The 261,069-nt window shown below is 34.5% G+C and overlaps 11 protein-coding genes and 1 long non-coding RNA gene across 17 annotated transcripts; 5 read left to right on the forward strand and 7 right to left on the reverse strand.

Moving 5' to 3' along the window:
• Positions 1-15,217: 15,217 nt before the first annotated feature.
• Positions 15,218-17,959, forward strand: LOC120338639 (cytochrome b-245 light chain-like). Its single transcript, XM_039406568.2, has one exon. It carries the CDS (start codon positions 15,364-15,366, stop codon positions 15,889-15,891), a length of 528 nt encoding a protein of 175 aa, XP_039262502.1. The 5' UTR covers positions 15,218-15,363; the 3' UTR covers positions 15,892-17,959.
• LOC120338622 (DCN1-like protein 5) lies at positions 17,917-26,112 on the forward strand. The gene is made up of 7 exons (XM_039406567.2): positions 17,917-18,056; positions 20,526-20,680; positions 20,758-20,920; positions 22,921-23,029; positions 23,114-23,218; positions 23,954-24,056; positions 24,608-26,112. Exons 1-7 carry the CDS (start codon positions 17,983-17,985, stop codon positions 24,655-24,657), a joined length of 759 nt encoding a protein of 252 aa, XP_039262501.2. The 5' UTR covers positions 17,917-17,982; the 3' UTR covers positions 24,658-26,112.
• A 1,370-nt stretch (positions 26,113-27,482) lies between these two features.
• LOC120325383 (EF-hand calcium-binding domain-containing protein 6-like) lies at positions 27,483-33,114 on the reverse strand. The gene is made up of 2 exons (XM_039391489.2): positions 30,449-33,114; positions 27,483-30,125 (listed from the first exon to the last, which is right to left on the reverse strand). Exons 1-2 carry the CDS (start codon positions 32,909-32,911, stop codon positions 29,805-29,807), a joined length of 2,784 nt encoding a protein of 927 aa, XP_039247423.2. The 5' UTR covers positions 32,912-33,114; the 3' UTR covers positions 27,483-29,804.
• A 1,096-nt stretch (positions 33,115-34,210) lies between these two features.
• Positions 34,211-50,135, reverse strand: LOC120348506 (uncharacterized). Its single transcript, XM_039418647.2, has 10 exons — positions 50,012-50,135; positions 48,818-49,123; positions 48,376-48,573; positions 45,707-45,833; positions 44,513-44,637; positions 40,893-41,009; positions 40,638-40,781; positions 40,113-40,227; positions 37,079-37,257; positions 34,211-36,808 (listed from the first exon to the last, which is right to left on the reverse strand). The coding sequence occupies exons 2-10, from the start codon at positions 49,100-49,102 to the stop codon at positions 35,999-36,001; spliced, it is 2,100 nt and encodes a 699-aa protein (XP_039274581.2). The 5' UTR covers positions 49,103-49,123; positions 50,012-50,135; the 3' UTR covers positions 34,211-35,998.
• Positions 50,136-54,588: 4,453 nt separating this feature from the next.
• Positions 54,589-82,166, reverse strand: LOC120338164 (voltage-dependent L-type calcium channel subunit beta-2-like). 4 transcript variants are annotated; one of them, XM_039406103.2, is made up of 13 exons: positions 81,920-82,166; positions 80,922-81,044; positions 65,280-65,399; positions 64,595-64,717; positions 63,549-63,650; positions 61,560-61,665; positions 61,083-61,152; positions 60,606-60,762; positions 60,073-60,241; positions 59,548-59,699; positions 59,047-59,142; positions 58,312-58,479; positions 54,589-57,797 (listed from the first exon to the last, which is right to left on the reverse strand). In XM_039406103.2, exons 1-13 carry the CDS (start codon positions 82,028-82,030, stop codon positions 57,699-57,701), a joined length of 1,596 nt encoding a protein of 531 aa, XP_039262037.1. In that variant the 5' UTR covers positions 82,031-82,166; the 3' UTR covers positions 54,589-57,698. The 4 variants fall into 4 exon arrangements, with proteins under 4 accessions (XP_039262037.1, XP_039262054.1, XP_039262045.2 ...); XM_039406120.2 differs by lacking the exons at positions 80,922-81,044; positions 81,920-82,166 and adding an exon at positions 76,692-76,888; XM_039406111.2 differs by lacking the exons at positions 80,922-81,044; positions 81,920-82,166 and adding an exon at positions 68,089-68,243.
• LOC144421994 (uncharacterized) lies at positions 79,565-81,721 on the forward strand. The gene is made up of 2 exons (XR_013475079.1): positions 79,565-79,695; positions 81,250-81,721. It is a non-coding gene; the product is annotated as an uncharacterized LOC144421994 (long non-coding RNA).
• Positions 82,167-86,066: 3,900 nt separating the features above from the next.
• Positions 86,067-99,529, reverse strand: LOC120343993 (uncharacterized). Its single transcript, XM_039413067.2, has 12 exons — positions 99,138-99,529; positions 98,018-98,117; positions 94,918-95,080; positions 94,151-94,271; positions 93,730-93,809; positions 93,327-93,471; positions 92,948-93,114; positions 92,303-92,414; positions 91,617-91,727; positions 91,344-91,538; positions 90,660-90,814; positions 86,067-89,065 (listed from the first exon to the last, which is right to left on the reverse strand). The coding sequence occupies exons 1-12, from the start codon at positions 99,312-99,314 to the stop codon at positions 88,963-88,965; spliced, it is 1,629 nt and encodes a 542-aa protein (XP_039269001.2). The 5' UTR covers positions 99,315-99,529; the 3' UTR covers positions 86,067-88,962.
• A 320-nt stretch (positions 99,530-99,849) lies between these two features.
• Positions 99,850-105,618, forward strand: LOC120339641 (kinesin-like protein KIF3A). 2 transcript variants are annotated; one of them, XM_078111655.1, is made up of 2 exons: positions 99,850-99,867; positions 101,889-105,618. In XM_078111655.1, the coding sequence occupies exon 2, from the start codon at positions 101,926-101,928 to the stop codon at positions 103,984-103,986; it is 2,061 nt and encodes a 686-aa protein (XP_077967781.1). In that variant the 5' UTR covers positions 99,850-99,867; positions 101,889-101,925; the 3' UTR covers positions 103,987-105,618. The 2 variants fall into 2 exon arrangements, with proteins under 2 accessions (XP_077967781.1, XP_039263743.2); XM_039407809.2 differs by lacking the exon at positions 99,850-99,867 and adding an exon at positions 100,827-101,037.
• Positions 105,555-125,147, forward strand: LOC120339629 (outer dynein arm-docking complex subunit 2-like). The gene is made up of 22 exons (XM_039407798.2): positions 105,555-105,761; positions 106,019-106,134; positions 106,828-106,985; positions 107,998-108,086; positions 108,494-108,600; positions 109,165-109,271; positions 109,851-109,987; positions 110,466-110,582; positions 110,859-111,003; positions 111,853-112,021; positions 115,296-115,443; positions 116,408-116,554; positions 117,248-117,457; positions 117,832-118,077; positions 119,014-119,124; positions 119,575-119,729; positions 120,140-120,242; positions 120,978-121,117; positions 122,015-122,207; positions 122,774-122,884; positions 123,554-123,775; positions 124,896-125,147. The coding sequence occupies exons 1-22, from the start codon at positions 105,651-105,653 to the stop codon at positions 125,007-125,009; spliced, it is 3,156 nt and encodes a 1,051-aa protein (XP_039263732.2). The 5' UTR covers positions 105,555-105,650; the 3' UTR covers positions 125,010-125,147.
• A 1,379-nt stretch (positions 125,148-126,526) lies between these two features.
• On the reverse strand, positions 126,527-134,253 carry LOC120348322 (uncharacterized). 2 transcript variants are annotated; one of them, XM_078115770.1, is made up of 5 exons: positions 133,991-134,253; positions 132,941-133,296; positions 130,262-130,462; positions 129,773-129,805; positions 126,527-127,423 (listed from the first exon to the last, which is right to left on the reverse strand). In XM_078115770.1, exons 2-5 carry the CDS (start codon positions 133,289-133,291, stop codon positions 127,328-127,330), a joined length of 681 nt encoding a protein of 226 aa, XP_077971896.1. In that variant the 5' UTR covers positions 133,292-133,296; positions 133,991-134,253; the 3' UTR covers positions 126,527-127,327. The 2 variants fall into 2 exon arrangements, with proteins under 2 accessions (XP_077971896.1, XP_039274374.1); XM_039418440.2 differs by lacking the exon at positions 133,991-134,253 and adding an exon at positions 133,835-133,944.
• Positions 134,254-175,071: 40,818 nt separating this feature from the next.
• LOC120325544 (uncharacterized) lies at positions 175,072-179,834 on the reverse strand. The gene is made up of 8 exons (XM_039391664.2): positions 179,697-179,834; positions 179,536-179,605; positions 178,510-179,221; positions 177,757-177,900; positions 177,328-177,477; positions 176,879-176,978; positions 176,655-176,765; positions 175,072-176,314 (listed from the first exon to the last, which is right to left on the reverse strand). Exons 1-8 carry the CDS (start codon positions 179,707-179,709, stop codon positions 176,091-176,093), a joined length of 1,524 nt encoding a protein of 507 aa, XP_039247598.2. The 5' UTR covers positions 179,710-179,834; the 3' UTR covers positions 175,072-176,090.
• Positions 179,835-210,181: 30,347 nt separating this feature from the next.
• On the reverse strand, positions 210,182-215,671 carry LOC120348249 (nuclear receptor subfamily 1 group D member 2-like). The gene is made up of 10 exons (XM_078114087.1): positions 215,632-215,671; positions 215,430-215,575; positions 214,404-214,548; positions 214,245-214,314; positions 213,193-213,913; positions 212,440-212,583; positions 212,040-212,189; positions 211,579-211,678; positions 211,344-211,454; positions 210,182-211,002 (listed from the first exon to the last, which is right to left on the reverse strand). Exons 1-10 carry the CDS (start codon positions 215,669-215,671, stop codon positions 210,791-210,793), a joined length of 1,839 nt encoding a protein of 612 aa, XP_077970213.1. The 3' UTR covers positions 210,182-210,790.
• Between the last annotated feature and the right edge of the window lie 45,398 nt (positions 215,672-261,069).

Raw genomic sequence — 261,069 nt, forward strand, 5'->3', positions numbered from 1 at the left:
TTTCTTTACGGAATTTGCAAATTTGGCACTTCACTATGATTTTGATTACGTTATGCCTCAAGGCTTAATTTTTACTGCCCAAATGCTTCAAATTTAACAATTGTAATCATTTTCGATGATAATAGATGCAACAATTCGTGAACGAGTCAGTGTGCATTGTTACAACGAAATTCACGATTGATTTTACGTTCTACTCTTGGCTAAACGACCATTCATGGTCGAGTAAAATGTTTACATATTCGAAACATTACTTGGCCAAGGATGGAAGGGATCACTGAAGAGCTAATAGAAAGTGCTTTAAAGGGAGTAAGATATGACATTTCTTATCTTCTTATCTTTTGGCCATTTTTAAATCCATTCTATTTATATAACTGTTTTCTAACGACCTAAAATCGCCCTTTTCCACAATGAAACGCCGAAAAGTCATTTTAACATTTAATTTTAATCAACTTTATGTTCGGTTATGCAAGAAATGGCTAATGACATGTAACCAAGCATGCGGAGTTTAAAGTCTGGGTAATTTATTTTAAATACCTAATCTGGTTTGACGTTTCTAAATTTACGGAACGGTCGGGTACGTTTTTTTGCAAAATATGGAATTGAGACGATACGTTATTAGGTGCAAAGATAAGCATATAACAACATAACGCAAATTTGTCTTTTTTTCTGATAGCGAGCGCCGTTGGAAAATCTCGCTGTTTTGAGTTGGAGAAGCGTGAGTTCGGTGTCCAAGCAGAGCGGCGCAGGTCACGTGGTACCGGATATTCAAATAGTAAAATGCCATTCGAATAATTTATTATCCGAATATTTTGCCCAGTCCTAATTGTTACGTGTGTTGTTGATACGATGCCTTGGTAATTTAAATACGCGCTCAAGGTTTGTTGATATTTTACCTTGCGTTGTTTGTGTGCGGCTCTCCATAACATTGAGGTTTGAAATGCGGCTCTGGGACTAAAAAAGTTTGAGAACCACTGAGCCAGGCTGTGGAACGGTACGAGATGTTCAGAATCGGTATCGAGGGACCGACGTCTACAACGGTTACACGTCATTCCTAATAGACGGTTTTGAAAAAGACCGTCTGCCGGAATACGTGGTAGTCCATGGCTTCAGCTGTAAGACCTTCCTCCCACGAGAGTTATACACTCCGTCTCCACAACTGCTATCGAGACCATCAAGGCAAATCCACAAATTGAAGGAGTCGTCAACTATTGGAAACACTCCATTCTTTCCCCTTCCAAAGGGCAATCCTTACATCAAAGTGAGGATTAATAACTATGAGTCCTGTGTCACCACGTCTTCGTCGGTTTTCGAAACAACACGGGAAGCAACGGGAAGCAACGACATCAGCACCAGCGAACCTTGAGTCGAATATACCGCCGCACTTTTCTCTGATGTCTCTCATTTCGGTTCTTTGGACACCTCATAAATCAATTCGGCTTCTCAAATCCCTTGTATATAAAACGCCCAGTTGACGGCGCAAAACCGCAACTCAGTAAATACCATCCCACATATAGCGGATGTAATGACAGGAAGCGATTATTCGCTGTATAATTAAGATCTACAGGTTTTAAATCTAACCTAAAATAGCTGAGTAAGTCTAACATTCCAATATCTACTGTCAACTTCAACCATCTGTTCTACCAGCAAAAAGTCGATCAACAACTATATTTGCTGTCTACCTCAACATCAAATTTTACCAGCAAAAAATTTAACAACAACAACATGGCTTCATTAAGCAACATCACAAAGCCAAAGCCTAAACAACGTTTAAGTAGGAGTCTGCCAGATCCTGGTTTATCACCAATTGGTCCCTTCACTCAAGATCCTGAGGGACGTGCAAACTTCCAGCTAGTGCTGCAGGAGGCGATTCAAAATAACATCCTAAATCAGCTTCCAAATCTGATAGCGACATGTCTTGCGGATAATTTTAGCTCGGCCAACTTCTCCTCCGAATATTTTCCTCTAAGCCCAGGATTGAAAGAGTGTATGCAAGAGCAAATGACATCTCTAAAAGAAATTAAACAAGATATCGCTTCGATCCGAGAATCCCAAAATTTTCAATCCGAGAAATACGATGAGATTTTGGTCAAACAAAAAAAAACAGAAGATATACTCACACAGTATGGTAAAAGAATACGAGATCTTGAAGACCTCGTTTATGATCTCGAAGAAGAGCTATTCAATGCCACAGAAAAAATAGAGGAACATGAACGGCGTTTAAGACTAGACAACCTGGAATTTCACGGCATTGCTCCTAAAGTAAATGAGGACACAGACAATCTAGTTATAGAAATTGGCAAGATGATTAATGTCGACATAAAACCTTCTGACATTTCTATTACCCATCGCTGTCCGACTCGCAACTCCAAAATTTACAAGCCCATAGTAGCAAAATTTACTAACCGAAAAATTCGTGCCAAAATCCTAAAGAATCGCCACCTCATTAAAACTTCTGTCAACTCAACATCTATAAGAAACATATCAAAAGTATTTATTGTTGAAAACTTGACTGACAGAAATAAAAACCTGTTCTACCAAGCAAAAGTTCGTAAAAATCAGTGTGGCTATGCTTTCCTATGGACTTCTAATGGAAAAGTGTTGATTAAAAAGAATAAAGACACCAACACCTTGCCCATTGATGATGATGAAGATTTAAATAAAATAAGATAAGTCATATCTTCTTTATAACTCTTTTCTTATTTTTTACATGACCTCCATTATTCTTCCATGAACCACCCAAATCACTCTGTAACATGTTTTATTAATACCTGTAGTATGATTTGTGACCCATTTAGCACTTGTAGTGTGACTTATGCCATCCTTTGCTCCATATGCTATGTATTTTACCTCCCTATAACAGTCTCCATGATGGTGTTTAAGATCCCCAGCGCAAAAATTCTAATCGAACAACCTCATCGGTCCAAGAACTAACTTCTAATCACAACTCGCAGTGGGATTCAGAAAGATTTCATCCGCATTTTGCTTCAATCCCATGTCGGTACATTGAAATACCGGATATCAATAAAGTAACATCTAGTTTTCTACCCTCAGATCTCACTATTTTACATTTCAATATTAGATCCTTGGGTAAATATGTTGATGACCTAGCTGAACTAATTACTAATTTTTATTCCCCGCCACAAATTCTTGCGTTGAGCGAAATCAGGATAAAGAGGGACGCCGCTGTTAACAACGTTGACATCCCTGGTTACACCTTTATCCATGCTCCATCCCCAACTCAAGCAGGTGGTGTGGGGTTCTATATTAAAAATGACATGAATTTTCAAATAACGCAAGAATTTGACTTTGTTTTCGAAAACTGTGAGAACATGTGGATCGAGTTGAAATGCTCTGAACAAAATCCAAAATCCCAATGCCTTGTTATCGGTGTTATCTACAAGCATCCCCAGCGTAATATTCCATCCTTCACTGGAGCGATGTATTCTGTATTCGAAAAGCTGACATTAGCCAAAAAGCAATTCATAATTTTGGGTGACTTTAATATAAACCTCCTCAACACCCTCGATACTCCAACCTCCAAATACTTGGATATGCTCATGTCCAATTTTGTATTCCCAATCATCACTAGACCAACAAGAGTTACTTCATCCTCCCACACCTTAATAGATCACATTTATACCAACACCTTAAAATCATGCTCATCATCATTTATTATAATTAGTGATCTCACCGATCATTTTCCTATTATGTGTACTTTATCAACAACTAGTGCTCAAGTCCAAACAAAAACACGCATGAAGCGTGACATGGCAAATTTTTCTGCCGACACATTCAGATTGGAAGTTGAGATGATGTGTAGAAATTATGCCAGTGGTATATTATCCAAAGAAAATTTTAATAGTTCATTTGACCTCTTTCTTAGCCATTTTAAGTGGTTGATAAATAAGCACGCACCATTACGCCCTCTGTCACGCAGAGAAAATAAATTGTATTCCAAGCCCTGGATAACCAGGGGAATTCGCAAGTCCATCAAACACAAAAACGCCATGTTCAGAATAATGTTTCTGAACGGAAACGCATCGCAGCGTCATTACTTCAAAAAATATAAGAATATTTTAACACACTTGCTAAGAAAATCGAAACAGCAGTACTACCACAATATTCTAGTCAACAACAGAGGAGGCGTCAAACGCACATGGCAAACCATCAATGAGATTATAAAAATTAAGACAAGAGAGGTCCCCACCGTCTCAGAATTAAAATTGGAAAATGGTACTACTGTGACAGACCCCGTCTATGTGGCCACTGAATTCAACAAATTCTTCTCTTCTATAGGGAAAAAACTCGCAGATGAAATCCCACATAGTACCAAATCAAATGCTGAATTCCTGGGTGTCCCTTTACAGAACTCTTTTTTTCTTGAGTCAACATCACCTTTTGAAGTTCTCTGTGTAATCAGGGACCTGAAAAAGGGTAAAGCGGTTGGACCGGATGGTATTTCCTCTTATTTTTTGAAATTAGTTGCTGATATCATATCACCAGCTTTGAGTAATTTCTTCAATTCGTCATTCAATTTAGGTATATTTCCTTCTTCATTAAAACTTGCTAGAGTTATACCAATTTTTAAATGCGGGAAAAAAAACAACCCTTCAAATTATAGACCAATCTCTATTTTATCTTCAATTAGCATCATAATGGAAAAGTTGTTGTATACCAGAATGATGAGCTATTGTACTAAATTCAGTTTGATAAACAAATGTCAATTTGGATTCCAGACCAAACACTCCACCAGTCATGCTATCCTTGATCTGACATCATTTATATATGATAAAATAGACAAAGGCGAGTATGTTTGTTGTGCCTTCCTAGATCTAAAAAAGGCTTTTGATACCGTAGACCACTCCATTCTCATTCACAAGTTAAGACATTACGGTTTTAGGGGTAATGCAGGAAAACTGTTATCCGATTACCTGACAGGCCGGTATCAATTTGTTGAAATAGGTCCCCATAGATCCCCAATGTTACCCATCCACTGCGGAATTGTTCAGGGCTCAGTAGTTGGCCCATTAGCGTTCTTATGTTTCATAAACGACCTTTCCAACAGCTCGAATCTTTTGAGTAAACTATTTGCAGATGATGCATGCTTGCTCACCAGCGCGAAGGATCCGACTACACTTCAGCTAGATATGAACACTGAAATAAATAAAATTTATGAATGGATGTTATGCAACAAGCTAACAGTGAATATAGATAAGTCAAAAGTCATGGTGTTCAGTTCAAAATCTCACACCAGATACCACAACCTCGCAATTGGAATCAATGGCAGAAATTTAGAAGTAGTCCAGTCTTATAAATATCTAGGACTCAATATCGACCACCAATTAAAGTGGAACACCCACACTGCTGATTTGCATAGAAAACTATCAAGAACGGTAGGGATCCTGGGTAAGCTTAGATATTACTTACAGGATACCACACTAAGAACCATTTACTTCGCACTTTTTCAGGCCCACATTCAGTATGCCATAGCGGCATGGGGTTCTACAGCTAAAGTAAACATGCGTAAATTGGAAGTCTTACAAAATAGGGCCATTAGAATCCTTTCTTGGGCACCTTTACGTTCCAATTTAAACAATCTATATTATAAGCATAGAGTACTAAAATTACATGACATCTACAAACTAGAAATTTCTAAGATTATGCACCATTTCCAAAACAATCAATTGCCAGCGGCTTTCGACCAGTATTTTCTCACCCTAACTTCAGTGCATAAATATAACACCCGCTCCTCAACAAAGAGTAATTTTTTTGTGCCTCGCTTCTCACTAAGCAAATCCCAAAATTCTTTGAAATATCAAGGTGTTTCAATTTGGAACAGTCTACCCCAAGACCTACGTGAGTCATCTTACATGACTTTCAAATTTAATTATAAAAAATTCCTGATTTCCTCTTACCAACCCACCTGAATTTTCCAAGTCGCTGTTTCATATTTTATCCTTGCTTTGTGTCCATCAAGGTCATATTCAACTCGATCCACAGCCTGCCTGTAATGAAGAAACCTGTTTATTTGCTGTTAAATGCTTGTTGTATTTTATATACTGCAATGTTACTGTGGAATCATCATAATTCATCCCTATTCTTGTTATACTCTATATATGTTGATGTGCGCAATCTTATAGAATTTTTGAACTGCTTTATTTATCGCCAGTTTTCTTACCTCCAATCTAACTCAGATTTCCGTGGTCATACAGTCACACACAAGTGCCTATCTTTGAGTTAACGCCTAATAAACAACTATCTCTTAATACTACAAGCGTTAACTCGTATTATTGTTATTTATTAAGATATTATTATCAATTATTGGTATTTATTAAGTGCAGCTTTATTTAACAATATAGCATGATACCTTACCGGTACTATAGTGGTTCTCATCATCCTATTTGTATATTTCTAGTGCATTTTGTTGCCTCATGCGCTTTTGTACTGGATCTATCCTATGATTAATAGCTTAGCATTTACCAGAAAAATGCTTACCTTTTACTGCTTTTTTGCCCATTTTTGTCACATTTTCATGTTTACATCTGCCTCCACCTTCGGTAGAGACCTATACGATTTTATATTTAAAAATCACTCAAATTCTGAGTGTTACTGAATTCACTTATACTTTCCGGCGGTCTCTACCCTCCTATGCCGTACTTCGGTACGGCGTCAAAATATAACACTATTTCCGCATGGATTGGAATAACTAACTCGACTTTATCTTACGCATTTTTGAACGGCGCAGAAAGATTAGATTGACAACAATGAACCAGCACTTAAGGAATATCAACAAGTAAAGGCCGAAATATGAAATTACATGGCAGCATAAAGGCAACATACGGACATCATAACAGAATCGAAAGATGAATACAACAGGGATTGATTCAGATATTTTATTTTGTGACAAAGAGTATGATATACTGCTATTTCTAGAAATTCCGCTTGAATACTGAGTATTCAACTATATATGTGTAAATAGTTTGCAGTGTAACTTACAGTGTAACATTTTTAAACATTCATTTAGTGGCATATTTTTGATTTGTTCTCTCTGTGTGTATACCGGTACTGTTTTAACAATGTTGGCCACGTCAATGTATCAATTAGGCTACAGACCTGCTCACGTGTGATTAGTGTTTTTCCTAATAATTGCTTTTATGAGTGTCCGCACACCGAATTTGCCGCCATGGTTTTGCGTTTGTTTGTATATTAAACCACTTATCACCTTTTCCGCAATGCCCAATTTAGCAATCAGTGTAGTTTTTCATGGCTTGGTTTTTCTTAAAGCTTTCATGGCTTCATGAGTATGACTATCGTCGCAAATTTATTACATTCCACTCCCCACATTATCTTTGCATGAGGTTGTAGGTATTGGTCATTATCAACGTAATTGTTGAAAGAGAGTACAACAGCCCGAAAGTTTATTACTATCGTGTATTTTGTTTTTTAAGTTTGGCCCAAGCCTCATTTAATTGGGCTTGTGTTTTTGTGTGCGTGTTGGTGGGCAGGCACATGAGATACTTCATGTTTTAAACTTTTTTGTAGGTTTTGCCTGCCCTCCAGAATTCTCCATTTTAAATTTAGGTTTGTTATGGAGTTTTCGAAATAAACTATCTATCTATCTATCTTTCTGTTTGTTATTCAATAACCAACTGCTGTTACCATGGCTACCTCGACCAGTGGTGTCGGGAGTCACATTCTCATATTAACTAGAGTGACACCGTGATATCGGTCACTAAAATGTGTAAAAAGGCCGTCTTCGACTTTATTATTTTATTTATTATTCACGACTTTTGCTAGTATCCTGTTTGACTTTTTTCTCACTATGATTTAATTTTTAGACTCACTCCCCCAGGGTGACGCTGCTCGATAACCTCTTCTGGTTTATCGCGCCTCCCTTCACACTGAAAGTATTGTTTTATATGTGATTCGTAGTTATTTTTGTCTATTTGTGTACTTTTGGTATGTGATAAAATAAACTACTGACTGACTGACTGACTGCTTACCACTTTACGTAGTATATATACTACGGTGATCTCTATTGAAGAGCGAATGATCCATAAAACTTCCGTCGGCATAGTCTGCATGGGTATAAGGGCATTGGGCTGGATTTCAGACTTGTCGTCCTGATCCGTGATTGAAAAAAAATCATGACATGTACAAATAGTTTCTGTAGTGTAATTTGTGTTGTAGTTCTGCCAGTTTGTTAAAATAGGTTTTGCGCAAGTAGCGATACATACATCAAGAATTTTTATAATAAAATGTGTATCTCTTTGTATAATATTTTTGGCCTTTTTGGGTGTTGATTTATCGAGTGAAGTCGTATATGCTGACCGCCGAGCCAAGTTATCTGAGAAACATGTGCGAAAATTTAATTTTCAGAAGAATGTTCATTCGCTTTGCCGCTGCTGAAGTTTGGTCCGAATTATTGAGCATCGTTTTTGTTTTTTATTCAACTGTAACCAACGTTCTTGAACGTGGCAAGTACCGTAAATCAGAGCGTATTGTTTGCTGTGATGAGTTCTGGAGGAAAAGAAAAACCACAGTGGCACCGTCCTATCACGATGTCGCTAAGATGGCACTAAAAATGCTCATTCAATTTGCAACAACTTACGAATGTGCAGTAGCTTTTTCTACGTTACTCGCTATTATAACAAAATGTTGAAACAGAATGAAGGTGGGACACGATATGAGAGTTGCATTATCCAAAACAGAACCCAAGGTAGAAGAACTAAAGAGAGCCAAGAAGGCGCACCCATCTCATTAAAGTATTTTAATGTCATTCAATAGATGAATGCTTGATATACCGCGTTGCCATTTGCTTTCATTTTTTTCAGTGGACTGCGAGTCACCAGAATAATTGCAAGGGGACCGTTATGCATAATTTTTTAAAAGTTTGAGAACCACTGACTTAGTTAGGATCATACAGCGATATAACTCTGGACACAAAATGCCAATGTGATTTTTCAATACAATTATTACCAACTTATAGCTGCTCGGAGGCTTGACGTTAGTGAAAAATTACACAATAATTAAGGATGTAATTTTTTCTCTCTGCAATCTCCCAATATCAAATACACTGATATTGAATAATGCAAAAATTCATATCGTTTGCCACTTATTTCTTTAGACATTCTTATAGACTGTTAAATTAGTGAACAACAGTACTAGTGCGGCAGAATCGGGTCTTAACATTGTTTTGGGACATAAAGTTTTTTTTATTGTTTAGATATAATGTCGATGACCCAGGTTGGTGTGGACTATATAATGTTGAACAATTTTTTCTAAGTGGATTTTAGGTATTCGTACCAAGATGAAGCAATCCCGAACCCTTACCTGGTATACATACAATGTTCAGGTTGTGCGCCATCTTGGTACAAATACTTCGGGAACACTTTTTTTGGTAAAAACAATTATTTCATAACTACATGGGTTAGTTTTGAATACATAGTAACATTGAATCTTCTTACAATGTCAGAAATTCAATTTTAGTAGAATAAATGGTAGTTTATTTCACTAATATAAGCCAAGATCCACCGACAGCATCTAGCCACTTTCTTCTGCTCTCTTCAAACTACATTTATGTTGCCGCGGGCATTTCGTTTTCCTGCTTTAAGCTCAGAACTTGGGAAATATTTTATTAGTTAAAATGGATTGGAATATTCGACCCCGTCTTTCACTCCTAACAAAGCCATGTAAAACCATTCACTGGTATCTAACGATGTGTAACGTGTTTTCTTTTGGAAGAACCGAAACCTTTCAGGTGCAGCATTGTCTTTGGCCAAATTAATATATACTTGTGGGGGAGGAAGGTATGCACCTGTCATGCCAACATAGATGAGTCAAACATTTTGATCACTAGTACATCACACACATTTTCCTGCGTGCTTCGGTTGTACGTAGTAACGCGCACATTTTTGCGCACATGCATCAAATTCCACTTGTTTACTGAGCTATAGGTTTTTGACGAGCTTCTGTGTATTATTTCATTCCATAGAATTTGTATGCTGTTCTGAAGAATACTACTTTCAGATTTTTCATTCATTCAAACCGTGTGTTGGAAGTAAGTTTTGTAACATTGCGTGTTAGTTTTCAACTGGTTTATTTATATCCATCACTTGACATTCTTAAATTGGTGATGCCAGTAAATCTTTAATACAAAAGGATCAGTATCATCTGCAATAAAAACAGCAGTACCCACTCAAATGACAGCTGAGGGATGGATACTCATAGTATCTGCTCCATCGCGTCCCTCTTACCAGTTTACATGATTGCCAATTGGTATCTAAGCTCAGCCAGAGACAAAAAGTTTCGGACTGCGGTTGGCGTGACGAAATGTTTTTAAATATATATTCTACGATCGCATATTACTAATGATTGCATATTACTAAAAGTTACGCCTTATATGTCTTTTCCAATTGCACTATTTCTTTACTGATATTCGATAATATGACGCTCATCTGACATAGTTTTTTAAGTGTGTAGATAGGTATAATCTTTTTCCACGCTGTTCAGATGGGAATGCGCGAATAAATATATATATCTGAGAATCACATAAAATGCATATCACCAAGTCCTAAGTAGATATTGCTGAATTGATACTGAATTGTAACTTTTTTGGCCTCACATTTTTGATATTTGTAGTTAGATCACTTGCGGCTCTGCCAGACAAAGTTACATACAAAATACTGGTTGTGAGTTGCAAAACATGATCATGTTGTTGGAATGCCTTGGCATTTTACCACCCGTATATCATTCATTGTCGAGAATATTAATGAAATCATAAAATTTAAAACCCGTTTTCGTGAATTTTTTGTTTTAGCTGAATTCGAGGGACAGCATGACAACAGGCAAGAGAAGCACGGTCGCCTCTTTTAGTTTATGACAGAGTTTCTTAAAAAGGGGACCCCGGCTTTTTTGGAGGCCACTGATCGGTTATCTGGGAGCACGAACAAACAGATGGAAATGCGAATATATATATAATAACAATGTATTTTTATAGAAAAGAAGAAGCAAAAGTGTTGAGAGTCTTTGGTACTTTGAAGAGCATTGGCATGGAACATTAGAATGAACTACATTCTTTCCCAGGGATATATATACTATAAAATGTAGCAATTTTCTCATTCTTGTTCTCGTGATAGCATTATCTTTCACTGCATCGCCGTGATCATCCCGCTGCATAACAATCCTTGCTAACAAATAATTGACTGTTCTCCACCGGGTGTATAACCACTTGAACCACTGCCGACTGCATTAGCAGGCTTGTATTGTTAATTGCAACAAAGTCGGGTATTTGAAATAGTACTCTTTATTTTACGCGTTTCAACAGTATTTCCATATATATATATATATACATATGTGTCGCGACCGAAGCTAGGTTCAACAAATACCCTAAAAGTTATTGATTTTATTTCCTAGTAAATTTGGTGCTTCAGTAGTTCATGCACCAAGATGGCGCACAACCTGAACATAGTATTGTAACAGGTTAGGGTTCAGGTTGTGCGCCATTATGGTGCACAGATTTGACGAAAAACACTAATACAAATATCAAGTCGTAAAAAAAATTTCTCAAGGCTGCAAACTCCACACCCATGTAGAAATGGTAGGCAATGACCCCAAGATGAATAATCACAAATAAAAAAAACTTTATGTCTGAAAACAAGGTTGGGCTCAAAAGGCCGCCTTATCTGCCGGACTACTCCAATATCAAACTTAAAACAGCCTAACAGATTACATCACTAAAGAACTGAAAACACGACCGGCTGCCAGCGCAGCGACCGGAAAGAGAGAGAATGACAGTTATTTTTACCTCACATGTAGTACTAGTGAGTGGTCGGACTCCAGATCCGAAAAAAAAGCATTAAAATGCACTTCACATCTTTGCCGCGAGAACAATGCAAAATAACATTTGTCAAAATAATCTAAATATATCTGAAACTAAATGAATGCTAAAATAATCTAGAAAATAGTCTAACATCTAAATGGCTATTTATTACATCTAAATTATACGATAATAATCTAAATCTAGATTAAAATAATGCAAGTTGGCAACACTGGGTCACGATATTCATGCTCGGGAGGCAGACAACTCGACTACGGAGCAATGAGAGGCAGAAAACTCACCAGTCGAGTATTTGCTCTTCGAAGTTACGACATCGATACTCAAAGGCAGAATGGGCACTGTCGATGCGCCTGGCAAAGAAACTGTTTCGAAATATGAATACACTATGAGATTCCGTTTTTTGCTACGAATAAGGAATTTCATTTGATTTTTCATTTTGCTATGAAGATTTGTTATATACTTACTTTTTGCAATACTGTGGCACATCTTTGGGCGCCTCCAACAAGTATCTTTTATACATTGTTTTTATACATTAACTGTGAACCTTAATAGTGAATTTGGGGGAGCTGACTCTGATGACATTATGGTCGTATCGATTCTCCCTGTCTAAACCGAATTAACTTGTATATTTCGTATATATTTTTTGTACCATTGCTTGTTTTCTGGTCGACAAAACAATAAATATATATCTCTCTCTTCGAAGACGGGATTCAGCAGATAACCCTCCGTCTGTGAAAACCCCCCATACATGTACCTTTTCCGTGTACACGATAAGGTTCAAAATCGGCGATAGCGAAAGCGCAAGCCGAGATTACAGCTCTGCTATCGCCGAGTTCAGATTTCATATAATATAGGGTTAACATATATATGTTTTGACTTCAAAGCGGGACGCTTCCAAAGACACGGCCCCTTAGCTGTGATCCTGAAATCTTACCGTTTCCGATTTTACTACATAGGCCTACATTTAAAGTCACCCCGACTGTCTTCATTGACTTTGCGTAAAAATGCTTATTTAGTCATTACTTCCGGACAAAAAAAATATTTAGAACCACATAAACCCACGTCAGTAGCATGTTTTGTAGCTTTAGCAATATTCAGATATAGTAATTCGGCAAAAGGATTACTCTCACTCCAGTCTGCATCTGGTAAAAGTTCACCCGATGCTTCATGATCGAAAACACATTCGGGTGGGGGTGGAATATTTTGTTTTTCGATACGCTTTTTCAAGTACGACCAGCTATTATCAACAAGATTCGAATTCAGGGATATCAATAATATTGTCAACTGATAAATAATTTTGCGAAGTTTTTTAATTTCCTTGCAGCAAACAAGCAACCCAAATATATGCATGAATTCCTGCTTTACTTTTGGAACCTTATTACACGCCAATTGCTTTTTTCATTGTATGGCTGGTGCATAGGTGAAGAAAGGGTCGGAAAAGCATATCCGAATTTGCACAACCTTGAATGACAGAATAACAGCGTGGTATGTGGGCCTCTAAACTCTCGCGCATGTTTACTTGAATTATCGACTTAATGAGGGCCATACTACCATCACATATAAAAACTTTTGCGGGAAATCGTTTGGTCAATTTGGAAACATCAGAACGGAATTGTGACAAAAAGTTCGAAATATTTGCAATGTTGTGCCGATTCGTAACAAACGTTGCAACAGCAAATGGGGATTTGCTTTTTTTGGGGATGGCAGGTAACTATTTAGTAAATGTAACACTCATTTTTTGAGGCAAAATACGTCTTTTTGCCATTTTTATCATAAACTGACTATCGGGCCATGTTCAAACGATAATTAAAGTATCTTCCCCCCATACAACTTTTCCAAACTCGCTGTATAAACATTTTATTGTATGTACTACTGCTGGTCTTGTATAAATGGGGGGACCGTAATTGCAAGACACTCATTTTTTGGGGTGAAATAGTTTTTTTTTGCCGTTTCTATCATAAATTGACTATCGGGCCATTTTAAGCAATACTAAAAATATCTTCCCACCATACATTCAAACTCCATTCAAACTTGCTGTATTACTTTATTATATGTAATACAACTGGTATTTTGTAAATGTGGGGACCGTAATTGTAAAACACACATTTTTGGTGGCAAAATAGGTCATTCCGCCATTTTTTTCATAAGTTGACACTTATATTTGGGGTAGAACTATGATTTTTTGACAAATATTCACAGTTTTTATGATTAATCTGGCAACGCATAAAGCATCAGCTGATTTTGCATCGATTCTTTCTTCGTAAACTCTCGCATCGCTCAATTGAAATCTGAGTTCTAGCAACGGTGATCGGCGCGTTCAAAAACGAGAGAGATGTCTTCTAGGCCTAGGGTAACTTCGCCATATGGTTAAGCCGTCTTATCGGCTTTCCTGGATAAATATGTGAATCTTATCCTAATCCTAGTCGAGTTGTATTCCTCCCGAGCATCGACAGCGTAACTTTGCTGAGCGATTGCTCGACTGGTGAGTTGTCTGCCTGTCATTGCTCTGTACGGTAGTCAAGTTGTCTGCCTCTCGAGCATCGGTACCGGTACCGGTACAGCGGTATGGCTGAACAAACTGACTAGCCTACTGATGAATTTAGCTCATAAGAGAAATCCTTGCCCTTCGGACATAAAGGATTAGAGCATTACAAGAACACGAAGAACAGCGCGGCGGTGTGGCTCAATGGGCTAAGCGTTAGGAATACGCTCGCCACCGCACCTCTAATTACTCTGCGTGGGTTCGCAGGTTCGAATCCCATGCAGGGATGGTTATGTGCGAGAGGATTGCTGGACCCCTCGCCGTCGTTAGGTGGTTCACGTAACCTCTGGTCGGTTACGGCTTCCTCCACCACCAAGTCCATGCTTTCGAAAACGAACAATATAACTAATCCCATACCCGACTTTGAATGGTAACCGGACGAGAGGCCGTGGTTCGCCATATGGCTAAGCCGTCTTATCGGCTTTCCTCTCCCCCGGGATAAATATGTAAATCCTATCCTATTTGTTAATATTATAGTTCACTAATCGTCGTCAAGTATCGGTACTTCTAATTCAGTAATTGGGGTGGCATAACCATTTTCGCATAACTAGCCTACATACCGGTATCGATATGTCATTTCTAACTTCCACTTGACTACTTCATTACAACGTCACAGTGACGAAATAAGCCCTGTCATCAAAGTATACGGATTGTCCTCCAAAACGTGCTGACGATCACCCGAAATCAAACAAACTATTTTCGTCTCAACGATCCAGATATGGGCAGATGGGAGAGATCGCTGGCATTAGCCTAGAGAGTTCGTTATCGTCGGCAGGGATGCCATTTTGCGCAATCGTAGCTTTTCTTTGGTAAGCGTTACTGCTTTATGATGTGATTTTGACAGGTGGGGGTGAGGAATAACACATGCAAAAATGTTTAGGCCAGGCCAACTAGAAGAACTTACAGACTTACCACATTTAGTGATCATGCACCCATTATTCTCCTTGCAGATCATATAATTCTGTTATTTCTTGTAATACCTATGGCTCCAAGACCACAAGAAAAACAAAGAAGTATTCAATGGTCAATGTGGGCAAATGAGACTGCACTCATGGGTGCCTGGATAGTCGTATTAGGTGGAATTGTTGGGATTATAGGTGGAGCCGTAGAGGAATTTCAATACTGGCTTCCGTTTGGAATATATAGTTTAGTTTTTGGATTACTGGTTGTGATGTTAGAATATCCACGAGGGAAGAAAAACAAAGGGAACACTGTTACCCGAAGTCATCAAGAAATTTTCACCAAAATTAATCATAAAATGTACAAGTTCACCAGAAGCTACTATATCCGTGCACTTGTTCTATTTCTGGTTTGTCTGCCAGCTGGAGTCATTGTTCCAACCTTCTTTGGTGCCTTCTGCCTGTTATCCGCCAGTATAATCTACCTTGTTGCTGCTATAAGAAATGAAGAATGGACACCGGTTGGAATACAACTTGATAGAGCTCAACGAATTGATACAATATCATCTCCTCCGTCGAAGCCACCACCTCGTTTGCCGCAACAAATTTAACATTGTTCAGTTGTTACTCAAAACTTGATAAAAATCATTCCATATTCCTGTTTATTCAGAAATATGTCCATTTTCAGATTATTATAAATTTTCATGTGTTACAGGCCACAGCTCACAGTCTGACTTACGGTTTTCAAGATAATAAATGTGATTGTGTTTTTACTACAAAAATGCCATTCCAGACCCCTATTTGACTTGCTTGTTATCTTAAATGCGCTTATTTTAAATTTCTAGCTTTCTAAATTTGTGATAATTTTTAAAATAACAGACATGAAGCATTATAATTTTACATATCATATTTTTATTTGTGAAAATGTTCTGAAACAGAGAATATTTGAAAATATTTATTGGTGTCAATGAGTGATGCACTGGCATTTTCTAATTGTAACAATCTTCAATTCTTGTTAAGCGCATCAGGTTTCTTTTACATTTCATGATTTTTCGCATCTTACAGGTTGTCCTGAAAAATGGACAAAGAAGATTTTACAGTTCAAACACAATATTATAATACTTCCTATACAGGAAAATAATTTTAATAAAAATCTGAGAATTTTGTGACTCCGTTTTGTGACTCTCCACGGAGTGACGAGATTTATCGGAGCACTGCGAAAATAACAACAAGCAACTATCAACTGTCAAATTGGTAAATTATTGGGCCTAACCCCTAAAGCGACATCTCAGTTTTTGTTGCAAATACCTACCGTAGGTATTGAAATATATCAGATAATTGAAAAAAAATGTTAAAAAATCGTCAAGTTGACAATACAAGGCAAATTTCCATCAGCTCTGTTTAGCCCAGTGTGTCCAATTGAGCATTTTACAATATTTATATTAAGCACAGGATATCAGAAGTAAAATTTAACACATACTTTGGTTGACCAAATACATTTTAAGTTAACATAAATAGCATAAGAGTTTATGATATGAAACTAATGAAAATTAGACAGAAAACCATCAATTATTCCATTGATTAAAAAACAATGATTTTGAGTCTAATCGGTACCTTCCCATGCGATTTTGAATACTTGTCCTGTATGTCTGTATGTCCTATACCTCCTTCAGTTTAATATTTCAATTAGCCAAGATTTAACTTTTGCTAAATTTTCAACTAATTTATGGAATTGCTGTTATGCCATTGCGCAAATTAATTTCATTGATGTCATTGTAGTTACCTTACCATGTGGTATACATTTCTCATGTGAAGTTTAAATTTTGACATATTATAGTGATCTGAGTTTTTGAGACAGTAAGTGCGAAACTTGAAAAATTCATTTTGAGAAAATGATGATAATGATAACGTATATTTTTTATTTTTAAACTGTTATAACTTTTTATTGAATTACTTCCATGAATTTTGCTTCAAATTATTATTAGATTTTCCCTTTTGTCTTGAAATCCTCGAACAGTGGAAACATGTTTTTTTTTTAAAGTATTATGGAGAGTATATATTCGTACAAGTATTACATGAAGTAAAGTGAAATGTGTAGCAATAGGAGAAAGATTTTAAAATTGCTTTTTAGTAGATATCATTGTTCTTCTCTGTTTGGGATGTATGTTTCACCCAAAAAGTTCCCAAAAACCCTGTTTGGCACATAAGATCAACAATGCCCATTTTCTAAATCAGAAATCTATGGACAATTTTATTTTTTGTAACATCTTGTCTGACCAATGTCAGCCATCCACAGACACTTTGTTACAACAATAATATACCATTATATCTGCTAACTTTTCTTGTCCAGGAGATTTGCCGTAATTAAATTATAATTCATCCTCTAAATCAATAATTGCAGGAGCTAATTTCTTCCATTTCATGGATTTGTATTCGAGAAATATTATTTTTAAATATGCACCTTATACTGTCTTCATATTATGGTAACTTTTCGTCATACCAACTATTTTAATTTTATTTACTGTAATTTTGTCACAATTTTAATATGATGAAGTTAATGATTTCATAAAGCTTTGTGTAATGTTTCAATATAAAGCCGCTTTTGTCTTCTACTTGTCTATTCAAAGCTTACTATTCTAACATATTTTCTTGTATTCTTTATAACATAATTAACAATAGTATTTAGAAATGTTGGTAATATAATGCCTTCAGTAAACAAAAAACGAAAAAATTCGACTAACTGTGGAGAATCAACAGCTAAAAAGTCAAGATCAAGGTATCGGTGCTTTTTTGTTAAAATTTGTTATAATATGGTGCTTTCATGCTTAAATATGTCTTTCACTTTGAACAAGGCCTATACAAGCAAACGAAACAAATTTGTAATTATCAAATTGTTGTGATTTTTAATCGACCTATTTTAAGCCAGAAGTGTCTTTTTATCTGTATTTTACATTCTGAGAAGTGGGCATAATAAGAGTTCTAACATTTAACGACATAAAAGTTGTTTCCTATTTGGAATAAGTGTTATAAATTTGAAGACCAATTTATTTAATTATGTGAAATAAAAGAGCCAATGCAGTTATTGATCTGTATCAATATAGCCAAAGACTAATGAAACACATTAGTATGACTGGACATTTCTGGGTAGTCATTTCACATATAATTCATCAATTTCGCTGTCTGAATCATTCAATGAGAAAGATAGTGTTTCTTGGTAGTCCAATAACTAAGACTGCTGGGATTTATATTAGATTTGCTTGCTAGTTTACCAGCAATGATAATAAGTTGAACAGACATAGTTTAAGATGGCGATTTTGATTTAAGTATTTTTGGTAAATTAAAATAATTCTATTCTAAGGAAGCTTATATTATCATTAGTCTGGCAGTTTCATTAACAAACATATGCCCAACTGATTACAGGTAATATTCCAGCTTAAATGTCACAATATAATAACATAGTTACTTAACAACAGTGGAACTTTGTAATATTGTCTAGACTTGAACTGGTGTCATTTTATGTTCAGGCAGTCTTCATATCAGTTTTAGAAATAATCTTTTATGAGGTAGAATGTTTTTATGGAAAATGTAATATATTTTATTATTTTTTGATCAGTTGGGATTTGTAATTGTATGGCAAATATAATACAGAGGCTGACTATGTTTTCCCGTCATATAGGCCTAATTAGGAGGCTTAATGAGTTCATGGAAATATATTATGTAGAAAATGATTTGGAATACTGCCACTGTAAAGTTATTGAGATGCAGAGTCAAATTCTCAGTTCTGTTTGCTAATTAAACTGTGAGATACCTTTCTGATCAAACAAATAGTCTTTAAAACTTGATCAAATATTTGCCTATTTATAACTGATCAAGTTTGGCACATCCCATCCCATTCTAACCTCCATGGACCATGCAAGTGTTATTTCTCGCTGTATACCATTCATGGTGGTTCTTTGTTACAAAATTGATGAAAGGAGTTCTTCCTGGGGAATGTTTTCTTGAAGCTTTTCTGTAATATTTTCAGCTGGTGTGGAAATACCACGACATAAATTGATATGTCTGGTGTAAGTGAATAGTCCTAAATAAATAGGTCTGAGTATATTGTTAATTAGGGATCTCCATATATCCGCATTCCGCAGAGTTCAATATTCTAGAACAGTGGTGCTCGAACGGTGAGGCGCGCCCCGTAAAGGGGCGTAGACAATTTTCTGAGGGGGCGAGGATCTTATTAATTAAAAATAAAAACATTTGTTAAAATTAATCTTGTCCGCCTTATTTTAGATAATAACATATTCTTATTTTGTCAGCCAAAAACAAATGCACCAATAAAAATAGCAAAAATTTTTTATTGTTTTTGAAATTTCACTTATATTATTGTTTACTCCATCCCCGTGATGTGAACGATAATATCATGTCCGATATCCATGAGTCATTTGTTCAACTTTTTCTTCGGGGCCTGACATTCATTAAAATATTTTGCTATTCCATTATACTTACCTTAAATGGGATTGCTTTTTTTTCTTTATTGCCCAAACGTTATGTTTATGTTATTCAAAAAGTATCCATAACTTTTCTCAGTATTTTTGAATGCATCTTTCTCCCCATCAATGATGCAATGATGACTAAATCATCAAGGCATTTCTGTTATGTATCACTTTCTTATGGTATTTTAAAGACCATTTTAGGATTACTGTTTGTAGTTGGTATAATAATAAAAGCTCTGTCCGTTTAATATTGCCATTTCTATTAAAATTTGCTATCAGTCCAGTCCGGCTGAAATGGAATTGAATCAAACCTTTTTTATGAATCTAATAAAATATTTCGATGGACCTAAAAAGGGTTATCTTGAAACCTTGAACAAGGCTGTGTAGGGTTTATATGCAAATCTGGTATCATATAAGCATATGCATAAGCATATTTGACAACATGGCACATCGTTCTAAGTGTTAGGAATACCCATACCATTACACCTAATTATCCTGCACTAGTTCGCATTTTGAATCCTTTGGGGAATAATTACTGCACATGTGAGAAGATTGCTGCCGGTTGATAACGGCTTCCCCCGCCCACCACCAAGTCCATGGCTGTGCTGTGCCATATTATGATTAAGCCATTTTATGTCTTTTCCCTCTTTTGAAATAAACATGGAAATCCTATCCCAATATCAAATTCTAAAAAAATAAAATTTTTAATACTTGAACATTTTGTTTGGTTAACCTTTTTTTTTTTCTATCTATTAATGCAGTAATATGAATCGACAGCGAAACATCAGTGATTTGTTAATGGGTAGTGGAAAGAGGAGACAGCCTGCTAGTGCAAGATCTCACGGAAAAACATCCTCGCACTCTCAATCTTCGTTTTCCACAAAAAAATGTTTAAAGTGGTTCCAGGAATATTCCGGTAAATAATTGTAACAGATTTGTTAGGTGAGCATTTCATTCTTTCCAGTATTCAGTATTTCTTCTGTTCTTTTCAAGGAATGAATGATGTCATTGATCCTGAAGGGATGGAAAAATTTTGTGAGGACATTTCTGTAGAGCCAGAAAACGTTGTTATGTTAGTGCTTGCTCACCAACTTGCCGCTAAACAGATGGGCTATTTTACTCAGGGCGAGTGGGAAAAAGGAATGGGGAATCTGCAGTAAGCAATTTTTTATATTATGTATTATAATTTTGGTTTTGCACTCACATTTTGAAAAAAAAAAAACTAAATATTTGGCGCAAACTTTACTCAATTTTCTGTTGAGAATCATTAATGAACTTGAGCTAAGGTCATTTTTGTCTCTGATAATCGCGTGCCCTGGGTACTATAATGATAGCCGAAATCCATAACAATTAGCAAAAATAAATTTTAGTATGCCTGACTATAATGTGTACATGGACATACTTTTGCATGCAGTGCGGTTGTTGCAGCTTCCAGAATACTCAGTTCGATAAATGACCATATCACATTATTATTGAAAATTCATGAAATACTTTATGCCAGGGGTGTGCAACCTTTTTTCGCAGGCGGGCCAAATATCAATAACTGGATAAAACCACGGGCCGCACCTTTATTTAACATAGGCTTTCTATTAGTTGCAGGCACAAAATAGTGTCTTTTTGTTGTTGATCTCATGTCGTCATCATTAGGGGTCCCTGCAGATAACGCATAAATTTCTTAAAACTGTAATTCGAATATATTGTTACACCCAATTTAAACGAATTCAGTGAGTAATTTGCTGCTGGATTCTTTTTCCGACTACTTTTATCCAAATTTGCTTTAATGGAAGTGCTAGCAATTAGAAATGACGCCCATGTTAGAAAAAAATATGTAACCGAAAAGTGCCATATTCGAAGCGATGACTTTTTTCAAATGTGGAAATTTATCTTAGTTGAGATGCATTTAATATAATACGACAAGATCCATTTCCAAATACTCTGCTGTCAAGTGTCAAATCTTATTCTAGATTAGATTTAAACAAAATCAACTGATAGGCTGGAACCAAAACTCGTCTAGATTTTGTATCTCTCAATATTAAATTTTTTCAAACTGCTTTCCAGTTGCCTAATCTTCAATTGTCTGTTCTTACAAATTCATTAGCGTCAGCTCCGCATTTTCCTTACAATTGTTCGCTGCTCGGCAAGTGACATTTTTGTGAATCGCGTTGTTCGCTTCGCTGTTAGGACGTTGTAACAAAGGCATAGATAATAAATTGGACTTGAATATAAGCTTTGCAACGCAAAGAGAACCAGATCAAACTAAATTAAAACTAGTTTAGCTGGCCACATCATTTAAAATTGGCATTTCTCCACGGGCCACACAATTTTCCATTGGGGGCCGCATTTGGCCCGCGGGCTGCACTTTGCACACCCCTGCTTTATGCTCTAAAAAACTGCGCTGTTTTGTTCAATGTTGCAGCATGCAGCAAGAGTTTATGGTTTCCTGCGATTGTGATAATTACTTTTCAGGCTGTACCAAAAGAATATTGTTTTTTACTGTTGAGTACTGGTCTGACCTTTCTAACTCGTTAATCAAAAGTATCGTGTTCCAGTGACCGCATGGTATCCAGGCAGCCATTTTTCCCATTATATTTTTCGTTACTCCCTAAGTGTGTGAACCAAGATGGCAGACACCAGAACGTAGTGTGTGTACCAGGATAGGGTTAGGCCATAATTTTAGGTACAAATACTACGGGAGTCACTTAAAATTATGACCTAACCCTAACCTGGTACACATATTACGCTCCGGTGTCCCATTTTTCTTACATCTGTGTTGACTGGTAAAATAGTAGTATACAGCCGCTCCATGCTTTTGTAGATTTTTAGACACAAAGTGGACCTATAGTCTATAGATCATTTTAAAATTGAACCTAACCTCCAGCTTTGAACTCCAAGAAAAGCAAATTTTAATAGCAAAAGCTTTTGCGAATTCTTGATTTCTGTATTTGGCTGTTGAGAATGCATATTTAACTTAATGCTCTTTGAGTTCCTGTCGGAAATCTTAATTTTGATTTTCACCATTAGAAGTCTGAACTCCAATATGAATAAAAATCTCCAATTGGAGATTTCGACTCTAAGCCTGGTTTGAATAGTAAATATTTTACACGCATGAACATACCTTTTTTTTTATCCAACTTCAATTTTTTTTTTCGATTTCAGATGTGACACTGCAGAGAAATTGAAATCGAAACTTGATTATTTACGTTCTCTTCTCAATGATCCTTCCGAATTTAAAAATATTTATAGATATGCGTTTGATTTTGCAAGGGTAAGTTCGTTAACTTTGTGACTTTTTTTCATTAAATTCCCCCTACGGGTTAACCATGAATGTAAAATAATTTGATAATTTTAGGAGCCTGATCAAAGATGCATTGATATCGAAGTTGCAAAGGGAATGTTGCAATTACTTCTTGGATCAAAGTGGTCAATGTTTTCAAAATTTTATGATTTTTTAGAGGTTTGTATATTGGTGCTTCAAGTATGGTCCGAAAATGGAATCTGCTAAATTGACCTCATCTCACACATGGCATGTACCTAAATAAATAATTATTCAAGTGGGACTCCAACTCAAGTCAAACAACAAAATATGGCATTGTTTTAAAAAGAAATTTATTAATGTGTAAACGAGAATATCAGTCGGAGACCGAAGACTTATCGATCGAAAGTTAGGGGATCCCCCAAAACAGAAACTGCTGTTTGATCCATTCTTACTCTATAATGACACCGTGTGTCCCATCCCTAATTAATTATTAACTCGCTAATCATACGACGTAATTAATCCAAAATCAGTAGGCTTCTGATCTGAGATATGATGAATGCACATGCAAAATTTGGAGCAGATTCAACCTCGCTTTCGTGAGATATCGCGTGTATCTAACAGACAGACAAACAAACAGACCTATCAACATACTCACCGATCAAGATCGATAAGTGATAACAGCACTGGCCAGTTATCTTATCTGATTCATGATTGTTCATAGAATTTGTTTGAAATTTGAAAAGCATCATCAGTTTCCATATCTGGTACAAGTTCTCTCACAAGCGGTGTCGACTCATTCAACCACTAAATTGAAATAAACATGAAAAATACTGATTGATTTGTAGTAGATTATAGACATTTGAATTAAGTACTAGTGTGCGAACATTTTCTTCATGTTAACCTACTTTTGAGCTGTCTACAAATTTTGTTTAGAAATCAAGATATAAATCATTGAACAGAGATCAATGGAATAACGTTTTAGAATTCAGTCGTGCGATCAAACCTGACTTTTCTAATTATGATGTGGATGGAGCATGTGAGTCTCTGTTTGTTTTGTTATTCTCGAGAAAACTGGTATAACTGAACTTACGATAATTCACCATTTATTGCATATAACATACGGTACTTGATTGCCTAGGTATATTCTACACTTCATGTTAATAGAATGATTATCACTTTGTAAAATGTAGGTTTTTTTTTTTTAAAAGGCCATTGAAATATTGAATATTATTAAAGCATAGCTATTCTTTGCAAGTCTAAGGAAGTCTGACCAAACGAAGTCAGACGAAACGTTACAGAAATAAATTTGTGTCAGTGTGCAGCAAGACTCTTGAATCACTTAGGATTCCTTGCAGTGTTTTGATTCCATTTTCATTGCTTTTGCCCATATTATGTATAAGTTATATATTATATAATATAACATGAAGTTCATGGACACAGTGATCATAGGCCGGTTAGCATCTCCCTCATCCAGATATAATAAATCTAATAGGCTGTGCCAAATTTTGAAGGTTTCCAGCATTTCCAATTCATATGAGTCCTATCTTCAACTTTATTTGTTATTTTAAATTTGATATTTTTTTACAGGGCCAGTTCTTATTGATGAATTTGTTGAATGGTACAAAGAAAATTCTTAATCATTGATGTTTCAGTCATTCTGATTATTCTGTTAGCAAGGCACTGCTGTCATATTATTGTAGGTCATCGACAATTATAATCTATGACTATAATTGTATTACAGTCAAGTACACAGGATTCTAATATAGGAAATTTTTTTAATCAATGCTACATTTGCAAGGTATAAATGTAGTTAAAAGTAGTCTGCCGGACTTTACTGCTTTGTTACAATGTGAGTTCCAAGGACTGAATTGATTTGGTCAAGTTGCGCTGCTATCATTTTACTATGAAACAGGATGTCAGTGAATTTACACTTTTGCATCTTCTATTTTTTAACTGGCAACAAAATCATTTCAAAGTGTTTGAATGCGCACCACACTTTAGAAAATTATTTGGGGCATTTTTACACTTGTGAACTGGAAACAATAGGTATTTTATCTAGTTGTGCCATGATCTTACATTATTTGTCTCAGATATAGATCGAAATCAAACAAGCGTATTTCTAATAGTTACAATTTGTCACATCAATTTAATCTGACCCACAATGCGATAAATTGTAGCTTTGTTGTGAAATACACCACCATGTACTATGTTTTTGTTACAGTATTTTTCATTTTTCAAAACATTTTGTACATATTTTTTTTTTCAAAATTGCTTTGAAATCTCCAACTTTAAAAATCGTCACCACGATGAAGTACTCAAGAAAGCAACTCCTCATTGATAGGTGGTATCTGACTCCGTTTATACTGTGCTGTTGCTTACCATATTATAATGTTAACTACCATAACATGAATTTTATTCATCTATCGCTGACAAAAATCCTTTTCATGTATTTGAGAAGCGAAACTTCTTTTCTTGTTTTTCGATTTTTTTCTCTTTTGTTGATGTTTTAGTTTAATATTTCCATGTGTACTCCATTTATTTAACAAATTCTTCGCATTTGTTTGATTCTGTGTAGGAATATTTTTATGCAAGTTCATGAAGATAATTAATATTGGGATATGCTTTGTTTTTATTATCCCCCCCCTTGCTCAGGAGTGGGTATGCACCTGTATAATATTTTAGGTTTTTCTCTAAGTTACCTTTCTTGATTGCATGGAGAAATAATATACTTAGTTTGAATTGAATACTTCCTAATTGCTATGTATTACAAATTCGGAGAAAGGATTGATGATTTGATAAATGATTAGGTAAATATTTCTGAAGACATTTTCACGACACCGTTGTTACATTGTTAAACCTTTTAATATCCCAGCTAGATCTTACGAATGGGTTCCCGAGTATCGATTTTCGTGTTTACTTCTGTTATCTTGGTTAGTCCGTCAACCGTGACGTAATAATCAGAATTTTAGCAGCGACATGTGCACTTTTTTCTCACATAAGTTTCTAAAAGTCTGTGTGATACTGGGGTTGAAATAAGGTATCGGTACTTCTAAATGGCAGGTGACTATTTCGAATAAAACTATGATTATGAACCTGTTGACCAGCTTGTGAGCGATAGCTTGAGGAATTACTCTCCGAATGAACGTCTAAAATTTCCAATGGAACTGTATTGATACATACGTTGGATCCGATAACTTGTCTGTTTTCTCTCAAATAATGGGTTGTAAGCGGCTTTCCTCTCCCCGGGGTGGATACGAAAATCCTATCTTGTGAGTTATCTGGCCAGGTGGGGCGTGCTTTAATATGTACATAAATTGTATTTCCCAAATTGTCGGAGTCTGGTATTACGTTTTTCCAATACTGGTAATCGAAGCAACAATTTCTGACACCACCTGAATTAACTTGAGTGTTTTCAACAGATAATTGAAGAAGGCCCGTATACGCCAACGTTTTTGCTATCTTGCGAAGCCAAAAAGTTTGTTAACTCGTGGCCGAAGTATTTTGAGTAGCTGAAGATCTGTCTAGTATTTCCACACATACATGATAGTTTTAAAATTTTCATGAAACTCCATGGCAGGGGTCGGCAAACTATATGTGCTTGCGGGCCAAATATCAACTTTTTCGGTAGCGCGCGGGCCGCAATATTTACGCCTTTGAACAATCGCCATATTAAACTTCAAATTATAGCGCATTGCACATTCTATTGCTGCGTTGAAAGCCTGCCACAATGAGATGTGTATGTGGCGTTTTTTTGGATAGTGAATAACACTTTTTGTACTGCCGCACAGATGAGATGTGGCGCAGTCTCACGGTCGAATTTCCGATGACAAGTTTCGTAACGAGTTCAACATTAAATTCCTATCTGCGGTGCTGACTGCACAAGAAAGAAAAATCTTTTTCCGTCCAAGCACTTTGGAATGTTCGACCCTCGTCGCTGTTCCTCAGATATTTTTGAATTTTAAATATCAATTATCCAAACGGCACATAACTGACGCTACTTATTACAAAACAAGCGCCGTACAGCAGCACTTGTTACCACATAAATCCGTGTAGTGACAATAATCATTTTAGGATCAATTTTTATGTTTTATGTATCAAATGACGGGTCGTTTGGGGGGCGCAACAAATTAGCTCACGGGTCGCATTTGGCTCACGGACCGCAGTTTGTCGACCCCTGCTCCATGGGATTGACGCATTATTTTTCAACCAAAATTATGAAGGCTGGTTTTAATTTTTGTTGGAAATCAGAATTTTTCACATTTTCTATTAACCTTTTGTGTTTGTCTTCGATTTGCGTAAACACAAATTCAGATCCCGTAGATTCATATATTCAATTCAAGCTGATGGTTTTTAACTAATTTCGAATATATACTATAACATTAAACAGATTTGTATTGTCGAGTAAACATAATTTGATCATTTAAATGAACTATTACTTAGAAGTCAACAAAAGCTTCTTCCACTAAAAGAGCGCCAGATTCGGATGTGGCTAGATGCTTGCATGATCCATTTTCCATTTTAGGTGTTCCATTACTTCTACGACAACGTACTATGTCAAACTGGTCGGATTTAGGCGACGAGATTTATGGTCGCCTTGCTTTGTATAAGGACTCAATCAAGACCCAATAGTACAATACTCAACATGTGCCATAGAATATTTTTACTTACAAAACTTTAAAATCGTCAATAAAATTGGTGTTAACTTTTCTATAGTGAAAGAAAAATTTATTCTCAATAATACTCGTTGCCTTGCCACCCCGACTGAAGTAACGGAAGAGAAAGTTGTAACATATACAGTTAGGAAAACATTTGGAAAGACATTTCCACAACTTCGATGAATAAAAAATAGAAACATTACAATGTGCTTTACAAACAATCTCTTGTGTTTCAAATAATATATATATACTTAGGTCTTAGAAAAAAAAAGATTCGGATTTCGTAACATTAAAATCTCTATGAATCTAGCTTTTATAACTGAACTGGCTTAACTTTCTCCATAATAGAAAATAATTATTGAACTTTCGATAAGTAAAAGCTTTATAAATTTGAAAAAAATATTACCAAATAGAATTCTAATCACATGCTGGTATAGATAATGTGTGAATGTCTTTTGAAATCATGAAAAATAAATAGGTTTTCGCTGTAACTCGAAACGTTTTAACATTTCAATATTTGCATACCTCGCAATTTTTTTTTGTTCTGCTATTAGTTTTCAGCCGCATTTATTCTACAATAAAAAAAATGTATTTGTACTATAAAAGAACATTAGTGGGTGCAACGTACAGTTTCGAACGATGAATTTTTGATGTAAACATATTTAGAATATATCGTACGTGTTTAAAAATCCCCGGTAGTCGAAAGTGATTATACTACGCGAGAGTAAACGAAAAATTGCATTTGGTGTTGTTTCGTCATAAAAATATCCATATTGTTACATCACCAATGTCACTGAATTGACAAGTGTTATGGCTAGCGGAGGCTACTAGCGAAGTTGAATAATGTGCTTCGCTAGTCTAAGTTGTAACTGGCTTTCTAGTTTTTGGCCGGGAATATATTATGCTAGCAAAATAGGCTTTATGGAAACATAAAAATCAAATGAGGAATCTATTATGCCTGATAACTAAATATTAACGTAATGGCCGAACAATATAATTCCTGTCGGGTGTTTTTTTGCAACCAGCCTAAAAAGTATTACAAAAAATGTATTAAGTTGTAAGCTATTTTGTAACCAATGAGTTCGAAAAGAAAGCTGACCAATTCACACATATTTTTTACTGGATATGGGAGGGCAAATACCACAATGCTTAACTTATTTGTAAGTTGTGTCGGTGAGAATCTAATACGGCATTTTCTCATTATGGTACATTCTTCGTAATGAAGAGTTTGAAATGTAGAACTAAATGTGGATATAGTAAGATTTTTGCACGTTTTAGCTTAATAAATGACAAATGAAGATCAATGTGTTTGGACAATAAAAGTGTTTGTTTTGTATTGTACTATTTACCTTTTCTCGGCACTATTGTGGCCCGCGAACAATACAAAAATGATAGTGTGGCCCGCGAGGCCGACAACCTTGGATCACCCTGTACTACGTAATAAATAACATTTTCATTTTTATGAAGACACACATTCAAATTGATTGGTGCTAACAAAAAACAGCAGAGGAATTGTTTCGTTGACCAACATCAACAGTGAATCACATTAAATCGATATATATTAATGAATAATTGTGCTCTCTTCCACAAAAATCTCTACATAAGTGCAACATGATAAAAATATACATAATAAAAAATTAATAAACTACGTGAACTGCTTGATTTTTTGCAAATTAATTTGGGTAAAGCCACAGAAACTCACCATCATTCTCATATCGTCATCCTCTGATTTTATAGATCAGAGATGACCTTAATCGCTTCGGGGGTTGTTACATAATTAAATCTATTTATCCAATATCAAAACAAGTATATGATAGATTTTCTCTAAAAGTAATAATTTTTAATGTGCGTTTAATAAGTAAGATTACAAACCTGAAAAACGTTCAAGAGTTGAAAGACGATAAGATTGGGCCTAATTACCTGTAAGTCTGAGTCAAAAACTACGAAATATATGATTCGAATACTCCGCAATACGTGTTGCTTTCGAATATTCAAATTATTTGGCCAGTCGCTATATTCTCATAAAATCATCAAACAATAATTGAAGGTTTCATTTCACTAGATATTTTCCTGTGCTTCAAAAATATAAGGTTGCCACAAAACTCTATATTCAATAATTTGTGATCATTTTAAACGTTTGATTTTCGTGTGTCTGGTCGCACACCAACTGTATCAGACATAAATCGTTTATAGTCAACTTTTCCTTCAAGATCTTTGTCATACTGAGAAAGAACATGATACACTTCGTCTTCGTCCAACACTACGTTGCACAGTTTTAGCACGCTACGAAATTCTGGAAGGGTAAGCATTCCATCTGATGACATGTCCATTTTTTTGAAAGCTCGGCGCAACGTACGCCAGTCGCCAGCTAATTGCTGCTTCAGCTTCGATGTAACGTTTTCCAGTCCACCTATCGGTTTCCCTGGAATCATTGACGTGGGCAGCTCCGCCTGTGAAAGAAAGTACATGTTAGGCAAATAGTTTTTATATGGTTGGTCATCTGTTGAAGCGAAATAAGACAATCCACACCCATCTACAATCACGTTATTTGACTGTTGAACAAGAAAAATCATACAAGTGTACTAACTTCGGTGAATTGTCAAAAAATTAGAGAACTACTGTTTTGAAGCATTTGAGATGACTTTTTAATTTCACACGCAAGTTTCAACATCAAAGTTTGAAAATACTTCAAATAGAAATTACCATTTTATTCTCTTTAAGTTATACGTAATTTAATTGGGTAACTTAGTTAGTCTAGTCGTCATATACTAACCTGAGGATGGGTCAGTACCGATAGCATGTTGTTTCCTTCTCGCCACACTTGTCTACGCAGAGCGAATGGTTTCAGAAATTCAATATACGAAACTCGACCATCCTTATTTGTGTCAAAACGGTCGCAGAGCATTTGAGCTTCGTGATTCGTAAGGTGCACACATAATTCTATGAGTAAATCACGAAATTCTTCTCTTGATACGAAACCAGTGTGAAACGGATCCATGTCGACAAATTCCCTTCGCAAGTCTTCCCACATATAGTCGACCTTTGCCCTCAAATTATCTTCCAGCATGTCAGCATCGCAATTCAGCTTTCGTGATCGCATCATGAAATCGTTGTCCCCTCGTCTTGGTGGTGAAATTTTAGCATTTGGAAAGGCAGCCGATTTTTGCGAGTGACCGTAAAACCTGATCAATTCCAGGAAAGTGAACGTGCGGTTTTTGTTGATTATGTATGTGTCCCACAAGCGTCTAATTTCTCCTCGGGTCATAGGTCGCTGTATATTCATGTTGTGGAGCAGATTGTACATCATTTCCTGCGTGAGTCTACCCGAGTTGTATTCGTCTAATTTTCTGAATTCAGTTTCTAATTTATTCATATCGTTTTTCACCAAGTCTCGCAAAATATCATGAAGTTCTTCTACGGAGCGTTGCTTATCGACTGCAGGTAGCGAACGTTTTTGTTTCTCTTTGTTAGTTGCAATAGTAGCAACTGATTTACCTCCCCATAGACTAGGGGCTCCCTTTTTGGCATCGAACTGGGCCATGAAGTCTGGATAACGAACATTTCCGTCCTTGTCTAAAGGAACGTTTTCCATGAACATCTCGAATTCAGAATCTGATACTTCAATTTGGAATCGGCTTTCTATGGCTGCTCTGAATTCTTGTTGTGAAATTATGTCTTGATGGTGTTTATCAATTTTGTGAAACATTCCAAGAAGAGCCAAGAAGTTTGACTGAAATAAAGTCATCAATTTTGATTCCACTGCTGTAACGGTAGACTTTGGTGTAACTGCTCGAGGATCTTTATTAAATCTGTGCTCTGGGTTGGACAGAATTGCATGGGCAACTCCATCTTCACTCCGATCTTGAAATTTTGTCAGGAACTGGACGTAATTTATGTCCCCTCTTTCCGACAATCCACATCGCGCCAAAAACATGTTGAGGGCGGAATCCTCGCGCAGATACAGATCCATCTGTGCTAAAACTCTTCTAAAATTATCTCTTGATACGGTTCCCACCTTATCCGGATCAGCTTTACGGAATTCGGACCGCATTCTATTGAAGCCTTCTCTAAACTTGTCTTTGAGCCAACGCTCTATGTTGATTGACGTTTTTCGTTCTACTTCGCTTCTTGGTAACGAACGAGCACTGGATGGCGGTGATTTTTCTTTTTGAGTAGCTGACTTTGAGCGACTCTTTTCTCTGAGATCCAAAGCTCCCTTCTCTGGCGGCGTATTCCTTTCCTCTCTGAACTCAATTCCTAACTTTTTAAGCAGAGTTTGGGCATTTATCACACCAATATTTCCCATGTCGTATTTTTTCCATAACTTATCAAACTCTTGTTCGTCCATATAGAATCCTAATTTGTTGAGAACATTGCGAAACTCCGGTTGAATAATACTTGATGATCCACCTGGGTTCATTTGTGGAACCAAATCTGCCAGATCTAAAAATCTCTGTTTGGCATGTTCTTTTAATTGAGCATGAACTTGTGAAGCGGTCATCTGGGATCGCTCAACTTGTTTTCGAGCAATTGGATCAAGCCAGCGTGGATATTCTGATGATACACTTTCTCGAAATTGGCTGTAAAATTCATCAAATTTTATTACTGTACGTTCGTCCAAATGGAGTCGCTTCAAGAGCATATGGTATTGCTTAGGTGAAATCAATCGGCCAAGTACAGATGTCATTATATGTAAGAGAGCTTCTGTAGTTACATTCCCTCTACCTTCTGGGTCGTTGTTTTTGAACATTTGCCTGATAGCAAAAAATCCTCCTGCTTTGAGTTTTTCTTTCAGTATGGCTTCGAGCTCGTCGATCTCAATTCTGGTTCTGGTGCTCGGTCGTGACATTGTGCTCATGCGGCTGACATTGCTAGCTCGTGATTCTGCTCTGCTAAAATTTCTATTTGATCCAAAAACTGGAAGCCGAGGCTTGGTTTGATCTGTAGCAGCCTGAACTTTCACGCCCTCTGGTATGGCGTCTAATGGAACAGGTGAAAACACCTTTTTATGAGCTGCTGATCCATTTCTAGACTGGGCAGATCTTCTAACCACCATTCCTCTTTGGGATGAGGTATCTTGAACGACTTCATTTTCATTTCTGCTGCCACTTCGACTAATGCCTCTTACCGACATTGTTTCCGGGTTTCCTAGCCTAGACAAGGGGTGCTCTATTCTAGGTAACATACCCACCCCTTTGTCTGGCTGTCCAAGCCTGCTGACGGAGACCTGAGACATATGGCAGTGTTTTGCGTACAAATTGGAATCTCAAACGCGACAAAATCAGCGTTATACAATGTTTATACCAAAAATCGATCTTATTTGCGCATGCTGATACCAGCAATACCGACTGATACTTTTGATACAAACAGATATCTCCCATCCCTCCTGACAATGGAAATATCACTCATAGCAACGGCCGGCTTAGCGCGTCTCTCTCGTCCCGGGGCCTTTGGAACGATACTGATTCGCTGTATACCTATTGTTCTTCACGAAGCCTCTTCACACGACTGCTGCCTTTGTTTCTTTTTGTTATGTGAAAACACTCAGAATCGCTTTTTACATTTGTTGTATATTTCCATTGTGTCTCGCAGCTCGAGTACCATTTACTTTACTCTCAAATCTGAAACAGATACGACCAAAGCAAACATACTGAATAGATAGTCATCCCATTCATAGTGTTTATACACACCACTTCCACACGTTACCCCACAATTGAAACAGTTGCTTAATCACATTAGCCTTTCATAACCCAAAATAGTCATTTTGTGATAAAAAGCTCGAGTTTCATTTCTAAATTCCAATTTAAATTGAAAACGTCAAACTCTTTAGGTCGCACAACATGGAACACATTAAAATATAAATATTGTCGTAAGGTTAGGGTCAATTGTCACTAGGAAATTTGTTTCATCTCTCCGTTTCGACTTTATTAAAACCCATCATCTTATAATTCACTGCCAAATGTAGAGAAATTTTCTACCTTCAATACCTTATCGCAAATTAAACCAAGCAAAATTAAAACACAACATGTAAAAAAATTTGCATTTTCGCACGAAAACTTGGCTAAAATATGTGTTTTAAATAAATGTCATGGCGAGTTATAGGCACAAATTTCAACCATTCAGTCACTGGAGCTTTTTCGCATGTCTAAATTACGTTGTGGATTGCGCTGAGCAAATACGATTCCTAGTTTCAAATCAAAAAACTCATTTGGCAGTGTTGTCAATCACATTATCGCAGTACGCCGTCACTTTGTAGAAGACAAAGTTCGAGTTTGTATGCTCAAGTAAAATAATTTCGATATCACTAAACATTAAAGGGTCATTGGACCGACTCAATGACCAAATGTCCTTTTGTTGAATTGTTTGAAGTTACGAAAACAGACCAAGACTTAGCGTTAAAGATATACGACCGCATTGTTTACACAGTCTTCTCGAGATTTTCTATGCAGTTCGTGGTAACTGACAGATTTATTGTATTATCACTTTTCCACACTTTGAGAAATCACAAGTAAAAGTTAACACAAAAAAACAAGACTCACAGTAACATCATTTATTTAGATTATTCAGAAAAAGCAAACATAAAAATACAAAAACTGTATGATTTTTGGGAATCTTGAAAGCGTCTTGATCCCTGAGCAAACTCAATGGGCGATAGAAACGATGCTTACTTTTATGCCTACACTAATATGTAGACATACTTTTCAATGAGAAAACGTCTAAGCGTACGATATGAAATATATGACAGCAGTATTTTATATAACATCTGGGATTATTGCCGTGAAAAAGCTTGCCTGTGCATGAATACACAAAAATATACATCATATCACCGATTACGATAAAATAGCTTATCTATTGATTTTATTGGTACTTTTGTAGCAATTAACAACGATATCCATCTCGCTTTAAATAAGATTGACTTAACCGATGTTGACTTTGTCTGGATTATGATAAGTCAGAGTATTTGTAAATGACTGAAAATAAATCTCTGTGTAACTCGAAGCCAATTCCCAAGAACAGTGTATATCATTAACCAATATTCCCAATAGATTCCGTAATAGCTTTAGTTTAGAGTAATTTTGGTGCATGTACTGTGAAGGATAAGACGTTGTCCTGGCGACGCTGATACTGTTAGTTAGAGATCTCATTTTCGTCGAAGTAATCCAGTGCCTGGATATCCTCACATTGTGTTCTTCTTTGTGGGTACACAAATCAGCTCAGAGCAAAAGCATACCGTTGTACAAAACACCACAGGACGCTGGTGAATGGTTTATCAAAAGCGTTTACAAAAATGCTGTGGTCTTTTTTATACAATTGAAAATCAGAATTATGATATTTCACAAAAGTAAGTAAAATTAAAAACACTGACAATACTATGTGAATTGCTTTGTTAGAAATGCGTAGTAAAATAACAAAAATTTCAACAAAAATCGATTACAATGTCATCGAAGAACAATGACATATATTATGACAAGATGATGTTTTTAAACTATGCTGACTAATGAATTTCAAGCATGACGCATCTGATTGATTCAACTTTTCCTTTTCGCATTAAAATCTAATGAAAACGAATGAATCAAATAGTTCGTTTATACAACGTAAATAAATAAACGTATATGATTGTAACAGTGCACCCATATGATCAATAATCGTCGGTCTGTTTTGACTCTCATGGCCTTGGTAATTACTGGTGTTAACAAGATGCTGAACACTTTTTAACGAATAACGCCGAAAAGATACTAGATGCTACAATTGTAGCATAAAGACTGAAAATGGGGATTTTAATTTTGTATTTAACAATTGACTGGCTTTACTGAAGCTTGGTAACCAGGCGAAATTCAGTTGTCCGCCATATCATTTATACGTCTTATTGCCTTTCCCCCCTTCCGATCTAGAGATGGAAATCCAATTTTATAGATTTTCGATGCGATTTGCGGCCTGCTGTTTATATTTAGCTTTTGAACCATGACAATTTGTCAGTTGGCAATAAATTCGCCCCTATACAAATTTTGAATTTTAGATGGTAGGCAGTTAGAATTACCAGGTAATCTAGATAGCCATTTTATGGTGACCGTACATTTGAACCCATGTACATTTGAACCCATGCGTATATCCACGGGTTCAATCTATATGCGGGTGCTAAAACCCATGGGTTAGGATTAGTATGGGTTTAACTATCCGTGACACAAAAAAATTCCATAGGTGCAATAGCATACAGGTGCAATTGTCATGGGTTCAAATGTACGTGGGTTCAAATGTAATGGAACCCCATTTTATTTATATTTTATTGTGTATCAGTCGGTGTTGTCATAAGTTATTTTGAGACTCAAGAATCTCCTACACCACTATCGCGTTTCGACGGTTTTCTTGAAAGAAGATATAACGATTTCATAGCCAAAGCTTTTTTATAACTTGATCTAGCGGTCACACGCATCATATCGGAGTCATCTTCCGCTTTGGGCGACAAAAAGTCAATTGCATTAGAGCATGACTTCGCGATATGGTCGTTGTCGATAAATACATCTGGAGCGTCGTAGCTTTCGGTCAGATCACATCCTGAATTGCTTTGCTTATTATTCGAAGACGCAACGCACGTATTGTGGATGTGATTGTCACTACCAAAATAGGAATCTGTTGGCAGTCTCCCAGTATCGGGGAAGTTTTTTGGACTTCGATCGAACACACATAAGTCAATAGGATCCAAACGCTCAATTTCGTCAGAATTTTCATTTCCGTGTTGACAATCCAAGAAAGTATGTGCTTCCAGTAATCCTGGAGTACTCGAAGAGCAGTTTCTATGCATATTTCTTATGTAAGCGATTTCTTTCGCTCCAGATATCCCTGAGGAAGGCATATAGCCCTCTGAAACAGTATTGCTACGTTCTCGGTTCGTTTCCACGTCAAAAACGTCATTATTTTTCATGGAACGTCCATATTTTCCGGACTTTTGCTGTCCTGATGTCCACACGAAGGATTTTCCAAATGGCATGCAAGATGAAGTCATTGCAGGAGGAGTGATTAACATTTTTTCAACGCTGTCGTATGATTTTACTCCACTGCTTGACGACGGTTCACGAATTCTCTGCTTATACTTAATTTCATCTCCTAAGTTCTTTTGTCTCGGAAACGAAGATCTCTAACAAATAAGAAAGCAATGCTATAATATAGGAACACCAAGGTCCAGTGACAGACCGTAGTACCGTAAAATTTTGGGTAAAAATCGAGCCCCCAGGGACTCAGTGAATTATTCAAAAAAGAGTGGTGCAACCATCTCCAAGTTCTGAAAATTTGTAAACTATTCTTCATTAGCTCCGAAGAAATGCGATTTTTTTCTCATTAACAAATATTCTCCGAGTACCGGGTCGAGTCTATCTGTCCGAACTATCGTGTATTTCATTACCAATACCTTTTGTTTTGTATCTTTATCCGGTACAATGAAGGTATCCGGCAAAAACGCCGAATTTCTTGATTTTCTTGTCCCGCTCGCATGTTTTGACGTTCCTGTTGGCGAGGTGGCGCTATTGTTCAATGAATTATGATCCGCCAAAGTTTTTCGCCTGCTGCTACGTTTGCTGTTTCTGCTACCTGAAATTTATTTTATAATATCTATATTATTTTACATAAGATACATTAGGTGGCCCAACTAGAGTTTTGCTCCGAGTGAAATGATAAACGTACACAAAATGCGGCAATGTTGCAATACTTTACGCAGAATTCATGTGTTTACTTTCAAAATATTATTTTTACTTCTATACTGAATATACCTCTTCGGAATTTCTATTTATCTTTCCACGTAACGAGCAATATCCTTTCTAAAGCGAAGCCAATAAAATTGAATTGTCTAAAACTAAAAAATCTTGGTGTGGGAGAAAAAGTAAGTGAGAAATCTAAAAGTAAATAGATAATGAGAAATTTTTGAAAATAATGAGTTCGAACAAATTACCAACGTAATTTTTCTTTGTAAAATCGGGATATTTAAATTGTTTATTTATTTATTTAATATTTTCCCCGTAGCAAAAAATCCCGATTTATACGAAAAAAAATTTTAAAACAAAATTTGTTGAAAATTAAGAATTTAATACAGAAATGTATTCATATGAATTTGTCAATTTAAATTGTGTAGACAGGTGTCAATATGAAGATGTAATCTTCTCCACTCTAGTGCGGTCTAATCGGTGCTCCATTTAATATAACTTTAGCATCGAAAAAGGTTTATTTTGAAGTCAATGGCTCTACACTTAAAGATGAGATTTGCTTATTAATTCTTGTAGCCCGTTTGTCTAGCTTTTTCGCTTATCAAAGTCTTGTATTTCATGCAAGTTTATGTTCTACATTTTACCCGCGGGACGGGAGGTCGGTCGAGATATTGGTTGTAAAAAAAGGTTAAGAGCGAAGAAGGTCCTTGGTTCTGCAGGAATTAAGTTTAAATCAGGGCTATGAAGTCGGAATTTCAGATTTTTAATGATAATGAAATAAGTGAATTTTTTTACAACAACTCAAAACGTGCCGGAAGTTTGCTAAGTTTTTTGACCAGTATGTTAATGTTATGTTATGAAAATTTGATTTCCTAGTGGTTTGGAGCTGGAGTCGGAGTCAAAATTTTTTCAATCCGGAGTAGGGACGAAGAGTTGATTGTGAATTTTCTCCAACTCTTCAACCAATTGTCTAAATCCAACTCAGTAAAGCAGGGGTCGGCAACCTTTTGTCTCTCGCGGGTCGAAATTAAGGTTGCAAGTCATTGGCGGGCCGCACATATTTTTAGAAATAATAAAAATCAAGCAGTGATACATCTCAAGAATAGAATATATATTTATTTTCTCATTGCATCTCATAAAATTCCATTTGAACATTTTCAGCGCAATTGAACCTTTTGCACTTAGCATCAACTTTTCTGAGTTTTGTTGCCATTTGCATAATTACAATTAAATTATATGCTCATTAAACGAGTAATTGTGACATTTATAATTGTTAGGTTATAATATAATTTAGTTTAAAGAATATATCCGTCAAAACGGATGTTTTGTTACTATAATTTAGTGGAGCGTCGCGGGCCGGATTATAGTGCTCCGCCGTAGTGCCGTAGTTTGCCGACCCCTGCAGTAAAGCATCCATACAGCCCTCTAGAACCATTTTACTGGTGTTATATTTAATTCATAATCTCAAATATTGACTTTTGTCAATAACAAAAAATATATATTCAACCGTAAGATGAATACGAAACTATGTATGTTTTTATAGTTACGAAATAAAAACACTGCACCCACTTATATGGGGGATAGTATTCTATAAGAGGTATATTATTCTACGGTCTATCTTACAGCCAGTTAATATATTAGATTAAGAAAACTCGTTTTAATGCGGCGCACGGAAATGAGTCACTTGCAAATATTTTGATTGCCTAGTTTCGTCCCACAGCAGTTGGTGGCGACAAATACAATTTCGAAAATATAATTTCAAACAACAATTTGCTTTCGTTTCAGACTCGCAAAATCGTTATTGGCATTGAGAACCGTCGGCCTATTGCAACTTCAACGAATATTAAGATACTATATTTTTGTATTGTGGAGTCATGTTGTTGAATTATGACGTCACGTAATTTTTACATCTCATAATGACTCTATAACAGGGTTTTTCGAACCGGACCATCGGCCCGATCAGGCGACCACGTCCCGGTTCTCTGGATGCCACGAACAAAGAGAGACCTTCAAGAGGTATCATTCGCTACGACTACATTAATTTAAAGTGAATTGACTTTGATTTGCTCAACTCTTTGACTGTAATACATTCATTCATTTGCAAAAGAGGTGATGAAAGCCAGGTATATTTTATAGAAGAGCAAAGATCATAAGGGTTGAGAGTCCTTTTAAGGGGACAACGGATCATAAAAGTTTAAACACGACTGCTTTATAGGTTTATACGAAATTGAGTAGTAATAATTGACTACTCTTTAACATATCGATACCTGGTATTACAAAAGATATTATTAAAAGGTATTTATACTAACTCTTTATACTGAACATTGTTTTATATAGGCTATGCCTGTGTATTGCAAATGATTTTCGCCATTCGAGGAGTAGTAATAGACAGACACTCGCGTCTGTCATGCTCCACAGTATGCCATGGTCGAGATTATTAAACTACTATGCAGTCGGAGTATCGGCATTTTTTTCCGATGGAGTCGAATTTGGAGTCGAATTCTTTGATTTTGATTGTAAATATTCCCCGACTCTGAAATTTAGAAATATGCCGAAATCTCGATTGCAATCCGAAGTACCACCAGATTCAGAACCTCTGGTTTAGAGACTATGACTAGAATTTTTTGACGCTGAAGGTGCATCTAAATTTTGGATTGGAAATAGCCTAGCAAACAGAAAACATTTGGCATTGACGATTAATCATAGGTTTAAAAATGGTAAATTAATATTTTTCTTAATTCTTACCTCCGCTTGAAATTCGTCTTCGAAACCCGGAGAAGGCGCCTCTGGAGCCATTGTGAGTGACACCGCTTTCCGAAGAAGTCTCCCAATCTGATACTTTAATATTTTTTATCAAAGCCTAAAATGAAAACCTTGAAACTACTGCGTGCACTTTTAAAGAATAAACGAAATCTAATAGAATTTTACAGTAATCAACGTGGGGTACTTGATTGACTAAATTGCCATGATTGCAATTATTCATCGACATGGCGTTGATATAATATGAGAACAATGAGAAATCCGTATATCCGGGTTTGGAATCACATTATGAAAACCGGTGGCCGGTTACTGTGAAATCCGGAGATGATATCTTTAATCAAATGTTCACGAGCTAACTTGACTTTGGTATTTTGTTTATACTATACAGCAGTTTGCGCTCTGAAAGCATATCTTAAGCATTTCGATTTGCAATCGAAGTTTCTTGTGATTAGAGATAAATTTACCGAAATATAATGGGTTTCTTAAACATAATTATATACTATCAGTTACCTGAAGTTCCTTCCGGTATCTTGCGTTGGTACCCAGGTATACTACAGGATTAAGAAGCGGTTGTAAAAATGCAAGACCAAAGGTCATCCAGGTGATTATAGTAGGAGACTTCTGAAGAGTTGAAGCCTCGACGAGGACCCGAATCTGTGATAAAACAATAGAATTATAGGATAGGATAATTTTTATAAAACCAACAACCACTATCTTCAAATATAAAATAAATAAAAATGTGTTGAAAGATTCAATTTTACGTACCACATAAGGCATGTAGCAAATGATGAATATACAGCAAACTGCCATTGTTGTCAATGTAGCATTTCTTGTGCGTCGTGAAGATACTTTTTTGCGAGCCTTTGACTTTGATTCTTTGTGCTGTGGATGTGAGAGAAAGTGATCATTTATTCGTATAATGGAATATAATCTAACTTCATGACGTATTCCATAATTATAGATCTTAAATTTGAAGCCATAGACAAAGCATATGCTCCAGATACGACGCGGGATAGGATGGGATTAGTATCTCATAGGAAATAATAATTGTCAAGAGTCAAAATATTTTACAGAAAATCGAAAAATGAGTTGGCTTAATGTCTCTAACAGTCTATTGAAGATAGATTGCAAACACCAAAGATTTTATTATAAAAATTTAATTTTTCCGAATTCGAACTGGAGTCGGAGTCAAATTTTTTACAATCTGGTGTTAGGAGTCGGAGATTTTCTTAATCCGAATTTGTATTCAAATTTGTCCAGCCCTGCCCGGTGTTGATTGTACATTTTCCCCGACTTCCGCAATCATGGTGAAAGGTCAATTAGGCGGTTGAACGATATAGAAAACCAAGACACATCGTCTGTTCACCGTGAAACATATCGAATGCTTCTATTTCGCTATTTTCACTTCTAGTCGTAATTATGTAAGAAGGGTATATTATTAGCACAAAACAATATCAGAGCGACTAATTCAATCGTTTGGAAATCGGAAAAAAATAGATGGCGACGAAAAAGCCAAACCAATAGCATAATATACACAATGAAGCCTATTTGCAAAACAAGATTCCAAATTTCAAGTTGCGAAAAAACCCAAGATAACTGCCCCCGTCGTAACCTCAAGCAAGCCACAGGCAGATAAAAGGACTGACTCATATCTACTTTATCAGACAAACCATTTGGAAGTGACAAATGGTTTGAACTGATATTGACTGTTATTCGTTTGTTTTTGAAACTTGAAAACAAAACAGATTTGCTTTTTCCTTTCTTATCTTACTTAAAAACCATTTGACGTCATAACGACGTCATAGAGGAGTATTTTAAGTATTACAATTCCAAATGGAACAGATGGCCCTAACAAATTTTTTAAACAAAATATAGATAGCGGTATTGCAATTGATTTTAATTTTCTTAAAGCATTTGAGCTTCCAAAATTTGTTTAATGCAAGGGCTTCTGCAAAAAAAGACATAAGGACGCCGTGCAGTTAGTCAGTCTACATACTATACAACAAAATGGACATAAATTTAGGAATTTATACATTGCCAAAAGAATATTGTTTTAAAAATGTTAACAAACCGCTTTCCTTCCCAAATCCTCCAATTTTATTCGTCGGCATGACAATATCACGGCGTCACTAGGCGAATGAGTTTCATGACAAAAATAAATGGACGTGAAAATTGCCCCCTCGACCTAAACGATGACCGCAATGACCTTTTTGCGGACGCAAAACACGGGAGAGACGTCTCGTGGAGCGCGAATAGTAATGATTCAAAATACCCAAATTTTGTAATTTTTATCGGAGACATTTAGGGTAGTTGGAGAATTTTCCACTTATATATAATCTCTGGCGCACTGATTCCACTGAAAACGCCTCGTGCTGTGGTCTCTTCTAAATATATATTCAAACGTATTGATTACGAATTTTTATATTTTGTCGTTGTCTGTATGATTTTGCGACTACACAGAACAAGCATAGCGCTAGACGAGACGAGCATACACAACCAGCATATTTATTGCTTCATATAATTTCCGATTTCTATTCATTCGATGTCTTTGTTCTAAAATACATATTGTATTGCGGATTTTTCTGCGGGAAAGATGTGGCAAGATAATGTTGAACAGTCGTTAAAAGTCGAACATCCGGGAAAAAACTTGCAGTCGACACTGGTGTTTCGAAATCGAAAAGAAATTTTGCCTTCGAAACGAAACGAAACACACGTTTGTCACAAACAGTAAAACATGTCACCATTATTACCCATCGAATTTAATGTACAATGATGGCACACAATTCCCAGAAATGAATCCACAAAAAGGAAGCATTGGAAAGTAATTCAAGAGCATAAAACGATAATGATACGAAGGTTTTTGCTTAATGACAGAGCAGTGACCAAATGGCACCAGAATAATACGAATTACGTCATTGTTAGAAATGGGGCTCACAAGCAGCATAGCATGGGTTCCCGAAACGTCCCTGCCATTATCTTATGTAATAATTGGGCTCATTTTCTACTTTATCCGATGCCACAAATCCTTGTGATCCAGTGGGGTAATTATACCATGGAGTTCCACAACAGACTATTTCAAAGACATTCTAAAAATGTATTTTTGAATCTGGATTTCGAATATATTCGAAAATCGAGGAACATAGGAATTGGGCTTTTCTGATATTATCATGATTGAATTCATGATTGAAATTAGTTATTTTGTTGCTTTAATTAAGCCTAAGTAAATAGACTTATTTATCAAATATTACAATATTTATGAATTGTGGTGCATCTTGGCAAGCACAAAAAAAGAAAAACTATACGCCCAGTGAAATGTTTTAATTTATACAGTAAAGTCAACATTAACTCGGATTTTTGACACGGCTAATTTTCGTCATGAATTCTGACTGTTTATCGTCATCGACATCGTTGAGCTAAATTCCGCCACAATTATCCCTCCTAACAGATATTGACTGTTGTGCTACTGGGGGGAATTAATTTTTATTTTGCTCAAAGGACTATGCGACAGTTCAGAAAAACACTATGCGATCATTGTCATAATCAAATGTGGGGACCCGATTCACAAATTTCCATCCGCCAGTGACGGAGAATTAAGACTGAAATATTTTTTATTATTTTTAATCAAGCCAGCTCTGATTTAAATATTTCATGTCGGCTGTTATGCTTTTATTATTGCTTATAAATTAATACCGCAAACTCGAAATGAACGATAATATTATCAACGACGCCATTCTAACAGTAAAATCTGCGATAGATACTAAATAATATTTAAAAGCTATTTCATACGGGATAAATTGCAAGAATGCATAAAATGCTCGGTCACTATCGAAACTAAGGATGAACACGATTAATTATGACAAAATTTGATTTTAGATTCATTGCCGCGGTAACCTAGCTAGACTATCTCGACTACGTTGAAATATACGATAATAATTGTAAAATATTATCAATCAAAAACTTCCTCGACGAGTACTTCAAGTCGTCGCTGACCTAAATCCTTTCATGTTGGCATTAATTTATTGCGCGTCGCGAAAAGTGTCTTAGATTACAATAAAACATAAAATGAAATAATTATAAAATGTTTTCAATCAAAACATGGGCAATTTGAGAGTCGCGATATTTGAATAAATTCTGATATTAAATTCGAATTGTACGTCCCGAATGATACCTTGACTAATATCAGGTTGCATTTGCTATGACGTCATACTATCTGTTTCGAAGGTCGAAACAGCGCCGTTTCGACATATCAGTGTTTCGAAACGCCCAGCCCCACATATATATACTACGTATATATATTTGAATCGTGTTGACGACTTTACTCTCTCCGGAATATTTATATTATATACAAATTTTCGGACAGGTACAAATATGAATTATCAACAAACCTTTTTTGTGAATGACATGCTCAGCAGTTTACTTTGAAAGGCTATAGTGCAGGATAACATGAACAAAAGAGCCAAGAAAAACACACTGTGAACTCCAATAACGTAGGAACGATGAAGAGAATTTTCTGAAACAATAACAATAGTTTTAGCCACGATATTAGTGCTAACGCAAAATTACATCGGACTCACGTCAAAATGAGATTCCGTGGTTGTAAAACTTAACTGTTAGTAAGTGGCAACGTTAAGCGAGCATGAAAATGTGACTATTCCATACATTATGTAGTATTTGTATTTGCTTAATTGGTCTTTCAAGTGTTTAAAAATGTTATTTTCTAAATTGCGTTTCTAAAACTAATTTATATCTATCACTCAAGTGCCGTCTAACCATGAACGGCGTGGGTTTTCTTGATGACGTCATTTTTTGTTGCCAAAACAGCTTCCCCGCGTGACGTCACGGATGTGTATCATTCGCGCGACCCATAGCAGTTCAATCTATGGAGTATGTATTAGTGTAAAGAGTAAACAAGGTAATCGATATTGGCCGTACAACATTATTGCGTATGCCGTATGTTATAAATATAAAATACTTTTATCCGATCACACCCGATCAAATATAAATCGGAGATAAGAGTCCTAATTAGTATCTAAAAATACTGAGCAACGAAGAATTGGGTGTATTTCGATACCGTATTGGCTCCTTGCAAAATCATTGGCCGCTTGTCTAATGCCTTTTTCCAAGAGAAGATGCGAAAAACAGTAAGTTTATGACAATCAGCGTGAAAAAAAATAATAAAACGTGTCCTTATATCTTCCTAATGCTTGTATAACTGCAGATCCATTTATTGCTGGGTATGTTATTAACAGTGTATCCTTTGGCAAAGTACACTTATATACTGTAAAACTTTATATGAATGCTGCAAAGTAGCTACCGGTAAGTAGACTAAGTAGCCAAAACACTCACGGGAAATTACACCAGAGCGTAACAACTATGATCATATTCGGATCTTTTCACGTTTATCTACGTAAGTATGATATCGATAATATAGGTTTGTAAACAAATTGTGAACTTTCACTCATCAATTTTTTTAAATTTTTGCCAGTGGATACACAGTAGTACACATCCGTGTCCACTTGGCTAAAGTCTTGTTAGTAGAGAAGCACCCTCTTATAAATGACGATAACAAAAAACCTCACCTGTAATTGTGTCTAAAAGACAAAACCTCCTTCCCTTGACCACATGATATTCTCCAACACCAAATATGGGCAAAATTGTTGTTATAATTACAAGAATACATGCTGACGGTAGAAGAAATTTCAAAAGCTGAAAATAAAAGTTTGATCACATGATTAATTTGGCCAAGTGCCACAAAGCAGCAAAAAGCTGAAGATTTTTCATCATGTGAAATGGTCCCGTCGAAGACAATTGTGACACGCCCTTTCGTGATACAAATAAAACTTTTTTTCAAAACTATTTTCAAACGTTTAAAATCAAAACCAATTGTGCAAAGAGTACAAGCTTATTCACTTTGCAATTCGTAACTATCATCGTCAACGCAGGCCTGTCGAAAGTCATTGTCATGAGCCTTTCTGATCTTCCCAAAATCACTTGGGTACATAAACAAGTCATCAGTACCACCAAATCAGTCGATTAAACTGGTGTAATTTGACTTATTTTTTGATTTGTTCTCTCTATATTAAGTTTGGTAGGGCTCATGTCCCATCTTTTAACGTATCCTAATCGAACATAAGACAAGAAGCTTCGAAGAAAAAATATTTGGGGTGAACAATTATAAGATATTACCAGGATTTAATCCAAGCGTTTATTGAGATCAACAATAAGCATTATCTATGAAAAGACATTTTCTGTGAATAGGCTTTAGGATTCCTCATTCTCAAATAAAGATATGTGAAACATACGTAGAGGTCAGAGGACAACAAATGATGCTATTTGCCTATAGAGAAAATCGAAAGAGGCTTTTTAGTAAGGTAACCAATATATATCGCATTCTACCTTTCCAATTTGCCACCGACGGAAGCGACATTTAAATAAGGCCGGATAATAATAATTAAGCTCCGCCATACTGTTATTTCCTATATATACTGTACTACCATTTCAATAGATTATGCTTGGTATTTGTTCGAATGAGCTAAACAATTTGAAATGTGCATACGTCACACGTATTATACGTCAGGAAATTGCCGTTATCCTGCATGCAGTTAAAATTTCGTGATGAAATATTTTCCATAGATGAATTGCACTTAGTTGATCATGTTTATCAACACCCTGTGCTTGGCGCATTATAACTACGAAAAGAATAGTTCTATTGGGATATCAAATTGCGATTACGAAGCTCGTTATTTGTTTTTAAAGCAGCATATTGTCAACATTTGGGTCTGCCTTTGCACTGGATTCTAGTTTCGAATACATTGTTTTCTTTGAATTTTTAAACAAAAATCACTTGTAACCATAATAAGCTCTGTAATCAATTCTACACAAGAAAAAATGCTTCCCTAAGCTTTTTTTTTGATATTCATATGTAAATATAAAATTTTAATAGGTTACAATTTTGGTTACACCATTGAATATAATGCTAACTTCGTATGAAATCATAATATCGTGTTAAGTTCTTGGAGTTTGGGTTAATTAGGATACTGTTATGATTGAAATGAAAAGAACTCTTCTCTAATTCTACTAACGTAAAGAATAAGATCCTTATTTGGGTTTGAAAATATTCTCCAATCAAGTCTCTGTCTAGAGCAGCCTTAAGTATATATTGTACAACCGAGAGTATCAACCCAAGTTGTTAAAATTGACATTAGCTGTGTGAATGTGTATGAACTAGTATGTTCGTTTTTGGTCAGTTTGAAGCTATCCTTAAATTCGTGATTTCACTTGATTGAATGCATAAAATGTCTTCTGAGAACAAGGCTGTTTATTAAACATATCGAGTTGCTATCTTCTAACATAAAATGTTTTCAAACAATGATACGTCACTAATGAGTCCAGCTTCGACTTTTCGATATACCAATGAGTTATGCACGGCCATACTTTAATCAACAAACTATTTAATTCCCAACCTTTCGTATTTTGTTTTTCCGAAGCAAGTCTACGCATGTCTGATTATAATCGGATGCACAAATCTACCAATTGCATGTCATAGTGATATGAATTTCCTAAACAGGAATGCAATATCCCAACATATTGTATTTATCCTATGATGTCATTTTCTCACAAACTGTTTTCAGGAAAATCTAGTTGTCGTCTGGCTTTGACACTTTTGTGAGGATTGTCCTTTTAATGAGACAAGGTAAAAATCTTTCGAGTCACAACTTTCACACATGTTTGTGACATAGAAAGTCTGGTCTGGAAAACGGCCAGCTCCAATCCCGACCGTGAGGAAATGTTATTCAATTATTATGGACTGTACTTTCATTTTCTATTAAAATTGAGGTGGTCATTTGTCACCGACGATAAACTTATATATCGCAATTGTACACGCAATACTGTCAATTATGGGAAGATAATGGCGCCAGAAAGTTCAAGGCCCTTTTAAATGACATGCATACCGATGTGAAGGTACAATGTAGGTAATGATGTGGCAAACCTTCGGGCTTAACGACCTTTTCAAGCTGAAAGTTGATGAAGACTTTTGATAGGTCGTTGTTTTAACCAACAACAAAAAAACGTTTATGATAATGCTCATTGTAAGTTCAATGCAGTAATGTACTGGGTATTGATATTTTCATAGTTCATAGACACCGTGCTCATTTTAGACTTAAACCCCATTGAAAAATATATATTTCTGAATGCTGACTTATTTAAATTTTTAAAAACTAAACATTCACAGCATGTTTTCCCTTACCTTCAATCCTAGATGACTTCGATATTTGAAAGGCCAGTAAAGAGCAATAACGCGATCAAATGCCATTAAAATTGTAATAAGCGGAGAAACGAGAAGAAAAAATAAGACAATGAATCCCATTATACTGCAAGATATTTTTCCACCGAGCCAATCGCATTCTGGAGTTGCGAATGCTGGCATCAAAATCAGGAAAAACGCCTAAAATGAAAATTGATTTTGTCAACGATCGATTGTTACCTGTTCAACCATACAAAATATAATTTTGGGGTAAAAAATTAAGAAAAAATACGAACATCCCGTAGTAAAATGGTTGGCTGAGTCAAATATAAAAGGTTTTGACAACGATATAAATACGCAAAAAGGGACCTCCCTCCCCTACCTTCTAGACAACAAAAATCTTTGTCAAAAGATATTATCAAAAATATTCACACTATATCCTCACCTGTAGGACATCACAAATGTTCAAAAATCGTATACAAAGATATACTGGATTACTCCTTCCTCTGACAGTTACCAGTGGTACACGAAATAGAACAATGGATGATAACACGTTCAGTGTAAATGTTAAGAAAAGAAGACAAGCCATTCCCGTGTTCAAGGAGTTCCATTTGCATTTGGGAGGAAGCAAAGTCAAGTTCACATGTTCATCAATACCGTATTGTCCTGACAAATTCGAAGCAACAACCGTGGGAAAATTGACGTCGTAAACTTCCGTCACAGACTCCATTGATAATTCAAGTGTGTGTCACTGTAGAAGATCAGCACATATTCAAACTCCCTTTTCTATTTATCACTAGTTATCAGTTGAATATAATGTATCTATAACTTTAGTATACAGTGAACAATTCGATTAAGTTAAATACAATTAACAAACCGTTTGTTATCCTTGCAGCCACAAATAAAATTAATTCCGTTCGGCTATATTCGTCATGCTTTATTGATAAAAATGTAGGAAATTCTTATGGATTCTGCTTATGACTTGTAAAATATCATATAATATATTGTTACACGAACACAGCTGGATAGATTAGGCACGCTTGCGTTCTTACAAAACGTAATAAAAACACATACATACAATGTTATTAGTAAATGGCCCGATTGCCAGTAAAGTTAGACTGTTTCAACTTGGCTAAATTCAGTATTCGAAATATTCATAACATATTTAATTCACGACAGTCGAACATGGCTAAAATACCATTTTAAACGCTAAACCAAAAAAGTTCAAACATTGTCGAGGCAGACGCTTGTTGCCTGAATACGATTTCACTTTTGTTCAAGCTTATATGGCAAGTGAATATCGAAGAACGCCCGGCACATTTCCGAATACCCGCAGTCGATGTACACCGAGACTCTCGCAATTTCAAACCGAACTTATAAAAGCAAGTAAGAGTTGCGTAATGGCGGATATTTCTCGGCCTGCACAGGATCAATTCGAAGATTTTTTGACACGTTTTGAAAGATAACAAACATGCGTGATAAGCGGTACATTTACGCTAGGCAAGTAAGTCAAGATTGTAAATAAATGTCACTTTGACAATATGTATCTGACTGAAGCAAATGTCTAAAGAGAAAAAAAATGAAATGGAGAAATAAACAGGAGAAATTCACATTTCAGCGGGTAAATCACGTCACCTACCTCGGATTTCAAGGTATATCACACTTCATTGTATATTAAATTGTTGAAGTTTCAAATTCGAGTTCCAATTTTTCTCATACATTTATATTTTTCAATAATCAAACTGCAATTATTTATTTTTTTTTATACAAGTTCGCCCAAACACTCAAAAAGCAGTGAAAAGTTGCTGACAGAAGCAGTCACCAATGCTTATCCACAAGATAGTGGTATTATTCTGTTTAATCACAATCCATTTATTGGCAGTTCTATAAAAATTAAAACTTGATACATTTCAAAATTGCAAAAAAAATGAACTAAATCTATAGACCATTTGCTTGCTGTAATATTTCTTTCACATTTTCTCGCCTTTTCACCTCTTTATTTGTCATAACTGAGAGATAAAGTTGCGTAATCTTCACTCAAAATGATAGTCAGAAAAAATTCCAAATTTTTAATACAAAACTTTGAACCTTGTTCCAGAATGAAAAACTAGTTTGTAATATTTCCACTCGGGTATGAGAAAATACAGAATCCCCACGAGTAAGCTAAAATTCTCTGACTATAATAGAGTTTTTACCGAAGTTAGTGTGATAAATGTCTAGCTTCTTTTGATCTGGCTGTTGTTTATCTCACGAGTGATTGCTGACTAACGCACGCCACAAGGCTATAATGTCATCAATTTTAACCGGAATTAGATTTCCCCTAGTATTGTGATGACTGAATCAAAATTATGATGTAACACTTTTAATGGTGCAACAATAAGTACCGAATACCTTTCATATTTCGTAAAAGTAAATGAGTCTGTAATGTGATTATAGAATGGCAGAGGGACGAGGTGTAATATAAGGTATCAATTTATGCTTATAAGCTTCTATTTCCACAAAATTCTTCTAAAATGAAACAAGCCTCTTCTCAAGCTACTCACAAGATACATTCGGCGCTCTTATTCACTGCAGTTAATGAGAGGTGACTATTCGCGCAAATGATTTTAGGACAAAATTGCTTCTACGTTTTCAAAAAGCCACTGCCCTATTTTCGCACGGAGCAATCCGCAGAATCAGCGGAATAATGCTCTGAGGGCGCTGGCGCAGTGATGAGGTCATGTCCCGGTCACAATAGTTTTTATTAATAACAAACGTTAGGAAATAAATTTCTGCTATCGTAGATCGTCCGCACATGTTTGAGATATGCTTAACTGTTACAAAAGTTTAACCGTTATACAGACTAGAACAACATACGCTATTTGTCCATTGACGGGTGGCATCATCAACCGACGATAACCATGGGCCCACACACATATCAATGTCTAGTTTGTTTTAAACTTTAGAGTATTGTTATTCATTTTCTGGATACTCGCGAGCCATGCGTCGTCATATTCAAATCTACATCTCAATCACCATTAGCCAATTACTACTAATAATTGCCTATTTAATGACACAATTTGATTGACAAACGCGATGCTTTTAATATACTTCACAATATTGTTACAAATGAATGATATAATAATCATGCACATTTGTGCTAATGACTAAATCAAAAGTGTCCCGTGTGGTCACAGATTTTACGCATCGACAGGATAAGGAAAGGCGTTGTATTTCAATTCACTCATGTCAACGCTTGTCCATTTCAATGCAAAAGAACGGACATTAATATTATTATACTCAGCTACGATGATCTACAACGGAAAACGTCCAGTTAAAATCCCACGAGAGCCTGTTTTGTCTCGAATGACCAGATCAACTTTATGCCGATCACAAAGAAATGAAAATGATCAACTGATTGGTAAATACTTGTTTTGAAAGCTATTCGGGCTAAAATAATTACAATCCATAACACCAGGTCAATTGCAGGACATGCGTCGTGTGTCTGCTATCAAGTTTCACTCAGTATGATCAAATGAACCATATGACATCATCAACAGGATAATCCTTCATATTATTGATGTTTTACTAATTACAAATTTACATTCGGTTTAGCCTGTCGCAAACTGAAACATATGCCAACAAACGATTTTGCAGAGCACCCATCTACGCGATTGCAGCGCGTTCACAAGGCGTGTACACCAATCAAACCGTATATTTTGATTTCGAGTGGGAAAATGTAAAAATTCATCTTTTTTCTCTGGATTGTATCCCAACTGCGCTACAAATCTTCAAACTATATTAAAATAAAAAATTACGCCTAAGCTTTGTTTACACTACACACTAAAACTGATGTGCATACGCACTAACGACGTAAAATATGACTAAATTATCGCGATGAGTATGTGCACATTCGTAAATAATTATTCATTGTGTAAATGGTGGACCAACCTTAAATCAGCACTGTAGAGTTTGAAGTAACATAGATTGATATTATAATTTTTTCATCTTACTAGATACAACATTGAAGACTTCGTCAAAACTATGGACATGCGGGAATATGTGGGTAAAAAAAGTTTGTCAGGCAAATCTTCATGCTATGATTTGTTCAGTCCACTAACAACTGCAATTGTTCCATTTTACGAGTTATAAAATTGATCCACGCAGGATTGGATTTTTGCCAGAATGCTGTAACTTCGATACATTTGTTCTGCTGCATTTATTGCACGTTTCCAATATCTATCTCACGCCATCTCAATCACCATCAACCACCAGAAATGCTTCGAAGGATAAACTATGAGATCACTTTTCACTCCAAATGTTTTATATATCTTCTTTAAAGAAAATAGTCACCGTGTCCAACCTAAGTCCCAATTTTCTACAAGTTTGACGTACAAAACTGGTAACAGAAACACATGCTCTAGCAATTTCGAGCAGATGACAATGTCCAGTTTCCCGCCAACTGCTCATTCAAAGCACAGTCACGATCGGGACAGCACTCGGTATTTACCGGAAAGCGCCGTGTTATTCAGATTACTCAGTGCCGAGAGGGCGTTTCAGTTCATAGCAATATGTTTCAGAACAATGGGTAAATACAAATTTATTTGATATACATCATAGAAGCTTTCTCCAAACAGAACAACGCTAGTTATACATTTCGTGTGAATAGTTAAATTGCTCGGAAAAAGTGCAAGGGTGAGCGTAACTGACATCCTCCCCTACCCAGATTTTATCCCAGGAGTTTAAGTGGACATTACTAAAGTTACTTGCTGTCACTATTAGGAAACGTCACTCGTAACTATAAATCTATATTCTGCATCGGTGATGTGGGCATTTTGACCCGAAACTCATAACGTGACACGCAATAAGAAATCTACATTACAAAAAGCAGTGCTTTTATTATTTGAATAAAATCAGTTAAGATCATCACTCACTAGCAATGTTTTCTTTCAAACTAAATTATAATCTCGATCCTATACCTTCCATCTAATACTATCTTAAAGCGTTGAACCTCTGCTGGTGAGTGGCCAGCTTTCTTATGGGCATCGTGCAGGCGTAAAACATTATAAGTACAAAACCGGCTCGCTGCATGTGAGTGCGCAATCGTAGCCGACTTCCTCTCGTCTCCGATTTCATTCCAGTTAACAAAAAGAGTTGTGCAAAATGTATCATAAAGTATTTCGAATTACATCATCTGCCAGGAACCACTAAAAAGTTTCAATCATGACATGGCTGTGTTGCATGCCAGAAGGCTAGGGGTGCGTCTGCTTTATAAACTACTGGTGTGGAATATTTCTATTTGTGGGAGAATTAGGGACGACTGAGAGGCAATAAGATTTCGACTGCAAAAATTCTAGACTCCGATTCCGTGGTTCTGACCGTAATCTTCATATTTGTGAAGTAGAACGTGTGTAAACTGGACGAGGTCTAGACGATATGAGCCCGAACAAACATTTAAAATATCACTACTTGAGTATTTTCCCATAGCACCAAATAATAAGGATAAACAAGTTCAGGAAGCAAACCATGGTTTACGTTTGCTTTTTATTGGAAAACTATGCGACCCGTACTGTTTGAGGGTATTCCCGTAGTGTGTATACCAGGTTAGGCCATAATTTTATTCCGATTTTCCTTATTTTAGTTCTATTACGAGTTCGGGGACTGTCTGTTTTAGCCAAGTGAATATCCCCTTGCCAATAGATTTCAGTCCCTTTACACAACTTGATGTAAAATACGTGAACAAAATTAGTCACCTCCATATTGGTACAAACACTTCTGGAGCGCTCTTCTTTTGTGCATATATATGGTTATGTTGGGAACTAGTTGCTGTTAGGATTAGGAATGTAAAAACTGTACGAAGCTCCTGTTCGTTATCGCGATGACACTGCAGATAGCTGTTAGCATACTGCCATTTATCGCTAATCAACTTGAAATCGCGTGTTGTTATTTTCATTTTGTTCTGTGTGCATATCGTTTCAAGAATATCCATCTTAGCGCTATCTGAGAATTTACACTACCTTGTCGTCATAAGGAATACGTCTCGTTTAGCACACTTCAACTGCAGTCGGAGTTGTATTTTCAAACTCTCCGCATTCGGAATCGAATTTGGTTTTTCGAAGCCAAATTTTCTTCAACTTGAAGGCGGGATTTTCTTTTTAAATTGCTCTGTGTAAGTTTCCTCGAATCCCAGCTCCACCACAACTAACTTCACTGCCTTGAACAGGAGATAAACATAAATAGACTCATGCAATAACTTTTATTTGTCTCAGATAAAAAGAAACGAGTAGCGGCAATGGTTTTCAGATAAAAAGAAACGAGTAGCGGCAATGGTTTGTAAACTGCAATATGAAGCGTGCCTATCAATTACACAAGAATTATATTTGCCACTAACTCCCACACAGAAGAATAATATGTTCCCATAAATAATCAACATGATTTGAGAACTTTTCTTTGTAAAACTTAGAATAACAAACGAAAATCTGTCAGAAAATTAAACCTACGAACTGGTTAGAATATATTATTGGTACAATAGGATCGAGGTGTGATCCAGCTTGGGCCATGCCAAGCCCAAACATATGCTTAGGTTGAGACAAAATCAAATACATGATAAGTCTTGAATAAGAATGAAAAGGGGAATCATAATCACAGAAAGAGAATTTCATAACAGTAAAGTTATACAAAAAAATGTAACATGATTTACAATATATAGTGGTACCAGAAAAATAAGTGCCAACATTAGCTTTAAGCGCTCCCAAAATCGGAGTAGTGGACTATACAACCATCCCCATAACAGGTATATTAAAATTCCGACATTTTGTAAGAAGCCCATTTTTTCGTACTGTATGCTATCTGGTCAAACCAAATAGATTAGTGGTGAAATTCTTAGAGCAATTTATTATAAATAAAATTTGAACTTTGAAACTGTTTTTTTTCAACCAGTAATCTGATTCGATTATAAATTTTCAACTACTCTACTACCCAGAATGAGGTACGAACTAATGGGAGAACAATAACAATTGAATCAAATAGTTTTAGTTCCAGAAAATTTTTAACACAACAGGTCTTTTTTCGGGCATGGACCAAAATGAATACCTTACTCTCTTCCTTATATATACATAAATGTGTTTTGTTTATATATTCTACAAAAAAATAGAATGAAATACATACAATGTACCACAACTGCAATAGAGTTCATGAAAAAATAGTACAAGTGGCAAGAAGAGAAGAAAAAGCAATGTGTATCAGTGTACCGCACAAAAAAATAGGAGTGAATACTTCAGTAACGACAAGTAATTTGTGTATTCAGTTCATTGACTGTGAAATAAATAATCTGATAGAAATTGCTAATCGTTTCAATTATTTATTGTAATGTAGGATAATCGTAACCTTGTGTGAAGAGCACACTGCAAAAAATACTATATAGTCTTTGCATAGCCTAATGAATTGTGAATTCTTCGGGTTCCAGATAGATGTAAAAAAAATGAAATTAGTATAAATGACTAAGGATTTTTAGTCATATCAAAAGTGTATTTTAAACAAAATCGACCCCCCCCCCTCATCTGTATGTTTCAAAGAAACCCCCATATTAGGATTAATACAACTCGATACCGGGAAAAAATCCTATCAATTTTTGAATGGCCTTTTTACAAATAACCCAATTTTGTTAAAACTATGTCATTTGTACACTCCTTTTTTAAAAAAAAAAAAGAAAACATTTCTAAAATATGAAGTACTAACACCGCTACCATGTACCAAAAAATGCTAATTATGAAGTAAGAGATATCCTCTGCAATTGTACCATACTGCTTGCAGTTGTAAATAAAGAAGACAAAGGAAAGAACGACAAATAAGGTAAGCGCTTCTTCCAGCAAAAAGTTTGTGTCATAATCTACAAACTATTAGAATAATAAATAAAATGTCTAAATCTTACATAATTCTACCGAGAAATTTAATAGAAACAAATAAGGAGCGGAGACATAGGAGCACCACATAATCATTGCGAGATGAGCCTGCGAAACTATTTTCACATTCATGGTGCTTTTTTGAGAATTCACATATATTTTGGTATATGCTGCATACACTCAATAGTTAAAACTGATGTCAACTTTTTTGATGTAAAAAACATATTGGTCGCGCATCATCTTTCGACACACAAGTGAAGATGCAAACCATTCAGTATTTCTCGAATGAGTATATTCTGAATGTATTTGGTCCGGGAATAGACAACGGACCTGATGTTACTTTTTCGATTTAAAAAAACATATTGGTGGCCATGGGCTATAGACACAAAAGAGAGGGTTAAAGCAAGGATGCACTCAAACCATTATTTCCAAATGAGTATATTTTTGAGTGGATTTGATAAATATTGAATAATGGGACCTTATGTTGCTTTTTTATGTAAAAACATATCAGTGGCATCATCTATTAACACGAAATTGAGGTTTAAAGCAAGGATGCACGCAAACCATTGAATATTATCCGAATGAGTATATTTTTGAGTGATTTGGTTTGAGAACGGACAATGGGAACATTAAGGTGCAGTGTATAAAAAAAAAGAAGAATAAACGTAACATCAACTATGTGCCATACTTGTATGACTATCATATGATATACAATTTCGATATAAGACATCTTCACCTTTTTTTCCAAACTAGTCGTATATCTTAGGTATTTTTAAGATGATCAATAGAATTTTAATTTTAACAAACCTATCAATACAATTGACACCAAAAGCAAAATATTTACACATAATTTTGGTAGGAGCCAAAAGTTCTAGATAAAACTCTTCATAATATAGACTCCTATACAACACAAGTGCTCTCTATCACCAATTGTGCAGGCAAAAGCGCCCTTGCCCTCAAATATATATATGACAGTGTACTTAACAGTATGAAGGCTTTCATATAGTATTTTGGGTGTAGTTCACCCTCACAATTAATCCGCTAGCTACGTGCTCTAATGTGCACAAATTTTGTGCTATTCAATTCATTCAAAAACTGAAAAATAGGTATTTCTGTTTCTCGCAATCACCACTATCATTTATTCCATCCACTGTTTCTAAGCAACTATTACTAAATTTATCTAAAGTTGGTTAAGATAAATGATACATTTCATCGAAGAAAATTGAATATCTGAAAATTTAGTTATACAAATTACTAAGGAAATTAGCCTATAGCAACATTAAAGCATCTTGACACAGCTATCCCAAAACTGTGTGATATTGTGCACTGCTATTCGCCTACAAAAGCATTACCAACAATGGGCCTGTAAGCAAGGGTGTATTTTGTGGGTTGCCACATATAGTTTGTCAGAATAAACGCGTAATATATAACGTCCTTTTCATTCTGCTATTTTTCATCTTCTTTATCACTAGATGGAGGATTTGTTGACCCGCGGCGTCCAGAACGAAAGCTCAAATTCCGCTTCAGCGATGTCAAAACGTGAACCTATAATAAAATGTTGTAAGATTTTTTACATTTTTGAACGATAGCAATATTTAGGAAGCTCAAGTGATTGACTCGATCCGAGTCACCATTCATCTAGGAATCAAAGCAGTTTGAGTCATTTGGAGGAAATGACTTATACTCGTATTCAGTTAAACGTCAATCAGACTTAGCTCAGTTACTGACTCGATTTCAGACGACCCGTAACTGGACGTTTTACTTAAGGTTCTGGGGAATTCTACCAAACACTGACCCTGTGACAGGTAGAGGTGACATTACTGTGCCAATTTCTAGTTGTTGGGGCAACTATTTGCTTTCTCATCCAATAATGGACCAACCAATTCCAAGTACTTAAAGATTGGAGTCACGATCAGTATATTTCAACTTTTCAGAAACTTCTGTTCTCAGGCATTACGGTAACGATATGTGACCTTTGTGGCCATATTTGAGCATTGCTCTCCTGTTTCAAAAATGCCGACATAATTCGTTAGAAAAATAAAAGCAATCAACATATTACCTGTAAATGTGTTGACGGTTGAGATGACGAGTTAGTACTTCTGGCTAATGCAGGATTATCAAACATGCTCTCAGGATGAGTAGCTCGCCAGTATGCTTGTAAATATTCCGCAAGATGTTCGCAAGCGTCTTCCAATTGATTTTCATCAAGAAGAACATCGAAAAGATCCTAAAAGTATACGACAAGGTATAACTGTATGTCTCATTTGAAGGGAATTTTCTCTAAGCAAGGTCACTCATACTCAACTCGGAAGTAACATACCTTTGAGCTGAGTCCTATGCAACCATTGAAATATCAAGAACTACTGAAACTGTATGGTTATTGTGTAACATTACACAGCTTTGAATACTAGTTGGCATGACACTTGAATAAGTCAAAGTCGATATGATCAGGAAACGAATAGTTTTGGTAGTTTTATATTCTAGTATTCATCTCTCTAAGATTGTAGAATGGAAAAGTACTTTTATGAGATAAAGGCGACTGACGATTTTTTGAAAAATAAAAATATTTTTGGCTTATCTGGTATACCCAATATTATTACGCCCTGAATAAGGTGATGGGAATGAAGACATACAACTTGGTGAAACTTTATCGACTCTTGAACTATATAATCTGGCACATCTTAATTTAATTAAAATTATAGAACCAGCCACAGGAGTAGTGTGTTTTTGTGGTCGCTTGTCCAAAGCCTCATTCAGAGCAAAATAGGTGCATGAAATAAGAAGATATACATACCGGGTTGCATTGTGATAATTTTTCCGCTGCAACTATTTGTACATTCAAATGCTTCGACTGAGATTTTCCTCGCGATTTTATGAGCCTTTGAAGAACCTGGCAGGATGTGAAACATTATTTAAAATTGGGATTAGAAAAAAAAAGCATGATTATTCCACCAAAAAATTGTCAGAAAAAAAAATAAATAAAAAAACTTAATGAAAACGAAATGAAAATATGAATTATTTCGCTAAATTCTTGTTATTCGGGTAAAAAAATCGCTTGTGTCGGAACTAATAGTTCATAACTTTCTTCTTCAAATTTTCTTTTCAAGTCTCATTGGACCTTGACATTTCGTCCAGGATTTAATTGCTTTATTTTAATTAACTTTTAACCTCGGGGACCTCTCTTGTATTTTGGAAATAGTTCACCTTTAATAGCAATAAATTCTAATTTATTACTTTTAAATCGAATTTGGAGTACATCTTAAAAATATACAATTGTACTTTAACATAAACTTACTTTTGGGGATGATATCTTCAAATACACCATAATCGGAGCAAGCGATGTTTTCAACAGTTGTGACGGATGATTGACAGTATCAGCGTCCAAAACGACAAGTTGAAGAGTTCGTGCAAGTTCAAAGATACGTTCAACTTCACTTTGCACTTCAGCTAAGTTAATAACACAAAGGAGATTGTCACATGTGTGGAATAGTAACTTACCAAACAAAAGGTATATATAACTTCAATTAACACAACTTCAACATAATTTCATGCCCACATTTATCCCAGCAAATAGCAATTCCTTACCTAATAAATGACACTGTTGTGAATTTGTTGACAATTCGCTGTCAACTTAATGTTTTTTGAGTTCCAGTTAATATTTTGACTTTTTTCTCAACACTGGAAGTTTCAGGGTAATTCATACTGCGACAAGTTTGAAAAATACGACTCCGGCTGGGACTCCAGGGTAAACATGTCAAACTCTGACCCCCAAACCCCCCATTTTAATCATAATTTTTTAAAGTTTATACACGACACATACCTATGCTTGATCTTGTGTTTGATTTCTCAATTGCTGCTCTTTTGATGGGGTTGTTCAGGACTGATCTTTTAGCGAGAGATATATCAGCAGTAACTCTTGTGATTGATATTTGCCCTTCGAAGCGTCTTTTCAGAAAATCAAAAATAGCTTTTTGCATCATGTCAGTCACCTGAATACAGTAAATTTATATTGAGTTACTTCACTTTCTCTTGGTTCTAATAAGATAAAATTCTCATGTTCATCAAGAGAGGAACGCTGGGAAGATGTCTTAATCCTGTAGCGAACCATGGCCTCTTGTCTGGTTACTAGGCTATGTCGATTATGGTGTTTGTGCCAGATGCATGGACTTGATGGTGATTAAAGCTGTAATTGACCAGAAGTGTCATGAATCACCTTACGACAGCAAGGAGTCCAGCAATCCTCATACACATACTTAATTAATTATTTGCAACCCACAGAGGGTAATTAGCGGCAAGAATCTCCGTAGCAAATGTGCCAACTGCCAAACTGAATATGTAAAAAAATTATTTAACCTCATATCCTTTTAATGATGGACCACACAGAACAACTGGCCTCATAGACGGAACGACATCATATGGAGGTATTGTCTCCTGCTTTTTGAAAAAGGTTTTCTTTTTTCCGTCTCGTCCTATTGTACCAGACTGAGATGAAACTGATGTCTTTGGACTTCTGTAAATGGAACAAGTAATAAAATCAAAACTTCAAATCAAAATTTGTTATTTGTATTACACAAATTAAGTGCAATATGAGTGTAATATGAAAAGCAGAATTGACTTAGTTGAAAAGCGGTTGACATTTAAAAAGTGCAGTGTGAACACTTAACTGGAAGGAAGCTGGAGCCAACATTCTAGATAATATGATAGTCTTAAATAGGGTTATGAAGTTGGAAAATTTATAATTGAATTTGACTCCAGAACGGCAAAAATTTTGGCACAACCCGGGTAAAAATTTTTTTTGAAATTGAATAAGAAAATAAGATAGAAAATTACCGTTGACTCGAAGTCATTGTAGGTGAATCTGAATCATCATCTTCGGCACCGTTCGTGTCAAGATCAGCAACTATTTATAAAATAAATTGTATTTGAAATATGATGATGACAAGAGCATGAATAGAATCAAAATTGGGAATATTAGACAAATCGTTAGCAATAGTGTCATTTGAAGTAATTGACATACAACAGCCAAACAAAAATACGCTTCATTATTCATTATCAATGTTTTCCCTGACCCTAATCATCGACTTCCTCGTTCACTTCTGTAACAATGGCCAATCAACAAGACACCAACAGTTATGTAACACCCTGGATAATTTTTAAAAAATTCTAAAAATTTTCTCTTTATTTGATACATCCAAGGCAAAATAATATACCAAAACAAAATCTGGTATGCATGATAATTTTGCCACAATCTCATATTTGCAAGAACACGGTATAAACAATACTAATGAAAACAAGAAAAAATATTACCTGATGATGGAGGTGTGGAACGTCTAGACTGACTCACTGTATCACCAAGACTTGATGTTGAAGTCCCTCCAGATTTTGACATATAAAATTTATTCGATTTCGAAGTCTAAAAGAAAGAAAGATTTCTTTATATAATATTTTCCAGGTAAAATGGTTTCGGAGTTATCGTGGCCTCGTAGAATCCCAGCTATTCACTCCGAGTTCTATGATGACAATATGACTGACAACTTTCTTTTCTTTGCAACTAATAGACGAATTGATTTCAAATTTTCAATACTTGGAAGATATAGGAAGCCGCTAGGAAATTATTACTTCTAAATGAAGTATGGGAAAATTCACAAAACAATCTCTCCGGTGATAGCATATTAAACATTGATTGCGCAAACAGAGGATGTTGCAATCAGCTATTCGGTCAATGGCAACATTGGGTCATGTATCTTCTTGATTGAAATATTTACGAACAAGGGGTGAAAGGGGCAAATCCCCCCTCCCCCTAGTTCAGTTACATAGTACAATATCCGAAACGGGTGAAACGATATTGTACATGATACTGTTTCGCCAGTGTTTTGAAGTATATTCTAACAAACTTCCTAAGGGCAATTATTAGAAAATAGAGGTTACTTTATATATACAACTGAATAAAACATAATTTCATCTATGAGATCTGTCTAATATGGGACCAAATAACAAGCATACACGGGTAAATATGGCATATCTGAAAAATATGCTGATTTTATTTAAAATATTCTTCTATTTTAATATAGTGTTTTCAATTTTGTATACTGCTATTACGATGCAGTTGAAAAACATTAAAAACATTCAAAAAGTATTTTCATTCAAATTAATTATACTAGGAAAATAGGAGAAATGTTTTGATATTCTCCAAATTGTGAATGAACGCTGACTGAAACCACAATGCAACAGGGTATAGCGATTATTCAAATTTGAATGGCAAAGTAATCCCATGGGGAAATTCGATTCAAAATAGTCAGACAGTAAGCGATCTGGCTGCATCGCTCAATGCAGAGTTTATAGTAGGCCTATACTTTAATAATCTCAAGAGTTGGTCTTGACTTGATTATAGGCATACTAAAAATGAATATTCAAAATAAAACGAGGTGTATGTTATGTCAAAGCATTAAGTGTTTCAAACACCTCACAAATTTATTTTGTAACATTCCATCTGACTAAAGACACATTTCCTCAAACAAGTGATTCACAACAATGATAATAGATGAATGGAATTACAGAATAAGAATGTGTTATTTTGTATTTGCTTGTAGTATTATCAATTTAATTAAAGTATTTAGTATTATCGTAATATATACAATATTTATACAAATATGATAAACTATTCGAACTTAACAAAAGACGGAATGTGAGTTGCGAGTGTCACACTCACAAGCTAACGATGCATAATAGATTGAACAGCAAATAAAAACAAGAATTTCCATGCATAGGGAAGGAAATTAAGATTGAATAGTTTAAAAATAAGCAGAGGAGGAAAATATATCAAAGCAGATTGGGAACCACTGTTTTAAGGTGATTGTTATAAATTAGGTGAGCTTTTCAAAACGACAGATATGGTGGTAGTAACTAAACAACAGTAAATATCAGCAGCTTATCAAAAAACTTGTCTAGGACTAAGGTGTGATACTCCTAATGTAGTATTCAAATTTAACTTTCGTGAGCTGTGGCTGTGGCCCATTTCCAATACTCTGAACACCTGTGGCCCTTGCTCTTCAATGGAAATACCTAGTTTTAATTTTAACATGCTTTGATCAGATACTTATTTATTAATAAAAAAGCCAACAAACAAAAGAAAAAGTACATTACAGTCAAGGATAAACAAATCAGTAAATTAACTTTAAAATTAATGTAGTCATCGTGAATGGTACCCAAAGAGGACCAAGCCCCCAGGTAGTCGCCGTGACCCCCTTAGTTCAAAAATTTCTGTACTAATGCGAGAAAGCAAGAAAAATCATTAACCTGTTGATTGCGTATTTGTTCCAATTTAACAGGTGACGGTATAAATCCCACTCCACATCCCTCCTTTACCAATCTCCCAATCCACCAATCATTGTTGTATCTCTATAATAAGAAAATATAAGTGTTAATATGAATTATGTGTAAGATTTAAAATAAGAAGAACTAAGGACACAAAGTGTGCATATGGATTTGTTCTTTAAATTGTTATTATGGTAACATGAATTGATGAAAAAAAAACTTTTCCTCCGAATCTAATGGACCAATCGTTTTGAAATTTGTAGTCTTTGATGACGGTTGAACCTGCTAGGTTTTTCCAAGCTTTTCACTGAAGTCTTATGGCTCCATATTCCTCCCTATACTATTTACGAAAAATGAGCACCACTGTGTGGTATTATATCAGATAAGTTGACATCTTTATGCCAAAGCTGGCATGGTATGTAAGCTGCAATACATACAAGAATTGCTACAATAATGGGAATTGATTTGCAATATTGATTTGAAACATTAGAATGATCAGATAGTGGATTTTAATAAGAGTTGAATAGGCTACTTGAACTACAGTTAGTGATTGGACGTCCAAGTCCAATATATTTTAGCATTGCTCTCTTGTTTAGAAGATATTTCACAAAATCGTGAATGACTATAATTTAAAAAAATGGTTTCCAGAGTTCATTTATAATGTATAATTTTATATATTCGAATTCGAATTAAAAACTTTTTAGTGACTTCTTCCATTTTTGATTACTAACAAATTGAAATCAATTAGTTTACGTCGCAGGGAAAAGCAATTTTTTTCCAACACCGAAGACAAGAAGAATTTATCAAACTTCGAGTCTGATAATAGTAGTAGAAATTGATTCTATTTGCATGATCTCAACATTAAAAAAACAATAGAAAAGCTTTGTTAGGTAAATACAAAGTGTAGCATTGTGTTCAGTGCTAAGGCCATGGATCCACTTAGACTAACCCTCGACCTCCACACTTAATCATGGAAGGTGTCGGTTTATATATGAACGGAGTATAGTTTATAATAATATTATTATCACCTCTTTAATGTGTAGAAAATCCTTAGCGTCGAAAGATACGGCTTTTCCTTGCACTGGGGAATCATCATCAGCTGAGCAATTGTATGCAATATTTGTGCGCACAGCGAATGCTACTTGTTTTGTCTAAAGAAATAGTACAGGTTAAAAAAGTAAATAAGTTGTATAAGTGAATAAATAATTTAAAATAGTACGTTTTATTCTTGAACAAAAGTACGTGACAGTGCTCCCAAGCTTATAAGTTACAATCATGTGCTATCACAAAGATACAAAGCCCAATTAGTGAACATCTCGCTGTGTTTTTAATTTATATTCTATATCACAAGGTAAGATAGTCCATATAGTATATATATATATGCTATGTCTCCTGTTTTCAACCTTTAGGCTTTAGTTTAGGAAACTTTCCTGAATTTACGTCCTGTGTAAATGTTTTTTGTACATTGTATAACAAATCTAACAATCGGGGATATATAAAAATAGTTGACAAATCGGGAATTCGATACTGCTTCAGTGAATAGGTTTATATTAGGAAATTTATAAATACCACTTCCTAAAAATAAAAACACATGAGAGTAAGCTTGCTAGTTAGTTAGAGGGATTCATTAAAAAATAATTACACAATGGCGTTTTACTAAGAAATTTTATCCAATGTATATTTATCACTGGTTCTAAGTATTTATGTCATTACCTCGGCTTTTTCAAGTTGAGCAAGAGCCTGTCGTTCGGTTTCACGCTTCAGTGCTTCTTTATCTTCCTCCAAAGATATGTCTGAATCTGAGGGCCGACTGTTGTAAGAGTCTGCTGAGCCCTGCAACAAAAAAAATTGACACGGATGTTTAACATCAATCATGGAGAAGAAAGCTGATAAGCCGATCATGCTATCGACAGGGCTGTAGAGTTGGAGTCGAATTTTAAGATCATTAAGGAGTTGGAATTTCATACTACAAATAATGAGTTGGAGCCAAAATTTTTCTTAAGCCGAAGTCGGAACCGTTTGTAAATTTTCCCCAACTTCACAGCCCTACCTATTGAGTATGGAAATAGTCGACCTATTATTTATTTCAGATACATGGACTTGATGATGGAAAAAGCCATAACCAATCTGTGGTTATGCAAATTACACTACGTTGGCGAGAAGTCCAGGGAACTTCTTGCACATAATTATTCACGCAGGATTCAAACCAGCAAGACCACGCGATGACGAGGGTGTTAATGAAATCAAAATCATAGTCGAGTCCAATGTTCTAACTACTAGACCACTGCGTTGTTAATTTTGCAATATTTGTAAAAAAATTCTAATTAAAATCAATCTACATTATTACACAAACAATATATATAATGATGATTGCAAGTTGCAACTTGCAAAAAACACAATAAACTGGCATCTTGGGTATTTTAACGGAGGAATAAACAACAACAAAAAAAACATATTTGACTGATAATAATGAGACATGTTTTTTAATTATCCCTAGTTAAGCAATACATTAATCCTCTGAGAACAAGCTATTCATTTGAACTCTGATAAAATAAACTCAGCTCACAAAATAAAATGCAGAGAACTAAACTTTTCATAATAAATATCTTTTTCCAGTCAATGGAAATTTTACCTTCTGCGTCTGTGGTTGAACGAATGATTGGCCCATATTGCCCAATGCACATACAAGCTAGCATACTGATGCTACCCCATTCCATAAAACCACAAAATCTTAACTACCGGTACAATAATATTACATAAAATGGTAGTTTTTGAAGTACAGATATTCAAATTATAATTTATTCTCAAAGAATTTCTTTCCACACAAGTCAAAATTTATTAAAAAAAAATTGAAAAATCCGGAATATACCAATGATTTGCTGAAGTATTATTTTCCCAAAAATTATTCATTAACAGAAATTACAAAGAGCATAGGAAAAACGGATCCCATGAAATTTATTACTTCTTTTAACAATTGAACTTCTGTTTGTGTATTATTATACCCAAGAGTTTTAAATTTTTTTAGGGCACTGCACAAAAGTTCTCTCAAGAGCATGAAATGATCTGGGTTCTTTATTTTGGGTCGCCCGATATAAACAAAACTTTCTCTTATAATGGTATCTGTACTGCCAACACTTGATAATATTATGAACTATTAAATTATCAAGCATTGATTTATATTATGAGTTATTATTACAAATAACAATGATGATTCAACTGTCATAATCATAAACATTAAAATTTATCGTACCTGGCTTCATCATAGACTACATTTTTAAATTAAATACGGGAATCGTTAGTCAATAATAATAATCAAATGCTTTTTTTTCACAAGTTCACAACAAGAAAGGTGTTGTAATATGAATAATTATCGATAAGCCTACACCCCAAAAGTAAAAAGAAATGGAATGCCCTGAGTTTAAAACAACTGTGTTCAAAACGAATTGTATATTCGATTCAAATCAATATCAATTTTTCCATACAGCATATTCACACCCTTTGAACAAGGCTCTACAAAAGCTGCCTCTGATATGTAAAGAGCTAACCTATTTTTGAAATACCTGAAGCATTTCACTGTTGCCTACCTAATTTATTACATCCCCGAGTGAGGTGGGGAATGAGTTAAGCGCCCCAGTTCTAGACTACGTATCAGCCAGTGTCGGGTATAGGAATAGCCAAAAAGTAAAAAGTTCCGGTGTTTGCAACATTTTTTGTTGGTGGGCTGTATAACCAACTTCAGACATCTAGCTGGGCCACACAAAAAAAATTGACATAAGTTGAGGCATAAACTGTCGGGATTAGGATTTTATGCTTGATGGGAAAAAATCTGAGTGTTGTTAAAAGCCACACTGGATGGCTTGGTGGGCAAAGCAGATCAGCAGTCTTGTGTATTAGATTAAAACAAAGATCTACATTGCAGCAAATCATTACACATAAAATTTAAACCTGTGATCCATAAGCACACAAATATGACAATGCAATTAACAGGTTAGGCCCATAGCTGGGTAACACTTTTGGCCCACTCAGTAAAATGACAATACGAGACAATTTGCAATAGACTTCTATCAGATTAGCTCTTCAGATAAAAAAAAATAACTTGCATACTGAGACATAAAGAAATCTTATATAAGCTTATTTAATCCCTTTTAACATTCCATTCAATCGAAGCAAATTAATTTTTCTAATGCATGACTCCAATCATTAGTAAGTACTTTCAGAACAAGAATATTCCTAAATGTTTTTATTGATCTTTTTCATGTAATGCATTGCAGTTTGAAGATGAAAGCTTTCAGACAAATTCAACAATAACACCTTTTTTAGAACAAGAGTGAGTTTATGAGTGACCAAGCAAATTTTCTTTTTTAATAAGAAAGGTAATTTAAAACAATTCAAATACAATTTACCATTTTAATAGTAAAAAATGACAATTCTCCGCAATAATATAATGATTTATGTCAACTTGCTAAAAAATATATTTTCCAAAACTAGTGAAATTCATAAAACATATTATTATTATACTCACAAATACTCTAGATCGACTTCTTTGTCTCTCATGTATGATGAGCAGAGGAGCAGTTTTATTTGTATAATTCATTCTCAACTTTTTATTAAAACTAATCCCCAGAAATTCACAGATGTCGATTTCCAAATATATTCCACAAGTCAAATACCAGGTTAGATAGTAAACATAATAGACGATGAATAGACTGCTGCTCGGAAGGTCAGCTGCCGCTAATAGGGAATGTTTCCCTCTTTTCTTGCTAACAACATCCCAAGGGTAATGGCTCAAATACGTAACTGCCGTGTTTGGTATGGCCACTCACACCTTAGTATACTAATTGTCCAACATCTGTTGGTCAAGTGCGGGAACAGTATGTATATATGGAAAAATGCTTTTACACACTGTAAAATATGTCTTTAGATATAGTATGATTATTCATGTGAGAAAAAATAGTGATTCATGGTCCATAGGTGGAAAATCGAGTCAATTTGCTTAACACAGCCAACAACAAAACCAACCTATTTTATAGTGAGTAGTCAAACTCAAAAAGCTAGTTTATGTAAAAAATAGCCTTTGATAAATTTGTAATTTCAGAAGCCGTTTTGTGCTTCTTACCAGGGTATTGTGACTTGCGTTTTGATAATTAGACAGTACAATATTTGTCATGTTTCATTGCTGGCCCATCCCTCGTTCAATTCTTATATGTGAGAAATTAATAGGCCATTTCTTTCAGATTCAATTTGAGAATGCAATTTTGAAGACAGCTGGCCACAGTGTGGAAATTCCCGTTTCAAAATGTCAGACTCGTAATGAGATTTTCAATGCAGTTCAGCATAACCAGCATATACTAAATATAACAAAATTTATATGTTTACCAAAGAATTAATGGAAATTGAGATTAATTGCGCAATAGAATATTTAAATACTTAAGTTACTTAGATATCAAAATCCCGATTCGAATACTCAAAGTCCATTTCATGATAGAACAATAGCGAAGAATGCCAAGGAATTGTATGAAAAGTCATATGAAATATTAAAAAAGAATTACATAGAGCGAAAAAAGCAAAATTGTGGGTAAAATATCACTCATTAAAACTGAAGTATATTTGAAGAAAAAAGTAATAGTTCACAAATGCTGTCCAAGTATAGACGGCAACTTCACATATAATCAAATAGCCGACATCGCCATATTTAATCAGAACTTTCAGAAGTGAACTCAACATAAGAATAATATGGTGGAGCGCAAGTATACCTTTCAGAACAACGATGCCAGATATAAAATAAAGTTTTTAATCCAGCTGACAAAGTCGTTTTCCTTGAACGCAGATCGATATGGTGAACTGAGGGGTGGCATGCGAACTGAAGAAAAGTTCGTGGCAACTTTCTTACACTATGAGATGTCGACAACTGACGCAGACGAGGGGGAGGCTGTTAATAAACGTATGAATACATCATACGTCACAATTTGGAATGTGTCATGACTATGCCTACCACGAAGCGCTATCATGGGTGCTTTTAACGTGTAAAATTCAACTCCACTGCGCCAACTTCAGTTTTCAAATAATACGACCGCCGACCGCAATAAAACCACAGTAAACGTAAACGACTACACGGGTGATGAACGATATCCTATATGTCGCCGCTGTCAAATTTTACACATATACTTCATTTTTGGTGGAAAACGACGACTTCCTAAACTCAAACAGACGATTTGTTTCGCAGACTAGCATGGGCGCCCAAGATTCAGAATTTCGTACTCAAAAAAACTGCTCGCGATCTCACTAAGATTGCAACAAATTGGGTAGACACGGCAAAGCTTTCAGTTCTTTTATAAATAGTAGTCTCTAACCGTCTAACGTATCTGAGATAGCTTTTTATACACGTATTTATACGAATTCCGCTCCGAGCTTAACTGCCCGCTGAGGAGCTACTGCCTTTAGTGTTCGGAATTGATAACGCAACGAGGTGATAGGCATAGGATTTGATCAAAAACTATCAAATTCTAGGATAGCGTTTTATTTGGACATGAACATACATATTTCAATCAAATACGACTCAATCAGAAACGCAATACTAATGTAGAAACACTGCATTGTGATAAATGGTTCTCACTGATTGTGGTATTATTTTGCCGTGGTGAATTAAACCTTTAAAGTATTTGCGTAAAGTTTTATTTTATTGAAAACATTGTCATTGTAAACATATCTTGTTATCAGATACTGTACTGGTATTTATATAAAATAGTGCCGAATAATAACCACGAATCACTGAAAGCGAGCATTTACATGTGACGATAACATTTATGGCGGTGTATCGTGTATCATCAAAATTTTTCCAAACATAGAACGAAGATATATGGAACAAAAACCGCTTTGTTCATATCCCTCCTTTCCTGTTTATTGAAGCATCGCGGGTCATAATAATAATTACTATTCGCGATACAAGTCACCTGCCAGCTCTCATGAATTTTGCAAAAGGATGGAGTCGCATACACTTTGTACGCGTTCGGTCGGACAAATTAGTTCCCATATGCGAAATGATCCGAGTTCAGATGGAGTTGTTTCCATATATACACAACGTCAGAAAACATCGAAAATAAATACAATTTGTGGGGTTTTCATGAGTCGCGGAAAGTTCTGTCACGTAAATCGAGTACTTGATATCTTGCACATCTGATTACTGCCCAAAAACATGTATAAAACCCATATTCATATGGTTAAAATCCTGGGCAACAGAACTTTCAAACATTTCTTTCGGCACGTTCACACGGGCGGCATCGCGCTCGACCAAACGCTTTTTTTATTCGCAAACACGCAAATAACAGAAAACGACAGGTTAAATGACGATAAAATATCATTTGTTTACCACATTTTTCTTACTTCATAGTGAATTCACTCAAAACTTGATTAACAGATAATCTGGTTTCAAATTCCCAATATGACCACGAAAGTGAATATAAATTAGAAATGTTGTAAATTTGTTGCTCAAGTCAAGCCTAATTTATAATTGTGTATTAGAAAATAAATTACCGTACTTCACGCATTAATTAAGGGGCATTAAAATCATGAACGAGGACTAAAATATAAATTCCAAATCCGTTTATCGGAAACGTGTCCGATCGTTTTGCTAAATTGTTGTTTTTATCTTTTCACTCTTCTCCGCAACTATTAGAAACTAGACCAATCATTTTCAAATTATTTTTTTTTACATTTCGTTTGTGGCATATGGGACCAGATACAGTATCGAAAACTTTGATGTTTTATTTTGATCAAAACTTATTATTCCATTGTGCTTGAGAGGTCCGCCACGCTTGTCCGTCGAACCTATTAGGAGAACTCGGTGCTATCAGCCTTACCGTAACGGTGCCGATGTGTGACGTTAGTGATTAGTATCTATATATTTGAGACTTGATCCCTTGTAACAGCTATCATGGTTGGTGCCATTTTAATTGCGATGAATCTTCTTAATAACTACAATTCTACTTTTCGTTATGAATACAAGTATTTCAATAACATTTCAACGTTGTTAAGTACATGGAGTGCATTGAATTAGTGCAGCGTTTCCCAAACTTTTTCGGCCACGGAACACTTACACTTTTTATCTCGCCTCGCGCAACACCAAAAAATGAAAAGTTAAAATTTATAAAGAAAAACGGTGTAATGTAGCGGTTCCCAATGGGTTCGCCGTGACGAGTTGCCAAATGCGCCGCGAAAACTAACAGAATTGTGTTAAACATACCTGAAATATGATTGAATATTTTACATATTGCATTTATTATGTTTTATTGTTTCTTAATTTAAATGCTGTGTATATGAATCAATAAATTCACCAATTCATATTTTTTTACCTGTCTATGTCGTTTACTTTCTATCACGTAGTGTTTGCCTCCAATGGAGATAGAAATACTTGCTGCAATTCCGCGAGATGCAGACCTGCAGTTTATTTATCTGCTGAATTGAATTTAGCGAACATGAGTAATTTTTTCAGCATTTCATAGTAAAACCAGGCAGAGATGGGGGAAGAAGAGTTGACCTTTTGCCTTTGCCCTTGTTTGCCCATAGCAGTGGTTCTCAACCGGGGGCCGCTGGCCCCCCAAGGGAGCCACGAAGCAGTTCAAGGGGAGCCACGACACAAGGCTGATAATTGATAATAAAGCGACTTTGTTTGCATGCTTTCCTTTTAAAATAAAATTACCCGTTCAGCGTTCACCTCTGTTTCATTGCCTGAATAGGTTATTTGAGATCGCAGGATGTATTCACTTTCTTGTGCATGAATTGTTTGATCATAACGGTATTTGGAATCTACCAATCAAAATAGTTCGCCGGAAGGCCGTCTAACCTGTAGTTTTACTAGACTGCGAGATAACCTTTACTATCTTATTATAGACGCAAAAACACATTTGTAAATTCCTAATGCCCAAAATACGGAAATAAAAGTGCAACGAGTGCAAAAAAAGCGCTGGAAGGGGGCTACGAGCCATACAAGATTGAGAACCACTGGCCTATAGCAAAACCAGAAGGATTTCTGTAAACTTGACAGTCAAAAAGTTACGCCGACGGTTAACGAAAATGCCACTACTCTACCTTAGTTAGTCCGTTTTAGGCGGACGATGATGCGATGATATTGAATGGTCAGTTGGGCGACAACTTCACGATCCCTAGATCGCAATGGCGATATTTCCTTCTCTATGGAACACTCGGAAGACGCTCGCGGAACACAGTTCGGGAAGCGCTGAATTAGTGTATTGAAATTGTTGGGCGCATTCATTAAATATATCTAGCGCTATTTAAAATTAAGAAAATGGAACAGGCGACGGGCCTTGATAAAGCATCCATTTTTTTTGCGACAAAAAACGTAAACATTCACCGCTTCTTAACTGAGTTGCGGGTACAACATTAGAGTCTATCCATAATTTATGATGATAAGTCACGTGACCGATGGACTAGGAACGTCTGCAGAGAAAAGAGAAAGCGATTATAAAGACCTTTTGATATAACGACACAATGGCCAACGATCGCTGAATATGGAAGGCGTTCTGGTAGGAAAATTAATTCACAAAGTGAAAGCCCATTGTCGAAAACTATTTTTCAGATATAAAGGATGCACGACAATGTAATGGATTTTGTGACTGAATAGTCTATTCAGCGAAAATGTATATTTTTTAAACAATCAATACTGGGCCTACGCAGCTATAGCGCAATTCACGAATGCATGAAGAAGTCCGATCTCGTGTTACTGTAGGTATAACATCCAGCTCCCCCTTATACAAATTGAAGTAAGCCGAAATTTAAATTATGTTGTCCATTGTATGATGAGACACACTGAACATAAACCCGAAGTATCTTAGTGCTTGGAACTGTAGTGTATTTACATTGTAACACAAAAATTAATCACCAAGTTTGCTCAATTACGTATATTTATAAGTAAAATTTTCAGTATTCTCATCATAATATTACATTGTATATTTTCGGTTGTTTTTGTTGTTCCAAATCAGATAAAATGACTATGGTCATTCCAAAAATGACTGAACTGTATATGTGGATTGACTAGTCTCCTTTCAAAGTAATAATATATTTCAAATATAAATTCTCTTCACTTATCCCCCCATTACAGCGAACTGCTTGAAAAATAGTGGGGAAACACAACATTCTACACGACACAAGGGAAGTTATTTCGCTATTTAGGTATCGGACTCGATTGTATATTTTCTCAACTTCACAGCCCAGTCGAAAACAATTGAATACGTCCAGCGACCCGTTAACAACACCTGAGACTACACAGAAAACTAAAAAATGTGCAGAACAGAATAAAAATTTCATTTAATTCGTTAATGCCTTTTTGTGGATAGGGGGGTCATAAATTGAAAAATTTGGAACACCGTAGATGGGTACTCTCATTCTCTTAATATCAAATTCTTTCTTAGGAAAATGATATACCAATTTATCGGAACTGACATAATTAACATTACGTGTTGAGGTTTCAAAGTTCAATTCCCCACTCACTTCAATTTCACACTCTGCCGCATTTGCGTAGGAAGGAACATGAGGCGACGTCTTACGTCGGACGTCGATATATTTTTGCGTGAGAGACGTCGATATCGCCTTGCGTGACCTTCATCTCTCACGACGTAACGTCGATACCGAAGAGATTTGCGGCCGACGACCACAACAATCTACGCATGACCACGTAAAAGACTGCACTACATTGTGAGCAAGAGAGTGATACATACAAAATTAAAATTGAAAATTAAAAACTCAATCGGAAGATTTAGGCTTGATCTCCAGATAATACAATAAATTCTATCGGATGTGTCGATTATATTTCTGATAAATTTCAAAATTTAAATCAAAAATTTGATTATTTTTCAATTCGAGGAATATCGATAACCTAATATTTTTGTATCAGATGAATACTTTTGGGGGAAAAATACTTCAACGCGCTAAGCGCCCTTCATATTTGCTAACGCTAGGCAACATAATTCTCACCATTAAAACAACGGAAACAAAAGAATATAATACTTTATCTAGAAATATAATTTGGAGAAGCTAATTTGTATTACGCCGTACTCCATTCTCGTATATGAGCAGTATGCAGCAGATTTTTGAGGAGTTTGTTTTAACCAAGACAGATGTTATGATTATCTTTAAGTTAAATGTACACTTTTTCTCAATAACCGAAATTGATGATGGTAAAATATATCAACCAAGTATGTATATATTCTACGATAACTAGGTATTGAGCTTTTTTCCTAAATTCACATATAAATTCATTAACGATGAAATTCTAGGTAAGAACAACTTAATTTCAAATTTCTATGAACAATTCAGAACTATAAACCAGGAAAAGATCGACTATCGAACGTAAATGCATTATGGGTTTCCACGGTTATTCGTTCAATAACATTGCGAACGATTTTTTTGTAGCGAATACGCAGGAAGCCAGCTATTTATAGATCAAAATCAAGTTAAAATCAGATTTGTACGATGGAAGCAACATAATGAATATATATAAAAAAATCGTTTTATTTCATAGCACAGAACGAAAAGATTTTAAGAATCATGGTACAAGGAATGGGCGGTCAAAAATTAGTATGTGTTCGTAACCTTTCGCAGTACAGAAACGGTACCGTGGTCTTAATGACCTCGACGGACCACCAGAACGCAATGCTCACGGGGAGTGCAGATCGATTTTTTCATAACAACAAGTACAAGAATAAAAAGTCTAACAACAACAAATAATACCAAAATAATCTATAGGTCCGCTTCGTGTCCAAATAAGTTAATAGGAAATAATCTGATAGCGTCCTTTTGGCTCCTCTACAAATCATGGCTATGTACAAAAAATCCACCAATTAGCTAATATCGATAGCATCTGCCTTTCACAGTACATACAGTATTTCATATTATAGGGTACAAATATCTTGCAGCACAGTTTCACAAATTAAATTCTGTAATGTTCTTTCAGACCTCCTCAGAACAGCAGTTTACAGCAAATTTTATTATTCTACACACCACTACACAAAAAATAAATCAAAAGAAATAAACAATAATCACAGTAGTATGCAATCACTGTACAAGTAGTATTAGAGAATTCGTCTTTTAAAAAGGTTTGGTGTGATTTAAAACGACTCCAGAGCATTATTAAAAGAACAAGTATCGGCTTATAATAAGCACATCAAAGCCGCAAGTTAAATGAACCGAATATTCCTAGATCAGTCCTAATAATAGATAAAACCGTTACATTAATGATATTTGTACGCGATAACGGTCGATTCGAACAGCTAACCGTAATTTTGTCGCCTACTATTTTGAAGGAAAAATGAACTCATTTTAGCGGTAGAGAATATTTTAAGATTAGTTCACGCAATGCATACACCCAACTATTGTCAATAACGATAAATCAGCTATTCATGATACATTTTAAAATGATGTTCTCTATATGAAATGCGTCATGTTTAACGAAGAAATTATATAGAAGCATTATATAGTCAGTGAGTTTAAGATAGTAGATATATATTATATATACCGTAGTTATAAAAAAAAAAAAAAATAATTGTCCATATTACGAGGCTTCGATCACTCGAATTGATAATTTTTCAGATAAAATTATTCTGAAATTCAAAATGTTTTTATACGGAATATATCTAATTTGGAATATTCGACTCGTTTTGTATACCCTGCATATACCATTGACACAGTTACATTCGCTATTCCTAGTCACAGCGACGAAAAAAAGGAGCTCAATTTTTGAGCAGGCATTCATAATATCGAACCCAAACGCGCTAGAGCGGCCAATGAACAACTTATTTCAATCAACTTTCCCGCTATAAAACACAGATATCCTATTAAACTGAATATGAATCCACATATGGGCCTTGCATGCAAATAACGAGCATTCAGATGGCTGAAATGAGCGCGACTTAATCAATAATTGAAAAACATCATCTCAATCCGTGTGACGTCATCACAATACAGGAGAATTAACTCAAATCCCTCGAGACTCAACTTCGATCATAATGATGTAACAATCAACAGATAAGTTTGAGAAAGTACAGCGCAGTGACGTAACAAATAACCTGCCGTATAAATTGTAAAACAAAATGTCAGAATATAACGAAGTCTTACTTGAGATTTCCAGTACAAGAGCTCTTCAGTGGATGACATGGGTATAGTATCTCGCATAGCACAGCGCTATCATGTGTCTAGGGAACAAGCCACGAACATCGTATAATTCCACTTGTTGCTAGCAAACGACACCTACTTTCACCTGTTGCCAGATATTCAATATCGCATCCTAAGACTATTTTATTACACCCGTAGGTCTACAATAAAACAACGGTTTTGAAGAATTTTATAAGGAAATTGGAAAACAAAATCAAATACGATATCGCCACAAAAAATACGCCATGATACGGTTGTGGGAAAACTCCCAAATTGTGATTCTACTTTTCAAAATCTACCAGCCGCAGTAGAAAAACATAAATAGAGTCTTTATATCTATAACGAATGTTTATACCGTTCCCAGGTATGTTATCTTATAAATATCAATTCATTTCCGTCCTGAAATCGGTGTAAGTCTGCGCTATCACAAGCTTACTAAAAATAAAGTAATGATTCCAAAACTTTTCTTCCAAGTAGCTCAAATTTCATCATCATCAACTTTGCCACATTTCAGCATAAACCAGTATTAAACGTCTCCTTCTGTAACATGTAACTCGCTCTATTGGAAATGAGTTTGATCATACCAATTATACTGGCTCGGGTAGTTTCAATGATCTGGGTAAATGGTCCCCCTTTTTTCATTCAAGGAGTATATACCGGGACAAGGCTAATTGCACAACAAAGGTTCACGATAGAGCGTGTTACTGCAAAAATGTGGTGGTCGCGGTCGTCGGCACACTGAAAACCTTAAAATGAACACTGTATCTCTTTAATATATTTATTTTAATTGGCGAGATTTTCAATTCACAAAACACCAGTTACTTAGTCTCCAAACCTGGCGATTGGATTAATATTGTAGAAAATTAACGGCGTGGATTCCATTGTTTATATAAGCTTTCAACTTAGAAATGAAGGAGGATGTTTCCTAGAGTATCGACTTCCTCGTTTCTCGCCGTAATAATAACCAATCAGAAAGTAAGTTCATGTTGGCGTAGTAAAAAATAACTTTTAAAATTTTTTCAATAGTAAAGTATAGGAAGAATTTATCTGGTGTCAAGAGTCTGGGAAAAATCCATTGATGAACAAAAAACGACCCGAGCGAACTACAATTCAGAGTGGGCAAGTAGACTTATATAATTCTATGCAGCACTATCTTTACTACATCTATCTCGATTAGAGTTATAATATGATACTGTCTCTTCTCTGCTACTGCCCTTCCCTATAGTTACAACTGTTTGTCACTTCAAAAGTTCGTAAAAAATCAACTACGGCGGTTTATTACTTAATCTACAAAGAAAAATTGACTCATTTCTTTCGAGCACAGCAAGTATAAATCCTTTTTGTATGTTGTAAGCAATAGCAAACAGCAGCGGTGGTTCGCTTTCCCCGTGCATAATCGAAATAGAAAAAGGCGACCAATCGATATTTCCAACGTTCCTTTGTCGCACAGGGAGCCGACGTCAAGTGAAATTACGGGATACAAGTAATCATGCATGGATGATACTTGATACTCTTTCGGCATTAGGTGCGTTAAAAAACTCACTCTAAGCTGCAGCAAGCGAGCAAATTAGAGGGCTACCGTTAATTTATATTATGCGCCACCATCATTACGTTACTTGGTTATGATATACTGATACCATTAGGAACATGTAAACAATTTAAATCAGGTATGCCAATTACAAAACAAATGTATCACGGACTTAGATGATTTCTTTATGATATTAGAACCTGGGTGTCTCTGCTTCATAACCAGCTTCGCTTCCGCAGTAAAACTATGTGCTAATTTTTTTCTGATAATTTGAATAAGATCGATTATTTTGCTAGCAAAAAATAAACCTGGCTCGTCTTTCTATGAAATTAGTTTTGGACCGAAATGGTGTTTTTCATCAAAATTTTGTAGAGTACTCCCGTTAAAATATTCAATAGATTAAAATTATTTCTAACTAAAAATCTTTGCCAGAACGACTGACAACTGTACCATTTTTTTGTTAATCCTTGAAGCATGAAAATTTCTGTCAATGATTCAAATACTATTATTTATTGTCTTTCTCCATGGCTGTGGAGTGGCTGAAAATTTACAAATAAAATTTTTTCTTGGATCTGACCTTTGGCTCCGACCTAAATCTTCTCCCCAATTTAGGTACTCGAAATTTGAACACTGGTTCTCAACCAGTGGGCCATGGTCAACTGCTGGGCCACAAACTTTTAAAAAATTACAAGAGTTATTGATAAATTAGTTCAACTTTGAGTGTATTAGCAATAAATGATAATAATACTGTACTAAGCTACTAAATGGTAATTTTTATATTAATTATGGTAATGGAAGTGTCTAATTATGTATGAAAATTTTTTTGTTTTTCTTGTAGTTTTTCCTTTGCATGAGAAAGTTAATGGGCCACAGAATTTATTGTGCAACCGAAGTGGGCCACAAGAGAAAAAAAGTTGAAAACCACTGCCCTAGCACAAATACATCTCTGTAATGTTTCGTTTAATAGAGCTATGTCACTCACAGGGTTGACTAAACCCAAATAATTCAGTATTTCAAATAGATTCTAAAATAATCTTCTGGAATATGAAATATCGAATATATTCTGAAATGAGTCTGTTATACAAGAGAAAATTCTTTAAGAACATTGTAAATTTTTTAGAAATCAATTTGGTTAGGCAGAATAATTGAGACGAACACTAGTTTGATCAGTATTCTTTATTGTATTCTGTCTGAAATGAACTGATTTTTTGTCTATCATAATATTTAAAAAAAATATATTCTTAATTATTCCCGAAATCAAGAATTAACTAAATCGAATATACCCAATTTCAAATATATATTCAATTTAGACATTCCTGGATACTGCAATGATGGTGGAAAAGAGTGCAGACAACTACTGCAAGTGATTCAAGAGTCTTGCTGAACAAGATTTCACCATGTTGGCCAACATACTCAAATTTTGATAATAAAAACATACCGGTAAGCGTATTCAAGCCTTATCCAATTAACAATAATAAACTGTTTGGAACGCTCAGGTACCTTAATTTTTTTGAGGTAAATGATTACGGTCTTCAATGTATATATGTTTGTTACCAAACATTCTGTGATAGCAGTATAGCATAAGCTTTTTTTATTCATAATTTCAAAATAATTCATATGAAGGCGCTAACAAAATATCAAAGCGTAAATATTTATTAAAAAAATATGTTTATTGCGAGTGTTTATGTTAGAATGCTCGATTATACCTTGATAAAACTGTGATATTAACAACACGTCAACACATGAATATGATGAGACTTATGCCCTTTGAAAATGTGCAAGAACTTGTTTTGTGGTTTGACTGGTAATATGCTGAGGTATTATCACCTATTTAGCACCAAACTGGAGTAAACCGTCTAGCGCATGATGTCAAATAAACAACATAAAACATAGATTATCTAGAATCTAGATAGACACCACAACAAGGAACATTTAACATAATTTCTGACACACCATATAAATGATAATTTTTGTCATTTTCAGCTCAAGCAGAATTTGCCGGTATATATTTGTTAAAACTTTGGAAAAAAAAAAGTTAGAGCTTTTAAACCCTTGTATCATATTTTTAAGTCCAGTTTCCACAGGCGTTGTGCTTTATTTTCCTGACTATACACCGATTGCATGTATTACATTGTATTATCATGCTTCCACAAAACTGCATTTGGACAGATATTTCATGATAGTAATCACATTTGAAAACCTCAGTAAATATGGAGCTGGAGCTGCTGTTATTCCGAACCAGCTCCTCAGCCCTGATTCTTAGAGCAGAGCATATTTATATATTCTATATACCGGTAAATATATCCAGCAATAACCAAAGTTCATTTAGTAACCCATGGAAATTACTGTGCTTTCATGGCAAAATTATTAGATCATATTCATAATTATTAAAAGTAATGCAAGGGCAATATTTGCATCAAAAAATATAGGAGTACAACGAATCTGCTTAAACTGACATTATTAATAAATGAATAGGTTGTATAAAGACTCAGCTAACAAATTTACAGAACTATCAACTTATAACTAATTGGCACCTCGGTAGTTTAATATAGCTTTGTTTATGACTGCACCATCTCAAATTTTGATATAGTGTCTGTGACACTAACAGGCATTTCTTTGATCAAATATCTATTACAAGTATTATGACAATGATCTGGAAATCTAACCTGTCTTACAAGAGATGATTGTCGAGGCAAACCACCACTTGCAAGGGGAGATACTTGAGTTGGAACAGTTGAGCTGTGTATCAAGTCCTTTCTCCGAGCACCAGTACCTTTGCTGACAGGGCTCTAAAAAGTAAAATAATATAAGAATTGAAAATGCATCATCCCACAGCATATATGGAAGCTAACAACATTCTTGGAATGCTAAAGTGATTCAGAATGTATATATAGATCACATGCTTATTAAGTCTGCATATTCTAGATTAGATGGATCACTGCTTTACAAAATTGTACTTATTTTTAACTGAATCTGTTTGTAAATTGTTTACAGAACTCCAAATGATAATTCCAGTACAACCACAATCCCTATCTCTATCAGTTTTGGTAAAGAAAGGAGAAGACAAGTAGCTCATCAATTTGAGTTGAAAAAAGAGCAAAGAAGAAAAAGCTAAAGTCAAATAAAAGTATTTCAGAATCGCACAATACTGAAATACCATGATTATTATCTAAGACAAGCTGTAAGAAATAGCAATAACTTTTCCACTTATTAAAGCTTGCCAATATGATATGAGCACAATTTGGAAGAGACATATGGTTTTAAATTTATCAGGTTTTTAGTTTTTCTTTTCAAAGATATAATGTGTAGTACACATAACATTGGCAAACTGACTACTGCTGGCAAATCTTAATAATGGCCAACTTAATCCTTTGTTTTTTTTGGGCATGAAATATGCCAAGCAGTGAAGCAGAGAAAAAAAAACAATTCTCATGGAAGATCGTTTCTAGAACAAAAACAAAAATTGTGTATCAAATGACTCAAAATAGCAGAGACCAGAACCACTTTAGCACCATTTGAATCAAGAAATAATGAAAGCATGGTTGGATCTCATTCAAACAGAAAATGTAAAGAGTTCTGAGAAGTGAATTTCTACCGAAGCAGACCAGATCTAAATCATTCAATTCAGAACATCAAATAAATAAACAAAATAAAAAATGCAAACCGGGCGTTCCATAACCCCAAGTTCAATATCTCTATGATTCTGTTGAATAGTGCTCATCATATTGTGAGCTTGGTGTGTCATGTCAGTATCGTCCCAATCTCTTAGAACCATGACACCAACGCTGCTGGTTCAATATTCAGAAGTTCATTTAGAAGAATAATATCATCCAGTCCAACCATAAGAACAAAGATCATTGGAAATAATCTATTTAATTCAATATTTTCTGGAACAAAAAATTCATGCAACAAAATATAGGTAACATACATTCAAATGCACTTTACTACCAGACAAGTAATACCAGCAGACAAGTAATATACTTCAGTCATTTATCCAAAATATATAGATTGGATCCTTTCCTATGAAATTTCTTGTACATTTACAAACAAAATGAAATAGACAATACAGACTGAGCAAAACTAAAATGTGTTGCCCACTGGTGGTATATACCTTCCAAATGATATATACATACAAACTACCTTTGGTCAACTATTATTAATCCAGAGCAATCTAACCTTAGTCCGATAAAAATTGGTACACTATATATCACGGCTTCTCAAACTGAGGGAGTCGCAGTACAGTTTCTCTTGGGGCTACGAGCTAAGCCCTTTACTGGAGGCGCAGTTCTTACCACTTCGTGGCAGCTCCTGTCACGAACAAACCGCGGCGTCTTATGCCATGGTTTTATGGTGCTATTCAGTAATCAGTATTACCGGTATATTCACAGAGTCATGTACAAGATTTTAAGTTTATCATGCGAAATTATATCTATTTAAACCTGAAACCTAACCTCAAATCCATCAAAACTGTATCCATAAGAAAAATGTTCCAACCTACCCAATATTTATCACCATTAGGGGCAGCCCTACCATACCAGCCGACATGCCCTGGTTATGGCAGCAAAATTTTACCCGCCTTTGGTTTTCTATCTGCTGCCGCGGTAACAGCAGCTCGTGGTTGGTTTGTGGCAGCTAAAAAGTCGGTCGCCATAGGTTTGGCTATAGTGGCCATGGTTTTGCGGCAGCTTTAGACACCACAAAATACCTGAAACTGTACTTGCTTTACTGGGTTATTCACAATTACCACATAAATTAAAAAATTGACTGTGTTTTGCCTAACCATTTGACTGTAACAGATTCATTCTTTTGCTTTTATTGTTATTAAACATAGTGATTGAAATAACTGATGAGATTATGTTTTATAGAAGAGCAGGGGACCAGTCTATGAAGTCTATGGAGGAGTCACAGGTCATGAAAGATCAATAACCACTGCTATATATAAATATGCTTCGTTTTTTATGTTGGAAAAACAAATAAGACAAATAGTGATTTAATTTGAAACAGGCTATCACTACAATGCCATTTTTCTGTGCTTCAATTTATATACAAAGTTATTCACACACTTACGACTGTACCATAGATTAAATCGATGGTAACTTGAATAAAACCCACGTAGATCTCTAGCTCTCACAAATAAATAGTTAATACTTGGTTCTACTATAAACATAGGCAAATAATTCGAAGCCGACAAGGCTTCAATGTTCACCATTACTTTGAACAAACATTGGTACAAACACTTACTGAGAGCACACGATCACATGGCTGATGGCGATCATTTCTACAAAAATATCAAAAAAAAATTGAGTAAAGGCTAGTTGTTTTGTTTCCTGTTTTCCGATGTTTACTCACGGCATAAAACGATCTTGAAAAACAAGTCTTATGATGATCAACAGATAAAAAAAAAATTATTTGAAAAACAGGTCTATGATGATTTGAATATTTGGGTACTTCCTTGAAAGTGTCTCCTATCCCTAACAATATAGAACATATTTTGATCTAAAAAGGGGTTGTTAAAATAAACACAATTTGATTTGAATAACATGCCTGCGCAGATAGACAATAATAAAACATTTAAACAAATCCTAACAATAAGTGATAAAATAGGCAATTGCTTGGGTAATGATAATGATATGACAGTATGATGGCATATTGTGATAATTACACATCTAAGAATCGGGTACTCACTTCCCAAAAAAAAATAGTTTGTCGACCAGACTACGCCTAGGCTATGTCTCATTTCCTATCTGTCTGTTCACTAACTAGACTACAACCAATGTAGCAATAAAATTAAACTTAGCGATAACAGGATGTGAGCTGCTGGTTCTGACATTCCATGGTCCTTCAGATTGTAAATCTGAATCGAATTCAGAAATTATCATACACCGATACAGTCATAATCTCATAGGTACCCGTACCGTACGGGCGTACGGTAAATAACCCTGTAACCAGAAGTTAAGCAGGCGAATTATTTGACATCGAATGTCTACAAAACTTTGACAACAGCAGTCGAAGATCCTGCGGTCTGAGGTACGATACGTTATAATATCAGCCGTTCAGTAACCCAATCAAAAACAGCACAAACTGATGCCGTGATACTTCTCGCCATTTCGCGCAATGACATATTATCGATGCAGGAATCGGAAATCATAATGATGGTCGACATTCGCTTGCCGAATGCCGATGCACAAACTTCAGTTCGCCCTCTTGTGATTTAGCTCATGAAATGGATAGGATAACACAATTTTATTGGACACGTTTAGTGGACATAACGATCGCTTTTGGACACGTAGTGGACATAGCGATCGTTTCAACATTATGTTGTTGTTGTTGTTCTTGTTTTTTGGACAGGATAGGATTTACAGATTTATCCCGGGGGAGAGAAGAGCTGATAAGACGGCTTATCCATATGGCGAACCACGGCCTCTCTTGTTCTTGTTCTTTGACACGTTTTTAAAAAGTCGCTTTTCTCTTTGATTACTGGACCAATTGCTTTGAAATTTTCAGTGGTTAAAGAAAAAAATTTTCTTCAGAAGGCTATTACTTTTTTGTTGTTGCTATGACGTCATCAAAATTATTGCCGCTAGGTGTCCATATATTTGAGCATAGCTCTCTTGTTTTAAGTTAACTACACACAAACAATAAATTGAACTAAATAGAGGATGTAGTTATAGTTTTAAATTTTATTTATCATTTGTATTGTGATGTATTTCCGCATCAAAAATGTTTCATGTAACTTTCATGACAAGATTCATTTTATCTGAGTTTTTAATTTACATGCTACATCTTCAGCTCAGTAATTCTTCTTATGGTCTCACTATTTTTGTACAAATTCTATCTACGATGTCTTAGCACAGTTTGTAACGATAACACTTCTACAAAACAACATTGTACTTTGTTGAGATATAGATTTTAGAGCACTGTTTCTCGTTTGTTTTGGGGCTAACGAATCTTAATGGCTTCACTCTTTCTTGTCCAACCCTTGACGAACGTTTACATGTTCTTTCTTAACTAAAATAAACCTATTTCAAGAAAAGATATGTTTATCTTATAGACATTACTTTTATTTTAAACAGCAATAAATGCATACAGGGATAAAATATAAATATGTATGTCAAAAACTCGAGAGTTAATGTCACAGCTAATGTCGTTTTGCGATTAATAATTTTGAAATAGTTAGTTTTGTAATAGTTATTAGATGGGCTAGCTAGAGGTATAGCAGCATTTTGTTAAAATATCAGTATCTAGCAAATGTTAATATCAATTAAATAGTTAACACTAGAAAATATATTTATCATTTCCATATGGGTCACAACCGTTAGTCGTTGGTCACAACCAACTTAAATAAGTTTGACTTCAATGTCAGGAGGAACCCAACCTAAGCGGCAAGTGGTTGAATAGTTTCAATAAAAATGATGTTTTTGAACATGTAAATCAAATTGTAAACGCCAACTATCAAAATAAACATGATTTTTTTGCAGTAGTGAAGTATAGACAAAATCTTTCTGGGGTCAAGGGTTGGTGGAACCATCCATTCACTACTAACTGAGGGCCAATTATGCACAATTTGCATGGTTTTTTAAATAGTTCTAATGCGTACAAACATTTATATAAATCAGGGGTGGCAAACCTATTTTTGTCCGCGATCGACTAAAATCTTCAAAATAGCTTTCGATCGACTGGTCATACAAAAAAACGAATGAGTACTGAATATGCAGATAACTGCACAGACGCATACAAAAAATGCAATGCCACTGCTACCATTGCAAATAATATTTATCACACTATACACGTTTGTCAGTCAAGACACAAAATGTTCGGCACGTTCATATTAGACCTTGGTTGCGGCGAAACTTGCGTTTTTTGCGTAATAAAATTCTCGATCGGGCTTGCCCATAATCAAATACTGTATACCGGTATGTATTTTTGTACATGTAGAGTACTGTATTCGTCCTGTTTCAAAACACACAACAGGCGCTGCATAAAATGATTCCATGAAATTTTGGGAGTATGACGTTATATTTACGAACATCAGAGGCGATCGACCACTCGAAACGTGGAGATCGACATGTTGGCCAACCCTGATATAAATCATCTATATAGATCAGGGGTTTCCAACTCAAAACATATCGTGGGCCACTTTTTGAAATTTATTGGCCACGCGAGTCGCAAACCAATAAATTAGGTACAAAAATTGGTATCTGAGTGTATTGTGTTGAAATTACACTTGATTCTTACAGCAAACGAGACATGAAACATATTCATTTACTTGTGCTGAATATTTGATTTCGATGTTTGGCCTTATTTTGCGTTTGTTTGCTAGTCTTAAGACAGCATGCAAATGCTCGTCCGTTGGTCATGTGCGGAGGACTTACTTTCATAGTTGCATAAAACCGCTCGCAAATATAAGAACTGCCAAGCATCGCAGGTAAGCAACGTGAATGTACAATTAGCTTTGCAAACCTTCTTGGGCACAATCATATGTTAGTCGTTGGGCACAATGGACTGACCGAAACTCGTTTATTTCGTCCTAATGAACATGCGAAATGAAATTATTGTTTTTATAATTGAATTATAACATTAATGAAACATGAAAGTGGTGAAGTGGAATAACAGGGGGGAAATTTTTGCTTCACTTCTCACAATTTGTCGAACCGGACTCTTGATGATAAATGACACGATAAAACCCACTAATAGTTGACACCGTACTATTTAAGCTTTTTGTGGAAAAATCCCAACCATGTCGCGGGCCGCAAAAAAAAAAATGCCTGGCGTGTTGGAGACCCCTGATATAGATGATACTTGTGAACGAAAAGTATGCATAAATTTATTTCAACTAGGCCAATATTGCGGTCTGTGACGCCTGACCTACTCGAATTACCCTATCGCCCATCTAATACTGCGACATCACTGTTCACTCTTGTTACTTATCGATTTTAAGATCGGTAAGTATGTTGATAGATATTTGTCTGTCTGTGTGTCTGTTAGATGAACGAGATATCTCAAGAAGGCGAGATTGAATCTGCTCCAAATTTTGCGTCTGCATTCATCATATCTCGGACCAGAAGCCTATTGATTTATGAATTATGTCGTATATTTAGCGAGTTATCAATTAATTAATTAGTGATGGGACACGCGGTGTCACTATAGAGTCATGAATCGAAACCGTAGTTTCGATCGATAAGTCTTGGGTCTCCGACCGATATTCTCGTTTACAATATCGATATTCAAATTGGCACCCCTTGAAAACCACAGTATTGCAAAGAGTAAGTATGTAACGCAACAAATTTCCCCAGAACGTTCAATATTCAAATAAAATTCATTATTCGTAACAAATAAGTAAACAAAATCTTATATCCATTCTTCGGCCCAGTTTCTTTGCCAGGCGCAGCGACAGTGCCTATCAGTTCCTGGTTTTCTTCTGCAAAAAGAAATTCCAACTCTAAGACTGAAACCTTGTCAGGTGAGTTGGCTTACAACTAATATAGGTCGGCACTGAGTAAACGCTATACAAGTAGGTGAGTTGTCCAACTCTCGAGCATGTGTTTTGCAGAACAATTGCTCTGTAGTCGAGTTGTCTTCTCCTCGAGCATCGATATCGCAGAGCAATTGCCCGACTGGTGACTGCCTCTCGTTGCTCTGTAGTCGAGTTGCCTTCTCCTCAAGCATCGATGACGTCAGGTCGCAGAGCGATTGCTCGACTGGTGAGTTGACTGTCTGTCGAGCGTCTGTTCGGTAGGCGAGTTTACTTTAGACTACTGCGACCATAGACTACTAAGCTCACATTCATGAATATATAAGTGTTACTGTGAAGTATGAAGATTTTAATATATTTAAAGGTGTAATATATTTAGTATATTTAAAGGTGCATTCAAAACATTTAATACCAATAAATTTTAAATGCACACAGTCCTATAAGTCAACAGTCTCTAACTTAAGATAGGAGTTATAGGGTATTTATCCCGGGGAGAGGAAAGGCGATACGACGGCCTAATCATATGGCGAACTACGGCCTCTCGTCCGGTTACCAGTCCAGGTCGGGTATGGGATTAGTTAGCCAGATGTTTTCGGAAGCATGGACTTGATGGTGGAGGAAGCCGTACCGGTAACCGACCAGCCAGCGGTTACGTGAACCACCCTACGGCGGCGAGCAGTCCAGCAATCCTCTCGCACATGATCATCCCCGCATGAAATTCGAACTCACAAAGGGTAATCAGAGATGCGGTGGCGAGCGTATTCTTAACGCTTAGCACGATGCGCCACACCGCCGAGCCGTGCCTTCGCTAAAGTTACTTCAATTTCGTCTGTAAAGTGTATTTGTATTCATATAACATGAGCAAAATAAGCCACTTACACAAATTAAAATTCTTTCTAGAGGGTATTTATGTATTTTTCTCAACATTTGATCCCTGAAAATATCAAAATCACATTTCTATAGATCTGAAACGCCGCCGTAGAAAATGCGAAAAGATGGACAACTCACAAGGCCTCTCTGTGGTAGAGTTGTTTCTGGTGAGTTGTCCGTGTAGTCGAGTTGTCCGCCTCCCGTTAACATCATCTAAGAGCATTACCAGCAACTGTCCAAAAGTTTGTAAAGCTACATTAAAGTGTTGCCTTAACTCTAAACGTGCAATATAGTGTGATGAAAATGTTAACTCGGCTTTGGCGTGAAGAATCCTCAGAGAAAAACCATCAGAAACTCCCAATTTGCTATCTTGCTTCAACTTGGTGTTTTTTCTGCATGTGCTTACGTAACACGATCAGTGTTCTTGATGAATAATTACATTTTTCACACTGGTACTGTTTCACGTCACTGAAATAAGACAATATTTTTGTATTTCGTTTCTGAACTGTTAAATTACAATTAACAGAACATGTACACTACTTATTCATGTATGTTTGCCTTAAAATGGAGTAAATAGGGTTGGGTCGAAAATATTTGTGTAGTGCAGCAAAGCCCTCCCTTCGGAAATCTATTAACATCCCAACAATTTTGGACCAATCTGTAGGTGCGGGAAGATTCCCTTCCTTTTGAACTGCAGTAGATTCTTACCCAGTTGCATCCCAACAATTTTGGACCAATCTGTAGGTGCGGGAAGATTCCCTTCCTTTTGAACTGCAGTAGATTCTTACCCAGTTGCGAGCCATGTATGGAGCGAAATGTGTATCAATAAGTCATATCAAAAAATAAAAAAAATTCAAATTTGAACTGATTGCTTAAAAATAAAAGCTTCAAGCAACATAATACAAATATTTATACACTCCTCATTTCTTTCACTTTAATGGCAAAAGTAACTGTTTTTAATATTACTGATCAATATATTGCGGCCCGCGGGTCGCATGCGGCCCCAGAGAACTTCCAATGCGGCCCTCTAACGCTTTTATTGCTATCTAAATGTAATACATTTTTCAAACTTGAAGAAGGTGGCATTTTTGAAAGAAAATGGGAGTTGCAATATTTCTGCATTTCTCAATATTCTATAGCTCATTGTTCGATATTTCACATTTCCATCAGTACAATCAAAGGATACAATATAAGTAGACATTATCAGAAAAAGCTCAGCAGTCAATATGACAAATTTAAAGATCAACTTCGAGCAGAAAATTTTTATGTGTTCGTATATTATTATAATTATACAACTACCTAGTTACTAAAAATTAATATGAATCATAACTCAAGCGGTTCTATGTGATGTAATTGTAGGAAATGTGGAGGGAGATGCCTTGTCCGAAAATTCAGTCATTTGTTTGTTTACTAATCTATACATGAAATGATAAACATAATATTTTTGCATTACGGAAGTTATTCAAACATTCTTAACAAAATTCACAGATTAACCGATGATCATGTGACCTCGTTAATTAGAGTTGGAACTGTAAATCAGCCTGATATTAGTGAGCTGGTGGCACAAAAGAGATGCCAAACGTCAGGACATATGTGATGAAAAAAACATTGAGTATATTCTGTAGTATTTTTGTAAATTTTAGGTCTATATATTTATATTTAATCTTTTTTACTGTATGTATTATTCTTTCCTTATCAAAACTTTGTTCAAAAATGTTTTGGAAAGTTGTACATAAAAATTTATGATTTTTTGTAATAAATACAGTAAATTGCGAATTGAAATAATAGTGAAATGCAAAAATTAATATGTAAATGGCATCTGAAGTTTAAGAAAATTATAAATCTTCATTCGGCTGTTTAATTGCATCACAATATATGTCACAAACTACACCTATCTAAAAATATGCTTTAAGTACACATTATCAAAATATATCGAAAAAATTGTTTGCGGCCCTTTGCGCAATTCCCAAAATGCAATGTGGCCCTCGAAAACCCAGTTTGACACCCCTGATATAGACAGACTACTAAACTAATGTCAGGTATTTTTACAATTTTGACTCACCTGTGTGTCAATTTATGCTGCTTTAAATTACTAGATTTTGTGCAGGAATAAGGACAAATATTGCAAAATTGTACTTGAGAAGTGACATCAGAAGTATGGCTTTTCAAAAGATGATTTTTGACATCCAAACGAGTGTTAAGATCTCTTTTACAAATCTGAATATGTAATGAATATGAATCTGAATATGTAGAAAACAAAATTTGAACCAACAATGACATATGTCCTTGGGCAAAACTCGGAAGGGGGTGTCGCAAAAATTTTAGACATTTGAATCATATATTTAAAATAGACTTGTAAATGTCAATGTTTTTGCAAAAAATTTGTTATCATGACGTAAGTAGCAGCAGTCAAAGTCACTTTGTGAACTAAAATTGTAATGGTGCATTGTATAAGTGGCCTCTGCCCCTGCCTTGCAGCCCTATCTCATTTATAAACACTAAAATTACACTACCCGGTAAAACAGAACCCATGAATCTCTTGATTACTTCAAGCAAATAAAGAAACTTCATTTATTACTTCTGTTTGTGTATAATTGTACTCAAATTTTATTCTCAAAATTTTCAGTAATTTAGGATGGAAATTTATGTTCTGTCTAGATCTATAATATGTTCCAAATTCTTTTTTTTTTAGGTTACCCAACTCATCAGTGTTGTAAGTACCACTCAGAATAAAAAAAAAACATACTGGACATTTATGTCTTGCATTCTTCAAATCATGAGTTAACAAATGTTTATTAAAACTGTCACGAAAATTTGTTCTGTATGAGCAGTGAGGACAAGGAAAACGCATTTGGTCCTGATCAACATGTTTCGCCAATCGATGTCGTCTTAGAGTAGCAGAGTTCTTTGTTTGATAATCACAGTGCTTGCATTGGAAGACCTTATTTGAAAAATAGAAAGGAGTTGGATTTGAAGTTGGAAGTAAGTAAAACATGATGCCATTGCCACAACCACTTACTTTCATATGATGCATTGAAATATGAAGGTCCCACTCATTCTGATCTGAGGTAACAAATTGACATTCTTTACATACCAGATCACCAGGCTTACTGTGTTTTGTTACCATGTGCTGAAAATCGGATATTGTAATTTGTAAATTTCTGAATATGATGACAATAGAGGCAAAGAGCTGCTATTCTAGGGCAAATGAGTTGCTCAATCTAATATTAGACACTTAAATAAGAGGCATCATGCCTAAGTTGATAAAATTTCGACTCCAGCAGCGAATTTTTTAATAACAAAAACTTCATCATATATGGAATCCACCTTTATTGGAAATTTTAAATTCATCAGAGCCAAAATTTCATACTTTCAATGATGATAAAATAAGTCAAAATTTCCTACAAAAACTAAAAAAGCATTAATTTTACCTAGGGTTTTTATCAACAGTCTAGTAAAGAAGACTTGCATTCGCCAAAGTTTTCATTATCAAAATTAGATTTTTTCGGAGTTCAGTGCTGACCTTGAGACACAAAGTTGAGAGTCAGAGTGAATTGTAAAGTTTCTCAGACTCAACAGCACTGTCTATTGTAAAATATTGGAGAATAAAAAATATAATCACATTCCTTCTTCAACAATTAGATGCTTTGACAAAATTATACATTTTAAATCATCAAAATTCTACTTCAAGTAAAATGTAGCTACCTGTTTAAAATGCCTGGGTTCTCTAGCTGTGAAGTCACATCCACTTATTTTACATTTCAATGGTCTTTCCCCAGTATGCATCAAATAGTGCTTTTCAAGATGATGACGTAATCTTAAAATTGTATTATGATTTGTTCTGATAGTTATATGAATAAAGCAAATAATATTTTTTGTGCATTCATAAGCGCCTTTATACGTCTTTTTGATGTTATTAAAAATAAATGAACTGGTACAACAAGGTATAAGTTCTGGAATATTGCGAAACTTACATATTCGTAGTCATTTTCAAATTTTTTCTTTCCAAATTTCTTGAAAAATTAAGTTCAAATAAGACATGGAAGATATCCAAAAATATAATTTTGCGATACCAATTATCAAAATAATGTATTTTAACGACACTTTTCTCGAGAATTTCTGGCTCAAGAATTTAATTTGGAATGCTAAAAATTAGTATGATTTCAAATCCCAATACCAGACTGCATATGGACTGGATCTTATCTCAACGTTTATTCTATTGTTTACCTTCTGGCAAATTTTAGGGTAAGGTAAAGAGAGGAATTACTTGAGTACCTAGTTCCATAACTTCATTAAAATGTAACAAATCGAATGCATCAGCAGCTAGAATATAATACAATTATTACATACTTAGCAACATAGTTACATCGGTCACATATAAAACATTTCTTTCCCAAATGATTCTGTGTCATATGTGCATGTAGATGGTGCTGAGTTGAAAATATTTGTGTAGGCTTGCAGTACTTGCAAATGTACCCACTCTCGTGCCTTGAATGCATATGCTTTTGAAGATCAACCTAAAGAAAAATGAACTAGAGTTTGCCAGTAAATAATACCACCTGCTTTTGGGAAAGTATCAACCCAGTGTTTCCCAACCAGACTTTATAATCATCCATGAAAAATAAAAATACCCAGTAAATCTAAGTGTCTTCTTAACTGGACTTTTGTTATGAGAGACATGACTGATAAAATATCAAGTATCAATAAATAACAGATCCTAGCTACTAACCTCATTGTTACAAGTAAAATTGCATCGATAGCATGTATATATCGTAGGGTGACTTTGCGATTTGTGTTGATAAAGGTTATATTTAGAAGAAGCTTCATAACCACATGTGTCACATAAATGTTTTCCTCCTAGATGTTGAAATCTCCTGATAACATAATAAATAGGATACTTTGAAATATGTGAAACATCAAATGTAACAAAACTGTACAAAGGAAATTCAAGCTTATAGACATAGCTGCAGCAAAGTAATATAAACTTGGTAGATGAATCAGATATTGAACAGCAGCAACCCTGCTTTGCCATAAGATATTATTATTAGTTATAAATAATTGTACAAGACAAGGTCACAACAACCTATTCAGAATTGAATAATTGACTTCTATAAATATCAACTATACATTACCAGTGACTATTCAAAGCAACTTGGCTTGCAAATGACATTGTACATTCTGCACAACTGTTGGTTTTTTGAACATCGTGTATCTGAATATCAAAGTCACAATTTAATTTAATAATCTGTAAAAATTGATGTATTAAATTTGCACTAATGTATGCCTATGGTTTGAAATAACAAATCAAAATGAGAAAAAACAATGGGCCAACAACAGAGCCTTGAAACAAACACTTTGAAAACAGCCTTGACTAATAATAGGGCAAGCCATTATGTATTATACACAAGCTTAACCCAAGTTAAAATAAAGTACCAGTATATATAATGCAAAGCTCATGTACCACCCAAAATTTTTCTGTTGACCCGTAAGGGCCCCCGATTAGACCCACGGGTTTAGAGTTAACACACTGTCATTTAAATTAACATACCATACCTTCATATGATTTTTGATTTCTATCCATTGGGAATTCGTGTAATCACACTTTATACATTTGAATGCATTGTTTTCATAATGTGATTCTTGATGTATTTTCATTTCTTCTTCATCTTTGAGTCTTCAAAAAAAAGGAAAAATAACTGTTTGTGTCGGATAAATTTTGTCTAAAAATTGAATTACCCTTCACACCGATTAAACTACAAACCACCTCAGAAGAACAAACCTTTGTGAACTAACCAATGATTACCATGCAGTAATTTATTGTACAAGAATCACAATCAAATTGTTGTTGTATATTTTATTTTATATATACGGGTATATGTATATTTTAGTAGAGAAAAGCCAATGAAATGCTTTGAGCACATGGAGAACCACGGCCTATCGTCCGCCTAACAGTTAATGTGGGCACAGTTTCAGATGCATTGACTTGCTGGCTGAGGAGCCTGTAACTGACCAGCAATTATGTGAACCATGATGGCGGGGAGCCAGTTATTCTTTTGCACATAATTATTTCCTACAAGAATCAAAGCCCAGACAGTAATCAGAGATGTGAGTTCCTAATGTTTGGCATGATGCGCCAGCTGATAAGAGTGCAAGTCTGACCACAATTACATTAAAAATTGATTTTAATACAATTCGATTTTGTCCCACTTTTATACAGGAGTCAACCTAATCAAATTTAGTACATTAACTGGATAAATTGAACATTGCCATGAAAAATGGCGCGCGAATCCAATTGAGATTACCGGCAACTGAGAACTAACCGATTATTACACAAAGTGCATAGTAATGCTTTATATCTTCCTCCATGTTTCTTCGTGTCTTCTTTATTGCTACTTTTATTTTCCCTCCTAATAATCTCATCAGTAAATATTTCATTTACCGATTCCAAACATGATGCTGCATTCATTTCAATAACACCTGTCGCTAAAGAGAAAAAAAACTTGATTGAATCATTATACAAAAAGCCTACCTAGCCTTAGATATATAGTATAGATCAAAAACAGTTTATAGACATAGTTGTGAGAAAGAATATCTGAATAACCCATTGTAGGTCATGTGTCACCTTGGCAATGGTTGAGTCTTCTTACAATGTTTTTTATTTGAAAATTAGTCAAGTCGAGTTTGCATGTTTTTTGAGTTTTAAAATATGTGGATGTACTTTGCCATTTCGCGATACAATGCAAAAAAAAAAACATTTTCTATTTGGTTGGCACATAACAGATTTCAGTGGTGTTTATAAGCTGGAGCTGTGTCACAGGCTGTAACAAGCAGCCCACAAAATATATTGGAATATGCCCACAAAACAAGAGCCAAAGGTTTAAATTTTATGGGAGATATTTATCACCATTCTTTGTTATTGTAGGGTGAGAGACATAAATGCTTCTTTAACCAATTAGGTCCATACCAGGGGCCGGCAACCAGCTTGCCTAATGTTAAACAAGTTCATGGATGCCATCTTGTGCCATATTTGGGAAACGCGAAACAATGGAGTCCTATGGAAAATTTTCGTCGTGTGGTTGTATCGAATCGAATAAATCAGCAGCCATAAGGGCTAGAATGAAGCCGAAGGGTGGGTTTTGAACTTTAAGCTATATGCTACCTAAATATAATGATATTGAGAATAAAAAACTATCTACCGGTAATGCGTTAAATTTGACCACAAACACAACGTAAAACCATCTTTGGTCATTTTTTTGAAGATTTTATATGGAAACGCCAATTTGACGCTGTAAAATGTCTCCGCAACAATCCTACAATGTCATTTGTTCTTCTAGTACAGCTTGGAGCTGAGCAGTAGGGCATTATGGAGCTTGACAAACGAAAAATATTAACCAGAAAATAGAAACGACCATTGAAGCAAAGTTGAGTCGGCCGGTAATTTCGATGAATAAATACAGCTTTTCATCTGTGACGTCATAGGGAATGGTTTGGTTGGTTAATTATGACGATTAACAATTGGTTTATTATGACGATTAGAATGGTTAACTTACTTCAGAAGCAACTCGGAACCGGTATACTTGTCTTCAAGGACAATTTAATGTACTATAAATGTAATTTGGCAAACATGGAAGAATATCAACGTGTTAGGCTAAGATTCTCCTTAATAACGCGACCTTCAAAATTTTTCTGCCTAAAATATTAGTGAAAATAATAGGTATGTTTCAATGATTGTGTGCGAACTTCTCATAAGGCAAGGCAGAACAATAGGCACAAGATGGCGTCCATTGTCGGAGCGTTGCCTCGCTTGTATTATATATACGCTTTAGTCAATACATTAGAAAAATTGACCTGCTCAGCAACATGCGGTGTTGAAGAGACATGAGTCATTAAGTGTGTTTCCATGGACAATATTACTAGGACGGACTAGGACGCAGTAGGACGCGCATTCCTTATATGGTCAACGATGTGACGTCATGGCGCGTCCTAGTACGTCCTACTTCTTCACCGGGTTTTCGTCCTACTGAGTCCTAGTATTCAAGACGCTTATACGTTATTTTCCGTTCTAGCGACTTTCGATGTTTCTCGCAGATGACATTTTTGCGGCTTTTCTTCGTGGGGGATCCACATGGGTTTAAACTTGTCAGTTGTAAGTAATGGCATTGCAAGATGCGGTACCGTACCTCAACCTTCAAACTCACGATGGCAGATGAAGAATTACCGGTAGTGTAAACGGTACGGTAGCAGACTAAACATTCAACGGTACCGGTACCGTATCTCTCGATAACTTTTTATGTAGACTAATGCTTACTTCTCAAGCCTGTATTCTTTTTATTTTGTATCACATATGCCGTATGGACAACCTATTGGACCATTAACTTATTTAATTAGGATTGTTATTTCACAGGATCATTCCTTCCTTTACTTAATGTAACGCAATTGATATCAATTCAAATTTATCATAGATGAGAAATCAGGCTGCCAATTTTGATGACGTAGATCTGATATTGATTGAAAGAGTCATGAAATCACTTAGATTAAGACTATCATTGAATTTGAGGTCACTGACATCACTAGAGCAAATATATACTGCAGTACGGTACTGATACGAGTTGTTGTACGTACACACTAAATTTATGCTCAATATATGGCTAATATATTACCCACGGTGCCATTATAATTTAAAAACTTACTGTAGTTTGTTTTGTACATGCCTATATATAGAATAAAAGAATTACCGGTACTCCATCCATATTTTTCTCGGAATTCTTTCAGCTCCCCACTGAGTTAACGCCAGCAACGTCCTAGACCGCCTTATTCTTCTGGTGTGCAACCATAAGACCAGCGCCTGCACCGCGAAAAAAAACGCTAATAAAGTCTTCGCCCTGTCCATATTCAAATTAATACTATGATAATGATACCGAAGAGAGAAACCTAAAGACAAACTCGGGTAACAGTAACAGCTTTATACGAATTGGGGAAATCCCAACAACAAAATATTTACAGCGGAGATCACTCAGGCTGAAAGAAGATGACACAAATCAACCCATCCAAGCGTGTAGTTTTACCCACAATGCAACTCATTTCCGAGATCACGATTACATGGAAACAGGTCGCGATTTCGTGTCCTAGTCCGTCCTAGTAATCCCGCCCGACTGCGTCCTAGTCCGTCCTAGTAAACTTGCCCATGGAAACACACTTATTAACTCAACTTCTCAAAGTGACTCGAGTCATCTAAATGAGGTGATTCAAACACATACTCAAATACTCCATTGAGGAATAGCTCAGAGATTGACTAGACTTCGATGACCCACGGTTCGTGACTTGGAATTTAGGGATTTCCTCCCAACACTACATAATCAGACAATCTCAAATAACGGGTTTGCCACAAGACTACATCAACTCGTATCTAGCGGTACTTACAATTTTCCGTTGCAAAGTTGGCCTCTTCAATAATTATGTTAATTTGATTTTTTCCTGTTGTTTCCACGTTCTCTGTATTAGACGCTTCATGACCATGATCCTGGACAAGGATAGGATTTGTATCAGTAATTAAAATTATAATCTATCTTCATGTGCAAACTATACAATAGTATGGTATACAAACATATTGTGATTTTATTTTGCAATAGAAAATACCAGAAAACAAAAGTAAATAAACAGATTGTAAGCTAATTTGTTTGTTCAAATTCATTGTCAGCAATCAGCATGTTATCAAAATAGAATGAGATTTTCATACAGGAATATTGTGATACAATGGCTTAATCATATGGCGAATCACAGTCTCTTGTCTGATTACGGGTCCAGGTCGAGAATAGAAATAGTCAACCAGTTACTTGTTCAGATTCATGGACTTGGTGGTGGAGAAAGCAAAATACAATTCACAATTCAAACTTCCGACATCTAAATTAGAACCTTAGGTGTCGGCGGTGCTTGATAACCAAGAGAGATGGGATTCGAACTACCCACATTCCAGCATCGGGTCTGGTATAGTTTCTGAGTTTAGTACCACATGTACTACCTGGCTCAACAATTTTTGCATATGTCAATCCTAACCCCCACCTGACTACGTCATCGAAAAATTACGTCATTTCGACGTCACAGTGGCGTAATAAGGCCCACCGAAGTATGCGGATGGTCGTCCAAAACGCATAGACGATCACCCGAAATCAATCAAGCAATTTCTCTCGTTTTCTCGTCACATTGATCACTATAGGAGAGAGATCGCCGGCTTTAGCAAGTTCGTTATCAGCGGCACAGATGTCATTTCGGGCGATCGTAATTATACTCTGGCAATCCCTATAACGTGTGGTGACGTCGTAGTGACGTAATTTTTGGATGGCATAATCAGGTGGGGGTTAGGAATAGCATATGCAAAAATTGTTGAGCCAGGTCAACTAGAAGTCCTTGTGGTACCAAACTATACTGGACCCCCAGCATCAAATAATATTAGTTTTGGTTAGTCATATCAGGGATCTACTAGGTCAAATACTGAATGTTCAGAAACATACCGGTACACAAAAATACATGAAATAAGATTTACCAAAACTTCATTTCTATGTGTCTCTGCAACATGCGTGCGTAGTTTTTCGATTGATTCATTTTCAAAAAGGCACAAATTACATTTGTAAATTACACTTATCATGGAATCCAAATTAGCCATCACTGCTTTGCGTGAAACGAAGACAGGTCTGGCTACTGTCCAGTACAGTAGTTTCATTATGAGGGGAATACCCAACACAAAAACAAAACAAAAAATTATGTACGCAGAAAAGGACGTTTACCAATTTTATTACCTTGTCTTTCCGAGAAAAAATTTTGACGAGTAAAGTGAGCTAAGTTTTTAAATATATTTTACAGAATTTCTGAATGTTCAAAGATTTTAGTATATTTATCTGATGATCGTAAACACCGATATTAAGAAGCGAATAGCTCATAAATTATTTACATGTACCAGTTAAGGTCAAGGATGATGCGTTATATTTTTTCCTCTATCAGAATCGAAGATGAAAAAATTAATATTTCTTAATTATTGCATATTGCATAGATAGTCCACGTTAAAACTGAAAAAAAGTTAGATTGATTACCATATCAACAGCGCCCCCTAAGTCAACATTGCTAATAAATAATTCGTATCCCGTAGCGACCATTAGAAATTGAAGGATTGTTGGCTTCTCGTCGAACCCTTTAGTACAGTGGCAGGTTGATGTGAATTCTATTCTGGACTGTCTTTTATATCTATAATCGAACCGTTGGATTTGGACTTATGCAAGGTCGGGTTAAAATCTTGTTGATTAGTTCATTAATTTTTATTTCTGTAACAGAGTACCGGTAATGAATGTAGAAATCTTGAAATAGTCTAAATCTTTTATTTGCTAAACTAAGTTCTGAAGAATGAAAGTTATCGTACCGGTAGTCTGGTAGTTGAATATTAGAAAATTTTTATTATACTGGAATGAATGACGTAATTTATTAGAAATAGTTATAAGCATTCCAACTCCGAAATTCATAAATTGTGTGAAAACAACTAATGATATTTCTGTCTTGATCTCATTAGTTGTAACTTCATAAATTATACAGTAATACTTTTATACAGTTAATTCTTTCGAATACAAATACAAAAAATTTCTTCAAATGATGCGAACATTTGTATTCTGAATATTTATATTTTGTTCTTATTTGTAAAGTGAGTGACTGCGATCATCGAATTTTGATTATACATTTTTAATTAATATAACTTAAGTCATTTTTAAAGTAATTTTATAAGCTAAACAGAGGTTTAATAATTGAGCAGTCTCTAATTATTATAGTAAAGTAGACTGCAAAGCCCAGTATTTGGTGCAAAATTGGCCGATTGTTTTTTGCTAACAACTCTTGACCAATACGCTAGGATTTTTTTTCCCTCTGTGAATCAATTCTTATTTACTGAGTAATTTAATGATGACATTTTCAGTTTGCTCTTCTTTTTAGTTTATCGCACAGCTCCAGTTTGCGACAGTTCCAGAAAGTACAAAAGTAGGGGATTATATTAATCGCTATACATGATGTCTTATAAATAATCAAGAATATTTGTTAATACTGTATATTCTGGAATATACGCCCATCGCGCGAATAAGTCGACTCCCTAAAAACGGCCTCAAAACGACGAGATTTTATGAAAATTTGCATATAAGCCGTTTCTACAAATCTCGTAACACGCTGCACGCATCTATGTTCAAATTTATCATTCAAATATCGCTTATGCTACCTTCTTGTATTGTTTTTAGTGTTTATATTAATATGAAATATGGCACACAGATTCTAGCACCGCTGACCACGTTTTGATTAAAACAATTTTCGATTATTATATTTTCTGTTTTATCATAATGGAAGACAGCACTTTGCAGAACAACTATGGTAAATTACTGCAGACATGAAAGGAATTGAATCAGTGCCGACTTGAAGTACGTATAACATGAGGAAGTTTTTGATTGAAAATATTTTACAATCATTAATTTATATTAACGTTGTCGAGATATCCTGTGCGATTAGGGCAATAAATTTGGTTTATTTTCACAAGTCTTCTCAAACATGATTTTTGTAAGCTTCATATATGGGCTGATATATTATGCCAAAGTGTCTGCCAATTATTCAATTGACCAATTATCAATTGATCAGCTGTTATTTGTCTTAATTCTTTTAAAAACAAAAACGTAGCCGGTGGGTGCAATGAAGCACTTCCTGCCTGATATCGGCACTTGGCACTTCAGAAAGAAAACGGCTACCACGAGATAAAGTGATTGATATATGACCCTTCCGTTTTGCTAATTCAAAAAAAAAAACGGAAAACACAGCTGTTGCCTAACCCATGGATGTACAGCGCAGTATTTATCACACCATATTTATATGTTATTTCAACCTTTCAGTTAAATGGTTGTTCAAAATGATTAAAATTATAGCTTTATTGTTGACAATTAATGCTGTAGTATTATTCTATCTGAAGCAAACATTCTAACCATATAAAATTATGAACGCAAATTAGTTCGAAAATATACCGGTAGTAATAGGTTCCTAAATAATATTTAGTATATATCGCGGATGTTATTTGTTAGCCAGACGGCCATTAATGATAATATCCTTCAGTTTGAGTTTGCCGTATTAATTTATGAAATCTCAATTAGTTCAAGCTCGATCAGAGTTTTGCGCTTATAAGCCAGTCCCTTAGTTAAGTTTTAAACTCGGCTTATATTCGAGTGGTTTTACTGATCACCGAAAACTTTGCAAATAAATATCATATTCATTGCTTTTATTTTAGATTCATACTTAAGAAAGTATATCAAAATATATTTAAAATGCCATCAGCGAAATCAGGTGATAGTGCTGACAATGTCAAAGTTGTTGTTCGATGTCGACCTCTAAATGAAAAAGAGAAATCATCTCAATTCGATACTGCTGTTACAGTAGATGAAGTTCGAGGTCAAATTGCAGTGAAAAAACAAGTATCTGATGTTGAACCACCAAAGACGTTCACTTTTGATACAGTATTTGGTCCAGATAGCAAACAAGTTGATGTGTATAATCTTACTGCAAGACCGATAGTGGATTCTGTTCTCCAAGGTTATAATGGAACTATCTTTGCATATGGGCAGACGGGAACTGGAAAGACTTTCACAATGGAAGGTGTTCGGTCTGTGCCAGAATTGAGAGGTATTATTCCGAACTCATTTGCACAGATATTTGGTCATATTGCAAAAGCAGAGGGCGAGAGTAGATTTTTGGTGCGTGTCTCTTATCTTGAGATTTACAATGAGGAAGTGAGGGATTTGTTGGGGAAAGACCAACATGCACGTCACGAAGTGAAAGAACGTCCTGATATTGGAGTTTATGTTAAAGATTTATCAATGTTTGTGGTTAATAATGCTGATGATATGGATCGAGTAATGACACTTGGGAACAAAAATCGCTCCGTTGGTGCTACTAATATGAATGAACACTCTTCACGATCTCATGCTATTTTCAGTATTATTGCAGAATGTAGTGAAAAAGGTCCAGATGGTCAACAGCATGTTCGAGTCGGTAAGTTACATCTTGTCGATCTTGCAGGATCTGAACGACAAGCGAAAACTGGCTCAACAGGCCAACGACTCAAAGAAGCGACAAAGATTAATTTGTCTTTATCAACTCTTGGGAATGTAATATCTGCTCTTGTTGATGGCAAAAGTACTCATATACCGTACAGAAACTCTAAATTAACTCGTCTATTGCAAGATTCTCTCGGTGGGAATTCAAAAACTATGATGTGTGCCAATATTGGTCCTGCGAGTTATAATTATGATGAAACAATATCTACTTTGCGATACGCAAACCGAGCAAAAAATATCAAGAACCGAGCCATTATCAATGAAGATCCTAAGGATGCATTGTTGCGGCAATTTCAAAAAGAAATCGAGGATTTACGAAAAAAATTACAAGATGGAGGAGGCGAGGAAGGAAGTGAGAGTGAATCAGAGGAGGAGATTGGTCCTGACGGGAGCGTGAGGAGAAAGAAAGGACGAAAAAGGAGAAATTCATCAGGGAAAATGGCGGCAATGCAACAGAAGATCGAAGAAGAAAGAAAACGTTTGGAGGAACAAAAGGAATTAGCTGAAGAAGAAAGGAATGAAGTAAAAGCGGATCTTGAAAAACGAGAGGAAGAATACAAAAAAGCAAAGTTGGAGCATGACCAAATGATGGAACGATTACATGCTATTGAGAGGAAAGTTATTGTTGGTGGCGTTGATTTGTTACAAAAGGCAGAAGAGCAGGAAAAACTCCTAGAAGAATCAAACCTTGAATTACAAGAAAGAAGGGATCAACAAGAGGAACTGCGGAAACAAATTGAAGAAAAAGAAGCTGAGCGTATAAACATTGAAGAAAAATATAATTCTCTTCAAGAAGAAATACAGGGCAAAACACGAAAGCTTAAGAAAATATGGACAATGTTAATGTCAACAAAATCCGAACTTGAAGATATTCAGCAAGAACATCAAAGAGAAATGGAAGCTTTGTTGGATGGAGTGCGAGAACTTTCACAAGATGTTCAATTACAAACTTTAATATGTGATGCTTTTATTCCACCGGAATATTTTGAATTAATTACTGAACAAGCACATTGGAACGAAGATATAGGAGAATGGCAAATGAAATGTATAGCATACACAGGTAATAATATGAGAAAACAGTCTCCAATTCCAGAAAAAAATGTAGCTGATGATTCTGATCTTGATCTATCTCACGTATATCTTGCGTACAGTGAGCAAAGCTTAAGAGAAGCATATCGACAAAAATCAGCAAAAACAAAATCAGGTCGTCCAAAAACTGGACGCAAGAAAAAACACACAACGCAAGCTGACATAGATGCTGTATTACAGTAAATATCATATTTATTTGCTCTGTCACTGCCTAATTTTAGATAATTATGTATTTATACTGATATGTTATCAGTATTATGAAATGCATGTGAAATTGTATGCTGCATGATGTGATTGCTTTGTCCGAATTTCAAGTCTTTAATAAACCCTGAGTCACAATTCATTCAAGTCCAATGTTGAGGTAATCAATGAGTTTACCCTCACTGGCAGTTAATTGAGTACAAGTCATTTCCATTCAATGACACGACTCACTTCGAGTCGTAACTCAAGTTCAACTCAAGTTGAGTCAATGACTCCAATCACCTCAACACTGGTTCTTGTTTCTAAATCAATCTATGAAAAATAAAAAACCCAGTTATTACATTTCCCTTTTTATATTATTCATAATACTTTCTTTAAATTGTTTGTCTGTGCCATGGAGGATCCTATAACAAATTTCACTCGCAAAAGTCACTCCTGCTGAGTGTTATATTGTGATTTTGAATGATATATCGATGTACTCTATTTTATTGAATTTTTTGTTATACTCGGCATATTGAAAATCCAGGTACCATACATACCCCTAATACAGGGTGTACTAGAATAACAGTGATTAGTAATTAATTAATTGATTTAAGAAATATTACCGTATTTTATGAACCATGATGAACACTTTGGTTCCTTTTTTTCTCAAAAATTGATCGTGCGTCTTATTAGCAGGTGCACCTCATGTATGGATCAGGTAGTGCTTTGTGCTTTTTTACTCAAAACCAGTACCAATATTGCTTTAAAATTCCTTATGTATGAATATACTGTAACCCCAATCTTAGCAATTTAATGTCAGAAAGTCTTATAATACAGTGCACCGTATCTTGCATGAAATACGATAACCTATTTTTGGGCCTCTGTGTATATCCCATAGGTTGAAATACATTTTTCACGAATAAAATAACTTTTCATAGATCAAAATTTGATAGTGAGTGAAATTTTTGCACAAACTATTTTTATTGAACTGAGTTTTATTGCACAAGTTTTCTTTCTTTAAATCAAATTATCTGTTCACACTTAATATTTTTATATTGTCCATTTGTAAAAATGTTGCGGCTCATCTTTTCTACTGAATATAAAATATAGTAAAATTATACAAGGAATAGAAGATTCCCTTTTTCGATAAAGTTCTCCATTTGCCTATTTTGGATCTCTTTATTCCTCCTCGTAATGCACTAAAACTCTGTTATTTTTCGTTAATTTCTCATTTTTAAAAGATCCTTAGCTAGTGCCATTTCACACTCTGGATTTTGCAGTTAGTAGGCCTATAGTTTATAATATATTTATAAACACATTTTTCAAACACACTAAATAACTAAACAATATTTGTGAAACTACCAAATATGAAGTGATATTCACTCCCTGATAACTTCGAAATTTCTCCCCGGTGGGAAACATTGGCTCATGTTATCGGCCATTATATTAATTCTCAGAAATGCACATTGGTTTACACATACAATCTTTCACATTATTAAGATGTTGTACGACTCAATTAGCAACTCATTATGGCCCAGCCAATACTTTATGTTATAAATATTATATTCAATTCTTACCACTACATCTAATAATTGTAACAGTTTATTGTTGTATTGTATCTGTATTTTGTAGTATTAGAATAGTACAACTATACCAAGTTAAAGATGGGAGCAGCAATTGCGAGAGCTGCGCAGTGGACATCTGTGTTTGAGAATGGAACCGGAAAACTAGAATTTTCGCCATTGAATGAAAAACTTCTCAATGATATTATCCAGGTATGTTTCGTTCAAGCCCATTGTTGTTATTTTTTTTATATGACGCTTTCGCTCTGAACAAGGCCCTGTAGAAGCAGCCACTGATTTTCAATCTGTGTTTATTTAGATCTTTTTATGTCACTCAATAATCCTTTATATGCCGTAAATTAGTTGCACGAAGCACATCAAAGTTTTTTATGGGGTTTAATACAGGACTTTATAAACACCCTGTATATTTAGAATCTTATTAAAAAATTTTTTTGTTTGTATTACCACAGTATGTGGAGAACTTTGGATCAAAGCATTCTCAAGAAGCTGCTCTAGCTTTTAAAGACCCATTAACATGGAATTCTGTTCTTCCTCCAACTGCATTTACAGATGGATTTGAAGCCAGGTATATTATGATATGATGTCCTAAATGTATAAAAAATGCATTCGCGGTTGACACATGAGCTAAGCGTTAGGAACAAAATTGCCTTGTCAATTCTGATTACTCTGCCAGGGTTTGCAGGGGCGAATCCTGTGGGTGATAATTATGTGTGAGAGGATTGTTGGGTACCTAACCGTCATAGGGTAGTTCACATAACTATTAGTCAGTCACGTCGAGATTGATTATTACCAGACGAGAGGCTGTGGTTCGCCATATGATTAAAGTCATCTAATTGACTTTTCTCTCTAGTCTTTGGATTGAAAAAAAATTGATTCTAACTTCTTGTTAAGAAAAAACATTTGTCTCCACTTCCTAGTTGCCAACTGATAAAAATTTAGATTTCACCGCCGAAATCCTGAGAAAATCGAATTTTGGTAATAAATACTCTCAAGCCTACTTCAATATACTCCAAAACGCTTGAATGTAAAAAAAGTTTCTCTGTGAAAATTCTGAAATTCTGACTCATATTTTCGTCTTTCACTCTCGAAACCTGAGTTTAAAAATTCAACTCCAATGATAGCATACCCTGCTAAAATCAATTTTATTCCAATTATCAGTTTGTTACATTTCCCTGAAATAGAAAATTAAAAAAAAAAAGATACAATTGAATTCCTAATTTTAAAAAACAAAAATAAATTTTTGAATAAAATTTTTCAGTGGTTCGAAGGTTGTTTCACGAGAGAGTGATACTCAAGGAAATCCATTAATGTTATATGAAAATGGAAAAATTCAAATCAGAAATATGAATATGTTAGCAAACGTCATGAAAACTGCTAAAAATCAAAAACTGGCAGAAGCAAGAGCATGCTTAGAAGGTAATGATAAACATTTTTAACTGGACTTAACTTTTTTATATGTTATGGAATAACTCAACTGAACTCATTTTATTCTCTGTCATTGGAGATTCAAATTCTCTTGGAGCAAGCTTTAAATCATACTGACTTGACAGAATGATATGATTTGACTCGACACAAGTTGACTTGGAGAAGTTGATATTTAGTCCCAACTCATGCTGCATAGCAATTGTGCGTGTCCGGAAAAATTCGCCGTAGGAAATTTCGCCGCATAGGAAAAGTCGCAAGAGCATTTTGCTGTGGAACAAGTATTTGTGATTAAAACGGTGACCGTACATTTGAACCCATGTACATTTGAACCCATGCGTATATCCACGGGTTCAATCTATATGCGGGTGCTAAAACCCATGGGTTAGGGTTAGTATGGGTTAAACTATTCGTGGAACAAAAAAAAATTCATAGGTGCAATAGCATACAGGTGCAATTGCCATGGGTTCAAATGTACGTGGGTTCAAATGTAATGGAACCGATTAAAACAGTTAGGTTTATGGGGTTAGGATATGCTCTTAAATAACAAATATTTTTTAAATATGGCTTTTTTTCATACGGCGATTTTCCCTACGCTGCGAAATTTTATACTGCAAAATTTCCAGTGGCGAATTTGCCTAGAACCGTAATTGAGACAATCTGTCTGTTTTTTAACAAAAAAGCAGTTCTCAATTATATGAATATGAAATTTGAGCATTGGTAATGATACAGTGAAGCCTGAGAGCACTAGAGTTTACTGAACAGGCAATAGTAGACAGTCGAACAATACGGAATAAAAAGTGTTGTCATTTAACTAAAGTAAAAGAGCCAAAATGTTGGTAAAATAATGGATATTTAGAAAAAGTATAATAGCCTTCAAGCAACTTATACCATCTTTAATTAAGTATACTGTAAATTTGAAATCGATTAGTCCTTTAGCTGTAGAAAATTGATAGCTTTTTTTTCTTTCGAACACTCATAAAATCTTTCAATTTTTATTTTTTAGCAAACAGAGATCCACTTGTTAAAATTCTGGGAGCTGGTTATGCCACTGTCGAAGGAGAAGATACAACTGTTATTAGAATGATAGAAAAGGTAGACTTCATCACTCAAAATCAATATCTTCATTTTATACAAATCAACTGTCTTACTTTATTCCAGCGGTCCTAAACATTTACTCTATTGTTTTCATTACAAAAGTAAAATTTACCGACCTAATTTTGTATGCAAACACTGTCTTTTTGGTGTGTGTTGACTTGTGAGTAAAATATGATAAAATGGCCTCCAGTTAGAAAGTTTTTCTAGATAGAGAGAGACTGGAAACATATTATGTTACCAAATAGAGTGCATTGCAGTCCCCACAACGTTGCAAACTGCTATTGTTAAAAAATTTCTATTTGTAGTAGCACTTTCAAAATTATATACAATTTTTGAATAGCTTTTTAAGCTGCAATTATTATATTTCATAATAATATCATTTTATTTTTCTTGATTTTTGAAAGATGAAAACTGATGGCCAAGAGGAAGTTTCTCTTCAGTTGAGATTTCTTTTACTGATCCAGCAGTTTGACATGCAACTTCTTAACTCTTCATTGCAACAAATCTCTAAGTAAGTTCGGAATATACCGGTAATAAGGATTGTTGGCCGGTCCCTGTGTATATCCTTAGCATTGACCAATCAGCAATAAGTTATTGACGATGTAACAATTCAACTTTTATAGCACCTTTGACACATTTTTCCAAGCAGGGTTGTAAGGATTGCCTTGTTTTTGTGGTATGGCCTACTGTTAGTCAGTTTTTAGTTGTGTTTCCAAAATTTAGGTGTAATCGAATAACTCAATATCCATTATGTTTTCCGAGGAGTTTTAGTTAAGTTGCAGTAATCAAACTTGACACATTAAATATAAACTGAATATTGTGAATCAAAATAAGAAAATCAACACCCAGTCTATTTCAGGTTTTAATAAGGATTAATTTTTCATTTTGTATTTCATTTCGTAAATAAATCTTTTCAAAATATAAATTGACCATTAGGTTATTTTATTAGTACTTGGATTTCAGAAACATGACTAAAAACTGACAAATCCTGGCAAAACAACTAAAATGAGCTGATGTTTACTACCATTCCTGAATGAGAATCGGTCCAAGTGGAAAAGTATTTTTAATTTTTCAGAGAAGTTCGTCTTGCACCAACCACTGTGAATGAAGATGTCGCATTGTTACAAACATTTTGTGGAGAAGATACATCCACACCACTACTTGATATCCAATTCACTTCCAGTAATTTCTTTTGTTATTGTTTTTTTTTCCTACATAACTAAATACCAGTACATGACTGTTAGTAAGAATCTTCACGTTTTGCTTGAAACAACGCTATTAATAAATAAAATCTGAGCATTCAATCACGCTTGGTCAGAATAAGCTATCAAATTTTGGTAATTCCATATTAAATAACTCTGGGGGGATATGCAACGTTAGGTAAAAGTTCCCTAAGTCTCAGTTCATCCGAGAGTCGAGTCTGCCCTGAGCTCTAAGTTGTTTCACTTAGGTGACACGATTCATTTTGAGGCTTTGATGAATGTTGACACTCGTACAGTCAATGACTAGAGGCTTTCGCTCACTGGGTCATGGTCGAAGCTTATACCAAAAATCTGTCTGGAAATGTGTAAACGAGCATGTGTCATTCTTTTCATAGAAATTTCATATCAAACATATTTTATTACTATTGCATGACTCCCTCTGGCTGTACCAAGGCAAAACTTTCCCTAAAAACAGTCAAGGCCATTTGTTTCCATTTTTGCCTTACTTCAAACAATGCAAACCACGGTGGGAAAAAACTCATCAATTTTCCTATTTAAGATTATGTCTTTAACAATGGATGTCGTGCTGTACCGTGGCGTCAAGTACATGGTGACATCTGCTACATCATAGTGAAACCTCATGATGGTGACAGCTTTTGTGTGACAGCAAGTACCTATGGCTGCTTCATCAATGGGGTAAATATTTCAATATACAGATTGAGGCATAATTTACTGCTTTCTCCGTGCACAACTGTAGGCTCGATAGATAGATTTTAGTAATTGAATGCTAATAACATTTCAAAATTAAGAATAAAATTTGATACTCGAGTGCAGTTGCCCTATCATACCTTTGCTCATTGGGCCGTGGCCAAGTTTTCTGATACTATGGTGTTTTATTACAGCTAGATGGTGGTTTACGTAAGATTAGGTTGGATTAGGATTGGTCTTTCTACACAGTGAATTTCATGTATCTGAGAATAATAAGTGGTTAACAATACCCATGCCCGACATTGAATGGAAATCAGATTAGGAAGTTTGCCATATGATTATCATCTTACCTCTTCTCTGGGAAAATATGAAAGATAGTGAATGTGTTTTGCATGGTAAGCATTGAAAGCTTACCATAACTATTGAATTATCTATCAATTAATCACTTTTAATTTTCAAAATACAGGGTGTGGAACAAGATACCAAAGAAGTTAATTTCGAGAAGAAATCTGACATTTACAAAGATCTTGTAGCATTAATAACAGCTAAATCACCAAAGTTTGCTCAGAACATTGAAAAGAAGGTAGGTTCTATGTTTATTGGTCTCAAAGTTTCCATATGGAACTTGGTTCATTCACTGCTTCACATCGAAACTAATCGTTTTCTGCCAGTAGAAGGATGTTACTTTTTTTTTCAAATGAAGTTCTATAAAGCCTGATATTTTACCCAAAATTCTGCTATCTCTAAGAATATTGCACCACATATTACGTCATACCATTTTGAATTGGGTAGTCCATTAAAAGTCTCACTAGCCTAAGTGTATAATCTTTTATATTAAATGTTGAAACTTCTTGTGCAGAATTTCTCGAAGCGGGAAGATTCTATCATTGAGCTTGAGAGAGAAGCCGCTGATTTGAGAGAGAACGTCAAAGAAAAGGAAAAAACTGACGTATCTGCGGATGATAATAAAGTACAGAGTATGCAGAAAGCTACTGGGAAAAAAGGTTGTCAAACTTTGATGATATTTAATATCAGTAATCTGTAGTATATTTTTTGGTACTTTTGAAGCGTGTGTACCAAAATGGAGGTAACTAATTTTGTTCACTTACTTTACATCAAGTTGTGGAATGCGACTGAAACTTATTCACTTGGCTAACACAGACAGTCCCCGAACTCGTAATAGAACTAGAAGAAGGAAAATGGGAATAAAATTATGGCTTAACCCTAACCTGGTACGCACACTACGAGACTACCTATTTTTTTCACTATACTTAAAATACACTTTATATAAGCAAACTACCGAAAATAATGTAATATTGGCTCTTCAGGTGAGAGGACCCATGAAAAACTTATACTGGATATCGAGCAGTGGCTCTTGTGGTTAAGTCCAACAGTAATTAATATACAGATAGAAAAAAGTCAAACATTGGATATTGAAAAGGTTGTTTCAAAATGTTGGATTTTAAAATCATTTGAAATATTGTTATTTAGAATTTGAATTATAATGCGTTTAACTAGAATACGAAACAAAATTGTTGTTCTTTATATTATTACAGTGGTTGTTGTGGAAAAATCACCTTTCCCTAGAAAAAATAAACTACGGTAAACGATTTTAAAGATATAAGCGGCCACTGGAAGACCATAGAACGCTTTTAATTTTATTTTCTGTCAAAATTTATTTCCACTGGGTTCGAGAGTTCACTCCAAATTTCGCTGGTTTTCATAATTCATGGGCAGACCTTTATGTGATATTCAGTAAAGTTTTTCTAACATTTGGCTATTGTGTCCATGTTAGTCATTTGAGCTTTGTATCCATATATTTGAGCATGGCACCCTTATTATTCGAACTATAGGCAAAGCAGGGAAGGACAAAAAGAAACAACTTCAACCCTCTTTGAAATGGAGAAATCTTGGCGAAACAAGAAAAACTGAGGAAAAAATTGGAAAAGAAAAAGGAAAAGATGGAAAAGTAAAGAAGAAATCTTCTCCTAGTGCATCCAGGAGAGCTTCTCTTTATAACAGGTAGTAATTCTGAATGGTACAATTCGTTAACCGAGGAGTGTTAAAAATATGATGTCCATCGCACCACTGATTATGCTATATACATTCGCAGGCTCAATTTCTGTGGCAGTTTTTTGTGTATGAGAGGATTATGCTTGCTGTTCTAAGTTCAGTTTACAGTTTTATTCTGTCATTGAATCAACTGATTATTGGATTAGTGAACCAATAGATCATTTTGCTAAGTTATTTTTGTTATTATGGTGATTGTTGTTGTTGAAGGAAATCGCTTTTCACTGCATAGAACCAATTTATTTCAAATTTTCTCTGACTATGGAACCTGATGTTTTACCAAAAATTTCTCTGTTTTATTTTAATTAAAGGGGAACATATTTTATTCTGTAATTCTTGAATGCAGATATTTTCCGCAAACTTGGTGCTCTCAGGCCTAAAGCTGTACCAGTACCGATGTACAAACTTTGTCTAAATATGTGAGCATTGCTTTGTATTGTTTCATTCATTTCCATACCAATATATTATTCAGGTGATCGCCAGTGATTTGTTATACTTGTTAGCGTTCTTTGAAGATTTTTCTTTTATTGGAGGAATGCAATGAGATTTCAAAATTTTTGATATATCAGCCAAGTGCATATCTTTAAATTGATAAGAAACTAAATTCAGAATTTCTTTGTGGCGTTAGATAGAAGCAGGTTACGTGTCTTTAAAGTTGGTGAATTTGAGGGATCAAACTAGACAATTGTTTTTGGTATTAATAAAATATGTTAGATTTTTATGAAGTAACATATGTGCAGCATAATAATATACCAGAAAATGCAATGGGATGTTTCATCAACTTTAGATTTCACAGAAATTCTCTTCTATTCTATTCCTATAATTTATTTCACCATTGCAGAATTTTTAATGCTTAGAGCGAGTTGGAGTTCACAATCACCATTTTGATTCAATATTCAAAAGTACTGATGCCTAATTTTATTCCAGTTTTTGCAGGTTTTTCGGGACTAATTTTTGATAACTACTAATCTGCAATTAAACTAAAACCTCTGGAAAGACTAAATGTCCATTAGGTTATTTGATTGATACCTAAATTTTGGAAACACAACTAAAACTGACAAATATCATGTAAAACAATGAAAATGGGACAATGTTCATGACATTGCTTGAAAATCTGTCCGGGCAAAAAAATGTCTGATCGACTGCACAAATTTCAATCATTTCATCACCATTAACTTATTGCTAAATGATAATTATTACGGAAATTCAGGGAAATCAAGGTTTGAGATAAAGTGACATATATTGGAAATTGCTAATTGGAAACTGTTTTAACTAAATGGAAGTAATTTACCTACCATAGTTTATTATCCATACAAATATCTGTGAGATTTAACCAATTTTCATGGCTTTGCTTCTTAAAAACTCGAACAGATTCAGTCATTGCTCTCTGTTGTTTGTGAGATTTCATCATATTTAAAACTGGCAACAGTGATATTTCTTGAAAATTATATTTATGACATCATAATACACCAAGTCCATTGTTGCAACATAGTAGATGAGTTTAACAATTAAAACTGTTCAGTAAGCAAGGGAAAAGTTGAGGTTCATGAAAAGATAGCCCAGAAAAATGGTGAAACCATCAGACAGAGAGAATAATATAACAGATAAAGATGTTAGAAGAAGTATTGCTTACTTGATGCAATACCAAGCAGGAAAAGAGTAAGTTGAATTGTTTTGATAGCCTAGTTTGATCTAAGCTGTAGGATTAAGGTGAGTTGGGTGCTTGGAGAGATGGTTATACAACTCTAGCTCCTAAGATTATAGCATTACGTCATTATGGTCAGGTATGCAACCACATGTACAGATGTAGAGAGTTGGATTAAACTTTGAAAATTGTTAAGATACCGTGCATAACTCCTAGTTATACTTTCCGTTAAATCAGCCAGTTAGAAAACTATAAAAGGCTTTATAGGCGTATGTATAATCATTGAAAATGAATTAATATTCAGAGAAGATGAGGATGAAATGTTTTTGCAATATAGTACCATAAGGGCTCATGATTTTGAACTTTTTTTAACAGTTTAGCTTGAGGGTAAACATGCCTTGCCCAAGGATACCATTTAGCAGTTTCATAGCAAAATGCAGATTTGATTACTGTGGTCATGATTCTTGATTTTCTATTCAATGTTATATCTCATACGAGGTGTGGCTAAAAAGAAACGAGACTGACGTCACAGATTGCGCAACACGATTAACCATTGGTAATCAACACTTTTACAGTGTGGTGTAATATGTGTTCTTTGTTCAACAGCTTTTTTGACACAATATCGCAATTATTTTTGCTCTTTAGGAGCCATAGGTGAATGTGATTAATTGCTTGTTGAAAAAAAAATTGCCGTGCGAGATCTGATTGAGTTTTTTGGCGATAGGGGGTTCAATTGCAGAATGACGATTGAGCAATGAATTAACATTAAATTTTGTGTCAAACTTGGAAAAACGGCGACTGCGACTTTGAAGAAATTGTGTGATGTTTATGGAGATTCTTCCATGTCCAGAACAAGAGTTTTTGAATGGCACAAGCGATTTGTGGGATGCAGGGAGGATGTGGAGGATGATTCGAAGTCAGGAAGGCCTTGCACTTCCACAACTGATACCAACATCGAAAAGGTATCAGTTGTGAGTTCAGTTGTGAAAGGCAGTTGATTCGCAGCGACCGTCGCTCAACAATTCGCGTCATTGCGAAGTTGGAAAAGACAAAAAAAAACGGTTCGCACCAGTTTGGTTGACACTTTTGGCATGTGAAAGGTGAGTGCCAAAATGGTGCCAAGGCTGTTGACTGAGGAGCAGAAAGCTCAACGATTAAATGTTGCCCAGTTGACATGCATTTTTCCAAGTTTGACACAAAATTTAATGTTAATTCATTGCTCAATCGTCATTCTGCAATTGAACCCCCTATCGCCAAAAAACTCAATCAGATCTCGCACGGCAATTTTTTTTTCAACAAGCAATTAATCACATTCACCTATGGCTCCTAAAGAGCAAAAATAATTGCGATATTGTGTCAAAAAAGCTGTTGAACAAAGAACACATATTACACCACACTGTAAAAGTGTTGATTACCAATGGTTAATCGTGTTGCGCAATCTGTGACGTCAGTCTCGTTTCTTTTTAGCCACACCTCGTATGTATGAATTTTTCTTACGAATATGCAAATTTTTACAGAAAAGTCATTCTATTTTGTGAAATATTTGCTGTATATAGCATTTTTATATATCTCTTGTTTTAGGAGAACGCCGGGAGTCGATGAAGAAGACATGAGTGATAGTTCTGAAGAATCTGAGGAAGAGGACGAGGCACAAGATAGAAGACAAGAAGCTGGAACTGATCTTCCGTCAGAATACTGGCAAATTCAAAAGCTTGTTAAATACTTGAAGGTGCAAATTTCTGTTATAAAATAGGGGTACAAAAGTTTAAATCAGAACTTGCTATTGAAGCCAGATTCTACTATGATATGGAGTTGAAGTTATCAAAAAGTTTAGTTCTCCCAACTCCTAACCATCTAATTAGTTTTCATCTTCATGATTTCCTAATCCTAATACCTCATACAAATAAAAAACTGAATAATGATGAATGAAATAATTCCTTTTCGGCTGATTATTCTTTTTTCCTTCTGATATTAATTCTAATTCATGATATATTTGTGGAATTACTAGGGCTGGGAATAATCAACCGGTTGATTAGTTAACCGATTTTAGATGGTTAACGGTTACGATTCATTTTAATCATTAACTGACATCTTGGGTACAAATCATTTTTATAATGTACAATTCATCCAAAAATGATTTGGTCATCGCAAATTCATCTCCTGTTACGTTTAATTCAAAAGAATATCACTAACTGTATTGGTAAGGGCCCAATAAATTTGAAGAATAATTGGAGTACCAAGATTGCTGATTATGAAAATTTGACAATGATGTATTCAGAATCAGTTTTCGGTCGAAATATATTGTTCACAACTTTATTCCAAAAGCGTATATTCAATGTCATCCAACAAATGCGCAGTTGATGTTGTTTTTCTTCATGGTATCTCAAAGTAGAATTTGTACATCAAATTTGTCACACAAATGACATTTAATAACGAAATTGGGTTTCACTAAAGTACTTCCATATGTCCGAAGCACGCTGCATATCTCTTGCAGCATAACGATCATGGATTGATCTCCATTCGTGAATAATTTCGAGCAATATGCAGGACTGCAGCCTGTCATACGATTACCAGTCTATATTAATACTTATAAAAAGATGATGGTAGAGGTCTGTGTCAGGTATAGGGATAGTCCTGTAATGAAATATTAATAGTTTTCTTGTTGATTCTTTATGCTTGTTTATTCTGTTTAGGGAGGAAATCAAACAGCTACAATAATAGCTTTATGTGCCATGAGAGATTTCAATCTGTCTCAAGAGACTTGTCAACTGGCTATACGAGATGTTGGTGGACTGGAAGTTCTCATCAATTTATTGGACACTGAAGAAAGCAAATGCAAGGTCAGCTTATGATTTTAGAATAAATGAGAAAATTTTTGTTTTTTATCAAAATTTATATTTAGTATGAGTTTTTTTTATTAGTATTAGCTCATTACAATGTGTCTGTGTTAGAACTGTAGGGCTAACATATTGCACGGAAGGTCATGGCATTTTGTCAGGCAAGCTTCTGTTTTCTTTGGCAAACTCGGTGCTTTGCTACAGCCTTACCTGATGGTACTGATGAGAATTACTACTACAGTTGTTGAATCAGTACAGTACAGTACAGTACAGTAATCACTAATTCTAAGCCTCATATTGGTTATTTGGCCTTTGTGTTCATTTATGAGCATTGCTGTCTTGTTTGATACAGATTGTTGTTGTTGAGCTTTATCTTGTTGTTGTTGTTGTTGGGAAAAAATCACAGTCAATTTTAACCGACATTCCACCAAAATTTTTGTTCTTAATATAAATTGAGGGGGAATGCTTTCTATTTGGTATTGATTGTCCACTGAGCTTTTCAGCAAGCTTTGATGTGCTTCCAGTCTTTAATATAGCAGTAGCAATGTGACTACTGTATCCATATATTTAAGCATTGCCCTCTTTCTTTTTCTATTGTAAGCCAGCTTGGTAGAGGTTCATTCAATAAATGTCCACATCCATCGTAGTAAAAGGAATATTAAACTCTAATCTAATGCGAAAATGTTCTCACAACAGATTGGTTCTTTGAAAATCTTGAAGGAAATCAGTCGTAACGTTCAAATTCGTCGAGCAATTGCTGATTTGGGTGGATTACAGACCATGGTTAAGATATTGAAAGAGTCAAATAAAGATCTTAAATGCTTGGCCGCAGAAACAATCGCTAATGTAGCCAAGTTCAAACGCGCAAGAAGAACTGTTCGTCAACATGGCGGAATCAATAAACTGGTTTGTAATTACGTTATTATTGTAAGCTGAAATAATTCTGACAGTTTAAACTCTTTTATTTACTCTTTTTTTCAAATCGTGGACATAAATGGGCATGAAGATTCACAATTTTTTTTCATTTCTGAATTTTCGTTTGATGAAATTTCCTCGTCGCGTTAATTCAAATTGTTTCGAATCATATGTTAACTGTTTTTGCTAAAATCTTTGTTGCAAGGATTAATTTATGTATTGTTCCATGTCTGTGGTTCCTCACACCTCAATGTGATAATTATGAGACAACAATTTTTCTTTTCAAAATAATTTACGCTGATAATTTTAAAAATTGCCCAAAAATGTAGTTTGTAAATTAAGATTTTATCAATGTTCATATTTAGGTAGGGCTCCTTGACTACAAACCGACTGCACCCATTCAAGGACACCAAACACAAAACGTCTCCGCAAAAGATATTGAAGTGGCAAGGTGTGGAGCATTGGCATTATGGAGTTGCAGCAAATCAACAAAAAACAAACACGCTATTCGAAAAGCTGGTGGAATCCCTCTCCTGGCACATTTACTGAAAACTCTACATGAAGATATGTTGATACCCGTTGTCGGTACATTACAGGAATGTGCATCAGAGGTACAAAATGATATACTGATAAAAATTTCATCCTGGTAAATTATTCTTGCTCGAAGTAAGGTTGTATTTATGAACTCAGAACTGAAAGAAAGTAACCCATGTGTGAAGTTCCAAAAGTTTCATTAGATATCAGTTGGTTATAATAATTTCAACGAAAATGGTACTTACTGCTTGGCTCGACATTACTGGTAACAATGTGAACTGCTACGGCAGTGTATCCTAATTTTCAGCTTTGATTCAAATGCCCAGCTAACAGATTTCAGTGTAAGCCGCATACCGGTAGGCTACCAATAATATGGTTGGTCATTGGACCTTCATGCCCATATAATTGAGCATTGCTCTATTCCAGGGGTCGGGAACCTTTTTGGACAAGAGAGCCATGAAAGGTACGTTGAGGGCCTTGAACGACTGCTCACGTGCAGCACAAGTTGAAATCACCCATCTTTCATTTGGGTGTCTCCGTAGTGCCTTGAAAATTAGTTTTGCTAGTTCAGTCTAAATATTACTAATAAACAATACAAACGGACGGAATACTTTTATTGCTCCGCGACTCTATCTCTTTGTGATATCACAAAATATGTTTCAGAATCCCCTAGTTTTGTCACAATGCCTGTCTGGCAATTCTCTCACATAACATAAACATTCGCCGAGCGCTCGCTCTTTAACGTGTTGGCAAATTTTCTGCCAAATTTGACTATAAAAGAGAAATCTGATAATAATAGCAAGTTTAACCTTAGAATATTGAATTTTTCTGGAAGCCATATGCCGTCACCAAAAGAGCCATATGTGGCTCGCGAGCCATGGGTTCCCGACCTCTGCTCTATCGTATCTTAGATGTGATAAAATATCCTTTCCATATGATTTGATTTGAAGTTAAATTGACCATTTAAATTTGTTCAACAAAATCTCATCTGACGAATTTTATATTTGTTTCAGCCGAGCTATCGACTTGCAATTCGCACCGAAGGAATGATTGAAAATCTTGTCGCTAATTTGGAGAGCAACAATCCTGAATTACAAATGCATTGTGCCGCTGCAATTTTCAAGGTTTGTTGAGTGATTGAGATTTTTTCATGCAGCGTATTTGTATGTTGTTTGTTCTGAACAAGGCTCTACACAAGCAATCACTGCTAGGTACAGAGCTACTATACTTTGGAATCTTTCCGGTTCATCTTTGCCTGCCAAGTTTATTACACTCTGGATGAGGAGATAGGATTTAAACCCGAGATTCTTAACAAGGCATTAAGCTCACTAAGCAATCTGAACAAACAACTGAAAAAGGCTTTTATTCGCCAAAGTTTTTGTTATAACAATTAGGTAATTTGAGTCCAGAATCTCAAGTTTTTTCAAATCCGCAGTCTGAGTCAAAATTTTTATCAAGTCAGAACTGGGTGTAATTTTTTCCCGGCTTCACGACCCTGGTTGCAAATATATTTATTTACTTAGTGACCTTTGTAGTATTAAATTAAATTCGATTATCTTATCTGTTTTGTGCAGTGTGCAGAAGACAAAGAAACGAGAGATCTTGTGAGACAATATGGAGGATTAGACCCACTAGTTAAACTTCTTGAACAATCTGATAACAAGGAGTTGCTTGCAGCTGCAACCGGAGCAATTTGGAAATGTGCCATAAGCCGGGAGAATGTTGAAAGGTATTTTAGTGGACTAGGGCAGGGGTTCTCAAACTTTTGGTGTAATAGAGCCTGTGAAAAGATTTTCTATTATTCACGGAGCCTCACAATAAATTTATAAAAATAAAGGTTAATTAAATAAATTACTTTTTTTAATGACTCAGACGTATGTGCTGCTAAAAAATACACTTGACATTTGACAAACATATTGATACAGTGGTGACGAAATGTGGCAACAAGGTGAAATATGGTGTTATCTGTTGGAACTTATTGATAATGTCATATTTGAATTACCGCCTTGTTGCCACATTTCGACACTACCGTTGACAAATTTTATCAATGCTGTTCATACTTCTTTGGAAAGTTACAAAATTAGCCAAGTGAGTATTTTATTAAGTAAACGAATAGAAAGAAATTTTTTTGTTTTTTAGATTTCAGGAACTGAAGGCTATTGAACGTCTTGTTCAACTTTTAACTGATCAACCAGAAGAAGTTCTTGTGAATGTTGTTGGTGCTCTGGGAGAATGTGCACAGGTATGATCAATTACGGTCCTAACTTATCTAATTTGCACCAAAACTATAATTATAATTTGCTAGTATTGGGAGTGCGGTGTCACATGACCATTCAATCATATAGCTAACAATGACCACTTGTCTAATTGTGATTGAAATCTCTTACTCATTTCAATTTGTTGCAATAATATGTGGGCGCCCTAAGCGGGGTTGGTAAAGTAAGTCATAGTCAACCAATAGCTACGTCAACCAAATTGCGGCGGCGAGGAGACTAGTAATCATTCCACCACAAAATCGTCAGTGCTGTAATGGTGACTTTGATTTTAATGCTTTGATCAACTCACCTACCGTTGATCATCCAGCAGAGTACTGTAACATTTTTTTGGAGCTGTAGCTACGCTTATTATATTATATGGATCTGGAGGCGAAGCTTCCAGTAATTTTGTGGCTCCAGCTCTTAACTATTTTTTCACATTTATAATTTTCTAATACCCCAAAGAAATGATGGAAATCTATCATTTCCAGCTTATATATTTTTTTAAAATTCAATGTCTAATATTAATTTTTATCTTTCATTGTGACGACCATACCAAAAAACATCAACGGTTGTAGAGCTGAAGCTTAGTTCCAGGGCAAAAAGCTCTGGGGCATTGTGATTCATAAGCAGTTCATCTTAACTAACAATATCCCCTTTTTGTGATGATTCATCACATGTTGCTGTTGGTCAATTCTACTTAAAAACACTTGATTTTTCAGGAACCTGCTAATCGTCTGGTTATTCGCAAATGTGGAGGTATTCCTCATCTGGTACAACTTTTAACCGGAACTAACCAAGCTTTGTTGGTTAACGTAACAAAAGCTGTCGGTGCTTGTGCAACGGAGCAAGATAATATGACGTGAGTTTTTTAAAAAAAGGCTTAAGTGTAATATCAAAAGGTATCAGGAATAAATCACTTTGTTGATATATCTCTCGAGCTTCCCTATCCTGGTATAAGACAGAATTTTGTGATCGTGATGTCCTAGCGCAGGAGTGGCCAACCCTCGGCTCGCAAGCCGCATGTGGCTCTTAAACCGGTTCCATGCAGCTCTTTCCGCCTTGGTTGTTCTAAGGAAAAAGTAAGTTGCAAAACACGATTCATCAATTTTGATTAAACATATTATCATTCATTGTGCATTCTTCTTCTACGCCGAAGATACTCCTTCATTCACTTTACCATGCGATCGTCCATGGTTACGTCACAATCAAATTCTTTGTTGTGAGACACGTTTATTGCACTACAACTGCTGTCATAATTCAGTTCGGCGAGCAACGCACAATTTACCATTTGGGTGAAGACGCGAAGTAAATGATAAAACGTCACACATTATGTCGTTGACTTGACGACTCATTTAATTCTACGACGGATAGTTTGTCCCTCTAGTCTCAGATGAGGCTGCAACTGAGTTAAAGATGATCGAACTTTGTTATATAAGGAAGACCAGCTGAAATGCGCTTTTCTGTCAGAATCATGTTGGTTATTGTTATTTACAATAAACTAGCATTCTGGTACAGCTGAATAAAGGTATCTGATGTTCATGTGTGGCTTTGTTTATAATGTGGCCATTCGCGTTATCAAGGTACAAAATGTGGCTCTTGGTCTCTTAAGTAGCTCATTGCATATCAGTGGCTGTTTGTGCAGAGCCTGTTTAGGGGAGAAAGGCATATAAATACGTCCTATAAAAATGTCATCCGATTTTTGATAAATTCACAGAAAAAGTTTATTGTATGCTTCTTCAATCTTCTTCTTTTTCAGAATTATCGACAAACTTGATGGAGTTCGCCTACTCTGGTCTCTTCTGAAAAATCAAAATCCACAAGTACAAGCATCAGCTGCATGGGCTGTTTGTCCTTGCATCGAGAATGCAAAAGACGCTGGTGAAATGGTTCGGTCTTTTGTGGGTGGATTGGAACTTATCGTATCTCTCTTAAAATCTAATGACTTGGAAGTAAGATGATCAAGATATATTGAGTAGTTGTGTGATTAGCAATATAGACGTCAGATTGGTAGCTTTTTATCAAAATAGTAATGAAACATTGGCCTTGAAATGGATTTATGGATTCATTGAAAAACAGGTTGTTGTTTTTAATACTACTGGTCGTTTGCTTCTATATCAGGGTTGTGAGGTCTGGAAAATCGACTTCGTGGTTAAAATATTTTCTCGTACTTGAACATATCCAACTCTGGCCTCAAACTCATTTGGCGCATGCAAACCTTTTTCAATAGACTTGAACGGAAGCTCCCAGTTTCTGCAGATAATCTTGACTTCGATTATCACCATAAAAAATCTGTACCCTGAGATACAACTCTGGCTTCAAATTTAATAAAAACATGCTAATCTTATTAAACTCTGCAGCTGCAGAGCTCTGCTCTGCATGTTTCATTATTTCAGTAATTTGGATGAAGTGTGTTCTAAAATACCTTACTACCAGGCCACTATGCCCTCAAATAATAAAACACAGCACATTATCTGATCTTTATAACAATCTAGATTAACTGTTCATGTTCTGACAGGTATTGGCAAGTGTTTGTGCAGCAATTGCTAATATTGCAAAGGATGAGGAAAACTTGGCAGTTATTACAGATCATGGTGTTGTTCCTATGCTTGCTAAACTTGCAACAACTGTAAGTTTGTTATTCAGACTTATTTTCAATGTTTTTTGCACAGTAGTTTTACGAACTGAGGGTCTGTAAGTTTGAATCATATCAAGGAATGTTCACTCATTCATTGCTCACATATTATTGGAGGTATTTCACTCTCATTACATTCGGGACTTCAATGAAGACCTCTTAAACCAAACTCAAAAAAAAAATATCCAATATGATCGGCTTTCCTATCGACAAAATGTTGCTGTGCTCATTTCACAGATATTATAATGAACTGTGTTCGTTTGAACTTTCGGAACATGTTTCTCCAAACAAAGTTTTCAGTCGTCAAACTTGTTTGGCTGTGAACTCTCACCTGTTCACTACCAGTGTACCTACTAGGCGAAAAAAAAATTCATGCCCGAAGTTTTTTTCCAAGAATTTCATTTATGTGGGATTCACTACCTCATAGCTGTTTTCTTGAACTTATTGACACGATCTGTATCAAGTCTCGTGTCAATTGGTATTCTACACTATAATAATTTATAGTCTCAGCAGCTCTTGGCACTTTAGTGGTTGCCTGCTACTTCACTCAGAAATTTATGCCATATATTGTTGAGCGAGTGCACTGCAGTTCATATAAAAAAGTGTTGTTGCATTTGAATTGTATTTTTTCATTAAAAAATTTATATTTCAATATTTTCACAGACAAATGACAAGTTACGTCGTCATCTCGCTGAAGCCATTGCAAGATGTTGTACATGGGGGCATAATCGGGTTTCATTTGGCAGAGAGGGGGCTGTTGCACCACTGGTGCATTATCTGCATTCCAAAGATGAATCAGTTCACCGTGCTACTGCTCAAGCTCTCTATCAACTCTCAAGAGATCCTGATAATTGTATCACAATGCATGAAAATGGTGTCGTAAAAGTATGTTATAATATTATTGAACCATTTATCCAATGAGTACTTAAAAATTTAAATTTTTTTTTTTTTTAATATGATGACTGTAAGCATGTTTGTACTTGACCCAGCGGGTAAAGTATATGAGACTTCTAACTCATTTTTTAAACTATGGCCCGCTGTCACATTACAACATAAAATGTAGGAATAAATAACCAGATAAACGAAGGGCCGACCTTCGACCACTGCACCTATGTGACTGCAGCCCTGTGCTAATTCTAGGTGATGAGCTGATTTTTTACCAAAATTTAAAGACTAAATCTTTTTCTATTATATAATCTTAATTTCAGTTATTGTCGTTACCCAAACTAGGCTCCACGCAATAACTTTCACATGAGGCCCAGCAATAGCTCTGTATGGACCTGGACAAATGTCTAGGTCAAGGATGGCGAACCACTGACTCGCAAGTCACAAAGTGACCCGCCCTGTTTTATTCGTGACCCACCAAGGCACGAATAAAATAAAAAACTGCTAGCATATTTATCATTTATTTTTATCAGTGATAGTCAGGGCTGCAATCGCTCATATTCAAATTTTCGGGATGGTAATTTTTGAAACCCCTAATCTTGAACGCCTGTCTGCACTGCTGTTTGTGTACCGTTATTCAGCTATCGGCTCTGACATCGTTTATGACATAACAATGCAATGGATCTGTTCATTACTTGCAACGTCTTGTCTCTTTTGTAAGTGCATCTGCAGACTGTTTTAGGGGTTATACGAGAACTGCTTTGCATTTGACTAGTTTCTCGCTTACAGCGCCGTTGAGAAAACAAAATCTTTCAGACTTGAAATAAAAACCTAGAAATCTGAAATAACAATGGGGCAGTGTAAAGGTGCCTTAATGTGGTTGAAAGGTGATCGAAAAATATAACACTATCAGAGTGGAATTCCCTCCAAACTCTTTGGAACCGTAAAATATTTTGCCATATCTTCCTAAACGTTTTTGGTAATTCATGTGTTTTCGTACTCTTAATTTCATAAAAATCGATATATGTACCTAGTGCTTAAGTACATTTAACCCACATAGTTTTGTACAGTCATCGAGTTTCACATACTGATAAAAATATATCATTCTGTACGTTTTCAGCTTTTACTCGACATGGTCGGTTCGTCAGATGAAGTGCTTCAAGAAGCTGCAGCGGGATGTATTGGAAATATCAGAAGGCTTGCACTCGCTAATGAGAAAGCAAAGTTTGCTTGAGATAATTGTTTTTGTTTTATTAATTGCTTTTTGTATAGAAAATTATTGAGTGTTTTGAAAAATATTTTTATATGATTGATAAGTTTCACTGAGTAGATTTCTTGAGAACATTCACAAATATATATATTGACAAATATATGACTGTTTATTCTGTAATGAGTGAAGACAGGACTTAGATTTGTATTATATTAACTACACCAATGAGTCCGATATATAATAACTGTAATAACTAATATACTGCCCTTCACAACCATGTTCATGGTTTAGGTTCGATTCCCTTGGGGAAAATTATGTGCGACATGATTGCTGGACTCCTCGCCGTCGTAAGATGGTTCTCGTAATCGCTGACAAATTAGGGTACTTCATCATCAAGTTCATCTGGAACAAATAACTGTTCTGAATATTCCCATACGCGACATGGTTTCCTATAATTACCAATCTGTTTTCCCAGGTAGCCCTTTACGACCAAATTCGTGTTAAGGAAAGTCAAAGTTTGTGATAAATTGTCACAGCTGGTCGGTTACCGTACCGTTTTCTCCACCATCAAGTTCTTGCATCTGAAACGAATAACTGTCCCATACCCGACATGGACTGATAACAGGACGATATGGCATGGTTGGCCGTATGATTAAGCCTTATCGGCTTTCCTTTCTCTCGGGATAAATATGTAAATCCTGTCCTATTTCAGTCTGGTTCCATGAATCTCCAACATTTTAGTCAACGAAATCGTACCGTAACGGTACATACGAGATGAGAAAGTTTTCTAACTTTTCGCAAGTGCTGTTTGGCCGTTCTTATTTTAAAGTGAAGCTATGAGGGTCAAATTGAACCAAAAATAAGGCTTTTGAACAAAACAAATAGATACAAAATATCTCAGACGCCACGACCGTGGTTTGAAACAGAATTTCAAGAACGTTTATTTTTTTTTTCTCGAATCCGAATTGCGCAATTCCGGATGTTTGCTAGGACTGGGCATTTCGAATCGAATAGTTATTATTCGAATCGGTTCAGTCTGAAATTTCGAATATTCGCCATCTTCTTTTCTTATTTGGACGTACAAAGGTCAAGCAGAATTCCTCAGTTTTTTTTTATTCAAGCCATATTTTTGCCATGTAATTTTTCTTTCTTGTGAGGTATTGATGAAACATGTTTTTTATTGTGTGTGAACGCTCAGCAAACTGTCTGGGTGATGGATTCTATATTTTCAGTAATTTATGTGCTTGGAGGAACCATCACAATAAAGTCACACACCTTATAATATCTTCAAAATATTCGAGATTCGATTCTAAAAAAATACTCGATTCCATTCTGAAATCATCGGGTATTCGAAAGTGCCCAGCCCTAATGTTTGGTAAGACGTTGATAGCCTTTTATTTGACGTTTTCCACGTTTCGATCAATTCAAATGAATTTAACAGTATCAGTCAGAAATATTTTGCATCTTACGGCATCTTCTTTATTGATAAAACGGAACAAAATACAAATGACAAAATAAATTAATTAATAACGTTGACAAATATTAGATTGAATATAGGATGTTCAGCAGTTCAGATCACTGTATTGTGATTTTGTTTCATTTTAATAATGTTATCGCAAGAAATGGTGGTCCAAAAAAATTGCGTTCTGCCAAACCACATGTAAAGATAAAAGGGCTGACAGAGCTGTTAGCCCCTCGGTATATTGCAAATGTCTCGGCGCGATGTGGCATCCGCTTTACAAAAAAAAGGCGCTGTGGCCATTTGTGGCAAAACATCAAAGGGTGTAAACGCTGAACACTCCATGAGTGATGTTTGCGGTCAGCTCGCATGAATTTTTTGTGCATGATGATTGGGGATTTGAATATATATTCAAAATTGAATACTGAGCATCGGCCTTAATCTGCGACTTGGTTCTTCATCGGAGCAAGTGCATTGATAACAGTGAGCATTGGATGAAAAAATGAAACACGTAAATAATGTGCAAGTACTGTAACTTGAGGTGACATGCAAAAAGACTATGGAATGAATAGAAACTTGAATACTTTTATACAAAAAATAGTGCAGGGTGTGACCACAAGATATATGACATTATCTGGGTTTATAAAACAAGCAAACATTTTACCAAACTAATGGTCGAATTTACACCATTTAGTTATATCCAGATATAAGCACCGCTACAAATATGTAGACTCTGCCGGCTTACTATCCCAGTCGGAGATCTATTGAATGATAGTACATGCATTGAGCGATGACGTGTGTAACCCGAGTTTGGGTATCCTCTTCCTTTTCATCGAAATTTAGACCTTGCCATATCGAACGATAATAACGCACATATCACGCGTCACAGTGTGGTTGTTGTGCATAATCTTGTCAAAGAACGATCTAATATTTCCAAAACTTTTGACGCCACGTCGAAGGAGGGCTTTGTTGACTTGGGCTAAAAAGCAAACGACGAATCTCAGCTGGCTAATAAAAAAGCGACACTGAAAATACAACTTATACCGCAAATAAATGTTCATTCCCGAACCGGCTATGGTTAAACATCATCAAACATTGATAGTAGATTGAAGAGTAGGTTGAGTTTAAAAACACTTCAAGAAACTCACGGCTGTAATTAAAACGCCATGACATGCGACGCTACAATGCCCGTTTCTAGTCGAAAGGAGGAGGGGGGGGGGTGCTTATAAATAAAGCAATAGAATTATCATACCAGTTTTTGAAATGAACGGATGTAGGATAAAAGAGTCCGACAAAATAGGCTATAATAATTCTTAGTTACGCTGTTGCTTAAATGAAGTAGTACATCTATATATCGATATTTTATTATCCTAAAAAATAAGGGCTACACAATATCCAGTTCAAACTTCCCAGTGCAGACAAATATATTTATTCCACCGTAATTAATTTTTTAACCCTGTTAACGGAAAATATTTGCAACAAGAGTTATTATTATTGAAAAAATAAAATATCAGTTTCGAAAAATTTATTGCATCCATTGAGTTCTGGAACAACTCGTGAAATTTGAAAACGACTACTAAGGAAAAATATTTCAATATTAAATATCGAGGCCCTTATGACTTGATGTCAGTGGTAAATGTGGCCCTGCGTATAAGCCTAACACAGTGTTAAAATCCAAGAAAATCAAATTTCAATTATACAACGTATCATATTTGCATAATCTGTTTAATTAAAAGAGGCGCATTTTCAATACCATTACGAATTATCAAAAATTATATTAGGATGAAATTTTGACAAATTCAAATGGTACCCATTTATAAAACTAAAAGATATTGAAACCTTAAAGACTGAAACGTATGATCTTACAAATAGCATCAATATATATTTCTATAATATACCTCTAGAACCAAAATAAAATGTTGTTACTTCAACACTATTTTACAGTCAAATTTTTATACTATATTTTAGGTGCGTAATACGGTGCTTTTCACTCTCACAATAATAAGAATTTTTTCATCAAAAAGTCCTTTATTTTCTGCTTTTTTAAATGAGAATTTTATTCTTGAAATTGGCCCATACCGCTTTTTTATATTGGGAATCGATAATATCCAACAAAGTATCAGTAACCATCTTGTAACAATTGTGTGATTATGGTATCACTATAGGATGCTATAGCATTACCGAGTCGACACATGTGTATTCGATTCGATCACATTTACCCTAGATAAACCTAATTAGAATTTAAAAGAATTGTTTGTATGCTATTTTTGAGGCAATGTGGGATTTTCCGAATGCAAAGCATCCATCTCAAATTTATCCGACCACAATAACAGATATTATTTTTAAACAAAGATTTTCTGTCTTTAAGCTATACTTTGTGTACCTGAAGTACTGTTAGAGATAGGATAATTTGAAGATATTAAAGCTAATTTGCGCTATTTTGGGTAATGATAAGGTTAGAATACGTGGGTCTCAAATGATAATTTGGTCGATACTCGATAATGACAATTTATTGCAAACCAATAAAAAAGTACTGCTGGCGTTATATGAATATATATCGCATATAAGAGTAGAAGGAATAATGTATATATATTGCGTGGCAACTGAAACCAAATATTTTTTTATTAGTTTCATTAGCGCTTTTTCACAATTCAAAGCTTTAAAATAAAGTGCGATTTGAGGCATCCGTTTTTAAACTTGAAGCTTTCTTATTGAAAAAATTCCCAATTTGCGAGCATTGTATAATAGTGAGAATATATATGTGTGCCAATATACTACTTTGCATTATCTCTATTTCGTTTTTTAAGTGACAAATTTCTATAAACATATTGCCCTTGGCGCAAAATAATGTCATTGCATAGACTTCCACTAGCGATAATGGTGGTGATAACATTTCTAATAGTCGAGTTTGAATCGAAAGTATATTTTTATCATTATTTCCAAAATTGCTCTAGAAAGGCATTATATATATGAATTTGTTGTAACTGAATATGTCGAGCCCTGTCTAGAGCTTATGCTGACGCGTATGACGCAACTTTTTGCAGAAGGTATGAAAATTTGTTTTGTGCTTTTTTGTACCTAAACCACATCGCCATCTCGCCATTTTGGTCACTATTTATTGCAATAGTTGACGGGGTGATTTATAACATGAATTTACCTCTCTAGAGATTAGCGAACCCAACATCTCTTACAACTGCGCCAAAAGTTGACACAACCTAGAATGGATATTACATTTTTTGAAGGGTTTGTGTTCGGCATATCCATAATCAAAGACAATCTGACAATTGAAGTAGTGATAATAAACCTACATAATTAATCAAATACTCACCAAAATTGGAACGTTTTGAAGATCACAAAAACACTGCAAAGCAAAAAAATTATGAAATATTTTCTAAATTTGAAATGTATATTATTTATACAATGTATACACAGTAGAACAGTGTAATGGAATGACGAAAATGTTTTTACCTTCCAAGTATAACTTCTACCGAAACCTATATTTAAACTGCTTTATGTGTCTTATTTTAATTGACTGTTTCACATTATCTGACAAGCTCGGTCTTGAACGGAATCACTTATATTCTACATATATATACGTATAAAAGGAGTAGGTTATATAAAAGGAGCTGATTATGTATAGCCTATGTGCAATTGCATACATCTTGAGCGGAGTACAAATTTTAGGATGACCGTTGTTGCTCTGTTAATTTGTTAACTTGATATCAAGTTTACTAACGAGGGTTTAAACCCTCAAGACAATTGGACGCCACCTACATCTGCTTCATCAGAATCAAATTCAACTCATTGACTTTCTCACCATATGATTTAAAAACACCCTGCCGTCCATTATTATATTCTTTATGCTAAACGCTTTTGAAGAAATTCGCAGTTGTCTAACTTCATGTCTTCTATGTTGAAGTTTTCCAGCATGTTGCCGTAAATTTTGATAAAATTTATCAAGGAAATTCAAGCAAGATGTTGCAGTACTTGCTGCCGCTTGTAGAGATTTTTCTCTTATCTTAAAAACAAACAAATTTTTTTTTTACATTCGAGTAGATTGAAATAGCATGAATCTGGATTACTATCGAATCAAGATTATATAGCAATGCCAAGCATAGTCGGTGTATTGGAATCGTGTTCGCCCACATGAGAAACAATAATGCAATAATAGCTTATGCTTATGTTAAAGGTTTAAAAAAGTAATCTAACTAAAACTACTTCATGGGTATTACGGGACACATTATCACAATTTATCCAAAGAATCAGCAATCACGTTGGTATCTTATTATTCGCGAAGTAGGTCTGTCGGACGTTTGTAAAAATTTTCCTGAGACGATACACTATCAGTAGGCCACTCGTTCTTCATTATTTATAGTCTCCGAGCTTGCGCTTCCTTATGTACCTACTTCCGTAACATTGGCTATTAAATAAGATGCTTATGATAATATAACAATTGAAATTTTAGAATTTACTCAAGACGCTTTTTTCAGTCGAAATTTTAGAAGCTACTCAGACGCTTTTTTCATCAGACAGATTTTCAAGTATGGTGATGAGCATTACGGTAGCTCATTTTCGTGGTTTTGCTAGCTATTTCTCAGTTTTTAGTTGTTTTCCAATTTATGTATAATTCAAATATTTCAATGATCATTTCCTTTTCTGAAGAGCTTTAGTTCACTTGCAGTTATCAAAATTTAGTCTCTATGCTGCCATCGACTAGGCTAAAATTTTCTACCGGTACGTAGTTTTAAAGAGCAAATGGTTGAATATTTTGAAACAAAATGACGGTTTGAAACACGCAAATCAGGTTATAAGCGCTAACTAGCGAGAACAGTCTCACAATAAGCATCAGATATTATACAATGGCAAAGTGTGGGAAGAATTCCCTGGGACCAAAGGTCAGGAAACATCCCGACTTCCAAGATTGTTCCCATAACACGGCTGAGTGGTTATGCCAAAGGTTTCCCGCCAACTCTAGGCGAACGAGATTTCGAAAAGCGGCGCTTGTGCTGTAGCCTATGTTAAGATGAAGTGGACTATTCAGAATTCCATTTGTATTAACTAATACTAATTTATTGGTAGCAATTACTTAACTAAATTGTAGCATGCTGCGGACGATCATCTTAAGGATCCGTCGACAGCGAGGTATGTTTGCTTCATCAATTTACATCACTTGTTACAAACTGGCATCCACTAAGAGGTGGAAAGCAACTAGACCTCGAAGAATCTAAATGTATTCGATTTGAAGTAGTCTACCGACCTTTTAACACCTCACCCGAGGTGACGGACACGTGTTGATAAAATAGCCGGGAAGAGCAAGAAGTATAAATCCAAAAAAACATACACAATCCAATATCTAATGCGGAGTTTTTCAGGTAATATTTGTCATATTTTTATTTATAAAAATAACATGGTATCTCATTGCATTGATATTCGCATAAATTACCCCAATATTTGAGTATGTTAACGTTACTGCAAAACAAGTTTTACGATGTCTAGGATTAAGTTGAGACTCATGAGTAAAGTTAGCTAGTTATCTGATTTAATCTAGTAAGCGCCGTGGTTTACAACAGCAAAATGCATTGAAGCATATTTTTCCAAACATAACATATTACAAATAGTACTTCCAAATTAGTTTTAGGCAATGGATAATTATTTATAAATACGTGATGCCAAGTTCATTTTATGTATAACGAGCGTTTCCAGTACAATAATATCAAATCTATTCAACTGAATGATTGGAACACGAGTTCTGCAATAACTAGTACAAATGGCATGCAATCATCACAACTGTGGTCAGTATACAATCCAAATCAAATTTTTCTGTTTTGCGAATTGTAAAATACATGTGGAAGCGATGCTCAATGTGGTCAAGGTCAAATAACTACGTCAACGGGTATGATTTAGGACGGAATTATGCTGTTTTTTCCAAGCCATTCTCCCAGACGCCATCATTTCGCCGACAAATATTGTGTTTGCTTCGTATATCAAAATATCGGAACAATTTCGGAAACGGAAAGGGTGACATCATTTTACGTATTTAAACATTTATTCGGTACTTACCATTTTGCGTTTTAAAGAAATCGGAATAATTAAAATATGCCATATATTAGTCAAGAAATACCGACTTAAGAATTCCCATCCGAGTTTAGGAAGCCATCTGAAGTTTTGGGCGAATGATCGGGTCCCACGGGACTCGAAAAAAGCAATAGCTTTTTGGCGACATATTGATTGGTCCAATCGATTAGTTGCAAAAAAGGCAATATTTCCCAACGAAAGTAACGCCAAAAAATAACTAACAACAACTATTTACCAAAATAATCCATTTGTTGACTTCGTGTCAAATACCGCGCTTAACCTGCGGGATGCGTGGGCTAGGTCGCTAGGGTGCATTTATAGCTATAATTCCTATCCTAGTCTTTGAAATTTAATACTGAAAGCGAAAAACAATACTATAAATACAGTGATTATAATACACATGTATTATTCATTCATTTACCTTTAATACAGAAAATCCTTCCATAGCCAATCGTCTTTCTGTAAAACCAAATAATGCTCTCAATCCCGTGATATCTCGTTGAATTGATTGTCTAATTCTCGATATGTCCAAACTTATCTCGTCTGGATTCAAGCGATAGTCAGGAGAAATGGAGCATCTACTGCAATGTCCTACTCGTTTGCAATTCTGTGGAAGATAGGGCGATGCTTGAGTAGAACAAAAATTGAACACTTGTACAACAAACAGGAAAACTATGATATTTTGTGTTTTAAATGATAGGAACAATTTATCAGGTAATTTTTGACAGTCCGTTACTTTTTCCGACTTTTTAGCACCGACACGGTGGAGCATTTTCCCTGTAAACATAAGAAATTTCTTAATTAACAATCAACGCTGGTGGAGTAAATTCATCATGTGTGAAATCAACATTGTAGCGCACAATTAAAAAAAAAAAAACGGAAAATTGGTGAGAATAGAAGGTGTTATAGATAGATAATTAAAAAGTCTATGAATTGTCAATTTACTCTTACGGGGTTGTACGATTCAAATCACACATGCACTAGCCGGTACGACAAAATACGCAATTATGTAACATTATAAAAGAAATATTCACATAACTCCATATAAAATAAAGTTCACAGTTACGAAAACTCGATGAGCTGAATAACCAGCTAATCATTGCCAGTTTAGTACCACGGGCATGCTGATAGTTGTGTCAATTAGCAATGCTCAAACTCCTGTTTTTCTAAATTCTGATTGAAGAATATGTTCAGTCAAGGTATAAACGGACTTAGTTTCAACGGTACGCATTATCCTTACAACTGAAAATCTAAATATATATAATTATTATTATAAGAGACTACGCAGGGTTTATATAAATGCCAAAATACTTACGCAGAAGTGTCTTTAGAAAGTGGTATCATTTTCATTGCTTTTGTTACTAATCCAAATTAGTGACTTTGGTATAATATAATTCTAAAGTTAGTCAAATCTATGATCAGTTTTGGTGACTGAAAAGTAAAATTATTTTTAGTTATAGTCGCTTCTTACCTATGGAGTAATGAAGCTGAATCAATATACCAATGAAATGTGCCTTTATTGTGTTATATCAGTCAACTCGATTTCTTTTTGCGATGTATGACAAAACGTTGTATAATTCTCGTAATCAATATCTCGGCGTTCAATATTCTTGTTATTTGTCGTCAATGAAACGATGGTGGATGAGTAGCATCTTACTCCCACTGCCTGTATTACTGATCGTTGTGATTTGATATCTACCATGTTTTATATCATTCAATGATACCAAAACTGCTTAATCCAATTAATATCTTTCTATATAACCTTATGTTTATTTATATGTTGCTAAGAATAGCCCATATGTATTTTAGTTTCTACAATCAACATTATTTTTGATGTTTATACGATATAACTTTTGCCTCGAAATGCTACACAGTTCTACCCTAGTCCATATTTCATAAGCCCGCGCAAACGTCCACACGCTACTTTTCTTCGGTCTCCGTTTTTGGCCTGGGGCATTTGATCGGATAGAATCGCTTACGATAATGCTTTTATCTATATATTTGCTAACTTTAAGGGTTAAACTTAGGGTTAGGAATTCGTAAAGATATAATTTCATTTCCCCGGCAGATCAATACTAGTTGGTACCAAACCGCTCAGGTTACAAGTACATTTATTGTCTTCTATTTCCTCGCTTATTTTGATCGCGGTTGCCCTTACACATACTTTCCTACGATAAATGAAAGCTTGATCACATAAAAGAGCGAAGTCATTCAGAAATGTTTTGACTACTTTGCGCGAAGAAAATAGTAAACATATGCATCGTCCCATCATCCCTCCATTTACTGTAAAGGTTTTGCCAATTATGACAGACCTTATAAAGTATAAATCCATTAATAAAGTAAAATAAGTTTGAGCCGAGTTTGTGGCCCGATGTAGTTTCAGTAATTACAGTTTATTATAACGATAATAGTAAAATTAAATTCATAAAATGAGGTTTACAAAATGTTCCAATTTTTGAAAAATCTTGGAAAGCATTTATCGTTAAGTTCATTGAATTTGATCATTCAACCATCACCAACCATCATTCAACCACCAACCATTTTGCTTATACCACAAGTTGCGTTGCGTCACAATTTCATAAAATATCATAATCATTGCTCACGCTTTTGAGAGTATCCCAATTTGCATACCACACCCTATAATTGTATCAGAAATAAAACCACTAAAAAGCAGAGTGTCATATACGTCATATGCCAACGGAAGATTTCAATTAGTGAAATTGTCCCGAAGTGAAACTGCAGCGTAAGTTGCCTCCGACTTTTCATAACAATAAAAAAATCAATTTTGATTATATATATAAACAGGTCTACCAATCTGGAAATGTGGACTTTGTGTCATTATTTATAGTTTTTAAATTAAATCACATCAACGAGTCATGTCGTGTTGAGAAAAGTTCACGGATTTGAAAATTTTCGTCGACAAATGGAAACTAGCGTTTACAATCATGCACATTATCGTACCATTCACAATATTGACTTCGGACAAATTAGTTGATGGTGCAAATTAATTTTCAAAACCCCCCTTGTGTTTTTTTTATTATTTTTAGAACATAAGTCACGAGCGAATACTTAAAATTCAAACGAATGAAAATTGAAACGTTTTCGAAGCAATGCAACACACTACCGATGAGAAAAGTTTCGCTTTGAAAGTTTATAACGAAACTGATTATAAAATTGTACTTGAGTCAACTCTTTCAAAATTCTATTACTAATCGTAAATAGTTTTACGCAATTCTATTAATTTCTAAATTACCGCCATAATTTAAATAGGACGTGTACCATTTCTCTACAAACATCTGCCAGTATGCACTCATTTCAAACTTTTTATGCAAAATTTTCTACAACTTGGGTCATTCTTGTTTAAAAGCGACCGATAGCCGAGTAGGACAGAATACCACAATTTCATTCGGGTGAATGGCATTAGACAGATACGTCTGAAAACGGGTTATAGTGGTGGGCCATGTGACAAGGAGATCCTCATAATCAATATAATTGAATTTGATTTGGGATTATCAAGAAGATGAGCGGTTCTTCAGCAACGAAAACATAAATTTGTATAAAACAACAATGTATGACAAAGTTGTCAATGCATAGGTGTACGTTTCGTCCATATTTTTCACTTCTATGTCTATATTATTTAACCAAGCGAGTGCCGGGTTTCATTTTAAGGTTTTCTAAAATATATATATTAAGTGGGTATTAAAATAATGAAACTCGAAGAAGTCCGTTTTCTATTGTGATTTTGGTCGAAATCATGTGTAGGTAGCACATAGTTTCTCCCATATTTTGGAAACCACACAATATGCGCTTGAGAATCGTACCTTTTGGCACTCTTCACCAACACCACTCTACAAATATCGGTGAGGGTGTTCCGTTTCCACCGAATTCACAATGAATAAAAAGTATATAAGGATCTGAAACAGACTGACTTATTTGTCCAGAAATTCGGAGTTGCATTGATCGTACTCAAATGTTCGGGGTACCTTAGTTATGTCGCATCAAGAACGAAGGTGTACACAAATGCACGGTATATATTTTCAAATCCTCTCCTTTAAACTGCTATTCTCGCTTTATACTATTTTGTTTCGTACCATTAAAGTGTTTGGTTGTATTAGAAATTATTATTGTAATCTAAATTTGTGAATTATTCCACAACCAAGTTTCGATTGCTTTGTGAACTGGAAAGTACACTGTCGATTATGTATGTACCATTTAGTTACGTCTGTCAGCTTTATTTGTCTCTAGAATTTAAGCAGGCCAATGCAATTAATCTCATATTGGGAAACACGAATATCATCACGTAAGCAATTTCCATTTATTGTGCCGTCAAATCCAGTAAACTTTCAACTTCGGGTGGAAATTTTAAGTCGACATTTCTCGACTAAAATGCGGCATATTTTTACCCATTTCAAGTTCTACAGTAAGCACAAAATGGTAACTATCAAATAGTTGCCTCAAAGAGTAATTTTGTCGTCGCATGGACCAGATAAATGTATCACAGTGAAAAACTTGTCTTTACTTGGACTATAACTGGCGGAGTACTTTGCAATATATTCGATTCACCTTCTCTTCCTAATAAAATGCGGAGTATTTTATTTTAATACCCACACCAAGCACAAAACGTTAAATACAAATGCCTCGCTAGGTAAAGTTGGTGTCACTTATCGTTATAAATAGGGTACCGGTATATATTTTTTCAAATGAGGCTCTTCGACGTAGTCATTTAACTCGCATGTCCATTTTTGAGCCTTGCTCTCTCGTCTTTGTTAGTAATTTTATGCTGTTCTTCGTCGGTTCAATAAGCGTTGTAAATACTTTATAGAAAAGCGTAATTATTGTATCAAAGGTCAAGTATTGAAATACTGCACCCCGTTCAAAGGAAAATTCAGTACAGCTGTACTAGAGTATCGCTACGACTAGCAGGCTTTTGTTTATTGACTGCTCAACTACTGTTTTATGTATTCCGTTTTTTATGAGTCATTCCTGTACCGCGGTCGATTGATGCTACAGCGTTTTTTTGAGATTCTTATATAGAAAACGAGGTCAAATTTATGAGAATAGTAGGCGCCAGAAACCGAACGAAATGCAGTACAGCAATATTTTTTCTAATAAATCAACTTGTTTTTCCGATTTGCGACAATTTTTACAAGTACGAAAATACGAATCAAAAATTGGGCAGTTTACTAGACATTTTAGTCCACAGATCGCCATGGTGTTTTGGAGGAATATTTCTTTTAATATTTCGTAAGTACGAAAATAGGAATCAAAAATGATTTATAATCGGGCAGTTTACCACGCATTTGAAGTCTACGGATAGCCTGGTATTTTAGAATAGTAATCTTTTTTATTATTTCGTAAGAACCAAAATACGAATCAAACATTAGTTATAATCGGGCAGTTGGCCACACATTGTATGTCCACAGATTGCCGTGGTATTTTAGATTTGGAGTAGTAATGAGTTTATTTTTTCGTAAGTCGACGCAACCACATTGAACAAAATTAAACGGTATAAGGCATTTTATATGCCGTTATCGCTCTTGGATTTGACTATTTTGCGCAACAGAAAACGATCCTATTAAAAGTCGAAACTTTTAACTATCATTATCGAAATTATTTGCCAAGAAGGAGGAAAATTATGACTATACTTCCTAATAAATCATCTTGTTTTTTCTCAACTTGCGACAATTTATTGGATATCGTAGCAATTGCGAATTTGAATAATTTTCATTTTTTCGACGTAATGCAAATGAATGCGTAGATTAGAAACCTTGCAAGGGAATAGCGAGAATGCCAATAACGCACGCAACAATATGATGCGCACGCTCACACAGAAGATAACAAACAAGCACAGTGCTGATACTATTTCATCTTCATTAAAATATGTGGCAAAGCACGGAAAATCGTTTGAAGATTCCTCTATTAAAAACCAAACACCTCGATTACGGCAACACTTGGCTGTTATTCGAAAATCCGCCGATACTTTGATATTCGAATATTCGATTCGTTTTGGACAACCCTGCAAAGCAAAGAAAGCGACCGTACAGTTATAGATGTAGCACAATAATATAATCATTTCTTCCCACACTTACCTATTTATTCTGCTGTGCCAATTTGCCCAACCCACGTTCATGACTCATAGCTTCAGTTTAAAATTGAGTGACCAGCACGTAATACATGTATTGCGTCAATTGTCAGGTAAATTTCAACAATCCATTTTGTGTTGTTGTAGATATGCTTCGCTTGAATTCACACTTTCCGGGCAAATTATTCCAATCTGTGTACTTCTGCCACACTTGGATGGGTGATGCTGCAGTTGTTATAAAAAATTGGCTCAAGCTAGAGAAACCTTTTCCGACGATAATATGTAGCGTACATGATAAAACGTAACTACTTCAGAGTTTCAACAAACTTTCTTTGCTAGAAATGTTTATCCCAAACCCTCGTCTCTTTTTAATCTTTCTCAACCCAGCTCTTACATGGCAGTCTTGGCTTAAAATGTTTTATTTCTCATTCTTATACAGAACCATTTTATACAGCTTTTAGCGCGGAGGAGTTATCGCACCGCCGACTGCTTCATCAGTACTACATTTTTCCTCTATGCTTAAATGTTGTTAAACCTGCGCTGAGCGGTTTCCTGCTTTTGCTTTGCTGTTTTGCCAGTTTGGGAAATATATTTAATGTTTGATAGTTTCTCCACAACCCAGGTACTTTCATTAATGTGACAATTACTGAGAAAATATTGTTATTGACGTTTTTTTCTAGATAAAAACACTTGAAACCCCAAATTTCAGCCCAAAAAACCTATTTTTATTTTATTTCATAACCTAATTAGTAGTAGCATGTTGAGTGATGATGGCATGTGGTTTCGCTTCCGATCAATGGTAATGGAATTTTCTGTAGTGCAATGATAACGTTGTAGCCTTGCCAAAGGACTAGTCATTCCAAGTTTCCGATCTTCTCTCTACCCGAGATGATATTCCCGTTATTACAACCGTACTAACTGGGAGGAACGGTATATTAATAATAATTTAATTTTTGGCACTTTTCCGTCCAGCTGCTTTAAATCCAACAATATATATATATTTTGCTATAATTACTATGAAATCCAGAATTGTTCGTGTTTTTAGATTAACATTCCATTAAATGTTGGACTCAGTCCAGATTGCTACGAACGTTTGTCGATCGTCATTGACTGTCTTCATCTTATATATTGATCATTCTGCAGACCTCATGCGCTGTTTATTTTCCCATAACTAGTCCACACGATTCATGCTTTGACGTAAGCTATTTATGGTTTTCTAGTCAATATTCATTTTTCGTGTCAAACTGCAAGATTTTGTAGTGCAGGGATAAGATGACCTTTTCCGACGATAATATGTAGCGTACATGATAAAACGTAACTACTTCAGAGTTTCAACAAACTTTCTTTGCTAGAAATGTTTATCCCAAACCCTCGTCTCTTTTTAATCTTTCTCAACCCAGCTCTTACATGGCAGTCTTGGCTTAAAATGTTTTATTTCTCATTCTTATACAGAACCATTTTATACAGCTTTTAGCGCGGAGGAGTTATCGCACCGCCGACTGCTTCATCAGTACTACATTTTTCCTCTATGCTTAAATGTTGTTAAACCTGCGCTGAGCGGTTTCCTGCTTTTGCTTTGCTGTTTTGCCAGTTTGGGAAATATATTTAATGTTTGATAGTTTCTCCACAACCCAGGTACTTTCATTAATGTGACAATTACTGAGAAAATATTGTTATTGACGTTTTTTTCTAGATAAAAACACTTGAAACCCCAAATTTCAGCCCAAAAAACCTATTTTTATTTTATTTCATAACCTAATTAGTAGTAGCATGTTGAGTGATGATGGCATGTGGTTTCGCTTCCGATCAATGGTAATGGAATTTTCTGTAGTGCAATGATAACGTTGTAGCCTTGCCAAAGGACTAGTCATTCCAAGTTTCCGATCTTCTCTCTACCCGAGATGATATTCCCGTTATTACAACCGTACTAACTGGGAGGAACGGTATATTAATAATAATTTAATTTTTGGCACTTTTCCGTCCAGCTGCTTTAAATCCAACAATATATATATATTTTGCTATAATTACTATGAAATCCAGAATTGTTCGTGTTTTTAGATTAACATTCCATTAAATGTTGGACTCAGTCCAGATTGCTACGAACGTTTGTCGATCGTCATTGACTGTCTTCATCTTATATATTGATCATTCTGCAGACCTCATGCGCTGTTTATTTTCCCATAACTAGTCCACACGATTCATGCTTTGACGTAAGCTATTTATGGTTTTCTAGTCAATATTCATTTTTCGTGTCAAACTGCAAGATTTTGTAGTGCAGGGATAAGATGACCCCACTTTGCGTGTCCCTAGCCCAGTACTATTTATCGTACTCCTTCAAGAGTTAATAAGCCAACAATAAGATTGTAATGCCAAATATTCGTATATTGCAGAGTTGTGCGATCAAATTGAAAATCTAAATACAGATACGGTATATTGAAATATACACCTAAGTGACCTAACCTTAATACAAGTTTTACAGTTAAAATCCAAGTCAGTAATACTACGAAGAAAATATACAAAACACTATTATTTCAACTCTCGGAGGCCGGAAACACGTTATTATTTGCTCGATACACAGAAGCCCTACATTTAGGCATATGTGGTTGATAAATCGCCATTAAAAAAAAATTGCCAAAATACCATCTTTTCATTGAATTTAACACGGGTCAAACAACACCAAAATCCACTACTACATTTCACATTCGCTACAGTAGTTATATACACTTTGTATATGGCGGTCAATCTTAACTATTTTTCTTTTTCGTATCTGATTCAAAAGTTACTTTCTATACACGTTGTTTTGAATCACTGCGTTCTTTGTCGAAGCCAATTTTTGAATGTGTTCAAGGGAACGATTTCGACCAATTTGCTGGTTAGTGAAGGCGACATTACCAACCGCAAGGTGGTGTGCTAACACCACATTTTTTCGGGGTTTCGCGCTTCATTTGGAGACCTAATACCACTATTACTCTGATAATGTTTTTCACGTGGTTTTTATCTACTGTTGAGTCAATAAATTGTTGTTGCAACAAATTGCTATTCAATATATCACAACTTTGCTCGATGCCTGGTTACGGGGGTTCGCGTTGATTGCTTCGTGACTCGGGGGGTACTTGACAGAAAAATGGTTGAGAACCTCTGCCATAGGCAATAACGCAGTATGAAAACTACCCACAGATATACGTGGCACTGTAGATGTGACGAAGTCAAGCCTCAACTCTTGGTACATAATGATCACACTCTGAATCCACCAATAGGACTATTGAATCACTGTAAATAACTGTCTTCACTCTTGTTAGATCATTCTTACATTACGGATCCACAAGCAAGACTCTTGAATCACTCATAATAGTTGACTTCACTCTTGATACATGATCCCTAAATTGCGGATCAATCAGTATGACTGTTGTATCACTCAAATACCGTAATTGTCTTCACCCTTTTTGCTGTATTCACCAAACAGGAACAATCAAATGACTTTTGGTTTTATTAAAGTAACTGCCTCTCTATTGCTACGGTATTCTTGCATTAAATATCGAAAAGCATATAAGTGATATGAATAACTTATCCCGCGGACACCCGTTTGATAGCATTATTGAGTTAGATAGCAATTGAAGATTCGTGTGTTTATTTGGAAACAGCAACGGTGTCAGTTATTCCGGCGTTACAGTAGTCTTTGAGTTGGTGGTGAGATAAGAAACTTAGTGTTCGTAATCCCGCTAATTTTATCAATAATCTAGCATAAGTATTATCCCACATTCCTCTCGAAGCGGTCATGCTTCGATGAAGCACATGCAGTAGTATATCTTGGAGTTTACGAACAGATTTACTGTCGACAATACCAGATCGATCTAAATGCAAATGTAATAAGTTGACACACCCAGTTATTCGTATGAACTAAAACTTTTTATGATATTGTACTATTGTAAATAAGACTTGCATTTCCATTTTAATTCAAATTATCACGCTACAAAAATAAAATGCGAAAATAATTTTGAGACGATTATGTCATTATAACAATTATGCCATAGGTCTACGTCAAGACTGAATCTCAACCACCTGTAATGATTGATATAATTCTTGTAATATGGCTAATAATGCATCCGCTGTGGCCGATCTCGTGTGCAAAGTTTGTACTCGAATTTAAGAGCAAGAGTTTTTGAGAGAGTCACTACCCTTATTAGAAAACCTTGGTTACCATTCCTGAAACCCGGCAATTAGCGAGAACTTTGTATTTATATCTTGCGTAACCGCCCATACATTTCGACCAATAAATCAGGGGTATAGGGAAAATGGAATGTCCAATATTTTCTTAGTTTTTCTTTCTAACAATTTTGCACATTCCACAAATTATTAGTCTTGACATGCTATTTCATCCCAATTATTTAATTGGGTAATACGAGTTCAACTGAGATCACCAGGGGTCAAAGGTCACGGAAATCTGAGGGAAAAAAAGGAATTACCGCTTTGATATAAAAGATATAAAAAAGATATAAAAAATTACAGCATAGATCAGATCAAGGTGTATATCATCTGTACAATCTTCAACAAGTGCTATGTATGAATGAAATGTCTCTTACCTCCTCCCGTTACTCTTAAGTTATCTAGTTAAAAAAGAACACGGGAATATCGGTCAGAGATCGAAAACTTATCGATCGAAAGTTAGGGGATCCCAAAACAGCGCTCTTACTTCATAGTGACACTAATTATACGACATAATTCATCCAAAATTAATAGGCTTCTGTTCCGACATTGGATAAATGCACATGCAAAATCTGGAGCAGATTCAATCTCGCTTTCGTGAGATATCGCGCGCATCTAACAGACAGACAGACAAATACCTATCAACATACTTACCGATTAAAATCGATAAGTAAAAAGTTCACAACCAACATGTCACACATCTATTGTTGTGCTCTTGGTAGATGACTTTTGTAGGCTATGGCTACGGCCAGTTGAGATTCCCTGCGTTTATGCGGATGTTGAATATGTCTGGTACATTTACCATGCTAGAGTAAGTAGCGAAAAACTGACTTTGATTGATCTTTATCGTTTTTCTTACCCATTTCCAAAGCAATAACGTTTAAATGTGTGATATGCAAATTTTTCTGGCAATTGTTTTCCGACCACAGCTAAAGAACACATGGCCCCGTTGAGACCCGTGCATCTGTTGACGGGCGTTGTTGACCAGACCGTTCTAGTAGATCAGGAGCCGGCAACCTACGACGGATTCGGCCCGCCGGGTAAAATAATTCGGCCCGCGACGCTTCACTGAATTATAGCGACAAAACGGCGGTTTTGATGATGTATTAATTTTATAATTCACGCTTGAGAAGTTGATTATATGGGCTATTCCAAGTGACACTACAGGACAATTCCATAAATTTTGCATGTTGTTAATTAAATTCAATATATTTTCAGATTTTCAGCCACATGTTTTGTTTTATTGTCCAATCAGTTGCTTTATTGAATATGTAAAGAATTGCACAAAAGTTACACCCAACCTTACTTAGTAGATAAAAAAAATATAGTAAAATATAGCGTGACACTACAGGACGGCAAATCCACCATGCACTAACAGTACGTTGTGTTGTGCTGTAAATTTTTGCGATGGTACAGTAGGAGCCCATAATATTTTCTGGTGCAGTAGCTGAACTACCCCTTTATGTGTTGCTCAAGTTACTTAATGTAACACTGTAAATCCATGCCAATAATGTGCATATTGTATGTGACACTACAGGACATTTTTCCACTTCGGAATAGCGGCATCTATCATCTCTTAAAATTCGTGTAATAAATCGTTAAATGGGTGAAGAAATGTTCTACAGCACTGCAAACATTCAAACTTTATTAACTTAAATCCAGTGCGTCAATTCCATATGAAATACCTGTATCACACAATCAAACACTTTGTGTCAGGAATCATCACAAAATATGTCAATTATACCAAAATTTCTACATTTCAGGCCATTTTTTATAAACCATCAAAAACCTGGGTGAAATTTTAAATTGTTCGATGAAATGAATGCAGTCCAATACAATTCCAATGTCTTTTGATTTAAAAAAAAAAAATTACTTTCACTACACTTTTCAAGAAATTGATGGAATTCAAATTTTGCTTGGAATGGCCCATATTCTTTACGTAACAGAATTTATTGTGCGACATGTGTAGATTACATTATATTATAACCTAACAATTTAGTGAATAGCAGCTACTCGTTCAACGAACCCACAATTCAATAATAATTAGGCAAATGGCAACACGCCGAAAAGTTGAAGGTTCCATGGCGTAGAAAATATTCGAATAAAGCTTGTTGTGGTGCAATGCGATGAGGAAATAAAATCCATATTCTATTCGAAACATGTATCACTGCTAATTTTTATGAAAAGTATCTTCTTGAATGAAATTTCTTACCAAATTTGATAGGACTTATACGTGCGAATGATTTTCGAAAATGAACATTACAAAGAACAATCTGAGAATCTGATCCCATTTAGTGTGTCGCCTGAATTCGAAAGCTATCAAGCGTGATGATCAAGTGTCACATTAAATGTCATTTGTAATTTTGTTTTAGTAGGGCGACTGAGTTGAGTTCACGAGTTGTCGCAGTATTCCCCCGCTGTTCAAGATTATTTATCTATTGAAAAAATAGCGTTTCATCGACCATCTGTTCGGTTTTAACTTTCTAAAAATATGGGCGGCCCACCAAGACTTGCATCCCTTAATTTTGACCCGTGAGCAACAAAAGGCTGCCGACTCCTGTAGTAGAGGATTCAAAATGAATAATCTGCCAGGATACTTCTACTTAGAAAACGGTAAGAACCGAAAATGGACATAATTGGGGATGAAGTTGAAAGCATGCGACTGAAAGTTGTAACCCAGAGTAAATTTGCCCATCATATGGGTAACTCATGCTACAAAGCATACACGATAAAAGCTCATCTTTAAAGGATTTTAGTTTAATTTATGTCTGATCGTTGAATGCAGGGATGCAGATGAGGGATGCAGATGTTGAAAGAAGTGTTTCAGGGCTGGGGTGGGAAGCATTCTTCAGGCAGGACGGAAGGAGAGCTAAATATGAGAATGTTCTTAACAGTCTTCGACTTTTAGAGTAAAAGTCCTCATCCCCACACATCGCATCGAATTTTAAAAGATTTGAGCATTTCTCAAATGCATTTTTGTGTTTTATCGCCTACTCAACGAAGGATGCTGAACGAATTGACTTAGTATTTGACTCGTACAAGAAAAGATCGTTGAAAGATTCCGAACGTCAAAGAAGAGCGACTTACCGTAACCCATACAACTGCTCGAATCCACAAAGATGCACTTTAAAAGAATTCGTTTCCACGATGCCATTGTCGTAACTTATGAAAGCCCTGCTGTTCATTCTGTGATTGTCATAGTAGCATCTCGAGCGGTGGTTACGAATGCCAGAACGCTTTTTTGCTTTGCCGATGCGGACAGGAGTTGAAATGGATTTTTTGTATTAGTCGGTGGAACTGTTCGTTTCAAAGTTTCACAATAGAAATTCAATCATGTGAGTGTTTCTATTTATTCATTTGTTTGCAATATATGGCAGTAAAATGCATTATTACATCGACATTCTTGCTTCGATTACAAATTACTACTCGAATCCAGCACAGGTGCCACTTTTGTATCCGTATGGAAGGGACTGCTGTTGGTCGCTCATATGCTCATCTAAACTCCTATTTCCGTGACCTCTTTTGAACTCGTTTTAGTCTAATTAAAAATTGCGATGAAATAGCATGCCAGGACTACTAATTTATGCGGTTCTTAAGATTGTAAGGATGAGAAACACCGAAGATATTGGACATTCAATTTTTCCTATACCCCTTATTTATTTGTCGAAATGTATGTGCGGTTACGCAAAATATAAATTCCAATTTCTCGCTAATTGCCGGGTTTCAGAAATGGTAACCAAGATTTTCATGCTATAAATTTTGGGTATAAACTTTGCACACGAGATCGGCCACAGCTGATACACTATACCGGCCTGGGATTGAAATATTATTTTGTGTTGAATTTGGTCATATATGTCATCGCAGGGGTATCAGTACCAACGCTGTGAATATAGCGACTTCTTCTGTGATAAGACCAAGGGAACTAAATTGTTCAGCAAAATCGAATGTACATTTGACGAATTCTCCTATATCTGAGTCAAACTATATGTCACGTTAAATTGTTCAATTGGATTGCGTGATTGTGCATTTGTATAGTATAAACAACTCGTATATCATATTTGTCGATATACTAATAGAAAATGAACATACCATTGAAAACTAATTCAGGTAAACCATTCCGTTTTCCATCTGGAAATAGAAATGTTTGGTTGATCGGGTTATAACATGACGATGACCTGTAAATGAAGGTAACATTTTTCTATTTGAATAAAACAATTTTAGTTACATCTGTGAAGTCTCGGCCCACAGCCGGCCAGAGAAAGAAACATGTTGATTTGAGCGGTGCATGAGAATAAAAAAAGGGAACATATAAAAAGAATTAGACATATCAGTTCTGCGTCCATATCATATCACAAACGTTGAAACTTATTTTTGCCAAAATACGTCCTAGTCATCTTAGGAAACTTGATGATTGAATTGATGATGTTGCACAAATTACCAAACTTTCTTGTAACAATCAGCGAATTTCATACTTGATTGAAAGAATTTGGTCTATTTCATCTGTGACTTTACTTTGAGCGAACATCAACAAAAAAATTGTTTTGAAGGAATAAGATTCGATGCAAAATAGTTTACTGCCATACTGTTTATTTTGCTAATTACCTCGAGTACTCCTCTTTTTAACAGATGGATTTGATTCACTACCTTCAACATATTGGTTAATCCAGGTATCTGTTTTGCGAATTCAACAATTCCACAAATCGCCATGTTGAATGGTGATGTGTTTTGAATTGTAACGTGACATGTTGCTTTCTTCCAATTTCGTATGAAATTGAGTACAATATTATAACTTTTTGTACATTGTACTAGTTCAATATTAAAAAATGATATCATTACTTATCGGTCTTTATATCGGTAAGTATGTTGATAGGTATTTGTCTGTTTGTCTGTCTGTCTGTTAGATGCACGCGATATCTCACGAAGGCGTGGTTGAATCTGTTCCAAATTTTGCATGTGCATTAATCATATCTCGGACCAGACGCCTATTGATTTTGGATGAATTATGTCGTATAATTAGCGAGTTATTGATTAATTAGTGATAGGACACGCGGTGTCACTATAGAGTCATGAATCGAAACCGCAGTTTCGATCGATAAGTCTTCGGTCTCCGACCGATATTCTCGTTTCATTCTTAGTAAAATAATATTTAGTGGTATTGGGCGCGTCGTTATAGTCTACTAACAGTTTCTGAAAAATCGAAGTCAAAACAATAGATCACATCAAACAACACGCATCCATGTGTATTGTCATTTTAGCATAAAGCTGTGTATTAGTTAGTTATGTTATTATTCTTTACCTCAAGTGGACTGTGTCTCTTTCCCCCGATGTCCGCGCTTAGAAAAAATCCTCGCTTGGCCAGAAAAAAAGTGGCTTGAAAACCGAGACGAAGTGTATTTGCAATATCATCATATACACAGGGGCTTTGCTTGCTCTCCGAATGCTACAATATAATATAATGGTAGAAATGAAAGTTCGCGGTATTTGAATTCCTGAAGCTTGTTGCTTTCTAGTGATTCGGCGATTCTATTGTACAGCTTGTATTAAACTTATGTTAAGAATAAACGTCAAGACTAGGAAATGTAGAATATAACAAATACCTGTTTTAATGCAATCTGAATGCAAAGCGAGTGGAAGCAATCTATGGAATTACGATAGGCTTTGTTACTTATCGATCTTAAAATCGGTAAGTATGTTGATAGGTATTTTTACTTATCGATCTTAAGATCGGTAAGTATCGATCTTAAGATCGGTAAGTATGTTGATAGGTATTTGTCTGTTTGTTACTTATCGATTTTAATCGGTAAGTATGTTGATAGGTATTTGTCTGTCTGTATGTTTTTCTGTCTGTCTGTTAGATGCATGCGATATCTCACGAAAGCGAGATTGGATCTGCTGCAGATTTTGCATGTGCATTCATCATATCTCGTACCAGAAGCCTATTGATTTTGGGCGAATTATGTCGTATAATTAGCGAGTTATTAATTAATTAGTGATGGGACACAAGGTGTCACTATGGAGTAAGAGCGCTGTTTCGGGGGATCCCCTAACTTTCGATCGATAAGTCTTTGGTCTCTGACCGATATTCTCGTTTGTTTGTCTGTTAGATACACGCGATATCTCACGAAAGCACGGATGAATCCGCTCCAAATTTTTGCATATGCATTCATCATATCTCGGATCAGAAGCCTATTGATTTTGGATGAATTATGTCGTTTGATTAGCGAGTTATTAATTAATTAGTGATGGGACACAAGGTGGCACTATGGAGTAAGAGCGCTGTTTTGGGGGATCCCCTAACTTTCGATCGACAAGTCTTCGGTCTCTGACCGATATTCCCGTTTAAATGTTACCAGATTTGTTAATGCAGTATTACGAGTTTAGTAAGCTCTTATGGATATTTTACAACGTGAAATGCATTTTTTTAGAATATGGAATAGGGAGCAAACACAAGTGGATACTTCTTATTACCGTTTTCTATGCTAAAAATGAAATAATGCGCTCATGCAGCCGCAGGTATGTTAGGCTTACCTCATTATGTAGGTCATACTGGAAATGACAGTGAAACGATAGTTGTTTTGATTATCAGGCCAGCAGATATTTTATAATAACGTGTTTTGAAAACAGATTAGTATAATTTTAATCTTACATAAGCCTGATATTGTTAGATTGGTTTTGTTCTTGGATATATGTGATACAAATAAAAAGCTGTAAAGAGATGATGTCATGTTGCGCATTCAGTGCATTGTTATAAAGGGGAAATTAATCTATTTAAATTACCTGATTGCTCAAATTTGTGTTTACTACGTTGTCCATGCTCGCCAATGTGCAAAAATATTCATTGTCTTCGCTTGAATTTGAAAAGTCGCATTCAGTCTGTGGGGAGCAACAACTGTCGTGGGATGATGCTGACCACAAACGCCTTTTCTGGTTGTATGGTATGTAAGGCGAATTTGATGCAGGCAAGGAATTGCCTTTTTTATTTTCGTTCAGTCTTTCGGGGAATTTATCGAACAAAAGGTATTTATCTTCCTTGTTAAAATTCGACAACTGGACATGCCAATGATCCATTTCCCTTGAATCATATTGCAAAGCTTCGATGAAGTTCAGGTGCCTATTTTCTCAGATGTGGATTTTTGATTTTTACGACGGATATTGAGCTCCAATGAGATTCATTTGGTTTACGGGCAGAATGTACAAATTTCTGACGTGTTACTGCACTGGAAACGTTAATTAAGAACGTCATCACCAACACTTAGCATGTGCAAATGCTTCCTCAGTGTTACAGACTGGCCGCTTCCCTCATTTTCGATACGACTTTGTATTAAATATTTTGCAGTTGTTAAATGTACTTTTTGGTTTCTTGGCTGGGTTTAGTAATATAGAAGATAAAATGTGAAATTATCATGAATACGTTTGATATTATAAAATTAGATTATCTAAACCGCGAGCAATATTCTCCTCCAGCAAAGATATATACATTGATACCTCCACGCTGTATATTTTCGTGTCAAAATTTTTGACATTTTTTCTTTTTGGTATTCTTCCATACTTGACGGCTAAACAAGAGATAAGAATATAATTATAATTTTTGTGTCTCGAATTTATTACAAAACAGCAAACGAATAAGGACCCGTCGAACCTTTTCGAGACATTCCGACATTTATGCATATCTCACATCTATCTGACTGGTACTCTCGAAGTATGTGAACCAAGATGGCGGACATCGGAACGTAGTATATGTACCAGGTTGGGGTTAGGCCATAATTTCGGTACAAATACTACGGGAGTCACTTGGCTAGTCCACGAACTCATAATAGAACTAAAATATGGAAAATTGGAATTAAATTATGGCCTAACCCTAACCAGGTACACATATTACGTTCCGGTGTCCGTCATCTTGGTTCACGATAATAAATAATACGTGTAAGTAATTATGTGCGATGTTTAGTGATCCAATATTTTTTGACATGACCTGCTTTTATTTATACAGAAGTCATGTTTTTTAGCAAAAGTCATTAAATTTGCGTTCGCGAATTGCAACTAAAATTCATATAATAATATACTATACTTCGGGAGTACCGTTTACTTCGTAATTTTCTCTCAATTTGCATACTGGATATTTCAAATTGATCTGAACTGTTCAAATAAAATATCGAAAACAAATTGGAACTCAAAAATTTTTCCCACAGGGGACAGAATAATGTGTGGTGAACTGTCCGATTATATTTAGTTTTGATATGTATTTTTGCAATCTTGCGAATTCGTTATCGTCGTTAAAAAAATCCAAGATCTGCAATAAAATCCCAGAGATTACAATTACATTTAGTTCAATAAAAATACATATAAAGTATATTAGTATTTTAAAAATACATCTTCATTGCCTCGAAGGCTTCTAGAACGGTCGTCGCGATTACGCCACTCAATAAAATAGTCGATGTTTTCAACGGATATATAACAAATTTTCTTTTGCACACAATATCTACTCCTTGACCGATACGGGCATATTTTAATTGTCTTGCTATATTAAATTTTATTGTGTTCAGTTTAATAACCTGCAGTTGCACCCACACAATAAAAGCATCACTACTCTAAAATACCATGACAATTTGCGGATATAAAAATGTGTGGTAAAGTGCCTGATTTTATCTTATTGCGATTTGTATTCTTGCGAATTCTCTGCAAGAGCAACAGCTCTAAATGCTGCCACTCTGATCAAGATATCATCATTAGAAAAATACCCAAGTCTGCGATAAACGAGTAAAGAGTAGAATTTATTTCCAAAATTTAGTTGAATATACTTTACCTTAATTATCTTATATCATCGTAATCCGGGAGAAAGTCGCGTCAGAACCGTCAGTAGTTTTAGAATGGATAAAAAGATACTTCGCGCGCAATTTTGCGACTCATGACATCTAAAAAAACGTTTCAATCTGTCACGGACCTTTCAAAACGAAACTTATGGTGTTTTTCGTTTTATTTCTAGTATTTTATATTGCCGCTTTTCAATCTAGAAAATTTGGGTTGCGGATTCTTCATTTTATCTATCTTTAGCATCTTGTGTCTAAAATTTGTGATTTCGTGAGAACAAACACTGAAATAAAGATGTTTACGGCTTAAATAACACGTCAGGTCCACGAAAACACGTACGCGTTATTAGCGACTCATTCTTGAAAAATTTTCGAAGAATGGTCGTATAAATGTGAAACAGTTCTACAACCTAAAAGAAATCCTATTTTATGCTATCGCTGCTGTCACAGTTATTCAAATTATCTTACTTTGCACCCTTCGCACGCATCTACTCCATAATGCAGACCCGAAGTATTGTCACCGCAAACTCGACAGAGTACAGCAAAATTGTATTCACCATCTAGAACAGAAAAATAGACCATGACCTCGGTTATAGAAACAGCCATTTTGTGACGCTTATTTACGTTATTCGTTCCGAACAAGGCCATGTAGAAACATTATCTGATATATGTTATGAGCTACTATTTTTGTAAGGATAATCTTTCCGGTCCGTCATTGCTCGCCCAATTTGTTACACCCTGTGTGAGTTGGCGAGCATGGTAACCTGTGATGCCAACATACACAATCAAGTTTAACGCTTCAGCCCCCAGGACGCCATTGTGGCTTTGTTGTTTGTGATCAGGTTTGTCCCATGAATTTGCGACGCTATCATCCTTACATTTGGTTATTTAGGATCACCTTCGTATGACCAAAGAAATATTTTGACTAAAAATAGTTTTCAGATTTTTAATATGCTAATGCTTGGCAGTTCAAGTTACCGACATATGTCATGCCTTTTTACTATCATTAGTTCAAAATGTTTGAGTTAGACGAAATTATCAGAGACAAATGCGATTCACCATATTTCTCAATAAATTTACGATTATAATTCTATTTAAAAAAATTATATTTATGATGAAAAAATAGATTTGTTGATAGCTGGTTATTAGTTTATCGTGAAAGAATTCAGATAACGCGATAATATCATAAAGGTAATCATTCAAGTTCATCGATGTTTACTTCATACTTACGTAGATCTCGCCCAGTCATCGGAATTTAACCTCAATTTATTTATCCTAGCCTAGAGCTAAATCACACGTCGAGTAACCCAGTTTGCATGCAAATATTTAGTGAGAATTCGACTGATTTAGTGTTAACGATTTATTTTTTTAGCTTCACTGATGTAAACATTCCATTTTGTTCATGGCCATGGTCACGTAGGCAGAATTCGTTAACTATATTTCTTTTATTTTACACCTTCAAACGATAAAAAAATAATATGGAATTCGTATAAGTAATAATGTGCAATGTTTAGTGATCTAATATGTTTTGACATGACCTGCTTTTATTTATACAAAAGTCATATTTTTTTAGCAAAAGTCATTAAATTTGCGTTCGCGAATTGCAACTAAAATTCTTATAACATTATACTTGATAACCTTTAAACGAAATAAACATCACGTTTCAATCCTAATTAAGTGTTTTTGAGGTTTCGAAATATTTATCTTTAGATAATCCAAAAAATAAGCGGAATTATATAATTGAATTCTGTCAAGTTATTTTTAATAAATTTATTATTAATTATGAGTGTGAGAGACTCCATTAAAAAGCAATGGTGGTCTTAAAAACATCTCTCAGTGAGTCGTAAATATAATTTTTACACATGAAAAAATTTAGAAAAATAGTTTACCCAAGAATTGATCCAGTGTAGGAGTCCGTGTTTTTGTTTCATTCTTTATAACTGTCTTTATACCATCGATTCATAGCAACGAAAACTGAAAGAGCAAAAATAAAATAGTTTTTGTGGTAGATAGGCTGAACATTCATTTTACCTGAATAGTGTAATTCTCACAATTGCAATCAAAAACCCACTACTCGCTTCTCCAACGTCGCCACTTAGAGAATCACAGTGATCTATTGGCAAATAACAAATTATATTTACATTTATTTTGATGTTTACCTTGACTGGCCCACATATCGTGCTAGATAGGAGATAGCTGTTCTATGCTAATGCAGCATTGAAGCTCTTGAAGCCACTTCGTTCAATCAAGGTCAAATGCGGACGAATCAATAATGACGTGGTATGTATATATATATATGTGCCCATTGTGTTACTCGAGCATGTATAGATTTGCAATGACCTGGCTAAATTCACAACAAAGAATATGTGACTAGTTCTGGCTCTTTATGAACACGGTTCAGAGACGGATGCAGACGAGAAATGTCCTCTAGGCCAGTGGTTCTCAACCGCCGGTCCGCGGACCGGTGCCGGTCCGCGGCAACCTTGCTGCCGGTCCGCCAAATATATTCAAATATAAATATATTATAAGCAAATTGCAAAATACAGTATTGAAGTATTGACGGCATGTCCATTAATTTTATGATTTTTCTAACTCTTATCGATTCGTAGTCTGGATGTTTGTTAAGTCTATGACCTCATAACGGCGGCTAACGTCGTAACGGAGGAGCAACCCTAGTAGGGTTTGGATTTCGGAGCAAGTTTTCGAAATCCAGGTATTGAGCCGTGAAATCTCGGGATGAGGTAAAAGATGGAAACAACTTGCATGCCAATAAAATCACCTATTTATTTCATGTAATATTGACACATAATAATTATAGCATCTAGGGCAGTGGTTCCTAATCTTTTATATCGTGGAACACTATTTACCTATTTGAATATTTGCTGCACACCTATCACAAAACACGAACAGTTTCTACTCATAAAGAGTGCGATAGTCGAATGCGAACAAATGGTTAATAGTAACCGATATTACAACTGTTTTCTTACATTAATGTAAACGAGAGCGTCTTCGGAGCACCTCACATTTTTGTAAACGTTGCGCGGCCGCACGGGTAATACGTGGCCTTCAAATGCGCCGCCGATCACGCGCTTAGGTTTTGCTCGCCTTTCCACGTTACGCCCTTATTATTATCACATGTACATGAGTATTGTCACTTATTCACTTAATTCATTTTTGTTACCTTTCAATATGTTTCTCCCATTTCCAAAATCATTCAATAGTGTTATTGTCGGCACTTGCGAGAGAATTGAAAAAGGCAAACAAACTGTATTTCATTACAACAATTAATTATTATCGCTAAAATTCTAAATAGGTTTAACGTTGTTATAAACAATTTTGACCGCTGTACGTATCTTTTCACGTTATGAATTTCGTGCAAGGCCCGAGCATAATTTGATGGCAAAGATCATAGCATTTACTATTTCGAAACGCTTATTCGACTTTTCAGACTGCAGAAACTATCCGAAAAAGATTTTGACCGTTTTTGAGTTCGAGATATGAAATAATCGTCAATTCCACCACGCTTTCGTGAAGTAGTGCAATTTACTAAATTTATGAAGGTTAATTTCAGTTTCATTGCATCAGTGTTCGGACTGCCACGTGTTTCGCCAGATTGCTGGCGTGATTACAGATCGCGTGGGCAAAATAGTATATCTTCATCGAATCGAATAATTTCAACGAATTGTCGAATATCGGGTTGAATTTGGGATTTTTTTCCGATTTTTATTTTTTGGGTCGGCTTTGATCTTTTTGTTACAGGTTTTAAAATTAACTGTCTTAATTTTAAGCTAAAAATATTATCATTTCTGACGCCGGAATGCGGATACTTTTGAAGACGATAGTTGACATTCTTGATTTTAATTTTCTATTGTGGCTGTTTTATTTTCGTATTCAAATAGTGAATAAAAACCTTGCAAAGTCATTGCGTGAATTCTAAATGCTATTTTGAGTTCAAATTATGATTAATTTGTCAGCAATAATGGCAATTCTACTAGTCAAATAATAATTCCTTGGTAAAATTTCGCACAATAATTCCACTTAGTCTGACTGACTCAAACTGTAAGCGTGGATTGCTTTTTTTTAAATAAGTAATAAATCAAATGGTATAACCTACAATTTGTGAGAATATCTATATGTGGATAACAAGTCATTAAAATCCCTAGCTTTTCAGGAAATAATTGCGGAATCGGGATTGGAAAAAACAGTTCAAACCCGGGATTTCGGGATCGAGATTTCCCGGGGTCCCAACTCTACATAGCACGGTACCTGATTGAAAAATACTAAGTTCGCACGTTCCGTAATTTGACAGTAGGCCTATAATTTAGCGAGATTTGATAGTAAAATAGAGGCAAACAAACAGCAAAATATTATCCAGTTCAAACAGCTCTCCTTCGCCTTGCAGAAACTTCATTAGAACAGCGTTTAACACGTTTAATATCTAATAAAAGACAGCAGCAAATTTCTCATTGGATTGTCCTTTTTGGCACCGCCTAATTTTGTTCTAATTGCATTCCTTTGATTACATTTTGTGTTTATGACATTTTTGGTTTAATTTTGAAGATCCGCCGGTCCGCAAAAATTATTTTGAAATTTCACCGGTTCGCGTCCTGAAAAAGGTTGCGAACCACTGCTCTAGGCCCAGGTGGTCCATGGTTGTCGGCTTCCTGGGCCACAAAATTATTTTAGCATTGCTCGCGGGTCACAATAGTGCCAGGGATAGGTAAACAGTGCAGTACACAACTAACACTCTTATTGTGCAAAAACATTGATCAAGCTGAGACATATCACCAAAAAACTCACTAAAACGTGCAAAAGTCTTTCTATATCTACATTTAGTGTAAGATTTCAAACTGTTCATAACGGAGAAAGTTCTTCCGCAAATGCAAGTGCTGTTGAACATCGATAAGATTCTGAATGCAGAATCCCTTTACTTTGGAAAATGCTCATTGATCACGAGATTTCAAAATATCGTTTTAGATTATATTTTTTGTTACCTACACAACTTGCAGACATATCAAGTATAGGAAAACATTGTGGCATTCCCCCCCCCCCCCCTCCAGTTAAAAATCTGTTATATTGGTAAGCTTTCCTTCTTAAATTCATGTTAACAAATTAACTGCAGATTGATTGATTACCAAATGTGTGAGCACGGAAAAGTAAATACTAAAATTTTCTGACATAAAGGCAGCATTTATTGTAAAACTATTTAGGATGGGTCCAAAAAAACACCCGACAGGAATTATATTGTTAGACCATTACATTATTATTTAGTTATCAGGCATAGCCAATCTGGGCTAATAGATTTCTCATTCGATTTTTAGTTTTCTATGATGTCTATATTGTTGGCATATATTCCTGACCAAAAAGTTAGAAAGCTAGGTAACAATTTAGACTAGCCAAGTACAATATTCAACTTTGCTAGTTGCCTCGGCAAGCCATACTACTAGTCAAATTAGTGACATCAGTGATGTAACAATATGTCAAAAGATTTTTCTGGCTATTTTCATGACGAAACAACAACAAATGTGATTTTTTGAATACCCTCCCAGCCAGCAAATGCGACGCGGGCCACAGATAATCAGGCCTGGGTTTGGGCCACCCTGCCCTAGGCCATGCCTACCCAATTTACATAATACATAAAACGCGATTTTATTTAGATAAAATCAACGAAGTTCCTAATTACTCGCTAATGAGTATGACTGCGAAGAATATTTAAATAATAAGACATAATAGAATATATGAATAGAAAAAAGACAACACATTCTTTGAGCCAGTGGTGAAGATACTGTTCACTTTCATTATACAACGCCTATAAAAGCGATCAAAACTGACGTGAAATGTAAAAATCAGTATGAAATTAATTTGAAAATGCCTTATCACCGATGCTCGCGCAATAGCTTTCGCTATAGTCAGGAATTGCAGTTCTGCGGGGCTAAAGACTTGATACAGGAGCGATATTGAGAACTGACTGAAATGTAGCTTACCGAATTAGGATATATGTAATTAAGTGGTTCCCAACTTTTTTTTCAAGCGACCCAAATTTTGTAAAAATAAATTCCGTAAAATTTCATTATTCTTATTTCGTTAATATTTGTTTATACCATCAACTATTTTTTGAAATCATGGCGTGGCTTTACTTAAGCAAAATACATGCTTCCAAGTTTTCTATGCTGTGATACGTTCCATTACTAACATTTTTTCAAGCGACCCAAATTTTGTAAGAATAAATTTCGTAAAGTCTCGCCCAAGGATCTGCTCAAATACTATACTGAATGGCACGTAGTACTTCTGTAACCTCAAAATTAAATTACCACTGAAAACAACTATTTTTACATATGATTTATTTCGTTAATATTTATTTCATTATTTCAACATCATTATTTGGTTATCATCAACGATTTTTTGAAATCACGGCGTGGCTTTACTTAAGCAAAATAGATGCTCCCAAGTCTTCTATGCTATGATACGTTCCACATATACAATTATTATTAAGCAATACTTCAATACCAAATACAAAGTGAAAAATAAAATTTACTAGAGATGAAAATCAATAACTTTTTGTTGAAAAAAAAGTGCCTCAAACGAATTTCCAGGCGACTAACCTTTTGGTCGCGACCCATAGGTTGAAGTAGTTAGTAGATGACCCAAATACTCACGTCAAAATTACAAAACATACTTGAGTCTATAAAAGGTATCAAAAATGTAAAGACTGAATACAACCTTATTACATCGCAGGCCACTTGAAACAACAGCCTCGCTCTAGCCTACAGGTCGGCAACCTTTACCATTGGAAGAGCCATTTGGCATCTTTATCGTCAAACTCAAGCCTACTCGGAGCCACAACATCTACTCTAATGTCAGTGGCTATACTAAAACTCTCTCAATTATGATACGGCGAAATGAGAAGAAGTTGGAAAATGAAAAGTTTGTTTTGGCAGATTTGAATCACTAAATGCGACCTTCTTTTCTCGCTCTGGACTTATATCTGCTGGGTTGTGTAATTAGTGAGTACTGAGTAGTAATCGAATTTACGCCCCCCAACTTTCATTGAATTCCCACTGTTCTAACAAAAAACTGCTGTAGCCAATTTGATTCACGGGAGCCAGAACTCCGAGAACGTACAGGCCGCATTTGCAGGTTGCCGATCGCGGCCCTAGCCTATGCCATTTTTGAGTTTACGTATCCATTATGACGTTATACGATGTATTTCACTGTTATGTAAAATGTACAGGGTGTCCATAAAGTCCCTTTGCAATTTCAATTTTGTTGGGAAGTCAGTTCTCAATATATCTTAACCAGGTTTGTTGTTTTTTGATCAGTAATTGTTCAAGTATTTTTGAAAACAAGTATGTTACCGGGGGTAGTCTTTTAGATTTAGTTAAATTCATTTATCTGACCGTATTTATATTTTACCTTTTAAACGGTAAATATTTGGGACAAGAATTATTAACCTCATTGAAAAATTAAAAAAAATAAATTAACGAATAAAACAAAAAGCTATCTTTACCGTGCGTGTCAATGCGCCGCCTTGGCGGCGTCAATCATGTGGAATTTACGTCTCTTTAGCAGTCATTCATTATTCCATGAATATGATTTATCAGTAGAGGCTCAACAACTCGTAATTTTAGCCTTTGTGGCTGTAATATTTTGTAGCAATGTAGATAAAAACATTTTTTAATAATTGTTGTCTTAGTTTTCCAAACTGTCTGCCCCCTAAGCCATCGAATTTTGACATAGAAAACAACAAATAAACAGGACCTAATGACCAAATTTTGCTTTTCCTCATCTTAGATTCGGCGTTAAATATTTACATAAGAAACGCCCTTGATAGACAAAAACTTCAGAAATTATTTGTAGATGCTTTCCCATTTGGAATTAAAAATCATGAAACATTTCTACAAGTTCATTTAAAGAATTCATCCTAAGCTTGCTTGGCTAAAGCACAATAACTATATCCATCGACAATTTTTAATGCGATATTTATAATGAAACTATGTCGACTCTCTATTTTGTATTTCGTCTCTCCAAAATGGCGACGCGTCGGAATCATTTTTTACGAATGCGCACGGCATGATTTGAAGAATGGCATATATAAACCGACACTGTGACGTTACAGGTATTGCAATATTTCCTAAATAATGTCGCAATAATCAAGTTTCAATATATCTATATGCAAGTAACATAATGCGGTCTGCCACCAAATCAAAATCTCAATATTTACTACCGGTACCTCTATTCAGCTGTGATATATATTTATAGTATGGGATTAGGATTAATTATTAGGATTATTAGTATAGGACAGTTTTGCAATAAAATTGGACGTTTAGGGTTACATTTTATTCGAATTACTTTCAATATTTAGAGCTATCCCAATACGAACCTACTTTTTATAGCTTTCTTGGTAAAATTCACATGTTATAGATATATATGGCTATATAGCAAGGGAATAAACGAACAAATCAACACGATGATTTAATAATACACGATCCGCGCTTGCAAGTATAATTGCACGCTATGCTATCTGATACAAGAATTAAACTTATTCTAATTTTCATGCTTAGGTGGGAATTTTTTTTTAGCATTATATAGTCTGGATCACAGTCTCAATTTCAAATATGCATTGCGTAATATCTGAACAAGCAGTTTTTTCGCCGTTTTTTCGATGAAGAAAAACTGCAGTGAGAGTGCGACGGTATATAAATTTTAGGCGCACTCTCACGATCGCGCTGTTATCGCTGACTTAAATGTTATGTATCAGACCTCCTAGGTATAGTCAATAACTTCATAGCAACTCATTTTAACCACTGAAGCAAATTGAGCAACTGATAGACATAATATCCTCATCGAATACACACAAGAAAAAAATGCTGGGAGATTTTGTAGGCAGGAATTCAGAGAATGTAACTCATCTGAATTGTAGCTCTCAATCAGCAATTAGTATTATCGAGCAATTAGATTAGAATGCAAGGAATCAAGATTGCATTGTATTTTTATTACGAAAATGAATAATGCTCCCCGATATTTAGCGATAAATCAATTTTCAATTATCTTTGTACTTATCTTATAGGTTAAGCATTGTATACAAAAATGCAAAGATTTTGGTGTATTTCCATATATTTTGATAAAAACAATGTCAAGAGGTCTTACATAAAGGTAAGGAGATTACTGATAGAGATATACATTGTGTTCAGTAATTCCTGAAATTTTTTTTAAACGCGAAGGAATTTATCGATACCATATATACAGTTAGTAAGTAGTCTTCTACAGATGTCTTAATTGGTGTAAAAACTTAAATAAGCAGTGATTGAAATAAAATAAACTGGTTAAGATAGATTGAGAACTGACTTCATAACGAAGTCGAAATTATAAGAGACTTTATGAACACCCTGTGTATCTCTATCAATAGCCTACTTACCTTTAACCTTAACGTATATATAGATTGGGTAGATTCTGGTCCTACCAACAATAATAGCTCCTAACATATCGGCGGTTGTCTGTACAGTCGTACAGAACCTTGTCGGGGGTGATAGGCTTGAAGAATACCATTGCATAGGAAATTTTTAAAATTTCGTTAAACAAAAAGGTTTAAGGTAGAAATAATGTTTTTTCTTCCTATCAGGCATTTTCTCATTCCTTTTTTTGCATTCGTCGTGATCAAATGTTTATCTCAATTGAGTTATGAGAGTTTCGAAATACTAGAAAAACAACTTCATATTTCATAAACGTAATGGCATAACTTGTAGCTTTGCGTGACCAATTTCTTCGGTGATCGTCACAAACATACTTTTGTGGCGAGGTATATGTCTGTTTTTAATAAAAGTAATCTGCGGCATCATCAAATCTTTAAAGCGGGTTTACATTTTATTAATAAATCAGCCGACATTTTGTATTGTCGAATGCACGATTTTACGTTAGGATAAAATATTGGAAAAAAAAAGAATCAGTACATATACGAACTCTGAAAAAAATAAAAATAAAATCTGGTATTCGTCAATACGGTGACAGTGGCTCGTTTTTTTCATTTATCGGGAAAGCAGTCAGTGCTCTAATCATTATCATCAATACCTGAATCTCTTATAATTTTTGTGGGCGCTTCATTCATCGCTGTTAGCGAACAGGAATATGAACATATATACCGTGTTTCCCTGGAAATAAAACCGAGCTTGAATTTTAAAAATCATTTTAATATAGGCCCTCCAATTAAAATAAGACCTAGTCAATAACGCAAATTTTGTTTTTTGACCTAGTGTTCTAGTCGATAGCAAGAAATCTCTCCTACACGTTTTAAATGATTAATAATCTACGTTTTGCAGTTATTTTGAATAAAAACGTGTTATTTATAAGTAAATGAATATCGGTTTCATATTTTTCATGTTTGAATATCTCGTAATTCTCTACTTTGTAATTTTGCTTTTGATAAATGAAAATATAAGACATCCCCCGAAAATAAGCCCTATTGTTTTTTTTTCGGAAGAACATTAAATAAGATCCAGTCTTATTTTTGAGGAAACACGGTAGTTAGCGATGCAAGCGCTTTGTGTTAGGATAGGAAAATAGGCATAATACATATTTCAAATAGTAGCGCGTACAAAAATCTCAAAAATATTTCTGAACGTTTTATGAAGAACCCTATCAAGAAAGCGGTTATCAAATCAGCGCCGTTTATTGGGAGGAACGGGTAACCTGAATTGTGCGCTCAAGTTTGATTTTTTTTTTTTGTAAACAAACCTAAGTCTATTGAGTTACAACGTGGTATAATATGAGTGCAAATTTGGACGAAAGGATTAACTCTGGATAGATACCAATGATTACCACTGAAACAGCAAGATAGAAATGTTCAAATATATGGAACATATAGAGGTCGAGTGACTGATGTCGGCCTACCACCTCAATGTCGGCAAAGTTCCAGCCGTATGCGTAAATAATTGTACCGAATGCCATGTGAAGATGTGCCCGTAAATTATAAAATCAGCAAATTTTGGTGGGAAATATCGGCTCTCGTAGGTCCAGTGCGCATAAAAATATGGAAGCGATTGGTCTAAAACTTTTATAGAAAAAAGATTTTTTCATTAATCACGACGGAAACAATTTAGTAAAATGATCCACTCCACGTTTAACAATAACATTGGCGCTCCAGAAGTATGTGCACCAAGATGGCGGAGACCGGAACGTCGTATGTGTACCAGGTTAGGGTAAAGCCATATTTTTATTTCAATTTTCCTGTGCATCACGGCGACACATCTGCACGATTTTAATGGTTTTGACGAACCCTCCGAATTTTATACGCATTTTTTGTAAAATGCGAACCATGCTTAGCTGACTGTTTATATAATTTTGCCTTTGTTTCTATAGTTACTTCTATGAAGATTATTTTTGGCGCTCAAAAACTGGTAAATAAGGGGAATAATTTTAGGAAAATGTATTAAATTCATTTTGTAAACCCTGTTTATGATTTTTGAGGAAATTTGCTTAGAGCAAGGTTACGCGCACTCGCTCAGAAATTAAGGAGATTTATATCTGAGCGAAGTTACGAGTACATCTGAAATGTCGAAAGCTACTGAGACTTATATAGCTATAGTGATGAATTGTGCGTTAGGAAATAACGATTAAAGTGAGACTTACGTACCTCTTTGAACTCTGAAGTCTCTAAGCGAAGTTACCCTTACAACCTGAAGATTCACGACGCCGTTTCGGTAGCACAATGAAACAATTCTAAATATTGTTTATTTTCAACGTTTGTCATAACCAATAATGAATAACGTATAGACGGTCATTTTAAACGAAAGCAGATTTTATCGTTCAGTCCAAAAAATGTTAATTTTGAAATAAATTTTGTCGATAAGTTAGAAATTGATTTCAATCTAAATATAATTTTTTCTGCTTGTAAGTGAGTTATGAATCGAATTTTTTTTTGTTCGAAAAAATCTATTACCACTTATACCTGTTCACATAGGGCCCTTTATGTTACTGGGGCCCATTGATAGTTTCAATATAGTAAGAACCTCTTCAATCTGAAGCTAGTAATTTAGCTCTTATGTGACACCGCTATAGAGTAGTGGTTCACTTACTTGCATTATTGGTCAAGACCTCTTCGGCAAGAACATGTAACCGAGTGCGCATACATTAATTTGCTTATCTACTGTTCTCGTTTATCATAGGACTATTGGCTGAATAGACGCCAATTGTCATGTACCGCAACTCATTCCTGTATAGTGCTTTATTGCAGGGGTGTCAAACTTATGGGTTTTCGAGGGCCGCATTGCAATTTGGGAATCGCAAACAGATTTTGATGCTATATACCTGAAGCATATTTTTAGATAGGTGTAGTTTGTGACATATATTGTGATGCAATTAAACAGCCGAAAGAATATGTTATTTTCCTAATTTTAATATTAATTTCTGTATTTCACTATTATTGCAATTTGCTGTATTTATTGCAAAAAATTATAAATTTTTAGGTACAACTATCCAAAACATTTTTGATGTGGAATAAATAATACATACACCAAAAGTTAATCTAAATATATAGACCTAAAATTGAAAAAAATACAACAGAATAAGCTCAGTGTTTTTTTATTACATATGTTCTGACGTTTGGTATCTCTTTTGTGCCACCAGCTTACTAATATCAGGCTGAAATGATTTTACAGCACCAACTCTAATTAACGAGGTCACATGATCATCGGTTAATCTGGATTGTTGAGAACGTTTGAATAATTTCAGTAACGCAAAAATATTACGTTTATCATTTCATTTATGGATCAGTGAACAAATAAATTTTTTGGACCAGACATTTCCTACCATTACGTGGCTTAGGATTGATATTGATTTTTAGTAATTATGTAGTTGTATAATAATAATAATAATATACAAACATATAAAAAAGGTTTGTTCGAAGTTGATCATTAAATTTGTCATATTGATTGCTGAGCTTATTCTGATAATGTCTACTTATATTGTATTTTTTCATTATACTGATGGAAATGTGGCAAATTAGAGAATGTGCTTCAGAATTTTTCTCTCATTTTTTTTTAATAATGTCAACTTCATGGGTTTCATTCAATTCCTGAAGTTTTTTTTTTCATGTGTTATTCTGCAAGCTTGAGGTGTATCCATAAATGGGTCAAATTGAAAACAAGAAAAATTTCAATTTTTCCAAACTACTCTCAGTAAATTGTAGTTGTCTTTGTGAATATTCAATTTTATTTTAAAAGGTTTGAAAAATGTATTACATTTGAATAAAAAAAAATACAGTTACAATTATTATTAAGCTTTCGAGGGCCGCATTGAAAGTTATCTGGGGCCGCATGCGGCCCGCGGGCCGCAAGTTTGACATCCCTGCTTTATTGGATTATATTAAATAACTGAAAATTCTTGTGTCGGATGATCAAGTCGCTGAATATATAGTACCGCTGAATATAAAAGTATACAGTATGTTTTTTCGAAAGAAAAATTTCATCCGCATGATTCACTAAGCCTTAAGCAATCTTTAGTTTTCGGATGAACAAAGTTTGAACGCCTTTAGCTATCCTAACATTGGAGGCAGGTTTTCATGCAGGAAGCCAACCATTCCTACGTTTCATGAATTGTGTTAAGTCGCACCTCGTCCATTATGGTTTCATGTTTTTTATTGTTCTGCGGTTGCATGTATATGTAGGCTTATCATACGTCTCGTTTTGACTGCGACAGTCCCGATTTTAGTGAGTTGTTCCGACCGGTAGACCTAAATGTCCCGGTTGTGCAGTATGAGAGTCATAAATATTTTGTTTATTTGATATTGATATAAATTGTTTTTGTTTTTTAAAACGGAGGAAGCCGATTTACCACTAATTTGCAGCTCACTTCACTAGTTCAGATGGAGAGTGAGGTTATTATAGTTAGGATATTGAGTATCATATGTAAATTTAACACCCAATTGTAGGATGTCAATTATACTGTCTTTGAATCATCAAAATCAATTAAAACAATCAAAACAAAGTGCGAGACTTCTAATGAGTTGAAGATGGATTTCAATTATTTGAAGCAAAGACCAATACGGGATATTTCATCGAATTTTAGTGCCGTAAGGTTGGCTTGTCCAATACACACTGTCCCGATTTTTTGCTTCAGATATATGGTAAGCCTATGTACAGGTTTATCAGGGGTGAAAGGCTTGAGGAATACTATTATATAGGGAGTTCTTGAAAGTTCGTTAAACAAAAAGGTTAAAGATAGAAATAAGATTTTTTTTCTATCAGGCATTTCCTGATTCCTTTTTTGCATTTGTCGTGATCAAATGTTTATCTGAATTTAGCTATGAGAGTTTAGAAATACTAGAAAACAACTTCATATTTCATAAACGTAAATGGTGTGTAAGTGAGGAACAACAAGACTGCAAACAAAAAGCACCGGATTTACAGGGCTCTGGAATATACCATCGGAAACCTGGATTATAAATGAACCGACTTATGTCATAGGCGAGTAAGGAACCTTCAACAAGAAAATCTCCACAAACAACAGACCGAGATCTTTGTTTATGGAAACTAACGAGGATCTCGATTTTCGAAGTCTTTACCAAATAATCACCGAAGAACTAACTACTTATTACGAGATACCAAGACGAAATAATAGGCATGTACGAAACAAGAAAAGGCATTTGATTAATCTCATTCAAGCTCATTAATCTCATTAATCTCATTCAACTTCTGATAACAACAATAGTTGTCGAGAAGAAGTACTTACATACACAGGAGATAAATTAGAAACAGAACTCGGGAGCATAAAATTCTCACTTCCCGCAATCCCTGATGAACGACCATACGCAAGAGTAGCCGATAAAATCAAACAGCTCAACATAGGAAAAATTTAGAGTCAACCATTGGATATACGCCAATTGAGCCACAAAACATTGGCAAATTCAACGTTCGTATTAAAATCAATGACTATAACAAAAGTGACTCGCCTATGACATCGAACGGATCGGAACTGAAACGAGGAAACTTCTTCGCCCCTGCTTACATTGAAGAGGGAAATGGGAACGAAGAACATAACTTACTCATAAAACTCTACATCCTCAACATTTATAGGAAATCCAAAAACGAAGAAAGAAAAGTCTAATGACAAAACAACATAAAAGGAAATACGGATTTATCATTTGGAATTAATAGCTATAAACAGTTAACTGGATATAACAATTGGATATAAAGTCAAACATTGGAATCAACAAATAAAAAAAATAATTGGAGAGATTCAAAATCAAGTAAGAATTTACATATTATTAATATATCTTCACGTACTTTTCTTTATTGAACTTCGTCCAGTGAATGAAAATACCTTTATTGTAATAAGTACATTTTTATCTTCTTTAGACAAAATAGAAGTTGGAATATTTTGAAAAGCGCAACTCAGCACTACTAGTGGACAGCCAAATCGAAAAACATAACTAACTTTATATCGAAGCTTTCGATAACATCAGTGAATGCAAATGAAATTCATAAATACTGAAACAAAATAACTTTATTGAACACCACAATTTGGATTTAATTACTATTGAGCAATTACTACTATTCTACACGAAGCACATCGCATAGATACTAACAAAATAGATCAACTAATACTTTTTTGGGGTGGCAACACTAATTAAAGAAAAATATACGGGAGAACAAAAATAACCCATCAAATTATAGTACCAGGAAGGGTTGGCTTTATTGAAATAGAAAAAGAAGCCACCAAAGATAGAATAACAATAACCAATATTTACGCGCCTCAGAAATCGAGAAACCATTAACGCAAAGATTCTACTAGAACCTCATCGTGAAGCTCAATAACATCCGAAATGTGAAAAACAATTTGTGGAGATTTTAACATGTTAACTTCTAAAGTAAATGCAAAAATTGACAAAACTTTCATACTAAAGAAGACGGGTAAAGCATGGAAAGAACTTACGGAAATGTACGGTTACATGAACAATAGCTAAATCCAAATAAAAAACTGTACACGGTGACAATTAGAACACAATCAAGGCGCAATGACAGAATATACGTATTGAAAGAAATTGTCCACGAAATAAAAAAATACTATACAGTATACACAACAGCGGACCATCATTTTGCGGTGCGTGTAACTTTCAGAAAAACAAATGAAATTAATCAGGGTAGAGGGAGTTGGAAAAATAACGTATCAAGTATCCGTAAAATAGAAGTGATAGAAATGATAAAAGATTTATGTAAATTTGAAAAAGAGAACAAAAAGAGGTACGGAACAATTGCTGAGTGGTAGGATAACTCAAAAGGCAAATATATAAAAGCGCTTATTAAATGTGGCATTGAAGATTCCAGTATAAGAAAGAAAGAAATGAAATAAAACGAAAAACCGAAAGTATGGAGTAAAAAATATCGAACCCTGAGAAGTACCACCAAACTACCCAAGGTTAAAAGATATCGGAACAAATTTTAGTAGCGCGTAGCGATAAGTTTTAAGCAAGCGATTTTCATCTCGGCGGTAATGCGAGGAACGGGTGACCTCGATTCCGCACTCAAGTTTGAAAAAATTAAACCTAAATCTGGAAAAATATAAAAACCAAAATATTTGAAAAACTGATTGCCCTCGTTTACTGCTAAAGTGCGATATTCATAATGTTTCGCTACAAAGTCTTTATTAATAATTTGGTGTAAAATAAATATATTTCGGGACGGTTTTCTGCTTTTATAATAAACAATTGTTTCTCATACCTGGCCTGGCACCTGATAATGGGAAAATCTTAATTACTTTAAAATGAAAGGATTAATTCTGAATACATACCGATGATTACCACTGAGACAGCAAAATAGAAATGTTTAAATATATGGGACCTAAGGGTTGAGTGACTAATGTAGGCCTACCACCGCAAAATTCCAGCCGAATGCGTAAATAATTGTACCGAATAGCATGTGAAGATGTGCCCGCAAAATATAAAATCAGTAAAATTTGGTGTGAAATAGAATTCTGTATATCGATTGATCTACAACTTTTGAGGAAAACGAGTTTTTCATTAATCACAACGAAATTAATTTGGTAAAATGATGCTTACCGGACAACATCTAAAATGCCAAAAGCTACTGAGACTATATAGTTAAAGTGAAGAATTGCGCGTTAGAGGATATCGATAGACGCCATACTTGAAGCAAGTTCATGTCCATACGATAAAGAATACTGCTGGGTAGTGAATTCCACATAACGGAAATTCTTAAAAAAACAAATTGTGCATATTTTGGTTGGTAGATTGATTGAGTTTGACGACTGAAAACTTTTTTTGATGTGGCAAGTTCCAAAAGTTAGGAAGAACACAGTTCATTATAATAGCTGTAAAATAAGCACAGTGATGCAATATTTCGTCGGTGGGAAATCAAATAGTATTTGTTATACACTTACTTTTTATTCATCAGTTTCCCGCGTACAAAAAGTGTCCTTTGAGCATTTTGGAAACACTCTCTTCATTTATAATATTATACTGTTACCCATTTTGATGCTGAAAATACCCCAATGTTCCAGTTTCGACGTTCTTTCGACCTTCTTTCGACAGAATATAAATGGATGTACTTTCTTTACAATTTCTTGTGTCAAAATAAATGCTACTTTTAGTGCTACGCAAATTGAACAAAAATTACTGTAATCCTCAAAGAATACATCGTCCAAACATTTTACTGGTGGATAATCGCACGCACTGGTAGAATGCCCAAGGATGTGATGCATATATATAAACAAGTCCATGACTTTTTCTTTGTTATATCTAAAAATTGATATATACCTAATTTTGTCAAAAAATTTCTTTCAATTTTGTGTACCATTTCTATTTTTTTGGGTACTCCTGAAGTATGCGCACAATCTGAATCCTAACCTGGTACACAACCTGAGTTCAGGTTGTGCGCCATCTTGGTGCGCATACTTCAGGAGGTCCTTTTCTGATTGTTTATGGCTTCGTAGTAATCAGTAACTATCATTAGTTAGTACAATTATTCTTTTTTACACAATCCGGATTAATTTAATTTTTGATATTTCACTCACTTTCTCATGATATATTATCACCCATACGCCATATTGAAATCTTATAAAATATGGATCCATATATATATAGAACAACACTTCCAGTAAAAAAATACTTCAAAATTTTTACGAACATCCAATTCAAAAATTTAAAAAATCAATATTCATCGTTTATGGAAATAAAGTTGCAACGCCACGTAGTTTGAAGTGTTTTCACTCACGCAAAGTTGATTAAAAAACATTCTAATTACATCTGGATATTCCCTACTTTCTTTTCTTTGTTTGCAGATCATGATATGGGGATAGAAGGGCCCTTTTTTGGTTTATGACATGCTTTGTAATAAATTTACACATTGAGCGTTAGTGTTATTTCATGGATAAAATCACTTTGATTTGCATAATTCCCGGGCTATAAATTATATCAGGAAAGAGTACAATCATGTGTTGCAGTGTGATTAAAAGTTCTCTTACCGAAAGCCTCTCTTTTATATGTATTACAGCAGACAATTTCATGTTAAAATTATCCCAAACTGTAGCCTAACCTGGTATTTTTATGGTACTGCCGTGCAGCTGAGGGTTTTATAGAACAGTTATTGGGAGATAAGCGTATATGGCAATAGAGAAATTTTTCAAGTTATACTTTTATAGAACTGAAGCTAAAATGTTTTGCCAGGCTGTAAGGTAGCAAGTGTTATAACAACCCTGGCAATGAAATATCTTCTTTGTTGATGTGAGGCAGGAGATATTGAATGCAGAAGAGGTGTTGAATCGACTAGATGAGGGTGGCATTGACCTTTCTGGATACGAGGATCCAAATTTCTGCAGTATCAATAATAGCCTGGTAGTTGCGACTAGCAATGAAGGCGAGGAAGAAAGTGAGGAGCCAGCTGATGCTGTAACGTTTACAGTGTAAACAGTAATAAGCAACAGAAGCAAAAGATCAAAATAGTGTGGCATTCGCCAGATAGAAATCCATTTCGGCCTGGATTTCTGGCCTGGCAAGAAAAATCAATTGCTGTAGATCCTCTAGACTAGAGCAGGGTGGTCCAAGGTTGTCGGTTCCGCGGGCCACAGAATTGTTTTTGCTTTGTTCGCGGGCCACAACACTGCCAAGAATAAGTAAATAGTACAATACAAAACAAACACTTTTATTGTGCCAACACATTGATCTGTCATCTGTCAAGCTAACCCATTCATAAACCACCAAAAAACACATAAAACTTTTTATATATTTAAAGTCTTTATAAATTAATTCTTTAAAGTCTTAATATATCTACACATACTGTAATATTGCAAACTCATCAAAACGGAAAAAATGTTTCCGCAAATGTAAGTGCATTCAAACATCAATAAGAATTTCAAAGCAAAATCTTAACTTTAGAAAATGCTCATTGCTCACAAGATTCTTAAATGACGTTTGAAATTGGATTCTTTTGTCACCGACACAACTTGCCTACATATCAAGCAAGTATTGTGGTATTTTTCCTCCCACATCCAGTTAAAAATCTGTTTGAATTCGTCAGCTTTTTTTTTCAAACTCATGTTTACAAAATAACTGCAGATTGATTGATTATCAAATTTTAGGTATAGAGGGGTAATTAGGCACGGTACTAAATTTTCTGACATATAGGCAGCATTTTTTGTAATACTGTTCAGTCTGGTGTCAGAAAATACCCTGCATTAAATATATTGTTAGGCCATAACATTAATATTTAGTGACAGTAGTGATTTAACAATATGTCAAAAGATTTTTCTGGTTAATTTTATGACAAAACAACATGAAATGCATTTTCCCACTACTCACCGAATGCGACGCGGGCCGCAGATAATGAAGAGGCGGGATACAGATAATGAAGACAATATGTGGCCTGCGGGCCCGGGTTTGGACCACCCTGCTCTAGAGTCTAGATACACCTGCAAAATACTTCTTTGAATACTTTCAACCAGAACTATTTCAACTTTTTGCAAATATTTATCACTAGCAAGCAAAAGGCACTAGGGCAGAATATTAGGAACCAATTCGGTCGAAATGGGTCGCTTTTTTGGGGCGTCGATTGTGATGGCTAAATTGGGTTTTCCACGAACTCGGATGTAGGCTACTGGCAAAAAGTGAACCGTGTTGACAGGATTGCGGAATCCATGCCCGTGATTAATAGCTACTTCCAGCTTCAAAATAGCCTACACGTAAATGCGGCTAGACAACCTCCTACTGTAGAAAATTGTAAATTTGGAAAGTGCAGCCAGTGATTAATGCAGTTTGCAATCGTTGCATCTAGTTGCCTCGTGAAGAAGTCAATGCGGTTGATGAGCAAATGATTCTTTTCACTGATAGAGTACCTGCTAAACAATTTGTCAAAGGTAAACCCAATCCCGTTGGTTTCAGGAATTTTGATATTTGGGGTAAATGTCGATTTCGAAATTTATCAAGGTTTCGGCACAAGAATTCCAAGAGAAACTAAGCAAATTGGTCTTGGTGCACCCGTGGATCTACGCTCAGTGGATACCATACTGAAACTAAAGAACTACAAAATTTATTTTGATGATTATTTCACCGGAATGCCACTCATAAGAGAATTAAAATCAAGAGGCATTCATTCACTTGAAATTGTTAAAAGCAATCGACTGATGGGGGGCGAACTAAATTCTGAAAAAGAGCTCAAGAAGAAAGGAAGAGGTGCAATCGATTACAAAGTATCCAACAAAGGTGATATTTGTGTAGTCCGTTGGATGGATAATGGCGCTGTGACACTTGCTTCAAGCTTCGCTGGCGTTGACGAAAAAGATCATGTACGACGGTGGAGAGAAAGCACAAAAGAACACATGCTATAGAAGGGCCAAAATGTGTTTAGGTGTACAACGATGATATGGGAGGAATTGATAAACTAGATTTCCTCATTTCGCTGTACAGGACCAAAGCTAAAATTAAATAGTGATCGGCGACCGCTGACTTATCGATCGTTCGCTACGATGAAAGTTAGGGGATCCCCAACTTTCAAAAGGCTTCTGGTCCGAGATATGATGAATGCACATGCAAAATTTGGAGCAGATTCATCCTCGTGAGATATCGCGTAACATACGAAAGTGTCTAACAGACAAATACCTATCAACTTACTTACCGATCGTGATTGAAAAGTAACAAAGAAGTGGTCAGTTCGAGTAATTTTCCACTTTATGGATTTTGCGCTCGCGAACTCATGGCTAGAATATCGCGATATTGAACGAGCAAATGGAACTCCAAGATCACGCATCATGGAATAAGTATAACGTCTTCCTGTGCCTCACAAAAGAGAAGAATTGCTCTTTGAGCTTTCATAGCAAGTGAACTTTTAAAACCACACAATTTGAAAAATATCTTAACAGATCTGTGCTTTAAAAACTTGATTTTTTAATCAAGATATCATTCATTTTGGTCGATTTCACAATTTTTGTGTAACAAAAGACAATTTTAGAAGATTGCTAGTTAACTTGATGTTTTTTTTGAGAATTTTCATTCTTTGATATTTTACAATTTTTGGTGACATTTACTTTTTTTTCAGCTTTGACACAAAGTGTACACCTAATTTGTAATAACCTAATCAATTTGTAATAAAAAATATTTTTTTCCTGAATTGGTTGTGCGTGACTGAAAGGGATAATGAGGTTACCTTCAGTTCAAGCTATTTGGTTCCAGGAATTTTGTGTTTTCGCATGCGGTATTGTACAACCTTTTTTCTCGATATTAAAATGTCATGTACGGTTTTGGTAAACTTCAGCATAAACAAACAGTTATGTTATCGTGTTAGGATATTCATGTGATAACATTTTTTTGTGTCTGAAAGTCGATTATTATCCCGTGTCATTTTGTCTTGGATAAAAATTTATTTCGGGTGTGGTTATTGCATTAATCTGATCAATGGCAAAATTTCAATTGCGATTCCATGCTTACTTTTATATTCTAATCTCGGCCTGTATTCGAATCTTATAATAAATATTATTTTAGGACACTTTTAATTTGTTGTCATAGGATATTTTTATTGTGCCAATGTTCATCATTAATAATGATATGAAGGATGAAGCATTGGGGAATCTTTCCTCGTGGTCTTTGAATACTCAAATTCAAAAAACCATTGTTCTAAATTTAACCAGTTGTGTAATTGTGTATTTATTACAAATAACCTAGTTGCAGCCATTAGCCACCCGAAAAAGGGTAAGCTGTTCACGTGAACGAAAATTACTGAATTCATTGTTAATGAAACATTAAACTAAATAATATGATTTAGCCCGCGAATCTTTTGCTCTATATTTTGTGTTAACCTTTCAACAATATTATTCATAAAATGACCTATTTTGTGATTTAGACTGAACAACTTATATATTTCTCAATGATGTTGATGTATTGTAGTACTAATCAATTAAATTAGTTTAATCAACTATTCATAGATATATAGGCTACTGTATTTGAATTATTATATATTTATTAAATAAAAAATCATAAAACAATAATAAATTGAAACCAAATTTAGGACTGCAATTTTCAACCTACCATGATATGAGGTCGGTCCCCAGTGGTTTTATGTAATAAGAACATTTTTTGCCAAATTCCTTCCTTCCTATCTGTGATCAAAATCACGAGACATGATCTGGGTTAACAAATGATATCAGATTGTCAGGAGTCCAATTCCTTCTGCATAAGCAGATGATGAATGTAAATACAGATAAGGATTTAAATTGTTTATTGTTCTTACCCAGAGGGGGAAAAGGCTGTCACACCAGGGGCCAAAAATTTTGCCCACCTGGACTGGCGGGCCATGTAAGTGTGACATAAAAAGTGCCAAAACTAAATTTAATCGCAATCTCAACAAATTCCTTAAACTATTTTTTAGCTAAAACATCAAAATTTAGTTCTAGTTTGGTCGTGGCAGCATCATGCGGTTTGCTCTTGTCAGTTCCTACCTGTGGCCTAGTTGAATTGTGAAAATTCCCAATGTCTTCAGTATTTGCCATTTACGTCTAAGCTTACCTAATTTGATAACTAATAGCCCTTTTCCGGGAAATTCCGCGGGCGTTACCTAACCAACAATTGTTAGGCGGATAGTTTGCCCCTCGTGTAGTTCAATTTCATCGCTATCAAATTAATGTTTTCATTAGACATGTAGCGGACCTATGGACCGTTTTGCTAATATACTGTTGTCAGTATTCTTCATCTTGGTATTCTTGTTGTTGTTGTGGAATACTCGCTTTTCTCTTTAACTATTGGATCAGTTTCACTGAACTGAAATTTTCTGGATTCACGTAAAGTAATATTCTTCACTGTAGCTACATTGGATTATTGTTTGTCAATTCATCGACAATATTCTTGATTGCCGTCTTCACTCACACTTGCTACAGTATTATTGGACACGTAGGTGTACATAACGATCGTTTCAATATTATTGAACACGTAGTGGACATAACGATCGTCTTGTTGTTCTTGTTGTTCTTTGACACGTTTTGAAGAAATCGCTTTTCTCTTTGATTACTGGATCAATTGCTTTGAATTTTTCAGTGAGTTAAGATTGATTTTTTTTTCCACAAGGCTATTACTTTTATTTATTTCTAAATTTCGCATGAAATCTGATATTTTGTCCAAAATTTTGCTGTATCATTTTATCCATGGAAACACTGGTTGTCCGGTTTGATTCTTTAAATTACTTCTACGCGAAACTCGGAATTTCATATATATTTGAGCATAGCTCTCTTGTGTTGTTGTTCATGTTATTATTCTTCTCCTTCGCCATGATGGAATCGCTTTTCTCTTCGAATACTGGACCAATTGCTTTGATATTTTCAGTGGTTAAAGATTGATTTTTTTGCCAGAAGCCTATTACTTTTACTTATTTATAAAATTTCTGCGGACTTCGAGAGATTTGTTTTTTTATGTGTCAGAATAAAAAATAGCGACACCTTGTGACGTGTCCATATATTTGAGCATAGCTCTCTTGTTGCATTATGGATCCTTCGGCAAAACTTTTTAATGACTTAGAATAATTGTTTTCGCTCTCGCCAGATCATACTTTCATAATAGATCCACCGGCAAGATTCTTGAATAATCACACCGAATAGTTGACTCAACTCTTGGCACAAGATCCTCGCACTATGAATCCACCAATAGGACTATTAAATTACTTAAAATAACTGTCTTCACTCTTGTTATATCATCCTTTCATTGCGGATCCACAAGCAAGAGTATTGAATTACCTTTGAGAGTTGACTTTACTTTTGCTACATCATCCTCGAAATGCGAATCAACCATAGTATGACTGTTGTATCCATTAAATACCGTAATTGCCTTCACTTTTGTTGCAGTATCCACCTAACAGGAACCACCAAAAGACACTTTACTCGTGCTACGTTATCCTTAAATACATATCCAAAAGCATATAAGTGGGATGAATAGTTTATCCCGCAGAAACCCGTTTGATAGCATTATTGCGTTAGATACCAAGGGAAGATTGCTGTGTTTACTTAGAAACAGCAACATGGTCAGTTGTTTCGGCGTTACAGTAGTCTCTGAGTTGGTGGTGAGATAAAAAATCTAGTGTTCGTAATCCCGCTAATTTCATCAATAATTTAGCATAAGTATTATCCCAAATTCCTCTCGAAGCGGTCATGCTTCGATGCAGCACATGCAGCAGTTTATCTTCGAGTTTGCGAACAGATTTACTGTCGACAATACCAGGTCGATCTAAATGCAAATGTAATGAGTTGAAAAATCCACTTATTCGTATGAACTAAAACTTTTATGATACTGTACTATTGTAAATAGGACTTGCATTTCTATTTTAATTCAAATTACCTCGCTACAAGAATAAAATGCGAAATTAATTTTGTGACGATTATGTCAATATAACATTTATGCCATAGGTCTGCGTCAAGACTGAATCTAAACCACCAGTAATGATTTATATAATTCTTGTAATATGGCTAACGCGCCTGAGATTGAAATAATATTTTTTGTTGAATTCGGTCATATCTGTGTGCAAGTTCACACCAAACCGGACAAAATACTGATTTGTACTACTCACCGCAGGATATCAGTACCAAGGCTGTGAATATAGCGACTTCTTCTGGGCTAAGACCAAGAGAAGTAAATTGTTCAGCAAAATCGAATGTACATTTGACGAATTCTCCCATATCTAAGTCAAAATATATGTCACGTTAAACTGTTCAATTGCATGATTGTGCATTTGTATAGTATAACCAACTCGTATATCATATTTGTCAATATAGTAATAGAAAATGAACATACCATTGAAAACTAATTCAGATAAACCATTCCGTTTTCCATCTGGAAATAGAAATGTTTGGTTGACCGGGTTGTAACCAGATAACATAACGATGAGCATGACCTGTAAATGAAGTTAAAATTTTTCTATTTATATAGATAAATCAATTATAGTTACATATGTGATAGTCCGGCCAGAGAAAAAGATATGCTGATTTGAACGGTGCATGGGGATAGAAAAAAAAGGAAACATATTAAAAGATTAACTTGATGATCGATTTGATAATTTTGCACAAATTACCAAACTTTCTAGTAATAATCAGCGAATTTGTGATTAAATGAATTTAGTCTATTTCATCTGTGACCTTACTTTGAGCGAAAATCGAAGGATCAAGATTCGATATAGAATAGTTTATGAGAAGTCAATATCAGGATTATTTAATTTTGCCCATACCATTTGTTTTGGCAATTACCTCGAGTACTCCACTTTTTAGGAGATGAATTTGATCCACAACCTTCAACATATTGGTAAATCCAGGTATTTTTTTCGCGAATTCAACGACTTCACAAATCGCCATGTTGAATGTGGAGGTGTTTTGAATTGTAACGTTATATGTTGCTTTCTGCCAGTTTCGTATGAAATTAAGTACAATATTATAACTTTCGGTATATTGCACTAGTTTAATATTGAAAAATGATATCATTTTATTTTTTGTAAAATACTACTTAGCGGTATTGGGCGCGTCGTTATTAGTCCACCGATAGTTTTATTGTTCAATGCATCGGATCTCTTCTGAAAAATCGTAGTCAAAACAGTAGATCATATCAAACAACACGCATCCATGTGTGTTGTCATTTTAACATAAAGCTGTGTATTAGTTAGGTATGTTATTATTCTTTACCTCGAGTTGACTGTGTCTCTTTCCCCTGATGTCTGCGCTTAGAAAAAATCCTCGCTTGGCCAGAAAAAAAGTGGCTTGAAAACCGAGACAAAGTGTATTTGCAATATCATCATATACACAGGGGCTTTGCTTGCTCTCCGAATGCTACAATATATTATAATGGTAGAAATGAAAGTTTTCAGTATTTGGTTTCCGGAAGCTTGTTGCTTTCTACTGTTTCGGTGATTATACTGTACAGCTTGTATTAAACTTATGTTAAGAATGAAATATATAGAATATAACAATAAACTGTTTCAATGCAATCTGAACGCAGCGCGGGTGAAAGCAATCGATAAAATTACAATAGGCTTTGTTCAAATGTTACTAGTTTCGGTAATGCAATATTTAGGAGTTTAGTGAGATCTGATAGATATAATATAACGTGATATGCTTTTTCTTAAAATATGGAATAGGAAGCAACCAAAAGCGAATACTTCTTACAACCGCGCTCTATGCTAAAATGAAATAATGCGCTCATGCAGGTTTGTTAGGCTTACCTCATTATGTAGGTCATACTGGGAATGACAATGAAACGATATTTATCGTGATTATCAGGCCAGCACTTATTTTATAAAAGTGCGTTTTCTAAACAGATTAGTATAATTGTAATATTACATAAGCTTAATTTTGATAGCTTGTTTTCGTTCTTGGATATATGTGATACAAATAAATAGCTGTAGTGTTATAAATTGAAAATTGAGTAATTTAAATTACCTGATTGTTTAAATTTGTGTTTACTACGTTGTCCATGCTCGCCAATGTGTTACTGCATTGATATTTATTGTCTTCGCTTGAAAATTCGCTCTCAATCCGTGAGGAGCAAGAACTGTCGTGGGATGATGCTGACCACAAACGCTTCTTCTGGTTGTATGGTATGTAAGACGAATTTGAGGCAGGCAAGAAATTGCTTTTTGCATTTCCTTCCAGTCGTTTGGGAAATTTATCAAACGAAAAGTATTTATCTTCTTTGTTCAAAGTCGACGATTGGATATGCCCATGGTCCATTTCCCTTGAATCATATTGCAAGGCTTCGATGAAGTTCGGCTGCCTTATTTTTTCAGATGTGGATTTTTGATTTTCAACGACGGATATTGGGCTCCAATGAGGTTCATTTGGTTTACAGGCAGAATATACAAATTTCTGTCGTGTTACTGAATTCTCACTGTGCCTGGAAACGTTGAGAACGCCATCACCAACACTTAGCAAGTGCGAATAGTTCCTCTTTGTTACTGACTGGCCGCTTCTCTCATTTTCGATACGACTTTGTATCAAATATTTTGCAGTTGGTAAATGATTACTTTCTGGTTTCTTGGCTGGGTTTATCAATACATTAGAGTGTCTGCGGGCGTCAGTTGTCTGCTTTACTAACTTTTCGCTTTTACGGTAAACACTCCCAATAGCATTATCATCCGATCGTGCATAGCTTCTGAACGTTAAATTTTTACTTATGAATACCATAAATCTGAAATTACACCGAGTAGTTATATTGAGAATAAATTGCCTAACGAATGAGACAAAATTTGAAAAAAATTTTCCGGGGTTAGGATAGCATTTCCAAGTCGTATAAATTCTGGAGAAAATTGTTCCATATTATGCCATTTTCTTCACATGCGATAAACATTACGTCGTTTTCAATTGTGCGAGTATAGAATATGAAATTATCTCCTATACGTTTGATATTATGAAATTTAGATTATCTAAGCCGCGAACAATATTCTCTGTCAGCAAATACATTAATACCTCCACGCTGAATATCTCCGTGTCAAAATTTTAACCTTCTCTCTATTTGGTATTCTTCCATACTTGACAGCTAAACAAGAGATAACAATATAATTAATTTTTTGTCTTGAATATATTATTTGTAGATAAAAAAAAAGCAAACATATAAGGACTCGTCCAACCTTTTCGAGACATTCCGACTTTTACGCATGCCTCATATCTACATGACTGACACCTGTTTCTAGACTCTCTGTTTATTTCACAATTATCTCCTAATTTGCATACTGGATATTTCAGATTCTGTCCCGTGGTTCGCCGGAAGAATCCCTGTAAAATACAGCACATGGAAATAAAAATGCAAGTTTACGGCCTGAATAACACGTTACGCCGACGAAAACAATCGATGATTTTAACAAAATGCAATCGCACGCGTTATTAGCGACTTTTCCATTCTTCCACAAATTTCAAAACGGGAAGGAAAAAAATTTAAAATTTTTAATAAAATCATATTTTATGCTATCGGCTACAGTTATTCCAATTATTTTACCTTGCACCCTTCGCACGCATCTACTCCGTAATGCACACCCGAAGCATTGTCACCGCATACTCGACAGAGTACAGCAAATTTATATTCACCATCTAGAACAGAAAAAGAGACCATGACCTTGGTTATAGAAATTGCTGTTTTGTGACGCGTATTTACGTTATTCGTTCCGAACAAGGCAATGTAGAACATCATCTGATATCACCTGATATGCTATGAGCTACTTATTTTTGGAAAGACCGGCATCTTTACGGTTCGTCATGGCTTACCCAATTTATTACATCTTGGGTAAGTTGGCGAACATGGTAACCTGTGATGCCAATATACATAATCCAGTTTATCGCTTCAGCTACTAGGAGGATACTGTGGCATTGTTGTTTGTGACCGGGTTTGTCTCATGAATTTGCGACGCTATCATCATTACATTTGGTAATTTAGGATCACCTTCGTATGCCCATCTAAATATTTTGACTTAAAGTGTTTTTCAGATTTTCAATATGCTAATGCAGTATAAGTTACCGACGTATGTCGGTCGCGCCTTTTTACTATCATTAGTTCAAAATGTTTGAAATGGACGAAATTATCAGAGACATATACGATTCACCATATTTCTCAATAAATTTACGAATATATTTATATGATTTCACCCAGTCATCTGAGTTCTTGATTTCTCTATCCTGGCCTGGAGCTAAGGCTGGGCAAAAGATTCGAATAACGAATAGCGAATCGAATATTAAATTATTCGAATGACATTTCACTATTCGAATATCCGGTGTCACGTGACCTGCGCCGCTTTGCTTGGACAAGGAACTCGCGCGTCTCAAAATCGTTCGTGGATTGCGCGAGAATTCGCCTACATCACTCGCTAACAGACAAAATCGACAAATTTGAGAAATCGTTGTCTCCGCGTCATTGTGTTATTTGCTTCCATTTTGCGCATAACGTATCATTTCAATTCCCTATTTTGAAAAATTACACGCCGACACCATTCTCTAAATTTAGAAACGTCAAACCAGATTAGGTATTTAACATAAATTTTCCAGATTTTAAACTCCATATGCCTGGCAGCATGATAAGCCGTTTCATGCATGAACCTGAACATAAGATTGATTATCGAAAATTAGAAGTTGAATTAACGTGTTCGAGAGACCATAGTACAGCGTATATATAACGCTTATAAGCTGTAACCAGAAAAGAAATGACAGACCATACTTTTAAACTTTCTACTAGCTCGTTCATGATCCCTTCCGTCTTTGGCTAAGTGATGTTTTAATAATGTGAACATTTTACTCGACCATGCATGGCGGGTGGAGTGTTCAAACCGTAACCAAGAGTCGATAGTAAAAATCAATCGTGAATTTCGATGTAACAACGCACACTGACCCGTTTACGAATTGTTGCGCCTGTTATCGTTGAAATCGGAAATGATTACAATCGTTATATTTTGAGCATTTTTGCACTAATAATTAGGGCGTGACATTATCAAAATCTTCAAATGAAGTGGTGATATTGCAAATACCGTAAATAAATTTGTGAATTACCCGGTAACGATTTTAGCTATAATGATCACCGGGGTATTGTTTTGTTGAAAAAAAAAACGTTGAAACTTTAAAGGAATTAGTTATAATTGGCGTCTATGCACAAAAGCAATCGAGCGCAGATTTTTTTAAGCATATGTGAAATATCATCCAAGAAGTGCTGTTTAACGTCATCTCGTCTTATGACCACATAGAAATGCCTCCATTGCCAAATTATTCAATCACAATTAAAAATTAACATTCATGATTGCGCAATCGCAGCTTTGTGAGGTTTATCTGTAAAATAACATAGATACCATGGAGAATCATTTAAAGTTAATTATCTCCAACCCGGTATCGATAATAATATTACCGTTCGCTTGAAAGTGGGAGGGTAAATTTACACACGTTGATTAGTAAGATCAAGGCCAACGTAAAAGATAAAAATTTGAATAAAATTAATTTGGGTTTTGAAGTCAGTCCTTGGATGTATTCAACAGCTGTTGCCGACGTGAACGCACGGTTATGTTCTAACTATAAAACTTTGATATCTGCCGACCCGCAAGAATTAATACTTGCAAAAAAGACAAAGGACGGAAATATAGATTACCAACCTCAATATATTGCCGCCGAAACGATCGCAGTGACAAAAACAATCAGCGATTATGATAAAATTAACCAGCATAAAAAAAAACGCTACGCTGCCGATTTTTCAATTTTTTATTTAATTTCCAAAAGGAGTATCGATTCTGTTCGAAAAAATATTCGATTTTGCCCACCCCTACTTGGAGCTAAATTACACGTCAATTAACCCAGTTTGCATGCAAATATGTAGTGAGAATTCGACTGATTTAGTGTTAGCGATGTTTTTTTTTATCTCGGCTGATTAACACATTCCATTTTGTCATTATTACAAAAGCCTTATTTTTGAGCAAAAGTCATGAAATTTGCGTTCGCGAATTGCCAATAAAATTCATATATATATAGTAATATACTTGGTAGCCTATAAACGCAATGAACATCACGTTTTAATTTGAAATAAGTGTTTTTTGTTTTGTTTGAGGTTTCAAGATATTTTTCTCCAGATAATCCAAATAATCAGCTGAATTATATATGATTAAATTTTCTCAAGTTATGTTTAATAAATCTATTAATCAACATTAGCACCCGTGACAAGTTATCAACTCAACGTCAAATCCATATAAGGTTTCTGTTTAAGCGTGAGAGACTGCATTAAAAAGCACTTGTGGCATTGAAAACATCTCTGAGTGGCTCGTAAATATAATTTTTATACATGAAATAACTTAGAAAAATAGTTTACCCAATATTTGATCCAATGTAGGAGTCTGTGTTTTTGTTTCATTCATTATAACAGTCTTTATAGCATCGATTCAATGCAACATAAACTGAAATAACAAAAATGAAATAGTTTTTGTGGTAGATAGGCTAAACATTCATTTTACCTGAATAGTGTAATTCTCACAATTGCAATCAAAAACCTACTACTCGCTTTTCCAATGTCGCCACTCAGAGAATTACAAATTATATTTACATATATCTTGATGTTTACCTTGACTGGCCCACATATCGTGCTAGATCGGAGATAGCTGTTCTAAGCTAATACAGCATTGAAGCCCTTGAAGCCACTTCGTTCAATCAAGGTCAAATGCGGACGAATCAATAATGACATTGTATATATATATATATATATATATATACGGTATGCCCATTGTGTTCCTCGAGCATGTATAGATTCGCAATGATCTGGCTAAATTCACAACAAAGAATTTGTGACCAGTGCTTTCTCTTTATGGACACGGTTCAGAGACGGATTTAGACGATGAGAGATGTCCTAGGCCAAGGTGGTCCAAGGTTGTCGGCTTCCTGGGCCACAAAATTATTTTAGCATTGCTCGCGGGTCACAATAGTGCCAAGGATAGGTAAACAGTGCAATACACAACTAACACTCTTATTGTACAAAAACATTGATCCAGCTTACCATACCACCAAAACGCTCACTAAAACGTGCAAAAGTCTTTGTATATCTACATTTAGTGTACGATTTCAAACTGTTCATAACGGAGAAAGTTCTTTCGCAAATGCAAGTGCTGTTGAACATCGATAAGATTCTGAATGCAGAATCCCTTAACTTTGGAAAATGCTCATTTTTCACAAGATTTCAAAATATCGTTTTAGATTATATTCTTTTGTTACCTACACAACTTGCAGACATATCGAGTATAGGAGAACATTGTGGCATTTTCCTCCCATGTCCAGTTAAAAATCTGTTTTAATTGGTAAATTTTCTTTTTAAACTCATGTTAACAAAATAACTGCAGATTGATTGATTACCAAATGTGTGAGCACGGTAGGATAATTACTAAAATTTTCTGACATAAAGGCAGCTTTTATTGTAATACTGTTCAGGATGTGTCAAAAAAAAACGTGATTTTTTGAATACCCTCCCAGCCAGCAAATGCGACGCGGACCACAGATACTCAAGCCGCGGGCCACAAGAGGCCCGCGGACCTGGGTCTGGACCACCCTCCCCTATAGGCCATGCCTACCCAATTTACATAATACATGAAACGTGAGTTTATTTAGATAAAATCAATAAAGTTTATAATTACTTCGTTAATGACTGCGAAAAATATTCAAATACCAAATCGAATATTAGAAGATCCGAAAGCCGTTTTACTATTCGAATATCAGGTAACACGTAGCCTTGTCGCTTGGATTGCACTGCAAAAAATAATTGAATAATAAGACATAATAAAATATATGAATAGAAAAAAGACAACACATTCTTGAGCCAGTGGTGAAGATACTGTTCTCTTTCATTATACAACGACTATAAAGACTGACCAAGACCAAAACTGACCCGGGATGTAAAAATCACAATGAAATTAATTTGAAAATGCCTTGTCACTGATTATCGCGCAATAGCTTCTGCTATAGTCAGACTGGAATTGCAGTTCTGCGGGGCTAAAGACTTGATACAGGAGAGATAATGAGAAATGACGGAAATGTAGCTTACCGAATTAGGATATATGTAATTAAGTGGTTCCCAACTTTTTCTTCAGGCGACTCTAATTTTGTGAAAATAAAGTTCGTAAAATTTCGCCCAAGTATCTGCTCAAATACTATACTGAATGGCACGTAGTACTTCTGTAACCTCAAATTTAAATGACCCCTAAAAAGAATCATTTTAACAAAGGATTTATTTCGTTACTATTCATTTTATTATTTTAACATTATTATTTGGTCACCATCAACGATTTTCTGAAATCACGGCGTGGCTTAACTTAAGTAAAATAGATGCTTCCAATTTTTTTTTTTTTTATGCTGAGATACATTCCACATATACAATTACTATTAAGCAACACCTTAATACCAAATATACAGTGAAAAATCAAATTTACTAGAGATGAAAATCAATACCTTTTAGGTTTTTGTTGAAAAAAAAGTGCCTTAAAAAAATTTCTTGGCGACTCAGCTTCTGGTCGCGACCCATAGATTGAAGTAGTTAGTAGATGACCCAAATACTCACGTCAAAATCACAAAACATACTTGAGTCTATAGAAGGTATCAAAAATGTAAAGTCTGATTACAACCTTATTACATCGCAGTCCACTTGAAATAACAGCCTTGCCCTAGCCCACATTTCGGCAACCTTTACCTTTGGAAGAGCCATTTGGCATCCTTATCGTCAAACTCAAGCCTACTCGGAACCATAACATCTACTCTAATGTCAGTGGCTAAACTAAAACTCTCTGAAAACCACTCATGAGGCGGCGAAATGAAAAGAAGTTGAAAAAGGAAAACTTTGTTTTGGCAGATTTGAATCCCCACATGCGACCTTATTTTCTGGCTCTGGACTTATATCTGCTGGGATGTGTAATTAGTGAGTATTAATCGACTTTACGCCCTCCAACTTTTATTGAATTCCCACTGTTCTAACAAAAAACCGCTGTAGCCATATTAATTCACGGGAGCCGGAACTCCGACAACAAAGGGCCGTATTCGCAGGTTGCCGATTGCGGCCCCAGCCTATGTCATTTTTGGGTTTACAAATCCATTATTACGTCATGCTATGTATTTCACTGTTATGAAAAATGTACAGGGTGTCCATAAAGTCCCTTTACAATTTCAATTTTGTTGTAAAGTTAGTTCTCAATATATGTTAACCAGGTTTGTTGTTTTTTGATCAGTAATTGTTCAAGTATTTTTAAACACAAGTATGTTACCGGGGGTAGTCTTTTAGATTTAGTTGAATGCATTTATCCGACCGTATGTAATTTTTAACTTTTTAAACAATAAATATTTGGGGCAAGAAGTATAATTAAAAAAGTAAATTACCGAATAAAACAAAAAAGCTATCTTTACCGTGCGTGTCAATGCACCACCTTGACGGAAACGATTATGTGGAATTTACGTCTCTTTAGCACTCATTATTCCATGAATAGAATTTATCAGTAGAGGCTCAACAACTCGTAATTTTAGCCTTTGTGGATGTAACAATTTTGTGGCAATGTAGATAATCATTTTTCGATAATTGTTGTCTTTGTTTTCCGAACTTTCTGCCCCCTAAGCCATCGAATTTTGTTAACATTTTTACATGGAAAACAACAAATGAACAGAACCTAATAACCAAATATTGCTTTTTCTCATCTTAGATTCGACGTTAAATGTTTACATACGAAACGCCATTGATAGACAAAAATCATTCGTAGATGCTTTTCTATCTGGAATTAAAAATCATGAAACATTTCTTCAAGTTCATACAAAGACATCATCCTAAACTTGCGTAGCAAAATCACAATAACTATATCCATCGATAATTTTTATTGCGATATTTATAATAAAACTATGTCGACTCTCTATTTTGTATTTCGTCTCTCCAAAATGGTGACGCGTCGAAATCATTTTTTCCCGAATGCGCAAGACATGATTTAAATTTTAAAGAATGGTATATATAAAACGACACTGTGACGTTACAGGTATTGCAACATTTCCTAAATAATGTCGCAATAATCAAGTTTCAATATATCTATATGCAAGTAATATAATGCGGTCTGCCACCAAAAGAAAATCTCAATATTTATTACCTCCATTTAGCTGTCATATATGTTTATAGTATGGAATTAGGATTATTAGTATAGAGCAGTTTTGCAATAAAATTGGACTTCTAGGGTTATATTTCATTTGAATTACTTTCAATAGTTAGAGCTATCCCAATACGAGCCTACTTTTCATAGCTTTCATGGTAAAAATTTACAAGTTATAGATATTGCTATATACCAAGTGAATAAACGAACAAATCAACACGATAATTTAAAAACACACGATCCGCGCTTGCGAGTACTTGAGTGATTGAATTTATTCAAATTTTCATGCTTAGATGAAAAATAAATTAAGAATTATATAGTCTGGATCACAGTCTCAATTTCAAATATACATTGCGCAATATCTGAACAAGCCGTTTTTCGCTTTTATTCGAGGTATTCGATGAAGAAAAATTGCAGTGAGAGTGCGACGGTATATAAATTTTAGGCGTACTCTCCCGATCGCGCTGATATTGACTTAATTTTTATGTATTAGACCCCTAGTAATAGTCAATATTTTTATAGCAACTCATTTTAACTACTGAAGCAAGTTGAGAAACTGTATAGACAAAATATAATGCGGTCTGCCACCAAAAGAAAATCTCGATATTTATTACCTCTATTAAGCTGTTATATATGTTTATAGTATGGAATTAGGATTATTAGTATAGGGCAGTTTTGCAATAAAATTGGACTTCTAGGGTTACATTCTATTCAAATTACTTCCAATATTCAGAGCTATCCCGATTCCCAATACGAGCCTAGTTTTCATAGCTTTCATGGTAAAAATTTAGTTTATGGTAATTAAGTTATATGGCTATATACCAAGTGAATAAACGAACAAATCAACACGATAATTTAGTAATATACGATCCGCGTTTGCGAGTACTTGAGTAAATAAATTTATTCAAATTTTCATGCTTAGATGGAAAATAAATTTAGAATTATATCGTCTGGATCAGTGGTTCCCAAACTTTTTGTACCATCGCCCCCCTAAAGTAGTTTATACAACTTCATCGCCCCCCGGCACTACAAAAAAAATGTAAAGTCAGAAACAAATATCTTACAGACCAAATAAGAAGACCAATCATAGTATATAGTGTTTTTTAATAAAATGGATGAGCTTGGTGTTCTTCAGCGAGTTTTTTTTTTATTATATCCAAAATTACCCCGTTTACTGATGGAAAGGCGATTTTGTTGTTTTGATAGAAATAGTAGCACGGCTCGGCCCCCTTTTCACCATGTAAGAGCTAAGAGGTCGGAAACGAAAGAATCCAGGGTTCTACCTCCTCAACAACCGCGGTGTACCCTTGCATTTAGCATTTAACTCCCTAAATATTCACCCCATTTCACATTAAATAATGAAAACAAAGGTAATTTTCCCAAACTTATATTAATAATTTTCGTACATCTAATTCATTCCTACAGCCTGATGACCTGCACCAAAATACATGATATATCACGGTTTCCGGTAAAATACATACCCGATTCCTTATCCTACCACGGCCCCCAGTCCGATCACCAGTCCATATAATTAATCAGCCATTTGTTTTGGATTCGTGCACTCGGATGTGGAAGAAGCCGTGACCGACCCAGAGGGCGGCAAATTTTATGTCACTCGCGGGACAAAATTTAGGTTTGCTAGTCTTTTGCGGGTCATATATATATATAATTTTTGAAAGTTAAAAACGGAACAGCGCGCGAAAACTGCGACAATTCGTGAACTCAACTCAGTCGTCTTATTAAAAAATTATTACAATGACATTAAATGTGACATTGTCTTTTTGCTGCATCACGCTTGATAGCTTTACGACGCCAAGATTGAAAAATTTTCTAAATGGGCATCACTAATACTAGTTCTTTGCTTGTTCTCTGTAATGTTCATTTTCAAAAATTATTGTTCGCAAGATGAAAAAATAAACGCAATGCCTCCTTTCGCATCCGCCCAGACACATTTTTCACTCAGACAGATTTTCAGGCGTGGTCGTGAACATTACCTCATATTTGCGTTTTTAAATTATATTCGTTAGTTTTTAGTTGTTTTTCGGAAATTTAAATATAAGTCAATATAAATCACTTTGTCTTCTTAGGAGTTTTAGTTAAATTAGTGTAGAAATAGCTGTGGTAGACTAGACTAAAACTCTTCACCGGTATTTTTGAAAATCAGATTGTTGAATGGTATGAATTAGAATAATAGTTTGAAACAAATACCACATTTTACAGGCAACAACTCGCGAAACCGCTCTTAAAATAAGCACCGAAAATTTTAAAATAGTAAAGTATAGAAAGAATTTTCCGAGGTCAAAGGTCGGGGAAAGCTCCATTCAGTGAAGCGTCCTGGCCAGATTATTTTACTCCGGCCGTATTTTGCCGACCACTTGAATACGCAATCATTTCGCGTGTGATAATCGCCCACGTAATTCAAACCTACGAAAGCACGCAGAGTACAGTAATCAAGTGCACAATGCGCCGAACAAAAATAGGTTTCTCGAAATCGCCCCCCTCCGAATTTTTCGCCCCCCTCTGTATCGTTTCCGCCCACCGGGGGGCGATACCGCCCACTTTGGGAATCACTGGTCTGGATCACAGTCTCAATTTCAAATATGCATTGCGCAATATCTGAACAAGCCGTTTTTCACTTTTATTCGAGGTATTCGATGAAGAAAAACTGCAGTGAGAGTGCGACGGTATATAAATTTTAGGCGCCCTCTCCCGATCGCGCTGATATCGACTTAATTTTTATGTATTAGACCCCTAGTAATAGTCAATATTTTCATAGCAACTCATTTTAACTACTGAGGCAAGTTGAGAAACTGTATAGACAAAAAGTCATCGAATACAGAAAGAAAAAAATGCTGGAAGCTTTTGGTAGACATGAATTCAGAGAATTGACATTATTGAGCAATTACATCAGAATGCAAGGAATCAAGATTGCATTGTGTATTTCATTACGAAAATGAATAATGCTCCCCGATATTTAGCGATAAATCAATTTTCAACTAACTCTGTACTTATCTTATAGTTACTAAGCATTTTATACAAAAATGCTAATATTTTGGTGTCTTTCCATATACTTTTGATAAAAACAATGTTATAACAATGTCTTACATAAAGGTAAGTAGATTATTGATAGAGATATACAGGGTGCTCAGTAATTCCTAAACTCTTTTAAAGCGCAATCGAAATTTATCGATACCGTATACAGTTAGTTAGTAGTCTCCTACAGATGTCTTGATTGATGTAACATTTTGAATAAGCAGTGATTGAAATAAAATTAACTGGTTACAATAGATTGAGAACTGACTTCAAAACGAAGTCGAAATTATAGGAGACTTCATGAAAACTCTGTATCTCTCTATCAATAACCTATTTACCTTTAACCTTAACGTATAGATAGATTGGGTAGATTCCGGTCCTACCAACGATAATAGCTCCTCACATACATGACCTTGTCAGGGTTGATAGGCTTGAAGAATACCATTGCATAGAAAATTCTTAACATTTCGTTAAACAAAAAGGTTTAAGGTAGAAATTATGTTTTTTTTCCTATCAGGCATTTCCTGATTCCCTTTTTGTCTCCGTCGTGATTAAATGTTTATCTGAATTGAGTTATGAGAGTTTCGAAATACTAGAAAAACAACTTCATATCTCATAAACGTAATGGCATAACTTGAAGCTTCGTGTGACCAATTTCTTCGGTGATCGTCACAAACATACACTTTTGTGGCGAGGTATATGTCTGTTCTTAATTATATTAATCTGCGGCATCATCTAATCTTTAGGCGGGTTTGCATTTTATGAATAAATCGGCCGACATTTTGTTTTGTCGGATGCACGATTTTACGTTAGAAATAAAATATTCGAAAAAAAAAATCAGTACATACAAACTCTGAAGAAAACCGAATCTGGTATGCGTTACTACGGTGACAGTGGCTCGTTTTTTCATTTATCGGGGAAGCAGTCAGTGCTCTAATCATTGTCAACAATTCCTGAATCGCTTATACCTCTCGTGGGCGCTTCATTCATCGCTGTTAGCGGACAGGAATATGAACATATATACCGTGTTTCTCCGAAAATAAACCTAGCTTGAATTTTAAAAATCATTTTAATATAAGTCCTCCCCTCAAATTAAGACCTAGTCAATAACGCGAATTTTTCATCATACATATCATACGATAGCAAATCTCTCCTACACGTTTTAAATGAATGGTAATCTACGTTTTGCAGTTATTCTGAATAAAAACGTGTTATTTATAAGTAAATGGATATCGGTTTTCATATTTTTTTCATGTTTGAATATCTCGTAATTTTCTACTTTGTAATTTTGTTTTTGATAAATGTAAATATAAGACATCCCCCGAAAATAAGCCCTAGTGTTATTTTTCGGAAGAACAATGAAATAAGATTCAGTCTTATTTTTGGCGAAACACGGTAGTTAGCGATGCAAGCGCTATGTGTTAGGATAGATAAATAGGCATACATATTTCAAATAGTAGCGGGTACAAAAATCCCAAAAATTTTTTTGAACGTTTTATGAAGAACCCTATCAAGGAAGCGGTTATAAAATCAGCGCCGTTTATTGCGAGGAACGGATAACCTCAATTGTGCGCTCAAGTTTCATTCTTTTTTAAAACTAAACCTAAATCTATTGAGTTACAATGTAGAATAATATGAGTGCAAATTTTGACGAAAATATTGACTCTGGATACATACCGTTGATTACCACTGAAACAGCAACATAAAAATGTTCAAATATATGGAACATAAAGGTCGACTGACTAATGTAGGTCTACCATCTCAATGTCGGCAAGGTTCAACCGCGACAGTCCCGATTTTAGTGAGTTGTCCCGACCAGTGGACCTAAATGTCCCGGTTGTGCAGCATGACAGTCATAAATATTTCGTTTATTTGATATTGATATAAATTATTTCTTGTTTTTTTTAAAACGGAGGAAGCCGATTTACCACTAATTTGAAACTCACTCCACTAGTTTAGATAGAGAGTGAGGTTGTCATAGTTATGATATCGAGTATGAATCATATGTTTATTTAACACCCAACTGTAGGCATACTGTCTTTGAATCATCAAAACAAAGTGCAAGATTTTTAATGAGGTGAAGATAGATTTCAATTATTTGAAGCAAAGACCAATACGGAATATTTCATTAAATTTGAATGCCGTAGGGTTGGCTTGTCCAATCCACACTGTCCCGGTTTTTTGCTTTAGATATATGGTAAGCCTATGTACAGGTTTATCAGGGATGAAAGGCTTGAAGAATACCATTGTATAGGGAATTCTTGGAAGCTCGTTAAACAAAAAGGTTAAAAAAAGAAATAAGATTTTTTTCCTATCAGGCATTTCCTGATTCCTTTTTTGCATTTGTCGTGATCAAATATTTATCTGAATTTAGCTATGAGAGTTTAGAAATACTAGAAAACGACTTCATATTTCAAAAACGTAAAATGGTGTGTAAGTGAGGAACAACAAGACTGCAAACAAAAAGCACCGGATTTACAGGGCTTTGGAATATACCATCGCATACCTGGATTATAAATGAACCGAATTATGTCAGACGGGAGTAAGGAACCTTCAACAAGCAAATGCCCACAAACAACAGACCGAGATCTTTGTTTATGGAACAGACACAGGAGATAAATTAGAAACAGAACTCGGGAGCCTAAAATTCTCACTTCCCGAAGGGCAACCTGTCAATATCTCAATAAGAGGAATCCCTGATGAAAGCCCATACGCAAGAGTAGCCGATAAAGTCAACCAGCTCGACATAGGAAAAATTGAGAATCAACCATAGGAAATACGCCAATCTGGCCACAAAACATTGGCAAATCCTACGTGCGTATTAAAATCAATGACTACAACAAAAGTGACTCGTCTGTAACATCTAACGGATCGGAACTAAAACGAGGATACCTTTCCGCCCCTGCTTACATTGAAGAGGGAATTGGGAACGAAGAATATAACTTACTCCACTATTAGGATACACAGGCAAATAGTAAAAACAAATGAGACTGACACGATAAAATTCTACATCGTTAACATCCATAGCAAGTTTAAAAACAAAGAAAGGAAAGTCGAATGACAAAACAACATAAAATGAAATACGGATTTATTATTTGGAATTAATAACTATAAACAGTTAACTGGATATAAAAATCGGATATAAATCAAACATTGGAATCAACAAATATAAAAAATAAAGAAAGATTAAAAGTCAAGTAAGAATTTACATATTATTAATATATCTTCACGCACTTTTCTTTATTGAACTTCGATCAGTGACCGAAAAAGCGTAACTCAGCACTACTAGTGGACAGCCACAATCAATCTAAAAACATACCTAACCTTATATCGAAGCTTTCATTACCATCAGTAAAAGCAAATTGAATTCATAAATACTGGAACAAAATAACTTTATTGAACACCGCAATTCGGATATAATTACTATACAGCGCATCACATGGATACTAACAAAATAAATCAGCTGATACTTTTTAGGGGTGACAACACTTAATAAAAAAGAAATATACGAGAGAACAAAAATAACCCATCAAATTATAGTACCAGGAAGGGTTAGTTTTATTGAAATAGAAAATGAAGCCACCAAAGATAAAATAACAATACCCAATATTAACGCGCCTCAGAAATCGAGAAACCATTAACGCAAAGATTCTAGCAAAACCTCATCATGAAGCTAAATAACATCCGAAATGTGAAAACAAATTTGTGGAATTTTTAACATGTTAATTCTAAATTAGATGCAAAAATTGACAAAACTTTCAAACTAGAGAATACGGTTAAAGTACCTATAAGCATTGACGGCAGATCATCTTGCAAGAAACAGAACTGAAAACAAGTCAATCAAAGGATTTATCTTCGGTCAACATAAGGTCATCTTAAACCTTCAAGATACTTAATACAAAATTCGGAATACATCATCATTTAAAAAAAAAGACAATTTACTACAATATAGGTTATCTCGATTAATAGTAAAATAGCAGTTAACATTCTAAAAGCGGAAATATACAATTCCAAGATGAAACTATACTCAACTCAAGAACAACTGCAATAACGAGATTACTGAAGAAAGTGTGAATTGGCCAGAGAGATGATCAACAAGGTAATAGGGAGAATTAAAAATATGAAAGGGGCGCAAATTGACATTCGAAAAATTGGAGAGCGCCTTAAAAAAAAGCAATAACAAGACGTGAGCACTCCTGCAATGAACTACTATGCCCAAACAGACAATAAATCGACCAAGTTTTATACCACCCCACCCTGCTACTATAAATGGTAGCATAAATTTGAGAAATACCACCAAACTACCCAAGGTTAAGAAAGTTGGAACAAGCGATTTTCAACTCGGCGCGCAATGCGGCGGCGGCATTGCGAGGAACGGGTAACCTCGATTCCGCAAGTTATATAAATATATTTCGGGACGGTTTTCTGCTTTTATAATAAGCTTTTGTTTCTCATACTTGGCCTGGCACCTGATAATGGAAAATCTCAATTACTTCAAAATGAAAGGATTAATTCTGAATACATAGCGATGATTACCATTGAGACAGCAAAATAGAAATGTTTAAATATATATGGGACATAAGGGTCAAGAGACTAATGTAGGCCTACCACCGCAAAATTCCAGCCGAATGCGTGAATAATTGTACCGAATATCATGTGAATTGTGTCCGTAAATTTTAAAATCAGCAAAATTTGGTGTAAAATATCAGCTATCGATTGGTCTACAGGTTTGAGGAAAACGAGTTTTTTATTAATCACAAAAGTGAGGAAATTTAAAAAAAAAAATTGTGCTCAATTTGGTTGGTAGATTGGCTGTGAGCGAGTGAGAGTCGAGTTTGACGACTGAAAACTTTCTTTGGAGTGGCAAGTTCCAAAAGTTAGGAATAAAGAAAAACTCCATTTATATTATACTGTTACTAATTTTGATGCTGAAAATCCCCTAATGTTCCAGTTTCGACGTCCTTTCGACCTTCCTTTGGCAGAATATCGATGAATGGACTTTCTTTACAATTTCTCGTGTCAAAATAAGTACTACACTTACTGCTACGCAAATTGAATAGAAATAATCCTCAAAGAATACATCGTCCAAACATTTCTCTGGTGGATACTCGCACGTACTGGTAGAATGCCCGAGGATATGATGCATATAACCAAGTTCATCACTTTCCTTGTTATATATATCTAAAAATTGATTTTTTTGTTTTGTTTATGGCTTCGTGGTAATCGGTACCTATTATTAGTTATATTATACAATTATTCTTTTTCACACAATCCGGATTAAAATAATTTTTGATATTTCACTCACTTTCTCATGTTATATTATTACCCATACGCCATATTGAAATCTTATAAAATATGAATCCATATATATATATATATATATATATATATATAGAACAACACTTCCAGGAAAAAATAAATTCAAAATTTTTACGAAAACCCCCATTCAAAAATTTGAAAACTCAATAATCGGTGCTCCCGAAGTATGCGAACCGAGATGGCGGACATCGGAACGTAACATGGGTAACAGGTTAGGGTTAGGCGATAATTTTTTTCCGATTTTCCTTATTTTAGTGCTATTATCAGTTCGAAGACTAGCCAAGAGTCTCCCGTAGTATTTATACCTAACATTATGGCCTAACCCTAACCTAGTACACATATTACATTCCGATGTCCGCCATCTTGGTTCGCATACTTCGGGAGCCCCCAATAATCATCGTTCATTCAGTTGCAAGGCCACGTAGCTTGAATTGTTTTCACTCACGCAAAGTTGATTGAAAAACACTTTAATTACATCTGAATATTCCCTACTTTCTCTTTGTTGTTTGCAGATCATGGTATGAAGATAGAAGAGCCCTTTTTTGGTTTATGGCATGCTTTGCAATAAATTTACACATTGAGCGTTAGTGTTATTTTATGAAATAAATCACTTTGATTTGCATATTTCCAGGGCTATAAATTATATCACGAAAAAGTACAATCATGTGTTGCAGTGTGATTAAAAGTTCTCCCACCGAAAGCCTTTCTATTATATGTATTATGTCAAAAAATTTCATGTTGAAATTATCCCAAACTGTAGCCTAACTTGGTATTTTCATGGTACTGCCGTGCAGCTGAGGGTCAATTAAATCAAGGTCTCAGTTTTATAGAACAGTTATAGAAAGAAAATAGACGTATATGGCAATAGAGAAAGGTTTAATTTTTCAAGTTATACTTTTATAAAACCGAAGCTAAAATATTTTGCCAGGCTGTTAAATACCAAGTGTTATAACAACCCTGGCAATGGAATATGTTTTTTTCTGTTTTAGTGAGGCAGATAAAGATATTGAATGCAGGAGAGGTGTTAGATCGACTAGATGAGTCAGTTTGGCATTGACCTTTCTGGATTCGAGGATGATGATCCAAATTTCCGCAGTATCAATAATAGCCTGGTAATTGCGACTAGAAATGAAGGCGAGGAAGAAAGCGTGGAGCTGATGCTGTAAACAGTAATAAGCAACAGGTGAAAAAGATCAAAATAAAGTAGCATTCGCCAGATAGAAATCCATTTCGGCCTGAATTTCTGACCTGGCAAGAATAACCAATTGCTCTAGATCAGTGCTCGTAAACCGGGTGTATAGTACACCCCAGGGTGTACCAAAAAGTTCAAAGGGTGTACCACATCAATAGGGTGTACCAGAGGTGTATCGTACCGAATGTTGCAAGGTACATACACACTAACTCATGATATGCCAATTAAATACCCTATGGCAGGGCTACTCAATTGACAGACCGCGGTCCGAATACGGATATTTCTAGTATTTAATTTGTACCGTGGCTGCTTCTTGGATTTTAAAAGCATCATTTTTATTATTATTTTACTGTTGTGATGTAATGCATTTTCCCCTAAACCACTGAAAAATAATTATGACATCATAACAATATATATACTATATATATATATATATATATGTCTCCCGACTCACTTGTTCACTTATTTCCCCATTAATTCAGCGAGACGTCAATGGTGGCGTAAAAGCTGAAGTTCAGCGACAATCGGACACACTTTTTTTACAGTTTTTTAGACACGGGGGCGAACATTAGATTGTTTTTGTGGCTTTGCGTGGTAGTTATGAGTTTTCAGTTGTATTTTCGGAATTTAAATATAGATCAACGCTTGAATAAATGTCATTACAAATAACTCAATTTTACAAAATATCTAACAGTTGTACAGTAGGCTCTCGCTACCTAGAACCAAATACTTGGCATAACAAAAAAATATAATTTCTCCCACTAACGACGGACAAATAACTTTTTATTTGTTTTGCTAAACGTGAGCATTGTGGTTCGTCTTAATGTTGCTTAGAAAAAATCTACTTTCGCCGCAGCTAATATGTTTTAAATTTTTAGCCCCAAATATGATTGAAGTTCTCAGAAAGCTATTGAACATATATATATATATTTTAAATTTCCTACGGTCCTGTGAGACCGAATATTTCACATTTTTTTGTACACAAGTCAGTGGTCAGCTAGAGTGCTAGACAACTAATGTTTTGTCATACCATTACCAATGCGCGATATTGCTCTTGCATTTTGTTAAACGATGCATTTGAAGTTTTGTTGGCAAAGTTAAAATATAATTTTTAGAATGACCTGACCCCGGCAATTTTTAAGTTTTGTGTGCAGACCTTTGGTGAAAATAGTTGAGTAGCCCTTCTCTATGGCAATGGTATGTAATACCCATCTAACTAACCTTTACGTCAGGGATTGGCAAACTGCGTCCCGCGAACTATTTTTTTGCGGCCCGCGAACGTCCCGAGAACTTTAAATGCATATTACAAAAATTGATAATAAATTCATCGTTGTCTCCACATGGATTTGTGCGGTAACAAATGCAACTGTATGGCGCTTTTCTGCACCGTCAGTTATATATGAGTTGTATGCCGTTTACTTGATGTTGGTTATAATTTTAAATAAGTTTCCGAACATTCTAAAGTGCTTAGACGAATTTTTTTTCTTTCTTGCGTGTTTCAAAGCCGGTTTGCTTGATATGCTAAGTCGGCATCGCAGGTAATGAAGGATTCAATGTTAAACGTCATTACAGTACGTTTCACTGCAAATACGAAATTCGACCCCAAACCCCAAGTTGCACGACTGCTCTGTGCGACAGTGCAAACGTGTAATGTACACGTCACACATTGTACATATTGCTGTGAGCAGCTTAATATGAAATGTTTTAAAATCACAATAAATTTCGTACTGCTTGTCAAATTGTCATTTGGACTGCGTACTGCGGGGCAGTTGTCATTTGATTTCAACGTTTACGCCGCGGCACAGAAAAAACATCAAGTAAATAAAAACAATGTAAGGTTTGATTATATACATATTAAAATGGGCAACATAAACGTCCTATTGTAGCACAGCAATAGAAAGTGCGGGTGCGCCATAATTTTAATTTTATTGTTGCGATTGTTCGCATGCAAAACTGAATGCGGCCCGCACGCTACCGGAAATGTGTATATGCAGCCCGCGAGTACATAAAGTTTGCCGAACACTGCTTTACGTGTTAATATATGCATAACGTATGTCTGGCATTTCTGATACCTGCTTATCCTTATTTTAACGTCTCAATATCATTTGTAGCAGTTTGATATTATTTAGTCTTAGCTGTACTCGTGTGAGACTTGGGAGCGTCTGACACTGGACGAAGTAGTCTATTAGTATGAGACAATGTCGCCAGGCTGTTCACTGCGGCCCGCTCTTAAATGAGTTTATAAGCAGACTATTAGCATTTTCTTTAAGCTAAATTTTGGCATGATTATTTTGGGTCATCTAGATTTAAAGGTCGGTTATATTTATCGCGTATGTACCAAGTCTTGCGCTCTGGTGGACATCGATGTTTGTTTAATTTTTTTTCCGCGAAACTGCGCGTTCTTTTCGACAAACCCGAAAGCTACTGTGCGGTCATTGACGACGAGGCGCTGAGGAAAATTATAGGAATTATTTGTCAACCCAAATTTCCAAATTAGCTTTCATTTTGATTATTATTTCGTGTCGGCTTTGATTTTCCATATCGCCAACATATAATAAAAAGTGAACAATATCTTTGCTACTGGCTTCGTGGTTCGATGTATTATTCTGTCGTGTCTATGTTATTCTGTGTTAATAAAAATAAAATGTCGTCTATGCGAATCGGTTAAAATTCTGATAAAATTGACTTAATGGCATTTACCCATATTCAAATTAATATATCCGTTCGGAAATCGTTGAAATGTTACTTTATTAGGAACTTGTATTGATATATTGATTAGGAATTGAAACAACATCATAACCACCGAAAACAAATGAATAAAAAACAGTATAACGCAAATATAACTGTCAATTTTAATGTCATTGTCTCTATGTCTGTAATATGTGCGCAGATTCTCGTGTGTTAGTCAGAAATCCGCAAGTGCGTTGTATTGTACAAGCGTTTCATTAAGCAACGCGCAAGTGACGTGTCCACGCAACGTGTTAACAGACGTTAGAACAGCAAATATAACTCTCAATTTGGACGTCTTGGCCGGTGTTCAAGTTTGGTAAAATCTTTTGCGGCCCGCAATGAAATTCTTCATGTGAAGGTTGCCCGCGACACTAAAAAGGTTGAGTGAGCCTGATGCAGATACTATGATGCAGGGGTTCTCAACCGAGCATCTTTGAATTTTTGCAACAATTAACTTTTGAGTTGACTAAATTATGCCAGCAACTCTTTATCGTTCGTATTCACACTGTATCTAATCGCTGGACCAGGATATAGTGCTACCCTTCTTTTCCCATAGAGATCGCTGCTGCCCATCTAAATCAAAGCGAGACGGGCATGTTCTTGTCGCCAACGAAGGGAACGTTCGACGGGAATGGTCGACGCGTGGTGAGATGATAGCCTGATAGCGGGCTTTTAGCGGCTTGATATATTATACGGATGATACTACTGCTATCTGTATATGTGTTGACTGATAGACATAATCTTAAGTTTTATGGCTCATTTATCAAGTTTTTAATGAATATCTATGCATGTCGAAGCAAAAGCATACCTTCTAATACATTCGCCCAGTGTTTTGCGACAATGCCGTGGCTGCAATAATCAAATTCTTTCAGATATCGCCATTTTGCATGCAATAAATACGTTGTTACTGCATAATTTATATGTCGAAACTTTGCACGATAGTCTAAAATGGATATAGTACCATAAAAGACTTCCATGCCGCCTTTCTTGTGGCACTGTTCCCCGTCCCCAAAAAGGGGGGTTTTGTTGGTGGTACGCGGCCGGAGTAAAAAATGGTACTTTGTCAGTAAAAGGTTGAGAACTACTGCTCTAATGAAAGGAGAACTAGAAACAAGGTTACTACCTCGCTTTAGACAAATGCTCTATGGAATCCAAGAGCAATGTTCACATTAACTAATAATAAACTATTGCGTCGACATGAACATATTGGCCTATATAACATCTAAACAATGAATTTTTTTTACGTATTAAAATGGTAGGATAGGCGGGGTGTACCAGATTTAGAGAAAGTTTAAAAAGGGTATACCATTAGAAAAAAAAAGGTTGACAAGCACTGCGCTAGATACACCTGCAAAATACTTCTATAAATACTTCCAACCAGACTTATTTCAACTTTTTGCGTATCAAACAAATATTTATCACTTGCAAGCAAAGGGCTCTAGGGCAGAATTCTAAGAACCAATTCGGTCGAAATGGGTTAGGGTTGCGCTTTTTTGGGGCTTCGATTGTGATGGCTAACTTGGGTTTTCCATGAATTCGGATGTGGGCTACTAGCAAAAATTGAACCGTGTTGATAGGATTGCGGAATCCATGCCCGTGATTAATAGCTACTTCCAGCTTCAAAATAGCCTACACGTAAATGGGGCTAGACAACCACCTACTGTAGAAAATTGTAAGTTTTGGAAAGTGCAGCCAGTGATCAATGCAGTTCGCAATCGTTGCATCCAGTTGCCTCGTGAAGAATTCAATGCGGTTGATGTGCAAATGATTCTTTTCACTGATAGAGTACCTGCTAATAGGGATTTGCTAAAAAACAATTGTTTTAAATCAAGTTTTTTTTTTTGGCTGTTTTGTTCAAAATGGCTGTACAATTCAATTTTTTTTAATAAATAGGTTGAAGAAAAATGATTGTAAAAAACTTTCCAAGCGCTTCTTATTTGCAATAAATCCTTCTAAACGCCTCAAATATCATTAGAAGCTCACCATCTCAAGCTGTAGTTCAGTGGTTGGCGCAGTAAGACGCAACCGCAAAGCATTACGTGAACGACCCTGCTGCGACGAAACCACCTTGCGAAAATTGAAATCCGATCAAATAAATGAGTTTATATAATCTTGAAAAACCTTATCACTTCAACCTTTATAACAAAGTATGCTAAGCATAAATTAACCGAACAGTATTAATTAACCGTAATGATGCCCTCATTTTATAAGAAAATGTCAATGCATGAACTCGAAACTAATATTATGGCGTCATAACACATTATAGTTGTGGCGTCTTTGCATCATGTGACTCTTACAATTAGCATACGCTAGGCTAGGTTATCTCATCGTTTATATCAGTAGATTGCCGCCGATTTAAGCAATTTCTTCAATATCGCTCGTTTTGCCGAAGGCTGCCCTTGATCTGATTGCTTTTGCAGTGGGCTCGTGAGCTAAGTTTCATGATTTTCTTACTTTGAACATCTCTCTGATAACTCGGATAAACATTCCGGTTGAAATCTTATGACTTAGGTAGTAGGTACAAACTTGGCGATAGATGTACGCAATAGAAGTAAAAGTCCAAATGAGAATTTTGACTCCTATTTTTGAAATAATAATTCCGGCTGCGTGTGCAGCTGCCAGACGCAACGTTTTGGCGTAGTTTCACGGCGTTGCAAGGGGTATTTCAATGAAAAATACAGAAAAAAAAAAATTGATTTAAAACAAGCCCTAGTTTTAAAACACGATGTTTTTTTTTTGGATTGATAAAAAACGAAATCCTACATGCTAAACAATTTGTCAAAGGTAAACCCAATCCCGTTGGTCTCAGGAATTTTGATATTTGCGGTAAATGTCGATTTCGAAATTTATCAAGGTTCCGGCACAGGAATTCCAGGAGAAACTAAGCGAGTTGGTCTTGGTGCACCCGTGGATCTACGCTTATTGGATACCATACTGAAACGGAAAAACTACAAAATTTATTTTGATAATTATTTCGCCGGAATGCCACTCATAAGAGAATCAAAATCGAGAGGGATTTATGCACTTGGAGTTGTTAAAAGCAATCGACTGATGGGGGTGCGAACTAAAATCTGAAAAAAAGATCAAGAAGAAAGGAAGAGGTGCAATCGATTACAAAGTATCCGACAAAGGTGATATTTTTGTAGTCCGTTAGATGGATAATGGCGCTGTGACACTTGCTCCAAGCTTTACTGGCGTTGACGAAAAAGACCATGTGCGACGGTGGAGAGAAAGCACAAAAGAACACATCATGGTAGAAGGGCCAAAATGTGTTCAGACGTACAACGATAATATGGGAGAAGTCGATAAACTAGATTTCCTCATTTCGCTGTACAGGGCCAATGCTAAAACTAGATAGCGATCGGAGACCGCTGACTCAACGATCGTCTGCTGCGACGGAAGTTAGGGTATCCCCCAAAACAGAAACTGCGGTTTCGATTCCTTCGTTCTGACGCAATAGCGAAACCGCGTGTCCCATCAGTAATTAATCAATACCTCGCTAATTATACGACATAATTCATCCCAAATCAATAGGCTTCTGGTCCGAGATATGATGAATGCACATGCAAAATTTGAAGCAGATTCAACCTCGTGAGATATCGCGTAACATACGAAAGTGTCTAACAAACAGACAAATACCTATTAACATACTTACCGATCGAGATCAATAAAGAACAAAGAAGTGGCCAGTTTGAGTAATTTCCCACTTCATGGATTTCGCGCTATATAGCGAACTCGTGGCTAGAATATTGCGATATTGAACGAGCAAATGGAACTCCAAGGTCACGCATCATGGACCTACTGGAATACATAAGCGAGGTTGCAGATACTTTGCTTAGAGCTAACGTGTTTACCGCGGCATTGGTGCATTGGAGTCCCACTGTCAGAAGATTACGTTCTACTTCACAATAATTTCAAACAGAAAGACAAGCGTCATTTTTGACTAATAGGCGGAAACTATCAGTGCGGCCTGTTGGAAATGTGAGATATGATGGATTTATGCATCATTCATGCTTTTTGAGCTTTCATAGCAAGTGAACAAAAGCAAGCAAGATATCTCAACAGATCTGTGCTTTAAAAACTTGATTTTTTAATCAAGATATCATTCATTTTGGTCGATTTCACAATTTTTGTGTAACGAAAGACAATTTTAGAAGATTGCAAGTTAGCTTAATGTTTTTTTAAGAATTTCCATTTTTTGATATTTTACAATTTTTGGGGAAATTGTGTTTTTCTCAACTTTGACACAGAGTGTACATTTGTACACATCACCTAATTTGTAATCACCTAATCAATTTGTAATGAAAAATATTTTTTTCCTGAATTGTTTGTGCGTGACTGAAAGGGATAATGAGGTTACCTTCAGTTCAAGCTATTTGGTTCCAAGAATTTTGTTTTTTCGCATGCGGTATGGTACAACCTTTTTTCTCGATATTAAAATGTCATGTACGGTTTTGGTAAACTTCAGCATAAACAAACAGCTATGTTATCGTGTTAGGATATTCATGTTATTCAGATAACATTTTTTTGTGTCTGAAATTCGATTATTATCCCGTGCCATTTTGTCTTGAATAAAAATTTATTTCGGGTGTGGGTATAGCAATAATCTGATCAATGGCAAAATTTCAATTGCGCTTTCATGCTTACTTTTATATTCTAATCTCGGCCTGTATTTGAATCCTATAATAAATATTATTTTGGGCCACTTTTAATTTGTTGCCATAGGATATTTTTATTGTGCCAATGTTTATTAATTAATAATGATATGAAGGATGGAGCATTGGGGAATCTTTCTTCGTGGTCTTTAAATATTCATACTTGCATGCAATATTGATAAGCAAAGTGAAAAAAAAAACTATTGTTCTAACCAGTTGTGTAATTGTGTATTTATTACAAATAACCTAGTTGTCGCCATTAGCCACATGGAAAAGCTGTTCACGTGAACGGAAAATTACTGAATTCATTGTTTAAAAAACTGAATAATATGATTTACCCCGCGAATCTTTTGTTCTATATTTTGTGTTAACCTTTCAACAGTACTATTTATAAGATGACCTATTTTGTGATTTACACCGAACAACTTATATATTTTTTAATGATGTTGATGTATTGTAGTACTAATCAATTAAATTAGTTTAATCAACTGTTCATAGATATATAGGCCCCTGTATTTGAATTATTATATATTTATTAAATAAAAAATCATAAAATAACAATAAATTGAAACAGTATTTGGGGCTGCAATTTTCAACCTACCATGATATGAGGTCGGTTGTCCAGTGGTTATGGGTAATAAGAACAATTTTTGGTGCTCTCGAAGTATGCGAACCAAGATGGCGGACATCGGAACGTAACATGGGTAACAGGTTAGGGTTAGGCGATAATTTTTTTCCAATTTTCTTTATTTTAGTCCTATTATCAGTTCGAAGACTAGCCAAGAGCCTCCCGTAGTATTTATACCTAAAATTATGGCCTAACCTTAACCTAGTACACATATTACATTCCGATGTCCGCCATCTTGGTTCGCATCTTGGTACTTCGGAGCCCCCAATTTTTGACAAATTGCTTCCCTCCGATTTGTGATCAAAATCATGCGGCATGATCTGGGTTAACAAATGATATCAGATTGTCAAGAGTTCAATTCTTTCTGCATAAGCAGATGATGAATGTTAATACAGAAAAGGATTTAAATTGTTTATTGTTTTTACCCATAGGTGGGAAAGGCTTTCGAAACAGGGGCCAAAAATTTTGCCCACCTAGACTGGCGGGCCATGTAAGTGTGATGTTAAAAGTGCTTAAACTGAATTTAATCGCAATCTCAACAAACTCCTTGAGCTATTTCAAAATTTAGTTTTAGTTTGATTGTGGCAGCATCAGGCGGCCCAGATTGAATTACCCAACGAGCCGGATTTGGCCCGCGGGCGGTGGCTTGCCCATGTCGGTTCTTACCTGTGGCCTCGTTAAATTGTGGAAATCCCAAAGTCTTCAGTATTCGCCATTTACGTCTAAGCTTACCTACTTTGATTATGAATAGCCCTTTTCCGGGAAATTCCGCGGGCGTTACCTAACCAACAATTGCTAGGCGGATAGTTTGCCCCTCGTGTAGTTCAATTTCATCGCTATCAAATTAATGTTTTTATTAGACATGTAGCGGACCTACGGACCGTTTTGCTAGTATTTTGTTGTCAGTATTTTTCCTCTTGGTATTCTTGTTGTTGTTGTGGAATACTCGCTTTTCTCTTTAACTATTGGATCAGTTTAACTATTGGTTAGGCCATAATTTCAGGTACAAATACTCTGGGAGTTACTTGGCTAGTCACCGAACTCGTAATAAAACTAAAATAAGGAAAATTGGAATAAAATTAAAGCGTAACCTGTTACGTATACTAGGTTCCGGTGACCGCCATATTGGTTCGCATACTGCAGGAGTACCGATTTTTCATTCCCGGATTCAACAACTTCTTTTTTATACAGGTATGTCACCTTTCGTTTGGCGCGATGACAAACGTTGTGCAGGAGAAACAAGTATTTTATCTTTGGACACATTTCGAATGTTTTAATAAAGCAAGGTAAGGATCAGATCGTCTACATTTCTCAAGTAAATTTTGAGCTTGTTTTACAGCATTTTCAGCTAATTTATTACTTTAAAAAAATTCGGGACAATTCCAATTTTGTGCCCGAAATGACTTTTTCTAGAAGTGAAAGGAGAATAAGGCCAAATCCAAGATTTTACTCAAGTCATTTTGTGAAGTGAATATTTCATTTAGCACCAGTATCAATTTTGAGTTTGACACTGTTGATATTCTCATTTAAAGCCCATACATGTCACTGATCTCATGCACTGGGATCTGGTTTTCATTGTCATAAACATCATATGAAGGTCTTTGAGGTTCTTTCGATTGAGCACTTTTAATTGAACACTTCTTTGATTTTGTGACAAAAATTACATTTCTTGTAAAATGACGTACAAGAATTTCGAGATTTAGCATGATATAATAAACCACAATACTAGCAAACACAATTAAATTTTGATACACTCTGGAAATGACTAGCAGGCTTATGAAATTTGTCATTATTTGCACAAAATATTGTATTGTTTATTGCGAACTTGTTAGACCTAGCTTTCGGACTGTAGCGCGTGTATCTTTTATGGTAAGATATAGAATCAACTTCTTGCGTCGCAGTTACGGATAGCGATTTCATTCTTTCATTGAATATTTGAACTAGGGTTAGTTCTGATACCTATAATTTTTACTATCCGGATAACGGATATATCCAGGTATTCCGTATTTTAGTTATCCGGTTAACCGGATAGTTACTGATAATTTTAGAGAACCCATTTCACAAGATTTTTGCGGGGAATGGAATTTACCTAAAACCACCGCACAGTTCGTTCTATAGTATAGTATTTTGTGTTCTGGATTATTCTGTGATTTCATGCACGACGAAATAAACTTTGTACATATATACTGTAATAGCAATAGCATACATATAAATGAAATCATGAGCACACAAAATCATGCATTTCGATCATTTTATTTCAGTGAGAAGTACTCAGAAAAAAATATAATACAGAGGGGACAAAGTTTATTAATGGCAAAGAAAAAGGATAATTTTGAAAAAACGGCCTAGTCAGAAATTTCTTCTAATTTGAAAAAAAAAATTACTTATTTAACATGTCACTGTAAATATTCTCACGTTCGAACCAATTAGGCCACAACTTTAATCTATTCTATTCGAATACCTTTTAAACTAAATTAACAGAGCCAAAAAAAGTTGCATCAGTTTTTGAACAATTTTACTTATCACACTATGTGAGTAAATGCAGCCTATAATAGCGTTTTGTGTTATCTATCACTGGCTCAGAGTCGTGGTATTTTCGTTAGCATTTCCTGCCTTATTTTCAATCAAAAATGTGTGTTTTCAGGTTTACTCACTTCAGTATAGATAAATACGACGATAAAATAGTACGGCGATTTCAGTTACGGGCGAAATAAAACAATTATCGGCAATATATACCGACGAGACCGCACCAGACTTTTCTCCCGAATATGTTCATATATATATCAATATCTGCATTTATTGTACCAAATCAATTATACTCATTGGAATGCAATAATAGCTTAAATTTATAAATTCGCAAGATCGCAAAAATACGAATGAAAATTATTATCAACTGAAAAACCAGGCGGTATTATCAACGAGTGTCATGATCGCATCGACTGCTTCACAAATCGTCGCGAAGTATTTATTATATACGTATATTTCACATATTTATTTTGTACTACGCGACGTATCAATAAAAATCAAGCGGCAGCTGTCTCAAGTTTTGAACACTCTAAAAGATCGAATACAAATCTAAACGAAATGGACATCTCTAGTAATCAGTATCGATCAGTTTGACAACCAGTAACTACTGCAAAATAAACAACATATAGCAACGTAACAAACAAAATTATGTAACAATGTAACTAACAAAAGTAGCAATATTGAGTGGATAAAAGTTGTTATTATATGCTCTGGGAGATGTCAGTGGCCACAAAACAAAAAATATAAAAATCACTAATGCGCATATGCATGTTTATACTGCTCTATTATCCGATTAACCGTCACGATAATAATCGGATATCAGATAGCAAAATAACTCTCGGTTGACCGGTTAACCGTTATCCGGATAATCCGACCCCAATTTGAATAGATTCACCTGGCATCTGTGCTCTCATGTTACAATGATGTCTTGTTAGTCCCATGTTTGACTTGCTTGGGTAGGCACATTTTAGTAAACTTTCTTTTCAGGCATTCGATCAAATTAAGCAGGAGCTTTAGATTTTATGCAATGCCCTGATAAAAATATCATATTTATGAACGAATATTCTCCGGTTTTCAGCAACATTCACATAAAAATAAGAGGATCTGGTCTGTTCAATGACGAATCAGCCACCTCTAAATTAATTTTCACTGGCGCTCTTTGAATTCAAGCAGCTTTCATGTTTGTTTGTGGGTAAACACACAACTGTTCAGGATGCTTGAGTATATTATGGATATAACATTATAACATATAGCACGAGGCGCCATTATACCATATAGTACTAGACTAGAAGGCTATTTAAATTATTTTTCCAAAAATCTTGTGACTTTAAAGAATTCACCTTTCACTTCTGAGAGTGAGAGTGTTCAACGAAGTCGTGAGTTTTTTGATAAGGTAAATTACCAAAAAAGCCAGGGTCGGATTAACACGATGCCTAGGTTTAGGATATTTCATTTGTGAGACTCTTTTCAACAATGACGTCACAAACATAACAAAGTCATGACACAGGGTAAGCGATCGTCTGCAAAATTCTCAAAAGAATATGTGTGCCTCATCTTAAAATTTTCCCTTTTCGTATCTGATTCAAACGTTGCTTTTTATACACGTTGTTTTAAATCACTGTGTTCTTTGTCCAAGCCATTTTTTAAAAGTGTTCAAGAGAACGATATCGACCAAATTGCTGGTTAGTGAGGTAGACATTATCAACCGCAAGGTGGTGTGCTAACGCCGCATTGGCTCGGGGTTTCGCGCTTCATTTGGAGAACTAATGCCACTATTACTCTGAGAATGTTTTTCACGTGGTTTTTATCTACACTTGAGCCTATCTCACCATTTTATTATTTTTCAGGGTTCTATCCACTATTCAAATATTTATTGTATTTGATTTTTTTTATTATTTATTTAATACTTTTCATTTATTATACACGTGTATTTTATTTACTTTTGAGCCTATTTCGCCATTCTGATATTTTTAGGGTCACAGCCGTGTTTTCAAATAATCTATGCCACTTATTAATGGCGCGGTAGCGATACGGAGTAATTTTCTTGGTATTTTGAGGGGAACCGGAGACATTTAATTCAGAGGGGAACCGGAGACATGTTGTAATGGGTTCCATACCTTTGCATCCACGTACGCTTGCACCCATAACCTGCACATATGTATATTATCGCTCACGGAGATTTGTACCCACGTTGCACCCAAGAATATTTGAGTTTCAAACAAATGGCATTTTTCATTAAATATATTTATATACTGAAAATCAAGTTTGCTTGGTACGCGCAAGTAATAACGACGTATGAAAACCTTAAATATACCTGGCACTGTAAATGTGGCAAAGTCCGGTTTTTGAGCTGCTGCATTTAGAATTTTCCAAAATATAAAACACGAAATCTCGGATTCATATTTACCACACAATTCGCGAGCTCGTACATCGGTGGCATGCGTGTGGTATTTCGTTATTGAACCACTGATTGCATGATTAAATTCTTCAGGGATGATTATGAATCATATTGTCTTTGGCAGGGCTACTCAACTGGCGGACCGCGGTCCGAACCATAAAATTTGGGCCGCGTCTGCTTTTTTCATTTTGGCAGCATAAGCATCGTTTTATAGTTTCAGTTGATTTTGATACAATTTAAATACACAGCTATACGGTTTTTCGTACTGGTACCAATGTGCGATACTTGTGTCCATGTTTGCGAGCCATTCATTGCTCTTGTATTTAATTTAATATCGCATTTGACGTTTCGTTTATTTAATGGAATAAATTTTCTGTAATGTCCGGACCCCAGTAATTTTAAAGTTTCGTAAACGAACCTTTGGTGAAAATAGTTGAGTAGTAGCCCTGGTCTACGGTATCTTCACAGACGACACGTAAACACTAGTCGTCCAAGTCCATGCATCTGGAATGATAAAATGGTCGGGCAATTCCACGCCTGAATTCGACTGTCGTGTCGTTTTTATTATATATTTCGTTTAAAAATCAAATTTCTTTGCGGAAATGTGTAAATCATACGAAAACACCTGATTTCAAATCATCTATTATATTTCGGGTTTTATGTTTCAACACAGACGTCAACGAGACTGGAAACCAATGGTAAACACGAACTATTGGTTTACGGAATCAGGGTTTTGTCCCACACTTCGGATTTTATATTTTGTCCCCTCCCAATTTTTTGAATAGCGCTAATAAATTGCGTGCTGCGATTATTAACAATTTTTGACACAGAAATACCATTCAACTTCCTATATATAGCTCTGTGATAATTCAAAAAGAGATAAAATAAACAGTAAGAAAAGAGTTTCACCACAAACAATATGCTAATATTTTGCTAGCCCATGGCCAGATTTGGTCGGCAAGACTTCTGAATCACTTAGAATAGTTGCCTTGACTCTCCTTTATGTATACTCTAGCAAACTTCTGGATTCACGTAAAGTAATATTCTTCACTGTCGCTACATTGGATTCTCGTTTGTCAATTCATCGACAAGATTCTTGATTGCCGTCCTCAGTTACGCTTCCTACAGTATTATTGCATTATGGATCCTTCGGCAAAACTTTTGAATGACTTGGAATAATTGTTTTTGCTCTCGCCAGATCATACTTGCATAATAGATCCATCGGCAAGATTCTTGAATAATCACTTCGAATAGTTGCCTCAACTCTTGGCACAAGATCCTCGCACTATGAATCCACCAATGGGACTATTGAATCACTTAAAATAACTGTCTTCACTCTTGTTAGATCATCCTTACATTGCGGATACACAAGCAAGAGTATAGAATTACTTTTGATAGTTGACTTCACTCCTGCTACATCATCCTTGAATTGCAAATCAACCAGTATGACTGTTGTATCACTTAAATACCAAAAGACTCTTTACTCTTGCTGCGGTATCCTTGAATTACATATCCAAAAGCATATAAGTGGGATGAATGGTTTATCCCGTAGAAACCCGTTTGATAGCATTATTGAGTTGGATACCAATGGAAGATTGCTGTGTTTATTTGGAAACAGCTACATGGTCAGTTGTATCCAATTGTGTCGGCGTTACAGTAGTCTCTGAGTTGGTGATGAGATAAGAAACTTAGTGTTCGTAATCCCGCTAATTTGACCAATAATCTAGCGTAAGTATTATCCCACATTCCTCTCGAAGCGGTCATGCTTCGATGCAGCACATGCAGCAGTATATCTTGGAGTTTACGAACAGATTTATTGTCGACAATACCAGATCGATCTAAATGCAAATGTAATAAGTTGAAAAACCCACTTATTCGTATGAACTAAAACTTTTAATGTTACTGTACTATTGTAAGTAGTACTTGCATTTCTATTTTATTTCAAATTACCACACTACAAGAATAAAATGCGAAAATAATTTTGTGACGATTATGTCAATATAACATTTATGCTATAGGTCTACGTCAATACTGAATCTGAACCACCAGTAATGATTCATATAATTCTTGTAATATGGCTAACGCGCCTGAGATTGAAATAATATTTTGTGTTGAATTTGGTCATATCTGTTTGTAAGTTTAGACCAAAGCGGACACAATACTAATTTGTACTACTCACCGCAGGATACCAGTGCCAATGCTGTGAATATAGCGACTTCTTCTGGGCTAAGACCAAGAGAACTAAATTGTTCAGCAAAATCGAATGTACATTTGACGAATTCTCCCATATCTGAGTCAAAATATATTTCACGTTAAATTGTTCATTTGGATTGCGTGATTGTGCATTTGTATAGTATAACCAACTCATATTTCATATATCATATTTGTCGATTAGTAATAGAAGCTGAACCTACCATTGGAAACTAATTCAGATAAACGATTCCGTTTTCCATCTGGAAATAGAAATGTTTGGTTGACCGGATTGTAACCAGATAACATAACGATGAGCATGACCTGTAAATGAACGTAAAACTTTTCTATTTATATAAATAAATCAATTACAGTTACATATGTGATAGTCTCGGCCCAAGGCCGGCCAGAAAAAAAAACATGCTGGTTTGAACGATGCATAGGGATAGAAAAAAAGGAAACACATTAAAAGATTAACGTGATGATCGATTTGATAATATTGCACAAATTGCCAAACTTTCTTGTAATAATCAGCGAATTTGATGTATGAATGAACTAAGTCTATTTCATCTGTGACCTTACCTTGAGCGAAAATCGATGGATCAACATTCGATATAAAATAGTTTATGAGAAGTCAATAACAAGATTATTTAATTTTGCCCATACCATTTGTTTGGGCAATTACCTCGAGTACTCCACTTTTTAAGAGATGAATTTGATCGACTTCCGTCAACATATTGATAAATCCAGGTATTTGTTTCGCGAATTCAACGACTTCACAAATCGCCATGTTGAATGGTGATGTGTTTTGAATTGTAACGTTACATGTTGCTTTCTGCCAGTTTCGTATGAAATTTGGTACATTATTATAGCTTTTTGTATATTGCACTAGTATATTGAAAAATGATATAGTGGTATTAGGCGCGTAGTTATGTCACCCAACAGTTTTATTGTCCAATGCATCTCTTCTGAAAAATCGAAGTCAAAACAATGGATAATATCAAAAAACACGCATCCGTCTGTGCCCTCATAAAGCTGTGTATTATTTATACTGTGTATTAGTTAGTTATGTTTTTATTCTTTACCTCGAGTTGACTGTGTCTCTTTCCCCCGATGTCTGCGCTTAGAAAAAATCCTCGCTTGGCCAGAAAAAAAGTGGTTTGAAAACCGAGACGAAGTGTATTTGCAATATCATCATATACACAGGGGCTTTGCTTGCTCTCCGAATGCTATAATATATTATAAAGGTAGAAATGAAAGTTCTCGGTATTTGGTTTCCCGAAGTTTGTTGCTTTCTACTGTTTCGGTGATTATACTGTACAGCTTGTATTAAAATTATGTTAAGAATAAAATATATAAAATATAACAATAAACTGTTTCAATGCAATCTGAATGCAGCGCGGGTGGAGGCAATCTATGAAATTATGATAGGCTTCGTTCAAATGTTACTAGTTTCGGTAAAGCAATATTTAGTAGTTTAGTGAGTTCTGATAGATATGATATAACGTGAAATGCTTCTGATTAAAATATGGAATAGGGAGCAACCAAAAGTGAAAACTTCTTACAACCGCGTTCTATGTTAAAAATGAAATAATGCGCTCATGCAGGTATGTCAGGCTTACCTCATTATGTAGGTCATACTGGGAATGACAGTGAAACGATATTTGTCGTGATTTTCAGGCCAGCACGTGTTTTATAATAATGTGTTTTTAAAACAGATTGCTATAATTATAATTCTGAATAGATGAATTTTGATAGCTTATTTTTGATCTTGGATATATGTGATACGAATAAAAAGCTGTAGTGTTATGAAGTGAAAATTAAGTATTTTATATTACCTGATTGCTCAAATCTGTGTTTACTACGTTGTTCATGCTTGCCAATGTGTTACTGCATTGATATTCATTGTCTTCGCTTGAAAATTCGCTCTCAATCCGTGAGGAGCAAGAACTGTCGTGGGATGATGCTGACCACAAACGCTTCTTCTGGTTGTATGGTATGTAAGGCGAATTTGGGGCAGGCCAGAGATTGCCCTTTGCATTTTCTTCCAGTCGTTTGGGAAATTTATCAAACGAAAAGTATTTATCTTCTCTGTTCAAAGTCGACAACTGGATATGCCCTTGGTCCATTTCCCTTGAATCATATTGCAAAGCTTCGATGAAGTTCAGATGCCTAATTTTTTCAGATGTGGATTTTTGGTTTTCAACGACGGATATTGGGCTCCAATGAGGTTCATTTGGTTTACAGGCAGAATATATAAATTTCTGACGTGTTACTGAATTCCCACTGTCTCTGAAAACGTTGGGAACGTCATCACCAACACATAGCAAGTGCGAATGGTTTCTTCTTGTTACAGAGTGGCCGCTTCCCTCATTTTCGGTACGACTTTGTAATAAATATTTTGCAGTTGATAAATGTTTACTTTTTGGTTTCTTGGCTGGGTTTAATAATACATTAGCGTGTTTTATTGTTTTGCGGGCGTCAGTCGTTAGCTTTACTAACTTTTCGGTTTCACAGCAAACACTCCCGGTAGCATTCTCACCCGATCGTGCATAGCTTCTGAACGGTAAATGAACTTATGAGAATACCATAAATCAAAAAGTACACCCAGTAGTTATAATGCTATAAATTGCCCAACGAACAAGACAGAATTTGAAAAAATTTCCCGGGTTAAGTGTGACTTTATTTATTACCTTGCAGCATTTCCAAATCATAGGAATTCTGGAGATAAGTGTTCCATATTATTCAATTTTCTTCACATGGGATAAACGTTAAGTCGTTTTTAATTGCGTGGGTATAGAATGTAAAATTATCGTGTATACGTTTAATATTTTAGAATGTAGATTATCTAAGCCGCAAGGAATATTCTCTGTCAGCATTAATATAATACCTCCACGCTGAATATCTTCGTGTCAAAATTTTAACCTTTTCTTTATTTGGTATTCTTCCATACTTGACGGCTAAACAAGAGATAAGAATATAATTAATTCTCGTGTCTTGAATTTATTACTTGTAGATAAAAAAGCAAACATATAAGGACTCGTCCAACCTTTTCGAGACATTCCGACTTTTACGCATGTCTCATATCTACATGACTGACACCTGTTTCTAGACTCTTTGTTTATTTCGCAATTTCCTCCTAATTTGCATACTGGATATTTCAGATTCTGTCCCGTGGTTCGCCGGAAGAATCCCTGTAGAATTTAGAACATGGAAATAAAAATGCAATTGCATTATTATTCTTATTTTTAGACAAAACAAATAAACGATCAGGAAAATATTAAACAAATAATCTATTCAACCGATCAAGTAAAATACCAAGAACGAATAAAAATTCAAATATTTTTCAATAAGGAAATGATTTGATAGATATTTTTGCGCTTTTGCGAATGCGAAAAATTTCAAGATCAGCAATAAAATTCCAGAAATTACAAATAAATTTAGTTCAATAAAAATACATATAAAGTATATTAGTATATCAATAACACATTTATATTGCCTCGAAAGCTTTTAAAACGGTAGTCGCGATTTCGCCACTCGATAAAACAGTCGACGTTTTCAACGGATATAATGATTTTTCTGTTGCACAAAATATTCACTCCTTGACCGATACGGGAATGTTTAAAATGACTTGCTATATTAATTTATTTGGGTTCAATTTAACCTGGAGTTGCACCGACAAAATAGAAGCATTGCTATTCTAAAATACCCTGACAATCTGCGGACATAAAAATGTGTGGTAAAGTGCCTCATTAAATCCTGTTGCGATTTGGATTTTTGCGAATTCAGCAAATCTGAGCTGTTCCAGCAAAAGCTCTATCGCAATTTTGATACTCTGAAGAAGCGTTTTAATCTGTTGCGGTCCTCCTAAACAAAACTTATGGTATGGTATTTTTCGTTTTATTTTTAGTATTTTATATAGCTGCTTTTCAATCTAAAAAACTTGTGTTCCATTCTTACAAAAAATTTCAAAAGGGAGGGGGGGGGGTGACTCCTTATAATGTGAAACAATTCTACAACTTCACAAAAAAATCATATTCTATGCTGTCGTCCACAGGTATTCAAATTATCTTACTTTGCACCCTTCGCACGCATCTACTCCATAATGCACACCGGAAGCATTGTCACCGCATACTTGACAGAGTACAGCAAATTTGTATTCACCATCTAGAACAGAAAATAGACCATGACCTCGGTTATAGAAACAGTCGTTTGGTGATGCTTATTTGCGTTATTCGTTCCAAACAAGGCCTTGTAGAAGCACTATCTGATATCACCTGATATGTTATGAGCTACTATTTTTGGAAAGACCGGCATCTTTACGATTCGTCATTGCTTACCCAATTCATTACATCCTGGGTAAGTTGGCGAGCATGGTAACCTGTGATACCAAGATAAATAATCAATGTTTAACGCTTTAGCCACTAGGAGGCCATTGTGGCATTGTTGTTTTTGACCAGGTTTGGTTTATCCCATGAATTTGCGACGCTATCATAATTACATTTCGTGTTTTAGGATCACCTTCGTATGCCCATCTAAATATCTTATTCGGATTTTTAATTTGCTAATGCTTGGCAGTAGGGATGCCATTTTTGGATTTACGAATCGCATTGATTCGAATCGCATCTTTTCTGAATCGATTCGAATCCGATTTATGCGATTCTGAAAAAGAGAGCGATTTACCAAAAAATAAAGTTTGAACGTTTGTTAAATTGTTGTTTAAATCTGCCGAATGCGTTTATGTGGCACTCCAAATAACACCAAATTACGGAACCGAATTAAAAGTACATTGAACGTTTGTTAATCGTTGTATTCGACAGCGTTGAAACTGCCGGATGCGTTTAAGCAGCACTCCAAATAGCACCAAATTATGGGACCGGAAGAAAAACATTGAACGTTTGTTAATCGTTGTTTTCGGCGGCGTTAAAGCTGCCGAATGCGTTTTATGCGACACTCCAAATAACACCAAATTACGGGACCGAAATAAATGAAAATGAATTCTCCGTGATTGACTCTTTTACTTATCTGCCGTCATTTGTTTCAAGTTCGGCCCAACACACTCTTTTACGCATCACTCGAGATGATGTGTGGCGTAATTTTCATCGTAATGGCTCGATGTTCAGTTTTCCACTGAATAGCCTGACTAAAACTAAAGTTTCTATTACGCGCGAATTTAAATGAATCGTATATCTGAAAATTCATGACAATTTTGATGAAAATATCCAACAGCACACCTGCGCTGCGTCTAAGTTATTGTACGCCTTGGCATGATTGGATAAAAAATCAGCTACCGACGTCTAAATAATATTTAATTTTGATTGAAATTTAGTTTAAACTTTGTTCTGAGTGAAATATTTTGCATACATTTGAAGAGAACTATTACTGAATGAGTTCATCGGCCGGCAAAGTTAATTGACCATCATGTTTCTTATCCTAAAATATATATTTATTTTGTTTGCGTTTGTCAGGCTTCCACTCGAGTGGCGGTAAACGAAATCACGTCTTTTTTCATCTGTTACAAAAAAGTAAAATTTACTTCTAATTTTGTTAGCGCGATACAAGCGGGAATAAAACATTTCGGATTATTTCTAGCAAATGTCATAACGGACAGGTGGGAGTAAATAATACTTGAAGAATGGCAACTTGTGCACTGTTTTACATCAACACGTGCCAAATTTCATACCAGACCAAGCATACTGTGCGAATGCCGTCTTACTTTAGCCCCAGCGACCATGTTTGATCGAGATAAAGCGTCAACCAATTATCGCTCGTCAGCGCGTCGTCCATTATACACATTTGGACTTTCTTAATTATAAAATTAAACGTAGTCAACGATAAAAATGAAGCCCGAGTTAGCCAATAACGCTGTTAGCCATAAATAATATTGTCTCTAATATTCATGGAAATTTTTGTTCGCAATCGTAGTCGCGGGAACGATTGTTTTTCTCGAAATTTTTTAAAATTTAATCGTGGTTAATTTTATGGTTTTCAATCATATTCTTGCAAGCATTTCCTATTTATAGTAATTCAAATGTAATTAGAATGTTTTTGTCGTATTACTCAAGCTGCTAGCATAAATATAAAATATTTAACTAAAATTTTGACTTTAATTCAATATAACAAGAAGTGAAAAACCACAGTCACATATACTGGTGTGGGACTAGAGAGAGCAGTGCTGTTACTGTGTTTATGACATAACAGTACAACTGTTCACTGCTTATTTTCTTATTTATATGAATTCCATCAAATTGACTCAGTCCCGATAAAAGTATAACACAATAATAACTCAGTATTGTAAGACTCACAGATAAGTTGCAACATCAATTTTTTCATCAATGCATTTATTGGTGATATCTATGGCCCACATCTTTTTTATCATGATGGAAATAAGTGTGGCTTATTCACTGAAAAACCCGTATCATCCTTGTTATATAGCCTATTCCATTTTCGAGTTTTTCTCTTCTATATCTGAGCTTTTTTGTGACTTTGATCAAACATACGCATGCAATAAAAAAAAAAAGTTTAATGGAATTAGATTCGGAAAGATTCGATTCGACAATTTTTGATTAGAGATTCGATTCGAAAAAAAAAATTACCTAGAAGTGGCAACCCTACTTGGCAGTATAAGTTACCGACGTATGGCATGTCCTTTTACTATCATTAGTTCAAAATGTTTGAAATAAACGAAATTATCAGAGACATATACGATTCACCATATTTCTCAAAAAATTTACGATTATAATTCTATTCTATAAAATTATATTTATGATTGGAAAATAGATTTGTCGATAAGTTGGTTGTTAGTTTATCGTGAAAGAATTCGGATAACGCTTATGCGATAATATTATAGTGAATGGTAAGCATTCAAGTTCACCGCTGTTCACTTGATAACTACGCAGATCTCGCCCATTCATCTGCATTCTAACATTAATTTCTTTATCCTGGCCTGGAGCTGAACCACACGTCGATTGACACGATTTGTATGCAAACATGTAGTGTGAATTCGACTGATTTAGTGTTAGCGATTTATTTTTTTATTTTCAATGATGTAAACATTCCATTTTGTCCATGACCGTGGTCACCAAGGCATAATTCGTTAACTATATTTCTTTTATTTTACACCTTCAAACAATAATAAATAATATGAAATTCGTATAAGTAATAAAGTGGAGTGTTCAGTGATCCAATATTTTTTGACATGACCTGCTTTTATTTATACAAAAGTCATACTTTTGAGCAAAAGTCATCAAATTTGCGTTCGCGAATTGCCATCAAAATTCATATGGTACTATACTTGCTAACCTATAAACGAAATAAACATCACGTTTTAAGTTGAAATAAATGTTCTTAGTTTTTTTTGAAGTTTCAAGATATTTCTCTTCAAATAATCCAAAATATCAGCTGAAATATAAATAATTGGATTTATTCAAGTTATGTTTAATAAATTCATTAATCAACACTAGAATTCAAGGCACACGTGACAAGTTATCAACTACAACGTTTATTCCATATAACCTAAGGTTTCTGTTCAAGTGTGAGAGATTGCAATAATAAGCACTTGAAAACATCTCTGAGTGAGTCGTAATTATAATTTTTATCCATGAAATAATTCAGAAAAACTGTTTACCCAATATTTGATCCAGTGTAGGAGTCTGTGTTTTTGTTTCATTCATTATAACTGTCTTTATAGCACCGATTCAATGCAACACAAACTGAAATAGCAAAATTAAAATAATTTGTGTCGTAGATAGGCTAAACATTTGCTTCTTTAATTAAATTCGCCACTTAGAGAATTACAGTGACTTATTAGCAAATAAAGAATTATATTTATATGTGTTTTGATGTTCAACCTGACTGGCCCACATATCGTGATAGATCGAAGATAGCTGTTCTAAGCTAATGTAGCATTGAAGCCCTCAAAGCCACTTCGTTCAATCAAGGTCAAATGCGGACGAATCAATAATGACATGGTATATATATATATATATGTGTGTGCCATTGTGTTCCTCGAGCATGTATAGATTCGCAATGATCTGGCTAAGTTCACAACAAAGAATTTGTGACTAGTGCTGGCTCTTTATGATAACGGTTTAGAAACGGATTTAGACGATTAGAGATATCATAGGGCTAGGCCAAGGTGGTCCAATGTTGTCGGCTTCACGAGTCACAAAATTATTTTAGCATGGTTCGCGGGTCACAATAGTGCCAAGGATAGGTAAACAGTGCAATACACAACTAACACTCTTATTGTACAAAAACACTGATCATTATTTGTCATTCATCAAGCTAAGACATACCACCAAAAACTCACTAACATGTGCAAAAGTCTTCACATATCTACATTTAGTGTAAGATATCAAACTGTTCATAATGGAGAAAGTGCTTCCGCAATTTGGACTAATGGATTCCTCATTCGATTTTTTAGTTTTTTTTACGATGCCTATATCGTTGGCATATATTCCAGACCATAAAGTTGAAAAGCCAGTTAACACTTTAGACTAGCCAAGCACAATATACAACTTTGCTAGTTGCCTCAGCTAGCCATAACACTAGTCAAATTAGTGACATTTCGTTGTCATTGAATTTCGTAAAATTTCGCCCAAGGATATGCTCAAATAGTGTACTGAATGGCACGTGGTACTTCTGTGACCACAAAATGAATTTACAACTAAAAACAATTTTTACATAAGATTAATTTCCTTATTATTTATTTTCATTATTTTAATTTCATTTTTATGTGTTTGTCATCAACGATTTTTTGAAACCATGACGTGGCTTTACTTAAGCAAAATAGATGCTTCCAAGTTTTCTATGCTGTGATACGTTAAACATATACAATTACTCTTAAGCAACACTTCAATACAAAATACAAAGTGAACAATAAAATTTACTAGAAATGAAAATCAATACTTTTAGGTGACCCAAAAGAATTTCCAGGCGACTCAGCTTTTGGTCGCGACTCGCGACCCATAGGCTGAAAGATCTATTTGGAATCCTTACCGTCAAACTCGAATCTACTCGGAGCGATAACATCTACTCTACTGTCCGTGGCTACTAAAACACACGGAAAACCAATTACGATACGGCGAAATGAAAAGAACTTGGAAAATAAAAAGAAAAGTTTGTTTTTGACAGATTTGAATCACCAAATGCGACCTATGTTTCCCGCTCTGGACTTATATCTACTGTAATGTGTAATTAGTGAGTAGTAATCGCATCTATGTCCTGGACTTTCATTGAATTCCTACTGTTTTCACAAAAAACTGTTGTAGCCATTTTGATTCACGGAAACCAAAGCTTCGAGAACAAAGAGCCACATCCGCAAGTTGCCGCTCGCGGCCATAGCCTATGTCATTTTTGACCTATTATGACGTCATGCTATGTATTTCACTGTTATGTAAAATGTACAGGGTGTCCATAATATCCCTTTAAAATTCCAAATATGTTGTGAAGTCAGTTCTCAATATATCTTAACCAAGTTTTTTGTTTTTAATCCATAATTGTTTGAGTATTTTCACTTCATTTAATACAACTGTGAGGGCTAAAACAATACATGATCTCGATAAATTCCCTTTGCAATTTTAAAATTTTGAGACTTTCCGGACACCCTTATGACGTCAAAATACATAATATTGCGTGAAATGCGGAGTTTTAGTGAGTCAATCAAGTATAGTGAGTTTATTCAAAATAACTTTGGAGAAGACTAAAGGCTGTAATAAAACGTCACGACACCAGAAAATCCCGACTTCATAATACCAGTTCTGATCACAATGGGTGGGGGATTTTAATATAAGAGTCTACAATAAAAAAAAATATATAATAATTTTGAGATTTGTTGTTGCCTAGATAAAATAGCAGATATATTCCTAGTATTTTCAAAAAAATAAAGGAATCATTACGGTAAAAACTGTTCAATTATTTGAAAACAAGTATGTTCGAGAGGGTAGTTTTTCAGATTTATATAAATTCATTTATCCGACTGTATTTAATATTTTACCCTTTTAAACGGTAAAAATTTGGGACAAGAATTATCAACCTCATTAAAAAACTGAAAAAAAAAATTTGAAAAAAATAATGATAATTTGAAAAAAAACGACCAAGACAAAAAAGCTGTCATTACCGTGTGTGTCAATGCACGCCCTTGGCTGCGTTGATTATATGGAATTGACGTCTCTTTAGCAGTCATTATTCCATGAATAGGATTTATCAGCAGAGGCTTAACAATTTGTAATTTTAGCTTTTGTGGCTGTAACAATTTTATAGCAATGTAGATAATCATTTGTTATTAATTGTTGTTTTAGTTTTCCGAACTGTCTGCTCCCTAACCAATCGAATTTTGTAAATTTCAACGTGAAAAACAAATAATAAACAGAACCTAATACCCAACTTTTTTATATTTATATTCGGCGTTAATGCATACAAAATACGTCCTTGATAGACAAAAACTTGAAAAAGTTATTTGTAGATGCTTTCCTATTTGGAACTGAAAATCATGAAATATTTCTTTAATTTCATACAATAAATTCATTCTAAGCTTGCTTGGCTAAAGCACAATAACTTTATCTATCGATAATATTTATAATAAAACTATGTCGACTCTCAATTTTGTACTTCGTCTCTCCAAAATGGCGACGCGACGAAATCATTTTTTTTCCGCCAACGATTCTACAATAATTTCTGGCTATTGTCTCACTCCACGAGTAGTGGGACAAATTTTATTAGCAATGATAGCAGTGGCATAAAAATGCCACTTTTTTTATAATTTCAAGCGAGCGAAGACTCGCACTTGAAGGAAATTGTAAATTAGATACTCAAGTTTGAGCAGTCATGTAACATTAATGGTTTGAGAATATTAATTTTTTACATTTAGATAATACATGAATGATACCTGGAAGGATTTTTTTTAGAATTTTTCAACACCTACGACTAAAAATCAGGCACATCTTATATCTGAATTGTAGGATTTGAACAAATCTTAAATAAATAATGAAACTTTTACTCCGGGTACAATTAAATAATCAAATTAACAACCTAAATGGAACATAAAAAATACAAATTTGGTGTCGATTACATCAAGAGATTGCTCACAAAGCCGAGTTTATTGGCAGCAGTGGAATTTTTTTTGTCTGCGTGCGTGCAGTCATCTGCATATTCAGCACCCATTTATTTTTGTGTATGACCTTATTACCGATCAGTCGATCGCAAGCTATTTGGAAGATTTTAGTCGATCGCGGTCGAAAACAGATTGGCCACCCCTGATATAGATCAATCCTCATACAAGCCTACTTTTTATAGCTTTCAATGGTAAAATTTTTCAAGTTATATACATGGCTATATAGCAAGGGAATAAACGAACAAATCAACACAGTGATTTAATAATACACGATCCGCGTTTGCAAATATATTTGCACGCTAGACTACATGATACAAGAATTACATCAGATATCATCATAGATCACAGCACTTAGCAGCATGCAGTACAAGCAAGAGAGAGCATAAGCAAGCAAGGTCAAAGGTGACAAGTATAGCATTAATAATGACGTCATGAATATATCATCCTACATCCTCTTTTCTTTTAATAAATAGCAACAATATCAACACATCAAAATACAACACTAATGAACATTATAGCAATGCCAACTGAAATGTTCAAATCTCATTCACAACAATTTATCATCAATCAGCAAGGCTACAAAATGCAATATTCACTTCATAAAACCACTAGAGTAATATCTTGGATTTGGCCTTATTCACCTTCCACTCCTAGTAAAAGTCATACTGAGCACAGAATTAGGACTTTCATTAACAATATTAGATTGACTTAAAACATCAGCATTTGAATCGGACAAATTCGAATAATCTATATCTTCTTCTGTTCGAGAATGGTAAGATTCATTTGCTTTGGGTATAAGTATTCGATTGCGAAGATATCCTCTCCCATCAAATTCAACAATCTAAGATCTTGGTAAGTGATGATTCTTTAGACTATTGCAATCAAAACAATGTGAAATAGCATCATCAATATCTTTGGACATATTGCACCAAAACAAATAATCATGTGCACTTTTCCTTGCAGCCTCAACATTTATAAGCCTTCGGCGTATTTGTGTAATGTATTCTTGTTAGAGTAACTCTGGAACAACAACTTTATTTGACTTGTACACAACACCATCATGTTCAATAAGTTCATCTCAAAATGGGGAAAAAATTTCTGAACTTGGGTTGGCAAACTTTTTACAGTATTAGGCCATCCATGCTTGATAATTTTTATTCGCAATGATAGCAGTGGCATCCGAATGTCCATTTTTTTCTAATTACCTACCAGCGAATCGGAAACCGTGAATTAGATACTAAAGTTTGAGCCGTCATGTAACATTTATGGTTTGAGAATATTCATTTTTTGCTGTTTAGATAATACTTGGCAATGTATTTTTCAAGGAATTTTCAACACACACAACTAAAAATTAGACACGTGTTAGATCTGAATTGTATGATTTGAATAAATCTTAAACAAATGATGAAACATTTACTCCGGGTATAATCACATAATCAAATTAACAAAATCAAATGCAACATAAAAAATACAAATTTTTTTGGCGATTTCATTCAGAATGCTCCCAAAGAACCGATCTTATTGGCAGCGGCGGAATTTTTTGTATGCGCGTGTGCAGTTATTTGCATTTTGAGCACCCATTCGTTTTTGTGTATGACCTTATTACCGATCAGTCGATCGCGAGCTATTTTGACGATTTCAGTCGAAATCAGGTTGGCCACCCCCGAATATACAGTTAGTTATTGTAGTCTCCTACAGATGTCTTGAACTTGAATAAGCAGTGAATGAAAGAAAATAAACTGGTTAAGATAGATTGAAGACGGACTTCCTAACGAAGTCGAAATTATAACGTGACTTTATGAACATCCTGTATATCTCGATCAGTAGCCTACTTACCTTTAACCTTAACGTATTAATAGATTGCATAGACAATGTCCAACCGGAAAGATTCTGGTCCTACCACTAATAATAGCTCCTCACATATCGGCGGTTGTCTGTACAGCTGTACAGGACCTTGTCAGGGGTGGAAGGCTTGAAGAATTTCATTGCATAGAAAATTCCTAAAAGTTTGTTAAACAAACAGGTTTAAGGTAGAAATTATGTTTTTTGTCCTATCAGGCATTTCCTGATTCCCTTTTTTGCATTCGTCGTGATCAAATGTTTATCTAAATTGAGTTATGAGAGTTTCGAAATACTAGAAAAACAACTCCATATTTCATAAACGTAATGGCATAACTTGATGCTTTGCGTGACCAATTTATTCGGTGATCATCACAAACATACTTTTGTGGCGAGGTATATTCTGTTGTTAAATATATTAATCTGCGACATCATCTAATCTTTAAAGCGGGTTTATATTTTATTAATAAATCGGCCGACATTTTGTTTTGTCTAATGCAAGATTTTACGTTAAGATAAAATATTAAAAAAAAAGAATCGGTACATACAAATTCTGAAAAAAAAAAACGAATCTGGTATTCCCGTAACGAATACCAGCCTCGGGAAATTTACGCGACATTGACTCGTTTTTTTTTTATTTCTTGGGGAAGTAGTCAGTGCTCTAATCATTGTCATCAGTTTCTATATATAAGATAAATAAATGTCTTATAATTCTCGTGGGCGCTTCATTCATCGCTGTTAGCGTATAGGAATATGAAAATATATAGTTAGCCATGCTAAGAATAAATGTCGAAACATGAAACAATATTTGTTTTACTCATGAATGTTAAATACAAAATCTCAGCAAGCGCTCTGTGTTAGGATTGAAAAATAAGCATAAATATTTCCAATAGTAGCGCGTACAAATATTCCCAAATTATTTTTTTTTGATTGTTCTTCGAAGAACTCTATCAAGGAAGCGGTTTTTAACTCAGCGCTGTTTATTGCGGGAAACAGGTAATGTAGGCCTATCACGGCAATCTCAGCAAAATTCCAGCCGAATGCGTAAATAATTGTACCGAATGTCATGTGAGATGTGCCCGTAAATTATAAAAGCAGCAAAATATGGTGTTGAATATCGACTCTCGATGGACCAGTGCGCATAAAAATATGAGCGATTAGTCTAAAACTTTTATTGAAAAATATTTTTTTAATTAATCACGACGGAAACAATTTAGTAAAATGATCCAAGTCTCCTCCGCGTTTAACAATACCAATATTTACCATTACAGCAGAACAAGACTAACATCAGAAAACCAAGAAAATCAATACCATGCAATACAAGTATTTTAAGAGATTGGTTCTAAAAAGCGATAAACACCAAATCGGAATATTTGAAAAAAGCGAGCTTTGATCTCGTAGGCATCTAGAGTGAATCCAATTTTCGAAAACACAATAAATGCTGAAGCCATTGACCTGCTTTTGTTCCAATACGCAATATTGGCCCCTCTACATTTTCTTCAATTCGTGGTAAATGCGTTCAGTTAATCAGCGTCAACCACGGCCATGAACGCTTTGCGATTAAAGTGTGCATCACGGCGACACTTCTGCACGATTTTGATGGTTTTGACAAACCCTCCGAATTTTATGCGCACTTTTTGTGAAATGGGAGAGCAGCGAACCATGCTTAACCATGAGACTGTTCATATACTTTTGCCTTGGTTTCTCTATTTAATGAAGATTACTTTTGGGGCCTAAAAACTGGTAAATAACGGGAATAATTTTGAGTAAATGTATTAAATTCATTTCTCTTTAAATACACGAAGTTTTTGCTTTTTAATTGAAACACATTTCATGTTTTTTGATGAAATTTGCTTGGGGCAAAGTTACGCGCACTCACTCAGATATTAGGGAGATTTATATCTAAGCGAAGTTACTGACGACATCTAAAATACCAAAAGCTACTGAGACTATATATTTATAGTGAAGAATTGCGCGTTAGTAAATATCGATTTAATGTTTTGTTAAAATTGAGGAGAGGAAACGAAAATATTTGAATTTTAAAAGAGCCTGTATATAGAGACGGGTGAAATATCAACTACAAAAGAAGATGTACTTGATGTGCCGTATGAATTTTATAAAAAAATGTGAACCCAAGAAACTAATCCCGTTGAGGAGTGGATGGACAATTATTTACATATACAGATAACTGATCAAGAAAACGAAGTTACAGTCGCGGAAATGGAAACTATAAACAATATGGATAATAATAAAACACCAGGACCAGACGGGCTCTCTGAGAAATTCTAGCAAACCTTTTACACACTTCTCGATAAGGATTTGAATCAACTTATAAATAATACTATACCCTTCAACCTTTTTTAATCATCGTTTATGGAAATAAAGTTGCAACGCCATGTAGTTTGAAGTGTTTTCAATCACGTGAAATTGATTGAAAACAATTTTATTTACATCTGAATATTCCCTACTTTCACTTTTTTGTTTGCATATCATATTATGAGGATAGAAGAGCCCTTTTTTTATTTATGGCATGCTTTGTAATAAATTTAAACATTGAGCGTTATTGTCGACTGCATCCTCCATTTTTATGATATAGAATGTTATATAATGAGGTTACCTTCAGTTCAAGCTATTTGGTTCCAGGAACTTTGTGTTTTCGCATGCGGTATTGCACAACATTTGTTCTCGATATTAAAATGTCATGTACGGTTTTGGTAAACTTCAGCATAAACAAACAGCTATGTTATCGTGTTATGATATTTATGTGATAACATTTATTTGTGTCTGGAATTATTATCCCGTGCCATTTTGTCTTGAATAAAATTTATTTTGAGTATGGTTATAGCATTTATCTGATCAATGGCGAAATTTCAATTGCGCTTCCATGCTTACTTTTATATTCTAATCTCGGCCTGTATTTAGATCTTATATTAAATTTTTTATTTTTTTTTTGGAGCAGTTGCATTTTTTGCTGGAGCAGTTTAGCATTTGTTGTCATAAGATTATTTTATTGTGCCAATTTCCATTAATTGATAATGATATGAAGGATGAAGCGTTGGTGAATCTTTCCTCGTGGTCTTTAAACACTCGTACTTGCATGCAATATTGATATTCAAATTAAAAAAAAACTATTGTTCTAATCAGTTGTGTAATTGCGTATTTATTACAAATAACCTAGTTGCATTCATTAGCCATCTGAAAAAGTTGTTCAAGTGAACAGAAAATTACTGGATTCGTTGTTTATAAAACATAAAACTGAATAATATGATTTACCCCGCGAATATTTTGCTCTATATTTTGTGTTAACCTTTCAACAATACTATTTATAAAATGACCGATTTTGTGAGTTGCACTAAACAACTCGTATATTTTTTAATGATGCTGATGTATTGTAGTACTTATCAATTAAATTAGTTTAATCAACTGTTCATAGATATATAGGCTACTGTATTTGAAATATTATATATTTATTAAATAGAAAATCATAAAACAATATTAAATTGAAACAGTATTTGTGACTGCAATTTTCAACCTACCGCAATATGTAGACGTTTTTCCAGTGGTTAGGTAATATCAGTGATCAGTAATTTGTTTTTCCAATGCTGAAAATAAGAAATATATATACACAAATTGGAGGAAATATAAAAAATCGCATGCCAGGGTGAAAGAAGACGTCAAAAGCCCATTCTGGTTATCGAGCAGTGGCACCTTTGGTAAGTCCAACAGGAACGTGATAAATAGAATTAAGTTGAACTAAATAAGTTATTTGATAAAAAAAACAAAAGTAATAGGTACGTCAAGGCGACCTGGTAAATCCAAGCAGTCGCCGTTTCATCAGAAGAAAGTCGACTCCAAGCACCACAGTTTACGTAACCATGGAAATTATAGTGCGTGACAGTCTCACCATAGTCTACTGAATATAGTTCGCTCACGGCCGGTTCTCTACGCATGAGTGATGCGTTTCTACGTCATCAATTTGCTATATTTTGAAGCTTACGGAAGAGGATTTCCGTTTAAATTTATTTGCGTATTTGTAATAGTTTTGTTGGTTGAAATAATTGAAAAGATATACTGAGGCTTTAAGATAAAGTAGGGGGTCGTGGCATCTGCCAATCATCTCTGCGTCGGTACCATAATTTATCGAAGTGGAGCAGGGGCAGAGTATTTCTGCTGTTCTGTAATTGCATTTATTGGATGGCAATTAAAGGTTCATACCAGGAATATAGCACAAAAATAGGAATTCAGATACTCCCAAGTAGGAATGGGCGATATAGAATACCGAATCCGGAGGATTTGAATCCCTATAACTCGGTTTCTGACTCTTCGGCGCCTTGCGACAGTTTTTGTATTTCGGATTTATAATTTATTAATCAGGGACGAGCGTTATTCTCTCACGACGATATCTGTCCCGCGTGATTATACCTGTGTTTTGTTCTCGAAAAGTGCCCGCAGATATCAAACACCGTAATCTCAGCTTGAATATTCAGAACGCGTAGGACGGCGTTATAGCACCATTTTATTTATTATCACTGGTGCCGACTGCCATCTTACAGGCGATTTTTCGATTGCAACAATCTTAATTTTTCTGGAATAGTGAAACATGCTTCATTTTATATTAACCGACTTTTCGTGTTCTCCCGGAAATTGATGATCAAATTTTCCTTGGATTAATATCTTGGATTTCGAGTCGCTGATGAACTCGTTTCTATCGCTCAAGCGCGACACACGCCTGGTCGAGTGTTGGGTGGTATTTTAGTCGACGATAAATTAAAAAAGTGGCGATGATAACTGGGAATTCTAATTTGGTAACAAAAATGAAATCTCAAAATGTTATTTTATGAGTTTTGCTCTCAGAAGCAATCGTTTTCTGTCAAAGAACATTAGAACAATATGTAACGATATCATATGAGTCCGATAACCTAAATCCTCCTTAGACATTGGCTGCAGCCAGATAGCCGAGGACTACATGCGCCACAATATCGCGTTGAGAGAATACCATGACGCATCACTCAAGCGTATCGACCCAACTGTGTAACATAAATAAACAAAGAAGAGTAAAGCGTGAGCGAACTATATTAAGTTAACTATGGTCTCACAGTGTGGTTTACTGAATGCTCACAGTGTTAACAAATAATGGCACTTTTAATGGCAGGAAAAAACTTGTAATGTTAACCCTAACAAGTTACCCTGGACTAACAAGTGATTTGATGCTGGAGTCGGAGCATTTACATACAGGAATTGTATAATGGTGAGAACATGGATGTATAGGTTGAAATATTCAACAAAATTCATAAAACAGGAACCAAGCTAGTATTAAATTCTGAATTCATTCTAAATTAGCCACTTTACGTAAAACATAGAATTGACTGAAGTAAATTTGAACAAAATTTAGATTAATCAATGAATCAAAATAGATAAAAACAAATGACCTGAATTACTGTTTCAGAAAACATTATAAACAGTAAAATAATAAAAAAGTAGGCATTACTATAATATAGGCAATACTATACTTTTATTACCTGTAATAAAAGTAACAGGAAGATATCAATGAATTGCTACTAAGTTAAGTTTGGAACCTAGAATTTCAGAATTCAGTGGGATAGGGTCAGATATTTTATCCTAATATATAATACGAGTTGGGATTCGTATTACATGTCAGCATGTGAAAAATATATTCATATCCTTTATATACATAGAGTCAATCCAATAAATGGGACAAGTATGTAGAAATCAGGTGTTGATAGTTAAGGCGTGTCGCAATGACATGGTGACAATAAAATGTTTACACTGGACTTTAAGCAAGTCTGCTTGTATTGGAAGAAATAGAATACATATCGAGAAAATATACACTAAATAAGAGACCAAGATCATTGTGTAGAGGGCTAGGTGCTTGCTATATTAGCCTATGGTTTTTATTTGTTCCAATAGGTGGCTCAACCTCAACCTAATATGTGCTGGTGAAGCCATTATACCAGAAATACCCGAATAGCTTGTGCCCATCGATATGGAATACACAAGTGAAATTAAAGGCTAAAATACAATAACAATATTTTCACAAGATTATTTTATTACAGTTGATTTGGATCTCTATACAACCGAGCAGCTGGCAATGTCAGAAGAAGGTGCGGAGACAACATCAATTGGATGTAGAGACGGAGGAAAAGTAAAAGGGAGAGCATGAATTTTTTATACTTTACTTTGGAAATGTCATAAGAACAGTCACGTAAGTTTAGGGGAATATTATTCCATATTACTGCCATATTTTGTGTAACTTCTAATCTGTGCAATGCTGATTGGGTAGTGGAGCCCCCTGCAATTTTAGCATACTGGATATGAGACTGGAAAAAGGCAAAGTATATGGTTCGGAGAGTTGTGTCCTAGACGTAATGCCAGTGTGACCCCCCTAACTTTTATTGAAAGGTTTTCGTGTCCGATTCGAGTTTTAAAGATGAACAACATGACTTTGAATTTTTTAACATTTACCGTAGGTTTATTGCACATCATCTAATCACACTGTTTGTTTATTTCAGTGTTCATCTTGGGTTGGAGTGAGCTTCAATCTTTTGCACTGTCGAACAGGCAGGTATCATATGCGAAAAGTTTGCTCAAGAAATTTGGGCAGTTCGAGAGATCGTTTATGAAAATTAAAAAATTCCGAGAACTTAAAACGCTTCTTTGAGGAACTCCATAATGAATGGGCAATAACGAGGACCAGTAAGAATCTACCTCCACATATCGATATCGTCCATACAAGTAATCACTAAATTTCCTGCCACACCTCGAAAGCCAAAATGCCTTAGTTTTTTAGAAAAAATAGCATGGTCGACAGTATTGAACGCTTTTTTTTAAATCTAAAAAAGTACAACAGACGAATTCCCCCTTGTCAAGTTTATCATAAGTAAATGAAATTAAGTGTAAATGAAACAAGGATAGCGTGGCTGGTCGAATGATTGGTTTGAAATCCAAATTGACGTTTATTGATCAAGTTGAACTTTTTACAAAAAGTTAGCATTCTATTATGGAATAATTTTTCAAAAATTATGCCAATGTAGGGTAGAATGGAAATTGGTCGGTAATTTGACGGGTCACTTCTTTTGTCTATTTTTAAATATTGGTTTAACTCTGGCAATCTTTAGCGACAAAGGATAAACACCTATCCAAAATGATGAATTGAAAAAATGACATAGTGTTGGTAATATGATATCAGCAACGTGCTTAAGGAAGTAAGATGAAATACCATCAGGGCCAACTGCTTTTCCATTTTCAGGTTTAATATGGTTTGGAGAAAATCCGTGTCGTTGACTCCAGAAAGAAGGAGTTTTGCAGGGGAGCACCCAAACGGTCGGTGAAAGATTTAAAGCTACGAGATTTTATCCGCAAGTTTCTTCTCTATTGTTGAGAGAAAATTTATTGAATTTACTGGCCACTATGATAGGGTCTGTCACTGTGGTATCATTTTCGAGTTTCTAGTGTGAGATGGATGTATCATCTTTGTACTTACTCCTAATGATCTCGTTAATACTTGTCCAAGTGCTTTTTATATCCTCTCGGTTATTCTCGAGGGCATAGCGATAATACAGTTGTTTGGATTTTCTCTGCAATTGCATTGGGATATTTCTATATTTTTTGAAGTGGAGACGCTGAAGTGCATTACCTCTCAGGAGATATTTTTTGAACATATTATTTTTGTGGATAATGGACTTGCAAATTCCTCTAGTAATCCACGGTTTAGAGTATAATTTATTTTCTCTGGGTGATAAGGGTCTTAATGGAGCGTGTTTATTGATTGATTGACCATTTCATTTGGCTAAGGAAATTATCAAAAGGAGTATTGAAATTTTCTCTAGTAAGAATAACACTGATGTGGTTATTACACAATAATTCAGCGTCAGATCTGAAAGAGTTGCTATAGATCTTTGTCATATCACGCTTCATTCGGATTTTCCTTCTGGTGCCAACATTCATACCCGAAACTGTACACATTACAGAAAAGCGGTCCGTGAGATCGCTAAGCAAAATAAAGGATGAAGAATAATGGTTTGTGGCATTTGTATAAATATGATTTATGAAGGTGTGGGAGGATGGCGTGACTCTAGTAGGTTTTGTAATGACTGGAAATATGCAATGGAACATTAGCATATCCGAATAGTTGGTGGTGGAGTTATCATGGGTGTTAAGTAAGTTAATATTAAAATCACCAAGACTCACGGATTTCTTTTTCGCCATTGCCAGCTTTCCAAGAACACGAGCCATTGCCCCTGTAAATCAGTGGTTCTCACCCAATTAATTTTTTTCGCGACCCCAATTTTCGTGAAATCAAAATTTACAGATATTCGCGACCCTGCAACGAGAACAGTACATCGGAAACTCTCCCTATAAAATTAATTCGTTCCTGAAGCTCCTTCGTAGATAGAGAATTCTGTGAGTAGGCACGCATTTTTATCTGTAAATGCCCTAATCGGTTCTAATCCCCCACAAATCTCGAACATAACATTTGTACAAAAAATAATAATGGTTAGAACCCGTAACAAATACACGTTAGAATTAGATTACTGCATAATCAATAAAAAAGGTGCATATGGGAAGGAGAAAGAACAGAGAAATACCGAATAAAAACTACGAACGGTGTGTTTGTTTATCCTCGGCGTTGGCCGACTAGGCTAATCGAAGACCATGGAGAGTGGGAGGACGGCGGTCGGACGAGGTGAGAGGTGGCGGCAAAAGACAGCTGAGAGCAATCGTAATGTACGAAAATGATGCCACTGTGATCTTAGCAAAATTGCGGCGAAATATTTTACCCACAAATTTCAGCAATGTTCACATTCAGAATCTGATATTGAAGGGTCATTACCGCGACATACACAAATGTACATTGCTGGGAATCAGAGTGTATCCAAGAAATTCAATTGCGATTCTCTAAAACATCCCACATTAGGATTAGATATATTATTATTGTACATTAAAGTACATTAAATTTACTTGTTTTTAAAATGTAGAAAATGATGCGCATCCATATTAGTTCAAACAATATAAAGCAAACAATGTCGATAATCATCGTAAAACGATAAAAAAGCGATTTTTAGGTTATTCATTTGAGAATTTCTAAAATATCCCTTATTAGGATTAGATATATTTTTATTGTACATTGAAGTATATTAAATTTGCTTGCTTTTAAAATGTAGAAAATGATGGGCAACCATATTAGTTCAAAAGATATAAAGTAAACAATGTCGATAGTTAGCGAAAAGCGATAAAAAAGCGTTTTTAAGCTATTCAATTGCGATTTTCTGAAATATTCCATCTTGAGAGTAGAAATATTTTTGTTGTACATTAAAGTCCATTAAATTTACGTCTTATTAAAAAGTAGAAAATAATGTGCATCCATATTAGTTCGAAAGATATAAAGCAAACAATGTCGATAATTGGCGGAAAACGGTAAAAAATCGTTTTTAAGCTATTTAATTGCAATTTTCTAAAATATCCCACATTAGGAGTAGAAATATTTTCATTGTACATTAAAGTACATTAAATTTATTCCTTTTTTTGATGTAGAAAATAATTTGCATTTATATTAGTTCAAAAGGTATAAAGCAAATAATGTCGATAATTTGCAAAAAACGATAAAAATAAGCGTTATTAAGCTATTCAATTGCAAATTTCAAAAATATCCACATTAGGAGTAGAAGTATTTTTATTGTACTTTACAGTACATTAAATTTACTTGTTTTTCGAACATAGAGAATAATGCGCATCCATATTAGTTCAAAAGATATAAAGCAAACAATGTCGATAATTTGCGAAAAACGATAAAAAAACGTTTTCAAGCTATTCAATTGCGATTTTCTAAAATATCCCACAACGAGAGTGGGAATGTTTTTATTGTACATTGAAGTACATTAAATTTAATTGTTTTTAGAATGTAGAAAAGAATGAGCATGCATATTAGCTCAAAAGATATAAAGCAAACAATGTCGATAATCCGCGAAAAACGTAAAAAAAGGCGTTTCGACCATATTCAATTGCGATATTTCGAAGAATTCCACATTATGAGTCAAAATATTTTAATGTATATTAAAGAACATTGAATTTATTTCTTTTTTGAATATAGAATATTTTACGCAAATATATTAGTTCAAAAGATATAAAGCGCCATTGCCAGCTTTCCAAGAACACGAGCCATTGCCCCTGTAAATCAGTGGTTCTCACCCAATTTATTCTTTTCGCGACCCCAATTTTCGTGAAATCAAAATTTACAGATATTCGCGACCCTGCAACGAGAACAGTACATCGGAAACTCTCCTATAAAATTAATTCGTTCCTGAAGCTCCTTCGTAGATAGAGAATTCTGTGAGTAGGCACGCATTTTTATCTGTAAATGCCCTAATCGGTTCTAATCCCCCACAAATCTCGAACATAACATTTGTACAAAAAATAATAATGGTTAGAACCCGTAACAAATACACGTTAGAATTAGATTACTGCATAATCAATAAAAAAGGTGCATATGGGAAGGAGAAAGAATAGAGAAATACCGAATAAAAACTACGAACGGTGTGTTTGTTTATCCTCGGCGTTGGCCGACTAGGCTAATCGAAGACCATGGAGAGTGGGAGGACGGCGGTCGGACGAGGTGAGAGGTGGCGGCAAAAGTTGACAGCTGAGAGCGATCTTAATGTACGAAAATGATGCCACTGTGATCTTAGCAAAATTGCGGCGAAATATTTTACCCACAAATTTCAGCAATGTTCACATTCAGAATCTGATATTGAAGGGTCATTATCGCGACATACACAAATGTACATTGCTGGGAATCAGAGTGTATCTAAGAAATTCAATTGCGATTCTCTAAAACATCCCACATTAGGATTAGATATATTATTCTTGTACATTAAAGTACATTAAATTTACTTGTTTTTAAAATGTAAAAAATGATGCGCATCCATATTAGTTCAAACAATATAAAGCAAACAATGTCGATAATCATCGTAAAACGATAAAAAAGCGATTTTTAGGTTATTCATTTGAGAATTTCTAAAATATCCCTTATTAGGATTAGATATATTTTTATTGTACATTGAAGTATATTAAATTTGCTTGCTTTTAAAATGTAGAAAATGATGCGCAACCATATTAGTTCAAAAGATATAAAGTAAACAATGTCGATAGTTAGCGAAAAGCGATAAAAAAGCGTTTTTAAGCTATTCAATTGCGATTTTCTGAAATATTCCATCTTGAGAGTAGAAATATTTTTGTTGTACATTAAAGTCCATTAAATTTACGTCTTATTAAAAAGTAGAAAATAATGTGCATCCATATTAGTTCGAAAGATATAAAGCAAACAATGTCGATAATTGGCGGAAAACGATAAAAAATCGTTTTTAAGCTACTTAATTGCAATTTTCTAAAATATCCCACATTAGGAGTAGAAATATTTTCATTGTACATTAAAGTACATTAAATTTATTCCTTTTTTTGATGTAGAAAATAATTTGCATTTATATTAGTTCAAAAGGTATAAAGCAAATAATGTCGATAATTTGCAAAAAACGATAAAAATAAGCGTTATTAAGCTATTCAATTGCAAATTTCAAAAATATCCACATTAGGAGTAGAAGTATTTTTATTGTACTTTACAGTACATTAAATTTACTTGTTTTTCGAACATAGAGAATAATGCGCATCCATATTAGTTCAAAAGATATAAAGCAAACAATGTCGATAATTTGCGAAAAACGATAAAAAAACGTTTTCAAGCTATTCAATTGCGATTTTCTAAAATATCCCACAACGAGAGTGGGAATGTTTTTATTGTACATTGAAGTACATTAAATTTAATTGTTTTTAGAATGTAGAAAAGAATGAGCATTCATATTAGCTCAAAAGATATAAAGCAAACAATGTCGATAATCCGCGAAAAACGTAAAAAAAGGCGTTTCGACCATATTCAATTGCGATATTTCGAAGAATTCCACATTATGAGTCAAAATATTTTAATGTATATTAAAGAACATTGAATTTATTTCTTTTTTGAATATAGAATATTTTACGCAAATATATTAGTTCAAAAGATATAAAGCAAACAGTGTCGATAATTAGCGAAAAACGAGATAAAAACGTTTTTAAGCTATTGTATTGCGATTTTCAAAAATATCCCACAATAGGAAAAGAAATATATTTATTGTACAGTGAAGTACATTGAGGTTACTTATTTTTAGAACATAGAAAATTATGCGCATCCATATTAGTTCAAAAGAAAAAAAGCAAACAATGTCGATAATTAGCAAAAAAACGTAAAAAGAGCGTTTCTGAGCTATTCATTTGCGATTCTCTAAAATATCCCACATTGGGAGTAGAAATATATACATTGTACAATAAAGTACATCAAATTTACTTTTTTTCAGAATGTAGAAATTAATACGAATCCATATTATTTCAAAAGATAATAAAGCAAACAATGTCGATATTTAGCAAAAAACGATAAAAAAGCGTTTTTAGGCTATTCAATCGCGATTTTTTAAAATATCCCACATTAGGAGTAGAAATATTTTATTGTAAATTGAAGAACATAAAATTTACTTCTTTTTAAAATGTAGAAAATAATGGGCATCCATTTTAGTTCAAAAGAGATAAAGCAAACAATGTCGATAGTTAAGCGAAAAACGATAAAAAGCGATATTAAGCTATTCAATTGCGAATTTCTAAAATAACTCACATTATGAGTAGAATATTTTTATAGTACATTAAAGTACAATAAATTTACTTGTCTTTAGAACGTAGAAAATAATACTCATCCATATTAGTTCAAAAGATATAAAGCAAACAATGTCGATATTTAATGAAAAACCTGAAAAGAGGAGTTTCGACGATATTTAATTGCGATTCTCTAAAATATCCCACATTAGGAGTATATATATTTTATTGTACATTAAAGTACATTAAATTTACTTGTTTTATAAAATTTAGAAAATAATGCGCATCCATTTTAGTTCAAAAGATATAAAGCAAACAATGTCGATAGTTAGCGAAAAATGATAAAAAAGCGTTTTTGGGCTATTCAATTGCGATTTTCTAAAATATCCCACAATAGGAGTAGAAATGTTTTTATTGTACATTGAAGTACATTGAATGTGCTTCTTTTTAAAATACAGAAAAAATTGTGCATCCATATTAGTTCAAAAGATATAAAGCAAACAATGTCGATAATTAGGGAAAAATGATAAAAAACGTTTTTAAGCTATTCAATTGCAGTTTTCTAAAATATAGCACTTAGGGAGTAAAAATATTTTCATTGTACATTGAACAACATAAAATTTACTTGTTTATAAAATGTAGAAAATATTGTGCATCCATATTAGTTCAAAAGATATAAAGCAAAAAATGTCGATAGTTAGTGAAAAACGATGAAAAGCAGTTTTAAGCTATTCAATCGCGATTTTCTAAAATATCCCACAATAGGAGTAGAAATGTTTTTATTGTACATTGAAGTACATTGAATGTGTTTCTTTTTAAAATGTAGAAAATAATGCTCATCCATATTAGTTCGAAAGATATAAGACAAACAATGTCGATAATTAGCATAAAACCGTAAAAAAACGTTTTTAAGCTGTTCAATTGCAAAATTCTAAAATATCCCACATTATGAATAGAAGTATTTTTATTGGACATAAAAGTCCATTAAATTTACTTGTCTTTAAAACGTAGAAAATAATACTCATCCATATCAGTTCAAAAGATATAAAGCAAATAATGTCGATAATTAGCAAAAAATAATAAAAAAGCGTTTTTAGGCTATTCAATTGCAATTTTCTGAAATATCCCACTTTAGGAGTAGTAGTATTTTTGTTGCACATTAAAGTACATTAAATTTACTTGTTTTTAGATCGTAGAAAATGATGCCCGTCCATATCAGTTCAAAAGATAAAAAGCAAATAATGTCGATAATTAGCGAAAAATAATAAAAAAGCGTTTTTGAGCTATTCAATTGCGAATTACTATAATATCCCTCGTTAGGAGTAGGAGTATTTTTATTTAACATTCAAGTACATTAAATTTACTCGTTTTTAGATCGTAGAAAATAATGCCCGTCCATATTAGTTTAAAAGATAAAAAGCAAACAATGTCGATATTTAGAGCAAAACCTGAAAAGGGCGTTTCGACGATATTCAATTACGAATCTCTAAAATATCCCACGTTAGGAGTATATATTTTTTTATTGTACATCAAAGTACATTAAATTTACTTGTTATTAAAACGTAAAAAATAATACTTATCTATATTAGTTCGAAAGATATAAAGAAAAAAATGTCGAAAAAAAAACCGTGAAAAAAGGCGTTTTGACGATATTCAATTGCAATTCTCTAAAATATCCCACTTTATGAGTAGAAATATTTTTATTGCACATTGAAGTACATAAACTTCATTTGTTTTTAAAATGTAGAAAATAATGCGCATCCATTTTAGTTCAAAAGATATAAAGCAAACAATGTCGATAATTAGCGAAAAATAATAAAAAAGCGTTTTTAAGCTATTCAATTGCAATTTTCTAAAATATCCCACTTTAGGAGTAGTAGTATTTTTGTTGCACATTAAAGTACATTAAATTTACTTGTTTTTAGATCGTAGAAAATGATGCCCGTCCATATCAGTTCAAAAGATAAAAAGCAAATAATGTCGATAATTAGCGAAAAATAATAAGAAAGCGTTTTTAAGCTATTCAATTGCAATTTTCTAAAATATCCCATTTTAGGAGTAGAAATGTTTTTATAGTCCATTAAATTTACTTCTTTTTAAAATGTAGAAAATAATCTACATCTATATTAGTTCAAAATATATAAAGCAAATAATGTCGATAATTAGCGAAAAATAATAAGAAAGATTTTTTTAGCTATTCAATTGCAATTATCTAAAACATCCCACTTTAGGAGTAGAAATGTTTTTAAAGTACATTAAAGTTCATTAAATTTACTTCTTTTTAAAATGTAGAAAATAATGTGCATCCATATTAGTTCAAAGGATATAAAGCAAATAATAACGATAATTAGCGAAAAAGGAGAAAAAAGCGTTTTTAAGCTATTCAATTGCGATTTTCTAAAATATCCCAATTTAGAAGTAGAAATATTTTTATTGCACATTGAAGTACATAAAATTTACTTCTTTTTAAAATGTAAAAAATAATGTGCATCCATATTAGTTCAAAAGATATAAAGCAAATAATGTCGATAATTAGCGAAAAATAATAAAAAAGCGTTTTTAAGCTATTCAATTGCAATTTTCTAAAATATCCCACTTTAGGAGTAGAAATAATTTCATTGTACATTAAAGTCCATTAAATTTACGTCTTTTTAAAATGTAGAAAGTATTGTGCATCCATATTAGTTCATAAAATATAAAGCAAATAATGTCGACAATTTGCGAAAAATAATGAAAAGGGGTTTTTAAGCTATTCAATTGCAATTTTTTAAAATATCCCACATTGGAAGTAGAAATATTTTCATTGTACATAAAAGTACACTACATTTAATACTTTTTAAAGTGTAGAAAATTATGTGCATCCATATTAGTTCAAAAGATATAAAGCAAATAATGTCGATAATTAGCGAAAAATAATAAAAAGGGGTTTTTACAAGCTATTCAATTGCAATTTTCTAAATTATCCCACATTGGGAGTAGAAATATTTTCATTTTACATAAAAGTACATTATATTTACTTCTTTTTAAAGTGTAGACAATTATGTGCATCCATATTAGTTCAAAAGATATAAAGCAAATAATGCTGATAATTAGCGAAAAATGTTTAAAAAGCGTTTTCAAGCAATTCAATTGCGAATTTCTAAAATATCCCATTTTATGAGTAGAAATATTTTTATTTTACATTGAAGTACATAAAATTTACTTGTTTTTAGATCGTAGAAACTAATACTCATCCATATTAGTTCGAAAGATATAAAAAAAAATGTCGATAAATAGGAAAAAAAGTGAAAAAGGGCGTTTTGACGATATTCAATTGCGATTCTCTAAAATATCCCACTTTATGAGTAGAAATATTTTTATTGTATATTGAAGTCCACTATATTTACTTGTTTTTAAAATGTAGAAAATAATGTGCATCCATATTAGTTCAAAAGATATAAAGCAACTAATGTCGATAATTAGCGAAAAATAATAAGAAAGCGTTTTTGAGCTATTTAATTGCAATTTTCTAAAATATCCCATTTTAGGAGTAGATATGTTTTTATAGTACATTGAAGTTCATTAAATTTACTTCTTTTTAAAATGTAGAAAATAATGTGCATCCATATTAGTTCAAAAGATATAAAGCGAATAATAACGATAATTAGCGAAAAAGGATAAAAATACGTTTTTAAGCTATTCAATTGCGATTTTCTAAAATATCCCACTTTAGAAGTAGAAATATTTTTATTGTACATTAAAGTTCAATAAATTTACTTCTTTTTAAAATGTAGAAAATAATGTGCATCCATATTAGTTCAAAAGATATAAAGCGAATAATAACGATAATTAGCGAAAAAGGATAAAAATACGTTTTTAAGCTATTCAATTGCGTTTTTCTAAAATATCCCACTTTAGAAGTAGAAATATTTTTATTGTACATTAAAGTTCAATAAATTTACTTCTTTTTAAAATGTAGAAAATAATGTGCATCCATATTAGTTCAAAAGATATAAAGCGAATAATAACGATAATTAGCGAAAAAGGATAAAAATACGTTTTTAAGCTATTCAATTGCGATTTTCTAAAATATCCCACTTTAGAAGTAGAAATATTTTTATTGTACATTGTAGTCCATTAAATTTACGTCTTTTTAAAATGTAGAAAATATTGTGCATCAAAATATAGTTCAAAAGATATAAAGCAAATGATGTCGACAATTAGCGAAAAATAATAAAAAAGCGTTTTTAAGCTATTCAATTGCAATTTTCTAAAATTTCCCACATAAGGAGTCGAAATATTTTTATTGTACATTAAAGTCCACTAAATTTACTTCTTTTTAAAATGTAGAAAACAATGTGCATCCATATTAGTTCAAAGGATATAAAGCAAATAATAACGATAATTAGCGAAAAAGGAGAAAAAAGCGTTTTTAAGCTATTCAATCGCGATTTTCTAAAATATCCCAATTTAGAAGTAGAAATATTTTTATTGCACATTGAAGTACATAAAATTTACTTCTTTTTAAAATGTAAAAAATAATGTGCATCCATATTAGTTCAAAAGATATAAAGCAAATAATGTCGATAATTAGCGAAAAATAATAAAAAAGCGTTTTTAAGCTATTCAATTGCAATTTTCTAAAACATCCCACTTTAGGAGTAGAAATGTTTTTAAAGTACATTAAAGTTCATTAAATTTACTTCTTTTTAAAATGTAGAAAATAATGTGCATCCATATTAGTTTAAAGGATATAAAGCAAATAATAACGATAATTAGCGAAAAAGGAGAAAAAAGCGTTTTTAAGCTATTCAATTGCGATTTTCTAAAATATCCCAATTTAGAAGTAGAAATATTTTTATTGCACATTGAAGTACATAAAATTTACTTCTTTTTAAAATGTAAAAAATAATGTGCATCCATATTAGTTCAAAAGATATAAAGCAAATAATGTCGATAATTAGCGAAAAATAATAAAAAAGCGTTTTTAAGCTATTCAATTGCAATTTTCTAAAATATCCCACTTTAGGAGTAGAAATAATTTCACTGTACATTAAAGTCCATTAAATTTACGTCATTTTAAAATATAGAAAGTATTGTGCATCCATATTAGTTCATAAAATATAAAGCAAATAATGTCGACAATTTGCGAAAAATAATGAAAAGGGGATTTTAAGCTATTCAATTGCAATTTTTTAAAATATCCCACATTGGAAGTAGAAATATTTTCATTGTACATAAAAGTACACTACATTTAATACTTTTTAAAGTGTAGAAAATTATGTGCATCCATATTAGTTCAAAAGATATAAAGCAAATAATGTTGATAATTAGCGAAAAATGTTTAAAAAGCGTTTTCAAGCTATTCAATTCCGAATTTCTAAAATATCCCACTTTATGAGTAGAAATATTTTTATTTTACATTGAAGTACATAAAATTTACTTGTTTTTACATCATAGAAACTAATACTCATCCATATTAGTTCGAAAAATATAAAGAAAAAAATGTCGGTAAATAGAAAAAAAAGTGAAAAAGAGCGTTTTGACGATATTCAATTGCGATTCTCTAAAATATCCCACTTTATGAGTAGAAATATTTATATTGAACGTTGAAGTACATAAACTTTACTTGTTTTTAAAATGTAGAAAATAATGTGCATCCATAATAGTTCAAAGGATATAAAGCAAACAATATCGATAATTAGCGAAAAACGGTGAAAAAGCGTATTTAAGCTATTCAATTGCGAATTTCTGAAATATCCCACATTAGGAGTAGGAGTATTTTTATTGCACATTAAAGTACATTAAATTTACTTGTTTTAAGATCGTAGAAAACAATGCCCGTCCATATTAGTTCAAAAGATAAAAAGCAAACACCGTCGATATTTCGCGAAAAAACTGAAAAAGAGCGTTACGACGATATTTAATTGCGATTTTCTAAAATATCCTACATTAGGAGTATATATATTTTTATTACATTAAAATACATTAAATTTAGTTTTTTTTAAAAGGTAGAAAATAATACTCATCGATATTAGTTCGAAAGAAATGAAGCAAACAATGTCGATAATTGGATAAAAACGTGAAAAATGGCGTTCCGACGATATTCAATTGCGATTCTCTAAAATATCCCACATTAGGAGTAGAAATATTTTTATTGTACATTAAAGTCCATTAAATTTACTTCTTTTCAAAATGTAGAAAATAATGTGCATCCATATTAGTTCAAAACATATTAAGCAAATAATGTCGATAAATAGCGAAAAATAATAAAAAAGCGTTTTTAAGCAATTCAATTGCAATTTTCCAAAATATCCCACTTTAGGAGTAGAAATATCTTTATTGTATATTGAAGTCCATTAAATTCACTTCTTTTTAAAATGTAGAAAATAATGTGCATCCATATTAATTCAAAAGATATAAAAAAAATAATGTCGACAATTAAAGAAAAATAATAAAAAAGCGTTTTTAAGCTATTCAATTGCAATTTTCAAAAATTTCCCACATTAGGAGTAGAAATATTTTTATTGTACATTAAATTCCATTAAATTTACTTCTTTTTAAAATATAGAAAATAATGTGCATCCATATTATTTCAAAAGATATAAAGCAAATAATGTCGATAATTAGCGAAAAATAAAGAAAAAAAGCGTTTTTAAGCTATTCAATTGCAATTTTCTAATATATCCCACTTTAGGAGTAGAAATGTTTTTATTGTACATTAAAGTTCATTAAATTTACTTCTTTTAAAAATGTAGAAAATAATGTGCATCCATATTAGTTCAAAAGATATAAAGCAAATAATAACGATAAATAGCGAAAAAGGATAAAAACACGTTTTTAAGCTATTCAATTGCGATTTTCTAAAATATACCACTTTAGAAGTAGAAATATTTTTATTGTACATTGAAGTCCATTAAATTTACTTCTTTTTAAAATGTAGAAAATAATGTGCATCCATATTAGTTCAAAAGATATAAAGCAAATATTGTCGATAATTAGCGAAAAATAATAAAAAAGCGTTTTTAAACTATTCAATTGCAATTTTCTAATATATCCCACTTTAGGAATAGAAATATTTTTATTGTACATTAATGTCCATTAAATTTACTTCTTTTTAAAATGTAGAAAATATTGTGCATTCATATTAGTTCAAAAGATATAAAGCAAATAATGTCGATAATTAGCGAAAAATATTAAAAAAGCATTTTTAGGCTATTCAATTGCGATTTTCTAAAATATCCCACATTATGAGTAGAAATATTTTTATTGTTCATTAAAGTCAAATATATTTACTTCTTTCTAAAATGTAGAAAATAATGTACATCAATATTAGTTCAAAGGATATAAAGCAAATAATGTCGATAATTAGCGAAAATTAATAAAAAAGCGTTTTTAAGCTATTCAATTGCAATTTTCAAAAATTTCACACATTAGGAGTAGAAATATTTTTATTGTACATTAAAGTCCATTAAATTTACTTCTTTTTGAAATATAGAAAATAATGTGCATCCATATTAGTTCAAAAGATATAAAGCAAATAATGTCGATAATTAGCGAAAAATAAAAAAAACGTTTTTAAGCTATTGAATTGCAATTTTCTAATATATCCCACTTTGGGAGTAGAAATGTTTTTATTGTACATTAAAGTTCATTAAATTTACTTCTTTTAAAAATGTAGAAAATATTGTGCATCCATATTAGTTCAAAAGATATAAGCAAATAATAACAATAAATAGCGAAAAATGAAAAAAACACGTTTTTAAGCTATTCAATTGCAATTTTCTAAAATATCCCACTTTAGGAGTAGAAATATTTTTATTGTACATTAAAGTCCATTAAATTTAGTTCTTTTTAAAATGTAGAAAATATTGTGCATTCATATTAGTTCAAAAGATATAAAGCAAATAATGTCGATAATTAGCGAAAAATAATAAAAAAGCATTTTTAGGCTATTCAATTGCGATTTTCTGAAATATCCCTCATTATGAGTAGAAATATTTTTATCGTACATTAAAGTCCATTAAATTTACGTCTTTTCAAAATGTAGAAAATATTGTGCATTCATATTAGTTCAAAGATGTAAAGCAAATAATGTCGATAATTAGCGAAAAATGAGAAAAAAGCGTTTTTGAGCTATTCAATTGCAATTTTCTAAAATATCCCTCTTTAGGAGTAGAAATAATTTTATTGTACATTAATGTGCATTAAATTCACGTCTTTTTAAAATGTAGTAAATATTGTGCATCATAATTAGTTCAAAAGATATAAAGCAAATAATAACGATAATTAGCGAAAAATAATAAGAAACATTTTTAAGCTATTCAATTGCAATTTTCTAAAATATCCCACTTTAGGAGTAGAAATATTTTTATTGTTCATTAAAGCCAAATAAATTTACTTCTTTTTAAAATGTAGAAAATAATGTACATCAATATTATTTCAAAATATCTAAAGCAAATAATGTCGATAATTAGCGAAAAATAAAAAAAAAGCGTTTTTAAGCTATTCAATTGCAATTTTCTAAAATATCCCACTTTAGGAGTAGAAATATTTTTATTGTACATTAAAGTCCATTAAATTTACTTCTTTTTAAAATGTAGAAAATAATGTACATCTATATTAGTTCAAAAGATATAAAGCAAATAATGTCGATAATTAGCGAAAAATAATAAAAAAGCATTTTTAAGCTATTCAATTGCAATTTTCTAAAATATCCCACTTTAGGAGTAGAAATATTTTTATTGTTCATTAAAGCCAAATAAATTTACTTCTTTTTAAAATGTAAAAAATAATGTACATCAATATTAGTTCAAAATATATAAAGCAAATAATGTCGATAATTAGCGAAAAATAATAAAAAAGCGTTTTTAAGCTATTCAATTGCAATTTTCTAAAATATCCCACTTTAGGAGTAGAAATATTTTTATTGTACACTAAAGTCCATTAAATTTACTTCTTTTTAAAATGTAGAAAATAATGTACATCTATATTAGTTCAAAAGATTTTAAGCAAATAATGTCGATAATTAGCGAAAAATAATGAAAAAGCATTTTTAAGCCATTCAATTGCGATTTTCTAAAATATCCCTCATTATGAGTAGAAATATTTTTATCGTACATTAAAGTCCATTAAATTTACTTTTTTTCAAAATGTAGAAAATATTGTGCATTCATATTAGTTCAAAGATGTAAAGCAAATAATGTCGATAATTAGCGAAAAATGATAAAAAAGCGTTTTTGAGCTATTCAATTGCAATTTTCTAAAATATCCCTCTTTAGGAGTAGAAATAATTTTATTGTACATTAATGTGCATTAAATTTACGTCTTTTTAAAATGTAGTAAATATTGTGCATCATAATTAGTTCAAAAGATATAAAGCAAATAATAACGATAATTAGCGAAAAATAATAAGAAACATTTTTAAGCTATTCAATTGCAATTTTCTAAAATATCCCTCTTTAGGAGTAGAAATAATTTTATTGTACATTAATGTGCATTAAATTTACTTCTTTTTAAAATGTAGAAAATATTGTGCATCCATATTAGTTCAAAAGATATAAAGCAAATAATGTCGACAATTAGCGAAAAATAATAAAAAGGGGTTTTTAAGCTATTCAATTGCAATTTTCTAAAATATCCCACTTTAGGAGTAGAAATAATTTTATTGTACATTAAAGTCGATTAAATTTACGTCTTTTTAAAATGTAGTAAATATTGTGCATCCATATTAGTTCAAAAAATATATAGCAAATAATAACGATAATTAGCGAAAAAGGTTAAAAAAGCGTTTTTAAGCTATTCAATTGCAATTTTCTAAAATTTCCCACATTAGGAGTAGAAATATTTTTATTGTACAATAAAGTTCATTAAATATACTTCTTTTTAAAATGTAGAAAATAATGTGCATCCGTATTAGTTTAAAAGATATAAAGCAAATAATGTCGACAGTTAGCGAAAAATAATAAAAAGGGGTTTTACGCTATTCAATTGCGATTTTCTAAAATATTCCACTTTAGAAGAAGAAATATTTTTATTGTACATTGAAGTACATAAAATTTACTTCTTTTTAAAATGTAGAAAGTAATGTGCATCCATATTAGTTCAAAAGATATAAAGCAAATAATGTCGATAATTAGCGAAAAATATTAAAAAAGCGTTTTTAAGCTATTCAATTGCAATTTTCTAAAATATCCCACTTTAGGAGTAGAAATAATTTTATTGTACATTAAAGTCCATTAAATTTACGTCTTTTCAAAATGTAGAAAATATGGTGCATCCATATTAGTTCAAAAGATTTTAAGCAAATAATGTCGATAATTAGCGAAAAATAATGAAAAAGCATTTTTAAGCCATTCAATTGCGATTTTCTAAAATATCCCTCATTATGAGTAGAAATATTTTTATCGTACATTAAAGTCCAATAAATTTACTTCTTTTTAAAATGTAGAAAATAATGTACATCATTAATAGTTCAAAATATATAAAGCAAATAATGTCGATAATTAGCGAAAAATATTAAAAAAGCGTTTTTAAGCTATTCAATTGCAATTTTCTAAAATTTCCCACTTTAGGAGTAGAAATAATTTTATTGTACATTAAAGTCCATTAAATTTACGTCTTTTCAAAATGTAGAAAATATTGTGCATCCATATTAGTTCAAAAGATATAAAGCAAATAATGTCGACAATTAGCGAAAAATAATAAAAAGGGGTTTTTAAGCTATTCAATTGCGAATTTCTAAAACATCCCACTTGATGAGTAGAAATATTTTTATTGTACATTGAAGTACATAAAATTTACTTGTTTTTAAAATGTAGAAAATAATGTGCATCCATAATAGTTCAAAAGATATAAAGCAAACAATGTCGATAATTAGCGAAAAACGGTGAAAAAGCGTATTTAAGCTATTCAATTGCGAATTTCTGAAATATCCCACATTAGGAGTAGGAGTATTTTTATTGAAAATTAAAGTACCTAAATTTACTTGTTTTAAGATCGTAGAAAATGATGCCCGTCCATATTAGTTCAAAAGATAAAAAGCAAACAATGTCGATATTTCGCGAAAAAACTGAAAAAGAGCGTTACGACGATATTTAATTTCAATTTTCTAAAATATCCTACATTATGAGTATATATATTTTTATTGTACATCAAAATACATTAAATTTACTTGTTTTTAAAAGATAGAAAAAAATACTCATCGATATTAGTTCGAAAGAAATGAAGCAAACAATGTCGATAATTAGATAAAAACGTGAAAAATGGCGTTTCGACGATTTTCAATTGCGATTCTCTAAAATATCCCACATTAGGAGTAGAAATATTTTTATTGTATATTAAAGTCCATTAAATTTACTTCTTTTTAAAATGTAAAAAATAATGTGCATCCATATTAGTTCAAAACATATTAAGCAAATAATGTCGATAATTAGCGAAAAATAATATAAAAGCGTTTTTGGGCAATTCAATTGCAATTTTCTAAAATATCCCACTTTAGGAGTAGAAATATTTTTATTGTATATTGAGGTCCATTAAGTTCACTTCTTTTTAAAATGTAGAAAATATTGTGCATCCATATTAATTCAAAAGATATAAAGCAAATAATGTCGACAATTAACGAAAAATAATAAAAAAGCGTTTTTGAGCTATTCAATTGCAATTTTCTAAAATTTCCCACATTAGGAGTAGAAATATTTTTATTGTACATTAAAGTCCACTAAATTTACTTCTTTTTAAAATGTAGAAAGTAATGTGCATCCATATTAGTTCAAAAGATATAAAGCAAATAATGTCGATAATTAGCGAATAATAATAAAAAAGCGTTTTTAAGCTATTCAATTGCAATTTTCTAAAATATCCCACTTTAGGAGTAGAAATGTTTTTATTGTACATTAAAGTCCAATAAATTTACTTCTTTTTAAAATGTAGAAAAAAAATGTTCATCAATATTAGTTCAAAATATATAAAGCAAATAATGTCGATTATTAACGAAAAATAATAAAAAAGCGTTTTTAAGCTATTAAATTGCAATTTTCTAAAATATCCCACTTTAGGAGTAGAAATAATTTTATTGTACATTAAAGTCCATTAAATTTACGTCTTTTCAAAATGTAGAAAATATTGTGCATCCATATTAGTTCAAAAGATATAAAGCAAATAATGTCGACAATTAGCTAAAAATGACAAAAAGGGGTTTTTAAGCTATTCAACTGCGAATTTCTAAAATATCCCACTTTATGAGTAGAAATATTTTTATTGTACATTGAAGTACATAAACTTTACTTGTTTTCAAAATGTAGAAAATAATGTGCATCCATAATAGTTCAAAAGATATAAAGCAAACAATGTCGATAATTAGCGAAAAACGGTGAAAAAGCGTATTTAAGCTATTCAATTGCGAATTTCTAAAATATCCTACATTAGGAAGATATATATTTTTATTGTACATTAAAATACATTAAATTTACTTGTTTTTAAAAGGTAGAAAATAATACTCATCGATATTAGTTCGAAAGAAATGAAGCAAACAATGTCGATAATTAGATAAAAACGTGAAAAATGGCGTTTCGACGATATTCAATTGCGATTTTCTAAAATATCCCACATTAGGAGTAGAAATATTTTTATTGTATATTAAAGTCCATTAAATTTACTTATTTTTAGAAAGCGTTTTTAAGCTATTCAATTTCAATTTTCTAAAATTTCCCACATTAGGAGTAGAAATATTTTTATTGTACATTAAAGTCCATTAAATTTATGTCTTTTTAAAATGTAGAAAATATTGTGCATCCGTATTTGTTTAAAAGATATGAAGCAAATAATGTCGACAATTAGTGAAAAATAATAAAAAAACGTTTTTAAGCTATTCAATTGCAATTTTCTAAAATATCCCACTTTAGGAGTAGAAATAATTTTATTGTACATTAAAGTCCATTAAATTTATGTCTTTTTAAAATGTAGAAAATATTGTGCATCCGTATTAGTTCAAAAGATATGAAGCAAATAATGTCGACAATTAGTGAAAAATAATAAAAAAGCGTTTTTAAGCTATTCAATTGAAATTTTCTAAAATTTCCCACATTAGGAGTAGAAATATTTTTATTATACAATAAAGTTCATTAAATTTACTTCTTTTTAAAATGTAGAAAAAAAGGTGCATCCATATTAGTTCAAAAGATATAAAGCAAATAATGTCGATAATTAGCGAAAAATATTGAAAAGCGGTATTAAACTATTCAATTGCAATTTTCTAAAATATCCCACTTTAGGAGTAGAAATTATTTTATTGTACATTGAAGTCCAATAAATTTACGTCTTTTTAAAATGTGGAAAATATTGTGCATTCATATTAGTTCAAAAGATATAAAGCAAATAATGTCGACAATTAGCGAAAAATAATAAAAAATCGTTTTTAAGCTATTCAATTACAATTTTCTAAAATTTCCCACATTAGGAGTCGAAATATTTTTATTGTACATCAAAGTCCACTAAATTTACTTCTCTTTAAAATGTAGAAAATAATGTGCATCCATATTAGTTCAAAAGATATAAAGCAAATAATGTCGATAATTAGCGAAAAATAATAAGAAAGCGTTTTTAAGCTATTCAATTGCAATTTTATAAAATATCCCACTTTAGAAGTAGAAATGTTTTTATAGTACATTAAAGTTCATTAAATTTACTTCTTTTTAAAATGTAGAAAATAATGTGCATCCATATTAGTTCAAAAGATATAAAGCAAATAATAACGATAATTAGCGAAAAAGGATAAAAACACGTTTTTAAGCTATTCAATTGCGATTTTCTAAAATATCCCACTTTAGAAGTAGAAATATTTTTATTGTACATTGAAGTACATAAAATTTAATTCTTTTTAAAATGTAGAAAATAATGTGCATCCATATTAGTTCAAAAGATATAAAGCAAATAATGACGATAATTAGCGAAAAAGGATAAAAACACGCTTTTAAGCTATTCAATTGCGATTTTCTAAAATATCCCACTTTAGAAGTAGAAATATTTTTATTGTACATTGAAGTACATAAAATTTAATTATTTTTAAAATGTAGAAAATAATGTGCATCCATATTTGTTCAAAAGATATAAAGCAAATAATGTCGATAATTAGCGAAAAATAATAAAAAAGCGTTTTTAAGCTATTCAATTGCAATTTTCTAAAATATCGCACTTTAGGAGTTGAAATAATTTTATTGTACATTAAAGTCCATTAAATTTTCGTCTTTTTAAAATGTAGAAAACATTGTGCATCCGTATTAGTTCAAAAGATATAAAGCAAATAATGTCGACAATTAGTGAAAAATAATAAAAATGCGTTGAGAAATTTGGTTGTGCATCCATATTAGTTCAAAAGATATAAAGCAAATTATGTCGATAATTAGCGAAAAATAATAAAAAAGCATTTTTAAGCTATTCAATTGCAATTTTCTAAAATATCCCACATTATGAGTAGAAATATTTTTATTGTACATTAAAGTACAATAAATTTACTTCTTTTCAAAATGTAGAAAATAATGTACATCAATATTAGTTCAAAATATATAAAGCAAATAATGTCGATAATTGGCGGAAAATAATAAAAAAGCGTTTTTATTCTATTCAATTTCAATTTTCTAAAATATCCCACTTTAGGAGTAGAAATAATTTTATTGTACCTTAAATTCCATTAAATTTACGTCTTTTTAAAATGTAGAAAATAATGTACATCTATATTAGTTCAAAAGATATAAAGCAAATAATGTCGACAATTAGCGAAAAATAATAAAAAGGGGTTTTCAAGCTATTCAATTGCAATTTTCTAAAATATCCCACTTCAGGAGTAGAAATATTTTTATTGTACATTAAAGTCCATTAAATTTACTTCTTTTTAAAATTTAGAAAATAATGTACATCTATATTAGTTCAAAATATATAAAGCAAATAATGTCGATAATTAGCGAAATATATTTAAAAAGCGTTTTTAAACTATTCAATTGCAATTTCTAAAATATCCCACTTTAGGAGTAGAAATAATTTTATTGTATATTAAAGTCCAATAAATTTACGTCTTTTTAAAATGTAGAAAATATTGTGCATCCATATTAGTTCAAAAGATATAAAGCAAATATTGTCGATAATTAGCGAAAAATAATAAAAAAGCATTTTTAAGCTATTCAATTGCGATTTTCTAAAATATCCCACATTATGAGTAGAAATATTTTTATTGTACTTTAAAGTACAATAAATTTACTTCTTTTCAAAATGTAGAAAATAATGTACATCAATATTAGTTCAAAATATATAAAGCAAATAATGCCGATAATTAGCGAAAAATATTTCAAAAGCGTTTTTAAGATATTCAATTGCAATTTTCTAAAATATCCCACTTTAGGAGTAGAAATAATTTATTGTACACTAAAGTCCATTAAATTTACGTCTTTTTAAAATGTAGAAAATAATGTACATCTATATTAGTTCAAAAGATATAAAGCAAATAATGTCGACAATTAGCGAAAAATAATAAAAAGGGGTTTTTAAGCTATTCAATTGCAATTTTCTAAAATATCCCACTTTAGGAGTAGAAATATTTTTATTGTACATTAAAGTCCATTAAATTTACTTCTTCTTAAAATGTAGAAAATAATGTACATCTATATTAGTTCAAAAGATATAAAGCAAATAATGTCGACAATTAGCGAAAAATAATAAAAAGGGGTTTTTAAGCTATTCAATTGCGAATTTCTAAAACATCCCACTTGATGAGTAGAAATATTTTTATTGTACATTGAAGTACATAAACTTTACTTGTTTTTAAAATGTAGAAAATAATGTACATCTATATGAGTTCAAAATATATGTCGACAATTAGTGAAAAATAATTAAAAAGCGTTTTTAAGCTCTTCAATTGCAATTTTCTAAAATTTCCCACATTGGGAGTAGAAATATTTTTATTGTACATTAAAGTTCATTAAATTTACTTCTTTTTAAAATGTAGAAAATAATGTGCATCCATGTTAGTTCAAAAGATATAAAGCAAATAATAACGATAATTAGCGAAAAATATTGAAAAAGGGTTTTTAAGCTATTCAATTGCAATTTTCCAAAATTTCCCACATTAGGAGTCGAAATATTTTTATGGTACATTAAAGTCCACTAAATTTACTTCTTTTTAAAATGTAGAAAATAATGTGCATCCATATTAGTTCAAAAGATATAAAGCAAATAATGTCGATAATTAGCGAAAAATAATAAGAACGCGTTTTTAAGCTATTCAATTGCAATTTTCTAAAATATCCCACTTTAGGAGTCGAAATATCTTTATTGTACATTAAAGTCCACTAAATTTACTTCTTTTTAAAATGTAGAAAACAATGTGCATCAATATTAGTTCAAAAGATATAAAGCAAATAATAACGATAATTGGCGAAAAAGGATAAAAACACGTTTTTAAGCTATTCAATTGCAATTTTCTAAAATATCCCACTTTAGGAGTAGAAATATCTTTATTGTACATTGAAGTCCATTAAATTTACGTCTTTTCAAAATGTAGAAAATATTGTGCATCCATATTAGTTCAAAAAATATAAAGCAAATAATGTCGACAATTAGCGAAAAATAATAAAAAGGGGTTTTTAAGCTATTCAATTGCAATTTTCTAAAATATCCCACTTTAGGAGTAGAAATAATTTTATTGTACATTGAAGTCCATTAAATTTACGTCTTTTTGAAATGTAGAAAATATTGTGCATCCATATTAGTTCAAAAAATATAAAGCAAATAATGTCGACAATTAGCGAAAAATAATAAAAAGGGGTTTTTAAGCTATTCAATTGCGAATTTCTAAAACATCCCACTTGATGAGTAGAAATATTTTTATTGTACATTGAAGTACATAAACTTTACTTGTTTTTAAAATGTAGAAAATAATGTACATCTATATGAGTTCAAAATATATAAAGCAAATAATGTCGATAATTAGCGAAAAATAATAAAAAAAGCGTTTTTAAGCTATTCAATTGCCATTTTCTAAAATATCCCACTTTAGGAGTAAAAATATTTTTATTGTATATTAAAGTCCAATAAATTCACTTCTTTTTAAAATGTAGAAAATAATGTGCATCCATATTAGTTCAAAAGATACAAAGCAAATAATGTCAATAATTAGCGAAAAATAATAAAAAAACATTTTTAAGCTATTCAATTGCAATTTTCCAAAATATCCCACTTTAGGAGTAGAAATGTTTTTATTGTACATTAAAGTTCATTAAATTTACTTCTTTTAAAAATGTAGAAAATAAAGTGCATCCATATTAGTTCAAAAGATATAAAGCAAATACTGTTCCTCGTTTGATTGTGAAGTTTTTGCAATATATAGTGCCCTTACATGGTCAAAAAATAACTATAAAGGGAATATACTTATCATATCGGATTGTATGTCTGCTATACACGCTATAAATAATAACTCGGATCAAATTAGTAATATATCTTCAAATATTCAGACTTGTCTTTTTGAGTTACAGGAACAAGGATGCAAAATCACACTACTATGGCCTCCAGGACGTGTTGGCATTCCGGGTAACGAAGTCGCCGACAAAATAGCAAAGGTATCACTGGCGAAAGTCGATGTGGACAAAAGATTATCCCAATCACAAATCAAAGTCAAATCACAAATTCGACAATTTTGCGCTAATAAATGGGATCAACATTTTATACACAGTGACCAAGCGTTTCATTACAAGACAATTTTCCCCTCAATTGAAAACAGCATCAAGAGTTCAGCACTTGGTCACCACGAATAATGGACACAATTTTATTTCGACTTCAGACGGGACATTGCCGTTTAAATGGGCACCTCCATAAAATAGGATGCCATAATAATGGACTTTGCGATTTCTGTGATGATCCAGAGACAGTAGAACATTTTCTAATGAACTGTCGTGCATATAGAAACGAAAGACGCATACTAAAGATGAAATGCCGCGATTATGGCATTGAATTTCAATTCAAAGCTATCTTACGCGACCCTAGCATTTTCCCTGCTCTTGTTGATTTTGTGAAATCTACCAAGAGAGTACTATAGCCATATACAAAATTTTGATTTAAATTGTCTGGCGCAAAAGACTCAAATTGTTTAAAGCGCCATATATTACCATACCACACACACACACGCCACACATCATCTCGAGGATACGTAAAAGAGTGTGTTGTGCTGAACTTGAAACAAATGACGGCAGATCAGTAAAAATTCAATCACGAAAAATTCATTTTCATTTTTATCCCGTAATTTGGTGTTATTTGGAGTTCCGCATAAACGCATTCAATAGTTTTAATGCCGCCGAAAACAACGATTAACAAACGTTCAATGTTTTTTTTTTTCTCGGTAAATCGCTGTCATTTTCCGAATCGCATAAATCTGATTCGAATCGATTGGGAAAAGATGCAATTCAAATCGATCCGATTTGGAAATCCAAAAGTGGCATCCCTATCAATGACTTTGCAAACAGTTACAGTTGAAGAAAGAGACCCTTGATTGAGATAAAAAGGACACTGCGCCAACTATATATACAACTAGAGGACGTAATAAGGAAAGACCCAGATGAAATTAGACTTTCCCGTAATCTCCGATCAAGATCACCAGAATCCCTCAGGCTGGTAATGCAAGGCCACGAGCAAGACACATGGGGTGATGTAACAAAGGAATTGCAAGAGTTCTGAAATTCGGAATTTTCAGATCAGCAAGCGGTTAAAGCGACCGACAGAAACGGGAGATATTGGGGATCCTCCACCCATGCTGTAATGTCAGCGACGTCAACCGCCCCACCCACTTGCACGCCTCCACCGGTGACATACGTACACTCAGCAGCCGAAAGATCCCTGCCTTCTTGTGCCATAGTTACACTCGAAGCTGAATTGTTACACTCGTACCCTTACTTTCTTAAGAACGTCCAGGATGAACGATTGGCGAACAGTATGGGGGAATCTCGTCGTAGCACGAGTGGGCAGGCATTCGGGAATAGAAGGGACCCGCCTCAGCCGACAAGAAATCGTCTGCATCGACAAGCTTAAGAAGGACCAAAGACATGAGAAAAGCCTTCTGCTCGATTTCAAAAGGCAGGGAAGGGAAGACCTGCGAAAAGAGATGCTACGGTGCCGCTGATACCACCCAGACTACAACAACGACCACGCCCAGTACCGAGAACGCCACCTCAATTGTTGAGCCAGCAGGAGACAACTCCAAGCAGTGTACAGGAAGCCTCCTTGATAGCCAACCGCGTAGGTGAGCGTTATGATTTTTTGGCGCAGCCAAACATCTTTGCACCGCTTGGGCTGTACATCACACCACGTAACGGTCAATCACTATCAGTATGCTACATGTGCAAGGCTTCTGAGCACATCGTGACTAACTGCCTGGCTAAAGCGATACTCTGAACAACCGGTATGATACTGGCAAAAAATGACGACGGCGAGTGGGTGGTAATAGGCATAGGTGGCACATGCCAGGTAAATTCGTTGATGACAATTGAAATAGATGGGCTAGAGATTTCTCTCGCCACAGGTGAGGGAATACTACTGAATATAATCGGCCTTGGCATGTTAGAACAAGTACAAGCGCTACAGTCGATAAGGACAGAAAAGAATGACCCGTCGTCGTGTATAAGTAATTTGGTAATGGCCGTGGGAGAATCAGAGGGTGAAGACCATTTGCCAGGAGCCTACAGGGAGGGGAGAAGTACAGAGTTGTATTTAAAGTTGCCCAATACCTCTGGTCAAGAATAGAGTTCGAAAGACCAGACATTCAAGCACACAAAAGGGGGACCAGATCCGGAGGATAGAGTCCCAGCCCTAGAGGGGGCCAAACCTTGGAATTCCGGAATGACGCACAGAATGCAGGTAAATCATCCGTCACATACATGAAGGTACTTCGGTACAGGTTACAGGAAGGAACTTCGATGGAAGTAAGGGAAGAATTACAGAGACTTAGCGACGTAGCAGTAGCACTCACAAAAGGATGCTACAGAAGTATGCGCACCAAGATGTCGCACAACCTGAATCCTAACCTAGCCTATGATGTCCCGCAAAAGTGTTATATACCCCACCCGGATTAAAAACACCCGATGGCACCATAATTCCGGATGAAATATAGAAGGAGGTATACAGGCCCTCGGAGTAATAGAGACGGGGTTCGCGGAATAGGAACTGGCAATATTCGTGGTGCCTCAAAAGATGAATTAACGGCAAAAGCAAGAGGAGGGCTGGCAGCAATCCTGAAGGGTTGTGCAAAACCTTCAACCCTCAAATGCGGCGATGAAAACGATCCAGATTCCGACTTACTTAATACCCGATGTAAAGCAAATGGCGCAGGGAATAGAAGTATTCACGTTTCTCGACCTCAAGAAAGCTTATTTTCATTGTGATGTGACCGAAGAGTCTAAAACCTTTCTTGGAATAGCAGTGAAAGGATTACACATACGTTGACGCAAAATGCCGATGTGACTCAAAACTGCCGTTGCGTTATGGTCGGCTATCATGCAAGAGTGTGTGGTGAAACCCACAACAGGGACATATCGGGAACAGATGACTAACAATAACCGACTGGAAAAGGCAAAGGCGTCGCCGATACAGGCATACATAGACGACATTTTCCTTAGCACTAAAACAGTTGAGGACCTCCTAATGTTGCTCCAAATGACCTTCGAACAATTGGCAAAAATGAAATTGACCGAAAATCGAAAGCATCAATAAGAGAGCATCACGAATCAACCTGCTAGGCGCGACCTTAAGTGGAAAAAATAGATTCAACTGGAAAGACTGAGGGCGTTACAAGAACTCACACCGCCACGAAATATATACCAACTTAGAGTATGGATCGGTGCTCTGAGTTATATAGCAGATCATATTCGGGAACTAAGCCTGAAACAAGCAAAGTTTGACGCCCTAACAGGAAACGTACCTGCCACAAAAGCCTGAGTCACGCCTGTAATATAGACTAGAGAATTACTTGAAGACTACAAGATCGCACGACGCCAACTGAATAATACGAAAATATTATATTATGTATAGAATCGTAGACCAAAGGCTTCCTTCGTATGTCGAAACAAATGCTTCATAGAATGGGTTTGGCGCTATCATGTTTCAAACAAAAGAGGGGGAAGAACCACCATTCAAAAACGTTTACCCTATAACGTACTATGATCAGAAATGGAACACCCCCGCAGCCAGAGCATATGATCCGTGCAGTACGGTTTTTTTTTTTGGATTAATTAAAAGAATGAAAAAAAAGCTCAAAAACCCAAGCTCGCAGATGTTAAGATTGTTTTTTTGTTATATTTATTTGGAAATAAAAGTCTACAGCAATGGCTAAATCACTTATCGGGATTCCAAATAGTTAAATTATTACACCAGTCAACTTTTATTTTGGATGGTTTATCACGTGCCTACTGGCTGGAAATGAATGCGAAGAAGGCGAGACAGAAATTTGGGCTATGTACGTGACATCACCAGACAGGAAAACACAGGAATTTGGAGAAAAAATACAGCGCCCGGTAATACCTCACTGCAGACATGAGAAGTGCCCATATGCCAGCGAAGGTTTCTACTCTTGAGACATTCTGCGAGAAATGTTGCAGGAAAAGTGGGGCGGTAAATATAACATAGCGTTTCTACAGGAGGTGATGCGAGGCAGTGAAAGAGCTATCGTTACGAAAGATGGCCAGGCTTCAGCTTATGGCCACTCGAAAGGACGCGCACCAAATTATCAAGAGTATAGAGACAATGAAATACTGTATCACGTACAGCAAGCAAAAAACTTTTGCTCCACACTAGAAACAGGTCTGGAGTCTATGAAACGGCAATACGTGCATTTTAACGAAAAGAAAAAAGCAGATTCAAAGACAATATGAGAGAAGACTCGATAAAACCAGAGGCCTTGAGAAAAAAGGGCCTGGTTGTTTGACAAACAACAAACCCAAACGTAGTTTTATGCGACGGACTGATACCGAGAGAATTATTGACATTTGAAAAACAGTAACATACCGCCAAGAAAAGATGATTGCGGCTGGTCCTTCACTAGACCCCTTCTCTTGTTTTGAACATAGTATGTGTACCAGGTTAGGGTTAGGCCATAATTTTATTCTGATTTTCCTTATTTTAGTTCTATTACTAGTTCGGGGACTAGCCAAGTGACTCCCGTAGTATTTGTACCTGGAATTATGGCCTAAACCTGACCTGATACACATGCTACGTTCCGGTGCCCGCCAATGTTGCACATACTACGGGAGTACCTGTTCTTGTGCAGTGTCTTCAGATTTTTCCTCCATGCCAGACAAGTGAGATTTTGCCAGTTCCATTGCTTTAGCAGTGTCGAGTAGGGTTTTTAAATCCATTCTTTTGCCCAAACTTTTTTTTTATTCAGACGATTTGCATCCCTGAATTTTATGACTTTAGATTTCCCCCTCAAACTCACAGTTCACTCACATTATCTTGAGTCGTGTACAAAATTGACCAAGTGACTCACAGTCACATTCATATTGTTTCGTGTTGCGAAACAGGTAAATTTCGTACTCACTATTGGCTTTTGGGACAAATAATCAGTCATTTTTTAATAATCAGTTATAATAATCATTTTTTTCTGGTATCAGCAAAAGTATCACTTTTCTCCTTCAAGGTTTCATAAATGTCGTAACATTGCTCACCCATATAGTGCAATATTAGAGATGTCTTCCTTTGCTTGTCTGCGTACGAATTTTCGATATTCATTGCAAATGTCAAGTTATCAAATCGTGCAAGCCATTTCTTTCATATTGGTTCGACACTTGAAAAATAAACGCAGACGCCATTTTTAAAGTTAGCGGCCACAGTAAGTAGCGTTACGGTAGAACTTAAAGCAAATTATTTCCAACGATCTTTTCCATTCCACGTAAGTTGAAGACTTAAAAATAATCCTCATCGCCAGATGTAATATTCAAAGGCCTGAATCCAAGTAACACAGGCTTGAATTGCTCACAGAATATATATTGAATAAAAGTAAATAGAAATACAACATACGTCCGCCACTGACATAGATTAGTTCTAGAATCCCTATCACGTGGATTAAACTAGATGTCCTAATATTATTACGTCATAGACCAAATATAAGGGATAGAATATAACAGTATTTCATGAACATTACAATAGCTTTCTTGTTCTAATATGTTTTGTTGTTGTTCTTCATCTTATTAGTATCTCTTTTGTTGTTAAAAAAATCGCTTTTCTCTTCAATTACTTCATCAATTGCTTTGAAATTTTCAGTGATTAAAGATTCTTGAAGTCGATAAAAGGCTATTACTTTTATTCAGTCCTAAATATTTGATGAATCTAATATTTCATTCACAATTTTGCTGTCCTATTTTTTTACTGTGGGAACACGGTTTTTAATCCGCCAAGCGTGACGGCTGTCTTCCGCTTTTATTTTGCGAACTCGTGCTACGCGAAAGTCAAAGGTTAGTTGATACCAGAAACGCACTGTACACTAAGTAAGATAAACAACTTGGTTATGGACTTTTCCCCGACCTTTGACCCCGAAAAATTCTTTCTGTACTTTACCATTGCAAAATTCTCGGGGCTATTTTAGGAGTGCTTTTGCGATTTTGCGCCTGTAAAATGGGGTATGTGTTTCAAACCATCATTATGATTCATCGCATACAACCATCTGTTTTTTGAAAGCAACGGTAGAGAATTTCAGCCTAGTCTATCACAGTTATTTCTACACTAATTTTTTATTACTGCGAATAAATTAAAACTCCTAGAAAGACAGAGTGATCATTGAATTATCTGATTTATATTTAGGTTTCCTAAACACAACTGAAATCTATCGAATAGAGTTCAAAAACGGGAAAACGAGGTAATGTTTACGACCACGCTGGAAAATCTGTCTGAGTGAGAAAAGTGTCTGAGCGGATGCGAAAAGGAAACATTGTTACGTCACTTTTTGCATCTTGCTGATTAGCCAATGTCACGTAGTAAACAAGGAAGTCGATGCTCAGGGAAAGGTCCATGGCTTTCGTGTCTTTACATTTAACCATTGCTCTCTTGTTTTAAATGGTTGAATCACCTAATT

This window comes from Styela clava, chromosome 1, assembly GCF_964204865.1.
Source record: "Styela clava chromosome 1, kaStyClav1.hap1.2, whole genome shotgun sequence".
Lineage (NCBI taxonomy): Eukaryota > Metazoa > Chordata > Ascidiacea > Stolidobranchia > Styelidae > Styela > Styela clava.

Bases quoted from the DNA above. Each gene is read 5' to 3' on its own strand.
- LOC120348322 (XM_078115770.1), bottom strand. From the start codon at position 133,291: ATGCTCCACCGTGTCGGTGCTAAAAAGTCGGAAAAAGTAACGGACTGT. The intron at 129,806-130,261 runs GTGAGAAAGTCA...TTTGCTTTGCAG, and splicing joins GGGTGTTTTTAAATCATATG to TGTTTTTGTGATCTTCAAAA. The intron at 127,424-129,772 runs GTGAGTATTTGA...TTTGCTTTTTAG, and splicing joins TTCAAAACGTTCCAATTTTG to CCCAAGTCAACAAAGCCCTC.
- LOC120348506 (XM_039418647.2), bottom strand. From the start codon at position 49,102: ATGGAGTCTGTGACGGAAGTTTACGACGTCAATTTTCCCACGGTTGTT. The intron at 41,010-44,512 runs GTTTGTTGATAA...TCACATCCACAG, and splicing joins GCATGTCATTCACAAAAAAG to CACAAAGAATCAAAGTCAAA. The intron at 40,228-40,637 runs GTAACTGATAGT...TTTTCATTTTAG, and splicing joins GATACCGGAAGGAACTTCAG to GCTTTGATAAAAAATATTAA.
- LOC120339641 (XM_078111655.1), top strand. From the start codon at position 101,926: ATGCCATCAGCGAAATCAGGTGATAGTGCTGACAATGTCAAAGTTGTT.
- LOC120348249 (XM_078114087.1), bottom strand. From the start codon at position 215,671: ATGCCGGTCTTTCCAAAAATAGTAGCTCATAACATATCAG. The intron at 215,576-215,631 runs GTGATATCAGAT...AACGCAAATAAG, and splicing joins AGTAGCTCATAACATATCAG to CATCACCAAACGACTGTTTC. The intron at 213,914-214,244 runs GTATTATATTAA...TTTACCGTTCAG, and splicing joins CGAAGATATTCAGCGTGGAG to AAGCTATGCACGATCGGGTG.
- LOC120343993 (XM_039413067.2), bottom strand. From the start codon at position 99,314: ATGAAACTACTGTACTGGACAGTAGCCAGACCTGTCTTCGTTTCACGC. The intron at 93,810-94,150 runs GTATGGTATGTT...TTTGATATTCAG, and splicing joins AAATCAAAAATCATATGAAG to ATACACGATGTTCAAAAAAC. The intron at 91,728-92,302 runs GTAGCTACATTT...TCCGATTTTCAG, and splicing joins AACCCAGGCATTTTAAACAG to CACATGGTAACAAAACACAG.
- LOC120325544 (XM_039391664.2), bottom strand. The intron at 177,478-177,756 runs GTAAAGAATAAT...CGAAACTGGCAG, and splicing joins AGAGACACAGTCAACTCGAG to AAAGCAACATATAACGTTAC. The intron at 176,766-176,878 runs GTATGTTCATTT...ATTTTGACTTAG, and splicing joins ATCTGAATTAGTTTTCAATG to ATATGGGAGAATTCGTCAAA.
- LOC120338164 (XM_039406103.2), bottom strand. From the start codon at position 82,030: ATGGTTCTAAGAGATTGGGACGATACTGACATGACACACCAAGCTCAC. The intron at 60,763-61,082 runs GTAATTTTCTAT...TTCCATTTACAG, and splicing joins ACAATGACTTCGAGTCAACG to AAGTCCAAAGACATCAGTTT. The intron at 58,480-59,046 runs GTATGTATATCT...GTATACTTTTAG, and splicing joins AATTATCACAATGCAACCCG to GATCTTTTCGATGTTCTTCT.
- LOC120338622 (XM_039406567.2), top strand. From the start codon at position 17,983: ATGCCTTCAGTAAACAAAAAACGAAAAAATTCGACTAACTGTGGAGAA. The intron at 20,921-22,920 runs GTAAGCAATTTT...TTTCGATTTCAG, and splicing joins AAAGGAATGGGGAATCTGCA to ATGTGACACTGCAGAGAAAT. The intron at 24,057-24,607 runs GTGAGTCTCTGT...ATTTTTTTACAG, and splicing joins TTATGATGTGGATGGAGCAT to GGCCAGTTCTTATTGATGAA.
- LOC120325383 (XM_039391489.2), bottom strand. From the start codon at position 32,911: ATGTCTCAGGTCTCCGTCAGCAGGCTTGGACAGCCAGACAAAGGGGTG. The intron at 30,126-30,448 runs GTTAGTATATGA...TTTCTTTCACAG, and splicing joins CGGTACTGACCCATCCTCAG to GCGGAGCTGCCCACGTCAAT.
- LOC120338639 (XM_039406568.2), top strand. From the start codon at position 15,364: ATGGCTCCAAGACCACAAGAAAAACAAAGAAGTATTCAATGGTCAATG.
- LOC120339629 (XM_039407798.2), top strand. From the start codon at position 105,651: ATGGGAGCAGCAATTGCGAGAGCTGCGCAGTGGACATCTGTGTTTGAG. The intron at 115,444-116,407 runs GTGCAAATTTCT...TATTCTGTTTAG, and splicing joins AGCTTGTTAAATACTTGAAG to GGAGGAAATCAAACAGCTAC. The intron at 123,776-124,895 runs GTATGTTATAAT...GTACGTTTTCAG, and splicing joins ATGAAAATGGTGTCGTAAAA to CTTTTACTCGACATGGTCGG.